General features: G+C 46.4%; 6 protein-coding genes, 1 long non-coding RNA gene and 1 other non-coding gene across 16 annotated transcripts; 6 read left to right on the top strand and 2 right to left on the bottom strand.

The window, feature by feature from the left end:
- Nucleotides 1-8,182: 8,182 nt before the first annotated feature.
- On the top strand, nt 8,183-30,638 carry SLC10A1 (solute carrier family 10 member 1). The gene is made up of 5 exons (XM_055538455.1): nt 8,183-8,538; nt 20,287-20,497; nt 27,215-27,393; nt 28,418-28,614; nt 30,395-30,638. Exons 1-5 carry the CDS (start codon nt 8,183-8,185, stop codon nt 30,562-30,564), a joined length of 1,113 nt encoding a protein of 370 aa, XP_055394430.1. The 3' UTR covers nt 30,565-30,638.
- A 3,842-nt stretch (nt 30,639-34,480) lies between these two features.
- On the bottom strand, nt 34,481-39,713 carry SRSF5 (serine and arginine rich splicing factor 5). Of its 5 annotated transcripts, XM_055538459.1 has the most exons (9): nt 39,410-39,710; nt 38,742-38,794; nt 38,500-38,641; nt 38,121-38,191; nt 37,890-37,988; nt 37,531-37,600; nt 36,241-36,314; nt 35,382-35,492; nt 34,481-35,287 (listed from the first exon to the last, which is right to left on the bottom strand). In XM_055538459.1, the coding sequence occupies exons 3-9, from the start codon at nt 38,623-38,625 to the stop codon at nt 35,020-35,022; spliced, it is 819 nt and encodes a 272-aa protein (XP_055394434.1). In that variant the 5' UTR covers nt 38,626-38,641; nt 38,742-38,794; nt 39,410-39,710; the 3' UTR covers nt 34,481-35,019. The 5 variants fall into 5 exon arrangements, with proteins under 5 accessions (XP_055394434.1, XP_055394436.1, XP_055394435.1 ...); XM_055538461.1 differs by lacking the exon at nt 38,742-38,794 and having other exon boundaries at nt 34,481-35,284; nt 39,410-39,713; XM_055538460.1 differs by lacking the exon at nt 38,742-38,794 and having other exon boundaries at nt 39,539-39,709.
- Nucleotides 39,714-69,072: 29,359 nt separating this feature from the next.
- LOC129620656 (uncharacterized) lies at nt 69,073-73,870 on the top strand. The gene is made up of 3 exons (XR_008698639.1): nt 69,073-69,170; nt 72,179-72,265; nt 73,671-73,870. It is a non-coding gene; the product is annotated as an uncharacterized LOC129620656 (long non-coding RNA).
- Nucleotides 73,871-78,811: 4,941 nt separating this feature from the next.
- On the top strand, nt 78,812-80,708 carry LOC129621729 (chloride intracellular channel protein 4-like). Its single transcript, XM_055538454.1, has one exon. The coding sequence runs from the start codon at nt 78,992-78,994 to the stop codon at nt 79,751-79,753; it is 762 nt and encodes a 253-aa protein (XP_055394429.1). The 5' UTR covers nt 78,812-78,991; the 3' UTR covers nt 79,754-80,708.
- An 18,443-nt stretch (nt 80,709-99,151) lies between these two features.
- Nucleotides 99,152-194,426, bottom strand: SUSD6 (sushi domain containing 6). 5 transcript variants are annotated; one of them, XM_055538450.1, is made up of 9 exons: nt 194,155-194,426; nt 193,603-193,684; nt 193,237-193,456; nt 189,535-189,619; nt 150,986-151,190; nt 108,828-109,025; nt 107,705-107,843; nt 105,027-105,442; nt 99,152-103,004 (listed from the first exon to the last, which is right to left on the bottom strand). In XM_055538450.1, the coding sequence occupies exons 5-9, from the start codon at nt 151,104-151,106 to the stop codon at nt 102,979-102,981; spliced, it is 900 nt and encodes a 299-aa protein (XP_055394425.1). In that variant the 5' UTR covers nt 151,107-151,190; nt 189,535-189,619; nt 193,237-193,456; nt 193,603-193,684; nt 194,155-194,426; the 3' UTR covers nt 99,152-102,978. The 5 variants fall into 5 exon arrangements, with proteins under 5 accessions (XP_055394425.1, XP_055394423.1, XP_055394427.1 ...); XM_055538448.1 differs by lacking the exons at nt 193,237-193,456; nt 193,603-193,684; XM_055538452.1 differs by lacking the exons at nt 189,535-189,619; nt 193,237-193,456; nt 193,603-193,684 and adding an exon at nt 158,075-158,159.
- LOC129621728 (40S ribosomal protein S20-like) lies at nt 126,881-127,312 on the top strand. Its single transcript, XM_055538453.1, has one exon. It carries the CDS (start codon nt 126,953-126,955, stop codon nt 127,310-127,312), a length of 360 nt encoding a protein of 119 aa, XP_055394428.1. The 5' UTR covers nt 126,881-126,952.
- On the top strand, nt 190,228-190,330 carry LOC129622219 (U6 spliceosomal RNA). Its single transcript, XR_008699890.1, has one exon. It is a non-coding gene; the product is annotated as a U6 spliceosomal RNA (small nuclear RNA).
- Nucleotides 194,427-223,894: 29,468 nt separating the features above from the next.
- CCDC177 (coiled-coil domain containing 177) lies at nt 223,895-225,991 on the top strand. The gene has a single exon (XM_055536434.1). It carries the CDS (start codon nt 223,895-223,897, stop codon nt 225,989-225,991), a length of 2,097 nt encoding a protein of 698 aa, XP_055392409.1.
- Nucleotides 225,992-236,843: the final 10,852 nt, after the last annotated feature.

The following is a 236,843-nucleotide window of genomic DNA, read 5'->3' as shown; positions in this document are numbered from 1 at the left end:
ACAGTTCAAAAGCATCAATTCTTCGGCACTCAGCTTTCTTCACAGTTCAACTCTCACATCCATACATGATCACTGGAAAAACCATAGCCTTGACTAGACGGACCTTTGTTGGCAAAGTAATGTCTCTGCTTTTGAATATGCTATCTAGGTTGGTCATAACTTTCCGTCCAAGGAGTAAGCATCTTTTAATTTCATGGCTGCAATCACCATCTGCAGTGATTTTGGAGCCCCAAAAATAAAGTCTGACACTGTTTCCCCATCTATTTCCCATGAAGTGATGGGACCAGATGCCATGATCTTCATTTTCTGAATGTTGAGCTTTAAGCCAACTTTTTCCCTGTCCTCTTTCACTTTCATCAAGAGGCTTTTGAGTTCCTCTTCACTTTCTGTCATAAGGGTGGTGTCATCTGCATATCTGAGGTTATTGATATTTCTCCTGGCAATCTTGTTTCCAGCTTGTGCTTCTTCCAGCCCAGCGTTTCTCATGATGTACTCTGCATAAAAGTTAAATAAGCAGGGTAACAATATACAGCCTTGATGTACTCCTTTTCCTATTTGGAACCAGTCTGTTGTTCCATGTCCAGTTCTAACTGTTGCTTCCTGACCTGCATATAGGTTTCTCAAGAGGCAGGTCAGGTGGTCTGGTATTCCCATCTCTTTCAGAATTTTCCACAGTTTATTGTGATCCACACAGTCAAAGGCTTTGGCATAGTCAATAAAGCAGAAATAGATGCTTTTCTGGAACTCTCTTGCTTTTCCATGATCCAGCGGATGTTGGCAATTTGATCTCTGGTTCCTCTGCCTTTTCTAAAACCAGCTTGAACATCTGGAAGTTCACAGTTCACGTACTGCTGAAGCCTGGCTTGGAGAATTTTGAGCATTACTTTACTAGCGTGTGAGATGAGTGCAATTGTGTGGTAGTTTGAGCATTCTTTGGCATTGCCTTTCTTTGGGATTGGAATGAAAACTGACCTTTTCCAGTCCTGTGGCCACTGCTGAGATTTGCAAATTTGGTGGCATATTGAGTGCAGCACTTTCACATCATCATCTTCCATGATTTGAAATAGCTCAACTGGAATTCCATCACCTCCACTAGCTTTGTTCATAGTGATGCTTCCAAAGGCCCACTTGACTTCACATTCCAGGATGGGGAATTCACATTTTTACCTATAGGAAAAGTATTGAAAAGTTACATTGTTAAAGTGTTTTTAAATATATATGCATGTATTTTTCCAAGAGCAAAAGATTTCCACTGGGCTTAAAACACTATCTTTATCTATAACTTTAACCAATCTGGTGTTTCTATCCAAATAAACGACAATGATACAGTTTGAGGTAGTTATTTGATTTCCGTTTATACTTTTCATCTCATATATTCTTGGGTGCTCTTTTACTAGCTTAATTCTCTTTTCTTTAGAATGCTCTTTTGAAGCAATATTTTACATTCTTTTCATTTTTTAATGTGAAAAACTATATACATTTTAAAATCAGTGTCAACTGTGCAATGTATGTGCTCAGTCGCTCAGTCATGTCTAACTGTTTGTGACCCCTTGGACACTAGCCCGCCAGGCTCCTCTGTTCATGGGATTTTACCAGCAAGAATACTGGAATGGGTTGCCATTTCCTCCTGCAGGGGATCCTCCCAACTCAGGGACTGAAATGGTGTCTCTTACATCTCTTGATGAAGAATCTCCAGATTCTTCACCACTGCACCACCTGAGAAGCCCCAACTGTCCAATAAAAATGAAAAAAGAACAAAGAGAAGGTAAAGCATCCAGAGACAGCTATTTAAAAGAGACTCTTTCTAAAGTCTAAGAAATGTCTGTGCCATATTCTTTCGTACACTTCCACACTCAGACCAAAGAAGAGCAGAAAGGTGAGGGCAAAGGCAGTGCATCTGAGCCAGTCTGTCGACTAACAGCTGCTGAGCACCCACGACACATGGCGCTGGGCAGGCTCAGTGAAGGTCCCCACCGCCGGCACCACTGGATTCTAATCGTCACGTAACACAAATCAAAAACCAGGCAATACTAGGCTGAAGCAAGATAACTGTCTTAAGCCAGAAGGAAACAAGCAGCATCCTGACTCATAAAATCGAATTCCTATATGTTCCTAAAAGCCGATCTCGTCTCATATTCCTGCTGGTTTCCAGTAGGGTCCCTCACTTAAAACTCTTCTGGGAAGCAAGTGATGTTCTTGAAACTCCTGCTGAAGCCAGGAGGATCACTACATCTGCCTCCCTGCAAAAGAGCTCCCAGAAGATGAACTCTTAATAAGACAAAGGCAACGGTGTCAGGCAAAGCCGCCTGAGGCCAGACCAGGAATACTAGTAAAACCAAAGCATTCCCCAGAGTATCAAGGGCATCTGAAGTCCGAACACCTTCACTGCACTAAAACTCCTTAGAAATATTTCTTCATGATTGAAACCTGGGAATGCTCTCTGCTAGCTCTGCCACCACACCGTTCATCTGATGCACCGTGAGTCCATGGTGCCCAGAAATGGACAAGGAGGGACTTGGCTCTGAAGCACGAAGCTCCTCAAATTGCCCAGCGGAGCCTACACCCACCAAGGCCGCCAGCACCTCAGCCATCCCTGCCGCCATGCTGTCACCACCAGACCGCATGAAACCCTTTAAACAGATACTGACTGATTACTCCTCACCTCCTTGGGCATAAGGCAGATGCATAAAAACCTGTGGCTTCACAGGGTGTCTGAGTGAGTGGTGTCCCTAGGATTGTGCAGTGCACAGCCTGAACAACTGCTCATGGCAGCCCTGCCTGGACCCCACCCTTGATTACTCTTTCTTTGCATTGTGAGTCATGGTATGGTCCATAAGTCTCCTGAGGGCAGGAACATGGATTATATAGTTTTTAATGCTCCCACAGTGCCTAGCACTCAGTTGATGATCAGTAATTCTCCCCTAGCAATTCTGTTAGGGGTCTCTTCTGACCAGCTTTAGAGAAAGAAAGCAGCCTTTTTTGGGCCTACCCCAACTCTCCAGGCACATTCAGTCCATGCCCCACCCACCCCATGAGCATCTGAACATTCCCACTTGTCCTGTCCCTTTCCTCGAGGCCAGATCAACTCAAGCACCAGGAAATCATTAGTGTCAAAGACTCTCAGAGGGAAAAGGACTTCAATTTCATGTCACTGAGATCACGGCTGACAGGAGCTACCCTGCATCCGAGGTCAGGGCCGGCGGCCAAGAGGAGCAACCCCACATCCGAGGTCAGGGCCTGCGGCCAGGAGGAGCAACCCCATGCCCGAGGCCAGGGGCGGCGGCCAGGAGAAGCTAACCCACACCCAAGGCCAGGGGCTGCGGCCGGGAGGAGCAACCCTACGCCCCAGGAGCAGTGGCTGCGCAGGCGCAGGAGGGCCTAGAGGCGCTATCCCACTTTGAAGGTCAGGAAGGGCAGCAGTGAGGAGATATCCTTCGTCCAAGGTAAGGAGCAGTGGCTGCGCTTTGCTGGAGCAGCCATGAAGAGATACCCCACGCCCAAGGTAAGAGAAACCCAAGTAAGACGGTAGGTGTTGCAAGAGGGCATCAGAGGGCAGACACACTGAAACCATACTCACAGAAAACTAGTCAATCTAATCACACTAGGATCACAGCCCTGTCTAACTCAATGAAACTAAGCCATACCCGTGGGGCAACCCAAGATGGGTGGGTCATGGTGGAGAGATCTGACAGAATGTGGTCCACTGGAGAAGGGAATGGCAAACCACTTCAGGATTCTTGCCTTGAGAACCCCATGAACAGTATGAAAAGGCAAAATGATAGGATACTGAAAGAGGAACTCCCCAGGTCAGTAGGTGCCCAATATGCTACTGGAGATCAGTGGAGAAATAACTCCAGAAAGAATGAAGGGATGGAGCAAAAGCAAAAAGAATACCCAGCTGTGGTTGTGACTGGTGATAGAAGCAAGGTCCGATGCTGTAAAGAGCAATATTGCATAGGAACCTGGAATGTCAGGTCCATGAATCAAGGCAAATTGGAAGTGGTCAAACAAGAGATGGCAAGAGTGAATGTCAACATTCTAGGAATCAGCGAACTGAAATGGACTGGAATGGGTGAATTTAACTCAGATGACCATTATATCTACTACTGCGGGCAGGAATCCCTCAGAAGAAATGGAGTGGCCATCATGGTCAACAAAAGAGTCCAAAATGCAGTACTTGGATGCAGTCTCAAAACCAACAGAATGATCTCTGTTCGTTTCCAAGGCAAACCATTCAATATCACGGTGATCCAAGACTATGCCACAACCAGTAATGCTGAAGAAGCTGAACGGTTCTATGCAGACCTACAAGACCTTTTAGAACTAACACCCAAAAAAGATGTCCTTTTCATTATAGGGGACTGGAATGCAAAACTAGGAAGTCAAGAAACACCTGGAGTAACAGGCAAATTTGGCCTTGGAATACAGAATGAAGCAGGGCAAAGACTAATAGAGTTTTGCCAAGAAAATGCACTGGTCATAGCAAACACCCTCTTCTTCCAACAACACAAGAGAAGGCTCTACAACATGGACATCACCAGATGGTCAACACCGAAATCAGATTGATTATATTCTTTGCAGCCAAAGATGGAGAAGCTCTATACAGTCAGCAAAAACAAGACCAGGAGCTGACTGTGGCTCAGATCATGAACTCCTTATTACCAAATTCAGACTGAAATTGAAGAAAGTAAGGAAAACCACTAGATCATTCAGGTATGACCTAAATAAAATCCCTTATGATTATACAGTGGAAGTGAGAAATAGATTTAAGGGACTAGATCTGATAGATAGAGTGCCTGATGAACTATGGAATGAGGTTCGTGACATTGTACAGGAGACAGGGATCAAGACCATCCCCATGGAAAAGAAATGCAAAAAAGCAAAATGGCTGTCTGGGGAGGCCTTACAAATAGCTGTGAAATGAAGAGAAGTGAAAAGCAAAGGAGACAAGGATAGATATAAGCATCTGAATGCAGAGTTCCAAAGAATAGCAAGAAGAGATAAGAAAGCCTTCCTCAGCAATCAAGGCAAAGAAATAGAGGAAAACAACAGAATGGGAAAGACTAGAGATCTCTTCAAGAAAATTAGAGATACCAAGGGAACATTTCATGCAAAGATGGGCTGGATAAAGGTCAGAAATGGTATGGACCTAACAGAAGCAGAAGATATTAAGAAGAGGTGGCAAGAATACACAGAAGAACTGTACAAAAAAGATCTTCACGACCCAGATAATCATGATGGTGTGATCACTGACCTAGAGCCAGACATGCTGGAATGTGAAGTCAAGTGGGCCTTAGAAAGCATCACTACGAACAAAGCTAGTGGAGGTGATGGAATTCCAGTGGAGCTATTCCAAATCCTGAAAGATGATGCTGTGAAAGTGCTGCCCTCAATATGCCAGCAAATTGGGAAAACTCAGCAGTGGCCACAGGACTGGAAAAGGTCAGCTTTCATTCCAATCCCAAAGAAAGGCAATGCCAAAGAATGCTCAAACTACCACACAATTGCACTCATCTCACACGCTAGTAAAGTAATGCTCAAAATTCTCGAAGCCAGGCTTCAGCAATACGTGAACCGTGAACTTCCAGATGTTCAAGCTGGTTTTAGAAAAGGCAGAGGAACCAGAGATCAAATTGCCAACATCTGCTGGATCATGGAAAAAGCAAGAGAGTTCCAGGAAAGAATCTATTTCTGCTTTATTGACTATGCCAAAGCCTTTGACTGTGTGGATCACAATAAACTGTGGAAAATTCTGAAAGAGATGGGAATACCAGACCACCTGACCTGCCTCTTGAGAAATTTGTATGCAGGTCAGGAAGCAACAGTTAGAACTGGACATGGAACAACAGACTGGTTCCAAATAGAAAAAGGAGTACGTCAAGGCTGTATATTGTCACCCTGCTTATTTAACTTTTATGCAGAGTAAGTACATCATGAGAAACACTGGACTGGAAGAAACACAAGCTGGAGTCAAGATTGCCGGGAGAAACATCAATAACCTCAGATATGCAGATGACACTACCCTTATGGCAGAAAGTGAAGAGGAACTCAAAAGCCTCTTGATGAAAGTGAAAGTGGAGAGTGAAAAAGTTGGCTTAAAGCTCAACATTCAGAAAACGAAGATCATGGCATGCGGTCCCATCACTTCATGGGAAATAGATGGGGAAACAGTGGAAACAGTGTCAGACTTTATTTTTGGGGGCTCCAAAATCACTGCAGATGGTGATTGCAGCCATGAAATTAAAAGACGCTTACTCCTTGGAAGGAAAGTTATGACCAACCTAGATAGCATATTCAAATGCAGAGACATTACTTTGCCAACAAAGGTCCGTCTAGTCAAGGCTGTGGTTTTTCCTGTGGTCATGGATAGATGTGAGAGTTGGACTGTGAAGAAGGCTGAGCGCTGAAGAATTGATGCTTTTGAACTGTGGTGTTGGAGAAGACTCTGAGAGTCCCTTGGACCCCAAGGAGATCCAACTAGTCCATTCTGAAGGAGATCAGCCCTGGGATTTCTTTGGAAGGAATGATGCTAAAGGTGAAACTCCAGTACTTTGGCCACCTCATGAGAAGAGTTGACTCATTTAAAAGACTCTGATGCTGGGAGGGATTGGGGGCAGGAGGAGGAGGGGACAACAGAGGATGAGATGGCTGGATGGTATCACTGACTTGATGGAGGTGAGTCTGAGTGAACTCCGGGAGTTGGTGATGGACAGGGAGGCCTGGCGTGCTGCGATTCATGGGGTCACAAAGAGTCGGACTGAACTGAACTGAACTGAACTGAGGTAACAGTGTATAGCTCTGTGACCTGCAAAACTGCAGAGAGCAGCCTTCTTGAGCACACAATGTGCAGATCCTATCCCTCAACCTTTATCTATGCAGGATTCAGGAGGCCCTGGGGCCATTAGTGGAGAGCTGGAATTTTTGGGTGGTTCCTCATATCAAGACAAAATCTGTCTCCACCCTCCCTACAGAGTGTTTCACATTTTGGTCCCTGTGTATCCTCTGGAGCCTCACACAGAAAGCCTTATCTCATGTTTCAGCAAAGATGAAGACAGGAGATCCCATTCAGGCCCCTTGGATTCCAGCCCAAGCTAGAGGCAATTCTTTTGATGCTGCTCCTTGTCCCTTGCTGAAGATGCTTGACTTTGCAAGGCTGTGATGGGAGGAGAGAGACCTAGGCCACGCCCCCTCCCCCCCACCCTGACCAGCAGGTGTGCCTGCCTCTGTCCACTGCCACCTTCATCCAGAACCTGGCTCCCGGATAGGTGCAGAGCAAAAGTAGAGCAGTCCGGAAATCAGAAAGAAAAACCTGCATTCCTGCTTCCTTCTAGGCAAGTCTCCCAAGCAGCAGGGCTCCTCAGGCTGTTGACTGCAATACATCTCCCCTGCCAGGGTTCCCCCAGAGCTGCCCTTTGGGCAAAGTGCTTCCAGGCTTCCTTCGAGCCCCTGGGTCATCCCATCAGGCTCCTCCCTGGTGGTAAGCCTGCTTGGGGGCATGTTCCTTCCCAAGAACTCGTGTGGCCAGATTTGGGGTTAAGACAAGTGTTTCCCAGGCTGAGTGGGAAGGACACAGGCACTTCTCCTCTTCCAGGAGAAGGGTCATGGACACATCTAGAAGCCAGTAATTCACCTGTCCTCTGTCCCACAACCTCCTTTCCAAGAAGGAAAGGTAAAATTCAACGCTTGTTACTTCCTTGGGTCCGGACAAGGGGAGGCACCTTCCCCTGAATGAGAAACTGTGGCCTCTGGGACTGAGCAGAGAATGAGGGGCTGGACCCAGATCGGTCCTCAGGACACAGTGCCTGTGGGCGTGCTCGGAGGTGGGAGGGGGGGAGCAGTGAGGGGATGTGGAGAAGAGATATAAGGCCTCTTGTCCCAGAAGCAGCCAGGAGGTGAGAAGAGGTGTTAGTGGCACCCAGGAAGGCAGAAGAGGCTGAGGAATTCAGGAGGGGCAAGAACAGCCCTACAGAAAAGGCTCTGGGCACACTCTCTCTCTTTTGCGGCGAAAGCCAGTTGCATAATCTTTCTATTTGCTCAGATCTACATTTTGCCCTGAAGCTCCCTGCCCTGGGAAGTGATTGAGGAAGGCACCCAGCAAGGACTGGGCAGGGCAAGGAGTCAGTAGACCAACCAGGGGTGTGCAGGGTCTTCAGCCTTTCTTCCATCACTGCCGTCCAGGAGGATGGAGGCCTTCAACCAATCTTCCCCGTTCAACTTCTCCCTCCCGCACAACTTCGGCAAGCGGCCCACCGACCGGGCGCTGAGTGTCATTCTGGTGATCATGCTGTTAACCATCATGCTCTCGCTGGGTTGCACCATGGAGTTCAGTAAGATCAAGGCGCACTTCTGGAGGCCCAAGGGCCTGGCCGTCGCTCTGGTGGCACAGTTTGGCATCATGCCCCTCACTGCCTTTGGACTGGGCAAGTTCTTCCAGCTGAATAACGTCGAGGCCCTAGCCATCCTGATCTGCGGCTGCTCGCCGGGGGGGAACCTCTCCAACATCTTCACCCTGGCCATCAAGGGGGACATGAACCTGAGGTAGGACTGGGGGTGAGAAGGAAGCTACCTGGGGAGATTGCAGTCAAGGCGAAGAGCCAGGAGGGGAGTGAATGGGGGCTGGGAGGGTGTTAGGGCAGGGGGTGGCAGCCATTTATGGTCAAAAGCTAACACTGGGCTGGGGGCAGGTGCTGGGGTACATCTTGGCTTAGGCTCCAAGCCAAAGGGGCTCAGCTGGTCCAGGGACATCCTGGAGAGACCCCGCCCCTACTCCCAGGGTTGTCTCAAATGGGGCGCAAGGACTGTCTTGAAGGAATACTGTATTGATTTAAAGCAAAGGGACCTCTGGTGAACTTTCACCCATCTGCCAGGGTAGGCAGAATTCTGCTTCAAGGCCAGAGATACGAAAGGGAGTGCAGATTAGTCCCAAAGATCTCCAAGGAGATCAAGGCGGCTCAGAACTAAAGAGCACCTCCAGTTCCTGCAGACCAGGAAGGAATTGCCAAAGATCCCCCCAACTGTCTGTGCAAGTGGGCTGTCCTCTCTGAACCTCCCCTCTCCACCCATCAGAGGCAAGAACACCTCAGCGTAAAGACACAGCCAGGTAGATCCTGGAGTCCCCAGCACCAGGTCAGGGTCCCATGTCAGGACAAGCCTCACCTCAGCCAAACTGGGAGGAGGCAACAGCAGCATCCCCCCACCCAAACTATTACAGCAGAAGTCAGTGAGGGTGGAATCCTGCAGGGGGCAGCTGAATACTGGTCCTTCCAAAGAGGTGGGACTCTGGTCTGGAATGCTTCCCAGGGCAAAGCCACATCAGACCAGCTCCAGCTACAGCAGCAGCTTCTGCTGGCTGAAGAAAACTCACCAGCATAAAAGCTCTGGCTGTTACTTAATTGTCCATCTCAAGCCTGTCTCTTATGGTTCAGTCCTCAGTGGAGAGGCTAGTCCATGCCAGGCAGGGCAGTAAATTCAAAACAGTCCATCTGCTTGTGCCTGTCACTACCCTGCCCCTGACTGAACTGTACTAAGGAAACCAGCCAAGTAAGGAATCCTCTTCCTGGTGATGCCAAGTGATGCTGGAGCTGACACTTAAATGAAAAAATGATAGTGATCATGGGGGGTTACCCGGACCTGCCGCCTGAGAAGCTCTGGACTCTCCACCCATATAATTCAACCCTTACTGAGGTGTTTGATGGAGAGAGAGCCTGGCTTGTACAGTCTCTCACGGGAACATGTCCAGTATTCAACTACTTCACTGTGAGGAAGTTCTTCCCCTTATCTGATCCAGGTCCTTCCTGCAGCAAGACAAGCCCCTGACCTGATCTAGACAAGGCCCAATGCAGCCTCTGTGTCCCATACAGAGAAACCTGAACCATATCTTAATTCTGATGTAGAAGGGTTGCAACCTTGCCTGGTAGCTCAGCTGGTAAAGAATCCACCTGCAATGCGGGAGACCTGGGTTCGATCTCTGGGTTGGGAAGATCTCCTGGAGGAGAGCATGGCAACCCACTCCAGTATTCCTGCCTGGAGAATCCCCATGGACAGAGGAGCCTGGCAGGGTACTCAGGGCCTTATGGCTCTGTATCAGCAGAGCTGCGCGGGCGGGTGGGGAGGTGGGAGGCAGTGTAAAGTATAGTAGGGGAGTCTCTAAGTGTGAGTGACCAGATGTCCCAGTCTCTTGAGCCAGTGGGTGCCAGTAAGGTCCCTTTGGCAATGCCTGCTTTTTGGGGGCTTTAGGCCTCCAGCAGTGGCGCCTCCAGTGACTCATGCTGTCTTGCTCAGGCTCCTGGTCTGGGTGCCTGGGAACTGTCACTTCCACCTAGGCCCCTCAAGAGATAATACTTTGCAGGACAGCCACCTTCTGCCATAAAGCCCCTTCCCACAGACCAACCTCCCATGTACATGTAACCAGGCCTCTGACCCCACTCACCCTCCACCATCACAAGCTGCCAGAAACTTCAAATTCCAGATTGAGTTCACCTGGGACAACTTGTTACAGGTATTATAGTAATGATAATGGTGCTGATAATAAAAGACAGACTGGCAATGGGCCAAAGGCTCTACATGGGATCCTGATATGGCTTCCAGGAGGAGGTGCTATGAGGAGCTCCATTCTAGAGACGAGGACACTGAGCTTTAGAGAGGTTAATACATTTATCCGGGGCCTGGGGGCTCCAAAGCCTGTGCTTTCACTCAAATATCTTCAATGCCCGGTGTGGCTGGAGGATGACCGCCAGCCTCTGAGGTGTGGGCCTCCCTGCACAGGGCATATGCCATCCATCTCTGCCGTGGGTGTTGTGGGATTAGGAACTCATGGCTGGCATAGCTTCCCGCTTTTCAGGAGAAGACAGAATCTCCCTTTGAAGGTGAAATCTCCAAATTTTTCATTGTTGGCAATGATTTCAAATTTTTTAAAACACTGTGCAAGCCAAACTGTACATGTCAGAGGCCCAGATGCCACCCAGAGGCTACGGTTTAAGGCCTGTGTACAATACCATGCTATTCCCATGTGGACTAGAAAGGAGTGTTGAGACCGATTCCCTTTACATGTGAGAAAGCTGAAGTCCAGAGACTTGCTAGAGGCTTCCTGAGAATCTGTGGGCAAGCTGTGTCCGGAGCCAGTCCCAGGGTCTCTCTTGCCCGTCATTCTGCTTCACGGCTGGAGTGAGGCTGAGGGAATCCTCGTGGGTGAAAGGGGGAGGAGGCACATTCCAGAAGGCTGGGCGCCCCGCCCCGGGTGGACCTCTCAAGGCAGCCAGGCACAGCAGCTCTTTCCTCTAGGATGCCGAGAGTCATGCTTCAAAAGAGACAGTGGACCCACAGGCAAGAGAAATTGCCCTCCCTGGGGGACAGAGGAGAGAGGGCCAGTGAGAACTGGGCCCCTTTGACGACCACCTATGCCACCCCTCAAGTTCACCTGCTCACCCCCACCCGTCATCCAGCCTACAGCAGACAGCAGAGCCAATGGCTGTGGAGACAACCCAAGGATTCTCACAGCTCTCCCCACCATGAAAGACTAGGCAGGAGACAGAAGCTACTCAGGTTCCCCGAAGTCTCCCACTTCACCACAGAGACTGAGCGGTTCCCTCACAGCTCCCTCAGCTTCTGCTGCCAGTGCCTCTGTTAACAGGAGCTCAAAACCTGTCCCTCAAGCAGGGTATATACAGTTGCCCCAAAGCAGGCTGTGTGGAGGGCTCCGAGAATTTAAGCAGGAAAGTTTAAAAAAAAAAGAAATGTGCTCCATTCCCCCTGGTCCCTGGACCCCTAGACAAGGTCCATAGCAGACTCTGGGTCCTATAGACAGAAACCTGGACCATGTCTTAATTCTGATGTAGAAGGGTTGCCAGCTTCCCTGGTAGCTTAGCTGGTAAAGAATCCGCCTGCAATCCAGATTCGCAGTGTTACTACACGACAGGTCCATCTCAGAGCTACAACAGGACTGCCCTCCCAGCACTGCCCTTCAGGGTAACAGGATCACAACCGTTACAGATACCAGAAATGTAGGCCAAGAGCCCAGCCCTTGCACGGGCGGAGGAGGTAGCAGGAGGTCTGGGAGCACAGCTCCCACACACACGCCAGTGCACAAGGCACACCAAGTCCCAGAGCAAATTCCAAAGCTCCCGACATGCCAAGCCAAAGCAAGCATGACTCCTGTTCAAGGTCATCAAAACAAGCACACGAGTTTCGTGTGTGGCCTTTCTCCTAGGCAGAGGTCAATAGCTAGCGCTGTGTAGCCTACTGAATGCCCTTCCCAATCTCATTCCCCTCTTCCTACACTCAAGGAGCACCTCCCAGGATTTGACTTTCAGCCCTTCCACAAACCCTTTTATATTTTATATTATACTATGTATGTATATATCCACCAGTAAGATACACTCCTACATTTGTATGTTTTTAAACTTTATATGAACTGTATCATACTACCCGTATCATTTGACAACTTACTTTCTTTGAGATGATAGGTTTAAAAATAAAAGAGCTATTTTGTGCATTTGAACTGCAGTATAGTTTGTACCAGGCTTCCCTGGTAGCTCAGTCAGTTAAGAATCTGCCTGCAGTGAAGGAGACCCGGTTTCGATCCCCAGTCAGGAAGAGCCCCTGGAAAAGGAAATGGCAACCCACTCCAGTATTCTTGCCTGGAAAATTCTATGGACAGAGGAGACTGGTAGGCTACAGTCCATGGGGCTGCAAGAGTCAGACACGGCTTAGCAACTAAACCGCAACCACCATAGTTTGCTTGCATTGTCCTGTTGGCAGGCGTTTATGCGGCTTTCCTGCTAAGCAAGTCTTGTGCCTGCTACCCCTATGCTCACATGTGAGAGCATACAGGAACACAGGACTGCTGGGTCTTGAGGTTCACACGTTTTGATCTAACATCTATCCAGACTACTTGTTCTACTTCTCACTCCCCAGGGCAGTGTATGAAGATCCCTGTTTCTCCATGTCGTCATCTGTATTTGGAATTGTCAGATTTTTCAATTTTGCTATCTGGTGAAATGTCATGGTGGTTTTAAATTTAATTCATCATAGGCTTCCCTGATAGCTCAGCTAGTAAAGAATCCACCTGCAATGCAGGAGACCTGGGTTCAATTCCTGGGTCAGGAAGATCCCCTGGAGAAGGGAAAGGCTACCCACTCCAGTATCTGGCCTGGAGAATTCTATGGACAGTCCACGAAGTCAGAGTAGGACACGACTGAGCAACTTTCACTTTCACGGGAGGTCTAGCACCTATTCAAATCTCGTTGGCCATTTGGGTGTCCTTTCTGAAAATAATGCCCTTTGCCTATTTTTCTATGGGATGGTGGTGCTTCCTTCTTATTAATTGGTAGTCATTTGTTGTTTTTACATGTTTCAACAGTCTACTCACAGTTTGGGGCTTACCTTATGTTTTGATAATGATATAAAACAGTGTGTATTTTAACTTAACCAACTGTATTAATATTTTTCCTTGACATTTTATATTTTGGGGATTATTTAAGAAACACTTTACTGCCTTCAAGGTCATATATACATTCACCTGTGTTTGAAAAGTTTTAAAGCTTTGCATCTCACATGAAGATCTTTACTAGTATGTATTATGTGATCTAATTGTATCTTTTCCACCTGAATAGAAAAAATTCCTAGGATCAGTGAATTTTTTTCCAGCAACTTGTAACACCACCTCTTGTTGATCAGATGCTCAAATAAGCATGGGTTTATGTCTGAGATCTCTCTTCTATGTGGCTATTCTTGTACCAATATCACATTTTCTTAATTATAACTCTATGATAAATTTTGATAACTGAAAGGAATTGCTCTACCTTGTTATTCTTGGAAATTATGTTAATTATTTTTGACCCTTTACTCATTCATTTGAATTTTGAGACTAACTCTCAAGTCGACAAAAGTTATTTCTGAAAGTTTGGTTAAGTTTGCATTAAATTTATAAATCAATACTGCATTTTCCCATCCACAAAACTGGTATAGGTTTCCTTTTATTCAATCATTTCATATTAGGAAGTTCTTCCATATAATTAAAAATTCATTTACTAATAATTTTTTGTAGTAATTTCTAATTATTTTCTTTTATTGCTAATGTATTCAGAATTTCATGGATTCTATTTACTAGTTATAACAGAAATTCACTTGAATTTCCTCTGTGGACAGTTCTATCATCAGCATATTTTAGTTTCTTCCTTTCCCCTCTATATAGTTTTCCTATCTCTTGTTTTGCAATGCTAGCAAAGACGTACAGACTATAATTTACAGCAGGTAATGTGATGAGAACAGGTATCCTTCCTTTATTCCTCTAATTTTTCACCATTAGGTTTTCTATTTCCTGTAGATTTTTTGGACAGATCACCCTTTTCAGGTTAAGGGAATCCATTCTGTAGCTGCTGCTGCTGCTAAGTCACTTCAGTCGTGTCCGACTCTGTGTGACCCCATAGACGACAGCCACCAGGCTCCCCCATCCCTGGGATTCTCCAGGCAAGAACACTGGAGTGGGTTGCCATTTCCTTCTCCAATGCAGGAAAGTGAAAAGTGAAAGTGAAGTCGCTTAGTCGTGTCCGACTCTTCACAACCCCATGGACTGAAGCCTACCAGGCTCCTCCATCCATGGGATTTTTCCAGGCAAGAGTACTGGAGTGGGGTACCATTGCCTTCTCCGATTCTGTTGCTAGTGTGGTGATTTTTACCATGCATGAACACTGGATTTTGTTGAGTGACACTTTTCTATACCATTTTTTTTCTTTAATCCAATAATGCAGTGATACATATCAGTAGATTGCCTAATATTAAACCATTTTTATATTGCTGGGATAAACCCATTTTGTTCATTTTATTATTTTATAAAGGCATGGCTAGATTTACTAGGTAACATTTTGTGACTTTTGCTCCTGTGTTTGTAAATGAGAATGGTCCCTAATTTTCCTTTCTCATGTGACTTTTTTACCTTTGGTTCTAAACTCATACTAATCATATATAATTTGGGGCATGTTTCCCCTTTCTTTACTCTGAGACGATCTATACTTTGAATACTTAGCAGAACTCTACTGTAAAATCATATACATTTTGTGTGAGGTTTGTCTGGATAATAGGTTTCAAAGTGTTTACTAAATGTCTTTAGTGAGTCTAAATTGATTCAGGTTTTCAACTTCATTTTAAGTTTTTGTAGATTTCCCAGGAAATTGTCCTTTCAGTCTGAATATAAAAATGAAAATATAAGACTATCCTTGATTTCTTCTATGGTCCTCTAAAATCTCTATTGTATCAGAAATTATATTTCTTTTTGCATTCATGCTAAGATCAATTTGTGCCCATTCTCCTTTTTCTTGGCTAGCCTCGCCACAAGTATTTATATTATCGGACTTTGTAAAGAACCTGCTCTTGGTGTAATTGATTCTCAACTTATATCATTTTTAAAGGTTATTCTCTCATCTTTAATATTTTCTCTTTCATTGGGTTTCTCTTTCCAACTCTTGAATAAAATGCTTAGCTCATTAATTTTTAATCTTTCTTCTTTTCCTTTATAAACATTCATGCTATAAATTCTCCTCTTAAGGATGAATTTTATTTGTCCTTTAGATTTTTAATATTATTTTTTAAGATATAATTCACCCACCATAAAATTCACCTTTTTAAAGTGTGTAAGTCAGTAGTTTATAGTATATTCACACTGTACAACTATCACCAATTCCCAAACATTTTAATAATCCCCCAAAGAAACCTAAACACATTAGCAGTCACTCCCCATTCTCTCTCTCCAGCCCCCAGCAACCACAAATCTATTTTGTCCCTATGGATTTCATGTAAATGGAATCATATAATACCTAGCCTTTCGTGTTTTTGATTCCTTCACTTGCCGTGTTTTCAAGATTCATCTTTGTGATAGCTGATATATATAGTGGTACTTCTTTGCTTTTTATGGCTGAAGAACATTCAATTACATGAATACACCACAATTTGCTTATCCATCAATATTTTATATTCCACTTTTCAGCTATAACTAATGTTGCTCTGAACACTTGTATGTACTTGTGTAAACATATGCTTCCCTTATGGGTATATACCAAGAAGCAGCAGATAGCTCTATGTTTAACTTTTTTACAGCTGTCAAACTTTTCCAGAGCAGTTACACCATTTTTACATGCCCATCAGAAACATGAGAGGATTCGTTTCTCCACATTCTCACCGAGACTTATCATTTTTATTGCTTAGCTCTGCTAGTGGGTGTGAAGTGGTATCTCATTACCACTTTATCATTTCATTATCAGTTTTAATTTGTATTTCTTTTATAACTAATGGTGTTGAGCATCTTTTCATGTGCTTGTTGGCCAACTTTGTATCTTTGGCGAAATGCCTATTCAAGTCCTTTGACCATTTTTAAATTGAGTTATTTGGAGTTTTTTAGCTGTTGAATTATGAGTTCCTTATATATTCTGGATACTGGACACCTAAATGATTTGCAAATATTTTCTCCCGTTATGTGGGAGACTTATTTTGAGTATCCTTTGAAGCAGTTTTTTAGGTTTTGAAGTCAAAGTTACCTGTTTTTCCTTTGGTTACCTGTGCTTTAGGTATCACATCTAAGAAGTCATAGCCTAATCCTAAGTCAGTTCAGTTCAGTTGCTCAGTCATGTCAAACTCTTTGCGACCCCATGGACTGCAGCACATCAGGCTCTTCCTGTCCATCACCAACTCCCAGAGCTTGCTCAAGAGTTGGTGATGCCATCCAACCATTTCATCCTCTGTCATCTCCCCATATTTTAAAATACTATATTCTTCTATTCCTTTTTCCATTATGATTTCATATTCAACCCATAAGAGAATTAAATGTTCTATTTTTCCAATAGTCCTTTTGGAGTATTGATTACTGAGTAAACATTTGTTTCATCTCTCCTTTTTTCATAGGCTTAAAGTCTCAATTCTGGCCCCTCCCTTGGGTATTAAAACATAAACACCAGATTACCAAGACTAACACCCTATCATCTACTCCTCCACATGCTGCAGCTTAAGCACAAGCCTACTAATTACTCGACATTCTTTGTTTCTAGTCCCTGGAATCCTCCCTCCGTTTCTTACAAGCTGGAGTTTGTGCTTAAGTGTTTTAGGTGTTCATGAGTATGTTGGGGGGAGGTTCTCATTCAGTCCACAGTATCTTTTGAGGGTCTCTCCTCAGCTTCTGACTCCTTGTGATACATCCACCAATTATGTTCTTGATGGCTATACTCCAGACCCTTTGGACTAGGATGTAGTTGATGGTCATATCAAGCCCTCATCCCCAACCTTCTCACTAGAATGGACGCCAAAGCATATATTGTAAAGTAAATGTCTACAAATCCAAGAATGTTCCCTAGCAGCTTCCTCTCCCCGTTGGTCTTTCTGAAGGGCCTCTTCCTACACAGTGTTCTGAGATTAACAAGGATGAGATTCCAAATGCAGATAGCAATAGGGCAGTTAGGGTACCAATGAGAACTGGGAAGATACATTGTTATTCAGGATCTGAAACTCACACTCAATTTATCTTAAATAATGTTAAAGCCAAGCCAAAACATAAAGGACATGAGAATATCAATGTTGGGTGTGTGTACGTGTGCATGCTGCTTCAGTCGTGCGCAACTCTTTGTGGCTCCTGGACAGGAATGTAGCCTGCCAGGCTCCATGGGAATGTCCAGGCAAGAATACTGGAGTGGGCTGCCATGCCCTCCTCCAGGGGATCTTCCCAACCTAGGGATCGAACCCACATCTCTTACATCTCCTTTATTGGCAGGCAGGTTCTTTACCACTAGCACCACCTAAGAAGTCCTCAAGTGTTGGGGACTAGATTATTATTCAAGATATAAAACAGGTCTGATGAGCAGATTATCTTGTCACTTGACAGTGGTAACTATTGCTGCCTTCTCTAATACTCCACTATTGTGCTCCTTCAATTAACGTGTTTTTTTACACAGTCTTCTTAATCATATGGGCTTCCCTCATGGCTCAGCTGGTCAAGAATCCACCTGCAATGTGGGAGACCTGGGTTCAATCCTGGGTTGGGAAGATCCCCTGGAGAAGGGAAAGGCTACCCACTCCAGTATTCTGGCCTGGAAAATTCCATGGACTATGGGTCGCAAAGAGTCAGATAAGACTGAGTGACTTTCACAATTAATCATAACCTCTGTTTACTGCTTTTTCTTTGCATGTTTTTTGGTTTTTGAAATCCCTCCCATGCCACCCACTCTCAAAGACCAAGTGCTCTATAATTGTGTATACATTCAAACTCCCTGAGAGAAAATGTTCTTGATGTGCTTGATCTTTGTTATTTTAGTCAGACAGAACCACTATGTCCAGCCATGCCCTAGACTCTAAAGGCAGGCACTTAGCCACTGTAGATCAGATGTTATTCTATGATCCAACGGGCTATAGTCAGTGATGGGATCGCACAGCTTTTTTCAAAATGGGCTGTGCATATGTACAAGTATAGAGAGCAAAAAGAGTTCTATTACGGAGGAGATCAAAATGGCTCCTTTCACAGTGAAGTGTACAGGTACCTGGGTTCAAATCTCAGCCTTCCCACCTTTGTGATCCTAGGCAAGTCACAACCCTTCAAGTCCCCAGCTTCCTCATCAGTAAAAAGGAGATCATATGCTTACCTCCTCAAACTACTGGCAAGAGGAAACAAAGCAATGCATTCAAGATTCTTCACGCCATGCCTGGCACACAGCAGGCACTCCACAAATAGTACAGGCATACCCTGGAGATACTGCAAATTCATTTCCCTACCACTACCATAAAGCAGAATATCACAATGATGTTAAGTCATGTGGATTTTTTGGTTTCCTGGTGCATATACATGTTACTTTTAAACTATACTGTGACTTATTAAAGGTACAATAGCATTGTGTCTAAAAAAATTTACATATCTTAATTTAAAAATACTTTATTGCTAAAAAATGCTAACCATGATCTGAGCCTTCAGCAAGTTGTAATGTTTTTGCCAGTAAAGGGTGTTGCCTCAATGTTGATCAGGATGGTGGCTGCTGAAGGTGAGGGCGGCTGTGGCAATCTCAAGAAGCAACTCCGTATCCATTCAGGTTTTACCAGGCGTTGCAGCACTTCAGTCACATTTGCAGGCTCCACTTCTAGTTCTCTTGCTATTTTCCCCCCAGTCACGTCTGTAGTTGCTTCCTCTAGTCTTGAATTGCTCAGTCATCCACGAGGCCTGAAATTAACTTCTTTTAAACTCCTGTAACATTGATATTTTGACCTCTTTCCAGGAATCATGAATGGCCATCTAGAATAGTAAATCCTTTCCTGAAGATTTTCTGTTAACTTTGCACAGATCCATCAGAGGAGTTACTATCTGTGGCAGCTGTAGATGCATCTTCTTCTGATAGAACACTGTTTCGTCTGCACTGAAAATCTCTTTAGCATGGCCATCTTCACTGATGATCTTAGGAAGATCTTCTGGATAACTTGCAGCTTCTACACAAGAACTTGCTGCTTCCCCTTGCACTTGCACATATATGCATATGGCAAGAAACATCCATGTTTCTTCTGCAGATTCCTCACCTCTCTGAGCCTTCCTAGAATTGAAGAGAGTTCAGGCCTTGATCTGGATCAAGCTTTGGCTTAAGGGACTGTTGTGGCTGGTTTGATTGTCTCTTTAGATCCCTACAACTTTCTCCATAAGGCTGTTTTGCTTTCTTCTCATTCCTGAGTTCACTAGGGTAGCACTTATAATTTTCTTCAAGAACTTTTCCCTTGCACTTACAACTGGCGTTTGGTGCAAGAGGCCTGGCCTTCAGCCTGCCTGGGATTTCCACAGAATTTCCTAAGAGTAAACATTTCTACCTTTTAACTTAAAAACATAAGAGACATCTGACCCTACCTTTCACTTGAACACTTAAGAGACCAGTGTGGGGTTTGTAATTGGCCTAATTTCAGTATTGTGTCTCAAGGAACAAGGAGGCTCGAGGAGAGAGAAAAGGGGGAGCAGTCAAAACACACACAACATTTATATCCTTGAAGTTCGCCATCTTACATGAGCATGACTCGCAGTGCCCCTAAACAATTACAATAGTAATATCAAAAATCACTGTGACAAATACAATGAAAAAGCGTGAAATACTGCAAGACTTACTAAAACATGACGAGACACGAAGTGAGCAAATGCTGTTGGAAAAACAGCACCAATAGACTTGATGCAGGACTGCCATGAACGCTCATTTTATAAAAACACAACTGTGAACTGCAATAAAATGAGGTACGCCTGAATTAATGAGCGCCCTCTCTCTCTGCATTTTTCCTATGTCTCCCTCTCAGCATCGTGATGACCACCTGCTCCACCTTCTTTGCCCTGGGCATGATGCCCCTCCTCCTGTACCTTTACTCCAGGGGCATCTATGATGGGTCCCTGAAGGACAAGGTGCCCTACGGCGGCATCATGATATCACTGATCCTGATTCTCATCCCTTGCACCATAGGCATCATCCTCAAATCCAAACGGCCACAATACGTACGCTATGTCACCAAGGTAAGAACCTGGGGGTCTGGGCAGGGAGTGAGAACCCCACCATCGTAGCAGTAAATGGCTTGAACCGAGTCATTTGGGCTTTTTCTGTGTCAGTTTTCTTTCCTTGCTTAAAAAAATAGTCTGCTATTGATACAACCTACTTCATGAGATTGTAATGCATATGAGAGCAATTTTTGAAGCGTTAACAGGAAAAAAAAGGAAAACACCACACACAACATACAACCATTTTGATAATTAAGCTTTTATCATGTACCTACTAGATGTTACGTTTTATGCTACTCTCTAAGGATTCACTGGCCTCAAAGTTTAATCACAGAAAATCAGTAACACGTGAGAAACAAGACCCAAGAGTGTATAGTCAGGCATTAGCAGAATGCAAGAAGGTAAGGTTAATAAGGGCCAGGTAGTCAAGAAAGGCTTCTCTGGAGGATGGAAGGAGGGGTGGTCTTGAGCGAGATCATGAATAAAGGGTCAGATTTGGGTAAGCCTAAGGAAATGCCTGAATAGAGTTCAGAGGGAGACCAAAGGCAAACATGGCTGACTAGATGAGAAGGTGGAGGGGAAGAGACCAGAAGAGCTGGTAGGCACACTCATAGCACTTTGGGAATGGGATGGGAGGAAAGTGGAGAGTTGGTCCCAAAGGGTGTGGGGGAGTGCTGTGAGGGCACCATGCCACTGCCTTGCCTTTGGAAAAACCAGACCCTTAGAGAGCTCCCTCTGACAACTCTTATGACCTTGGAGCTCACTCCCCATCAGTCTCTCCTCTGGTTCACTGCTCACCCCTGGGATCCAAGTGCCAACCTGGTCCTCAGGATAAACTCTGCCTCCTGAAGGCCTGTTTTTGTTCCTGCCCCTGGGTCTATGCCTTTGAGCCGGTCTACAGGGTACACTACTTGGAAGCGCAAGGCTTGGCAGCAGCTTTAGGTCTGGAACAGAGGTTTGGTCGGGTTTCCAAGGTCTTTCCATTTTCACAGTGCCATTGTCAAAGGTAGATTTTTGCCCTTGCCCTGGTGCAGTCCTAATACCACAGCCACAGTTCCCCTCCTGACCTGCTGGAAGATGTGAAGTCTCCTGCCAAATGGCTGGTCACCCCACTCTGCTCTGGACAGCATCTTCCGTTTTCACCCTTGCTTCTCAGTAATCTCCTTTTATTCATCACATCCTGTATCCCCACAGCCTCCTCCTCACTCTCATTTTTAGAATGACACCATATTAATTCTTCCCAATCAACATCGGTTCTGGTTTACATCTCTCCTTTTTTTTTTAGTTAAGTAGTCACTGGACTGTACGTCCTTCAGCCAACACCTGTCTTTCCTCCCCGTCCTAGCCGTGCTCCCAGCAGACACCCACTGCCCCCACCTACCTTCCACTCCTACCCAGCCCCCAGGGCTGTTCACCAGTGACCAACCCTCATCAATCAGTGTCTACTCCTCAGTCTCCCATCCACTCACATTTTGATGACCACTTGCTCCACTTTCTTCCCCAAATCCGACAGACATGTCTCAACTATTCTTTTAGTGGTTTTTGATATGGCTGACCACTGCCTCCATCTCAGAAATCTTTCTCCTCAGCTTTAGTGACAGGGCACCTGCTTTCCTACCACCTCTCCAGCATTTCTTTTCAAACTCCCTTGTGAGTTCCTCTGGCAAAGGTTACTTCTCTGCATTCAGCCCAAGGTTTCTGCTTTTCTTACCTAAGCCCAGGACCTTCCCACCATGAGATCTGGCCCATCTCAACAGCCATCTACAAGCTGATGACCACCAGAACAATAACTTCAGCGCTCACGTCTCTCCTGACTTCAGAATCCATGTATTAACTACCAAATCTTTCTACTGAATATGCCTCAGGCATTTAAAACTCAGTATGTTTTAAATTTAAACCATTTCCTCAAACTTGCTCTTCCCTCCTCCCTGTGTCATCATCTCAATGAAGCATTTAATGTGCCCAACTGCCTGAGCCAGAAACCAGAAAGCCATTCTCCGCGTCCTCTCTCCCTCCCCACCCACACTAATCACCAATTGCCAGTTCTGCCTTCTTTTGCTTGAGTCCATGTCTCTCCATCCCTGCATCCACTGTCTTCATTCAGGCCACTCTCCTCTCACACTCAGCTACTCAGTCTTCTAACCTGGTTCCCTTACCTAATTTTAACCTGAGTCTGGAAAGAACAAACTATCATGTCACTCTATTGCTTAAAGCCCCTCATTGGTTCCTTATTCTGCCCCAGGAGTCATGAGGCTCCTCAGCCCTTTCTTAATTTGGTCTCAACCAACCTCTCCAGTGTCAGCTCTTTTCTTTGCACATGCCCTTCCCTCTGCCTGGAATACTCCTCTCTCCAAAGTCCCACCTCCCTCACCACCACCTTTCACTGGACACATCCTTCAAGTCTCAACACAATTAGCACCTCTTCCGGGAAGCTGTTCTCAACCCACAAGCTTGGACAGAATGTGTGTCCTATTTGCTCCCTTATCACCCAACATCCTTGTAGCATTTATTGTATTCGAATTAAAAATACCACTTGTTTTTATTCCCCACACACCTGCAAGAAGATCCTAAGGCTGTGTCTTAACACTGAATTCTCTAACACTCACATCTAATGCCTGAGAATAAACAAAGGAATAGAGGACAAATCCTGTCTCTCCCACACATGAATAGAAAAAGAAAAAAACCAGAAACATGAACCTGTCATCTCACTGAAGAGCTTGTGGAATGTAGAAACAAAAGGAAAAATATATCACAGAAGATAAAAATGTGAAATGACCCCGATATCACTTAAGCAACTCTGCCCTCCTCCACTTTGTAGGTGAAACCAGAGACTAGAACCCCAAAAGCAACTGATATAACATGTCTCCTGATCTAAGTATTCTTCTGAGAATGACAAATACTGTAAGCGATCACTTATATGTGGAATCTAAAATATGACATGAATGAACTTAACTGTGAAACAGAAACAGACTCACAGACATAGAGAACAGACTTGTTGCCAAGAGGGAGAGGGGCAGTAGAGAAGGATGGAATGGGGGTTTGGGGTTAGTAAACTGATGTATACAGATGGATGGACAAGGGCCCACTGCATAGCACTGTCAGCCATATTCACTATCCTGTGAGGAAATGTAAAAGAATATGAAATGTATCTGAGTCACTTTGCTGTACAGCAGAAATTAACACAACACTGTAAATCAAGTACACTTCAATTTTTTTTAAAAGTCTTCTGAGGATGGAAAAAAGAATCTCAGATCTTAAAGCTAGAGAGGGCTTCAAAATGAGGTAGTCTCCTGCCTTATTCTCATTTTATATATAGAATAACTGAGGCCCAGGGAATGTCTCTCATACCTGTTTTGTTACACATCCATGACTCAATTCTACAGCAAATGACCCCAGAGAACATTAAAAGGGCTGAGGTATACCTGGACAGAAAAAACAGGAGCCAGTAACAAAGAATCACATAAAATGTAAGTGTATCTTGGGACCTGCTTTGCCGCTGGCCAAACCTCCAAGGTTAGACAAGCAGAAGGGCAACAGCTCCATTTATCAATTGCTCCCAAACAAGATATCATTCCCGTGAGGTTGCAGATAAAAGTAAGTGGCCAAGATGTAAAGGCTGAAATTTTCTTGCTTTTACATTTCTTTGAGGACTATGCTCATTCTTAATCTCCCCGATTCATAATGTAGTGAGTTACAAGCTGCAACAACTGTCCCAGCTTCTTTGCATACCAAACACTCCTAGAGACTTTCAAATCAAAATTACCCAACTTCTGATAAGTGGCTCTGACAGAAGCTATCTGTTCAAACTCTGCTCAACCAGTTGCATTCCCTAGTGAGAGGTCACATTTGGACACACCAAGATACAATTTTAAGGATGCCCTATTTGGGCTTCCCTGGTAGCTCAGATGGTAAAGCATCTGCCTGCAATGTGGGAGACCTGGGTCTGGAAGATCCCCTGGAGAAGGAAATGGCAACCCACTCCAGTGTTCTTGCCTGGAAGATCCCATGAATGGAGGAGACTGGCAGGCTACAGGGGGGTCACAAAGAGTCAGACACAACTGAGCAACCCTTTCACCATTTGGAAAGGTAATTCAAGTAATACTGTAACTCACCCATGCAGGAGTTTATTCAAGCCTATGTGGTTAGAAAGTTGGTGAACCTGAGCATGACGAGTCCAGGTGCCACTCAGCATAAGCCACTCACCACTCTCATTATAATAAGGATCCCACCCTGACATTGACTCAACCACGCTACCTATGCTTTCCCCATACCTGTTGCTACTGATCGAAGACCTGACTCTCCTTTGTCTCAGTTTATGCCACCTTGTGACTTCTGCAGCCTGCGGGCCTCCGTGTCAAAATTTTCACACTTGTCTCTGCTCTTGCCTCCCTTTCTCTGTAACTCTACAAACTCCCTAAATGAGAGGATTGATTTCCTCGTTGGGTCACTCACCAACCAGGTCACCTACATGGGAAGACTTTGGCCAGGTTATCTCCTGGATCACTGGCAAGCTGAGCTGGCTGCCCATGAACAGATGGACACTCAAACAGCTTTAGTCAGCAATGACAGGGCAATGCAGGTGACAGAAAACATGGTCACCTATGGAAAAACAACTACTGTGGCCTCTCTTCTTAGCAAGAGGTCATGGACAGGAGATCCAAGTGACAAGAAACTGTGGGATGTTACACTCCACTCCTTTCCCTACAAGCTACAAAGCGGTCAGTGGTTCTAAGATGCTAGGTGCTGTGCTGTCAACCTCATTCCAAAAGCTGAAGGACTCACCAGTTTACGTATCTTGAGAAGGGCTAAGCCAGTTTTCACACCCGGGTCACATCAATGTCTATGCTGACAACCACTCTAAAGGCCCCAAGAATGGGAGAATGGGAATGAGGGCTTGAGATTAATCCTCATGCAGGCAAAGAGGGCTTCCGGATTCACAATCCTTGTAGCCCAATACCTCCTACATTCTTCATTACCCTCTTCAGAACAAAATCTGGACATCAGGTAGAGGACAAACCCAAGAGGCAAAAAATCCAAAAGGAGAAATTAACTCAAAACCCAAGGGTGAACTAAGCAGTTAATCAGTTAATTTTTGTTGTTCAGTCACTCAGTCATGTTCGACTTCTTGCAATCCCATGGACTGCAGCACTCCAGGCCTCCCTGTCAGTTGTATCAGCTAATAGTCTCTCAATAAAACTTGAAGTCGTTACTAGTGAGATTCCTTCCTATCCTGGGACAGGACCACCAACAGTATACGTGCTGTTTTATATGATTATCAGTTGCAACATGGTTTAGAAACACGGAACTGCGCAGTTGCAAGTAGAGCAACATAAACAAACGTTAAATTGTCACTAGGACAACATTGTGAATGTAATTAATGCCACTGAATTATACACTCAAAAATGGTTAAAATGACAACTTTTGTGTTCTATATATTTTACCACATTTTTTTTTTAATTGCATTAGGAAATACCAAACACAGGTGTGAAATGAGCTAGAAATGGAACCATAACCATTACAGAACACAGTAAGTTCAAGGAAGGTTTGCTGCACACACTTGTACTGAGAAGACAAGGCTTCCCTGGTGGCTCAGGGATAAAGAATTCGCCTGCCGGTGCAGGAGATGAGGGTTCAATCCCTGGGTCAGGAAGATCACCTGGAGAAGGAAATGGCAACCCATCCAGTATTCTTGCCTGGGAAATCCCATGGACAGAGGAGCCTTGTGGTTGCAGTCCACAGGGTTGCAAAGAGTCGGACACAAGTTAAGTGACTAAACACCACAGCTCAGAGGATGAGAGGGACAGAGCTTAAGTTTATGCATGTATTTTCATCAGTTTAGATGTCACTCTCTAAAATGCAGACACGTAACACTCTTTGAAGCCTTGAATCCTCCTTAGTAGAGAAAATTCTTAACATTCTAATTTCATGATAAATTGCCTACTGAAAATTCTAAGTGGTATGTAAGATCCAACTATAAAATCGTAATTTTAAAATAAACAAAAACATACCACTGTTTCTGATGACAGTTGCTTTCACAGCTCTCACCTGGGGTAGGGTGGACCTGCACTGTTTCTAAAGATGCATTACCTGAGCTATCTGAAACTCCTTTTAGGAACTTTCCTATCATCCCAATTTGCAAGTCACTCAAGAAAAGCACTCATCCCTATACATCATTCAGATCTAAAACCACATTATCTGACTGCATTACCTGCTTTAATCAGCATTGCTTCAAATTTTTGGCAACTTCCAGAAATCAGATTCATCCTAAAATAGATGAAGTCCCTACCCATAAAAGAGGTATTTAAGACAAGTACGACAAGTTCTAAGAACAGCTTCTACTCAGTTCCAAAATATCCAGAGCATCCAAAGTATTGCTGGGATGCGTAAAGAGAACTTTCATTTACAATACCCACTTTGCCAGAGGGCTGAATAGTCTCATCCTTCAGAGTCACAGCACTTCACTGAAAACCCGCTACTCAGAGATGTCTATCAGAAACTATGTCTGGCTGAGCTTTCAGTAACAAGGTAATCAGATCTATGACCTCCAGCAAGCTGCCCAGCTACAGGTAAGAATTCCAAGATGACGATAAAGGTCTTGCGTACTCCCTTCCACTTCAAATATGTTTATTAAAATGTTTTCCACCTTCGGTATCCACCAGCGCTTCCCTAGCTCTCTGTGTTCCTCCGTATCCCCACACCCTTTTAACTGCCTTTTCTTCTTGTCCTTATTCGCAGGGAGGGATCATCCTCCTGCTTTTGTGCAGTGTGGCTGTTGTAGTGCTCTCCGCCCTCAACGTGGGCAAGAGCATCTTGTTTGTCATGACACCACACTTGCTGGCCACCTCCTCCCTGATGCCTTTCATCGGCTTCCTGCTAGGCTACCTTCTCTCTGCTCTTTTTTGCCTCAATGGACGGTAGGTATTATTGTTTTAGGTCCCACTGTCCCACGCCTTTCAGGAAAAAGATAAGATCCACAATCTGGGGAAGATAATTTTTAAACAATATATTCAAATGCAAAAATGGAACAAGGCAATTGGACTGAGGAACAGTGGGGAGGTACTGGATGAATAACACAGAGAAACAAAATCCAAAGGTATCTAATCACACAAAGAGGAACAGTTCATGGCGAAGTGCTCCCTAGCAGAGCCTAGATTCCACCACCTGCCCAACTCCCTGGTAGTAAACGGCAGCGGAATAGCTCCATGTCTTCATGACAAGCCTTGATGAGGAAAAGGATCCCTTCCACTTTGCCTCCTTTTCTGTCTAGGTTTTAGTTGTAACACACCACCTTGGGGTGGCAACTTTATTAATAAATGTGCAGAGACCATGCTTACAATTTTTTAGCAAAGATCTATTTTAATCACTAATTGCAATTCAGTGAATAAAATGTTGTATTAAATATAACAGTACATTCTTTAGCCCATAAAGTGTAAAGCAAGAGAATGTGTCCTAAAGGCAGATAATGGAACCAAACTTTCAGTTGTGAAGACATCCAAGCCAGAAATCAGACCACAGGACAAGGTTCCCAGACATTTAGACAATCTTTTACTTTATGCTGAAATCATATTTGTCCTATATGTAACCCAACATGTGCCAATGAATGATACTGGATCGTATCTTTTCTCCCCATAGCCATTTTCTCTAAAATTCATTTTGGTAATTCCACAAGTGACAAACTGTAGATTTCTAAGCTAATCAAAAATTCCCTCATTAAAAACTCCCCAACATGGACCTACTGGTCACCATTTTCCACAAGGCTGGATTAGTGACCTAAGAAATGGGTCAATTTGACTTTTCTCAAAACCCTGTGCATGTGGCTCAGTTCCCTCTTTCTGTGTTGGACTGTTAGTCTCTCTTATAAAGTATTTGGGAGAAAGATGACCAAGTGAAGTTGCTTCACTTCTCTGAAGGCATTTGGTTGTTTTTTAATCAACACAGATGCAAACGCACAGTCAGCATGGAGACTGGATGCCAAAATATTCAACTCTGCTCCACCATCCTCAATGTGACCTTCCCCCCTGAAGTCATCGGACCACTTTTCTTCTTTCCTCTCCTGTATATGATTTTCCAGATTGGAGAAGGGCTTCTCCTTATTGCCATCTTTAGGTGCTATAAGAAATTCAAGACTCCCAGAGGTAAGTACTGAATCATTCCCCTTTGAGCTCTACTCTCACCTGGGACATGTTTTCACCAGCAATTGTCTCTGGCAAGGACCTTTCAAGAGGGGCTGTAACCCATAAAGTCATTAGGAACCAGACAGCACCAATGCGCAGGAAGGAATTTCAAAGACTCAAACTACCCATAGTAAGTGTATCTCATTTTCGCTGGGAGAGTAAGCTGTGGACTTTGCCTCATGGAACAGAGGGGATTTGGGCTGCTTTAACTAGGGAGACCACGCGGATGAATCGGACAGAACGGTCTTAAGCGTTACATGGTTACAAGATCAGTAAGATTCTGTGTTAAGAGTAGGTTTCTCAAGCCATGAAACCAGGTCAGAGCCCCAGCACCACTGGCATTGCTTTATGAGGGAAAACATGAAAGCAATGCAGTCTAATAAACCAGAACCAAAAAATGAGGATTCCAACTCTGGTTACACAGTAACAAAAAGTCAACTATTAATCTAGATTTAATCTAATTACTAAGGGATTAACAAATTCCTAGCCAATAGCATCTCTTTTTTAAGATGCTCAAGAGTATTCATTCTCTTCAAGATACAAACTTCAAGAAAGCCCACTGACTCCTTTCCTCAAAGTGAACATCAAATCTTTTTTTTTCTTCAGTATCTTTTTTCAAACCCAGAAAACTCAATCTCACTTGGTAACATATTTCAGTATTTTGTAACTCTAAACATTAGTATATTCATCTTAACCACTCATTCTTCAACTGACTCAACTTCCTATAAACTTGAAGATGTCTTGAAGACCTCTTCAAGACCCAGAGACTGATTCACACCCTAGGAGAAAGAAACAACTTACCCTGGTGGAATTTATCTTACAGTAGCAAATGAAGACTTACAGTAACTTAAAAGATGTAATCTTGGTTATCAAGCAGCCAAAAAGAAACCAATAAATAACTGATCATTACTTATGAACCATTTTTACTCAGCTCTGCTTGAAAACTAGAGCTATAGATAAGTATGCAGTCTGATACTTCTCTAAGATTAACTCAAGCTATTTGTTACCATTCAAGATTTCCACCCTCTTAACAAAAAAATTCCAGATCCCCAGGCTTGCGGTTTTAGTACCACAAAGGGCTGAAATGCCAAGAGGCCATATTCTACAGCCTCTGGCTCTAGAAATCAATGTATGTAGGAAGATTTCTTGTGAGAAAACTAAGTGAAAATTACTCATCTCACATACTGTCTGGGCCCAAGTAGTGTTCAAGTTTAAGGATCTGTCAGTTTTTGCACTTGGGACCCTTGTACCCTTCTAGAAAGATGGGAAAATGGGAAAAGTGAACCCTAAGCATCTCTCCTTGCTACCACCATGTAGGCAGAAGTAAACCCAACACCACAACAGGCGTAATGGAAACACCTCTGGGAAGACTTCTCACTTACAGTGCTTTGCTCCCTGCCCCCACTGGTCCCAGAATGCAAGTCAACCATTGCTTACATGGACTCAACTCAACTGTACCGCTTGTACTAAGATGATAGAGACGGAGTGAAGCAGAGTCAGTGCTCTCTAGACCTTAGCACTCTTTATTAGACCCTTTGTTACTAGTATTATCATTAGAGTTGTTGAGGGGAAACCTAATTTTTCCTCAGTTTGACTAAGTCATGGGGAGAGAGGTGGTCAAGAGATACGAGAAAAAAAAACAGCACACCCTAAGGGTAAGTTGATATTATCCCCCAGACAGAACAAGTTTCTTAATCACTCTTTTGTTCTTCCTAACCCATGACCCTTTTCAACTTTACAGATGACACAAAAATGACCTACAAAGTTGATGCAACTGAAGAAACCCTCCCAACAGCTCTGGGAAATGGCACTTACAAAGGGGAGGAGTGTGATGTTGGGTTTACTTCCGGCTTCCCCAAAGAGATGGATTCTGGTCAGAAGGCAATTGAGCAACTCAACATGGCAAACTGAAGAGAGAGCAGAAAGAGGATCCACCTGTGGTGTGATTAGTCTCTCTCCAGCATTTCCAGCATAAACTATTAGTCTCTCTCCAGCATTTCCAGCATAAACTATCAGAATCATTAAGCCTTGCATGGAGAACAAAGTGGGAGTCTACCCCACAAGGCTTACCTGTCCTCAGGACTTGATACCTGTTTTAAAAAATCAAAGACTTATTCAAGGACAGCCCTATAAAGGCAGGCACCAAAACTGCCTTTGCATCCCTAGAACAGTGCCTAATAGGCATATAAAAGCAATTTCTGAGCTGGTCAATAAATGGGCTTTCACCCTAAAATCAAATATCAAAATTCCGTTCCCAGTTTTGTGACCCAAAAGGGAAATAAGACGCTCAGGGTATTGTAGGATTAGTAGACTTCAGAAGTCATTTCTAACCTTTAGATTTAGAAAAATCTAGATCCCATTCTTTCCCTTTTGACATCATTGGCACCAAAGCTACTGAGAACATGACACCAACTGGCTAAGACAAACTCACAACCATTCTGAAATGAAAGGACATTCTGGAGAACACAATTCTGGAAGAGAGCTTTAAAAAAGAAAGGGAAGGAGAAGAAGTATAAATACCAAGAGAATAGTTTCCCTAATCTAATAATCTACCCCATCAATTCATTAGGTATCAGTAGTTTTCACGTTATGTTCAAATTTAAAATCGAGAGTAAACTATTGCCAAAATTAGTGATTGCTAACTTCAAAGTACTGAAATTCTTAAATTTCCAATTTTTCCCAATGAAATTTAGACATTTTCCACACTGCTCATAGGCAAACACATAAACACACAGGCACATTAAGTCAAAGATAAATAAAAACACTTGCAAACAGCTGACTATACCCAGGTTCCTTGTGAATTTCATATCCCTTAATGTGATTAAGTACAAACGGAAACCAAGGCAAGGTAAACATCTTTGCATCCATCTGGCAAATCTCCAGAACTATCACTACTCCCAACAGAACACCAACTTGGATCATTAACCACCTCTTAAAAATGCTAATTTGTTTTTTAAAAAATTGTAAAGATATCTGCCACCTATCAACCTTACATTCTACCTACATTTACTTATCTGTTCAAATTGTCTTCTCTCGTATCTAGCTGACATCATCTACTAGAAGACCTGGTTAGGAAGAATAATTAAGTTCAGCTTTTTGAGTTAAGTACGGCTGAACTTGAGATATATTACACTCAAATTTCTTCCCTTAGAGGACCAAGCTGAACCCTGAATAGCCAATCTCCATGTTGCTGAAAATTCGAGTATAATTTAGTCAGCTCTCTGTATCTGAGATTCCACGTCAACTGATTCAACCAACCATGGACCGTGGAATACAGCAAGAGGTATTTATTCAAAGTCTGTATATAAGCAAACCCATGCAGATCAAACTTGCATTGTTCATGGGCCAACTATATATAGAAAAGTAATTACAGGAAGATCCCTGGTGGTCCAGTGATTAGCAGGACTTCACGCTTCCACTGCAGGGGGCAGGGGTTCAATCCCTGTCCGAGAACAAAGATTCTTATGCCTCACAACACAGCAAAAAAAAAAAAAAAAAAAAATTACGTCACACCACACAAAACCTGCAATTGGACACAACTGAGCAACTACCTGTAAAACCTGGTCCTAAAACTTTGCTTAGGATTACAGCCACACTCATTATTTCTAATGTTCTGTATCTGGGAATTCAGGCCAACTTATCAATTCAAAATTAACTTGGTCATCTATGCCATTAGTTTAAAGAAAGCGCTTTATCCTATTTAGAGTGGCAAGCCACTGATAACTATGTATTTAATGATAGAGGTGAAAAGTCACTGGTAAAACATCAAAGTACATACAGCATGCCCTTCTGAGTTACCATATCTAAAAAGCCTAAGGGGAAAAATAATCACACCTCTCCACTTTACATCAGCCACTTCTGGCTGAACTGTACACCCTTCAGATACACTACAAAGAAAAAAAACCTAGGTTTCCCACAGAGGTAACCACAAAATGCCCCACATTCAAGTGAATCAACAAGTACACCACACAAACTCTCCCAAGAGTTGTGATCAGCTTCACAATTCTATGGCCTAAGTTCTATATTCTTGAACACAGGAAAGCTTTCATACCAAGAACTCTCAAATGCACTGCCTGCTAATGCAGATTCCCACTATCAAATGCCACACTCTGAGGAAGCCCAATCTGTTCCGAGTGCTGCCAATTCTGCCTTCCTCAAATTCCCTGAAAGGCTAGGGCAGGTAAGTGTGGTTTTGGGGTTCTGGAACTAGACTTCCAAGGTTCTAATACCAGTCTAGCATTTACTTGTTGTTCCAGGCCCTGGCTGGAGAAGGCAATGGCACCCCACTCCAGAACTTTGCCTGGAAAATCCCATGGATGGAGGAGCCTGGTAGGCTGAAGTCCATGGGGTTGCTAAGAGTCGGGCACGACTGAGCGACTTCCCCTTCACTTTTCCCTTTCATGCACTGGAGAAGGAAATGGCAACCCACTCCAGTGTTCTTGCCTGGAGAATCCCAGGGACGGGGGAGCCTGGTCGCTGCCGTCTGTGGGATCACACAGAGTCGGACACGACTGAAGTGACTTAGCAGCAGCATAGCAGCATTTACTTGTACCAGGCCCTGGCTGGAGAAGGCAATGGCACCCCAGTCCAGTACTCTTGCCTGGAAAATCCCATGAACGGAGGAGCCTGGTGGGCTGCAGTCCATGGGGTCGCTAAGAGTCGGACACGACTGAGTGACTTTACTTTCACTTTTCACTTTCATGCACTGGAGAAGGAAATGGCAACCCACTCCAGTATTCTTGCCTGGAGAATCCCAGGGACAGGGGAACCTGGTGGGCTGCTGTCTATGGGGTCGCAGAGTTGGACACGACTGAAGCAACTTAGCAGCAGCAGTAGCAGACAGGCCCTGGCTCTCCTCTTGGAAAACTTTGTATTAAAAAATAAAATTATACATACATAAATACTTCTATACAAATACTACATGTAATAGTTAAGTGGTTTAGCATTCAGTGACATTACATACGCAAGGAACTTAACAGAGCTACTACGTGTTACTCATTTTAACAAGTACTTGACTAGCATTCAATCAAACCAGTCTGAGATATTCCTAGAAGAAACAATCAAACTAATTTCCTACAGATATAGGACTCTAACATTTAATAAAGGTGGATGTAGAACCTTAAGCAGTTTCACTACCGTTTTCCCTTCAACAGACTGTTACACCCTATTAATAAAATGCATGTGAAAGCCTCTTAAAGCATTTACATGCAGTTATTTTTAAGTTTTATGGAATGATCCTGGACCATCAAAATCATTTCACAACCATTAAGTTAGGCATGAAATATTAACTTCTACAATCTGCTTCCCAAACTGTCCATCTCTTGGCTATGGAAACCTAAGTAACCTGATGCCAAAATCAGATAGGGTCACACACAAGGGAAACTGTCATAAAAAACTAAGTCATCATTTGCTTTCAATACTTCACACTTCATCCATCTTTTGACTAGCCTGGAAATGTCAAAGGCACTAAATTAAAAAAAAAAAAAAGCTCACCATACCTCACTAAGGTGGCTTCTCAGGTGCCATTAGTGGTAAAGAATCCACATGACAATGTAGAAGACTTAAGAGATGTGTGGGCTGGATTCTTGGGTCAAGATTCCCGAAGGAGGGCGTGGCAACCCACTCCAGTATTCTTGACTGGAAAATCCCATGGAGAGAGGAGACTGGCAGGCTACAGTGCATGGAATCTCAAAGAGCTGGACATGACTAGGACACACACACCTGCCTCACTGCTACAGCATTCCCGACGACGGATTTTAAATGCATCAAAAGTGCATGGGGAAGGAGAAGTAGGTAGCCATAACTCCTTCAGACAAACACACAAAAGCAGTTTTATAACCTTTTATTATCAACAACAAACAGCTGTCTTAACGTCTTTGCCAGACAGCTGTTAAAGGGTGGGTGGGTGGACACCCTTAACCCTAACAAGGAAAATTCATATTAAGCCTTTATGTACAAGCAAATTAAGAGCTCTTTTAAGTGTCCAAAGCTATTAATTAGTTTAATTGAAGCATTAAACTAATTTCGCATTAACATTATCTGAATAACCAGGAACTAAAACGTTCAAAATTTTTCTAGTACAAAAAAATTAAATTTGCTTTAGTAATAAAAGAGCTCTGTCAATATACACAAACTATATACTTCAGACATTCACAAAAATGTGAGCAGAAGGCTTATCAAAAGACATTTAATACAATTGGTTTGCAACAACCCCTGGTGGTCCACATCTACAAAGATATCCAGCCCAACCCACCCCCCTCCAAATCCCACCCCACAGAAAAGCACATACTTACCAGAATTTTTAGCAAGTATGGTTTGGGAATTTTTTTTTTTTAAAAAAGGCCCCTAGGCCAAGTTATTTACAGTTTAATTGCCACTGTCAACTGATCTGGACCTTGATCGGGACCGGGACCGGGACCTCTGGCGATCCACAGATGCTGGAGACTTAGATCTACTTGAAGAACCACGTTTCTGGCTCTTCTCAGGCACAGGAGACCTACTAACAGAACGAGACTTGCTCCGGCTCCGACTCCGGCTCCTGGACCGGCTGTAAGACTTGCGACTCCGGGAACGAGATCGGCTACGAGACCTCGAGGAACTCCTAGTACGGGAACGAGACCTGCTTCGTGACCTACTAGAAAGAAAAGAAAAAAAAAAAAAAACAAAACTAAGTAGCAGACCCCACAAATCCCTTAAATAAAACTATCACTTAAAAACATTAGAGATACCTGTGCCTTTTGCTGCCTTCAATTAATTTGATTTTTCTCCCATTTATTTCTTTTCCAGAAAGTTTTTCAATAGCATTCTTTAAGTCACCATAAGAGGCAAACTCAACTACCCTATAAAGAAAAAATACACTATTTGTAAAGTTACACGTATTTCTTGCTGCTGCTGCTAAGTTGCTTCAGTCGTGTCCGACTCGGTGCAACCCCATAGACGGCAGCCCACCAGGCTCCCCCATCCCTGGGATTCTGTAGGCAAGTTCACAAACCGTTATCAGTCTAGTTTAATTACTTTTTAAAGTTCATTTTACTATTGCTATTATTGAACAGGAAACCTCAACCTCCAAACCGTGGACATCTTAAGCCGCATAATTCAATGGGAGTGAGGCGCTTTCCTGTGCACTACAGGAGGATCAATACCATCTCTGACCTCTACTTTAGCCACCTGGTGCGACGAGCTGACTCACTAGGAAAGACCCTGAAGCTGGCAAAGACTGGAGGCAAAAAGAGGAGATGATAGAGGATGAGATGGTTGGATGGCATCACGGACTCAATGGACATGAGTATGAGCAAAGAGCAGAAGCCAGAGAAGGGAAGGGAAGTCTGGCGTGCTGCAGTTCTTAAGAGTTGCAAAGTCGGACATGACTTAGCGACTGAACATGACCTCTACCCACAAGATGCAAACAGTAACCTCAATTCTGACAACCAAAATGTCTCCAGACACTGCCACATGTACCCTGAAAAGCAAATTCAACCCTGATTGAGAACCGCTGCATTTCAGGATGTCCAAATTTTGAGAACGCTAACATTCACGGCACAACTTTAGAACATTTTAAAAGGCTCTCATACGCCAATACATACTCACCCCTCATTTAATTTAGGTCGATGTGCATCCGCAAAGGTTACTTCCCCAGCTTGTCTCATGAAATCTTTGAGATCCTTAACACAAGATGATCGAGTTAAGCAGAGAAAAGGAAACATGACACACAAACAACCACAATGTATAAAAACAAGACTACTGAAAGAGAAGATGTTAGATAAAGTACAAACATGGTATTTATTTACCACACTTGTAGTCTATCAGAATTTTAAAATAATATATGTCAGGGCACGAAATAAGCAAATAGCATATTGCTTTTAAGCAAAATGCCAGAGGAAGTTTAGATTTTAACATTAAAGTAGTATTAGTCTATACTGAGCTCAATACAAAAAGAAAAAAAACAAAACAAAACAAACAAAAAAAAACAAAAAGAAACAATACATATTTTTAAAGACTAAAGTAGAAATTTTATATTTAAAAACAGAACATTTACAAGACACCAGTTATTTTGTGCCCCATATGTCATTAAAAAAGTTTACTTTACCTTTATTATTATTTCCCTAGGCTAGTCAAGCAGCAAACCATTTATCGGTCGGAGAAACCTTCATGACATATGCCCGACTGGCTCTTCGCCACCCACTTGAAGGACACTACCCAATCGATGGAAGCCTTTAATCGCACAGCCCTCCCTATTAGCAGACTATTGGCGGATGCAGACAGGTTCTACTCTTGTGTAGTTACCAAGGACCACTTTACTGCGATCAGGATTCCAACGACCACCTAATTTCGAATCTTTGAACTCTTTTCGACCAGGACCTCTTATTCGGAAGCGTTACAGAAGACAGCTCTCAACTTAGGGATCAGATCACGTTATCAGCGCTCTGGGATCGCTGCAACCTGGCACTTCAAGAAGTGCACCGATTACGTCTAGACCGGCAAACACAGATCTAGAGGTGGCCAATTGATCACTGTAGGAGCTGACTGGAAAAGTCAACCAGGCCCAACCAAGAGTGACCAAGACAACGATTAGGATAACCCACAGGCACTCCTCGTCATAAGGCCAACGACACAGATAGGCTGGCAAATAAAGGGTTTAATATTTGGTTAAAATTGATTTTTAAAAACAAGAAAATATATCCTCAAAACATTTACATTTGATCACGAACATTAAAATTTGAAATATCCCCCAATTACATTTAATTAAAATTTTAAAATTACAATTAAAAGTCCATTAAAGATAAAACTACTTTTAATAAAACATTAATAAAAACATTAACTACCCACTAATATTTAAAAAACCACATCAAAATATCTCAAAACTGTGTTTCAACAAACCTGCCAGCTGACTCTTGAAGATAAATTCTCAACTATAAGCCGATTTTCTGTTCTTACAGGTGGAGCATTTCTGAGGAAGAAAATGAGTACTCACAATGGAAGAAATGCAGCAACGTGCACCTATTGTGTTCAGTTGTGGGCAAGTTCAAGCAATCAGGTATGACAAGTCATTCAAATGATTTCCACCAACAGTTTCTGCATTATTTTATGACTCACCCTTATTAGAAACAGTAAACTAATACATGAATGACAAAACTGATTATACATACACAGCAAATCACTTTTGCTAACAACTTTAGAACACTAAGACTCCTGCAGTAATGCTTGCTCAAAGCAGCCATCCACCATTCATCACATACCGTCTATCATTTCGAGGTCTGCGACTACTAAAACGGTCTGAGTAGCGTCCTCTACCTCTTCCACCTCGAGATCGAGCCCTAGCATGTTCAATTGTAACCCTACAGGAAAGGAAGAAAAATCTTCATTATCCACTTTAAGCTACATAAGAGATCTATTTACAAAAACACCTAGCCCAATACCTAGCTTATCTTTAGAGTGCTAAGTCATAAAACTAAAAATAAAATTATCACCTTTCACTGCAGAGTTCTTTCCCATCAAGTTCATATACAGCATCATCCGCATCCCTGGGATCTTCAAATTCCTAAAACACAAATATATACATAATGCTTAACACTGCTTTAAAAGTCTATTCTACAACACATTAAAACCACTAAATACCTGTGAAAGAGTATGTTAATGACAACAGCATATAGATTAAGCCCAATCAAAAAGGGACTGGAAATGATTTCTCCAGCCAGGAGTGCAATTCTTTTCTCCTTTAAGAAAATTGACTACCTTAAGAATGCATGTGTCCCAAACATACTCTATTGGGACTCAAAAAACTCAAAAGCACTGCTTATAACAATCTTTACCCACTAATAGATATCTCAACCAGTTGTAAACACTTACCACAAAACCAAAGCCTCTTTTCAGATCAATATCTCTTATTCGTCCATACCCCTTGAAGAATCTTTCCACGTCTTTCTCCCTGGCCGCCGGATTTAGCCTCCCGATGAATACTCGACAGCCACTCATGTCCGGCTAGTACTTTCTGTCAGGAAATAAATTCAATTGAGATAGTACCAGTGAATGTCAGAGGAATGCCTGGTCAAGGGACCAAAAACATAAACAGCATAAAATAAAATGTTTACCCGGTGATGTTATAAACAAGATTGCCAAGAGTGCCTCTTATTAGGCCGGGTCCCTTGCAGACAAAATTAAAACTCGGCTCCCAACACGATCCTTCCCTGGGCCCAGACCGCAGCAACCGCAACGCCCACTGCCGCCTCTGGAACTGCGCAGCCGCACACTGTCCCCGGCTCTTCTGGCCCCCTCCCATCTGCCGCAGTTAGGAAAGGCCGAGAAGTGCGGGCGGAGCCGACCCCGCCCTCCGCAAGGCCAGCCCAATGGCGACGGGCTGCACGCGCGTCGCCGCCTCCCGGGAGCGTCACAGCGGGTGGAAGCCGGAACCTCGCGACGCCACCGCCGCGCCTGCGCAGACGGCGGCGGGTGGCCGCGGAGCAGCCACAAAATGGCGGCCTCGGAGCCGGCGGTGGGGGGAACCGCGCGTGCCAAGCCCCCCCCGTTCCCTCCCCGTCTCCCGACCCCACCGCTCCGGATCACTGTACCCACCCTGGGACAGCCCCGACCACACCCCGAGCAAAGGTCTCGGCCCACTACTCCCGGGGTTCACACAGTGAAATAAAAAGGCAGGGAGGGGCGCACGACCCCTCTGTAAAAACGACCCTGCCCAGGACCGCCCTTCCACCTTCAGGTCCCCTCACACAATACCCAAAGGGAGACGTGCCCCAGCGCCCACCTCGAATAAACTGCGCTCATTGGACGCCGTCCTCCGCACAGAGAGCAGCCCTGACCACTCGCGATCTGAGCGGCCATGAAGAAGCCTCGATCCGAGAAGCCTTTCCCTCAAAGTGAGCCACTCACCTACCGGACAGGATCTTTGGCAGCTGAGACCCAGAGAGGTCCGTAGTCTGCGATAGAGCCGGCCGCCTCCCCGCAGACCAGGACTCAACTCGTCTACGTCTCTCCACAACTGACGCACTTAGCTGCTCTGGCGTCCCACAAAATGGAGGGCGCGTCCCTGCGTCACTTCCGGGTCCGCCCTTGACAACACCCCTTGGGTCGGGGGACCGAGGTGTCCGCGGGGCGGGGCCTCTTTACGGTGCTGGCCCCAGTAACCCTGATTCGAGGTGGGCGGGGCTGAGGGGCGGGGTATGGTATGGGCGTGGCCGTCAGGTGCTCGGGGCTGGGAGGCCAAGGTCCAGAATGTTCGCACCTCCTAGGCCATGACGTTTGGTTCATCATTACCCCGCCCATAAAACTACCTTAAGGCAAATGGTCACCTTTTATATCTGAAGTTTTCTTTTAATACCCGAAAGAGTACTGGGTGAAAGGAACTGGGGCTTTGCAAACAATGTCTGACCATCTCTGACCCCTTGCTCCTTAGCTTCCTGCATAATATTTTTTATAAAAGAAATCAGTCTTTCAGTTGCAATTATTCTCTGCATTCTGTGTTGAATATGGAAGCAACATCTTGTGAATTCACTCACTAAACATTATTTTTTGTTTGTTTGTTTTTGTTTTTGTTTTTTTTAATTTTATTTTATTTTTAAACTTTACATATAAACATTATTTTTGCTGCAATGAGAGTAATCTGGAAAATATTTTCTGGGGTGAAAAACAAGAATAACCGTGCTCTCCGCCATTTAAAAAGTTGCTGCTCTCAGGCCGAAGTGGTGTGATTTTCTTCAGGATTAATTTTTTAATACAGTATCTTGACTTATTTAACGTTAAAAAGTTTCTGACTTCTACAAAGGTAAGGCAATGGCAACCCACTCCAGTACTCTTGCCTGGAAAATCCCATGGATGGAGGAGCCTGGTGGGCTGCAGTCCATGGGTCGCTACAAGTTGGACACAACTGAGCGACTTCACTTTCACTTTTCACTTTCCTGCATTGGAGAAGGAAATGGCAACCCACTCCAGTGTTCTTGCCTGGAGAATCCCAGGGACGGGGGAGCCTGGTGGGCTGCCCTCTATGGGGTGGCACAGAGTCGGACACGACTGAAGCGATATAGCAGCAGTAGCAGCAGTGCCTAGTGACTTAATCTATTGTATTTTAAACCATTTGTCTTCTGCAGTGATTGTTTTTTCTGTGAAAACTGTTGAATAAGTCTCCCTACTAGATTTTCTGACCAGCTTCTCCAATAAAGAAAGTCATATTTCATGAGTAGAATTACTCTCCCTTCTATGTGATCCAGCGGTAGTCTGTGTACACCCCAATAATTCCTTCAACACTGGCATAAAGAAGATACATGTTATTCATGTTTTGTTTTCCAGAAATGCTTAGCATAGAAAAGACTCAATATTTGTAGAACTGGGTTTACATTAGCATTTTTTTCTCAAGTGTTCCTGTTCCTGTATTAATGTTTTAACAAAATGACTTGGCATCCTTTTCCTAAGATAGCCGAGTAGCAAATCTATAGTAAAGGAAAAAAGATGCAGAGAAATAAGATTAAAGTTTATCAAGTCATCTCTTTGGGAGACTTTCAGCATAACTGGAATGTTTCCTTCATTACATCCCTGAGTTTATCTAACCGGCAATTTAAAAAAAACCCACCTCAACCTGTGTCACTCGCTAAAGCTGCCCCATCTCACCTTTCCTAAGCCAATATATTTAGCTACAGACCAACTAGTTTCTTGCTGTTTGGTTTTTTTGGCCACACCTCGAAGCATACTGGATCTCGGTTGTGAAATGTCATTTCTGCAACCAAGGATCAAACCCATGTCCCCTGTAGTGAAAGCCTGGAGTCTTAATCACTGGACCGACAGCAGAGTTCCAAGAGCAGGTAGTTTTTACACTCTGAGGTGCCACTTTCTCAAGCTCTCATTCACCTACAGCCAGACCTCCACCGCACCTCTCCACTGAACTGCTTTCAATGTTCATCATCAATCCAACTACAAAATCCAGCAGCCTCTTTACAATTTTCAGCCTCCTTAATGAAAGCTGCTGTTCATTTTCCCTTACTGTGCACCACGCATAGTGCTTGCGGCTTTGGATTGATCAGCCAATTCAGCCTTTGTACAACTCTCTGATGTCAGTTCATATCCTTTTCTTTTTTTTTAATATGTTGAAACCAAAGCTCAAAGTTACACAGCTGGAAATGGTAGGACCTTGATTCAGCCCCAGGCACCTTTTCTAAGTCTGTGGATCTAAAGGATTTTCTTTCTAAAGTTAAATGACGTACTCAAAGGGAAATTCAAAAACCTATAGCATTTTTTTTAAATCAGGAGAGTAAATTCACATCATGGACTAGTAACTTCAGCTATATTTTTGTCTCTGCGTTACAAAGGTGTGAGCTAGAAGGTGTAAATGGATTCAGCATCAACTCTTACTATCAAGGACCAAAGCATCTAGTCTGCGTTACAGGTGACATCCACAGGGGAAGCAGTTGAGCCCATCAGTGAAATGTGCAGAGCTGGAATCAGATGTATGTTGGAATTTCAGGCCCAACACTTAGTTGGGAAACTCCAGAGAATAAAATAGGGCCTGGCATACCACAGGTCCTCCAACCATATTTGCAGAGGAGAGAATGCATGACTTTGAGCATGGTGCTGGGCCTTTCTAAGCCTCAGTTTTCACGTGTGAGAAATAGGTCAAAGATGGAGAGGCTGTATACAGTCAACAAAAACAAGTCCAGGAGCTGATTGTGGCTCAGATCATGAACTCATTACCAAATTCAGACTGAAATTGAAGAAAGTAGGGAAAACCACTAGACCATTCAGGTATGACCTAAATCAAATCCCTTATGATTATACAGTGGAAGTGAGAAATAGATTTAAGGGCCTAGATCTGATAGATAGAGTGCCTGATGAACTATGGAATGAGGTTCTTGACACTGTACAGGAGACAGGGATCAAGACCATCCCCATGGAAAAGAAATGCAAAAAAGCAAAATGGCTGTCTGGGGAGGCCTTACCAATAGCTGTGAAAAGAAGAGAAGTGAAAAGCAAAGGAGAAAAGGAAAGATATAAGCATCTGAATGCAGTGTTCCAAACAATAGCAAGAGATAAGAAAGCCTTCCTCAGCGATCAGTGCAAAGAAATAGAGGAAAACAGTAGAATGGGAAAGACTAGAGATCTCTTCAAGAAAATTAGAGATCCCAAGGGAACATGTCATGCAAAGATGGGCTTGATAAAGGACAGAAATGGTATGGACCTAACAGAAGCAGAAGATATTAAGAAGAGGTGGCAAGAATACACAGAAGAACTGTACAAAAAAGATCTTCACGACCCAGATAATCATGATGGTGTGATCATTTATCTAGAGCCAGACATCCTGGAATGTGAAGTCAAGTGGGCCTTAGAAAGCATCACTATGAACAAAGCTAGTGGAGGTGATGGAGTTCCAGTGGAGCTATTTCAAATCCTGAAAGATGATGCTGTGAAAGTGCTGCACTCAATATGCCAGCAAATTTGGAAAACTCAGCAGTGGACACAGGACTGGAAAAGGTCAGTTTTCATTCCAATCCCAAAGAAAGCTCAAACTACTGCACAATTGCACTCATCTCACATGCTAGTAAAGTAATGCTCAAAATTCTCCAAGCCAGGCTTCAGCAGTACATGAACCGTGAACTTCCTGATGTTCAAGCTGGTTTTAGAAAAGGCAGAGGAACCAGAGATCAAGCCAACATCCGCTGGATCATGGAAAAAGCAAGAGAGTTCCAGAAAAACATCTATTTCTGCTTTATTGACTAGGCCAACTCCTTTGACTGTGTGGATCACAATAAACTGTGGAAAATTCTGAAAGAGATGGGAATACCAGACCACCTGACCTGCCTCTTGAGAAGTCTGTATGCAGGTCAGGAAGCAACAGTTAGAACTGGCCATGGAACAACTGACTGGTTCCAAATAGGAAAAGAAGTACGTCAAGGCTGTATATTGTCACCCTGCTTATTTAAATTATATGCAGAGTACATCATGAGAAACGCTGGGCTGGAAGAAGCACAAGCTGGAATCAAGATTGCCAGGAGAAATATCAATAACCTCAGATATGCAGATGACACCACCCTTATGGCAGAAAGTGAAGAGGAACTCAAAAGCCTCTTGATGAAAGTGAAAGAGGAGAGTGAAAAAGTTGGCTTAAAGCTCAACATTCAGAAAACGAAGATCATGGCATCTGGTCCCATCACTTCATGGGAAATAGAAGGGGAAACAGTGTCAGACTTTATTTTTTGGGGCTCCAAAATCAATGCAGATGGTGATTGCAGCCATGAAATTAAAAGGCGCTTACTCCTTGGAAGGAAAGTTATGACCAACCTAGATAGCATATTCAAAAGCAGAGACATTACTTTGCCAACAAAGATCCGTCTAATCAAGGCTATGGTTTTTCCAATAGTCATGTATGGATGTGAGAGTTTGTGAAGAAAGCTGAGCGCCAAAGAATTGATGCTTTTGAACTGTGGTGTTGGAGAAGACTCTGAGAGTCCCTTGGACTGCAAGGAGATTCAAGCAGTCCATTCTGAAGGAGATCAGCCCTGGGATTTCTTTGGAAGGTGTTGGGAGCCGGCATATTGCATATTGAGTGAGGATGTAATAGCTCAACTGGAATTCTATCACTGTCGGGAGCCAGCGTGAGGCACTCGTGAGGCACTCCGCCCATGACAAAGGTCATGAGGAAGGAGGCTCGGCATACGCAAAGGCGGGATCGAGCCTCAGGAGTCCCCCTGGAAATTTTCGAGCATCTAGCCCCAAAACCAGAGTCTGCCTACTTTCTGCTTTGTGCTTTCACCTACACCTCTGACTTTACGGGGGGCTGTCCCCCACTACCTCTCTCTGAAAAGAGAGTTAGCTTACAGCTCCAGTTAATAATTCCTGGGTGTGACAGTGTTTCAACCTACAAACTCCTTTGGAAATCCTCTAGCCTGCCTGAATAGGTTTTTCCGGCCACATGTGATTGTTCAGAGCCTCCCAACTGTGAGAGGCAGGAGATGTTCTAAACTGCCTAAACACAGATTCCTTTGAGTAGTTAAAAGATTGATTAGAAATTGTATTGGTGAAGGGTTTTTCACTTGTTGGGCCAATGTTTGCTGCTAAGTCTCCATACTCCTTACCTACTGTGTCTTTGGCAGTGTATTGATTGATATAATGGGTGTATAGAAATGTAAAATGCAGCTTTGTTCAATGCTTTTTGGAAGGCTGGCGCCTGACTTTGGAATAATCACCTTTAGAGAAAGATAAGTTTCTTAAAATGTTAACAGGCCTCCGGGCCAGAAGATGATGTCTATCACCTGAACTTTTGCATATGATAAGTTTACAGGAAAAAAGCCTGGCTTGCTGCATGACTCTACCCCTTCCCCCATTATCCTCTATGCATAACTTAAGGTATAAAAACTACTTTGGAAAATAAAGTGCGGGCCTTGTTCACTGAAACTTGGTCTCCCCATGTCATTCTTCCCTTTAACTTCCGGCTGAGCGTCCATCTGGAGCGTGGATGTCCTCTGCGACCATTTATTTGCCTGGGCTTCTAAGACCCACTCGAGAAGGTGTCTAAGGTGGGGCACCTTCCGCTATTCGAGAGGGCGCCTGCGGCCTCCGTGGTCAGAGCTAACCTGGTGTCACGGGTTATATTGATTTTCCGCGTAAACCAAGCCACTCAGCTTCTTTTCTCCACTGAATTTTCCTACTGAGCTATCCTTATTTCAGCCGCTTTTCTCCACTGAATTTTCCTACTGAGCTATCCTTATTTCAGCCGCTTTTCTCCACTGAATTTCCTCACTGAGCTATCCTTATTCTATTACTCTTTGTATCCTTAATTAAAGTGTAATTAAGCAGTTATTCCCTGACCCTCGCCTAGCCGTCTCTCCTTCGAATACCCTGGATCAGCCGGGGCTGGACCCCGGCAGGAAGGAATGATGCTAAAGCTGAAACTCCAGTCCTTTGGCCACCTCATGCGAAGAGTTGACTCATTGGAAAAGACTCTGATGCTGGGAGGGATTGGGGGCAGGAGGAGAAGGGGACGACAGAGGATGAGATGGCTGGATGGCATCACTGACTCAATGGACATGAGTCTGAGTGAACTCCGGGAGTTGGTGATGGACAGGGAGGCCTGGGGTGCTGCTATTCATGGGGTCACAAAGAGTTGGACATGACAGCGGCTGAACTGAGCTGAATAGTAGTTAATTCATAAGATGATCATGAGGATTAAGTGAGATAATTCATGTAAGGCATTTGATCCAGTGCCCGGTGCACTCCTCACATTTCAGCTCTAATGAGTGATCCAGGCGGCCCTCTCAGGTCAGAAGGGACAATGATCACAGGGGAGTTTAAACTGCTGAAACAAGGGGACCCAGCAAGACAGAAGTTTAGGTTCTTATTCATGACCCCAAATCCTTTGCAGGTTAAATATAAAAGACAAACCTCCCAAAGTCAAACAGTTCATAGCATTTAGAAAAGAGAGAAAGAACTGGACAAGGGCCATTTCTTCCCAAGAGCTGCCTCCCAGCGTTGGTTGTCCTCTACACCTACTCCACCCAACAAGCTGTCAGGAACTGGGGACTGGCCAAGTAGCGGGCTCTTTACGTCTCTGATATCCAGAGGGAAGCGTCCTCATAATGGTAGTGCTGTGATCCTATAGACATGGTACCTTTATAATAGAGGGCTGGACACCACAGCTTTCTTTCCGCCATGTGAGGACATAGCAAGAAATCCCTTTAGCAAGCCAGGAGGAGGGCTCTCACCAGAACCTGACCGCTGCTGGGACCAATCTCTGGAACTGAGAAAATAAATAGTTGTTGTTTAATCACTCAGGAAAAAAAATAAAAAAGGAAGCTTCAGAATACCAATTCTCCAAATACTGATTCCTAACGAACCATTGTGGTGGGGCACACGTGTTACTAAGGTTCTTGGCCTTCTTAATTGATAGAAATTCAGGCAATGCTTTATTGGGGCCCCTGCTGCAGCAGGAGTGCACAAGAACAAACATGTTCCCTTGCTCACTTGCTGAGTGGGGTGCGCTTGTTGCTTATGGGGTGAGGGTAAGGGCAGGTCTAGGAGTCCCACCAAAGGGGTGGCTTAGGTGGTTGGCCCACCCCTTTGGTGGTGTTGAGTCCAGGGGGCATGTGGAAGTACATTGCTTTTGCTCCCAACATCCTGTTTTTTGCTCCAGGCTCTTCAGAAGTGGCAGTTGGTCTTTTTGTTCTTTTTGTATCTTGTTTTCCATAATTTGTCCCAATTGCCCACGCACATGGTTATTTTTAGTCCCTTATAGTTTATTTGTATTTTGTTGCTGGAGGAGATGTTTGTCCAAGTGCAAACACTGCAGCAAAGAGTCCCAGGTTAGAGGACCCACGCTGGAAGAGGCTCCGTCCCCCAGAGCAGTCCGAATCCTGGCAATGATTCCTTCCCTAGTACAATAATTAGAGTCAAGTCACACAGGACCAATCCAGTGAAGAACACTTGACATTTGTCTGTTTGATAAATCAAAGTACCCTGAAGTAGGTCAAGTTTAGTCCGAAAGAAATGGCTTACTCTCAGATAAAGAGTTGTGGAAGGAAACGGGAAGCTTCTTCCTGATCTCTGTACCTCAAATAAGCAATCTCCTGACTTAAGAGCTTTGATATTGAGTATTGAATTCAAATGGCCTTGGATAAGGAGAATTGGGTCAGATATCCTGCTGGTGAAGCAATTAGACATCCTATGGAGCAAGGTGGAGATCTCACTGCATCCACAGTGAGATACTATTAGGAACCAGAGCAGCAGAAACTTGGATCCTGGTGACCAGGACAAGCCCAGCACCTCCAGTATTAGCACATAAGAACTGGTGCGGCTACTGGGTCTAGGTCTGGGGCTTCCAGGTGATCTTGAAGTGTGTGTGTGTGTGTGTGTGTGTGTGTGTGTGCACGCAGGCACACGAGCTCAGTTGTGTCCATCTCTTTGCAACCGCATGGACTGTAGCCCTCCAGGCTCCTCTGACCATGGATTTTTCCAGGCTAGAATGCTGGAGTGGGTTGCCATTTCCTTCTCCGGGGGATCTTCCTGACCCAGGCATTGAACCCCCGTCTCCTGTGCCTCCTGCGCTAGCGGGCAGGCTCTTTACCACGGCGACACCTTGGGGAGGCTGGTTCTAGTTTTCTCTGATGGTTTTCACCACCCTAATTCCTGGTCACAACTCATATGCTCCCAGACTCTCTTCAGAACAGCAGGGTACATGGTATAAGTAGTTGAATGTTGTATAAAATGGAAGCAAGGAAAGAAGAGGCTGGATATAGAGACAGAGACCATAATGGTGGGTCTCAACTACCATGTTAATGAGCTTGGACTTTATCTACAGGAAACTGAATAGATGTTGCAAGATTTTATGCAAGAAGAAAATAAGATCAGATTTATGTTTAGAAGGGGAGGACTCAGAGGGACAGCGGCCACAATCAGAACTTTTTATATGGCAAGGAACAGAAACCCTGGTACAACCATCTTAATAAAATGAGTTTATCTATTGGCTAGTATAACTGAGCGAGAGGGGGAGGACTCAGAGGGACAGTGGCCACAATCAGAACTTTTATATGGCAAGGAACAGAAACCCTGGTACAACCATCTTAATAAAATGAGTTTATCTATTGGCTAGTATAACTGAGCGATTTATAGACAGGCCCTGCGGTAGGCTTGGTTGGATCCAGAGTTCAAGAGAATCTCTGGCATCCTTCTTTTGGCTCAACTTCCTTTGAGTATCAGTTTCATTCCCAGGCAGGCTCATCTTGTGTTAGCAAGATGCCAGAAGACCTAGCCTCACAGCCTCACTTCACCAAGGCCAGAGGAAGGGAGAGCATATTTTCCAGGATCTTCCACTGAAGCATCTTAGATCCTCGCAGAATCCCTAGCAAACACTTCCCTATGTCTCACTGCCTTTCATTTGGGTCATCTGCTCATCCCTAATCCTATCACTAAGACCAGAGTGACTGGATGTTAGTCTGAGCCAGCAACTATAGCAGAAGACCAAGGATTCATTGGCTTAAATGACAAATATTCATTTCTCACAATTCTGGAAGCTGAAAGTCAAAGAACAGGATCCCAGCATGGTCAGATTCTCAATGAGAACTCTCTTCTAGCTGTGTCCTCATAGGGCCTTCCTTGGTGTGAGCACAGAGAAAAAGCGATCCTGTGCCTTCTCTTCTTTTTATAAGGGTGCTAATCCCATCATGTTCCCTTGGTATCTCTAATTTTCTTGAAGAGATCTCTAGTCTTTCCCATTCTGTTGTTTTCCTCTATTTCTTTGCATTGATCGCTGAGGAAGGCTTTCTTATCTCTCCTTGCTATTCTTTAGAGCTCTGCATTCAAATGCTTATATCTTTCCTTGTCTCCTTTGATTTTCGCTTCTCTTCTTTTCACAGCTATTTGCAAGGCCTCCTCATACAGCCATTTTGCTTTTTTTTTCATTTCTTTTCCATGGGGATAGTCTTGATTCCTGTCTCCTGTACAATGTCACGAACCTCATTCCATAGTTCATCAGGCACTCTGTCTAGCAGATCTAGTCCCTTAAATCTATTTCTCACTTCCACTGTATAATCATAAGGGATTTGATTTAGGTCATACCTGAATGGTCTAGTGGTTTTCCCCACTTTCTTCAATTTCAGTCTGAATTTGGCAAAAAGGAGTTCATGATCTGAGGCACAGCCAGCTCCCGGTCTTGTTTTTGCTGACTGTATAGAGCTTCTCCATCTTTGGCTGCAAAGAATATAATCAATCTGCTTTCGGTGTTGACCATCTGGTGATGACCATGTGTAGAGTCTTTTCTTGTGTTGTTGGAAGAAGGTGTTTGCTATGACCAGTGCGTTCTCTTGGCAAAACTATATTAACCTTTGCCCTGCTTCATTCCGTACCCCACGGCCAAATTTGCCTGTTACTCCAGGTGTTTCTTGACTTCCTACTTTTGCATTCCAGTCCCCTATAATGAAAAGGACATCTTTTTTGGGTGTTAGTTCTAAAAGGTCTTGTAGGTCTTCATAGAACCGTTCAACTTCAGCCTCTTCAGCGTTACTTGTTGGGGCATAAGCTTGGATTACCGTGATATTGAATGGTTTGCCTTGGAAACGAACAGAGATCATTCTGTCATTTTTGAGATTACATCCAAGTACTGCATTTCAGACTCTTTTATTGACCAGGATGGCTACTCCATTTCTTCTAAGGGATTCTTGCCCACAGTAGTAGATATAATGGTCATCTGAGTTAAATTCACCCTTTCCAGTCCATTTTAGTTCACTGATTCCTAGAATGTCGACGTCCACTCTTGCCATCTCTTGTTTGACCACTTCCAATTTGCCTTGATTCATGGACCTGAAATTCCAGGTTCCTATGCAATATTGCTCTTTACAGCATCAGACCTTGCTTCTATCACCAGTCACATCCACAGCTGGGTACTGTTTTTGCTTTGGCTCCATCCCTTCATTCTTTCTGGAGTTATTTCTCCACTGATCTCCAGTAGCATATTGGGCACCTATCAACCCGGGGAGTTCCCCTTTCAGTATCCTATCATTTTGCCTTTTCATACTGTTCATGGGGTTCTCAAGGAGATCCAACCAGTCCATCCTAAAGGAGATCAGTCCTGGGTGTTCATTGGAGGGACTGATGCTGAAGCTGAAACTCCAATACTTTGGCCACTTCATGCGAAGAGTTGACTCATTGGAAAAGACCCTGATGCTGGGAGGGATTGGGGGCAGGAGGAGAAGGGGACGACAGAGAACGAGATGGCTGGATGGCAGCACCGACTTGATGGACATGAGTCTGAGTGAACTCCGGGAGTTGGTGATGGACAGGGAGGCCTGGTGTGCTGCGATTCATGGGGTCGCAAACAGTTGGACATGACTGAGCGACTGAACTGAATGGAATCCCATCATGAGGGCCCCACTCTCATGACCTAATCTAACACTGATTATCTCTCAAAGTCCTCACCTCCAGATACCATCACATTGGAGGATAGGGTTTCAATATATGAATTTCAGAGGAACACAGACATTCAGTCCATAGCAAAATATGTTGATACAGACCTTCATTAAACAGGACCCACACTACAAATGGGGATCCTCACCAGAAAAGGGGGTGAGGCAACTCCACTCAAACTGTAGCTTAACAGTGGGGGAGAGGTGGTTCCCCAAAGGAAAAGCAAGAGTTCATTTTACCCAACAGAGAGGATAAATGGATGCTGTGGTAGCCAACTCCCGAGATGGCCCCCGGGCCTCACATCTTGATATTCACATACACTCTCCTACATATACCAGGTTTGGTCTATATGACCAGTAGAATATGGCCAAAGTGAAAATGCTTGAAATTCAGTTCTAAAATATTATGGGGTTTTTTCTATTTCTTTAATTTTATACCTCAATGAGATGATGAATATTCACTAAACTATAATAACCGTTTTATGATGTATGTAAGTGAAATTGTTATGCTGCACACCTTAAACTTATTCAGTGCTGTATGTGAATTATACCTCAATAAAACTGGAAGGAAAAAAGCAAAAAATCATTAATGAGAAATAAAAACACAGGCTTCCATGGTAGCTCAGTGGTAAAGAATCCACTTCCCAGTGGAAGAGACACGGGTTTAATCCCTGGTCATGGCAGATCCCACAGGCCACAGAACAACTACACCCATGAGCCATGACTGTTGAGCCTGTGCTCTAGAGCCAGGGAACTACAACTACTGCGTCCACACCCCGCAATTACTGAAGCCCACCCACCCTAGAGCCTGTGCTCCAAAAGGAGAGACACCACCACAGTGAGAAGCCTGAACACCATAACCAGAGAAAGCCCCACAGCAAAGAAGACCCAGCACAGCAAAAAATAGAATAAATTTTAAAAATATTTTTAAAAAAGAAATAAAAGCATAACAAAGATTTACTATGTAACACAGGGAGCAATATTCAATATCGTGTAGTAACCTATACATAACGGAAAATAATCTGAATATATATATATATTAAACTGAATCACTTTGCTGTATACCTGAAACTAACATAGTATTGTAAATCAACTGTGTTTCAATTTTAAAAAAGAAACGAACTTCATTTTTAAGATTTTATTTTATATCTACACATAAATATAATAAATATATATTTGGGGGGCTGCAGTGGTCTTGGTTGCTGCACTGAGGCTTTCTCTAATTGTGGTGAGCAGGGTCCACGCTACATTGTGGTGCAGTGGCTTCTCTGGTTTCAGAGCATGGCTCTAGAGTGTAGGCTCAGTAGCTGTGGCTCCACAGCATGTAGGATCTTCCTGGACCAGGGATTGAACCATGCCGCCTGCATTGGCAGGTGGATTCTTAACCAATGGACCACCAGTGAAGTCCCTTATTATGTTTTTCTCTAATTATGTTGTTTAAAACATAATTAGCATTCCATCTAGAATGCTCTCTCTCTCACACACACACACACCACTTCCTCTGGGGGAAGGCAGTTGCCAAATTGTGACCCTCAGACAACCTATTGGGAGGGTGACTGAAGCCCCCAACCAACAGCCATAAGGGAAGGGAGGCCTCCCAACAACCACGTGGGTGAGCCTGGAAGCAGCTCCTTCAGCCCTAATCAAGCCTTGAGATGACTACAGCCCTAGCTGACAGCTTGACTGCAGCCTTGGAAATGACCCTCAAAACCACCCAGCCAAGCCTCTCCCAGATTCCTAATCCTCAGAAACTATGGGAGATAATATTTTTTTGTGGTCTCAAACTACTAAGTTTTGGGTAGTTGATCACATAGCAGTAGATAACACAGATGGTAAGGCAAAATCAGCAGTTGTGCATTAAGTCAATTATGGGATTGATGGGGCAATAGTAGAGGAAGGGGACAAATTATAACAACTTGGGGACTGATTTAATGTGGAGGGTAGGGGCGATAAGGATCAAATTTCACTTCCAAGCTGTAGTATGGGCACAGGAAAGGATACAGGATAAAGGGGTAAAGCCTATGTGCTTGCTCAGGTTAGTTGCATTGGAACATCCTGGAAGGAGAGTCCATGAACAGCAGGATCCATAGGTCTGAAGTACAGGAGACAGATACAGGAGAGAGCAGTTTCTAAGATCACGTTAAAAGGAATCCTCGTGTATGTAACCAGGGAAAAAAAAATAGCCACCCAGGTTTTTGATGAGGCAAAGACATGAAGGGAGTATTTTGTGAACAGATTTAAGAATGTGTTCACCTTGGAAGGATCTTTCCGGTGACCAGTGGGGAAAAAGCATCAGCCCAGAAAATCCCAAGCACGAACACCGTGAGGACAAGGGTTAGGGGAGACTAGCTGACCAGAGGCCAACAATCTGGGCTGGGGCCAAGGGTATAGGAATAGGACTATTGACTGATTGACTGTTCAGTCTCTGAATCATGTCCAACTCATGGACTTCAGCACTCCAGGCTTCCCTGATCTCCCCAGGTTTGCTCAAATCCATGTGTGCCGGGGTCCAGCCCCAGCAGGATCCAGGGATTCCCTCAGGAGAATGGCGTCGGCGATTAGGGATAGATAAAAAAGAAGAGAAAGAGGCTTTATTTTCCTTGGTTTACACAGAAAGCCAATAAAGCCCCTGTGTTCCAAGGAGTCATCCTGAAAGAAGAACAGAGAGAGAAAAGGAGAGAAAAGGAAAAAAAGAATGACACGGGGAGACCAAGCTCTGATGAAGCCGGGTCTGTAACTTCATTTTCAAAAGGAGCTTTTATACCCTAAGTTACACATTTCCAGAAGTGAAAGATACAGAGTTATACAGAGTCAGCTCAACATTACATCAGTTTCACCTTTATCAAAACCAGGACATTTTCTGCATAGCTTTTCATAAACAAGGGTCTTATGTTGTGCACATCATCTTCTGGCCCTGTGCCCTGCTAACATTTTGTAACTCTTTCTTGATAAAGTTTGGTCACCCAGAAAACCTGCTTTCCCTTTATCTTTCCAGTCTGCAGTCCCCCTCAGGAAACAGAGCTACATTCTTATGGAGCAAAGAGCAGTGGGTTACAGCAAAGAAAGAACTTACTAACTCAAGGGTCTTATGTTGCTAATGCCAAGGCTACTGCTTGTTTTTCTTGCATACCAACTATACTAGCTAATGCACTCCCAGGCGCACATTGGGTAAAGGACAAGGAAACTCGGTAGCAAACATTGGCTCAACAATGCAGTATTATTCTAATAAAGCTTTTTTATCGCTGGAAGGTTATGCTTGGGGTGTTGTGAACAATCATGTGCGTTAGTTGCAAGAGTGTGGATAAACCTGCCAAGTAAGCTAAAATAGTAACAGAGGGGTTAAAGTAAAAATGCTCCTTTCAAGCCCAGGAGACTTAGTAACTAGAGCCCTAAGTTGATTTCCTTCAGAGAAAGGAGGTCAGGGATAGCCCCCTGTAAATGTCAGAAGAGTTGGTGAAAAGCATAATATAATAAACAGTAGACAGACAGATTTTAGTTTCGGGGTAGATGCTCGAGCAGATCCAGGGAATCCCTCTGAATCCCGTTCTGCCTTTGCCTGTCAGGTCCTCTCCGCATGACCTTTGTCATGGGTGGGATCTCCCGTGGTGGCTCCCAGCACATGTGCATTGAGTTGGTGATGCTTATCTAACCATCTCATGCTCTGCCACCCTCTTCTCCTTTTGCCTTCAACCTTTCCCGGCACCAGGGTCTTTTCCAATGAATCGGCTCTTCACATCGGGTGGCCAAAGTATTGGGATAGTGCTACTTTGCCTTCAAATTCAGGCAGGACCCTGGCCCAGTACAGTGTGTCTACTTTTCACCTGGTGCATTTGCTTGTGTCACCATGGCTCAGTGAGACACTCTGGATCCATCCATCAAAAATGCATTCTTGTTTAATTGCATTTAACGTATAATTATTTGTAAATATCTGGTCCTTCTGGTTGTTATCATAAGGCATGTTAAGTGTATTTTCAGTGTTTCACTCAATAAATCTTTTGCTCATCTTGACATGGCCTGGAGCCTGGGCTGTAGTCCCCATGGCTCAAAGGCATCGCTCCTGTCTCTAAACTCCTGTGGTGCTTCATCTTTGTAGGTGTCCTCTAGCAGCTGCCACAGGATGCCTTAGAGCATTATTCGTGGGAACTTATAAGCTCTTTGTTTTAATTCCAAAGAAGGGCAATACCAAAGAATGCTCAAACTACCACACAATTGCACTCATCTCACACGCTAGTAAAGTAATGCTCAAAATTCTCCAAGCCAGGCTTCAGCAATACGTGAACTGTGAACTTCCTGATGTTCAAGCTGGTTTTAGAAAAGGCAGAGGAACCAGAGGTCAAATTACCAACATACGCTGGATCATGGAAAAAGCAAGAGAGTTCCAGAAAAACATCTATTTCTGCTTTATTGAGTAGGCCAAAGCCTTTGACTGTGTGGATCACAATAAACTGTGGGAAATTCTTCAAGAGATGGGAATACCAGACCACCTGACCTGCCTCTTGGGAAATTTGTATGCAGGTCAGGAAGCAACAGTTAGAACTGGACATGGAACAACTGACTGGTTGCAAGTACGAAAAGGAGTACATCAAGGCTGTATATTGTCACCCTGCTTATTTAACTTATATGCAGAGTACATCATGAGAAACACTGGACTGGAAGAAACACAAGCTGGAATCAAGATTGCCAGGAGAAATATCAATAACCTCAGATATGCAGATGACACCACCCTTCTGGCAGAAAGTGAAGAGGAACTCAAAAGCCTCTTGATGAAAGTGAAAGAGGAGAGTGAAAAAGTTGGCTTAAAGCTCAACATTCAGAAAACGAAGATCATGGCATCTGGTCCCATCACTTCATGGGAAATAGATGGGGAAACAGTGGAAACAGTGTCAGACTTTATTTTTCGGGGCTCCAAAATCACTGCAGATGGTGACTGCAGCCATGAAATTAAAAGACGCTTACTCCTTGGAAGGAAAGTTATGACCAACCTAGATAGCATATTCAAAAGCAGAGACATTACTTTGCCAACAAAGGTCTGTCTAGTCAAGGCTATGGTTTTTCCAGTGGTCATGTATGGATGTGAGAGTTGGACTGTGAAGAAAGCTGAGCGCCGAAGAATTGATACTTTTGAACTGTGGTGTTGGAGAAGACTCTTGAGAGTCCCTTGGACTGCAAGGAGATCCAAGCAGTCCATTCTGAAGGAGATCAGCCCTGGGATTTCTTTGGAAGGAATGATGCTGAAGCTGAAACTCCAGTACTTTGGCCACCTCATGCAAAGAGTTGACTCATTGGAAAAGACCCTGATGCTGGGAGGGAATGGGGGCAGGAGGAGAAGGGGATGACAGAGGATGAGATGGCTGGATGGCATCACCAACTGGATGGACGTGAGTCTGGGTGAACTCCGGGAGTTGGTGATGGACAGGGAGGCCTGGCGTGCTGCGATTCATTGGGTCGCAAAGAGTCACACACGACTAAGCGACTGAACTGAACTGAACTGATAAGCTCTTTGATATTACAGACCCTGTTCTATAAACCTTTGCAGCCCACTCGGTGAGATGCACAATTCCCCGTGTGCAGTCAATTGTAAGAACCAGCTTGCATAAGACGTCACTTGCACTGGCTGACCAGTGCCCACTCCTTGTTCTTGGGGAGCAGCACATCCTGATCTCACAGTACATTCTCTCAGCAACTGTACTGCTCAGCCTGGAGCTCCCCACGGGTATCACTAATGTACCCATCACCCATCAATGGGGTTCTCTCCACCACAGGAATTTAGAGTTTTGAGCTGAAATACCCCACGCTGAGGCATCTTCACGGCAGCCTGTCAGAAAGAGGTTGGTTTCCCAGTCTGTGGCTGACGTACCCAGAGCTGCCCTGATGCCAGCACCTCCTGAAACTGATTTGAACCTCCTGAATTTCAGGAGATACCCCAACACCTTCCAGAAAGTTCCTCTTTGTATTTCAGCTAGCTCAAGTTGGCTTCTGTAACTTGAGCACAAAGTAGCTTAACAAGCAACATTATCAAGTGCAAGACCCAAATACAGGCTCATCCCTACAGATTCAGCAGTGTCTCATGAAATCCCAGGAGGAGAATGTGCCCATGTAAGAGGAGTCTGGAAACAGGAAGTGGGAACTGTCAAGAACTCAGAAAGTCTCCCTTTCCCCTATCTGTTTTTTGTTTTTGTTTCATTTCTTCCCCTCTGGCAGCCTGGCTTTCCCTACCTCTTGATTCACACAGCAGAAGAAGGCCCCACCCACCATGTCACCCAGTTTTGTATCTCCTCCACCCACAAGCAGAACCCAGCATGAAGGTGAAATCTCTTCATCCCAATTCCAAGTTTCCTGGAGAGGAAAATCTGATTAGCCCATTTTGGATGAGGTGTCTGTCCTGATCCCCTCAGAGAAGATGAGGTCACATGGCACAAGCACGGCCATCAGAGAGCCCACCTCATAAAAAGAGTCTGTAAGCTAGGATGACACCCCAAATGTTGAACTAGCAAGCAGTTCAACTTCAAAATGGCCCAGTGTGCCCTGGATTTAACTCACAACCACCCACCACTCTTCTACCGGAGCTGGCCAAACCAGCTTATCTATCTTCCTACACTAGGCTCTGTTTGGGCAAGGGTGTGTGAAACCATCCCATCCGCCTGAGTCATGCCTGTTTTCCTCGCTATGTCTAACTAGAAAGATAACCTAATAATTACCTATATTGGGTAGCATTCAGAAATAACTGGGGGCCTGCTATGTGCCAAGTGTTGTACCAGGGGTTTCATGGACTTATCTCCTTTGACCTTCACCTTAACCCTAAGATGCATATTGCTGGACCTATTGTGTAGGAGAAGAGCTATGTCCCAAGAGGTCTATTTCCCAAGTTTGACAACTTGGGAATCACAGTGCAGGATTCAAACCCCTAGTTGGTCTAACCTCTTTTCACGGCCAAGGTCACCTTCAGTATGGATCAGAGCGGTAGGTAGAGTGCACTCAGGTGCCTCAGCAAGCAGAAGTTGAGGGTGAAATTGAGTTCAGACGGAAGGGCTCAGGCACTGGGAGACTTGCTTCCTTTCTGAGTCGGACACTGACTCCCCCAAGCCCTAACTCAGCACACTGCCCCTCTGACCCCACCTTCCCCAGGAAAACGGAGCCAGTAAGGAGCAGAGTTAACATGATGGAACAACAGGGTCGAAGACCTGTACGGTGATCTCTCTTTACGAGCATTGCCTGTCCCAGGAAGACTTGAAAGGCCAAATGTAGGGCAACGGTCAATCATAATACATTTATGATTGTATTACAGCTCACATCTATGGCGTGCTCATTGCTCCTGACACTGTGCTCAGAACATCCTGTGCATTCAGTCACTGAAACTTTGTAACAAAACAAGTTTCTGTAAGAGAAGACCAAGGCTTAGAGAAAGTAACCTCCAAAGGTCGCACAACAAGTAAATATTTGAACTCAAGTTGTTTATCTCAGAGAGCTCAAACGTTTACTACCATGACCAAGCAATAAATACTGGATATGTGCTGAAGAAAAATTTAAGGACATACCCAGAGAAGTTAAAGCAAAGAATTTGCCACATAAAGGGGGAGGATGAGGCCGAGGAGCCATTTTCCCATGGAGGGGAAACCAGCTGAACTGAGAGGCAGCTCCAGGTGCGAGGGGCTCCAGAACACTCCTGGGAGCAACTTCCACCTTCTCACCAGTGGGTCGAGTTATCTTTACATCATTCTCATCTGCAGCAGCTACTGCATCTGGCTTGTATGTGAATGCCTGGGGCAGGTGAAACACTGGGGGACACACCCAGACTTCCCAAGGGATATCTGGGCACTAAATTCCACTTTAAGAGATCCATCTGCCATTCGGCATCCTTGTCTTGGTCAATGTGGGCTGCTCTAACAGAATACCACAGACTGAGTGGCTTTTAAATAAATATTTATTTCTCACTGTTCTGGAGGCTGGGAAGTCCAAGATCAAGATGCCAAAAGATTGGGTGTCTGCTGAGGGCCCACATCCTGGTTCATGGACGGTCATCTTTCCATCATGTCCTCACAATGGTGAATGGGCGAGGAAGCCCAATGGGGTCTCTTTTATAAGGGCGCTGATCCCATTACCTAATTATCTCTCCAAAACCCCAGCTCCAAATACCATCTGTATGGGGGCTAGGATCTTGACATATGACTAATGGGGGGGGGGGGACACAAACGTTAGCCTGTGACAATCCTCTGCTGTGATGTGAACGCTTTCCCAAGTAGATCTGATTGTGAACTCTATTGTTGGTCCAAGCATCCCCTTTCCAAAGTCCCCTTTCCCCCTAGACAAATCTTCAGGATGAGTGAGAGGGTAACTTTTGTTCAGTGGGAGAGGAGTGCCTCCAAGGCACCAAACTATTAGTCACTCAGTCGTGTTTACTCTTTGCCACCCCATGGACTGTAGCCTGCCAGGCTCCTCTGTCCATGGAATTCTCCACGCAAGAATACTGGCATGAGTAGCCATTCCTTTCTCCAGGAGATCTTCCCAACCCAGGGATGGAACCCAGGTCTCCTGCATCACAGGCAGATTTTTTACTGTCTGAGCCACCAGGCACCAAACAAAGAGATCACTAGAAACACTGTTGGTTAGGTATGGAAAACTCAGCAGTAGTCACAGGACTGGAGAAGATCAGTTTTCATTCCAATTCCAAAGACAGGCAGCACCAAAAAATGTTCAAACTACAGCACAATTGTACTCATTTCACATGCTAGCAAAGTAATGCCCAAAATTCTCCAAGCTAGGCCTCAACAGTACATGAATCAAAAACTTTCAGATGTTCAAGCTGGATTTATAAAAGGCAGAGGAACCAGAAATCAAATTGCCAACATTCGTTGAATCATCAAAAAAGCAAGAGAATTCCAGAAAAACATCTGCTGCTGCTGCTAAGTCGCTTCAGTCGTGTCCGACTCTGTGCGACCCCACAGATGGCAGACCACCGGGCTCCACCGTCCCCGGGATTCTCCAGGCAAGAACACTGGAGTGGGTTGCCATTTCCTTCTCCAATGCATGAAAGTTAAAAGTGAAAGTGAAGTCGCTCAGTCCAGTCCGACTCTGAGCGACCCCATGGACTGCAGCCTACCAGGCTCCTCCGTCCATGGGAGTTTCCAGGCAGAAGTACTGGAGTGGGGTGCCATTGCCTTCTCCAGAAAAACATCTACTTCTGCTTTATTTATTGACTACACCAAAGCCTTTGACTGTGTGGACCACAACAAACTGTGGGAAATTCTGAAAGAGATGGGAATACCAGACCACTTTACTTCTGAGAAATCTGTGTTCAGGTCAAGAAGCAACAGTTAACTGGACATGGAACAATGGACTGGTTCCAAATTGGGAAAGGAGTATGTCAAGGCTGTATATTGTCACCCTGTTTATTTAACTTATATGCAGTGTACATCATGAGAAAGGTTGGGCTGGAAGAATAACAAACAAGAATCAAGATTGCTTGGAGAAGTATCAATAACCTCAGATATGCAGATGACACCACCCTTATGGCAGAAAGTGTAGATGAACTGAAGAGCCTCTTGACGAAAGTGAAAGAGGAGAGTGAGAAAGCTAGCTTAAAGCTCAACATTCAGAAAACGAAGATCATGGCGTCTGGTCCCATTATCTCATGGCAAATAGATGGGGAAACAGTGGAAACAGTAAGAGACTTTATTTTGGGGGGCTCCAAAATCACTGCAGATGGTGACTGCAGCCATGAAATTAAAAGATGCTTGCTCCTTGGAAGAAAAGTTATGCCCAACCTAGACAGCACATTGAAAAGCAGAGGCGTTACTTTGCCGACAAAGGTCCATCTAGTCAGAGCTATGGTTTTATGGTTTTTCCAGTGGTCATGTATGGATGTGAGAGTTGGACTATAAAGAAAGCTGAGCACTAAAGAATTGATGCTTTTGAACTATGGTGTTGGAGAAGACTCTTGAGAGTCCCTTGGACTGCAAAGAGATCAAATCAGTCAATCGTAAAGGAAATCAGTCCTGAATATTCGTTGGAAGGACTGATTCTGAAGCTGCAATACTTTGGCCACCTAATGCAAAGAACTGACTCATTGGAAAAGACCATGATGCTGGGAAAGATTGAAGGCAGGAGGAGAAGGGGACAACAGAGGATGAGATGGTTGGATGCCATCACCAACTCGATGGACATGAGTTTGAGCAAGCTCTGGGAGCTGGATGGACATGGAGGCCTGGTCTAGAAGTTTTCCCTACTTTCTTCAATTTAAGTCTGAATTTGGCAATAAGGAATTCATGATCTGAGCCACAGTCAGCTCCTGGTCTTGTTTTTGCTGACTGTATAGAGCTTCTCCATCTTTGGCTGCAAAGAATATAATCAATCTGATTTTGGTGTTGACCATCTGGTGATGACCATGTGTAGAGTCTTTTCTTGTGTTGTTGGAAGAAGGTGTTTGCTATGACCAGTGTGTTCTCTTGGCAAAACTTCTGTTAGCCTTTGATTTGCTTCATTCTATACTCCAAGGTCAAATTTGCCTGTTATTCAGGGTATCTCTTGACTTCCTACTTTTGCATTCCAGTGCCCTATAATGAAAAGGACATCTTTTTAGGGTGTTAGTTCTAGAAGGTCTTGTAAGTCTTCATAGAACCGTTCAACTTCAGCTTCTTCAGCATTACTGGTTGGAGCATAGACTTGGATTACTGTGATACTGAATGGTTTGCCTTGGAAATGAACAGAGGTCATTCTGTCGTTTTTGAGATTGCATCCAAGTACTGTGTTTCGGGTTCTTTTGTTGACTACGATGGCTACTCCATTTCTTCTAAGGGATTCTTGCCCACAGTAGTAGATATAATGGTCATCTGAGTTAAATTCACCCTTTCCAGTCCATTTTAGTTCACTGATTCCTAAAATGTTGATGTTCACTCTTGCCATCTCCTGTTTGACCACTTCTAATTTGCCTTGATTCATGGACCTAATATTCCAGGTTCCTATGCAATATTGCTCTTTAAAACATCAGGGTTTACTTCCATCACCAGTCACATGCACGACTGGGTATTGTTTTTGCTTTGGCTCTGTCTCTTCGTTCTTTCTGCAGTTATTTCTCCACTCTTCTCTAGTAGCACATTGGGCACATACCAACCTGGGGAGTTCTACTTTCAGTGTCCTATCTTTTTGCCTTTCCATACTGTTCGTGGGTTTCTCAAGGCAAAAATACTGAAGTGATTTGCCATTGCCTTCTCCAGTGGACCATGTTTTGTCCACCATGACCCATCCATCTTGGGTGGCCCTACATGGCATGGCTCATAGCTTCATTGAGTTAGACAAGGCTGTGGTCCATGTGATCAGTTTGATTAGTTTTCTGTGATTGTGATTTTCATTCTATCTGCCCTCTAATGGAGAAGGATAAAAGGCTTATGGAAGCTTCCTGATGGGAGAGACTGACTGAAAGGGAAACTGGGTCTTGCTCTGATGGGCAGGACCATGCTCAGTAAATTTTTAATACAATTTTCTGTTGATGGGCGGGGCTGTGTCCCCTCCCTGTTGTTTGACCTGAGGCCAGACTATGGTGGAGGTAATGAAGATGATGGATGGTGACCTCCTTTAAAAGGTCCCATGCACGCACTGCTGCACTCAGTGCTCTGCACCCTGCAGCAGGCCACCGCCGACCCACGCCGCTGCCAGAGACCCCTGGACACTCTCAGGCAAGTCTGGGTCAGTCTCTTGTGGGGTCACTGCTCCTTTCTCCTGGGTCCTAGTGCACACAAGGTTTTGTTTGTGCCCTCCAAGAGTAGTTTCCCCAGTCCTGTGTAAGTTCTGGTGGCTCTGTGGTGGGGTTAATGGCAACCTCCTCTGAAAGGGCTTATGCCACACCCAGGTCTGCTGCACCCAGAACCCCTGTCCCTGTGGCAGGCCACTGCTGACCTGTACCTCCGCAGAAGACACTCAAACACAGTTCTGGCTCAGTCTCTTTGGGGTCTCTAGGTCCTGGCACACACAAAGTTTGTTTGAGCCCTCCGAATGTCTCTGGCGGGTATAGGGTCTGAGTCAAAATGCGATTTCACCCCTCCTACCATCTTGCTGGGGCCTCTCCTTGGATCCAACATTCTCCTGTCGATGGTTGTTCAGCAAAGAGTTGTAATTTTGGAGTTTCCACAGGAGAATATAAGTGCACGTCCTTCTACTCTGCCATTTGTGAATCCATGACAAGTAGACTCAAGGGGTTAGATCTGATAGATGGAGTGTCTGAAGAACTATGGACGGAGGTTCCTGACCTTATACAGGAGGCAGAGAACATCCCCAAGAAAAAGAAAGGAAAAAGGCAAAATGGTTATCTGAGGAGGCCTTGCCAATAGCTGAGAAAAGAAGGGACACTAAAGATAAAGGAGAAAAGGAAAGATACCCATTTGAATGCAGAGTTCTAAAGAATAGCAAGGAAGATAAGAAAGCCTTCCTCAGTAATCAGTGCAAAGAAATAGAGGAAAACAAAGAATGCGAAAGACTAGAGATCTCTTCAAGAAAATTAGAGATACCAAGGGAACATTACATGCAAAGATGGGCACAATAAAGGACAGAAATGGTATGGACCTAACAGAAGAAAAAGATACTAAGAAGAAGTGCCAAGGATACACAGAAGAACTGTACAAAAAAGATCTTTGTGACCCAGATAACCATGATGGTGTGATCATTCACCTAGAGCCAGACATCCTGGAATGGGAAGTCAAGTGGGCCTTAGGAAGCATCACTATGAACAAAACTAGTGGAGGTGATGGAATTCCAGCTGAGCTTTTTCAAATCTTAAAAGATGATGCTGTGAAAGTGCTGTACTCAATATGCCAGCAAATTTGGAAAACTCAGCAGTGGCCACAGGACTGGAAAATATTAGTTTTCATTCCAATCCCAAAGAAGGGCAATGCCAAAGAATGTTTAAGCTACTACACAATTGCACTCATCTAACATGCTAGCAAAGTAATGCTCAAAATTCTCCAAGCTAGGCTTCAACAGTACGTGAATCGTGAACTTCCAGATGTTCAAGCTGGATTTAGAAAAGGCAGAGGATCAGATCAGATCAGTCACTCAGTTGTGTCCGACTCTTTGTGACTCCATGAATTGCAGCACACCAGGCCTCCCTGTCCATCACCAACTCCCAGAGTTCACTCAGACTCATGTCCATCAAGTCAGTGATGCCATCCAGCCATCTCATCCTCTGTTGTTCTCTTCTCCTCTTGCCACCAATCCCTCCCAGCATCAGGGTCTTTTCCAATGAGTCAACTCTTTGCATGAGGTGGCCAAAGGACTGGAGTTTCAGCTTTAGCATCATTCCTTCCAAAGAAATCCCAGGGCTGATCTCCTTCAGAATGGACTGGTTGGATCTCCTTGCAGTCCAAGGGACTCTCAAGAGTCTTCTCCAACACCACAGTTCAAAAGCATCAATTCTTCGGCGCTCAGCCTTCTTCACAGTCCAACTCTCACATCCATACATGACCACTGGAAAAACCATAGCCTTGACTAGACGAACCTTTGTTGGCAAAGTATTGTCTCTGCTTTTGAATATGCTATCTAGGTTGGTCATAACTTTCCTTCCAAGGAGTAAGCGTCTTTTAATTTCATGGCTGCAGTCACCATCTGCAGTGATTTTGGAGCCCAGAAAGATACAGTCTGACACTGTCTCCACTGTTTCCCCATCTATTTCCCATGAAGTGATGGGACCGCATGCCATGATCTTCGTGTTCTGAATGTTGAGCTTTAAGCCAACTTTTTCACTCTCCTCTTTCACTTTCATCAAGAGGCTTTTGAGTTCCTCTTCACTTTCTGCCATAAGGGTGGTGTCATCTGCATATCTGAGGTGATTGATATTTCTCCTGGCAATCTTGATTCCAGCTTGTGTTTCTTCCAGTCCAGTGTTTCTCATGATGTACTCTGCATATAAGTTAAATAAGCAGGGTGACAATATACAGCCTTGATGTACTCCTTTTCGTACTTGCAACCAGTCTGTTGTTCCATGTCCAGTTCTAACTGTTGCTTCCTGACCTGCATACAAATTTCTCAAGAGGCAGGTCAGGTGGTCTGGTATTCCCATCTCTTTCAGAATTTCCCACAGTTTATTGTGATCCACACAGTCAAAGGCTTTGGCCTACTCAATAAAGCAGAAATAGATGTTTTTCTGGAACTCTCTTGCTTTTTCCATGATCCAGCGGATGTTGGCAATTTGATCTCTGGATCCTCTGCCTTTTCTAAAACCAGCTTGAACATCAGGAAGTTCACGGTTCACGTATTGCTGAAGCCTGGCTTGGAGAATTTTGAGCATTACTTTACTAGCGTGTGAGATGAGTGCAATTGTGTGGTAGTTTGAGCATTCTTTGGCATTGCCTTTCTTTGGGATTGGAATGAAAACTGACCTTTTCCAGTCCTGTGGCCACTGCTGAGTTTTCCAAATTTGCTGGCATATTGAGTGCAGCACTTTCACAGCATCATCTTTCAGGCAACCCAAGATGGGTGGGTCATGGTGGAGAGATCTGACAGAATGTGGTCCACTGGAGAAGGGAATGGCAAACCACTTCAGGATTCTTGCCTTGAGAACCCCATGAACAGTATGAAAAGGCAAAATGATAGGATACTGAAAGAGGAACTCCCCAGGTCAGTAGGTGCCCAATATGCTACTGGAGATCAGTGGAGAAATAACTCCAGAAAGAATGAAAGGATGGAGGCAAAGCAAAAACAATACCCAGCTGTGGATGTGAGTGGTGATAGAAGCAAGGTCCGATGCTGTAAAGAGCAATATTGCATAGAACCTGGAATGTCAGGTCCATGAATCAAGGCAAATTGGAAGTGGTCAAACAAGAGATGGCAAGAGTGAATGTCCACCTTCTACAAATCAGCGAACTGAAATGGTCTGGAATGGGTGAATTTAACTCAGATGACCATTATATCTACTACTGCGGGCAGGAATCCCTCAGAAGAAATGGAGTAGCCATCATGGTCAACAAAAGAGCCGAAATGCAGTACTTGGATGCAATCTCAAAAACGACAGAATGATCTCTGTTCGTTTCCAAGGCAAACCATTCAATATCACGGTAATCCAAGTCTATGCCCCAACCAGTAACACTGAAGAAGCTGAAATTGAACGGTTCTATGAAGACCTACAAGACCTTTTAGAACTAACACCCAAAAAAGATGTCCTTTTCATTATAGGGGACTGGAATGCAAAAGTAGGAAGTCAAGAAACACCTGGAGTAACAGGCAAATTTGGCCTTGGAATACAGAATGAAGCAGGGCAAAGACTAATAGAGTTTTGCCAAGAAAATGCACTGGTCATAACAAACACCCTCTTCCAACAACACAAGAGAAGACTCTCTATATACATGGACATCACCAGATGGTCAACACCGAAATCAGATTGATTATATTCTTTGCAGCCAAAGATGGAAAAGCTCTATACAGTCAGCAAAAACAAGACCAGGAGCTGACTGTGGCTCAGATCATGAATTCCTTATTGCCAAATTCAGACTTAAATTGAAGAAAGTAGGGAAAACCACTAGACCATTCAGGTATGACCTAAATCAAATCCCTTATGATTATACAGTGGAAGTGAGAAATAGATTTAAGGGACTAGATCTGATAGATAGAGTGCCTGATGAACTATAGAATGAGGTTCATGACATTGTACAGGAGACAGGGATCAAGACCATCCCCATGGAAAAGAAATGCAAAAAAGCAAAATGGCTGTCTGGGAAGGCCTTACCAATAGCTGTGAAAAGAAGAGAAGCGAAAAGCAAAGGAGAAAAGGAAAGATATAAACATCTAAATGCAGAGTTCCAAAGAATAGCAAAAAGAGATAAGAAAGCCTTCCTCAGCGATCAATGCAAAGAAATAGAGGAAAACAACAGAATGGGAAAGACTAGGGATGTCTTCAAAAAAAATCAGAGATACCAAAGGAACATTTCATGCAAAGATGGGCTCGATAAAGGACAGAAATGGTATGGACCTAACAGAAGCAGAAGATATTAAGAAGAGATGGCAAGAATACACAGAAGAACTGTACAAAAAAGATCTTCACGACCCAGATAATCACGATGGTGTGATCACTGACCTAGAGCCAGACATCCTGGAATGTGAAGTCACAGCCTTAGGAAGCATCACTACGAACAAAGCTAGTGGAGGTGATGGAATTCCAGTTGAGCTATGCCAAATCCTGAAAGGCAGAGGAACCAGAGATCAATTTGCCAACATCCGTTGGATCATACGAAAGGCAAGAGAGTTCCAGAAAAACATCTACTCTCCTTTACTGACTACGCCAAAGCCTTTGACTGTGTGGACCACAACAAACTGGAAAATTCTGAAAGAGATGGGAATACCAGACCACCTGACCTGCCTCCTGAGAAATATGTATGCAGGTCAAGAAGCAACAGTTAGAACTGGACATGGAACAACAGACTGATTCCAAATCGGGAAAGGAGTATGTCAAGGCTGTGTATTGTCACCCTGTTTATTTAACTCACATGCAAAGTACATCATGCAAAATACTGGGCTGGATAAAGCACAAGGTGGAATCAAGATTGCCAGGAGAAATATCAATAACCTCATATATATAGATGCTGCTGCTGCTGCTGCTGCTGCTGCTAAGTTGCTTCAGTCGTGTCCAACTCTGTGCGACCCCATAGACGGCAGCCCACCAGGCTCTTCCATCCCTGGGATTCTCCAGGCAAGAACACTGGAGTGGGTTGCCATTTCCTTCTCCAATGCAGGAAAGTGAAAAGTGAAAGTGAAGTTGCTCAGTCGTGTCCGACTCCCAGGGACCCCGTGGACTGTAGCCTACCAGGCTCCTCTGTCTGTGGGATTTTCCAGGCAAGAGTACTGGAGTGGGGTGCCATTGCCTTCTCCAATAAATAGATGACACCACCCTTATGGCTGAAAGTGCAGACGAACTGAAGAGCCTCTTGATGAAAGTGAAAGAGGAGAGTTGAAAAAGGTGGCTTAAAACTCAACATTCAAAAAACTAAGATCATGGCATCTGGTCCCATCACTTCATGGCAAATAGATGGGGAAACAATGGAAACAATGACAGACTTTATTTTCTTGGGCTCCAAAATCACTGCAGATGGTGACTGCAGCCATGAAATTAAAAGACACTTGCTTCTTGGAAGAAAGCCTATGACAAACCTAGATGGCATATTAAAAAGCAGAGACATTGTTTTGCCAATAAAGGTCCGTCTAGTCAAAGCTGTGGTTTTTCCAGTAGTCATGTATGGATGTGAGAGTTGGATTATAAAGAAAGCTGAGCACCAAAGAATTGATGCTTTTGAACTATAGTGTTGGAGAAGATTCTTGAGAGTCCCTTGGACTGCAAGGAGATCAACCAGTCAATCCTAAAGGAAATCAGTCCTGAATATTCATTGGAAGGACTGATGCTGAAGCTGAAAGTCCAATAGTTTGGCCTCCTAATGCAAAGAACTGACTCATTGGAAAAGACCCTGATGCTTGGAAAGATTGAAGGCAGGAGGAGAAGGGGCTGACAGAGGATGAGATGGTTGGATGGCATCACCGACTAGATGGACATGAGTTTGAGTAAGTTCCAGGAGTTGGTGATGGACAGGGAGGCCTGGGGTGCTGCTGTCTATTGGATCACAAAGAGTTGGACACGACCGAGTGACTGAACTGTACTGAGGACTGCAGCCCAGAAAGCAGCATCTCAGATAGCTCTGAGAGACTGCTCCAAAGTAGCAGAGGGGAAGGTAAATTTATAAGATTTTGGTGAAGGGGGAGCTCAATACCATTAAGCATTCATTTTACAAAAGGTTTTTTGTTAGTTATGAGGATCTGATGTCACCAGAAGGGATTTAGTACTTCCCTAGATATGAGGAGATGTAAGGATTGAGATCATAAAACCTGTTTCTAAAAACATCCAACTATACCTTTCCCAGCAGATTCCCTGGAGCACAGAGTGCCTCACTCCACCCTGAATTCCCTCAGGGGTTATTGAAGGTCAACAGCTATTGCAGCATAGGGTTCAATCTCCGTAGAGGCAGATGGCTGATGCCTTTCTGGCCATGCTCTTGGTAAGGGCCAATTTATAGTTGACACTATACTACCATCTTCTAAGTCAACAACTCTCAAACTCATGTAACCACAGAATCAGCCATAGGAGAGTTGGCAAAACCACGGGATTTCAGGGCCCTCCTCAACCCATGGAATCATATTCTCTGGAGGTTGAGAAAGAACCTGTCCCAAATTCAGGTGGGAATGGAACTCTGTCGTCTGGTATAGCTGTTCCTTCCTAGAACTCTGCATCTTGAAAAACACTTAAGCAATTTTCTGGTATACATTAACAGGTTTAAGTACCTTTTCTGGAATCTCACTACCCTTCCATGATCTTGGGAGGATTCTACAGATCTTTAACCAGTCCTGGGAGGTTTCTGACAATCTTTAACCAGACATCTTTTTCCCCACCCTCTCCTTCTCCCTTTCTTTCTTACTCTCCCTCTCCCACCCCCGTCCTCTTCCATTTCCTCTTCTCCAATCTCTTTTTTCTCTTCGTTTGCCACTGGTATGACAATGATGCTGATGCTGGGAAAGATTGAGGGCAGAAGGAGAAGAGGGAGTCAGAGAATGAGATGGCTGGACAGCATCACCAACGCAATGAACATGAACTTGGGCAAACTCCGGGAGAAGGTGAGGGACAGGGAGGCCTGCATGCTGCAGTCCCTGAGGTCGCAAAGAGTCCTACACGACTGGGCGACTGAACAACAGCAACCAGCGACGATGACTGGGCTTCCCAAGTGGCTCAGGGGTAAAGAATCCACCTGCCAAACAGGAGACGAGGGTTCAATCCCTGGATCAGAAAGATCCTCTGGAGAGGAAAATAACAACCCACTTCATTATTCTTGCCTGGAAAATCCCATGGACAGAGGAGCCTGGCAGCTACAGTTCATGAGGTTACAAAAGAGTCAAGCATATCTTAGTGACTAAACAACAAAACAAAAACCATGATTATCTGAACCAGCACTCCTCAAGAGAAATATAAGCCACAAATGCAAGCCACACACACAATTTAATAATTTCTAGTGGCCATATTTTTTAAATGGTAAATGTAACAGGTGAAATTAATTTCAATTATATATTTCATTTAACTCAATATATTCAAAATATTATTGTTGCAATACACAGTTAATATAAAAATTATTAATGTGATATTTTACCTTTTTTCTATCTTAAGTCTTGGCAATGCTGTGTTGATTTACTCCTGGGCACATCTCTATTCAGTCTTGCCATGTTCAACAGCCATGTGAGGCTTGAGTACTGTGTTAGACAGCAGAGATTTAAACACTTTTAGTATTTCCTTTTAAAATGTCTCTGTCAAGAAAGAAGTCTTTGAATTAGGTCCTTTTTTTTTTTTTTTTTAGAAAATTTCCTTCAGTGGAGAAATTAAGGTGTCATAAGTAAGAAAGTAATAATGATTCAGAAATAGTGGGATTGTGTGACCTTGGCCAGGGGCCCTTAGCAACATTGTTTCTTCTTTTAAAGATTTTTTGATGTAGGCTATTTCTAAAGTCCTTATTTAATTTGTTACAATTCCATTTCTTTTTTTTGTCTTGGTTTTTTGGCCAGGAGGAATGAGAGATCTTAGCTCCCCAACGAGGGATCAAACCCATATCGGCTGCAGTGGAGGGTGAGGTCTTACCCACTGGACCACCAGAGAAATCCTCAGCAACATTGTTTTAGGTGTTGGTAGAAACTTTATCTGACTACCACCAGGGCCAGGAAGTGAACTCAGGATGTGGTTTCCATTCCACAAAATGAAGCCACACGTGGAATGTGGCTTTAAGCCAAGCTCTGCGCCTAGGATGGAAATCACAGTCTCTGTGTGTTACAGTGACCTGCATGGCTCAGAACCCTGGAATGTTCTATTGTTATAGAAAAGAGTTAAGTAGTAAAGCTTCTCATGGTCCGTGGACTTTAGAGAACAGAGTTCTCGGCCCTATGTCATTAGTACCAAATCACACAATTTTATTGTTCATAGTGGTAACAAGAGTTAGATGAGATAATATATGCAAAGTACATAATAAGCGCTCAACAAATAAATGGCAGATGCTCTTCCTAGTGGTAGGAACATTGTTAGCATCAGTGTTTTTAACCTAGGTTTCCTGTAAAGTCATTCTTTCCTTCTGCTGCATGGGCTGCATCCAGTTAAAAGTTGGACACTTTAAATTTCAGACCACACGGGATTCCTCCCCATAGAAGCACCACAGAGGTTCCGAGTCTGGGAGGGTCTAACTCTGCCCAGAGTCACGGGTTCTTTTTTTTTTCACCAGTTATAGGCGAGCACTGCTTGCTTACCTAAGACTTCTGCTATCCTTCCTCTGTCAGAGCTTTACTTCTGGACTTTGTTGCATTTCTTATGCACAAATCACATAAAGGCTCTTTGAAGAGAAACATGTTATCAGGAGCCAAGGCTTCTTTCAACCTTCCTGCGCCAGGTCAGGGCTACTTGTCCAAAGTGCCCCCAACCCACACACACACCATGTCCAATGTCTCCCCAGGTTCTGTGGGGTGTTTTGTTTTTTATACAATGCCCCACCTCTACGCTCGTTCACACATGATGAAACAAGGTAGTTTTCAGACTGGTTCTCCCAGTTCTTGACCTCCTTTCTCTGAATGTAGAGCCCCTTGGCCAGTTGGTGGTACTTTTTTTTTTGGCCACATCACACAGCATGCAGGGTCTTAGTTCCCTGATCAGGAATCGAACCTGTGCCGCCTGCAGTGCGAGTGAGGAGTCTTAACCACTGGACTGCAGGGAAGTCCTTTCTTTATTTTTTTTGGTCCTACTTCTTGCTTTCAAATACAATGGTACTGGAATTAGTAAGATAAAAATGTACTTATTCTGATGTAACAGTGGTTCCCATCACCGATTAATTCCCAGTTAGGGCAGGCTACAGTTCATAGCTCATCTCCCTGGTGGCTCAGGCAATAAAGAGTCTGCCTGCAATGCGGGAGACCTAGATTCAATCCCTGGGTTGGAAGACCCCCTGGAGGAGGGAATGGCAACCCACTCCAGTATTCTTGCCCGGAGAATTCCATGGATAGAGGAGCCTGGTGGGCTACAGTCCGTGGGGTTGCAGAGTCGGACATGACTGAGCATCTGAGAGCACTGGGGACAGAGATGACCCAACCAGTCTCCCTCCTTAGGGAGCTCCCAATCTAGCCACTGATCACAATGAATCTTCCCTCTTCAGATCAAGACTCCAGCTCCTCATGATCCAGTGAGGCCTGTACTATTTGTGTTATCCTCAGAACAAGATGGTATTTGCACCAAGGAAAGGAGCCTCTTGGCTGGTTGAGGGAATTCCCCTATCCTGAAGATGTTAAAGCCCCCACCTCAGTTTCCTTATCTGTAAAATGGGCTTTCTCCATCCTCAGGGTGGGGAGGGCACAGTGCAAATATTTGAGCTGAGTGCACAGGCCTGGAGAGCGATCCAAGAAGGTGAGACTGGCAGGCAGAGAAGTCCTGGGAGCAGGACCCCGTGCTGGCCCCCCAGGAAAAGCCTTGGACCCATGGAGAGGGCACCAGGGCAATGAAGCTGCTTCAGGAAAGAGAGTGGGGCACGAGAGGATGGTCATTTCCCAGGTCACGTCCAAGTCCCTGGAGTAGCCACCAAGTGTGGGTTCTTGGCTTCACACAGGAAAGAATTCAAGGGAAGCCATAGTAAAGTGAAAGAAGATTTATTCAGAGAGGAAACACACTCCGCCGACAGAGGATGCCTCCAAAGGTATGGAGTTGCCATTCTTTATAGGGGTGGGTAGTTTCATAGGCTAGTGAGTGGGAGGAGTATTCCAGCTATTTTGGGGAAGGTGTGGGGATTTCCAGGAGTTGGGCCACTGTCCACTTTTTGGCCTTTATGGTCATGGCACCTGGGGTATGTTACAATGAGCTAAGTGTTATGTGTGTTACTTGCTAAGTCTTTCAGTTCTGTCCAACTCTTTGTGATCCCCTGGACTGTAGCCCACCAGGCTCCTCTGTCCATGAAATTCTCCAGGCAGGAATACTGTAGTGGGTAGCCATGCCCTCCTCCAGGGGATCTTCACCCCAGGGATCAAACCTGCGTCTCCTGTGTCTCTTGCATTGGCAGGCAGGTTCTTTACCACTAGTGCCACCCGAGAAGCCCTACAATGAGCCGACGTGCTTGTGTACCTACGTGCTAAGTTGTTTCAGTTGTGTCCGATGCTGCAACCCATGGACTGTAGCCCGCCAGGCTCCTCTGTCCTTGGGATTCTCCAGGCGAGAATACTGGAGTGGATTGCCAAGCCTTCCTCCAGGGCATCTTCCCGACCCAGGGCTTGAACCTGTGTCTCATGTCTCTTGCATTGGCAGGTGGGTTTTTTACAAGTAGTGTTACCTGGGAAACCCCCACAGTGAGCGTATACTGAGGCTCGAAGTCAAGTGGAAGTTGAGTCTGCCGTCTTGGACCTAGCTGGTTCTAATCAGTTTATGTCGCATCCTATGACCATGTCATTATTTTAAAGGTTGTGCCATGCGTTCTTATGTCCCAAAGCCAGACACATGGGAGACCCCCCAGACCTCTCCCCGCCCACCTGGCCAAGGCTGGCAGAGCCCCCGCCCGCCCATTCTGTCTGTCCAGAATTAAGTGTTAGTCGCTCAGTCGTGCCCAACTCTTTGTGACCCCATGGACTGCAGCCCACCAGGCTCCTCTGTCCATGAGATTTTCCAGGCAAGGATACTGGAGTGGGGTGCCATTTCCTTCTCCTGTCCAGAAGGGAAAGGCTAACCTGAGACTCCCCTCCTCTAAGGCCTTCACCTTTCTCCTTCTTTCTGAGCTTGACTCCCAAGCTGAACTGACTCAGTTCTCCTGTGGACTCCAGCCCCCAGGTGGCAGGAAAACCAGCACCTTTGCTGTGGCAGCTGCAGGGAGGGCCAAGGAGCTCCCATTGCTGTCCGGCTGACACCAGCAGCAAAGCCACCCCTGTTCCCACTCCTGCAGGTGGCTTCAACCACGGGGTGCCCTCCGGGGAAAAGTCTGGGGAGACACGCCCCTGTCCTTCAGCAAGGCTTTCTCAACTTCATGCATTTAAGTTTGAATGAATGTAAAGTGATTCTTTCAGCTAAGCGATGCAGATCACTTAACCCTCACACAGTCCTGCTCTTTTTCCCAAGAGGCAGAGGAGACCCAGACTGCCAACAGCAGCATGAGTGTGCGCAGTCGTGCCCGACTCTTCACAATCCCCTGGACTATAGTCCGCCAGGCTCCTCTGTCCATGGGATTTCCCAGGCAAGAATACTGGTGTGGGTTGGCATTTCCTACTCCAGGGGATCTTCACTGCCAACAGCGGCAGACCTGGTATATTTGACCATTAAAGTAGATCATTTTTGAACACATTTGTGAACATTTTTGTATCCTCTTCTATACAACAAAATTATTTTCATCAAGAATCATGGAATGAAACCAATAATAAGAATGGCCAGGAAAAAAAAAAAAAAAAAAACGACCACAATGAAGTTTGTCTTGTATTTCTCACGTCAAAGCATATATATATATGGCTTCACTTTTTATTCCTTATCAATTTATTATAAATAATGTATGATTTGTAATAGAAGAAGAAACACACACAATTCCAGTTCCCCCCAAAAAACTACATGTTTATTTCTCCACGGTCCACTTCCAACATGCATCCATATGAGCACATGTCTTTACATGGCTATAATGACCGCAAATCTACTTTATGCCTTCTTTTCTGTTGCCTGTCATACTACAAGCATTCTCAATGTGGCAACAGAAGCTTTATAATTGTGGTTCAAAGTGCCTGAATGGAAAAAATTAGAGATGTCCTAAGTAAACAACAGTTTGGGGAGGGTGGTGGTAATGTAAATGTAACAACTCAGTGGGTCTTTTAAAAATTAATTGATTAATTAATTAATCTGTTGGCTGCCCTGCATCTTAGCTGTGGTGCTTGGGCTTATTGCAGTGGCCTCCCTTGTTACAGAGCACAGGCTCTAGGCACATGGGCTCAGCAGTTGAAGTCTGCGGGCTCTAGAGCCATGGCTCAGTAGCTGCGGCCCACGAAGTTAGTTGCCCCATGGCATGTGGGATCTTCCCAGACCAGGGATTGTCCCCTGCGCTGCAAGACAGATTCTTAACCACTGGATCACCAGGCAAGTCCTCAGTGAGTTTTTCTGTGTTTGTTTCAATAGCTAAAGCAACGCATCACATTTCTCAGAAGTGGAAATATAAAATATCCGTGTTAAAAATTTAAAATAAAACAAATATTGCATTATAGAAAGAAGTAATGGATAAAACACCTTAACTACATTTACGTTAGTTATGAATCAAACCATTTGTTTCATTCTTTGAATTGATTATCTCTTCTGGGAAGAGGGTTAAGGGAGAAGATGCTGGGGATCCAATCCAGATCCTAGATTCTGTTATTGTAAGTTCCTGGTCTAGTACGCACCACACACACACACACACACACACACACACACACAGAGTTGACTATGGAGTCCTGATCTTTCATTGGAAAATCTCCCATTTCTTACATTTCTTACTGGGATCGTTTCTTCCTCTCAGAATTAGACTATGTGCTTAGTGCGCCACCTGGTGGACAAATTGCGTTGCTTGCTGTCTCCCTGGAGTTGACATGAAGTCACAGATACTGGAAATCTCTGTAAATGTTGGGAAACAGGTTTTTCTCTCATTACCAAATCCATTTTCAGTATCTGACCACCACTCTGGTAACTTGAACATATTTATTTTTAAAAATTTATTTCTAATTGAAGGATAATTGCTCTACAATTATGTGTTCAGTTCAGTCACTCAGTTGCAACCCCATGACTGCAGCATGCCAGGCCTTCCCGTCCATCATCAACTCCCGGAGTTTACTCAAACTCTCATGTTCATTGAGTCGGTGATGCCATCCAACCATCTCATCCTCTGTCGTCCCCTTTTCCTTCTGCCTTCAATCTTTCCCAGCATCAAGATCTTTTCAAATGAGTCAGCTCTTCGCATCAGGTGGCCAAAGTATTGGAGTTTCAGCTTCAGCATCAGTCCTTCCAATGAATATTCAGGACTGATTTCCTTTAAGATGGACTGGTTGGATCTCCTTGCAGTCCAAGGGACTCTCAAAGAGTCTTCTCCAACATCACAGTTCAAAAGCATCAATTCTTCGGCGCACCGCCTTCTACAATAATGTGTTGGCTTCTGCCATACATCATCATGAATCAGCCATAGATATACATATGTCCCCTCCTTCTTGAACCTCCTTCTCACCTCCCACCCCATCCCACCCCTCTAGGTTGTCACAAAGTACCGACTTGAACCCATTTCTAACCTTCACCAGGGTTTTTATTTTAATTTGAAGAAGGATCATGTGCCTGGACAATAAACTGTCCAAATGGAGCAAATAAGAATAGAGTTTGGCATTAAAGTTCAATAAATACACTGAAAAACCAGTGTGGCTTGTGTCTGTGACAGTGCAGGAGAGCCTCTTGGAACAAGGCAAGCAACACTTGACAAAATAATAATATTGCAGTTTGAATACTGCCACACTCCTGTAGGCCAAGCAATACACTTAATGGACTGAGTTATTAGCTGTATACAGCACTCTGAACTGGAAAAATAAAAGGAATGCATACACTTTTTTGAGATATGCAACCTTTAAAACAGTATATGTGTGTGTGTGTGTGTGTGTGTGTGTGTGTGTTCAGTTGTGTCCGACTCTTTGTGACCCCATGGACTGTAGCCCGCCAGGCTCCTCTGTCCATGGGATTTTCCCAGCAACAATACTGGAATGAGTTGCTGTGCCCTCCTCCAGGACATCTTCCCAACTCAGGGATCAAACGCATGTCTCCTACATTACAGGTGGACACGTTACTGCTGACCCACCAGGGAAGCCCCTTAAAACAGTAAGCCACAAAAGAAACCTCTACAAATTCCAAAGGATCCTTATCATTCAGACTGTACTCTTTGATGACAAAGCAATTAAATTAGAAATGTATAACAAAAGTAGTTTGTTTTTTTTTTTAAGTCTCAAGACAGGCAAAGGTTTGTGAAACATTGATGGATGGAAATAATAACTTCATTTTTTTCAAAAAAACTTTGGTGACCTCTAAAGAATGGAAATACAATATTATGGCTTCCCAACTAGAGAAGTGTAATAGAATATAGGAAATTGATAACATTTTCAATCCAAAAGAAAGCAGGAAAAGTAAAATGAAGAACAATTAGAGGGTAATACAAACTAATAGATGTAAGTTCAAATATATTAATAATTATAAGGAAGATAAACATAATAAATTCATATAGTAAAATAATTTATCAGATTAAAGTCCTACAAATCCAATAATATCTTATTCATGACAGATATCTAACAACAAAACCAGAAAGAATATTTGAAAATAAAGGGATGAAAACCTGGCTTAGCAACCTAACACAGGCAAATAAATAAACCACGTGGTGTTAAATTAAAAAAAAAAATCAATAAGGCATAAAGAAGAAAAGTATATAATAAAGAAATACTCCATTAAGAAAAGAGGACATCATAAGTCTGGATAGATTAAAGGGCAGCTGAATTATTTTTAAGTATGCATGCAAATGCTTTAACACTCTTTCCTTCAAAAGGTGGAGCATAACTCCCCTGCCTTAATATGGGCTGAGCTTAGAGATTCATTTCTGATGGGTAGAATATGGTGAAGCATGTGGTTCCCAAAATCACATCATAAAAGACATCACAGCTTCTTCATTGTACATTCTTTTTTTTGTAAATTAATTTATTTAAATTGGAGGCGAATTACTTTACAATATTGTAGTGGTTTTTGCCATTGGAGAAGGCAATGGCAACCCACTCCAGTACTCTTGCCTGGCAAATCCCATGGATGGAGGAGCCTGGTAGGCTGCAGTCTATGGGGTCGCTAAGAGTCGGACACAACTGAGCGACTTCACTTTCACTTTCCACTTTCATGCATTGGAGAAGGAAATGGCAACCCACTCTAGTGTCCTTGCCTGGAGAATCCCAGGGACGGGGGAGCCTCGTGGGCTGCCATCTATGGGGTCGCACAGAGTCAGACATGACTGAAGCGACTTAGCAGCAGTACATGTGTTCCCCATCCTGAAACCCCCTCCCACCTCCCTCCCCATCCCATCCCTCTGGGTTGTCCCAGTGCTCCGGCCCTGAGCGCCCTGTCTCATGCATCGAACCTGGACTAGTGATCTATTTCACATACAGTAATATACAACATGTTTCAGTGTTATTCTCTCAAATCATCCCACCCTCGCCTTCTCCCACAGAGTCCAAAAGTCTGTTCTTTACATCTGTGTCTCTTTTGCTGTCTTGAATATAGGGTCATTGTTACCATCTTTCTAAATTCCATATATATGCGTTAGTATACTGTATTGGTGTTTTTCTTTCTGGCTTACTTCACTCTGTATAACAGGCTCCAGTTTCATCCACCTCATTAGAACTGATTCAAATGTATTCTTTTTAATGGCTGAGTAATATTCTATTGTGTATATGTACCACAGCTTTCTTATCCATTCATCTGCCAATGGACATCTAGGTTGCTTCCATGTCCTAGCTATTGTAAACAGTGCTGGGATGTACATTGGGGTACATGTGTCTCTTTCAATTCTTGTTTCCTTGATGTGTATATACATTCTTGAATCACTTGCCCTGGGGAAGGCCAGCTGCCATGTCAATGGACACTCCTGCAGTCCCAGAGAGGTCTTCGTGGGGGAAGACAGGTGCACCAACTTGCCAACCATGTGAGTGAGCTTGGAAGCAGGTCCCCAGACCTGTGCTCACCTTTGCAGAACAGTGACTCCTGCCAACAACTCATGAGAGACCCTAAGGCAGAATTGCCAAGTTAAGCCATGTATGAATCCCAGACTCAAAAACCACGAGACTATAAATGTGTATTGTTGCTTCAAGCCATTAAATTCGGGGGTATTTTGTTATATAGTAGCAGGTAATTAGTAAGATGATCTTGGGCTTCCCTGGTGGCTCAGTGGTAAAGAGTCTGCCTGCCAATGCAGGAGACATGGGTTCGATCCCTGGTCCAGAAAGATGCTGCATGCGGAGGAGCAGCTAAGCAAAAGCCACAGCTGCTGAGCTCGCATGCTGCAACTATGGAAGCCTGAGTGCCTACAGCCCGTGCTCTGCAACAGGAGAAACCACCCCGATGAGAAGCCTGCCCAAGACAACTAGAAAGTAGCCCCCACTCACTGCGACTAGAGAAAAGGCCGTGCAGCAATGAAGACCTGGCACAGCCAAAAATAAACAAACAAAATTATTTTCAAAAAACAAGATGGGTCGCGAGCGCGGGGCGTGGGGAGGTGCTGAGATGAAGAGCCTGAGGCGTGGAGGCTGAGGCGAGCTAGACGCCAGGACAGTCCAGGGAGCTGCAGCGCGGCGGGAGCCCGTAGCCAGAGCAGTCCCGGAGCAGAAACATCCGTCGCCGCCGTCCGCGGAGCCCAGCCGAACCGGCCATGGCGTTGTCGATGCCGCTGAACGGGTTGAAGGAGGAGGACAAAGAGCCCCTCATCGAGCTCTTCGTCAAGGCTGGCAGTGATGGTGAAAGCATAGGAAACTGCCCCTTTTCCCAGAGGCTCTTCATGATTCTTTGGCTCAAAGGAGTTGTGTTTAGTTTCACAACTGTTGACCTGAAAAGGAAGCCTGCAGACCTGCAGAACTTGGCTCCGGGGACCCACCCACCATTTATAACTTTCAACAATGAGGTCAAAACGGATGTAAATAAGATTGAAGAATTTCTTGAAGAAGTCTTATGCCCCCCCAAGTACTTAAAGCTTTCACCAAAACACCCAGAATCAAATACTGCTGGAATGGACATCTTTGCCAAATTCTCTGCATATATCAAGAATTCCAGGCCAGAGGCTAATGAAGCTTTGGAGCGGGGTCTCTTGAAAACACTGCAGAAACTAGATGAATATCTGAATTCTCCCCTCCCTGATGAAATTGATGAGAATAGTATGGAGGACATTAAGTTTTCCACACGTAAATTTCTGGATGGCAATGAAATGACACTAGCTGACTGCAACCTGCTGCCCAAGCTGCACATTGTCAAGGTGGTGGCAAAAAAATACCGCAACTTCGATATTCCAAAAGGAATGACTGGCATCTGGAGATACCTAACTAATGCCTACAGTAGGGATGAGTTCACCAACACCTGCCCCAGTGATAAGGAGGTTGAAATAGCATACAGTGAGGTAGCCAAGAGACTTACCAAATAAAAGAGCACTTATGAGAGAAGCGTCTTCACATCTTCCCCTGACTAAGAACATACTTTCCCTAACAGACTGCTCCTCTTCCTAGAAAGTAGAAACTTTATTTGGCACGAACATGCAGTTATTCCAGATTAGGATAAAGGATAGACAAGGTATAGTAGCTGTCTCGAAATATATATACTCCTAAGCAGTATTATTTTAAAATTCCTTTACCCTGCCTATATCCCCTAGCCTGTATCCTCCTCTCCTCCAATTTGGAGACACTCCATCACAAACTTTCCCTTTAACGGTAGTTTAAAGGTGGTTTGCCATCTCTCTGGAGCCTTCATCACTGGCGTCCATTCACTGTGTATCGATGACAGAACTTTTGAGGTGCACTGTTCAACTGTTAAAATAGTAACCATAAAAAAAATTAAAAAAATAAATAGTAACCGTGACCCCTTTAGTCAGGCCCAAACTGGTGCATAATGCATGGTACAAGGAATATTTATGTATTTTTGGAATTTTATAATATTTAGTAATAGTATATGAAAGGATTGCTACTGTATCAAAATATTCTATTTCAGTTTAGTCTATCCTGGATATGTACTAAAGGATGTTACCACCCGAGAAGAGTGCTTTCTACCGAAAGTCAGTGCAGATTTTGTTATTTTACTTTGTACATGGATTTTTACTTTTGCCTAAAAGCATTTTTCTTTCATACTAATGATTATATCTGACACTACTTAGAAGCTTAAAGTTTAGAGGGAAGGATGGTATTTTCAAGATCTTCTCAAGCATATTATGAATATAAGAGAAACCAATGGGCACCTGATACGCTCAGTCTAAATATGTTACTGGTTATATGTATTCTGTCCAGTGCCATTCATTTGGAACATTATTGCTCTCTTCCTATATTTTAAAAGTGCTCTTTTTTAAGGTAAGCATCAGCCTTGCTGTCTGTAGATCTTCTGAGCAACACTATGTAAACTGATATTTCGTTCATTTAGCTCTAGCAGTACAATGATTAATAATGTAAAAGTTAACCTAAGGAATATAGCATGGATTTGTCAGCATATCAAGTAGAGTTTTGTTTATAAAGCATATTTGATAATCTAAAGAGTGCAGTATAAATCCTTTATTAAAAACAAGATTAAACAGGTTAAAAAAAAAAAAAAACAAGATGGTCTTAAATTATAGAAAGCAAAGAGTTACTTGTTCAGTTTTGTCTGACTCTTTGTGACTCCATGGACTATAGCCCACCAGCCTCCTCTGTCCATGGAATTCTCCAGGCACGAATAATGGACTAGGTAGCCATTCCCTCCTCCAGGGGATCTTCCCAACCCAGGGATCGAACCCAGGTCTCTTGCATTGCAGGCAGATTCTTTACAGTCTGAGCCACTTGGGAAGCCCATACAGAAAGCAAAAACTAATATAATTATAAAAAGAAATTGACAAATCCCAAGGCCTAGTGGGAGGACCTAACAGCCTCTATCATAAATCAATAGGTCATGAAGAAAAAATTATAAAATAAAAAACAATACTATTAGCTAACAGTTAAGAACTTACATGCCTGGCACCATTCCAAGTATTTTGCGTGAATACAGAATGTTGCACCAAAAAATAGAGGCATCATTATGTCAAGTGTGAAAAACCATCACAGTTGTTGACCAGCTATAAGGTCACAAAGAAAATCTCAAGACAGTTCAAGTAATCTGTTATACTAGTCACTGTCTCTAAGAAGTACAAGGCAATTAAATTTAAAACCAGTAACTATCATATTTGAAAACTTAAAGTTTTATTTTTTAATAACTCATGGTTAAAGGGGAAATGACACTTATTTAGAAATGAGCAATGGAAATACTACTAATCAAATATTTCAAAATGCAGTTATAGTAGTATTTAGAGGGAAACTGGTAGCCTTAAATGCATTTCCTGAAAATCAAGTTAAAATAAATAAATTGTACTCAACAAATGGAGCCAAACAGAAATACTTAATAAACCTAAATTAGGACCAAAGAGAAATATCAATAACCTCAGATATGCAGATGACACCACCTTTATGGTAGAAAGCGAAGAGGAACTAAAGAGCCTTTTGATGAAAGTGAAAGAGGAGAGTGAAAAAACTGGCTTAAAACTCAACATTTAAAAAGCTAATGGAAAAGGAAATGGCAACCCACTCCATTGTTCTTGCCTGGAGAATCCCAGGGACGGGGGAGCCTGGTGGGCTGCCATCTATGGGGTTGCACAGAGTCGGACACGACTGAAGCAACTTAGCAGCAATAATACTTTTCTAAGGATGAAATTTTAATTTTAAAAGACCTTTAGAAGAGAATGTGTTCAATAATTATTAGTTTCAGTGATATTAATAAATTCATGTGAGAGGAAGACCCTGTGAATATAAGGAATTTTTAAAAACTGTCCACTGATTTTCATTTTGTTTACTTAAATAATTAATTATGGATAAAGTCTAGTAAAATAAACTTTCACTTCTAAAATTAAGAAGTCATTTCCAAAAACTAATGTGAGAAAGAAATCTCTAGAGTTGATAAATGTGGAGATTATGAGAGAAAGCTTTTGAAGAAGCTGGGAGTGCTGTAATGCTTTTTCTTTTATAATCCATAAAGCAGACATGTTACTGTCTGCTTTTTCTGCTCCAAATCCATGATAAATTAGAAACTAACAATGAAAAGACCACTGTCTATTTGGAAAAATAAAAGAAAAATGCAATGAAAAAAATAAAAATAAAAAGCTAAGATCATGGCATCCGGTCCCATCACTTTATGGCAAATAGATGGGGAACAATGGAAACTGTGACAGACTTTATTTTCTTGGGCTCCAAAATCACTGCAGATGGTGACTGCAGCCGTGAAAGTAAAAGACGCCTGCTCCTTGGAAGAAAAGCTATGGCCAACCTAGATAGCCTATTAAAAAGCAGAGACATTACTTTGCCAACAAAGGTCCGTATAGTTAAAGCTATAGTTTTTCCTGTAGTTATATATGGATGTGAGAATTGGACCGTAAAGCAAGCTGAGCACCAAAGAATTGATGCTTTTGAAATGTAATGTTGGAGAAGACTCTTGAGAGCTCTTTGGACAGGAAGGAGATCAAACAAGTCAATCCTAAAGGAAATTAACTCTGAATGTTCATTGGAAGGACTGATGCTTAAGCTGAAACTCCAATACTTTGGCCTCCTGATGCGAAGAACTGCCTCATTGGAAAAGACCCTGATGCTGGGAAAGACTGAGGGCAGGAGGAGAAGGAGACGACAGAGGATGAGATTGTTGGATGGCATCACTGACTGGATGGACATGAGTTTGATCAAACTCCGGGAGTTGGTGATGGACAGGGAGGCCTGGCATGCTGCAGTCCATGGGGTCACAAAGAGTCGGACATGACTGAGGGGCTGAACTACTGAACTGAACTGAAGACCAAAGAAGGAAATTTTTAAATGATACAATAACAATAGAAAGCAACAACAACAAAACACAATAGAGAGGGACTGACAAGCCCCCAGTCTCATCATATTTTTTTTTTTTAACTCATGAACTTCATTTAAATTGGAAACTTCAGGGCTTCCCTAGTAGCTTAGAGGTGAAGAATCCACCTGCCAATGCAGGAGACACAGGTTCAGTCCCTGGTCTAGGAAGATCCCACGTGCCAAGGGGCAACTAAGCCAACATGCCACAACTACCGAAGCCCATGTGCTCTAGAGCCTGTGCTCCACAGCAAGAGAAGCCACCGCAATGAGAAGCCCAAGCACCGCAACAAAGAGTAGCCCCTGCTCATCGCAACTAGAGAAAGTCTGTGTACAGCAATGAAAACCCAGAACAGCCAAATGAATAAACAACAAAATACGAATGACTAAAAAACTGGTACATCCAGGGCCTAGAGACTGTCATACTGAGAAATAAGTCAAAGAAAGAGAAATATTGTATTATATCCCTTATATTCAGGATCTAAAAAGAAGTGATACAAATGAACTTATTTATAAAACAGAAACAGACTCAGACTTAGAGAAGGAACTTCTGGTTACCAGTAGGGAGGGGTGGAGGGGAGGGATAGTTAGGGAGTTTGGGATTGACATGTACACACTGCTGTATTTAAAAGTGATAACCGCCAAGGATCTAGTGCATAGCATAGGGAACTCTGCTCAGTATTATATAACAACTGAAATGGGAAAAGAACTTGAAAAAGGATACATGTGTATGTATAACTGAATCACTTTGCTGTACCCCTGAAACTAACACAACATTGTCAATAAACTATGGAACAAGTGAAAGTGTTCATCGCTTGGTCGTGTCTGACTCTTTGAGAACCCATGGACTGTGATCCGCCAGGCTCCTCTGTCCATGGAATTCTCCAGGCAAGAATAATGGACTAGGTAGCCATTCCCTTCTCCAGGGGATCCTCCCAACCCAGGGATCGAGCCCAGGTCTCCCGCATTCCAGGAGGATTCTTTACTGTGTGAGCCACCGTGACAAACTATGCTCCAGTATAAAATAAAAAGTTTTAAAAAATGATACATCACTTTTTTTAAAAGCTGATTACCAAACTTTGTTGAAACAAAACAAACAAAACCCTGGTACATCTGTACAATGGGAGGCTATTTGATGATAAAAAGGAAGAACTTATTGATACATGTAAAACATGGACAAAAATCAGACACATTATGCTAAGTAAAGGAAGCCAGACTCAGAAGGCTACATAATGTATGATTCTGTTTATATGATATTCTGTAAAAGCAGAAATTTTATAGACGCAACACAAATCAGTGTTTGCCTCTGGCTAGAGTTGGGAAGGGGTGGTTACGCAGGAATACAAAGAAATCTTAGAGGGTGATGGAACAGTTTTAATTGTAGTGGTGATTACGTGATTATATTAGTGTCAAAACTAAAAATGAAAAAGTGTAAATTTTACTGTATAAAACTAGCTGTTAATAAACCCAACTAAAACAAATGAAGCCAAAGGTAAGACTCTGGTAAACAGCTCTTGAACTCTTCAAAAAAAAAAAAAGGACTCTGGTGAGATTGCTCAATAAAAAGTGAAAGTCACAACAAGTAAACAATTTTAGAAATTGAGAAATATTAAAGGGGTATGATTACAGATAGCAAAGTTTTAAAAATCAAAATGCTCTATGCCAACATATTTGAAAAACATACATTGAAATAGACAACTTTATAGAAAAAAAATCACCAAAATTATTTCAATAAAATGGAAAACCTAATTCAATAAATAATCATTCAGGGAATTGCACATATGGTTTTATAGGTCATCTTCATCCAACTATTAAGAAACCAATAAGCTTCCAAAAGTTAAAAAGATGGAAGTCACAAAATACTGTTACATGGGGTTACCATAGCTCTGTGGCAAACAAGGGCAAGAAAAGAACTTTTCAAAAAATGCAGAACATGAGAGCTGTGAGTTCAATTTTATTTGGGGCCAAATGAGAATTACAGCCTGGGATACCTCCACTCAGAAAGGGCTGAGGACCCGCTCTGAAGGCGGGGCCAGGGGTGGGCAGTCACAGTATATATATGATTTTAGCAAAGGAAGGAAGTAAAGGAAAGTTGCTCAGTCATATCTGACTCTTTGCGACCCCATGGACTATACAGTCCATGGAATTCTCCAGGCCAGAATACTGGAGTGGGTAGTCTTTCCCTTCTCCAGGGGATCTTCCCAACCCAGGGATTGAACCCAGGTCTTCCACACTGCAGGCGGATTGTTTACCAGCTGAGCCACAAGGTGAAGGGGGATACATACAAGCAGGCACACATTTTTGGCAGAAGATTGCTGCGGGTCATGAGAAGCAGATGCTTCTATTAAGAATTTTAGTCCTTTTCTAGCTATGAGAAGATGTGAGAAATTGAGCTCATAACATCTTCTCCTGAAAATGTCCGAGTATCTGAAGGCTTGTTCTACCAGCTTTTCCCAGAGCACAGAGGGCCTCATTCCTGATCTTTGGCCCGGAACTCCTTCTGGGGTGTGTGGAGGGTCTGCAACAGCAGGCAACAGTGGCTTCATTCTTGCAAAACCAGATGGTGATCAACAGCTTTTAATTGGCAATAGATGTCAATTAAACAAAAATAGCAGTGTATTTTAAAACACACAATCACACACATGCTTTTATCCTAATCAAGTTGGGTTTAGCAAGAATATAAGGATGGTTTAATAGCAATCAATTCTATTACTATTCAATATAATGAGTTACATTAATGGATTAAAGAAAACTATGTTAAATCTTATCTATTCTAGCAGAAAAAGTATTCCATGAAGTCAAACGCTCATTAATTATTAACAACAATTAGCAAACTAGAAATTAAATGACACTTACTTAACTACATTGAAACCTACAACCACAGCCTATGGGGGACACATCTGAAGTCACACAGATTGGATCTCTTGGTATTTGCTGCCGTGAAGGAGCTTGCACACTACGAGGGGCTTGTTTTGGAAGCATGTGTTAAGTAGTTGGGGTAAGTTTCAAGGCAGTGTGGTTTTATTCTGCACTAGATGCTCTCCGGAGAAGGCAATGGCACCCGCCTCCAGTACTCTTGCCTGGAAAATCCCATGGACGGAGGAGCCTGGTAGGCTGCAGTCCATGGGGTGGCGACTGAGCGACTTCACTTTCACTTTTCACTTTCATGCGTTGGAGAAGGAAATGGCAACCCACTCTAGTGTTCTTGCCTGGACAATCCCAGGGATGAGGGAGCCTGGTGGGCTGCCGTCTATGGGGTTGCACAGAGTCGGACACGACTGAAGCAACTTAGCAGCAGCAAATGCTCTCAGAAAATGGGGTCAATTCTGAGACTGGATATTTTCATTTTTATCCAGGACGCCCTCTAAAGCCCTTTTTCATGAGTCTCTGCCTGCTTCAGTCTCTGTGTGTGTGCATTAGTCCCTCAGTCTGACTCTTTGCAACCCCATAGACTATAGCCCACCAGGCTCCTCTGTCCATGGGATTCTCCAGGCAAGAATACTGGAGTAGGTTGCCATTCTCTTCTCCAGGGGATCTACCTGACCCAGGGATCAAACCCTGGTCTCCTGCATTGCAGGCAGATTCTTTACCATCTTCGCTACCAGGGAAACCCTGCTTCAGTCTCTACCCCTGGTAATTTTGACACCTAGTGCAGGCTTTAAAACCTCCTAAGGTGTCTGTCCACCTAGATGTAGTATTTAAAGCCCTGAGAATGGCCCACCCAGCCTTCACCATAGAGCACAGCACAGGCGCATATCCCCCACCACACACACACCCTCCCTTCCAGCCACACCAAACCCCTCAATGTCACAAGCTTCCTTCAGGCTTCTAGGTCGCTGCTCGGACTTTTAGCTCAGCCCAGAAGGCCTCTTTTCTGGGCAAACTCGAGTCCCAGCTTAAGGTCACCTCTCTGCAAAAGCTCTAGCCAGTGGTCCTGCGGCCCCTTCCCCATTTTCCCCCGTGTCATCTCCCCCCTCATCCTTCCTGCAGCCCCTCCTTCCTCTCTCCTGCCCTTCTTCCATCCTCTTTTCCTACTTCAGTGAAACACTGAGTCTCTGGACCTGCCCTGCTGGGCTCTGAGGAGTCAAGGGTGATCCAGTGACAAGACTCTTAAGGAGCCTCAAGGCCCCAGCAGTGTCCACACCTTCAGCCCCGCAAGCCCAGCCCTGGCACAGGCCTGGCCCTTTGCAGACACACTGTTGGATGAGAGGAGTCTGTTGTAGATTGAGTTGCATTTCCCACTATGGTAGGTTCAAGTCCTAACCCCCAGGACCTGTGAACGTGACCTTACTTGGAAACAGGGATTCGAAGATGTCCTCCTGTTTAGATGAGGTCATAGTGGATCAGGCGGATCCTAATCTGACGACGGGTGGAGACAGAGGGAATGCAGGAAGTACAGGAAACTAATACAGAGTTCCAGGCTCATTGCCTGTGAACTCTGGGCCACATTCCCTCTCTATCGCCCCTGGAGGCCACAGCTGCCCAAAACTCCCCTGCAGGCTGGACCCCAACTTTCCAGTTTTATCCCATCAGCCTAGCCTAAGCCTCCCCTCTGATGGGCAGAGGACTAGTGTCTCAGTTCAGTTCAGTTCAGTTCAGTTGCTCAGTCGTGTTCGACCCTTTGGAACCTCATGGACTGCAGCACACCAGCCTTCCCTGTCCATCACCAACTCCCGGAGCTTGCTCAAATTCATGTCCATCGAGTCGGTGATGCCATCCAACCATCTCTTCCTCTGTCGTCCCCTTCTCCTCCCGCCTTCAATCTTTCCCTGCATCAGGGTCTTTTCAAATGAGTCATTTCTCCTCAGGTGGCCAAAGTATTGGAGTTTCAGCTTCAGCATCAGTCCTTCCCATGAATATTCAGGACTGATTTCCTTTAGGATGGACTGGTTGGATCTCCCTGCTGTCCAAGGGACTCTCAAAGAGTCTTCAACACCACAGTTCAAAAGCATCAGTTCTTCCGAGTCTCACCAGGCGGACACTAGATGGCGCCAGCAGGCTGAGCCATCCCAACTCCCCCCAACCGTGGGCTGATCTTCCAAGGCCAAGACAAGGACCAGGCATCAACTACTTCAAGTTCTTCCCCAACAATTGGCTTTTGTTCTATCAGAGAGAGGAAATCAGATCCTTCTGCCAGCAAATCATCCTTCCCAGCCTCAGTTTGAGTTTCTCGGAGGAGAAATAAGAGGAACCAGATTACTGCCCCCACGCCCCCACGATACCCCCCACCCTACCCTCCAGATTCTGCCTTTCCAGGTTGGGTGTGCTCTGATCCTTTGGCGTTCCCCTACATCTTCCTGTGGGAGGCCAACCAGTTCTTTTTTCACCCCAGAAGCAATTCCCTAGGACAAGCTTTAGTTCCTTCCCTGAACAAGTATGATGACCCTTCCCTGAGTCCAGGACCCTCAGCCTCACTCCTGAACCCTCTGCAAGACTCCCTACACACTCTCTTTCCAGTACTCCCTTTGTGTATTTCTCTGTCCTTCCTCTTTTTCTCCTCCTTCAGTTCAGTTCAGTTCAGTTCAGTTCAGTCGCTCAGTCGTGTCCAACTCTTTGCGACCCCATGAATTGCAGCACACCAGGCCTCCCTGTCCATCACCAACTTCCGGAGTTCACTCAGACTCATGCCCATTGAGTCAGTGATGCCATCCAGCCATCTCATCCTCTGTTGTCCCCTTCTCCTCCTGCCCCCAATCCCTCCCAGCATCAGAGTCTTTTCCAATGAGTCAACTCTTCGCATGAGGTGGCCAAAGTACTGGAGTTTCCGCTTTAGCATCATTCCTTCCAATGAACACCCAGGACTGATCTCCTTTAGAATGGACTACTTGGATCTCCTTGCAGTCCAAGGGACTCTCAAGAGTCTTCTCCAACACCACAGTTCAAAAGCATCAATTCTTCAGCGCTCAGCCTTCTCCACAGTCCAACTCTCACATCCATACATGACCACAGGAAAAACCATAGCCTTGACTAGACGGACTTGTGTTGGCAAAGTAATGTCTCTGCTTTTGAATATGCTATCTAGGTCGGTCATAACTGTCCTTCCAAGGAGTAAGCGTCTTTTAATTTCATGGCTGCAGTCACCATCTGCAGTGATTTTGGAGCCCCGAAAAATAAAGTCTGACACTGTTTCCACTGTTTCCCCATCTATCTCCCATAAAGTGATGGGACCGCATGCCATGATCTTTGTTTTCTGAATGTTGAGCTTTAAGCTAACTTTTTCACTCTCCACTTTCACTTTCATCAAAAGGCTTTTGAGTTCCTCTTCACTTTCTGCCATAAGGGTGGTGTCATCTGCATATCTGAGGTTACTGATATTTCTCCCAGCAATCTTGATTCCAGCTTGTGCTTCTTCCAGCCCAGCGTTTCTCATGATGTACTCTGCATATAAGTTAAATAAGCAGGGTGACAATATACAACCTTGACATACTCTTTTCCTATGAGGTTGACTCTTCAACAACATGGGGGTTAGCGGTGCCCACGCTCAGAAGTGGAAAATCTGAGCATAATTTTACAGTCTGCCCTCCATATCCAAGGTTCCCCATCTGTGAATTCAACCTACCTCAGATCCCGTTCTATTTGTTGTTGTTCGGTCACTCATTGGTGTCCAACTCTTTTCAACCCCGTGGACTGCAGCACACCAGGCTTCCCTGTCCTTCTCCATCTCCCAGAGTTTGCTCTAACACACATCCATTGACATGTTGGATCGGCAATGCCATCCAACCATCTCATCCTCTGTCGTGCCCTTCTCCTGCCTCCAATCTTTCCCAGCATCAGGGTCTTTTCCAATGAGTCAGCTCCTTGCGTCAGGTGGCCGAAGTATTGGAGATTCAGCTTCAGCGTCAGTTCTTCCTTCTGTACTATTCACCATAGTATTTGTTGTCGTTTAGTCTCTAAGTCATATCCAATTCTTTGCAACCCCATGGACTGCAGCACGCCAGTCTTCCCTATCCTTTACCACCTCCCAGAGCTTGTTCAAACTCATGTCCATTGAATCAACGATGCCATCCGATTATCTTATCCTCTATCATTTCCTTCTCCTTCTGCCCTCACTCTTTCCCAGCATCAAGGTCTTTTCCAGTGAGTCTGCTCCTAGTATTTACAACTGAAAAATATCCATGTATAAATGGATGAGTGCAGTTCACAGCCATGTTATTCCAGGGTCACCGGTACTGTCATTTTGACCTTTCATCTCTTATTCCTCTCCATCCAGTACAGGATGCTTGCAGTGGTCTCCTGGGTGGGTTTCGATTCTGATTCATTGTCTACCAAGTTCTTTTCTAATATACTCAGAGCCTCTCCTGCTCTCCAGAATCCTTTGATGGCTCCCACTTGCCTAAGGAAAGTGGAAGTTAGTCGCTCAGTCGTGTCCGACTCTTTGCAATCCCATGGACTGCAGCCCACCAGGCTCCTCTGTCCATGGGATTCTCCAAGCAAGAACACTGGAGTGGGTTGCCCTCCAGGGCATCTTCCCAATCCAGGGATCGAACTCGCATCTCTTATGTCTCCTGCTTTGGCAGGCAGATTCTTTACCACTGAGCCATCAGGGAAGCCCTCTTCCTTCTGTATGTATGTGTGTGTGTGTGTGTATATATATATATATATTAAAATTCTCTCTTCTTATGAGGACACCAGTCATACTGGATTATGACCCACTCTAATGACCTCATTTTAACCTAATTACGCTTTTAAAGATGCTGTCTCCAATTTCAGACACATTCCAAGATACTGGGAATTGAGACTTCAACATATGCATTTGGTCAGGGGAGTGTGGACACAATTCAGTTCATAATACTAAAGATTCTAGTAAATAGTTTTATTTTCTCCAGAAAGGCAGATGGAAATAGCAGGCAGTGAATATGGTTTATTAGTTCCTAAGCAAAGCTCTTTGGGGAGCTGTGTGTCCCTTCCCAGAAGGCAGATTACTAATTTGTAACAAATTAAAAGATCAGATACATTTTCAACATTCTTTGAGAATATCTTCTGTGTGCTTAGGTATCAGGCATTTTGCTTTTTTAAGGAATAGTTTATTGAAGAGGCAATATATTCACTTGCTACAAAATTCAAAAGTGCAAAAGGTATGGAAAGTGACCCTTCCTCCCAAGTCACTCTCTCTCCTCAAGATGTTCTCAATGTTACCCATATCTGGAGTGATTCTCTGTGAAAAGAAAAGGTTGCACATTGACACATTTAAAAGATCTTTTTTTTGGTATACAAATGATAGTGTTCCAGCACCCTCTTCTGTGCCTGTTTTGTTGTTTGTTTGTTTTTACAACAATGTATCCTGCAGAATAGTCCAGAACTGTTTTATTCTCTTCCCCTGCCTCCTCCACCATATTCATTTAATGTTTGATGTATCATATGTAGTTAGCCTGTGTTGATGATCATTTAGGTTATTTTGAAGTTTTGGCTTTATTCAGTTCAGTTCAGTTCAGTCACTCAGTTGTGTCCAACTCTGCAAACTCATGAATTGCAGCATGCCAGGCCTCCCTGTCCATCACCAACTCCCGGAGTTTACTCAAACTCACGTCCATCAAGTCCTTGATGCCATCCAGCCATCTCATCCTCTGTTGTCCCCTTCTCCTCCTGCCCCAAACCCCTCACAGCATCAGGGTCTTTTCCAATGAGTCAACTCTTCGCATGAGGTGGCCAAAGTATTGGAGTTTCAGCTTTAGTATCATTCCTTCCAATGAACACACCCAGGACTGATCTCCTTTAGAACGGACCAGTTGGATCTCCTTGCAGTCCAAGGGACTCTCAAGAGTCTTCTCCAACACCACAGTTCAAAAGCATCAATTCTTCGGCGCTCAGCTTTCTTCACAGTCCAACTCTCACATCCATACATGACCACTGGAAAAACCATAGCCTTGACTAGACGGACCTTTGTTGGCAAAGTAATGTCTCTGCTTTTGAATATGCTATCTAGGTTGGTCATAACTTTCCTTCCAAGGAGTAAGCGTCTTTTAATTTCATGGCTGCAATCACCATCTGCAGTGATTAGACAACTGCAATGAACAGCTTGTATACATTTGATATTTTTATGCAAGAACATCTTTCAGAAAAAATTCCTGAAAGGAGAATTTCTTGGCCAAAGAATACATTGTAATATTTTTTAAGTAAATAATTTTATTTAGAAACAAATTTATAGAAAGTTTTCTGAATCATTTGGGGGAGTATGTTGATGGATCCCCTTTAACATGTATTCCCTACGAACAAGGACATGACCCTGAATAACCTCAATATAACCAACAGAACAAGAAATTAACACAGATGCATCACTACCATCTAATCCTCACACTGGACTCAAGTTTCACCAGTTGTCCCAATAACGTCTTTTATGTCAAAGGATTCAATTCAGAATCACACCTTGCATTTCTCAGTGTTTTTTGTTCTGTGTGAACTTGGCATTTTGAGGACTATATGCCCTTTTTTGTAAAAAATACTCAGTCTGGGTTTGTATCATTTTTTCATGATTAGATTTAGGTTGAGTTTGGTGGACGTGTTGCATTCTGTCAGGTGGTACATGACTTTTGATTTGTCTCCCTGAATGAAGTAATGTCTACCAGGTTTACCTATATGGATTTCAGCTTACCTATATGGATTTGTGGCCTTCTATTTTATGCAATGGATTAAAATCTATTATCATTATTTTGATGCTCATGTCATTCCTGATTTGGTCAGTAGATGCCCATGCAAATGGGAGTACTTTGGACATGTACCCATCATTTTTTTAGCACTTTTTTTTTTTAACTTTCTGATACAACAAGATATTGCAAGTTCATCTAGTAATCTTCCTGCTGGGGCTCTGGAATCAGCCATTTCTCCAAGGAGCCCAGGTTCCTTTTAGTGGAAAACAGTCTTTAAAAGCCAAGATCCAAACTTCAGGTGTGCTAGCTGCTGTTGAAGTGTCACTGATCCCAAATCCTCTGGAAAGAGCTTGGGAATATCTAGCTCATGTGTGTGTACCTGCATACATGCATTATTTATATTTCTATATTTATATAGATTGAAACCATGAAATCTTACCATTCCAACCTGACACTGCATGGTTCATTGTGTTCGTCCTGTTTCCTTTTCTGATTGTGTAATTCTGCCCTCCCTTAGTGGTATTAGAATAGAATTGTTCAGTAAATGAAGGGAAGAGGAACTGCATTGTAATTTGATGGTTGTCGCCAAATTACTCTCCATGGATAATGTACCGATTTACACTCCCACTAGATAAAGGCAATGGCACCCCACTCCAGTACTCTTGCCTGGAAAATCCCATGGGCAGAGGAGCCTGGTGGGCTGTAGTCCATGGGGTCACTAAGAGTTGGACACGACTGAGCAACTTCACTTTCACTTTTCACTTTCATGCATTGGAGAAGGAAGTGGCAACCCACTCCAGTGTTCTTGCCTGGAGAATCCCAGGGACGGGGGAGCCTGGTGGGCTGCCATCTATGGGGTCGCAGAGTTGGACACGACTGAAGTGACTTAGCAGCAGCAGATATTTTTAAGCTTTTCCTTTTGCCAAACTGATAGGTGAAAAAAATATTACTTTCGATGTTTTAACATGTATCACTCATTATAAGGCAGCTTATTTTCCAATGTTTCTAATGAAAAATAAACGTGACAAGGAAGGAGTATTGTAGTTGGATGTAACCACTGTCCCTTAATTCCGCTTCAAGGAAATGATAGAAAGGGCAAAAACACCTCTCAACATTGAAATGGCTGCCTGGCTGCTGCTGGCAGAAACTTGGTTGCAAGCACTGGGCGTCTGTTCTGTCCCCAAAGATCTAGTGAACCGGCCCTGTACTGGAGACTTGGACGCGTTCGCGCTATCTCTGAGGACGCCCCCTGCAGGCAGGAGCAGGAGCTGGCAGGTTGGCAGCAAGTCAGCTATGCTCAGTGCTCTGTTTTTGTAGGGAACAGACTGTGGGACAGGAAGTCTCAGACACTTGTCTATGGGTATCCTGGATTTCTTTCTTGTGATTAAAATAATTAAAGTTTAATCAACCTAGAGGAGAAAGGCATTTCTAATTTTGGCAGATCTTAAGTTTTAGGTTGAAATTGCTCACACTGACCTTCTTTAATTAACCTGCAGAAGTGGTGATTTCAGATGCTTCCTCATCTTATATGCTGGTGCTTTGCTCCTCTAGGTCTCTGTAGCCTGAAGAATGGGCTGTCTATGTGGCTCAGTGGTAAAGAATCTGCCTGCCAATGCGCAAGATACAAGAAACTCGGATTTGATCCCTGGAGTAGGAAATGGCAATTCATCCCAGTATTCTTGACTGGAAGATTCCATGCACAGAGGAGCCTGGTGGGATGCAGTCCATAGGGTCGCCAAGAGTAGGACACGACTGACTGACGGAGCACACACACACAGCCCAAAGGAACTGCTTCTTCACACTTCCCACCTTATAGCTCCTTGTTGACTTACTCTTCTACCTAGAGTATTAAAATAAAATTCATCCTTTATGACGTAAAGCAAATAGCACCTTCCCTGGGGAATCTTTGCTCATCCCCCAAGAAATGAACTCTTCACTCTTCACTCCCCAGGCACTTTGCGGGTGCCCCAATAGCTTCCTTTAAGTTCTGCCTTAAATTTTAGGCAGCTGTTTAATCTCTTTCTCCTCTATTAGTCTGCAAACTCCTTGAGGACAAAGACTGACTCTTACTCACTGCTGTACTCCTGGGACCTAGTACCAGATTTTGTGTAAAGCTAACTCTAAAAAAAAAAAACAGAAACAAAGAAAGAAAGTGAAAGTGAAGTCGCTCAGTCGTGTCCAACTCTTTGTGACCCCATGAACTGTAGTCTATCAGGCTCCTCTGTCCATGGGATTCTCCAGGCAAGAATACTGGAGTGGGTTGCCATTTCCTTCTCCAGGGAATCTTCCCAACCCAGGGATTGAACCTGGGTCTTCCACATTGCAGGCAAACGCTTTACCATCTGAGCCACCAGGGAAGCTTTAAAACAACAACAACAACAAAAAACTGTTGAGTAAATTGGCAAATGAATGAATGACTAGGAGTGAGAATGGCCACCCCATAAAAAGGCTGCTGCTGCTGCTACTGCTAAGTCGCTTTAGTCGTGTCCGACTCTGTGCGACCCCATAGACGGCAGCCCACCAGGCTCCCCCGTCCCTGGGATTCTCCAGGCAAGAACACTGGAGTGGGTTGCCATTTCCTTCTCCAATGCATGAAAGTGAAAAGTGAAAGTGAAGTCGCTCAGTTGTGTCCAACTCTTAGTGACCCCATGGACTGTAGCCTACCAGGGTCCTCCATCCATGGGATTTTCCAGGCAAGAGTACTGGAGTGGGGTACCATTGCCTTCTCCATAAAAAGGCTACAGAACCAAATTCTGTAAAAGTCTTCAGAGCTCGATGTTCAAGGGCTTTGAGACCACCCTAGAAGTCACAGCACCAGCCCCCATCCTTGGTGTGTTTGTGTGGAGCCGAAGTCCTTCCTTCACACACCCGAGATCACCTCAGATGCTCAGCCCAGGTCAGCAGGCTGAACCCGCAAGCATGCTGCCTTTTGCTGGAGGCTAGACAACCCACTTCCCCAGCAAGCTCCACGGCGGGGAAGTCCATACTTGCAAAGCCTCCGCAGCTTTCTGCCAAGTTGAGTCGTCAGCCACCCCAGGCTCGGGAACAGTTCAAGTTACCCCAGACGGGCTGTTCAGGACATTCCTATGTTATGAAATTTCCTTTTCTGGTGGCCCTGGGGCATCATGGGAAATCTGAGATACCAAACAGCTGTTCACCTCTGGGCGTGGGATGGGACAGTCCCCAAGCCGTGATGCTCCCCTACCTCCACAGAGCTTAGAGCAACAACCTGGGCCTGTCATCGTGGGAATGTACCATGTCTATCCAGGTACAGATTCATTTCTTGCCTCAGGAACTTCTCTCTCTCTCTCCCAAACCCGGATGTCTTGGACCTCAAACTTGGACAGTTTCAATTTATTTTAAAATTCAACTTCAGGAATAATGAAACAACTATAGATCAAAATGCCATTTTCTTTCAACTGGCTTATTTTTTTTTTTTTAAAAGATAATACCTCATGCTGGACTTCCCTGGTGGTCCAATGGTTAAGAATCCACCTGCCAATACAAGGGACATGAGTTTGATCCCTCGTCTGGGAAGACCCAACATGCCTAGAGGCAACTAAACCCCTGTGCCACAACTACTGAGCCCACGAGCCCTAGGGCCCGTGCTCCACAACAGAAACAAGGGAAGCCACTGTAATGAAAAGCCTGCACCCCACAACTGGAGAGCAGTCCCTGCTGGTGGCAACTAGAGAAAGTCCCTGTGCAGCAATGAAGACCCAGTGCAGCCAATACATTAAAAACAAAAACAAAATAACCCATGCTGGCTGGTGAGGCTGCTGGGAAAATGAACACTGCCAATGAGATTGTAATTTGGGGTAACTTTCTTGGTGGGCAATCTGAGCTGTCTCAAAAGCCTCTAAATGTGCTTCTTCTGATCTTGCAATTCCATTTCCAGCAGTTTATCCCAGAGAAGTAATTTAAAATACTATCAAACCATTGGCTATAAGAATTTAAAAAAAATTGACAACCTAAAAGTCCAGATTACCAATATGATGGAGTCTATGCAACTGTTAAAAATGGTGTCAATGAAATCTTATGATTAGAACACTGTCAGTAGAAGGTGGAATTATGGGTGATTTTAACTTTCTTTCTAAATTTTCTGAAATGATTATGTGTTACTTTGGCATATTTAAAGATATTTTAAGTAGTCTGAGAAAGCCCGGCCCTGGAGATTGTTACTTTTGTCCTTGTCTAGGAGTCTCGGCTTTCCAAATTGGGAAATGGGGGTTCAGTAGCAGGGTAGGAAATTTCTTTTTTCCCCTTCCATCTCCTTTCCAATCTAGGCCAATCACTTCAAAGACAGCCCTTCCCCCAGCAGTTCTGCAGGTTTTGTGGGCTGTTTCTTTTGTTCCTCTCATCTGTCATCAAGAGAAGGGCTGCCAACCCGTGGTTGACCCCGTTTGGACAAAACTCCCTTCCCCAGCATTCCTTACCTGATGGGATATGCTTCTCTCCTATATTCCGAAGAGAGAGGTGACTTACCTCTCATTGAAACAAGCGGTCTTGTCTGTTTTTTTTTCTCGTGGAGGAACAACTCTTGCTGCTTGGCGAATTTATTTCTCATCACATTTTGCATAGCTTAAATGCCTCCTCCCTCAACGCTATGAAGGGCACATCCCAATCCTCTGAGATGAGAGTACCGTATTGTCCTCGTGACAGAATGCCATTTCCTTGCTCTGAAATTAAGAGTTCTTCCTCTATCTGAAGCTCACTGCTGACAACAGAGACTCTGAAAGGCAGTAGGAAGGGGATGAGGGCCTTGAGAGGCAGGCAGAATCTGGTGGGGTGGGAAGTGGGCTGGGGAGGGGATCACTCCTTCAGGGCTATCTGGGTTCGAATTCAATTCTGGCTCCACCTTGGGCAAGTCGATTCACCTCTTTAGGCCTCACTTCCATTCTATGTGATTCAGGGCTCTGAGTTGGTACACATGGAACACTTAGAACCCTGCCTGGTGCAGAGTAAGTGCTTTTTTAAGGACCAGCCATTACCACCATCAGACTTCCCTGGTGGCTCAGATGGTAAAGAATCTTCCTGCAATGCAGGAGACCTGAGTTCCATCTCTGGGTTGGGAAGGTCCCCTGGAGAAGGGAATGGCAATCCACTCCAGTCTTCTTGCCTGGAGAATTCCATGGACTGAGGAGCCTAGCGGGCTACAGTCCATGGGGTCGCAAAGAGTTGGACACAACTGAGTGCCTTTCATTTCACTTCTACTATCACCATCACTCTTCAAAGCTGGACCACTCGTCTCTCCACCCCCTTGCAGTTATGGCAGTGTTGCCTAGGCAGACCCTACTGAAGACAGGTGTTCTGAGCTTGAGACTGGGTGCTGGGCACAGATAACCCCTAGAATGCTTTTCCACATGACACTGTGTGTAAACACATCCTGACCATTTCCCAGGGGGACAAAACTAAGGGTGGCCTGAATTTTTATCCTGAAGTACCCGGTACATCTTTCTACTCATACCCTTACTACCTGTTGAGTACTGTTGACCTCTCCTACCTGGCAGTGACCTCTTTTCACCTCTACACCTTCTGCTCTTTCAGCTCTAGGTCTCCAGCACTTCCTCTCCCCCTCAGAGAATGGTGTTGCTGTTTACCCAGCTGCTCAAACTACCTTATTCCCCACAGGACCAACAACTTCTTACATGGTCTCTCTCTTATGTATGTTTTTATCCCCATAAATTCATTCTTCTTAAGAGACAGAGATAGCTTCCGAAAACAAAGTGGAGCTAAGTCATTCTATTAATTAAAACCAGGAGGGCACTTCCTGTTGCCCTTAGGAAGAAGTGAAACGTCCCAGCGTGGCTGGCAAGGGTTTCCTACCATTAGCCTCTGTCTGCCTCCTTCAGCGGTCCCTGAGCCCTCTGCCCTCAGCCCCCTGCAGCGGCCCTAGACCCCTTTTGGTTTCTCCAACTCCAAGTGCTTTTCTGTTGCCCAGGCAGACGCTGGGTCCTGCCCCTCAGTCTCACTGTTCTGGCTTCTCTCTTCTCAGTTACATGGCCTTTCACCCATAAAGTGTTCCTGACTGTCCCCTCAACATAACTTCCGTCACCACGGCCATCTCTGGCTGCTGCTCTGTCTTCCTTCCTGGCATGTCAGGAACTCCATGCAGGCCCCCAACTCACCACCTGGCTCACTGCTGAACCGCAGCCTGGGCACAGTAGTTGGCACGCTGAGAGGACTGACCTGTTTTCACTTGTGTCTGCGGTCCCTCCTCCTTGCTCCACACACCACCTCCCTGTCCCATCTCCTATCAGGCATCTGTTCCCCTCAGAGCTGGTGTTTTCATGCCCTTCATGAGTTCCTGCCCTTGGGAGGGTTTCTGCAAAAACTTTCTGGAAGGATCACATCTCTCACAACTGCCTTCAAAAGAACTTTTTTTTTTATTATTATTATTTAGAAATGCAGTTATATACAGAGAACAATTAAAATTAAATTAAACTTTGTACAAATATTAAAATACTATCTTCACACCCACTGCAATGTACAGGATACCAAAAAATATATATATAAAATAAAATAAAGCAAACCCAAACTGATTGGGTGACATCCTGCACAGTCAGTGATGCGCGTGTCATGTGAAACCGTTGCTGAGGCTCCATGGTGGCGTGATGAGCCGCCAGGCCACCCTCAACCCTCTCTTCTCCCTGCATGATGGTCCAAGCGTTTTGCCCAGGCACATCCCCCAGCTCCTAACACAGGACTCAACCTTGGGGTTCTCGTTCGAAATTCTACTCGATTTTCAACTGGCGGTTAAGAGGAGTTGCTTCCCAGGAAAGCTGAGCCTGCCCTTCCCTCTCTGGGGAACTAGCTACTCTACCACTTGGTCTACAAACCTGCCACACAAAATCCTCTCCGAGCCCCTCACCGGACTCCAGTAACAACAGGCCTTGTGCTGAAGGCCAGGAGCCCCGGCAGGCTTCAGGGAAGCTCCTGGACTCTGTCCTCAGCAAGCACATCTGGAATGAAGCTGTCAAGCCTGTGTCCTTTCCCTTCTGGGCCCTATATTTTCAAGGAGAGGGGGGGAAATAACAAACAAACAGGCAAGGATCTAGAAATGTCTGCAGCATTTTCCATTCTCTATGTAGCGATGCTCCCTGGGAATGGAAGTGACAGTTATATGGGAAGCGAGTGGTTTGAGCTCCATAGGGGTGGGGAGGGGAAAGGTCAAGTGCTAGGGTTCCTGTGCCACCACTGACGTAGCAGGAAAAGTATACCTTTGTCTGGCCATCAGCTTCTCCACGAAGCTTCACGGCTGGGGGAGGGGAGGAGGCGGCGGGCAGGAAGAATGGGGATGAGACAGGAGTTAAGTTCTGTTTGCAAATGGAGTGTTGGGAGGATGTACGTTGAAATGCCTTATAAAACCAAAAGAACTCACAAAGTGGCCAGGACTTGGCCCATTTCACAGTTCACACCCAGTGAAATGGGAACACAGCACACAAAACTCAAAAATGGCAAAAGATAGAGCCTACCTGCTGAACTAAGGCATTGAAAATGTTAGAAAATTTAAGTGATTTTTCACCATATACTGGCCCTTGAAAGTCACTGGAATGTGACTGCAAGTTGCCAAGATATAAAACCTGCATTGAGTCAGCCCGTGTACGCAAATAGAAGAAAAAAACGCTTCTTAAAAGTCCTTTGGTGCCGACTGTTCTCCTGTACAAGTCCTCTCTCTGCTGGGTTCCCCTAGAGGTGAGCCCGGGGAAGCCAGACCAGGGCAGCTTTCCCCACTGCTCCAGGCCCCTCTGGTGGCCCCCAACACCACCTTGTCTCTCAGCCAGCCCCCACCCCAAGGCCACCGTGGAGGCCCTGATCCTTCACAAGAAACAAGGGCCAGAAGCTCTAGAAACAGCAGTTCATGGCTGATGTGGGAGACGAGAACTAACTGCGGGAAGCCATCACGGCGGGTAAGCAGGGAGGTGAGGCTGGCCCGGTACCCACATGCCAGGGGCCTCCAGGAGGCAGGCTTCATCAAAGCCAGGGACAGGGGAGCAGGGAAGGGGAGCCTCCCAACTTTTCTCTCCTCCCTCCCAGGTGGCAAGTCTGGGCTTGTGATCCCCCCAGGGTGGGCGGGCAAGGTGAAAGAAGAGTTCAGAAGGCAGGCTTTTTCACTTTTTTCAAGCGGCAGGCGGATCATCTCTGTGGCTGGATAAACCGCAAACAAAAAGTGCAATCTCATGGGGAAAACCCCCAGAGTACTTATATAAAAAAAGGGTAAGAGCCCCGTTTAAAAAAATATTCTAGACGCGAGTTCAGTTGCTGGAAGATGGGGAAACGAAAGCTGCAGGCTCAGCAGTGAGACTCTGGAGGCCCCCCAGCCCATCCCCCTACAGGGCCTTGCTCCCTTCTGGAGGAAGACAAGGGTACCACGGGTGGAGCAGAACCTGTGCGGGCTGAAGTGACTGGGGTCATGGGGACCCTGCCCTCCAGATGGGCCCCGGGTCAGCCACAGCCGGCAGGCGCATCTCTGGACACGGCCTCTTTGGAGGCCAAGGGCAGGCCTACTCCGTTCTGCACTTTCCCTCAGGCACCTCCTCCTTGCGGGCCAGGGCTGTGGGCGCCAGGTGGGAAGGAGAGAGAGAGAAACGCTTGGCAGGCACTGCCCTTACCTGAGAGGAAGGAAGACTACAAGAGTGAGAGAGGCCAGGATGAGTGGGAATAAAGTGCGAGTGTTGAGCAAGGGGGCGGAAGGCTGAGAGAAGGCCACCGGAGCTACCCTGTTAGGTCAGGAACTGAAAACGCCCTGGGCTTGAGTATTTTCAGGCTCAGGGGGGAGCAGAGGGGCAGCGCTTCAGGAACAAAATCAACAACAAGCACTCCCTAATGCCACATCTCATATAGAGGCAGCAGCCTGCCGAGGGAGCGGCCCCAGCGAGGGCCCTGGCCACTCCTTCCACACCAGGGCCCTGGAGCCAGTCTGCTCCCAAACCGTCCCCACCAGCAAGCGCACGCGGCGGGTCGGGGTGTGTGCTGATGTCTCCAGGGGGGTCGTCTGTCAGCTGTGACGAGTGGAAGGCAGCAGGGGAGGGCGGGAGGAGGAGGAGAAGCAGCAGCGAGCAAGCGGCAGCATGCTTCCCGGGCACAGTTACTAAGGCACGTGACTGCGGTGACGAGGACCCTCAGGACCGGGCCGGAGCTGCCTGCAGCCGTCTGGGGGCTCGGTCGGTGCCCCGCAGGCCCCCTTCCATCACCACGAACCCACGACAAGGCCACTGGCCCCCAACTGCCAGTGACCAGTGGGGCATCCCACGGCATCTCAGAACTCTCACGTCCCATGGGGGACGCCGCCGGCCCTGGCCGGCAAGGAAGCCAGAGCCACGTGGTGTCACACCCAGGAGGCAGCAGGCACCTTCCCCTCAGGCTCCAGGGAAAGAGAAAAAAAAACCAAGGCCAGGAAGGCCAGATGCTGGAAGTAGGAAGTGAGGACTTGCATATTAGGAAGACAAATCATTAACAGCCACCTTCCTCCCCTCCCTTGGGATCTTCTGGACACTTCTCAGAAACTCACCAGGGCCAGGAGCTGCCACCTCTGAGCTAGACAGCTGGGAGTGAGGATGGCTGCGGGGTGACTTTTCACAGCCTCCGTCCTCAGTCGAGGCAGCACGCCGCCACTGTCAGCCAATGGCAGGCCCAGGGCCCCACACTCTGGCCCCTCCTGAAGCCACTTTGGGATCTGCTCCTGCCAAGGGCAGTGGTGCCAGCCTCCAAAGCAAATGGGCCAGACCCAGGCCTGGCCCCCCTGGGGGGCAGCAGCGCAGCCATGAAGGCTTGTAGGACAGCAACCAGCCCGCGTGACAGGGAAACCGGACGGGGTGGGAGGAAGGCACAAGTAAACACGGCGTGCTCGGGCCACGGGAGCCGGGGGGCTGCCACCCAAGAGCTGGCTGGAGGGGACCGGACGGCTCCGGGGAGGGAAGGGGTCAACCCAGCACGTTCAGATAACGTCCCCGACACAGGTGGAAAAGCTGGGGCGCGCAGGGAGCCAGCTCCTCCAGCCGTCCAGCAGGCAGATGGCGAGACTCTTCCTGGAGTTTCCAGCGAAGTGGGCCTGCGTGCCCTCAGAGGTGCGGAGATACAGACACACAGGTGGGCAGCTCAGGTCTCCGGGCAGGGCGGCTGGAGGACGTGGTGCTCAAACCCACAGGGAGAGGAGGAAGGGCAGAGAGGAGAGAAGCCCGTGGCAGCCCTCATGCTTCTTTCAACAGTGGGATGTCTGTGGGCGGAGGAAGACGGAAAGCAGAGCGGTTACCCGAGAGGGTGATGGCAGCGCAGCTCACCCCGCTGCGGGCCCCTCGCACGCTTCTAGCTAGTCTAAACCCCTCACCCCTTCTCCAGGCCTTCCTGCTCATCTCTCCGTCTGTCTGTGTGAGAAAACCTGAACAGCCAGTCCAGTACGCAAACCCTTTCTGGCCCTGCCACCCTGCACCCTCCTCTGCTTGGATGCTGATGGTTTAGTTGCTTCTCTTTCTACCCTTATTCTCATCTTATGAGGCTACTGAGCCCTGGTAAGTCTCACCTCCTTCTTAAAGCCATCCTTCAGCTGTGTGATTCTGAGTAAATCAATGCCCTTCTCTGGGTCTCAAGTCATCTCACATGTCACCTGGGTTAGACTGATACCTGAAGGGCCTGGCTTCCTGCACAACAGTCTGCCCTGGATAACTTGGGCTTAGCCTGCAACCAACTCAATAACCTCTGTGTCTGGTTTTGCACACCCCTCATTCTGACATACCTAATTCAACTGACATGAATTTGAGCAAACTCTGGGAGATATGGAAGACAGAGGACTCTGGCATGCTGTAGTCCATGGGGTGGCAAAGTGTCGGACACGACAGCAACCGAACAATATTCTGACATGGACCCTACCATTTGGTTCCATTTTTTTCTCTAACTCTCAGGTATATGCTCCATCTTCCCAACTGACTGACAGTCCATGCATGCAGACAGCATGTTTTGTGGTTCTTTCCATCGCACCTGAAACCTATTCCAACACCAGGCACAAGATGGGCTCTGAATAATGCTTGTTCAACACGTGGAACAAAGCCAGGGGACAAGGAGAAGGGAGAAGAGCTGGCACTCCAGGGCTCTTTAGGAAGGACAAGGACTGAGGTCTACATCAGTACATGCAGACACACAGCATGTATAGCTGGCTGCCCTGGGGGCCACTGGCTTCCAACTTTAAATCTGGCCCAAGTATTTAATGGCCCCTTCCTAGCTCTACATCCCACCAAGAAAATAGGAGGCATACTGGTGATACTCAGGAAACCCTAAACCTGATCTGCACTTAAAAATTTCCAACTTCTTGGCTTGCAGATATTCTAAACCTTAGACACTAACTGTGGCCAGGACTTGCAGGAAGGGGAGAGCTCTAAAGCACTTTTGGCAGAGGGGTCAGGGGGCAGTGGTGGTGGGGTGAACGGGATTGGTAAGCATGGAAGTCCTGACTTTCTAAAGGGAAACATTTAGGTTTATTCTGCATCCTGAACCACAGTGGGATTTCATGTAAAGATGGTTTTTAAAGTGACAAGAATTGACGCTCCAGGCTCCAGTAAAGGCAGAGGTGTCAGGAGGGAGCAATTTCATCCTCTGACGGCTTTACCACAAAGGCCCCGGAGTTACCTGGGAGGCAGTATGGCACCATGGATTTTAATACAGGCTTGGGAGCAGATCCATCTGGCTTCAAATCCCAACTCAGCCATTTACCAAGACTTACCCTCTTGGAGCCTCAGCTTCCCTATCTGTAAATTGGTGTTTGTAACAACACCTACTTCTCAGGATCACCGTGAGGTCTGACCTGAGATAGTGCAAGAAAACCGAACAGCACAGGAGCTGACATGCTCCTGGTTAGAATGAAGCAGCAGAATGCTCTGGCAGAGATACAGGCTCCAGTTTTTCTAAGACCCCACACCTCCTTGTCATTCCTGTCCTTTCAGGAACATAAGAATTATAACAAGAGGACAGGCCCCACTTTCACCTCCAACTGGCTGTCTACCCTTTGATTTAGCATTTCCCTGAGGCCATGAATAGTTTCAGAGACTCCAAACCTATTAAGACTCACAGACAATAGCAAAAAGTCTCCCAATACAGAGCCCAAAGGCCCACCTAGGGTAAAATCCTATTTTGTACGATAATCCCCTAGGTACTATCCTTCTTTGCCCCAGGCACACCAATGATTAGAAAGGCTCACGCCCTTCCTCACTCCCAGCAAGGGCCCTGGGAACCGGCACAGACCACCTACCGTCTGTGTAGTCCTCTGACGCGAGGCTCTGTATGTCACTGTTCTCTGAATCCGGGGCTTCTTTGTGTGCCGCTCGGCTGTTCCCTGAGCCGGCCACCCAGGAAGAGGTGGTTGCCTGGTGCACCATCACAGTCTCTGAGCCCCGAGAGCCCCAGGCTTCACACAGTCCAGACTGGCCCGGGGCCTCTTCCTCGCTGCCTGCAGAACAGGCCCCCTGGTCCTGCGGGTGCGGCTCCCTCGGCCCGCTCCTCCCGCTGGGCCCAGACCCTTCTGACAGCACAATCTGCACTCTGGGGTCTGCTGGTGGCACGCAGTGACCGGAACTGCCGTATACAGCCTCCTCGTACGACGGGAGCGCAACCTGGACTCCGTCCACCATGATGGAGACCTGGTCCCCGGACACTCCCTGGTCACGCCTGCATCCGGAGAAGGAAAGGACAAAGGAAGAATCAGAATATGCACACAAGTAGGTATCACAATACCAACAATACCAACCATTTCTGAGGGCTTACTAGGTACCAGGCACGGCACTAGGGCTTTATACACTTCACCCCACTGCATCCTCACCTGAGTCCTTCACCAAGAATGCGGATGAGGCTCCGAGGAGCTAAGCAACCTGCCCAGGCACACAGCTGGTAAGGGAGGAAACTAGGATGTGCACCCATTCCACCTGCTTCCAGAGACTATGTTACTAGCCTCTGGGTATACAGGCACCTGGCCCTCTGGTCCTGTGCAAAAACTAGGAAGCTCGAGACTCAGAAATAAAGCCACGGGCTCAGCACAGCTAAGCCAGGAAAGTGGAAGAGCGGTGGCTGTGTGTACTTGTGAACACACCCTGCCTGTACACTTCCAGTGGGCACACGGTGTGGCATGTACACTCGTTGTTGTTTAGTTGCTAAGTCGTCCCTGACCCTTTTGCGACCCCATGGATTGGAGCCCACCAGTCCCCTCTGTCCATGGGATTTCCCAGGCAAGAACACTGGACTGGGTTGCCATTTCCCCTCCAGGATCTCCTCAACCCAGGGACTGAATCTGCGTCTCCTGCATTGGCAGGTGGATTCTTCACTGCTGAGCCACCAGGGAAGCAAATTACATCTCCATAGAGGTCCTTTTAAAAAGAGGAGAAGGAAAAGAAACACCGTGATCTTGAAATGGGACACTGGACTCGAAAACTGAAGGAAGAATTCTGTTCTTTTGACTCAAGTCACTTTACTTGCCTTTTATTTATTTTTTAATTTTGTAAAGTTAAAAAAAAAATCTGTGGATTATAACACAAATGTCAGACAAACACAGAAAAATGTACAGCTGATTTATTCCAAAGGTAATACTAGTGTATGGGCTTCCCTACTGGCTCAGTAGTAAAGAATCTGCTTGCAGTGTAGAAGATGCAGAGCAGCAGATTCGATCCCTAGGTCAGGAAGATCCCCTGGAGAGGGAAATGGTAAATCACTCCAGTAATCTTGCCTGGAAAATCCCACGGACAGAGGAGCCTGGTGGTCCAGGAGGTCACAAAGAGTCAGTCATGACCGAGCGACTAAACAACAATAATGCCAGTGTATAACCTCTGTCTGGGTCAAGAAATTGAACCCTGCCAGCACCCAAGCCCCAGCAACCCATGACCATTCCTATCACCTCACCACCAAAAGTAACCACTATCCTAACTTACATTAAAATCATTCTTTTGACTTTTATTTTGGTAACTTTAATGCCTAAGCATGAATTCTTCAACATCGTTTAGTTTTGAGATTTTGTGACCTTTTATGAATGAGATAGATAATAAATGTGTGTGCCTGTGTGAGAACAGGCGTGTCTGGTTTTGTATTTTACTCGACATTATGTTTGGGAGATTTAGCCGTGCAAACACCTTTTTTCTGGATCACTTTTATACACAGGCTCCCACCCCAAACCAAATAAATCTGGGGATGGAGGCCCAGGTGCTGGCGCCTGTGTTTAGTTCCCCACTGGAGCCTCTCTGTGCATCCAGGAGGGGGGACTAGGGAGACAGGGCAGCGGCCTGCAAACACGAGCCTGCCCCAGAATCGCCTGGAGTGCTGACGAAAGGCAGAGCCTCTCATTCTGTCAGTCTGGGTGGGGCCTGGAAATCTGCATTCCTAAGAGGTTCCCAGGTGATGCTGCTGCTGCCGGGACCACATGTGAGAACCACTGACATAGCGGAAATAAAACGGCACTGAAGTGGGAGACTGGGGTTTAAATCTCAGCTCTGTCGTCACCTAGAGCAGTGGCACCCAACCTTTTTGGCACCAGAAACTGATGTCGTGGAAGATAATTTTCAGGGGGTGGTTTGGGGAAGATTCAAGTGCATCACTTTTACTGTGCACCTTATCTCTAATCTAACACTGCCACTGATCTAACAGGAGCTACTGGTCTGTGGTCCAGAGGTAGGGGCGGGTCCCCTGACCTAGAGGGATGACCCTCTCTGACTTTTACCTCTCTGAGCCTCAGTTTCCTAATCTGCAATGATCCTCTGAGGATTACGATGATGGATGTGAAGCAAAAGCACATTGCCTGGTACACCTGGAAGTTTAACACACGCAGGGCCCTCCCCTTTCCCTGGGCACACACGGACCAGCAGAGGCCAGCAAGCCCACCAGCACCCCTCTGCCAGTCCAGGGCCAGCCCCCAACAGTGACGCCTGCTGCCACGGCCACTGGGCTCACCGGCTGTGATGGAAAGACTTCAGCTTTGGCTGCAGCAGCACAAACAGCACCACGAGGAGGAGAATGAGCGCCACGGAGCTGGCAGTGGAAGCCACAATGGACAGCGTGGGGACCCCGAGCGACGTGTGGGTGTCTTTGTCTATGGAAACAAGCCATCATCACCAGTGTTTTGTACCCAGACACATGGAACGTGAGCCCCACGGCTGACCTTCAAAGGCCCCCTGCATGGTGCCCCAGTGAGATGTGCTAGGTATGGCCAGGGTCACTTTTGGAGCAACGGTGCAGAGCCAAACGGCTTTTATGTCAAGGAAAATGGACATTTCCCTATTCTGTTCCTGAAACTAAAATTCCCTTCACCTTGGACCACTGAGGAACATCTAACACCTAAATTCACTTACCCCTAGAGATCTTACCTTTATAAACCCAAGCTGATCCTGTCCTCAACAGCAGGTTCAAAGACATGAACCATTCAAATGCACACATCTTTCCACCATCTAAAGTTCGACCCATGTGGCAGGAAACTATAAAAACAGGGCTGTAATAACCCTCTGTTCTAAGGTCCTGCATCTTTAGCTGTATATCTAAGGCTGGTCCCCACCCTTCTCCAGGGTGTCACGGTCCTGAAACTGGAGTGAAAAGCCCGGAAATGGCTGCATGTCACACACTTTCCTCAGGAGGCTGGACCTCATGTCATGTACGACAGGAGGAGGCTGAGGGGGAGCGTGCTTCTGTCCAGCTGGACTGCGGCTCTGTAACAAAACAGCGCCCTTCCATTCAGGGAAAAAAATATACCAGAGACACTACAGAAGGTGCCTGCACTGTACCCCTGTGTTAGCAGAACACAGCCAGAGGTCACCAGCCCTGAGCTAGAGCATCAAGGGACTTTGCATCGCACAGCAGATGCCTCAGTGACTCAGCTGAAACGCCGTGGGACACGCATCAGCAATCCAAAAGTCTAACCGAGATGTGAACCCCAGAGGAGGGGAGGCTGCAGGGCGCCAGAGGAGCCACACTGCCCTCCACAGCACAGGGCCCTCTGGAGCGAGTGCGTGCCACTTCCTGGGAGCCGGAAGGGAAGCAGGAGCCCAGCAGCAAGTACCCCACTCTCGCCTGCCAAACTGACCCTCGTTGAGACGGCAGCTGATCTCCATGGCTGGTTTCCACTCGCCATTCTTACACGTCAGGTATTTGTAGTCGCCCTTCAACATGTAGCCTTCGGCACACAGGTACTCAATGACGCTGCCGGAGTTCAGGGGGTCTCTGCAGGGCCGGGGGTGGCAGATGTAGCCACCATTCTCTGGCTCCGGTGGCAGGGAACACACTGCAGAGATGGAGAGAGAGGAGGTACCTTGATGAGGTTTTCCAGCGAGAGTGCCGTTGGCAACACGGAGCGGGGCAGTGCTGAAGGCCTCGGTAGGAAACACCTCAGGAGCAGAGCACCAGACCCTTGGAAAGGCTGCTGCCAAACACTGGAAGCTCAGGTTGCCAAAGACAGAAGGAGGCGCCCTGGCAACAGGGGAAGCCGGGCTGCCAACACCACGCCCCCCTGCCCTCCCCCTCCCTACTGCCTGCAGAGAACCGCATCCTTCACTCAACAGTAGACTCTGACCAAGCTATATTTACAGAGACCTAGTGTGTAATACGGTTTTAATAAAACCTGCTGGAACACAATGAAACCAAGTGACAGGTGGTAAAACACCAGTAACCTGCACGGGGGAAATGTTAGCTTTGTTTCCAGATCAGGATCAGAAAGGACTCCTTTGTGTGATAAAATGTGCCTTCTTGGCTTCTGATGCGTTTCCTGGGAGGCTTCCCAAGCCCCCTGCACCATGCATTCCCTGAACTGCGTGGTCACTGGCATCACTCAACTCCATCCTACAGCGAAGCCTGTATTTTTCATTGAGGTAGGTCTGCTCAGTTTTAAAAGCACCTTCATTCATCTCTGTGGAGTAGTTATCATGCCTCCCCTTTGATGATGAGGACGCTGGTCCACAAAAGTTAAATGACTTTGAGCCAAGTTTAAGGCAGAGAGAGTCAAGGGCAGACCAGGGAACAGAGCTGGGTCTCCTGATTCAAAACCTGTGCTCTTCCCACCAGCAGACACTGCTTCCACCCCAGGAGTGAGCGGGCCTTTAAGAACTGTGAATGTCAAGGTTACCTCCCTCTGAAACAAGGAAAATGGCAAACGGTACCTAAGTGCTGGGGGAACTGGGATGGAGACAAGCTGCCGTAACAAGCTCCCTGGAGCGGCCCAGGGAGAAGGCGGCCTCCAATTCCAAGGCCTGGGGAGGGCGTGAAGCGCCTGGATGGACACTGCAGAACCCAAGTCCCCAGGCAATAGATCAAGGGGTGTGCCTTGCAAAAATAGGAAGGGGACAACAGGGGCCCTCAGGGATCACTGTTTAGAAGAAGATATGCTGGCAGGTGGCCAGGCACCCACAAACTTCAGCTTACCCCAAGCCTTACTAACACAGGAAAGATGAAAGTCTCCAAAGGACTTTAGATTTTGCTGACATATACCCTGTCCCCATCAAGATATCACCAGGACATCAATATGAAAATAAGAACCGCTGGGTTTCTGTTTTTCACTTCCTCTAATAGACCGAGTTTCTGACTGTCTGAGATAAGGTACTCTCCCTTCATGGGACTGCCCACCACTCTCACCAAATAAATACCACATCCCTTCAGCCTGCAAACTGCTCTTATGTAAGATGACTGCCAACCAGGAGAGGCGGGGATATGAAGTAAAAAAAGAGATGATGGTTCCCTGCCTTCAGGCTACTTATCACTGAGATTCAGAGAAAAGACTCCATTACTTAACCTATTAAAATAATGAGGTAGGTCCACAGGTATCAGAGAAGTCTGAACGTCCTCTCTGAAACTAGTAGATGAGCCCAAATAAGCCCACTCAGCGCCCTCTAAGGACACGCGTCATCTCTAGACTCTTCCCATGCCACCCAGCTCGCCCAAAGGCTAGAACAGGAGGGAGACACAGGCATCACACCTCTCCTGGTGCCTCTCTAAACTCTGGCCAAGGTGCTCAAAGAGCTGGCCAGCTGGATTGCCAAAGGAAGCTCAGCAAACCACTTTACCTTGTACACTCTCCCTCTTTTGTTCAGGGCAACAAGCCTGCCAGAGATCGCCTGGCTCTCTCCAGATTGTGTCTAATTGGTTCATTTCCTCAGTGTAATTACTGCTGAGCATCTGACAGCAGCTCCCAAAAGCAGGCAGGACTCACACAGGTCCAGTATGCGGGGGAGGACAGTCCCAGGGGAAGGGCTGCTGATTCTCAAGTCATTCCGGCTCTGCTGGGCACTTCTGCCCAAAAAGCCCACGTCGTCATGGAACCCCTGAGAGGGCCCTGGACATCACCCGGCACTCACTGCATCAGTACCAAAAGTGAGGTCTACAAAGACACTACGTACAATTCATTCTGGTTCACTAATATTTACTGATGACTGGGCAGGGATCACTGTGCTCTGCTCTGAAAAAGGATAAAAAGACACGCACTGCAGGCGCATGTGTGCTCAGCTGCTCAGTCCTATCTGTCTTCTGTGACCCCATGGACTGTAGCCTACCTGGCTCCTCTGTCCATGGGATTCTCCAGGTGAGAATACTGGAGTGGGTTGCCATGCCCTCCTCCAGAGGATCTTCCCAACCCAGGGATCAAGCCTGCATCTCCTGCATTGCAGGCAGATTCTTTACCACTGAGCCATCCGGGAAGCCCAAGCACTGCGGGTACTTGTAGCCAAACAGGGGTATGACAAATAAGTCCACACGTGTATTTTAAAAGCTTCTTTCTTCATGGCTTCTGAGTTTTATGTCGTGACACATTTTGGAGAGTATGTTTAGGAAACTCTTCTAAACATACACTCCAATATTTTCTTCTCAAGTTTTACAGACTGGGTCTTTGTTATGTAAATAATACCTTCAGAGGGGAAAAAAAATTATAGGAAATATATACCTAGAAAAAAATTCAAAAAGTAAGAGGGTGAACACAGAAAAGTAAGCCCTCTTTCCCAGTCACTCAGTGCTTCTTCCCAGAGATACTCCACACAGATTTTACCCTATACATGTCAAAGAATGAGATTAGTGCTGCAAGAGGGGGAGTTCAGAGCAGGAGAGATCAACCTTGTGTGGGGAAGGCCAGGAATGGCTACTGGAGGAAGCAGCATTTTCAATGGGGCTTGATTCAGCAGGAAAGGAGGTGGCGGTTTGAATCGAATGCTCCAAAGTAGCAAAGTGTAGATTAAGCCCAGAGAACATGAGGTAGCCTAGGTTAGCTTGACTGCATTAGAAAATTTGTCCAAATAAATAAATAAGTAAAATAATGGTAATAGTAGTAAGAGAATAGAGTAGTAGTAGAATAGAATAATATCGTGAAGAAACCCTTTTGCAGAGGGGCCCTGGCTGCAATAGGAGGTGTTCATACCATATTCAACGGGTGAAATCACAAGAAGAGCTGACTTTGATGTAAGGTGAAGAGAGGAGGAGAAAACCTCTGGAGAAGGTCAGCAGTACAGCCACCCTCGCACGGGGAAATAAACTGGATTAAAACGCTAGGAGGATCATACAAAAGAGACAAACTAGGGTAGAGCAGCCTCAGCATCACAAAGGGACCGCCCCAAGTCAAAGGAAGACATAAGGAGGTCTCAGAAGGAAAAATCAGAAAAAGGCAGGATTGTTTTAAGATGCCAAGAACATAAGGAAAAAAATACAGCCCTCCTGCCCAATCAGAAAGCAGAGTGGGAGCGTCTTGGCAGGGAGCAGGCGTTGGGAGAGGACCCTCAGGGATGCCTGGGCGTCAAAGGACCGGGAAGAACATGAGGAGGAGCAAATAAATCACTCGGTGGCTTCCGGGAGCCACTGTTCTGGGCAAGAGGCTGACTTAATCTGTGCATCAGGCTTGCTCTCTCTGACAACCCCAGGTCCGCAGAGGGAGTTTCAAGATCTGTTCGTAGCCCCAAGAAGACAATGAACTCATCTGATTTGGCAAAGCTGCATAATTTTAAAAAGAAGAGGGAGAAAGCCAGAAGACAGAAATTTTACAGAAAAAAAAAAAAAATCAATTAGCTCTCTTTAGCTTCCTTCTCTGCTTCCCATTATCTCTTACAGCCACTTTTCTTGGCCTCCCATGAGCACAGGAATCAGCGAGGTAATTCTTCAGGGTGCCTGTGCAGTGCCCAGGGCACAGCTGTCATGAAGCAGGAGACACAGACCAGATGCGGAGGGAGCAGACGGAGGGGAGGCAGAATGATCTGGCTGGTACTCCCACCCCTGAGCCTAAACCAAGAGCAGAAACCAATAAGAACCCCCAGTCAGCCCTCAGATAATGTGATTTTCTTCTGCTGTTCTGGGGACCAGACTTTTAAGAGGAAGCGAGGAATCAGAGACAAAACAAATTCTAAGATTCCATAACAAATGAATCAAAACAAGCTCCAGGAATGGCCTTGGAGTCAAAGTGTCGAGTTTAACACACTGTTCAGTTCAGTTCAGTCGCTCAGTCGTGTCCAACTCTTTGCGACCCCATGAATCGCAGCAAGCCAGGCCTCCCTGTCCATCACCATCTCCCGGAGTTCACTCAGACTCACGTCCGTCGAGTCAGTGATGCCGTCCAGCCATCTCATCCTCTGTTGTCCCCTTCTCCTCCTGCCCCCAATCCATCCCAGCATCAGAGTCTTTTCCAATGAGTCAACTCTTCGCATGAGGTGGCCAAAGTACTGGAGTTTTAGCTTTAGCATCATTCCTTCCAAAGAAATCCCAGGGCTGATCTCCTTCAGAATGGACTGGTTGGATCTCCTTGCAGTCCAAGGGACTCTCAAGAGTCTTCTCCAACACCACACTTCAAAAGCATCAATTCTTCGGCGCTCAGCCTTCTTCACAGTCCAACTCTCACATCCATACATGACCACAGGAAAAACCATAGCCTTGACTAGACGGACCTTTGTTGGCAAAGTAATGTCTCTGCTTTTGAATATGCTATCTAGGTTGGTCATAACTTTCCTTCCAAGAGCCCCTTTTAAAATGAGGTGTGGAGGGCAGGGATGGTGAAGATCAGCTTGAAGAAGGGAAGCAGAATGCAAATACCTAGTTCAGTTAAAAAGACTCAACAGAAGAGACTTCCGTCTGATGTCAGTCATCAAGAAAACCCTGAACTCCCACAAATATGTATAAAATAGATAATGAGAACCCCCTGCATAGCACAGGGAACTCTACTCAATGCTCTGTAGTGACCTAAATGGGAAGGAAATTCAAAAAAGAGGGGATATATGTATACATATAGTTGATTCGCATCACTGTACAGCAGAAACACAACATTGTAAAGCAACTATACCCCAACAAAACACAAAACAACACCCCCCACCAACTCCCTCACATCGTGCGTACGTGCCAAGTTGCTTCAGTCGCGTCTGATTCTTTTGTGACTTTAAGTGCCTGGGCTTAAGAAACTGTTAGTGTCCACTTGCAGGTTTGAAATAATGTCGTTTTACACTAAAACCAGTGTAGTGGCATTTATAACACAATGGGCACACAGAAATAGGTGCTTAGTGAAGGTGCTGAAAGAAAGGATGGCCAGAGAAAACTTTCCTAGGAATTCAGAGGGGAAAAAAGTGGTTCCCCCAAACCCAGCACATCAGCACAGCAGCTGTGGTCACCAAGGGACGCAGCAGAGGCGGTATCACACGTGTCCCTGCGTGGCTGTAACTCCATCACACAATCAGAGCACCCCTCCTCCTAAGATGCTCTAGCAGGGCCACAGAGCTAAGCATGACAAGACCAAACCCTCAGAAAGATTACAGTCGACAGGACACAGACATGCAGGGCTAACTCTCATGTAAATGAAAGAAGCAAAGTGCTCAAAGCTGAGCTCTTCTATTGGCCCTGGGTGTCCTTCTGAGCAGGGACATCTTTTCTGTTCATCTGAGAACTGCTGGCAACCAGAGGAAGGTGAGGGCCCAGGCAAAGAGAAGCAGGTGTGAAGAAATAGAAAGGGGAGGAAGGAATGGATGGGAAGCAAACACCGAGCACAATACTGGCCCCCAGAAATACGATGCGGCCACAGAGGTGATTTTAGATTTTTCTTAGTCACATTAATCTTAATGATATATTTTATTTAACCAAAATATGCAAAATGCATGTTTGATATCTCAATACATAATATAAAAATTTATTAATGAGATATTTGATAATATTCTTTTCTACAATTATGGCACATTTCAGGTCAAACAAATCTCATTTCAAGTTCTCAACAGTCACTCGAGGCTAATGGCCATTGTACTGATGGCACAAATGATGGGGGTCTGAGAACAGAAGGAAGGGTTCAGACCACACCACTAGGTGTGAGACAGGAGGGTAACAGCAGATGAAGATGCCGTGGGGCACTCAGGGTCCCTTCAGGTTGTTCTTTAAAGCACTGTTGACATGCTTGCTTTCAAAACCCTTTCTCAATACACGAAGGTTTAATTTCTATTTCTAGCCCTCAAGGCTTTGTTAGGAATAGAGAGAGCCAGAGAGAAAGCAAGGCAAAACGGGGAGTGGGGGTTGGGAAAGGTATTCAAATGTGCAAATTTCTTTTTGGACATAAGACTAGGAAAATAATAATTACTGCAAAAAATATTATTACTGTGCCAGGCACTCTTCTGAGCTCTCTCTTTACACAAAGCAGGTACTATATTTTTTTCCATTTTACAGATTAAAAACAATGAGGCTTAATTTTTTTTTTCCATTTTACCGATTAAAACCAATGAGCCTTAGCTGAGTTGAGTAATTTCCTCCGAGCCGCTCATCTCTAAATGACTCAACAGGCGCTTGGCTCCTGAGCTGCAGGCTTGACAGAGAAGTCCAGGCAGACCTGCAGAGGAGGCGAGGGTACCAGTCCATCCCCCAATGGACTAGGCCTGGACCTCTGGAACATCTCGCTGCTCTGGGAAAGGTGTGAGCTCGCTAGTTCAACAGGGAGGTGATTCTCCTCAAGAAAGCCTCTCAAGGAAGCTGGAACTGGGTATTACAGACAAATGCAAGGGGCTGGGGTGGGGGTGGGGGTAGTGGTTGGGTTACCACATCTCACTGTGGTATAAAGGTTTCTTCTAAGGCCTCCCTTAGAAATCTCAGTAATAATAGCTCCTATTCACTGCTGCTGCTGCTAAGTCATGTCAGTGGCGTCCGACTCTGTGCAACCACATAGAAAACAGCTCACCAGGCTCTTGTCCCTGGGATTCTCCAGGCAAGAACACTGGAGTGCCATTTCCTTCTCCAATGCATGAAAGTGAAAAGTGAAGTCGCTCAGTTGTGTCCGACTCTTCACGATGCCATGGACTGTAGCCTACCAGGCTCCTCCTATTCACTGACCACCTACTATATGCCAAGTATCAGTCTAAGCACTTTACATGTCTTAACACAATCAAATTTCACAAAAACCCTATAAGAAACGTATTGTTATAACATTATACAGATGAGCAAATTGATGGAGTGAGAGAGGTTAAAAAATTTGGTCACGGTCACCCGGTGAGTAAAGATCTGAACCCAGGAAGGCTGGCTTCCGCTCCATGGCACTGGGCAGTAACAAGGGTTCTGTGTCCAGCTTCTCCTCTCACAGCCCACCTGAGAAAGTGAGCCACAAGGAGGGGAGCCCAGTGACAAAGGCGATCTGCGTGCTGCCTGTGGACACTGGTCTCTCCTGGTCTCAATTTCTATACATGCAGGCACTGAACCAGAAGGCCTCTGAGGTCTTGTCTGCCATTTGCAAACCTGCGTCAAGCTGGGTGGATGGCCAGCCTCATCGCCCCCTGAGATTCCTCTCCTGTTAGTCCTGTAGCCACCCCAGTTCTCAACTGAGCACCGTGTGGGAGGCTCGAGGAGAAGCATCCTATCTGTGCAGAAGCGCCTGCAGCCATGTCAGGGCAGAGTCCCACCTTGGGTGCACGGCGGGGGCGGAGAACCAGGCCAGAGGAGGTTGGCTCCTCCAGAGAGAACCAGGGGCTGCTTCTGTCCATCGCTTTCCCCCTTGCTCTGCCTTCCTGATCCCCTAGTCAAACAGTCACCAGTCTAAAACAGGCAGCATGCAGCGAGAGGGAAGAGACGATTTCTCATGCCATTTGCAACCTTCCTCTCCTCTGAGACAAACCTTCCCAGCGGTCAGACAGGAAGCCCATTGTCCAGCCAGGATCCCTTTTCTCATGAGAACTTCCCAAATGCGAGGGAGGGCCAGCTGCGGGCACTCCAGCCTTTCCCAGGGTGTGGTCCCAGAGCAAGTGGGGGTGAGCAGTAGCAGAAGCCACCATGGCTCAGGCTGCCCTCTCGCAGGGGCCAGGCCCAAGCCCCGCTCCTGGGGACTGAGGCTCACATGCAGGTCCAGCTTCAGAGGCTGTCCCTCCTGCTTCAGGCCTGCATCTTTCACTCCCCTCACCTCACAGGAGAGGGGACATGCCAGCCAGCAGGTCAGAGCCCACAAGAAGGAAGAACATTTTCTTTATGGCACCTTGCCCCAAACATGAAAACTCCTATCATCTGAGAGCGGCCACCAAAGTCGTTCTGAAAGAAGCAGTGCTGCTCCTTGGCCTGGAAACCCTGACCTGAGAGTACACAGGGTCAGCTGGAGCCCCACCCAACTGTCAAGACTCGGCTCCCAGGTCGCCTGCCCAGGACACCGTCCCAAAGAGAACTAAGCGGCACGGGCAGAGCCTACCCCCAGCCTACAGTGAGAGCAGCCGGGTGAGCTAGGACAGTTCCTCACTGCGTGGGCTTGGGCAGGTCTTCCCATTCCCCAGTTCCCTCACCTCTAAGAGGTGGACAGTAAAGGTGTGTACCTCATGGGCACTAAGCAGATTCATCACAATCATGCCTCTCACATACCAAGCAGTCAATAAACAGCAGCTCTATCACCCTCCTCTTTTCTCCACACATCTTTCTGCCTCCCCATAAAGCACTGGCTATACTGTTGTCTCTGCAATTATTTTCTCACAGGTCGGTCCACCCCAGCTCTCCACTAACCCACCCACATACCCAAGCTGTAGGGCAAGCATTTGTTCTGCTTCTTGTATTCCCAGATCTCGGTACAGAAACTGGCAGAAACTGACTTCACCTACAAAATTTTGCCCACATTTCAAGGCACTGTCTTTTTAAATGCAAAGGGTCACATGGTTTCTGATTTGAGATGAATCAGGAGCAGATAACAGCTGAAACAGGAGAGAAGTTGGCAGGCAGGGCACAATGTTTAGAATGACATAGTCATAGGACACAACAAAAAACTGGTTAGAACTAACAAGGCCCAAGATGGTGGAAGATGAAACTTCCAGGAGACTCTGAGCCTCTTTAAACACTCACTGTAACGCATCAGCTAAATGACACATCGGCCAGGGCCATGACAGCTCTGAGGCCAACCATAGAAAGCTGAAAAGCGGGTGGTGGCCCAGTTCCTGGAAATCCCCACCCTCTTCCCCAAAACAGTTGGAATAACCCTCCCACTTATTAGCCTATGAAATCAGCCAATCCATACAAAGTATAACCACACCACATTTCGGAGTCTCGCTTTCTGAGATGGCCCACACTCTTGTCTGTGGACTGTGCTTCTCTGTAAATAAATCTACTTCTTACCTATCACTCTGTCTCTCACTGAATTCTTTCTGCAATCAGACGTAAAGAACCTGTGCTTCATTAAGCCCTGAGACCAGGTGTGTGATCTCAGTTAAAAGACCTTGGGCTCCATCCTAATCTGAGCTGCGTGGTTTCTAGAAGGGAGACTCCCTCGGCATGGGACATCTCATGTTCTCTAAAATGCCATCTCCCCGTGAAAATATACTCCCAGCCACCAGAATCGGGCCATGCAGGGTCACAGCATGGTCTGATGGTGAATAGGGTTTGACCTGGGGGCCTGCCCTCTCCTGGGCCTTACTTCCTAGCAGCCAATACTCACCTTCGTGAAGTGCTTAAGGGGACGGATGAAAACTGTTACCTGAAAGTGTCTTGCATCATGCCTGGCACACAGTAGGCACTTTCTTTAAATTCTTTACATTTATTATTCACACTATAAATGTGATTTGTAAATGTAAACTGATTTGCATAAATGTAAACTAATTTCTTACCTGTGGTTTTTGGAATAGGGTAGGGCAAAGACTCCAGCAAAGAAAAAGGATTGCTTCAGAAATTTCTCGATGTCTGGAGAGGGACAGGCAGTGAGAGGAGTAGGATGAGCACTCTGGCTTGCCTGCTGTCCCCTCCTCCAGCTCAGTAATATGCCAGCCCCCTGCCCCACCGTGTTCTCAGCAGAGCCTGAGCTGTTCTTGGCTGACAGAGAAGTGAAGATGCTCAGTCATGTGCGACTCTCTTTGTGATCCCATGGACTGTAGCCTACCAGGCTCCTCTGTCCGTGGAATTTTCCGGGCAAGAGTACTAGAGTGGGTTGCCATTGCCTTCTCTGGGGCATCTTCCCGATCTGGGAATTGAACCCAGGTCTCCAGCACTGCAGACAGACACTTTACCCTCTGAGCCACCAGGGAAGATTAATGGCCTCCATATGGCCTGTTACCCTTTCACCCCTTTTCTCACAGCTCAGGGACTTGAGAGACACGCGGCCACCTGGGGCTACACCCTCACCCCACCCCTACTGTACAACTGAGAAGACGAGCAGGCAGGAGGACCCTTCTCCCATTGCTGCTCCAGGCCTGGGCCTCACAGTATCAAAAACCCTCCCACCCACCGCAGTGACTTAAGAGAGCAGCACCCACAATTTTCCACCGCCTCCACCCCAGGATGGTGGGATGCCAGCAGGGCTAAGGAGACAGGCCATTCCACGTGCATTAACAAATGATATTACGTTCCCCTGAGAGCAGTAAAGGGTTAAGAGAAAATAGATGTTTATTTTTTCTCATCAGCGACTGCTACTTCCTGGTCTCATCTCCTTTCTCCTATCATTGAAGAAGCTGCCCACGTGTCTGCTCTTGCCCTCAGAATTCCCCACCTCTAGGAGGATGGAGGCTGGTCCTCTGCAGGAAGGCCCCAGTCAGCTGCTTAAGGCACTTAGCAACCTCAGAAGGAGAACTGATGAGCGAGTGATAACTGACTTCGGAGTCTGGCTGGGAGTTTACGACAGGGCTGGACTCAAGAGTTGTGGTTTCATTCCCAGTCTACCATCTGATGGAAATACCTTATGCCAAGTCTGGTGTCAGGCACACACAGTAGGCCTTCGAGAAACACAAATTTAAATTTAAAACAAATTTTAAGATCTCTGCTGTCCAACAGGGTAGAAGTGATGAAGAGAATTAACATTTATCATCAGGCGCTATGAGAGGCAATTTAAAGTTACCATCCTATTTTTAACTCTCCCATCCTATGAGGAAAGTGGTGTCATACTCAATTTGTTCAGATGAAGAAAGTGATGCTCTGAGCAATTTAGTAGTGGCCTGAGATTACAAATCTACCTGGTAGTAGAGCCTGGATTGAAACTCTGGCATGCCTTTCTCCAGCTCCTTGACTACAGATGCCACCAAAAAAGTTACCCCAAGACCTACAAAAGTGTAGCATGGGGGTGGGGTCCATCTGATGAAAAGTTGCAGTAATTCCTGTTTGGAGAAGAATGTGGACTGGTGAGTTTACTTGTGCCCAGAGAACTCAGCTCATATCTCAAGTGGGGCCACATTTTTCCAGAGAGCTGGGGGGAAAAGGCAAGACGGTTTCCTTTAGTAATCTGTGAGCATTACAAACAATGAAGCTATTTAAGGAGCACGGATCCCAAAGCTGCAAGTAGGAGAGGGCATGGGGGCATTTTCAGCTTGGGAACACCCACCTTCCAAGAGGGATACATGACAGGAAGCCCGCCACTGAGTGCAGAATGGGGGTGTGAGCTACATTTAGACAGAGGGCTGCCCCTCTGCCCACCGCCTGGAATACAGAGGATCACCAGGGCAGCTCTGCCAAGGCCCAGAATAAACAGCCTCTGCTGCGTGCCTCCAAACAGGGAGTCAGGCAGCGCCTTGCTTATGCTGGGTGCTCAACAAGCCACTGCTGCTTGCCCAGGCTCACACACCTGCAGAGAACGAAAGGGAGCAACTGGTAAACTCTAGCCACAGACGGCGGCAGAAAACAGCTGAGGGGGCAGAAATCAGCGATGGAGGTGACCTATAACTGGCAAGCGCCACACTTCTTGGAAAAACACCCACCCAGTAATTGAGGGGTAAAGGTCTGAATCATCTTTTCTGAAGAAAGAGATGTGATGGATCTTGCTGTGACAGACAAGGTGCAAATAACAGACTACAGGTCGAAGGCCGGCCATAAAGTGAGCCCTGCACATTCCGTGGGGGTTTGTGTCAGGCCTGACCCTACCATGAGACTAGGAGATATAAAAAGGAAAAGACAAGGTGGTTCTTTGGAGGGTGGGGTGCGTGGCATGGGGAATGAAGTGGCAAGGGCCAGGGGTCATTGCCTTAATCACCTCTGAGCCAACAAAAATGAAGAACACTGTGACCAATGGGCCATGGGAAGATGGAGTCAAAAGTTACAAAATCTATTCATCTGGAGAGTCTTCCTCCATCTCGTAAGGAAGGAGAGTCTCTTCTTTAAATGCCTCATCAGTTTAACCACACTGTTCATACAGCCACCACAGGAAAAGGAGCTTGTCTGGCCTTCTTGGTTTCCTCTGCACTTCCTAGAAAGGGAACTTTCCACCCTCTGCTATCATCAGCTGATCAAGGGTGGTGAGAAGTCTCCCCAGAGGAGTTTTATTCTTCTCTACTCCCAGTCAATCCTAAAGGCAATCAGTCTTGAATATTCATTGGAAGGACTGATGGATGCTGAAGCTGAAACTTCAATACTTTGGCCACCTGATGCAAAAAACTGACTCATTGGAAAACACCCTGATGCTGAGAAAGATTAAAGGCAGGAAGAGAAGAGGACGACAGAGGATAAGATGGTTGGAAGGCATCACCAACTCAACTGACATGAGTTTGAGCAAGCTCCGGGAGTTGGTGATGGATAGGGAAGCCGGGGTGCTGCAGTCCATGGGATCGCAAAGAGTCAGACACGACTGAGCGACTGAACTGAACTTTCAGCTTGTGAGTCCTTCTAAAGTTCTGGGCCAGACGGAGCCAGAGGACTCCTGGCAGATCCCTTTCCTTGTCCCAGGCAGCAGGGAAGGCCAGAGTCTCTCTCACCTCCTGTGAATTCACTCACATCAGACCCTGCTGTGAGGTCCATGGCAGGGCCCCTGCCCTCAAGCGCTTTCTCACATGTCTGGGACCTGCTTCCCCTTTGATTTTAGCTTGAGTATTTATTAGCCTGGCTGTGACAGACTGTCAAGATCCCTTGATCATTAAACAAAGCAAACACAAAACAGATTAGTGAGCTTCAGGGACAGAGTCTCAACCGTGCTTTTTGTCCATCTGAGCCCCACCTTCCTGTTGCCTCCCCTGCCTCTCTCAGGTCTTTGGGCCCCTGCGCCTGGTAAGCCACTTGTGACTGACCAGTCAAGAGTCTGGGTCAGAAGACATTGCCTGTTGCAGCCTCAATCATTTGTGCATCAGAAGATACCTGTGTCCAAACATCACACAGGTGAACAGAAAATATCCTTTAATCTTTTGTCTTCCAAAGAATGGTTTAATGACTTTCACCCATTAGAAGAGAGTTAAAAAACACTTGCAAACCTAGATTCTTATTTCCTCTGGATTTCTTTCTACTAGGAATGCTTTCTCAATATAACAAATTCATATCTATGAGCCCCAACCAGTGTGCCAGGTTGGTGATAGAACTTCGAGAGTAAATAATACATCCCTGGTGACTCGGACGGCAAACAGTCCACCTGCAATGCGGAAGACCCGGGTTCGACCCCTGGGTTGGGAAGATCCCCTGGAGAAGGGAATGGCTGCCCACTCCAGTATCCTGGCCTGGAGAATTCCATGGACAGAGGAGCCTGGCACGCTACAGTCCACGGGGTCACAAAGAGGCAGACACAACTGAGCGACTTTCACTGTCCCTGAGGAGACTTCACACTCTTTGGGGGTACAGATGAGGCACCCCAAGTAGGTTATAATAATAGTAACATCTACTCTATCTCCCAGAGTTCACCTAAGGATTGTATGTATCCCTCCGTTCTTTCAACAGGTTTTTACTAAGCACTACAGCACTGTGGCAGGCAATGGGGAAGGAGGGTTGGGAAGGCAACAAAGATACAGACCCTACCTTCTGGGAGCTTATGGTCTAATAAATAACCACAGGAGACACATGTTAGAAATCAATCTGGGCTACACTAGGAGGTTCTGAAGAAGGGTTAATTCAACGGGGGAAGAGATCAGAAAGGAAGAAAGAAATGATACCAGAACTCCAAATCTAGAGGTAAACAGGACTGTGACATGGGATGAAAGACTGTGATTAGGGGACTGTGACTTGCATAAAGGAGGGGGAAGAGCATGCAAGGGGGAGACAAGGGCATAAGCAGAGGAACAAGAAGAGGGTGTGTGTGTGTGTGTGTGTGTGTGTGTGTAGCAGGAGATAGCTGGAAATTCAGAAAATCAGGGAGGGCCCCAAATACAAATCTGAATAATGAAAAACTCTTGGGTTTTCTTCCCTATAACGAGATTTTAGGGATCTTTCCAGTTCCTAAAATGCAAAGTCATGTTACTACTAATAAAACAAAAAGCCTGCTCTATGTTTCTAATCCAGCTGAAGAAGCCATCTGAATCTCCCTGCCAACTCTGGCAACTAGTTTTCAGTGGAGCTGGGGGTGCAGGTGTGGCAGAGCCAGGGCAACAGAAGGACCGAAAGAAAACCATGTGAGTTCTCCGGTGCAGATGCATCATGTGTCTTAAGTGTGCCAAGGTGAGGGGGCCCGAGAAAAACTGCAGGGACTAGAGCAGAGAAAAGGAGTACAGAGAAATCCTGCGGTCAATTTCCTTCCCAGGGTTCTCTCACACAGCAGCAGATGGCCTATCCCTGGAGGACTGAATCTCGGAAAACAGCTGCTCCCAGATCCCGGTCTAACAGCTGGGGTCACAGGACCTCTCCGCGCAAGCTGAATGCCAGAAATCAATGGGTTCCATTGTGCCTTAGCTCTCATGTCCAGGCTCATGCCCTAGGCCTGCCTGGAATTGAGGACTGAGAAAAATAAAACTATACACTTTGAAAGACTGCAATTGCAAATTCACGGAAAGATATAGTATTATAAAGTCCAATTTCATTTAAATTACCTTGACTTTGCTTGGAAACTATTGAGATGCTAATTATTTGAGAGATAAAGGAGAGTGGGGGCGGGGGCAGGGAGCAGAGGGACAGATCATAATCGGAGGAAAACCCCAAACTGTCTCTGGCCCTCCTCGTCTTCCTGCCCATGGCACAGAATACCAACCAAACCAAAAAGCAGGCGAGATGCCCCATGTACTGGAAAAGGGGATAAAAATCCATAAAACGGTGTGTGTGTACACAGAGGAGTGTAAGTGTATGATTACATAATTAGGCACATTAAAGTATTTATACTGCTGAGACTAAAAGCCCCCACTCAAAGGCATTCCACCAAAGTTGAAAGGGGAAAAAGAAAATAGAAAATAAAGCATCTAATTGCAATCTTCCACAAAGCCAGACATCCCCAGCTGGTGCCACAGCTGAATTCTCTTAATTAACATGTTGTAATGGCAAGTATGAAAGACACTGTATGCTTATCAATTCCATGCCTTGGCTAGTCAGGCATGGGAGAAGGCCACAACGCTGCTATAATTAAAGATTTTTCTCTTTCCATTATAATGGTACCCTGGTGTGGGATGTCAGTGGTTTTTGCTTAAAAACTTAGTTGTTTAAAGCACACATACAATAAAACTCTATACTCACAAAGTCAAGGACTGAGACTGGAGTATACAAAAGAGTTCACAGTCCAGGCACGAGTTTCTAGTTTATTTTTGGTGGTTGATTTTCTCTTACCTCCCCAAACCTGGGACTTTTCCAGTTAGAGAAAGCCAGCAGTGTTTGAGCAGCCTAGCCTTTTAAATAAACGCAGCCCATCTGACAGCTTAAAATCATAGGTTAAAAGTATCTAAATAGAAAAAAGATGACAGACATCAGCATATAAACTGCCAGGGGAAAGGCCTTGAGCGTAGGTCAATATGGACTGTGTTCCAAGGGACAGATTCAGCCCCAGAAGCCCAGAAGGGCCTTGCACCCTTACAAACAGGGTTTTGTTTCTACACAATTCTTGATCACAGGGGAACCTGGTTATAGTCTTTCCATTTCTCCAGAGAGAGCCCCCGTGAAGTCAAATGATAGGTTTATATATTATAAGGAAGATGGGCTCTCAGGAAGCCAAACAAGATGGTAAAATGCCTAATTATGCTTTGGCTTTTATACTCCTGGACAGCATAACTCAGGTTTTTTTTTTTTGGTTTTTTTTTTACACTATTCTTTAACTATTTTCTTCCTCTTCACCACTGAGGAGGGCCGTTGACTTAAGAGTCAGCAAATGCTCAACCGACACTAAAGATCCCCGGCTCTTGGCATGCTGAGCTTCAAAATCTTCTCCTCAATTATTATCAGCTTTAGAAGACCTGCCCTTCTTATAACTACCATCAGCAATGTCATTTTCCCATTTTCAACTCATCTGTAGAGAATAAAGGGCCCCAAATCCAAGTTACTGCTGCAACATACACGGCTGCACAGATGGAGTCCGTGAGGCTGCTCAGAGCATGCTGCAGGCTGGCAGGCAGCCACACCCCAGACCCACTGCTCATGAGGTTTCCTTCTCAGCTGCTGCACCAAAGTCCAAACTCGTTACCCAAAAGGCAACTGGGGTGTCAATTTACAATGTACCAAAGTACAGGTTGTTTCTAAGACAAACTTTTAAAAGCTGACTGCTCAGCACTGTTTCAGAACCACCTAATGAGGTATCTGATTTGCACTCTTTTGCCCCTTACACCCTAGCCCCAAAGGCCCGAATACGAATGAGGAATGTGTCTATGGATCACTGGCACTCAGCAACACACACATACCTGCACTTCACAAAGAAGCTGCAGGACTGCAGCCAGGGTGCATAGGTTTGCACGGCACCAAGGGAAGCCAAGCTAGTCGGCACACGCCACAGGCCTGTTACTCATCCTGGGTTTCTGATTCTCTCTGCCTTGTTGATGGAAAAGGCTTGTCACATGTGCAAGTGGCGATCCTGAGTCTTCGCAGGTACTTCTTGCAGTGGAATAATGTGAGCAGAACAATAGTCTCTCCCTCCCCACCTCACCCCCAGCTGCTGGGAGTAACTAGGCCTACAGGAAAGAGAATCCATGTACTTCATAGACTCCACAGGAGTGGGTGGGCAATCCTCTGGGGCTAGTCTATTTGTACTTGCAGCCCATGTGCAAAACCAAATGAAACCATACACTCCAAGATGGCAGAGAAGTTGCAGAGCAACTGATTCTGAACTGTGGGCATGCTGCTTTCTCTCACACAATCCTCTCAATTTTCCCAGCCAGCCTCACCTCTCTGAGGGACAGAGATAATAAAGAGCAAAGAGAGCTGTGTGTGTCACAGAAATCCCTTGCATTCCTATACACTAACAATGAGAAAACAGAAAGAGAGATTAAGGAAACAATTCCATTCACCATTGCAAAGAAAAGAATAAAATATTTAGGAATATATCTACCTAAAGAAACAAAAGACCTATATATAGAAAACTATAAAACACTGGTGAAAGAAATCAAAGAGGACACAAATAGATGGAGAGATATACTGTGTTCATGGATCAGAAGAATCAATATAGTGAAAATGAGTACACTCCTCAAAGCAATCTATAGATGCAATGTAATCCTTATCAAGCTACCAATGGTATTTTTCAGAGAACTAGAACAAATAATTTCACAATTTGTATGAAAATACAAAAAACCTCGAATAGCCAAACCAATCTTGAGAAAGAAGAATGGAACTGGAGGAATAAACCTGCCTGACTTCAGGCTCTACTACAAAGCCACAGTCATTGAGACAGTATGGTACTGGCACAAAGACAGAAATATAGATCAACGGAACAAAATAGAAACCCCCGAGATAAATCCATGCACCCATGGACACCTTATCTTTGACAAAGGAGGCAAGAATATACAATGGAGAAAGGACAATCTCTTTAACAAGTGGTGCTGGGAAAACTGGTCAACCACTTGTAAAAGAATGAAACTAGCTCTTTGAGGAAGACGTGGTCGCGGCTGCCGCGGACCTTTGTCCGCCCGCTCCTGCTCCTGACTCACCGCTGTTCGCTCTCGCCAAGGAACAAGTCGGTCAGGAAGCCACGCCGCAGCCATGGCCTTTAAAGACACTGGCAAGACTCCTGCGGAGCCAGAGGTGGCCATTCACCGGATTAGGATCACCCTCACCAGCCGCAACGTGAAGTCTCTGGAGAAGGTGTGTGCTGACCTGATCAGAGGCGTGAAGGAAAAGAATCTCAAAGTGAAAGGATCAGTTCGGATGACTACCAGGACTCTGAGAATAACTACGAGGAAAACTCCTTGTGGTGAAGGTTCTAAGACTTGGGATCGATTCCAAATGAAGATTCACAAGCGACTCATTGATCTGCACAGTCCTTCTGAAGTTGTCAAGCAGATCACTTCCATCAGTATTGAGCCGGGAGTCGAGGTGGAAGTCACCACTGCCAATGCCTAAATCAACCTTTTTAATAAATCAATAATCAGTTGTTAAAAAAAAAAAAAAGAATGAAACTAGAACACTTTCTAACACCATACACAAAAATTAACTCAAAATGGATTAAAGATCTAAATGTAAGACCAGGAACTATAAAACTCCTAGAGGAAAACATAGGCAAAACACTCTCTGACATAAATCACAGCAGGATCCTCTATGACCCACCTCCCAGAATATTGGAAACAAAAGCAAAAATAAACAAATGGGGCCTAATTAAAATTAAAAGCTTCTGCACAACAAAGGCAACTATAAGCAAGATGAAAAGACAGCCTTCAGAATGGGAGAAAATAACAGCAAACGAAGCAACGGACAAAGAATTAATCTCACAACTATACAAGCAACTCTTGAAGCTCAATTTCAGAAAAATAAATGACCCAATCAAAAAGTGGGCCAAAGAACTAAACAGACATTTCTCCAAAGAAGACATACAGATAGCTAACAAATGTATGAAAAGATGCTCAACATCACTCATTATCAGAGAAATGCAAATCAAAACCACAATGAGGTACCATTTCACGCCAGTCAGAATGGCTGCTATCCTTTAAAAGTCAACAAGCAATAAATGCTGGAGAGGGTGTGGAGAAAAGGGAACCCTGTTACTTACACTGTTGGTGGGAATGCAAACTAGTACAGCCACTATGGAGAACAGTGTGGAGATTCCTTAATAAACTGGAAATAGAACTGCCATATAACCCAGCAATCCCACTGCTGGGCATACACACCAAGGAAACCAGAATTGAAAGAGATACGTGTACCCCAATGTTCATCGCAGAACTGTTTGTAACAGACAGGACATGGAAGCAACCTAGATGTCCATCAGCAGATGAATAGATAAGAAAGCTGTGGTACATATACACAATGGAATATTACTCAGCCATTAAAAAGAATACATTTGAATCAGTTCTAATGAGGTGGATGAAACTGGAGTCTATTATACAGAGTGAAGTAAGCCAGAAAGAAAAACACCAATACAGTATACTAATGCATATATATGGAATTTAGAAAGATGGTAACGATAACTCTGTATGCAAGACAGCAAAAGACACACAGATGTACAGAACAGTCTTTTGGACTCTGTGGGAGAGGGCGAGGTTGGGATGATTTGGGAGAATGGCACTGAAACATGTATAATATCATATGTGAAAGGAATCACCAGTCCAGGTTTGATGCATGATACAGGGTGCTTGGGGCTGGTACACTGAGATGACCCAGAGGGATGGGATGGGGAGGGAGGTGGGAGGGGGGTTCAGGATGGGGAACACATGTACACCAGTGGCGGATTCATGTCAATGTATGGCAAAACCAATACAATATTGTAAAGTAAAATAATTAATTTAAAAATTAATAATAAAATAAAATGAAGCATTAAAAAAAACACAAGAACAAAAAAAAGAGAGCTGTGTGTGTGTGTTAAGTTGCTTCAGTCATGTCTGACTCTTTGCGACCCTATGGACTGCAGCCAACCAGGCTCCTCTGTCCATGGGATTCTCCAGGCAAGAACACTGGAATGGGCTGCCATGTCCTCCTCCAGGGGATCTTACCAACCCAGGGATCAAACCCACATCTCTTAGGTCTCCTGCATTAGCAGGAGAGGGTTCTTTACCACTAGTGCCACCTGGGAAGCCCAAAGACAGCTGGGCCTTCTGCAAATGTGGGCTGGCCCATTACAGTCAAATCTTGTTTTGTGGACTACTCTGTTACTCAACTGTTAAAAAAAAAAAAAAAAAGGCGATTACTCAGAATGGGTTTTAGCATTTATCTACCAGCAATCTGAACAGTGTGTCTGGGGCCTTAGTTTTCACAAAAAAAAAAAAGGGAAAAAACCACTGGTCTTTAAAAGCAGCAACATGATGTCAAAGTTAATGTCTTGAGGCTTCAAGCTAAGCCCTCGTCCCTCTCCTGCACCAGGGCCCATACCCACAGTGGCAGCTGAGCCTCTGCTGGCCTACACCCTGCCCTAGCGACAGGCTGGGATGATCCCCAAAGAGGAGCCGCTGACTTCCCAGGGTTCCAAACCTGATGCCTGCCCTGGACATGCTCTGGGTCCGTGCCAGGGAGCTTGGGGTGGGTCAGCTGGGAGGGGCAGGCCCCGCCCAGGCCCAGTGGCTGGTATGGAAACTGTCACTATGTTCCTGACTTAGGCAAACTGGGCAGTACTTCCCTTGGCAATCATTTACTCTTCCCTCTTTCTACTGGAACTTAATAGATCTTGCGATGATGTGTTTGTCTCCACTGATGCAATCTCCCTCAACAATAATTTATTTTCTCAATTTTCACTTTCTATAAACAGCAGCTACTAGTAGTCTATTAAGAAGAATACTTTCTGACTGATCCTCTTTGGTATTATTTATAGTCCAAAGCTACCCAATCTCCTTATTTACAATTGTGAACGGGTGGAGGGCATGGGTCGAGGGCACAGAACTCAGCACGGACAAGGATTCTGCACACTGTACCCCGACTCCTGATTAGGCACAAGGTGACCCATGTTGTCTGGATCTGAGCAATCATCCCTGGTCAATCCCAACCTAAAACGAGCAGCATGGAATCCACCGCACTTCGTGCCTGGCTCCACTGGGCCCACCTGGGCATAGCACCTCCACAGGGGCCCTGGTCAAAGTTTAGCTCGAGCTGGCACCTAACACCTGCTCCTACCCAGACAGCACTAACCTCGTGGCCTAAGTTGCTGTGCCCTGCCAGGGGAAGCTGCGGGCGGCCATAGGCCACGGGCAATGTGCGACCACGCTCACCCAAGACAGAAGCCCTGTACCAGGCCATCCCTCTCTCCAAGGACCCAAGTACGACTTCCTCCCAAGAGCAGTGGACAGAGCTGGGGTTCTCCTCCTGCCCACCTGAAGGCATATTCTAGCTTACTCTGGTCAGCTAATATTCCCCAAAGCCACATTTTTCCTAATGCTGCTGCTCTCTTCTCAGAATCTGAGAAAGGCTGCCCATTTCTTTCTGTAAGTCTAAATGTTTCTCCTGGATGTGCCAGGCTCTCCACAATTTGGTCTGTCCTGTTTCTCTGACGTCAAGTCCCGCTAGGCTACCCCCACCATTGGGCTTACTCACCCATGTTCGTGGCCTCAGGTCAGCCTGCTGGCTCTTCTCAGCTCCTCCTTCCCCTCTCAAACGTCCTTTCTTACCCGACATCAGCTTAACACCCCCCTCCCCCGACAGTGCAAGGCCTGGCCTCAGTGCTCTCTTCTGTAGGAATTCCCTTTCTCTGAAATGAAGTGCCCACGACTTCACAATTTAGCCCACACTTACTACTGTTTTGTTCACCGTTGCTATGCATGAGTCGGTCTTGCCTTTCCAGGGTACCATGAGCATCTCAAAAGAACAGCAAATCCACGTTCTCCAGCCTGGGCACACTGAAGGCACTGGACAAAAACGTGATAGAGTCTGTGCCCAGAAGGGCTGATACCTCTTACAACATGGACTGTTTAAATGCTTAAAAAGACCCCAGTTCTTGCATCTCAGGGAGTCTCTCCCCCTCAATACCCCACTCCTGGACCCAGTCCTGGCAAATCCTGACACTTCTGCCTGCAGAGAGTGAGCATTCCAGCTCTCATCAAAGCGTCAAACAAAAGATTTCACAACACCCCCATCCCGCTTCAGGCTCCAAAGCTCTTCAAGGGCACCCTGTTTAAACAAGAGGTGCGGTATATTTTTGGGAAATGATGAAGCAACTTCCCATAAGAGAAAAGAAAAAAATTCCCCAAGTGCAAAAAGGCTTCTTTAAAAAACAAATATAACACCCTGCCTTGCCAAGGGCAGAGAGAAAGAATTTGACATCCAAGCTCTTCATCCTTGGCAAAGAAGCCTGCTGTGCAGGAGCAGGAGAGACAAGCCGTGGTGGGTGGGAGAGGGAAGGAGGCAAATCCTCCCGGCCAGGCGTAGAGTGCAGCAGTTCTCAGAACTGGTAGCCCTACCTAATGCCTAATTTCATTCTGCCAAGGTGCCATGGAAGCTCCCCATCTCCTCCTTCTCTTCCTGGACTCCTTCAACAGCAGATGTGACCCTGCCAAGCTGGGTGCTAATGCAGTATTTCACACCCACCAGAGATACTTCCACTTAAAAGCAACTGCACAGGGAATTCTCTGGCGGTCCAGTGGTTAGGACTGGGTGCTCTCACTGACAGGGCTCAGGTTTGATCCCCAGTCAGGGAACTGAGATCCCACAAGCTGCACCACACAAAACAACTATGGTAACTCCTTTGGAGGAGTTGCTTAGTCACTAAGTTGTGTCTGACTCCTTGCAACTCCATGGACTACAGCCTGCTGGGCTCCTCTGTCCATGGAATTTTCCCAGCAAGAATACTGGAATGGGTTGCCACTTCCTTTGGAGGATGGTAAAATCCTTTTGCAATGATCGCATTCTTCTTTTTTTTTTTAATGGGGAGGTCGGTATGTTTTGTATTTTATACATTATGTTTGATCATAAGGATTATTTTCTCACATATTCCAGAGTGTCTGCATTTCAGCGGAGGGCGCACGAACAAACTGGGTTAGGAGGAGAAAATTCGTATCATTTTGCTTGATCTGCAAGGCTTACCTAACTACTCCTCATCTTTCATCTTTATAACTACTGCTAATCAAACAGTACAGCAACATTAGCAGTACTTTTCAAATAAGAAGAAAGAAAAGCATCACCCGCAAAGGAAACCACTCAGGTCCATGTCCATATAAAGGCCTAATGTATTCATACCCAGTAACCAGTATCTGTGTGTTCAGACCTCACTTTGGCATAAGCCCCTTCTCCCTGAACTGGAGAATTCATGCCCATATGGCCTGTTTGCATGAACCAGGAGGCAGCGTGCAACGGATCAATCCTAGCTTTGCCCTTATCAGCAACACAGCAAAGAATAACTTGTCCCCTTCTGCTTCTTACTCTCCCAATCTACCTAGTGACCATTCTCAAGAACCAATGAAAGGGCCATAAACAAGCTGTCAAAGAAAGTCTCATCTTTCAGACACAAAAATGATGTGAAGAAGGCTCCTGCAAGCTCAGAGTCTCTGACCTGCAGCCCCTTCTTAGGTCCCCACCCCAACCTCCTACAGCAAGCACACAGGCCTGCAGGCGTTCATGTGGGAGCCCCCTTTCTCTAGAACCATGTGGATTCCTGCTACAAAGCTCTTTCAGAAAAGAAGTTAATCTACCTAGTCTGCATCTTTAACAGATTTCCAGAGTTTGTGAAATTTTCTTTTTTTAAGCTGCTGAAGGGGAAGCAGGAGTCTGGGTGTGGCTAAATGGAAAACACAACACCATCCAGAATTCCTTCCCTGAGCAGCGCCTTTCTGCTGGCAGCGTTATCGCATACATACAACTCATGCATCACTTTCAAAATACGCTAGTCAATTTGAAATAAATGTCAGTTTATTATTTTTTTCAAAACGAGCAGTAACTGTGGGGGACTAGGTGCTTTCGTTTGTCTGTTCAGCACATTCCCGCCCTTGCAAGTAAGACATGCTGGAAGACAATTTATTAGGATGTCTACATCAGCTCCTTAACCACAAAAAAGAAATCCCCTTCGCTTGTGGTTACTAAAGAACCGGAGTGCAAAGTGACAGGAGTCAACGCAGTAAACAATTTATGGGGAAGGAACTTGCGGGAAGGGAAGGAGATGGAGCAGCTGTCCCCCAGAAAAGCCACAAGTGAAACAAAGACTAAAAAGAGGTCAACTCCAAGTCTTCATTTTAATTGGAAAGGCTGAGTTAGTAGGGATGAAAGATGAAAGGGATGATCATCTTAGAATCTGTATTTGAGTTTTGTGGGGCCTGGCTGAGAGTCAAACAAGCTCTCCCCTGACACATGGGGCACATACAAACACTTCTAAAACATAACTAAGGGGTAAATAATATAATTTATGGTGTTGCTTTACTGAAAAGATCGGCAGTCAAAGCAGCATCTGAGGTGAAGGGAACAGCATCAGCGAGGCACTGGGGGCCCATCTGATGGTGTGTCATGGGAATAAACGCCCGGTGGCGTTTCCCGGACCGAGCATAGGCTAGGGAAGTGGCTGGAGAGATTGCACAGGTGAGGGTACAGACCTTAATAGCAGCCTCACAGCAAGCTTTGAGTTTGCTTTTGTTTTAAGGGGAGAAGAATCATGCTAAGTCTGAGATTTTTTTTTTTTTTTAATCTTTAAACTTTACAATATTGTATTGGTTCTGCCATATATCGAAATGAATCCGCCACAGGCATACACGTGTTCCCCATCCTGAACCCTCCTCCCTCCTCCCTCCCCATACCATCCCTCTGGGTCTTCCCAGTGCACCAGCCCCAAGCATCCGGTATCGTGCATCGAACCTGGACTGGTGACTCGTTTCATATATGATATTATACATATTTCAATGCCATTCTCCCAAATCATCTCACCCTCTCCCTCTCCCACAGAGTCCAAAAGACTGTTCTATACATCAGTGTCTTTTTTGCTGTCTCATATACAGGGTTATTGTTACCATCTTTCTAAATTCCATATATATGCGTTAGTATACTGTATTGGTCTTTTTCCTTCTGGCTTAAGTCTGAGATTTTGAGTTATGCTGCCTGCAGGGTAGAAGACAGATTTGAGGGGAGGGAGGTAAGGAATATACTGGAAACAGAGAAACCAGTTAAGAGTCTAGTGAAAGGTGAGGCCTTGGATGTTAGCAGTACTTTTTCTTTTTTTTTTTTCCCCTTAAAGGGGGCTACCATTTATGCCCCCAACTGTAGTTAACCTGGCAGCTGCCTGCCTGCACACTGCCCCCACCCCCCTGCCCAGCCAGCCCGCCCGGACACAACCAGGAAGAAGAGAGCTTCCTGGTTCCTTCTCTAAAAGGAACTCAAACGTCCAGTGGAAAATGGGGGCTTTAGAGAGGGTAGGCGCTTTCAGAATCCCTGTCACTGGTGAGTTCTGGTCCTTGGACAGCAAGTTGTGATGAACTAATAAACACAAGGATCCAAAATCAGAGTGCACCAGCATCTCAAGGAGACACGGCAATAACCTGCAGAATGCTAGGACCCTCTCTTAAACAAAGGATCTGGGAAAGATGACTAAATCCCTGCCTATCCTTCCATCCACACTGCTCCCCTCACCCCAAAAAGCTCAAAAAAATTCTGCTATAAAAAAAGGCATGGAAAATGTTCTATTAAGGCTCTACAAATGTTCTGAGAAGGTATAAAATTAAGTGGCTGAAGGGCCTGGGAAACGGCAGACAGCATCCACAAAAGTACACTAGTAAACTTGTAGAAGAAAGACTTATGTGGTGGTCCAGTGGTGAATCCACCTGCCAAAGAAGCAGACGCCAGTTTAATCCCCGGGGTCCCGGAAGATTTCACACGCTGCAGGGCAACTAAGCCTGTGCGCCACGACTACCGAGGCCCCACCCTAGAGCCCCTGCTCCACAGCAAGAGAAGCCCGTGCACCGCAACTAGAGGAGACCCCGCTTGCCGCAACTACAGAAGGCCTGTGCTCAGCAAGGAAGACCTACGGCAGCCATAAAGAAAGAAAGAAATTGAAAAAAAACTTCTAGAAGAAAATATGAGCCCATCTTTTATGAAATTTGAAGAGGATTTCTTAAGAAAGTCAAAGAAAACACATTTCAGAAAGAAATAATTATGAATAAAGGAGCAGTGGTTCTCAACTCTTTGTTCTCAAGTCCCCCTTACACTATCAAAAATTATTGAGAATCCTCAAAGTTGTCTCTGTCTTACATCTATCAACACACACCATTGTTGAAAATAAAACTAGTTTTTATTACTAATTTACAAATTCATTTAAAAATAAAATCACAGTGATTGTGTCAAGACATATTATGTAGTCTCTGAAACTCCACTACACACCTGTGAAACAATGAGTGCAAAAAAGGCAAACAGTATCTTAGTAGTAATGCGAAAACTGTTTTAACCTTGTCAATCACCTGAAAAGACCCCAATGACCCTTCAGAACCACTGCCATAGATAAAAGTTAAAATAATCTGCAAACTAGAAGACAGTCAAAGAAATATGAAACTCAAGAGATTCCATTTTATGTCCATCAGATTGGCAAAAATTAATATCTAACAATACTAGCTGTTGCAAAACATATGGTGCTGTGCTTAGTCACTCAGTTGTGTCTGACTCTTTGCAACCCCATGGACTGTAGCCTGCCAGGCTCCTCTGTCCATGGGATTCTCCAGCCACGAATACTGAAGTGGGTTGCCATGCCCTCCTCCAGCAGCTCTTGCCAACCCAGGGACTGAACCCAGGTCTCCAGCATTGCGTGTGGATTCTTTATCATCTGAGCCACCAGGGCAGAACTATGAATTTTCATATGCATCACTAGTGGTGAAAACTCAAACAACTACTTTGGAAAGCTACTTGGTAATACACAGAAAGTTGAATACTTCTAACAATTCAGCAATACTATCGTTAGGTGTGTATGTCAGAGAAACCTTGGACACATGTACAAGGATGTTCCTTGCAGTATTGTTTTTAACAATGAAAAACTTGTCACCTATATGTCCATTAATGAGAGAGTGGTTACAAATATTCTGGTATATTAACAGTATATCAGAATTCCAACTAAAAATGGAATGCTATACCCTAGGTAAAACAAATTTATCAACATAGCTAAACCTCAAAAACAATGTTGAGTGAAAAAAGGAAGCTACAGAAGATTACACCCACTTTAAAACACAAAACAATATTCTGTATCACCTAGGAACACATGAGTAAGTATGTAAAACTTGTAATATACAAAATGCAAAAAAATAAATCAATGAAATCCGACTTCCACAGATTGAGGGGCCTTTAAAAAACTAGATGTAAATGCACATGTAAGTATGTAAAAATACAAGAGGCATGGTTAGAAGGATACATATTGATTTAGGATACTGGCTATATCTCTGCAGAAAAACATGTGAAGCAAATGAGGTAAAATATGAAATGCGGGGGCAAATATCCAGGTGTATTAGTCTCTGTATTTTTTTAGTATTTGAAAATTTTCATTGACTAAGAATGGGATAACAGATTTAAAGTGGCTATTAGTTGAAATATATCACACATTTACTATAGGTATTTTACAACACCCCCAAACTAAGACATATCATTCTTTTGGGCCATACCCCTAGGCATGTGAGATCTTAGCTCCCCAACCAAAGATGGAACCCAGGCCCCCTGCAATGGAAGCACAGAGTCTTAACCACTGGACCATCAAGGAAATCCCAAGACATGTTAATTCCTAACAGAGTGTTTAGTAACTTGGTAAGTTTTCTAATCTTCACAGCCACCCCAGGTCCCATCTGGTGCCAAAATACTGACAGAAAAATCATAAGATTCACCAAGACTGCCAACTCCTATGGAAGACACAGCATTACCTTTTCCAGGGCTCTCAGTGTAAACGATCCTGAATCCCAGACCAACTTCCACCCACCCACTGACTGATCCCTGACTGCTTCTACCCCCAAGATCCACCTGAAAACTAAGCTACCACACAGCATCTATAAAAATGCTTTTCTTAAGAGTCAGAGGCACATGCAGTTAACTCCCAAGCATGACCTGTTTAAAGGTCCTCGGCCTCAAAGCCCCCACCACCTACCTACCTTCAATAGAGCACCCCGACTGACCCAGTGGCTATCAGAGTCACCTTAAACTTACATCAGTTAATACCATGCCTCCCCTTCCCCCTTAGTTAACCTAAACACTTAGTCCTCAGGAGTGGGGCTTCTATGGTGTCAAAACCCAGATTCTTAACCCCTAACGCTTCCTGCAGCGGAGGGCATTTGCTAGGGTACAGTGTTTCTAAAAGTGCGGCCAACCTCACCACCTGAAACAGTGTGTTAAATAGCTTCTGCCTCTGGAACAAATGAAACCTGCACTCTTGTTTTCTTCTGTTCAGGAAAGAGAACTGAAAGGAGGGGAGATTGTTTGATATTATTTTAAAAAAAACTTTTAAAGAATGCAGATTGCTGGGCTGCACTCCAGACAAACTGAATGGTTCTTTGTGGGCATGGGGTGTGTGAACCTGATTTTAAAAGCACAGGCAATCTGGGAAAGCATCACCCAGAGGATGTTAGTTTTCTCAGTCTGATGAAGGACTAAAATCTCATCACCATTTCTGCATCCCAGAATCTTAGGCGGCCAAATGCCAAACTCCCCTTTCCTGCTCTCCTTGGTTTGGATCCTGCCTTCCCACCAGGCCCAGCATTAAGTCTCAGCTCTCTGGAAGCCTTCCTGGATGACGTCAGGCTTAATTCTCTTCCTTCTAATAGCACTCAGTACCTGAACTGCTCAAGGGAATGAAGATGCATTCTATCTTATCTTTTCCCCCAATTAGACTGTGAGGACTTCAGCTTCTGGCAGAAGGCCCAGTGCATATGTAACAGTTTAACACTTATGTGGTTGATCTGCTAAAGACAATGACATTGGAAAGTCAGTGTTAAACACACACACACACGAACACAATGTAGTACAAAAAGCATTTCACTTGCAATGGGAGGACCTGGGTTCAAAACCAGCTTTATCCTTTCCTGGCTGTGGTAAGTCACTGAGAGAACACTAGTGTGACATGATACCCAAGAAAGCGCTTTACATTTTGTCAACTGCCAACAGCAGCAAGCAACCATTATTTCTCTGATCTTGGGAGGTGGTTCATATTATTTATTTCTCTTTAGAGCCAAGAAAGTAAAAACTGAAACAGGCATCGCTATCATACAAACATACAGAGAAAGCCTTGGAGACAATTCCCAAGGTCTGTGGTTAGTCACAAGCTCTGCTGGAACCTCACGGGCTCAGGCCTCTGTGCTTCCACCAGGGCAGGGAAGAGGGGGCAGGGAAACGCTCAGTAACTAGACCGTGCCTGGCACACCTCGTAGGTCTGCAAATGTTGAGTGACGAAAAGCTTGCACACACTACCTGGGACAAGAGAGCCCCAGGGCCCTCTCCCCCTGGGGCCCCTTCTCACAGGGCCCCCTCCCACCTGCATGCCAAGAACAAAGCAGAGTTTCAGAGGAGCAAGGTAAGTGAGCCAGAGGCCCCCAAGTGGGTGTGAACTGAAGAGCGGCAACAGTCTCGGCTTCTGGAAGTACTGTCAAAGCCGGTCATTAAAATCATCCTCAAACTGCTCTTCCAGTAAATGAAAAAGCAGAGTGCAGTATCCAGCTGCCTCAGATTAAAGCAGAGGAGTGGGGGGAAATGAGAAACAGAGTCAGGATTTCCAATTACTACTAGCGTGAGCGTGTTCAGAAGGGAGGAAATTAATGGAATCATCAAAAGGCTGGTGATTTCACTTAAAATGAGTTAAATCAGCCTCAATCTTCCCTGTTTCCAGGGAGACCTCAGGCTAGTCACTGCCTGAGCTGCCTGAAAGCCACCCAGGCAGGATCAGAGCGGTTAAGTGACAGTCAGCCAAGACAGAGGCTGGGGAGACGGGCCAGACGATGGTTCTGAGGCAGGACATGCTAGTTTTCTCCAGGCCAGGAGTCCTTCAGCTTGCCAATACAGCGGGCAGGAAATAAAGACTGCAAACGGGGTCCAACTCAATCTGAAGAGTGGCAACCTCCCCTAGGATGGTGAAAACATTCTGTAACTCACAGCTCCCATAAAGTGGGCATAAGAGAGAAGGGAATAGGGGAAAGACTTGGGAGCCTGGATGTGCTCCTCACAGAGATGGCTAGGGTAGGACCCCTGGGAACTCCCCAGGCACACCCCAACCCCTCCACGCACGGTGCACAGACACTGACGGCCAGCTGCGCCAGAACACAGAGTGGGTAAAGCGAGCAGAGAGGGAGGAGAGAGACGAAGGCAAAGGAGGGCGATGAACACAACGTAAGAAGGGAGAAATCAAAGGAAAGGAGGCGCGTGGGTGCATCCCTCTATTCCATACACCAGCTAATACTTCCACGGGCCTCCCATGAGCACTGTGCTGGGCAGTGCGGAAGGGAGGCCAACATCTCTGGGTACCTGGAAATGAGAACTCAGACATCCAGAAACACTGCTGGCAATGAGTGTGACGTTCTGGGGTACAGGGACCAGCACCTGACAATGATGCGAAGTCACCCCTCTGTGGGCAGTTTTATGGGACAGCATAACTGTAGAGGCCAGAGACTCTAAAAAGTAAAGTTACTCTAATTTCCAAACTTCTCTGGTTTCACTTTCAGACAGTCAGTCCCTCAGTGGGATTCTGGTTCAATATCAACAGAAGTTTTCACACAAATTAAAGAATAAAAAAAAAAAAAAACAAGTTAACAAGCAAGCGGAAGTTCCTGACCCTGCTGAGGAAGCCATCAGAGAAGGCATTAAAGAATGCCAGGTAGGATTTCCCTGGTGGTACAGTGGGCAAGAATCCATCTTCCAAAGCAGGGAACACAGGTTCAATCCCTGGTCCATGAAGATCCACATGCAGCAGAGCAACTAAATCCACGCGCTGCAATTATTGAAGCCCGTGTGCTTAGAGCCTATGCTCTGCAACCTGAGAAGCCACCACAGTGAGAAGCCCACGCACTGCAACTAGAGAGTAGCCTCAGCTCTGTGCAGACAGAGAAAGCCCACACGTAAGCAATGAAGACCCAGCACAACCAAAAAAGAAAAAAGAATGTTGGGTATCCAAGCTCAAAGGACCCTGAAGAGCGCTTGCCCCTGAGCAAAGTGAGGGGCCTTCAGTTACTGCTCGTGAGAGGTGGTGCACAGGCTGATCCGTGGGACCCCAGCTCAGCACCCTGCTCTCCGTACCATGGACCTCAAGCTGTGGAAAGACTTAAAACACAAACTTCCAGAGCTCGCCACTGCCTAAAAGGGCAGAATAGGAAGTGGAGGGAGGAGATGCCCAAAGTGATGCCACTGAGGCTCCCCAGGCCTGGCCCCTCCCTCTGTCCGATAGCTGGAAAGGACCAGAACTGGACTGGTGAAGGTAAGAGCCCAGCCAGCACCTTCTTTAATCATTTAACCTCTTCTCAGTTTTTAAGTTAGGCTGATCCACCTGCAACATCCTATTTCTGACCTTCCTCTATCCCCAGCAGTTTGTGACCTCTCCAACCCTCTGTTCACATCTTATCAAATTTGCTCTGGAAAGGTCAAGTGGGCTTTTTCAGCCCAAGTGCAAACTGGTGGTTCTCAGAGTGTGGTCCCCAGACCATCAGCAGCAGTCCGTAAGAACTTAGTAGAAACACAGACTCTCAGGCCTCACCTGAGACCTGACGAATCAGAAACTCTGGAGGTGAGGCAAAGCAATCCAGGCCCCCAGAGGATTCGAACATACACTCAAGTTTGAGACCCAATTGTGCATATGATCTACAAGGGTCAGCTGGCTGCTTCTCTCACAAGCCGGTGACTCTTAGCTGGCACAGTTGAATGACCTGAACTTCAAGCTAGGAGCCCACAGAGCTGCCACTGGAGGAAGGAGGAACTTTCCAACTCAGCCTGTCTTCCCCTGCTTCTAGGTTCAAGACCTTGTACAAGAAAGTACACAAACTGCCCTTGAAGCTGTGACCAGAGGCTGGAAAGCACGAGCTTGGGAAGAAACATCTTGATGGTCCTGGAGGACCTTACCTAGCAATGAGAACAAAACAAAACCTCCCTTCGCCAGCTCTACACTGCTGAGACCATACGTCAGAAGAGACAATGGTGAGTCAAAGAGCCCAGGCCTCTTCCTGACTAGAGAGCTGTCATGACTCTGATCTGCCCAGATGCCATCCTACCCAGTGGAGGCTGCAGTATTTGTTCTGCAGGAAAACTGCCCTAGGCCAGACACTCAGGGAGGTACCTGATCCCACCCCTCCCTGGGGCCTTGCCATGGGACCTGCAGAAGGCAACAGTCACCAGCGGTGGGTGCCCTGACACATCCTGGGACACGTTGGGGTGGCAAGTGGGTTTCCATGGGGGTGTACCGGGGTTGAGGGGGGGGGGGACTGGCACTATGGTACAGAATCTGGAGCCTCAGGTACCGCCAACCACAGCCTAAAGAGAACTCTGTGTCCAGGGTTAACTTGTGCCTGGGTTAGCCTTCTGCTTCCCTAGCTGATGCCAGGCCCTCACTCCCAACAGGACTCTGGGGCTTTCCAAGAGGAACATGGGTCTTTCCAAGAGGAAGATTTCTAGGCTTCTCAAAATCCTGACTACAGCCACCTTGTCTGACATGACTATGTCAGTGGAAATTTAAAAAAATTTTTTAAAGGATCCCTCCATTTCTTCTCTCACATTCTTTGTTCCCAGGAGTGAGGCAGTCTCACACTTGGGAGATCCAAGCTTTAGACTCCACAGATTTGGGCTTTAGATTCAAGATTTGGGGCTCTGTTGGAAACTTTAGTTTGATCTATACGAAGTGAGCTATTTAAAAGCCAGCCTTCTGCCCAGGGATGGATGAAGGATTAACCAGTTAGTGTTAACCAAGTGCTTCGAGCAATTCAAAGAAGAGATGCTCTCTAAAGGAAAAAAAAAAAAAGCATTACAGTAATCCTTTCCACTGGTTTACCCAGAACTTTTACATGTACAAACTCACCTAATCCTATCAATCCTATCATAATGTTAATTATTCCTGCAGGGCCAGGGCTTTCTGTTACCAGTAACAGAATTCTGAACAAGAGGGACCACAAAGCTTCTCAAGTGCCTGACAAGGAGGTGCTGAGAGCAATAGCATAGAGAACGGGTTCCTCTGCTAAAGGTCTCTCATAAGAAATTTGAGACACGGGGACGTCCCTGGTGATTCAGGGGTTAAGACTCTGTTCCTCCACTGCAGATGGCAGGGGTTTGATCCCTGGTCAAGGAACTGCATCCCAGGTGGCCGAAGCGGAAACACATCTCTACTAGAAGGCACGACGGTTCTCTGTACTTGGACACATCAAATCACAGGAGAGTCCTCACCCCAACAGCTCCAGGCACTGGCCGGATACCAGCTGACCAGTCTTGGATACACTTGCATGCCCATGGCCAGCTGCTCCTCCCCTCTTCTCCCTTCCCTTCTCAAGCATGAGGAAACTTCCCCATGGAATTCCTGATGTGGGACCCCGTGCAGTGCACCAGACTGGCTGAAATAAGTCATTCTTGTCAGGCAGGCCTCCCACGGGCTGGCTGGGCAGACGCAGAGGATGAGGGACCAGCCTGGAGGGGCGGCCTCACTCAGCCAGTCCCTTCCAGTCCCCACAGGCAAAGAGTCCATTCTCCTCCCTATCTTCTCCATGGACTTGTACCAAAAGCAACACCCTCTTCCAGTCCTCCACATTTCCTTGTTTAGATTCATTCAACCCTTAATCCATTAACTGGTGTTTGTTTTTTTCTCTAACCTTTTGACCTTTAACACCAAGCTTATTCCTCCACCCTCTCCCTCCTCCACTGCTCTGACAACTCGGCTAGGAAGAGCACCTACCTGCCTCCCCCAGCAGCATCCGACCCCTCTGGGTGCTTCCCCCAAACTGTGCTTTTGGTGATGTTCAGCCCAACCTCTGAACTCTTAGGCTAAGGCTACGCTTCTTTTCTTTTTTGAAACCTTGGCTTCCAAACATACTCCACCAAAACAGAAGAGACCACTCACTCAACCAGTATGGTAAAGCCGCAAACGAGTTTAGAGGACCGAGTATACCAGACTTCCAAAGTTTCAACAGAAGTGATGCTGCAAGTTCCAAAGGAAGGAATAGCCCAGTGAGCCCAGCAGACACGAAATTCTCTCTGGACCTCTCCTCCCTCCAGACTGGCCCCGACAGGCTGGCTGAGGCATCACGCGACAACAGTGGTGACGGCCACGCCCTAACCCACGTGGTATGTGCGTCCTTTTACAGGTAGCAAGACTGAGGGACGCTGAGAGACGTCTCGAAAATTACACAACACGCGAGTGGCAGGACCAGGCTTCCAACCAGCCCACCTGGCCCAAGAGACTGCATTCTTAGCCTGACTATGCCATCTGTCTCCCCTATTTGCCTCAGGTCTTAGGTAGACTCCTCTCCCTCAGAGAGGCCTTTCGCAACCATCCGCACCTGAGCCGAGCCCTGCCTGTGGGTATTCCAGGGCAGCAATAGCGACCACAGGGAGCATCTTACAGAATTGGAGCCGGCACCATCGCAACCCTCGGCGGGAGCTCAACAGGAAACAGTGGACATATCAGAGTCTAAACCGCCCCGTCTGCATTCCTTCTGGTGTAGAGTCCTGTTCCTGGCTGCAGCCACCCGCCTCTCACGGGCTGACCATGAGGACCGACTACATGTGACAACTTCCAACAAGAGCCAGTCCAGTACCCAGTTCCTGAAAGTCCTCCAAGGCATTACCTATCTTCAGCTGCCCCACCCCACCCTGGCCTGCCTTATATCATCAACACACACTTGCTAAAGGAGTTGATGTCGCTTATGAAAACACGAAACCCAATCTGTTCCATGGCAACCCTGGGTGTTAGGGTCTGGAACAAGTCCACACGGTTTGTGTATCATGAGCTGCAGACAAAGGGTTCAGGTTCCCCAAAGCAGGAATTCCCCAGAAGCCTTAATGAACTGTCCAGTCCCTTCAATAATCAAAGATGGTCAAGACCCTCGGAATCGGAATCCTGTTCACAGGGAAAACTCTCTGACATCCTCCCAAGAGAAAGGGCTGAGACCAAGAGCTCCTGCTTATATCATTCAGCAAATACACATGTAGCCTAACTCTCCTTCCCTCAGACCTTATTTATTCTAGTAGTAAGGGGATGGGTGCTGTCTCAGAGGAGCTGACTTTGAACTGAATCTTAGAGGATGAAGTGAAGGTAGAAGGGGAGGGAGGGGAGACAGCGGGCTTCTAGCTACAGGAAATCTAGCCACTGAAAGAACAGTGTAAAGACAGGCTTGAAGGTTCTAGCGGTCAGGGAAAGGGGAATAAGGACTTTAAGGACAGAGGTAGAGGGAGCTGTGGACAGGGAAGGGAAGCCAAATCCATCCAGCTGCCGTCTCCCTCTCCAATGTCAGGCTAAGTTTAGGGCCAGCATGGTTCGCACATGCATTACTCCACACGACGTCACTCTCACATGTAATGAAAGCCTACCTCTCCTTGCTGCTCGTCACCCAAGGGAACCCTCACTGGGTTCACAGACTCTCGCTCAGGCTGAAATTTAACACACAGGGTGATGAACTCGTCTGGGCGGCCTACCCAGCCCCACTCCCTTCCTCTCAGAAGACCGCCCCCTCCCCCCCCCCCCCCCCCACTACATTCACCCTCTAAAGCATGAAGACACTTCCACATCCTTCTCCACTGCCAAGAAGGATGGGCAGAGTCTTACGGGGAACCATTGATTAGGCTGCTGCTGCTCACAGGGCCAGGGACTCGTCCTGCCTGTCCTCACACACAGCACGGACCATGACCCTGCACAGGCCTACCAGGAGTGACCCCTCCCACCCCCACCTCCCCAGGACGATCCCTGGCCTGGTTATAACAAAGTACAAAGGACATTGTCCCTGACTTCAAGGAGCTTATGTGCAAACTTTCATAAAGCCAAGAAGAAAGAACATGAACTAAGATTAAGTTCCACTGCATGATGGGGACAAATCAGAGGGCCACACAATCCACTGATGTCACCAGCTAACTTCATAGGCCATAAGTAAGCAATCTGGAGCAGGCATGCATCGTCATCAGGAGCCTGAGTGTGGCTGCACTGGGTCCTCTGCAATCTAGCCTCCAAAGTAATGAGACCAACTGGGAAGCAGAAACATCCAAGGCTCCTCTCCTGTTGGCCCCGCACCTCGAAGAGTCGAGATAGGTGCTCAGCAAATATTGACAGGTGGCTCCCCACGCCCCGTTTGTCCTTGTCTGGTGCATGACAATCCCAACGACATTCTCTTCAGCCTCCCACTGCCAGAGTCAACAAGGCTAAGCTGTTGGAACTCAAGCCAGTGATAATAAATACACAGGTCCCGCCTTCTCCCAGGGAGACCTGTATCTACTGAATGTGAAGAACTGATAGTCAGGACATTTGTATTATATAAAGTGTCACTCGCTGGCTACTCAGAGTAACAAAGGCCAGAGCCGAATTATTTTATAATCTTGCAGGAGTTCTTGGCGATAACTTCCTGAAACACATTTCCCCTCCTTGGCTTAAACAGCTAAAATACTTTTTGTGAATTTGAGAAGAAAAAACGCTGTGCAAAGAATAAACCTTGAAGAGAATCTGTTTATCTTCTCTGCACTACTTCCCAGAATTCTGAATGATTAAACAGTTGTACTTTTAAAAGATTTGGCTACTGGCAAAGCTAACAAGTTAAAGCAGTTAAAACAGGGGGAAAACCTTGTCTCTAGGGAAACAAGTGAACCTGGGTAGGAAAAAGAGTCTTACAAAAACTTATGCTGTCAAACACAGCTAAGGAAAGGAGGAGGAGGCAAAAACACTACCAAAACGGAGAGACGAGAAGAGAGTTCTTAATTTTTAATTCTATCTTGTATTCTCCTAGATGTGTTTAGAAATTCTGTAGAATATAACCTTTCTTTCATATCACTGTGCTGATGAAATACCTCTTTAAAGAGCAGACCCTTGGGGGACTTCCCTGATGGTCCAGTGGCTGAGAATTCACCCTGTAATTCAAGGGACACAGGTTCGATCCCTGGTCAGGGAACTAAGATTCCCACATGCTGTGGGCAACTAAAGCCCATGAGCCACAACTGAACCTGAGTGCCACAACTAGAGAGCCCATGCACTCTACAGAGCCTGTGCTCCGCAACAAGAGAAGCAACAAGGCGGGCCACAACTAGAGAAAGCCCACATACCACAATGACGACCCAGCACAGTCCAAAAAATCAAAGAACAGACCTTTGGCATTCTCTATTTGTTAAGGTTTCAAAAACCCTCTGGACATTCCTAACAACCAGCAGCTTTGAGGGAATCCCGGCTCTGAGATGCCAACAAGACAGCCTCACTGAAGGGAAGGACTGACTGTGAGATGACCCAGCTGACCCTCAGCCCCAGCACTGCAAAGGGCCACCGCTGCTCTTTTCTGCTTGGCTTCACGTGTGAGATGCCAACAGGTGGCATTTGAGAATCAGGGGCATGTGAACTGGGAAGAACTCATCTGTATGTGTCTAAATATACTCAGGATGCTGCACTGAACTGAATCCAAAAGAATCCAAGAGACACGGAAGAAACAAGGAGCACCTTCCAACAGAGCTAATCAGCTGTGGTGTCAAAAGTGCAGACTGGTATCAACTGGTGCTCGAGTCTGGTCCTCACACCTGGCAATTACTTCTCTGTATGCCAATGTCCTAAGTGCTTCATATGTACCATCTTATTTAATCCTCACAACAATTGTATGAAGTAAGATTATCTACTGTCTTCCCTATTCTAGCGAAATACCGACAACGAGGTCAGCAAGATTATCCAAGGTAATGCAGGCAGTGAGGCACCGAGGCAGTACTCATCCTCTTCGTGGAGAGTTCAAACTGTAGGCTGGCTTAAGGTGAGCTGGGTAAACAGGGCAGGGAGACCCAGCAGGAGGCATCCCTCTTAGTCACAGTGCACTGTGGACGAGTCGTCGCTAAACACTGCCATTCCTCTAGGCTCCAAAGCTGAACACACGGCGGCCAAAGTCACTCCTGATCTGGCCACAGTCCAGGCAGCTGGCTACACCAGTATCAGCCACCTGGAATGGGAGGACTGCTCACACCCTCGTAGGTGCTGCTGGGGTGATGAAGAAGAAAGGAATCTCCCAGTCAGTGAGAGGTGGTGAAAGAATTCATCTACAAACCTACCTATAACAATTAAAGACTCTGAGCACTCACCTAGTTGTTTTTTTTTTATTAGCACCCTGTGACCCTCTTTTACAGAAAGAGGTGGGTAAGGATAACCTGTAAGCTTGTAATTAAGGACCAGAGTAGAGGGGCACCTTTGTTTGGGAGGTGGAATGTGTGTTTAATGAGGCTTTAACCCAGAGGAGAGCCACTGAGGTGTTCAGTCTGGTAGACCTGTGGCTTGTTTTGTTCGGAATTAACAGTGCAAAGCTCATACCATGCACTGGCGGTGTTCTAATCATGGCACAACAATCAGCAAGCAGAGGGCAATTTCTCAATGTCTTTTCATGATGCCAGGGTTCAGCCAGCTCTATAATGACCCACCCAGCCTCCTACCACAATCCCCAAGTCTTTTTATAGTCACAGGTAATTACACCATGGAGAGATTACATCACGTCCTCAGCATGGTTGGCAGCTGACAGGAAGATGCTCTGCGGATGTTTTGGGAACTTCATTTAGCAAACAATTTGCTGTGGTCCCTATTGTTCCTTTCCAAAAATAGAACTGCCTTGGCAAACCCTGTGCCTGAACTGGGACCCAAACAACCATGGGTCATTACAGAAAAGAGCAGAGACAACCACAGAGGCAGACAGGGTAACCTAGAGATGACTCCTGCCTCTTTCATCCAGAAAGGAAAACAGATGGTGTCTCTCTTCCTCTGTCAAAGTTATCCTCTGAAGGATGCTGATCTGAGTGCTCCAACAGAGAGCAGTACAAGAAACAGGTCTCAGAGAAGCCGGCCACTCAGCAGAGGTAGTGTGGTTCTCAGCAAGAGCATGGGCAACAGAGTCAGACAGACTGGGTACAAATCCCAGCCAGCTTCCCCACCTACAACTGTCTGCCGCTGTGCAAGTTACTGAAACTCCCTTGGCCTCGGTTTCTCATTTGTAAAATCGTTACAGGACCATGTAGATCACAGGCATTCTGAGAGCTTTTACGTGATAACACAGAGCCTGACACACAAATGATGCTCCGTACACATCACTTCCCTACCTGTCCTCTCTTCCCAGCTCAGTGTATGTACCTCGGACTCCAAGTCCCTTCAGAGACGGTGAGGTGAGCCAGGGCCACCTGCCAACAGCTCTCTGCCAGAGTGATGCTAAGGGCCAAAGCCACACCATCCCCCTGAGAGCCGAGCTCTCAACATTTTCCATCTTCAGTGAACACTAAGCACCCAGCTTTCTCACTCTGCCTTCCTTGCTTTAGGTGCTTGTGTGATTTTGAACACAGCCATTAAGTGTCACGGCAACGGAAAAAAAATCAGAAACAAAATACTAAGTTTTTTCAATAAAATTGCTCAGAACAGGGAGAGAATGGAAATTAAAAGCTTTTTATACAAGTCAGCAAGGCAGCTGGCTTGGGACCATCCAACTATGCAAACATGGAAGGCAAAAGGGATTCTGAACGGAATCAATCCTTCCTTAACTGGTCAGGTTTGACACTTCCTCCCAACCCCTTATCCTCAACCCAAGAAGTGACTCTACATCTCTAGTTTTGTTTTGCTTTTTAAATATTTATTTACTTCATTTGGCTGCTCCAGGTCTTAGTTGTGGCATGAGGAATCTTTAGTTGTGGCATGTGGGATCTAGTTCCCTGACCAGGGGTCGAACCCAGGCCCCCTGCATTGGGAGCATGACCATTAGACCACCTGGGAAGTCTCTCCGGTTTTGTTTTTTAAAGATAGAAGAGGACGTCATCCACATGAAGCCTCCCGCCCAGAGTGACTCAACAGGAGGTCACATACCAAATCTGCTGTTGTTATTATTTAAAATTACACAGAGCACTTTATATGTCAAGCGCCTTCCAATCATTTTTATTAGTCCACACAACACCCACCTAACATCCTCAAGTGTTGTATTTCCGTTTTATAGGTGACACCAAGAGGTCAAGTGATTTACCTGAGGTCATACATACAGCAAGTTTCTTAAAGTCACAAGCAAAGAGACCTGGGAGAGGCTCCTACACAGCAGGGATCCTAATTCCTCTCCAGCCCAAGAAAGGCAAGTTGGGTAGCATGAGCACAAGCCTTATTTTTAGACCTGGTCTTCCCCTGCAGACTGTGCCCAGGTATGAAAAGTAAGACATGCTTCCTTTTGCCACTCTGAAAAAGGGAACTTTCAGTAACTCTCTCCGTCTCTGCTAAAGATATGACCAATGGGCAAGATGAACCCAATCCTCTGTAACCCTATCTCCATTATAACTCCAAATCGATGGCTGCCGATAAGAGAAACCAGGACAGAAAACTGAACTAGGGACATGACATACATCACTTTACATAGAGCTTTACCCCAGAACTCTCAAGTGCCTCTTCATGATGCTTTTCTTCTAAACCTGAGCAATTACGACCAATACTAGGCATGCACGTGGTATTTACAACCAGAGACTATGCAGACCAATCACCTCCAGAGGATGCCTGCTGACCTCTGCCCAGTGAGACTCTTGCAGTCATGTTTGTGCCAGGACACATGAACATATCTACTAGAGCTCTCTGGGTAACAAGCATCTCATTATAATGCCTCTGGAATGGGTGTTTAAGAGCAGCTATAGGAACAGGTAAGAAATGCAGGAAGAGACCTTTCCTGACCTGAATGCCTTTCCTCGACTTCAGATTATCTGAGAGTCTTGGTTTCTTGGCAAGCTTGCCTGACACACTGCTCATGGCAGGCTCGGCCATACAGGTGTGTTCTGGGTCTCAGGCCAAGCTGTGGGCACCTCCTTCCACCAGAAACTACTCCAGAGAGGAAAAAATATCACAACTTGGTGCACTCGAATGAAGCAATGGTGAAACCCCTTCCCCTGTCTGCACCCTGCTCACGCCAGTACACAGGTTTTATGGGAAATAAAAAGACTGGGCGGAGGCGGTGGGACAGCAGGGCAGGAAGGATTCTTTGCAGATGGGGAGGGAAAGAAAACAACAGAGCCAATTTTCCCATCCCGGTCTGAGCCCACACTACAGACTTATATTTTTTCCATACTGGAGAATAATAATCCCTTTATCCAGCCAGTCTGGGACCATCAGTCCCTGATAATTGATTTCAGACCCTGAATGGAAGGCTGGGAAGGTGTGGGTAGCTGGAAAATGGGGTGGGGAATGGGAGGGTGGGGGGAAGCCCATAAAAGAAAGTGGGGGGGTACAAGGGATGGCCCGATGAAGCTAAAGAGGCGGAAGGCAGAAGCTCTGCCCTCACACGGCCATGGAACGCAGGGACACCTCCCCAGCGGAGCCGGGAAGAGCACACGTGCTGGTGCGCCAGGCACTGGGCGGGGATCTGGCCCCAGGGCTGCCGTGAGCCCGACCCTGGGCCAGTGCACAGCCTCTGAGGTCCGTCCTAGCTCTGCCCAGTCCCTTCTTTCTTCTTACTCTGACAGCCACTCCATTCATACACATTCTTAGTGAGCATCGCTTGTTCTGGGCTGGGGGTAAGTTGGCAAACCTCCTCCATAAAGGGCCAAATATCTTAAAGTGTAAATATTTTAGGCTTTGGGGACTATCTGGTCTATGTCACTATTACCCAACTCTGTCATTATAACACAGGTGAGGGACCTGAGGCTTACAGAACAGAGACTCGCTCTGGGTCACAGAACTAGCGAGAGCAGGACTGGGCCCTGAACACAGGCAGAGGATTCCAAAGTGCGCATCCTTACCTGCACATCACACTCTGAATCCTACACCTCGGTCCCATACGTGACTATGGCTAAGGCAGGGGGATGGTTAAGTCACCCCTGGTAGGCTCCTACACCCCCACTTCCGGCTGGCTCCCTAGGTCCCTTGGAGCACCCCCGCCCTCCAGGACTGGCTCTCAGCTGTATCGCAGCACCAGCACTGAAGCCACCACCCTCTGCTCTCCCATTAACTGCTCCACAAGCAGAGAATCCCCTCTCCCAGCCTTTGGGAAAACAATGGTACTCAGTCTTTTCCTTTGCATACTCAGGCAGCAGGCAGGGGCTTACCTGAGGCAAGTCCGTCTCCAAGGAGGGTGCTAAGAATCACCAGGGGAAGGAATATTCCATGTCCCACGGAGGCCACGGCAAACGCTGAGGTGCTCTTTGGTGCTATCCTGCCATGGCACATCTTTTATCCTTCCAAGTTATTTTTAAAAGGAAAAATGTAAAAGCCAGAAGGAACAACTCTGAAGTCAGCCTCAGGTAGATTCACCTAGTTAAAAAAAAAAAAAAGGACATAAGTGAAAGCTTTAGCCTATGTTAGTTATAATAGGCCTTCCTTTATGATAAGGGAAGCCTTGGTCACATACAAAGTTGAAAGAATTCTAGCAACTGAATCCCTACTGCCAGGAGAAGAGACAAGCATGAAAGTGGCTTTTCAACTCCTCTCTGGGGAAATGCCAAGGCCCATAGTAAGCTGCCACAGGCAGGCTTACCACCTGGGAGCCAGATCCTTGTGACGAGACAAGCAGACCAGAGCCGGCTCACCTGGGGTTCCGTCAAGCTGGGTAGAGCTTTCAGAAAGTGCCCTGCTGCCTGCCTGCCCTGGGGGCTCCAGCAGAGAGGAGGAAAGAGATGGTTGTTCATGTGGAGAGTGTTGCACCAAGTTTGCCTCTGCCTTTGCCACTGGACTCAGAGCAAGTTCAACTAACCGGAAAAAATAGAACACGTGTCTAAGAGGGAGAAACCACCGCCTAGAGAAGGAACGCCACAGCCGGCGCCAAGAGCCCCTGGCTGGGCCTGCTCAACCACCAGAGGCTGCAGGAGCCCCTGGGGACCTGGCTCCCACCACCAATCTCAAAAATGGACTAATTACCCAAGGCTCACCCAACACACCTGCACCCCCAGAGGCCGCATCTGTTGGCTTTATGTGACAAACACTGAGGGGAGAACAAGGCATAACTGTTGACTAGCCTGACCATCCACTCTGGCTCAAAGACTTAAAGAAGAATAGGAACCAGTATCTTTAAAAAAGAAAAAAAAAAAAAAATCAGGGATCAAGACTTCTAAGGGTTTTTTCCCACTTGCTTTCAGGAAAGCAGAAGGGTTGATCATATAGATCTATTATATTTTACTTAACTCATTTGGTATTATTTATCCTAATTTATAAAAGATATTCCAAATATAAGGTTACACTTCCTCCTTAAACGTCATACACACCTCTTTCTCCAGTACGGCTTTATGTAAACAGATACGCGAGCCTGCCATCTACAATCATAATAAAGGATGTCCCTGAGGGATATCACCCAGCCCTGACTTTAATCCATGCATGAAGCCTTTGGCTCAGGCCTACACAGCCCTTCTAAAGAGAAGTACTGCAGATAGCAATATGAACTGCCTTAGTCTAAAGGAAAAGCAGCTATGAGGGTCTTCAATGAGCATGACCAAGGGGCTCATGAAGAGAGCTAGCCACTGGGTCTTCACTCACCACCCCTCAATGGCTGGGACTGTAGAGTCCTCTGTTCCCAGCTTTTACCCAGACTCCAACTTGGGCCTTCACAGCTGTAGAACAGGGATGGTTCGTGGAGAGGTCTAGGGATGGAGTCTGCTAGTGACCCAAAAGGGTACACAAAACCACGTGTGTGTAAATGTGTAAAAAGAGTTATGTAGCTAAGAATGGTAGAGTCAGAATGCCAGAATTCAAATCTCTTTCCTCTATTATGACTTGTGGCCAATTTACTCTCTGAGGCTCAGTTTTCTCAACTGTAAAATGGAGACAGTAACCATACAATCATCTTCATAGGGCTGATGTAAGGATTCAGTTCAGTTCAGTCCCTCAGTCGTGTCTGACTCTTTGTGACCCCATGAACCTCAGCACGCCAGGCCTCCCTGTCCATCACCAACTCCCGGAGTCCACCCAAACCCATGTGCATTGAGTTGGTGATGTCATCCAACCATCTCATCCTCTGTCGTTTCCTTCTCCTCCTGCCCTCAATCTTTCCCAGCATCAGGGTCTTTTCAAATGAGTCAGCTCTTCAAATCAGGTAGCCAAAGTGATGGAGTTTCAGCTTCAACATCAGTCCTACCAATGAACACCTCAGGATCAGACAAAGTGCTCAAAACAGTGCCTGGCACTTTGCAAGTCCTTAGTAAACAATGGTACCTGTTGCTATCATAATTATGAATAAGATCTGAGCATCAGAAGAGACCTTAGAGGTCATCAGGCTTCATCTCCTCTTCTGAAAGAAGCCAAAACTAAGGTTCAGAGAGTTAAAGGTTATGCCCAGGCCGCCAGCCAGTTAGCAATGGATCCCTGGTGCTGCCACTGTACATGCAGCCACAGCGGGTAACCTGGGCAGGCACTCACCACCCCGCAAGGAAGAACAAGGGGATCATGGAGAAGGACACCTGCTCTTGCCACATGACAGCACGTGCAGAAGCACTTCTGCAGAGAATGGACGAGGCCAGATCAGGGTGGTGCTCACTGTTCCGTGCATGAGTGGAGGCAATCAGGAAAGACTACCCAGGAGAGGGGATGCTAGACAGACTACTAAACGATGTGTCCAGTGGAGAAGGAACACATTAACTACAAGTGACTGGGAGCAATGGAACCCTACACTCCCAGGAGACGCTAGAGGCAGGTGCTAGGCTAAATTTAAAATCGATCCTGAAGACAAGGACTTCCCTGGTAGTCCAGTGGCTATGACTCTGTGCTCCCATGCAGGGGCCTGGGTCCATCCCTGGTCAGGGAACTAGATTCCACACGCCACAACTAAGACCTGGTGCAGTCAAAGAAATAAAAATAAATTAAAAAATAAAAACTTTATCATTGAAGACCATGTGGAGCTTACAAGGATTATACACAGGGAAGTTCTAACACCAAATTCTTTCAGGAAGATCACTGTGGCACAGATTTTAGAGGACTGGTTACCAAGTGGGAGGGTAACTTGGTATGAGGGAGGGTTACCAAGTGGTAAAGAATCCTACACTTAGCATTTTATAATTAATGTAGGGGATTCCCCATTGGCTCAGTGGGAAAAAATCTGCCTGCCAAGAGGGAGACCTGGGTTCAATCCCTGGGTTGAGAAGATCCCCTAGAGGAGAAAATGGCAATCCACTTCGGGACTCTTGCCTAGGAAATCCCATGGACGGAGGAGCCTGATGGGCTATAGTCCATAGGGTCACAAAAGAGTTGGACATGACTTAGCAACTAAACAACAATTAAAGTAGAGCTCTCTGGAGAACCATGTGACAATATCTAGCCCCCAAATGCACATATTCTCTGACTTATCCATTCTACTTCTATAATCTGTCCTCAGAAACCACTTGTGTGCAATGATATATATGCAGGATATTCAGTGCATTATTTATACTGGCACAAGACTGAAGGGGACTAGTTAAATAAGTTACATAACAGAATACATGCAGTGGTTTAAAGAAGAACTGGGCAGTTCAGTCCGTACTAATATGGAATGACTTTCAAAGTTAGTACGTGAAGAAAACCATGTGCATGTGTGCATGTGTTTTTAAGATACACACACGTGCACATGTGTGTACACACACACGTGTGCATACACACACACATACACACACTCTTGTATGCACTGAAAGTCTCTCTCTGGAACTGATGCACAAGAAACTGACAGCTACCAAGTGCTGTTAGGGAGGGGATCTAGGGGTGAACAGGGCAGAAGGCTCACTGTTCACTGAACGTATTCCCTTTTCATCGCCTTGAGCGTTGTACCTTGTGTATTACCTAATCAAATAGATAAAATACAAAATAAAATTAATGCAGCAAGGCCTTCCCATAGGCCACCCACCGCCTTTCTCAACAAATGAATGGACACGCCAGTAAATCTGATTTTCCCTGCGAGGAATACAGTGGGTTGCAGGGCTCAGCACAAGGGTCATCTCCTGGGGGAGTTCTTTTCTGACATGTCACACCCACCTCCAGTAGAAATAACCCTCTTCTTACTCCCCAAGTGCCCTGAGCACCCTACTCTGACGTTACCTCTATCAGGTGATTACATCTGTTTATCTGTCTTACCTCACCAGGCTCAAAGTTCCTGAAGGCAGGGACCGTGAAGTACTCAACAGGGAATTTTCAAAAGCCGTCACAGGGCCTGGCACCAGACAGGCAGGCAGCAAATGTCTGCCGAACTCATGAATACTATGGGGAGAAGTGAGTATGGAACTGGGGAAAAGATGCATACATATAAGCCCATGTTTTGTTTTGAAGAAACAGCTGGTTCCTCCCTTACTGTTAAGCAGCTACCTGGGACAAGGGACTAATTCCACCATGAGTCAAAGACCTGATCAAGTGCAGAACAAATGGGGTGATGGAAATTAGGGCTCTGCAAAGAGAAAAGATGAACAGAGCAGAGTCAAGGAACGTTCACACGCAAGGCTGAGCCAAGGGTAGTGCTTTAGAAATAACTTGGAGAAAAGTGAGTCCCCACGGCCCCAGAGTATCCCAAAATGGGAAAACTCAGCTATTATAGAGAAAGGGTCACGCTACATCTAATCATTTTAAGAAAGGATCCGCTTTGAATGCAGAATTTAAAAAAACTGTCCTTGAATTGTGGCTTTAGACCAAGTAAAAAGAAAAACACTGAAAAGAAATTAAGATTGAGTATTCATTACTATGCCTAGAAAAAACCTATAGGTGAAAACTTGGGGGAAAAAAAAAAGAATTCATTTCACTTCAGTATTTTGGGGGGGGGGGGGATGTTTTAGTGACTACTTCCCCTGATTAAAAAATTATGATTTAGAGAAAGAAAGTAGAATGGTGGTTGTCATGGTCTGGGGGGAGGAAGGAATTGAGAGTTACTATTTAAGGTTTTGTCAGATGAAGAGAGTTATGGAGACAGACAGTGGTGATGACTGTTCGACATTATGAATGTACTTAATACCACTCTTCAAAATGGTTTAGATAGTAAATTTTATTTTATGTGTGTTTTACCACAGAAAAAAAAAAAAAAAAAAAAAAACTGGGAAAAAACTATGATTAAGAGGAACTGGGAACTAATCATGCTTACTTCCAAAGCCTGCGCTCACACCCATCCTTACAAGGCATGTAGCATCTAAACCAGACGTGAGGAGAGAGGAAAGGATCTGGAGGACCAACTGCCACCAACCAGCCTGCTGGTCAGGAACGCTCTCTGGCTTCTGTTTTCACACCTAGAAACGGCTCTAAAGCCTCTCTCAACCACAGAATCCTCCAGAGCGCATCCATGCTTCTCTTTGTACAACTCACTTATTCCTCCAACAGCCAGCGTTCCCTTCCAAAACGTGAGGTGAGGACGAGTCATGGAAAAACCTACATTCACCCTTTTGATTCTCCTTCTTGGGATTCTTGCTGCCACCTCAACAGCCTGTGGTAAAAGGAGACCACCATGATCTGGACTGCCATCGGGCCCCTCCCACTTCTGTGAACCCAAAATGTCAAAAGCTTCAGTGACTGCCCTGCTGAATGTGATGGTCATAAACATTCATTTCCTGTCCAGAGCCAAGAGGAAGGACACTGCCTTCACCTCTGCTTCCTCATCTGTAAAATGGAAGCTGTGAAAACCAAGCTTGAGTTATCTCACTGCTGCTGCTGCTAAGTTGCTTCAGTTGTGTCCCTCTCTGTGCGACCCCAGAGACGGCAGCCCACTAGGCTTCCCCGTCCCTGCGATTCTCCAGGCAAGAACACTGGAGTGGGTTGCCATTTCCTTCTCCAACGCGTGAAAGTGAAAAATGAAAGGGAAGTCGCTCAGTCGTGTCCGACTCTTCGCGACCCCATGGACTGCAGCCTTCCAGGCTCCTCCTTCCATGGGATTTTCCAGGCAAGAGTACTGGAGTGGGGTGCCACTGCCTTCTCCGGGGTTATCTCACTAGTTTCTAGTTAAGGCTCAAAAGAGACAAAATGAAAGGGACTGCTTGCTCTGTGAACTGGTAAGACTCAGACCTTCTATTCAGTCTCAGCCTCTAAGCCAAGACAGCAGGTGACCTGAGAAAACTGCTCATAAGAACGATGACAATAAGCATGGCACGCCTCCGGGGCTGAGGACAGCCTGTAACACGAGCTCTGAGTTCACACAGTTTGCTTACTTGTTGTTGCCATAGATGCTTCCAGATGAACCAAAGAGCCTGCTAAGATTAAAGGTATCCTAAGAGTCGCTCACAGCCTAGACAGGCAGCAGCAGGGGTCAGGGGGAACCTTGGAACAGCCGGGGCACCCAGGACCCAGCCCCTTGTAGCCCCTGTGCCTGGGGCCCATTCCTGCACACACTGCCCCATTCTCCCTGCTCCTCAGGTCGAGGATGTCACAGTCCTGCTGCAGGCGCGGTCAGGTGACACTCTACTGAGCCCTCCTCTGTGGAGGCTAAGGGTTCTGACTCAGCCCTGCCAGCCTCCCAGAGGCTACCTGGGTTTCTCTACGGCTCAGACTCAGTTTACATGAGTCACTCAGGACAGATTATTTCCTAAGTCATGGCCATCTCTCCCTTAGTTATAAGAGGTAAATGAATAGGTAAGACCAACAGAAATCCTTTCCTTGCTTCAGACTAGTCTGGAAAGGGGATGGTGGTGATGGAGAATCTAGAATAAGTTTGTTCCTTTGATTAACCGTCTTCACCAACCCCCATACTACCATGTGATGGGGGGAAGACAACAGTTCATGAAGTCAGAACAGAATTTAACCCTTGTATTTCAGATTGTACGGAAAATAAGTGTTAGCTCTGTGGAGTTCAGAGCTCCTCAAAGGGTGTGATAAGAGCAGGGAACGTGCCGTGGGGCCCTCCTTGCTTCTCCCTTTCTCCCAGTGGCGCCTCCCGGCTTCACTCTCATTCATCCTGATTCGGCTGGGCCAAAGCAGCAAAAGATACCTAAATGCCTCCCACTCCTCCCCCATAAAATGTCAAAATTACATTACTTTTAGATGTCTTCAGTTCACTTTTTTCCTCCTTGGGGATAAATGGCTCCTTCCAATTTTGCTAACCTCTGTATCTTCCCCTTTCTTTTATGCCACCAACAGCTGAGTACTTCAATAGGCACGAAGTTGTCTTTTGAACTCTGAGATCCTTGAGAGTCATAATGTTACTTTATCCATTTCCTTTTCATCTCCAGTCCCAAAGCCCAAAGGACACAAATATCAGAGGTCTTGTTAAAATTTACCTCTTACAAATCACAAAAATAATCCTCAGGTTTTCTCAGAAAAACTTCCTGGTGCTTCCCTGGTGGCTCAGATGGTAGAGTCCACCTGCAATGCAGGAGACCCAGGTTAGATTCCTGGGTCGGAAAGATCCCCTGGTGGAGGGCATGGCAACCCACTCCAGTATTCTTGCCTGGAGGATTCCATGGACAGAGGAGCCTGGCGGGCTTCAGTCCAAGGGGTCGCAAAGAGTCAGACACAACTGAGTAACTCACACTTTCACTTTCTCAGGAACCACTGAAGCCAGGGTAAGGCAGGTACTGGAGACTTTTCTGAATTGCTCTGATATCCCTGTATTCTTGTCTTTCTTCCCCAAACTGCTCACTACAGCCTCTTGCTGTTTTGTTCTCCCTACCCTGTTCCTCAGGCTTCAGACAGCAGAAACACCAGCAGATACATGGCACCTTCCCTGTAATCATCTCTAATGACTCTTTTCTAGAACCCAGCAGGATGACTGCAGCATGGACCTGCAGGCAGGAGACATCCCTCACGTCCTAGCACCACCACCCAACAGTGGCTGGGCCTCAGATGAGTCATTCATTCTTCCTGGCACTCAGGGCATGGGCCTGGATGATCCCCCAATGTCCTTTCAGTTTTAAGCGCTCTGGAATGTCTTCTAGGGAAAAGGAGGAGCCCCGAAGTATTTCCTCTGAAACAGAAGTCAATAAAAGTTCTGAGTAGAAGGAAGAAATGTGAAATCTTTCCTCTTTATTCCCCAGAGCAGACACAGCCTAGCATCTACCTCCCTCTGCACTGCAACAAACTCAGGAGATGCTGCTTTTCCATTTAGAGCTTAATCAATCCATCACCACATTTGCATAGGCCATTTATACCCAGTGTTCCTAAAGCCCTTTCCAAAAATAACAAACAACTAACAACAACAAAAAAAAACCCAGCCTCCACACATGCAAAGGCAAGGATCACCACAGAGCTGTAAGGGCCCAGAGAGAAACAGAAAAACGCAAGAGAGGACGGAAAAGAACAAAGACAGACAGATTCAGGACAGGAAAAAGGAGAGACCAGGCAGAACGCCTTGGCTCAGGCCATACATTTCCAACCCTGAAGGCAGGAAAGTATCTCTTCTCTGGACTGATGGCCTGAACCAAGACAAATACTTTGCCTCCCGATGCCTCTGTTTCCTCATCAGTAAAACGGAAACAGTTTCATGTTCGTCTCACTCAGAGAGGACGGATCCGTGGAAAGATTCCAGCAGACTGGGCAAGAACCTCTGGTCTGCATGGATGTTGCTAGTTAGGTGGTCCAGGGCAAGTTATTTTCAGTTCCCATCTACAAAATGGGTAAATAATACCCACCTCATTGGGCTGTTGGGAGGTAGAAACAGGATCAACGTGAAGGATCAGAACCGCGTCTGGAATACTGGGCCCTCAAATTAGCGCTGCTGGAGGCCCCTTCCTGCTCTAACAGGCTGTGACTGAGCCCACATGAAACTCCCAAAGGGCACTGTTGTCCTGAGACAAGGCTCAAAACACAGTTAGTTTAGAAGAAAGAAAAGCCACGAGGTTAAACAAGTAAACCTCCAGAGGTCTCTCCCATGAAGTTCTAAAAATATATATTTTTAAGGAACTGAACATGCCTCTCTCCAAATTATATAACCTTGTACGTGAGCATCCTGAAGTGACATGTGTCTAGAGGGACCAAGGAGGTTTCCCTAAATATGTCCCACAGTGTAAACATGCTGTAGGACAGGATAAGGGGAGAGTTTACATGACTGAGATGCACACACACACACTCTCCCTCTCATTACCTCATTACATAGGTGCCATTGTGCCATTATTTTACAGATAAATGCAATCAAAGGGGCCTAGAAGTCTTTCCTCCTCATGCTTTCATACTGCAGAGGGCTCCCTGCTCTTTTTTCCCAACACAAGGTCAAGCTTATTTGCATCTCCTCTGGGAAAACTCATCAACTGAGCCCACAGCATGGGACAGCTCTTCTGAACCCCCAGCAACAATGCATGAAGACTGGGAGAACTAATCATAACCTTCCCTGTGGACCACTCACAGTTACTTAACTGTTGTATACTACATTTACTGCAGGTGGCAAATTCCTGCAGACCCCACCAACTGCCTCTTTCTGTGCCCCAGAGTGTTCAACATTTATTTGTTCACAGAAGGGGAAAATAAAGATAAACCCCAAACCCCATAATGTGTGTAGGAAATACAAGATGGCAAAGTAGCAGCAGATATAAAATAGGAAGAGAGGATAGACAAATCCTAGAAGTTTTGCCAGGCAGGAAAACAGATGCTTGACAGACATGGCTGTCATTGGTTCCTGGACCCAAAGACACGTCTACCTGTCATCACAGCCCTCTGCTTGGTCTCCCTCAGAGCTGAGCAGAGCAGGTTTCAATACTAACTTGGCAAATAAAGGCTGGGAAGCTGATTTGCTAAGTCCTATTTCTCAGGGCTCTGTGTTTGCAGTAACTATACTGCAATTCAGCAAATATTTACTGGCTGCCTTCGGTGCAAGGCCTGGGTGGTCACAGAGATGACGTGGGGCATAGTTCTTACTCTCAAGGAATTCACAATCTCCACGACAGGAAGCATATGTTTATCCATATAGCACTGTGAAACTATTACTAGGTTTTTTTTTTTTTTTTTTTTTTATTAAAAAAAGTGCTATGAGGACACAGAGGCCATAAGAACAAAGGATTCTGGTTGGGAGTAGGGGGAGGTGAAAGAGGAAGCTTTGAGTTGGACCTTGACGATCATGCACAGATTTAGTGAGCTCTCTGGCCCGTTCTGCATCCACAGGTCTAATTATAAAGAAAGAAAAAGAAACGGAAGAACAATTCACCGAAAGGATGGCAGAGGGAGAGAGGAAAAATAAACAGTGATAATTCTTTCTGCCAAGAGTTGCTGACTGCTGCTGTCTGGCAACAGGAAATAAATATATCTATATATCTTCACTCAAGGGGATGTTTAGGTGCTAGATTTTGGTCTTCTAAATACATACTCATGGCTGTGCAGGAAAACACCTCCTCCAGGTCAAAAATAGCAAACCCGAGAACTGGCTGAAGCAGTGGTGTTTACTTTTTACCATCCCCGTGGATCACTTTCCAAAGGCTCTCACGTGGGAGGGTATAAACAGGTCTGTGTCACTTCCTGGTTCTCAGGCCTTCTGCTACATTCCTAGTCAGTCTGGGAATGCTGCCTATTTAAAAATAAACTGTAAAAACTCACCCAAAACCCCCAACTCCAAACCACTCTTTACTTTGCTTCATTTGATTTCACTGGAATTAAAAGGGGTTCAGCAAGCAATGAGACTAAAATGACCACAGAGAATGGATTCTCAGGTGAAAATGAAAATACAGGCTTATTGAGTTCAAGGTCAGGAGATTTGGATTCTACTCATGTTCTGCCTCTAACTGGAAAACCTGACCTTGAAAAAGCATGATGTTTCACCTCTCTGCACAACAGCCGCTTCAGCGTTAACCCCAAGATAGTTATCCAATCTTTCTGGACCTCCATTATCCTTATCTATAAACTAGCACTAACAATAGCTACCTTGTAGGCATCATATCATGTAACACATGTTATCATATGGCACGAGTATGGTGTAAGTATATCATATGGTGTAAGTATCACATGGGAATTACATGTAAAGCACTTAGCACATTGCCTGTATTCAGTAAGTCGTCAAAAATAGGTGTTCTAGTTTTCACCATCTATTATTGTCATCATAATCTGAAAATGTAAAAGGCTGAGCTAGATGGATCACTACCTGAAGAGCCTCTCTGGCTTCAAAATCCTCTGGTTCTTTAAGAAGAATTCACCTTCTCCTTCTTTTTTTCTTTTCTTTTTTTGATGTGGGCCATTTTTAAAGTCTTCACTGAATTTGTTACAGTATTGCTTCTGTTTTATGTTTTGATCTTTGGGCCTCAAGGCACGTGGGATCCTAGCTCCCTGACCAGGGCCAGGGATTGAACCCACACCCCCTGCAGTGGAAGGCACAGTCTTAACCACTGGACCGCCAGATAAGTCCCTTCTTTTTTTTCTTTTCAGGCGGTTAGATGGAAAGGAAGGGAGATCAACTTGGAGAAGCATGACAGTTACCAATATATCCTCAATGTTTATATTAGATACACTACAACACAATTAAGGAAATTCATCAATGAGCTGAAAGGGGCATGCTCCGCTCCCTGGGGAAGAGCCTTGGCTGTGACTCACACTGAAGCCACAGCATGGGTACAACTGCTGCCTCTACGGCCTTGTTCATGAAGCACAACACCCTCCAGGGCCAGCACAGTGCAACTTCATCCACCTCATCTCTACCTGTTGTGCAGCTCCTCGTCCTAAAAGTGAGCACGTGGCCAATCAACACACTTCTAGTAATGACTAATCCCCCCTGAAAAGCAGTCCTGTTTTAAACAAAAAAGTGCCTTCTCCTTAATATAATTTGCATGTGGTCAAAAATTTAACGCCCTTCCCCAAAAGTTAAGAGTGTAATCAGGGTATAGTAACAAGATCGAAGTGCTAGACTGAAATTAAATTCAGATGAAATTAATAGGCATTTTCTTGTATTCACTCAGCATTCCCAACATGCTAAAGACTATAGAGGATGCCAAAAACTAATAGGATGCGATGACTGAGAACCACAAAGGATGACACCGAGGTTTCTGGCCTGTGACTGGGTGAATGGTAGAAGCTACCACAAGAGGAAAGAATATATGTGGACAAGCAGGTGCTGGTGAAGCATGTGATGAATGTAGCTCAGGTTATGTTTGGAAGGACTGAACTACAGGTACTTGGAGAATATCCAAGTGGAAAGGTCTAGCAGGCAAATTAGAAACGAGTATGAAACTCTGCAAAGTGCTCCAAACTCAGGATATAGCCCTGGAGTGATCGACCTGAAAGTGATTGGCTGCAAGCATGCAAAAGAGATGAGAGCTCATCCTGGTGAGAGAGCTAAGTGAGAAGAGAGTCAAGACAGGATCCTTGGGGGAACACTAACTTTCTAAAGCAGAATGTGAAGGAAAGAGAGATCATTAAAGACCCTCCCAAAAGTACAAGGAAACCAGGAGCCTATGCATCAGAGCTGTCACGGGAGGGACACGGTGATTCAAGGAGAATGTGAGGGTGAGTGGCAGACGCAACAAAGGTCCCATAAATGAAGCCTAAAAGACATCCATCCATTGGATCTGATCACAAAGTTATCACTAGTGACCTCCTCAAGAGCGGATTTATTAGAGTCATGAGGGAAGATCATGAATTCAAAGTGAGAAAGCTCAGACAATAAGGGCAAAACTACTGGGGGGAAGGATGGTGGAACTGGAAAAGAAGAAAGAAGAAAGATGGGATGATGGCTAGAGAGAATTTGTGTACTACAAATTCTGAGAGTTGTACCTTCTCAGTTAACCTAAGGTTTTCAGTTAAAGCTTCTGGAACTGCAGCTCTGAGACCCTCCCCCCACCCCCACCCAATCAAGACACTGTCTTCTAGTCCAAATGTTCTTGTGTTAAGTTCCAAGAAGCCGCCTAATTTATAAGCAAACCATGACTCTTCCCATCCTCCTCACAAATTACCCAAACTTCCTGTAAGTTGTCAAGGTTGGACTGTGAGGCCCCAAGCAAGAAGGAGAAGCAGGAACTTGCCTACTGTTCCTTCCCCTTTGATTAGTCCCACGCCCCAACACCACCTCTGCCCTAACATGACCCTCTCACGGTACAGAGCCATCCACCAAGGCCTGCATGCTCTAGGTCTAGCTCCAACCACACCTCTGGTTCTCTCAATGCGGAGTTCAAAGTCAGGACCTGAGAAGAAAGGATCTGATTAATGCACAAGAAGGAATATTCCCTTAAATCTCTAAATACAGACTCAAAACTTATTTCAAATTAGTCAAAATTCAGGCAGAGGTATCAAATGAAGAATCTCATCAAGTCCATGTATCATCTAAGATTATGTTAAGAGGGACTGTAATAAAACTCAGCAGATGAGAAAGAAGCATCGTAATTTGATGAGGGAATCTGAAAGCTCCCCCAATCTTAACACATATCTTACTGACTTCATTCAACACATATAAAAAGCACCTCCTTATACTGGATTCCACAAAAGGTATAAAAGTGGGGGAAAGCTCATACCTTTAAAGAGTTTACAGTCTACAGGGGAGGTAAGACACATACACAAGTAACTACAATGAGGTAAAATGTGAAAACCCAAGGGAGATATATAGTCAAAGTGCCAAAGAGAAAACAGGGAAGTAAGGTGGAGCCAGCAGAAGGAAATGAAACAGTCAATTAAAGAATTAATCACAACATGGATTTTAAAGTCATAGGGAGTTCAATCCTGATTCTGCCTCTTGTTTTTTAGAGGTACCTAGGTGTCCTGCGTTACCTGCTGTGAGTCATATACGAAGTTGGGGTAGCAATACCAAGTTCGCAGAATTGTGAAGAGTCCGTGATTCACACATTTCTGAAGAGTTGAATACAATATCTGGCCCAGAGTGAGACTAGAGAAGCTGGCAGGGCCACCGCACACAGGAATTTAGAGCTCCTGTGTCTGCACAGAGCTGTCTGGACCCTCTCTCATGGACAGACAGCTGAGCATCCACTATTTGCTTATCAATTGTGCCTATTAGTTCAATCAGTCACCCAGGTTGAATGGCACTATGGTCAGGAGGCACAGGAATGAGGCTCAGAGCGTATGTATGCGTATGTTCACGTCAGGATAAACCTGGAACTACACACTCAGTGTTCAGCTTGGAAGCATGGCATCACAATACAGGTGAAGTTTCAGATTATACACCACATACTGCATGACACTACAGCATGCTGTTCCTTTGGACACGGTAGCTGTTCAGTAAATGTTTGGTGCAGTGACATGACCTGAACCTGGTTGAATTCCCAATGAAATCTGTCTCCCTGGATTAATTTTTCAACAAGTGAACACAGGAGGCAAAAGACACCTAAAAATTAGCCTGAGGGACACAGAAGTCATAATGGAATAACAGAGACTAGATTTACGTTTTCCTTAAACAACTAGAAAGTCAGATATAATATATGAAATAATGGTTTTCAGACATTTAAAAATAGGTAGCACAGGGCAGTGATCCTTGAAAAAAGGGAAAGAAATGTAGAGTCCTTCTGGTGCCCCAGCAGGGCTAACCTGCTAACTAACTCCCTAAAGGCATCTTCAGACCAGAGAGTAGGCAAATAAAACCCTGAGAGTTCAATGATTTCACTGAGTTAGAGAGACAGCTGGGAACTGGGGGATGTCAAGGAGACTAGAATGTGCAGGGCAAAGTAACTGAGAGGAGGGAGCTCCAAGGGAAAAAACTAACGATCTGCCGAGGCTGAGTGTTGATCTGTGCACGTGTTAGAGGAAACTAGAAAGGCTAAGGAAAGAACCAAAGGAAAGAACTAACCCCCAGCGCTCACAAAGAGCCAGAAGTTTACACGTTCCCATGGGCCAAAGTGGAAACAAAAAATCTCCTGGTTCACAGGGCACCAGAAGGGATCTTCACAAGTGTTGGCCTCAGTAGTGGGACCATCCTAGACCTCAACTAAAGGCTGTCTGCAAAAAAGAAAAAGAACAAAAATAAATAAATAAATAAAGGCTGAGAACCAAGCCTTGAAAGGATCAAACCAATTCTAAGTAGTAACTGAATTGCTTCTGAGAACAAAGCCAAAAAGTTTTTAAAGGAATACAGAAAGTTTCAGCACCTAACAACATACAACTCACTATGTCTAGTTTCAAATCAAAACTGAGCAGACATGCAAAGAGGCAGAAAATTATGACCATGACCTATGGTTACAGGAGAATAAACAAACAGAAATAGACCTAGAAATGACACAGATGATAGAACTGGTGGACAAGGATGTTCAAATCTCTGTTACAAATATACTCTGTGTGTTCAAGAGAAAAGAGGAAGGGACGGGCATGAGACCACAAAGACTCAAATGTTTAAACTTCTAGAGGGAAAAATACGAATACCTGAAAATAAAAATATACAGAATGGGATTAACAGATTAGACACTGCAGAAGAAAAAATTCAATGAACTTGAAAACACAGCAATAGAAACTATCCAAAGAGATATACACAGAACATAAGTCAGAAGTATGACTGTATCAAGCAGCCTAACACATGCATAATTGAGGCATGGGAGGAGCACATACGTACGCACAAAAAAATTTTTTTGATGTAAACTATAAACTCACAGATTCAAGAAACTCATCAAACCACAAGAAGAAGTACCTCAACAAGAAAACACAGCATGGCACACTGTAATCAAAATGATCAAAATGATCATTAAAGAGAAAATATTAAAAGCAGCCATGAGGAGGTAGGAGGAGAGACAATGCACCCAGAGAAACAAAGAATCACAGCAAGTCTCCTGTTATAAACAATGCAACCCAGGAGGCAACAGAGCATCATGTTCAAAGTATTGGGGAAAAAATCAATTTGACACTGATTTCCTAAGGAAAAGCTGACAGGAACTATGAGTTCCCATCACTAAGTTTTTTGTGCTCTGCAGTAATATTTTTCAGAGAGGCCTGTGCTGAGCACAAGATGTAAACTCAGTGGTCTTACAAACATCTGCAAGTACTTGTTGTTGTTTAGCCACTAAGTCATGGCCAACTTTTTGTGACCCTCATGGATTGTAGCCCACCAGGCTCCTCGGTCCATGGGATTTCCCAGAAAGAATATTGGAATGGGTGGCCATTTCCTTCTCCAAGAGATCTTTCTGACCCAGGGATCGAACCAGCACCTCCAACATTGGCAGGCAGATTCTTTTAACACTGAGCTACCAGGGAAGCTCTTTGGAAGTACAGTATTCTATGAGGAGTAAAAAGGGGTAAAGACCCTTTCTTATTTTCGTAGAGACACGTTTTATACTCTTGTACTCAGAACATTACAAACTGAAGCTTATTTATACAGTCATATTCCTTAAGACACTGGAAAAGAGATAAAAAAGGTCTATTAGAGGATCCATCCCTTAGATGAAGAAAATCAAGGAAGAAAGAAAAAGTAAACCCCATCATGGAAAGAGTCAGCTTCACCAGCATTAGGCCTGAAGAGGCCTCCCTCCCTCAAGTGTACACATCTACTGGTTAATGTGTCTGATGGACCTTTACAGATTCAGATAAAATATTTTTTCAGAATGAAAGAAATATTCCTTAAGAAGAGGTAAAAGTAACTCAAGAAGTGACACAGAGTTACTCAATTCTTAGCTATGCAACCCAGTCCAGGGTAACATAATCTTCTTCTCATTAAGTACCCTGGGCAGGCACCCCATTCTTCAGAGTCCAGCCTGGGGTTCTACCCTGGAGGGACCATTAAAATGGCAATTTATCTGTTTTCGACATTGGCTGGTCTGGTCTCTCCAGTAAACTGTAGTTAATAAACTATAAGGTCCCGGGAAGGCTGGAGCTCTATCTGTTTTTTTGTGCTTTCTTTGTAAACTCTGAGACCATCACTCTCTCAAAAAACCCTAGTATAGGTGCCCAAGAGGGACTCTCCTTCCCAAAATAACTTACTGCCTGAACAAGTGGTTTTCAATGGGGGCAATTTTACATGCCACCCCAGTCCCAGGGTTTCTAGCAACATTTGGAGGACTTTTTGACAGTCTTAACCTGGGGGATGCTATTGGCATCCAAGCGGCAGAGGTCCAGGGTACCAGCAAACATCCCATGATGCACAAGACAGCCCCCCAGAACAAAGAATTTGGCCCCAAATGTCAAAAAGGCTGCAGCTGAGAACCCTGGCCTGAGTGGATCAGCATGGTGCTGAGCAGGTATCAGCAGAAGTTGTGCATGTCTTGTAAATTCCCTGCCGCCACTGGCAAGTCTCTTCCTATCACCTGTCTCCAGGCAACACTTTGATCCAGCTGTTGTCCCTAACTCAGGCTTACAGTCCCTCAGAGAGAGGAATTTAGTAAGAGTTTAGATGTCTGGGTTTTCACCCCATCTCGGCCACTAGCTGTTGGTTCTGGCTGTTACATATCACAAAATTTTTCTGGGCCCATTTCCTCCTCTGTAAAACAGAAGGCTTGGAAAAGACGACTGAGGAGTTCTTCCAGCTCTAAAATTCTATTTGAAATGCTATCTGTCCTTATCATGAGCCAAAGAGAAAGGATCCAGCTTAGTATGCACATCCACCCCTTAAGGACAGAGGTTCTGCTATTGTAGAGACAGAATCTAGCCAAGGGGGAGCGCCGGAGAAGCCAGGAGCTCAGGTACAAGCGATCCAGAAAAGGCTCTGCAAACACTTGCTTAAAGCCCAGCCCAGGCTCTCAGGTTTAAAATACATAGGAAAGTCTCCCTTCTGCCTTTTCAGGTCAATCTTATTCATCAGTGTTAAAAGGAGGAGGGGGAGGCTCGGGCCACTGAAGAGCAGCCCTGGAATCACTTGGGAGCTTAACAGAGACACTGAGTCTCAGGGTCTGCTCCTAAGTCACTTCAGTCGTGTCCTGACTCTGTGTGACCCCACAGATGGCAGCCCACCAGGCTCCTCTGTCCCTGGGATTCTCCAGGCAAGAATACTGGAGTGGGTTGCCATTTTCTTCTCCAATGCATGCATGCATGCTAAGTCGCTTCGGTCATGTGTGACTCTGTGCGACCCTATGGACAGCAGCCCACCAGGCTCCTCTGTCCACAGGATTCTCCAGGCAAGAATATTGGAGTGGGCTGCCACTTCTTTCTCCCTCATCCCTGATCTACAGAATGAAAATCTGCATTTTAATAAGATTCCCCCAGTTTGAGAAGTTAGAAAAGTTTGAGAAGCCCTGGTTTAGGATATACTGCCCTTTCTATTCCCTGCTCTGTCATCTCCTCACTTGTAAAGATGACTTTCAAGACTGTCCACATTCCATCCTAACTCCACCTCCTTGCACAGCTTGTGCACATGTACACACACACACACATACACACCAGTTCAGAACTTCCAAACCCAGAGTCACCGACAGTCACGAGGACAAGTTCCTTCCTCTTTGCCTCTTGCCTACATCCACTGCTGCTGCTAAGTTGCGTCAGTGAGATCCCATAGACGGCAGGCAACCAGGCTCCCCAGTCCCTGGGATTCTCCAGGCAAGAACACTGGAGTGGGTTGCCATTTCCTTCTCCAATGCATGAAAGTGAAAAGTGAAAGTCAAATCACTCAGTCGTGCCTACATCCACACAAGGCCAGAAAGAAACAAGACTTGAAGCACAGGCTAAATCAGAGCTTTTCTGAGCGACTGATTCAGCCCACCCCTGCCGTTCAAAGACTCCTCAGGAGGTGGGACAGCGAACCCAAAGGTACAAACTCTGATGGGAAGAGACTCGTCATTTGCATCTGAACAGAGACCGACCAGAGTCCAAAGTTTCATTGTTTTCCTGCGGCCGCTGCTGCCTCACATTACAGAAAGATTCTTGGGACACAGGCTAAAGGGCAAAGCACACACACCGAGTAAACAAAAACACAGCAAGGGTTCTCCTGGGGGTGCGGGCAGCTGGAACAAAGCAAGACCACGGTGAAGGGTAGCCTAACAGAGTGCTGGAACACAGGACAGAATGTGGGGAGAAGGGGGTAGACTCTGCTGAGCGGCTAGTGCGGGAGAGGAGATTAGGTTGGGGCTCAGCCCCCACCCCACCCGCGGGCCTAAGCAGCAGATGGCTCAGCCCCAGGCAGCTGGCAGAGACAGCCAACTGCACGTGCCTGCCCGCCCCTCCCCAGGGTTTGAAATGAAAGGAGCAGGGGCCAACCCAAGCATCACCTCCAAAGATCACCCTGGGGGTGGGATGGCAAAGTCACCCAATGCTCTGCCACCAAGTGATGAACCTGGAAAACATCTCTAGTGTCATCCAAGGTTCTTCTGCACCCACCTTTGCTGCCTCTGGTCACCTTTTATTAGGAGCAGACTCATGGGGTCTGTCTTGGGATCCTAAAGTTCAACCTATCCATGTTAAGAGAGGGAAACTGAGGCCTAGAGGGGGACCACGGCTTGCCCCAGGAACACAGGGCTTGTTAGTGGCTGAACCAAAACTCAGCTCTCCCAACTCTTCACTCAGCAAGGTTCCCCAAATACCTCCCACCGAGCCCCCCAGACTGAGTGCCAGCCCCAGCACTGTTCCCAGTGCTCTGTCCACTGAGCCCTCCAGGAATGGCTCCTGGCCAGGCCTCTGCCAGATGAGAATGTCCGGTAGCGCTGAGTCTCCAGGAACTCCAATGCAGCCAGAGCAGCTCAGGGGAAAAAATTCACGAGTAGCTACCTGCCTCTTCCAGAAAGGAAGCAGAAGGTACACACAGTTAACACTCAAGGAAGGCTGTAGTTTGGGGGGCGTGGGGGGCGGTGTGTGTTTGGAAACGAAAAAGGCTTGTTCTGAGAGCTGAAGGGAATTATCAGCCAACACAGACTTGGAGGCGAGTAGGAGCTAACTGCCAAACTAGACTGGCTTAATTAAGACTCTCCCACCCTCTTCCCCAGGAAACCCACCCCCTCCTCTGGCCGGTCACACTAGCCATAAGAAGCAGTCATTTCAGGGAAGCTGAAGCCCTCTCTGGCGACCTGGCCCTGGGGGATGGGCTGTCAGCCAGGGGGCCAGGCCGCTGGAGCTTCAGGGCCCAGCTGCCCTTACTGTCAGCTCAACATCTGCCTTCAACAGCACCTGCGCTGCAGCCCACTCTGGATCACTGTGTGTGCAGAGTGGAAGAAAACACTCATTAGCTTTTCAAATGTAACCCTCTACAGAACCTAAATAGAAGGCATAGTTACTCAACTGCAAAGCAGAAATCCTCTTCTCCTCATCAAACAAAGGTGCACGTCCACAACCAGCTATGTGGTTAAAACTGGGCGAAAAGAGGCTAAGGAGTACTGGGGTGAAGTTCGTTGACTAACTGCACCTAGAGACCTGGCAAACCCCAGCTCCAAGGCCTTGAAGCATCAGTATAATGAAAGCAGCCTAAGGATGAGAGGTCTTTCCTAAACGCTTGTGGCTTTGCTGCTGCCTCCACACTCCAGGGCAATCACCATAGGCTCCTCCTGCCCTTCAGGCCCAACATCAGTCCAGGACCCTGTACATGGATATGTGGGGCCAGAGAGTGGCCTGCCAGAAAAACCGCCTTACTCAGGGGCTGAAAAGCAATGTCTGATCTAGTACAACCAAGGGGTCATAATGGGCCCTGTGCTCAAACCCCTTCACATCTGTCACAAGCACGCTGCGGGTGGAGGGGCGCGGGGGTGCAGTGAGGGCAGGGAATCAGGACACTACAGCCGGACTTCCTTGTCTTCCACCCCAACAACAGCCCCTCAAGAACTTGCCCTCCTGAAGGGCAAACGCGGTTTTGATTTCCAAACCTCACTGTTTGAGAGAACTTCTTGTTTTCTCTCTCAGTTTTTTAAAACAGATGAATGCTCCCCTAGGGAAAAAGCAGCTGTAAATACAGTAGAGGGCAGAAAGAGAACACTGCTAGGAGTTCCAGAGGAACCATTATACTATTGTAAAAAGGCTTCTCAAAAGAATGAACACACCCCATTCCAAACAGAAAACACACAATTTCCTGTAAAGGACTTGTCTGAAGGGTAACCTTTGGGCAGATGGTTTCTCTAGGCTGCTCCCTGCTCTACTCAACACTAAGACCTTGACATGAAAAGTGAGTTAGTGATTTTCTTCCTGGGAACCTTAAAAGAACTAATTCTCAACTCAGTCAGCCTGCTTGTCTATTACTATCATCTACCATCATCATTATCATGAAAGGGCTAAACTTCATCACCAAACTGCTCTAGACATTTAAACAAATTTAAGCCGTTACATTTTTAGGCAGACTGATGCCACAGTATTCACTAGTTGAGATGAGAATGGGAAGAGGGTATAAATCTGAGACGGGCAGCCTGGTTTCTGCACTTCCAAAAGGAACTGCAATGTTCAAAGGCTCAGGATTCTGGGAAATCACCCACTGGCTTATTTTACCTCTCCATCACAAGTAATGAGGCTGCCACCCCAAAACCCATTTGCCAAAAATAAAAGATCTAAAGAAATGTTTCAGAGAAAGTTTGTGAGAAGAAAACTCAAGCTGGTTTTATTTTCAAACAAGCTGCAATTAAATGGTTTTGCCTCTGTAACCACACTTCCTACCTAGAACTCCAGTAAGTTAGATGTGCCTCTCAGATGCAGACTGGATTACAGGGAATTCAGCTGGCTGAAACTGGTCTCAGCCCACAGATATACCAACCTGTCTGCACAGTCCGGGTTGAATATAAGAAATAAAAGCAGGGTAGGAAATCAGCAGTACACTTATAATTCTGTCTTGAGTCAGAAGAGGAAGATACTGCTTTTAGTTTCACATAAGATTCTATTATTAGAAGGAAACATGTAACGTAAGCCATAAACCTCATCAGTGACAAAGCAAAGAAAAACATGTATTTATAGAATATATTTAAATCCCTAAACTTCCCAGAGGAATCAATTTGCCACTAATACAAACAAATCGAACTGCATCTACTCACCACTGCCCCAGATGGTCTGTTCCCTTAAGCTACGAGCTTCCCTATGGCCAGGCACCTTTCACATCCTCCTTTAGAGAGGATTCATCACACATGCACCTCCCCACAATTTCCAAGAACACTGGCCAACTTCTGGAACAAACACAGTTCCATGTGAACTGGAGTTTCAAGAAAATCTCTGAGCGGGACAAACTCTTGGGGGACAAGCTGGACCCTCTCTGATCTTTCCATCTTCTCTCAGGTCTTGGTTTCCAGAGCCCTAAAAAAACTCCTTGATGGTCTTCCAGCCTCAGGCCACCCAAAATCCTGTCAGGAACTACACTCTCAAGCACGTCACATTAGCTTCCACCTCTGTCTGCTCTATGCAGCACCATGTCCTACATGAAGCCTACAAAAGGCACAGAAACCACAGGCCCCAGTCCACTTTCAGTGGAGATGGAGAAGCTGCCTACCCTGACAGCAAACAATCAAGGCACCCAGTAAGGCAAGAGTGTCTATTTCAGTAGTCTATGTGGGTGCAATAAAACACTAAATCGTGAGGTATGCATTTCAGAAAACAAGGAAGAATAAGCAGCAACTACTTGTGAGTTATGGACAGAATAATGAAAAAAAAAAGAGAGAGAGACAGAAATGGACGTGAACCAAGACAATTAAAGAGGGCCTTAGGGACTTTCCTGGGAATCCAGTGGCTAAGACTCTGAGCTCCCAATGCAAAGGGTCCAGATTCAATCCCTGGTCAAGGAACTAGATCCCACATGCATGCATGCTCAGTCGCTCAGTTGTGTAAGACTGTTTGCAACCCCATGGACTGCAGCCAATCAGGCTCCTCTGTCCATGGGATTTTCCTAGCAAGAATACTGGAGTGGGTTGCCATATTCTCCTGAAGAAGATCTTCCCGACCCAGGGACAGAACCTGCATCTCCTACATTGCAGGTGGATTCTTTACCATGGAGTTACCTCGAAGCCCAGATCCCACACACCCAACTAAAAAGATTCTGCATGCTGACACTAAAGATCCTGTATGCCACAACAAAGACCAAGCACAGCCAAATAAATATTTAAAAAGAGAGAGAGAGGACCTTAAAAAGGAAGGAAGGGAGATTTGACCTGAAAGCCTTGAGAGCTGAATTAGTATGTAGACAGGAAGAAGGAATTTCTGGGGCTGAAAGGCATAAATAAGCATGATAAATTGGGAAGGCAGGGGTGGGGAAAGAAGCCAAGAATCAGGGAAGAACAGAAAAAAAAATCCATTTGAGATCCTTCAGGGCAAGGCACAATTCTTACGGTTTCCCTGATATCTATTACTTAACAGACTCTGGTTATTCCACAAAGTAAATTAAGTATTCCACTGAATACTTACAATAAGGCCAGACTGTACATCTATGAAAAACGGGCAGAGAGATTCAGCTTTGGATCCATAGGTAGTAGGGAACCAATGAATGTTCTTGAGTAGGAAACATGACTTCATCCAACTCAACAAGTATTTACTAAAGGCCTACTATGTAAGAGGCACCAGACTACTCAGTCTTCGCCCTCAAGGAGCATGGGGGAAGGGATGGTAATATGACCTCCTGCACACATAGGGCTGCATTCTCTTACCTAGTCTTACTTGAGATAAGAAAAATGTTCACGGGACATGAACCTGGCAAGGGAGACTAAAGCAGCCTGGGAGGCCAGACAGGATGTTAAGGTCTGGGCCAGGGTGGTGGTGACAGAAACCTCCAGCAGAAAGAACTGGCAGGAGCTCGTTATTGATCAGACAGGAGGGGCTCAGAAGAAGGGAGTCATGATGACACAAAGTCAGAAAGCAGCAAGATTCAGTGTCAATTTCCAGATGGTGAGAGCTTCAGGCCATGCTTTGGCCCACTGATCGCCTAAGGCTAAGGTCAGTCAGCTCCAACATTCTGCCCATTTTTGGGAATAAGGGTTACACATTCCATCCTTCCCACTCGCCCAGTTTTTTATGCTAGTTGTGATTTCCTGTAATTTCCATTTGCAAGGGGGTGAAGGAGATGGATGAGTTGACAATTCCTTTGTCCATCACACAGTAATAAACACATCTCAATGGTCAAGCACTAAACTTCTACTGGCAGCTCTTATTCGGGAAGAGAACGGGGGGGAGGAGGCATTACATTTTAAAAGCCATGAGGCAGTGTTCTCCTTACCCAGTGAGTTCTTCTCCCGGGCAGAGCCTTCCCAGAGACATTTAGCAAGGCAGAGGCAAGAGATGGAGCACCACCAACCCTAAGAGCCAGCACCAGTTCCTACAGAGAAGAGGCCCAAGACCCCACCCCACCTGGCTATGTGAAAACTGAATGCACAATCAGGAGGGCAGAATCAACATGAACAAGGCCCAGAACGCTTGGGTACACAGCATCAATGGAAACTAGCAGCTGGCATCCCACAGTAACTGCTCTCAAGGCGGGAGGACACCTGAGGACTTGCCAAGTGCTTGTCCCAAAGCAGAGCTGCCCAGTGTAAGGCTCTGAGCCACAGGAGGGCCAGCCCGGCTCTCAGAAAGGCAGTCCCTCCTCTGAACCCTGACACGCTGCCGGCCACTGCTGTCCCCGGCCATCCTAGACACAAGTAGCACAGTTAACAGGTGAACAGTGGTGACTTCTGGAATGGAAATCACAGGTGATTTTCTTCTTCCATGAATCAAGTAACCTGTATTTCCTAATCTTTCTTCAAGAAATAAGTAGAGGGGATTTCCTGGTGGTCCAGTGGCTAAGACTGCAAGCTCCCAGTGCAGGGGCCTGGCTTTAATCCCTGGTCTGGCAACTAGATCCCACTTGCTCCACGTGTCGCAACAAAGATCAAAGATTTTGTGTGCTACAACTAAGACCCGGCACAGCCAAATAAATAAATAAAAATATTTTTTTAAAAAAACTAATAAGTTCATTTAAAAAAAGAAAGAAGTAGAAATTGTGATTTCTTAAATTTTTTTAAAACAAGTTGGTGGGAGAAATGAATTTGACATGTGTACCATTAAAGCATAGTCCATAGGTCACAGAGAGTCAGACACAACTGAGCGACTAACACACACACACAAATACACACACATCATTAAAGTGAAAGCGCAGCTTAGCCCTCTTTCCTAACCATTAAACAAGAATAAGAGGAAAAAGAGAGTGCAGACTGAATGAAGAACAAACAGCTGCGGGTTAAAACAACTCGGTGGATCCCGACATTTTCCAAACAAGTGCATCCCTCCCACCTGTGACAGATCCTGACTGCCTGAGAACAGCCACCCATACCCTCCACACAGGGGCTCGGAGAACTAAAACTGGGGTGCTGAGGATATGTTAGCACAAAACATTTTCCCAGTAATTGGTTTAGGCTTCCTATGGACGGCAAAAGGCCTTTTAGAAGTCCGTGACTTGGCTGTACCAATGGAAGAGGGATGTTTTGTTATCCTGCAGGACTCGACTCTGTAACTGGGGTGGTCATATTCCCAGTGACATGGAACCTCAGGATAAGAAAAATAACACATCATTATTACTACCTGGAATCTAACTGCCTAATCACTGCACATGACTCTAAGCATTTTCCATCTAATATCTGATTTAATCCTCATAAGAACCTTAAAAGGTACTACTCCTATCTCCAGGCTTCCCTAATGACTCAGATAATAAAGAATCTGCCTGCAACATAGGAGACACGGCTTTAATCCCTGGGTCAGGAAGATCCGATCCCCTGGAGAAGGGAATGGCAGCCCACTCCAGTATTCTCACCTAGAGAATTCCATGGAGAAGCCTGGTAGGCTACAGTCCATGGGATTGCAGAGTCGACCAAGCAACTCTTTCTTTGGAGAGCAACTCTCTATCTGGACAAGGTACAGAGAGGTTAAATAATTTCCCCAAGGCCACAGAGATAGCAATTCACGACAGCAAGATTACAAATGAATCAATCTGACACCAAAGCATATAATCTTGGTAGAGGTTCAAATCAATTGTTAGATTATGTAATTCATTTCAAATATTAAAATTATCCTAGATGTATTATAGAATAAAAGGAAAAATTCCCATTCACTCTGGGAAGAAAAAAAAAACAGGAAGTTTTGAAGACTGTTCACACTGCGGCTTGCAGCTCTACCCCTTCTTGAGTGGACTTGGGCTTGGATTCCCAGCTCTACTTCAGAACCTCAGCAGAGCAAAGTGTTTTAACTTGCAGACTGATTCTAGGTAAGAATTCCTCAGTTAGAGGTGGATCAGGTGACTTAGCACACTTTGAGAAATACTGCTTTGGGGGTATTCTATGAAACTTTCTGAAGCCACTGAAGAAACTGAGAACTAGGTCATTAGATGTTGACGGCTAATTCCCCCGAACGGCGAATGAGACACATCACCTCAGTCACAGGCGCTGCATGTGAAGAATGCTGTTGGCAGAATGGAGTGAAGGGAAGCGGGAATTCAGAGACTTTAATTCCCAAAGCTCTCTTTTCTTTACAGACCTGCATCTGAGGAAGCCATCTGCCCCACACCTTCCACAACTGAAATAACCTGGCTAGAAGCTGCCCCATAAAATGAGCCTGATTCCTCTGAAAAGTAACTGCCAAAGATGGATACACTGCGTATTAATGACCAAATTCAGATATCCTTTATAGAAACCAACACAAAAAGGCTGACAGGAGAAAAAAAATTTTTTTTAATGTCTGTTTTTTTTAAAGTCCCAATACAGGGCATGTTGCCTGGGTCTTGGCACTCATTTGTAAACTGAAGACAGAGGCACTTGCGGGGGGTTTTGCCTCTCAGTGTTTTACAGTTAATAGGTATCCATCCACATATGCAAGCTCACCAAGTTTGCCCTTCCTCTTTGGCTTAAATTATCTATGTCAATTGCATTACTATTCAAGAAAGATGGCTCCAAGTTCAGGACTGCTTTCGGTAATATGATTAGGTTGTACAGAAATGCTAATGCTTTTCTGGGCACCAGGCTGACCTTTCCCTGATCCTTTCTGGTCTCTGAGGGTAAGTCCTGGCTGCCGCCTCCCTTTGAGGAGGGACACCCACCCCCATTATGATTCCTTGGGGTTTTCAGAAAGGTCACACAGTGCAGCCAAGACTTCAGAGTGTCTGCTTCTGCTGATACTTACCAGTTGTTCATCCTAGAAAGGTGTTTTTTATCCTCTTTTGGCATCAATTCTCATAACTGTAAATCAGGTATAATATAAGCAACCTATTTTGAAGCTGCTGTGAAGATTATATAAACTATATAAGTCACTTAGATCATGAGTGCTTGGTACCCAGAAGGCACTCAAGACATGTCACCTTTTATTAAGACTCCACCGTGTAATATTAACAAGGTTTTGCGTGAACCTAGAGTTTTATACTTCTGAAGCAGTCTCAATTCATTATTGCTACAATCAGCCCTCACAATAATCGTTTACGATAGACAGGACTGAAGGTTTACGGACACGTCCTGCTATAAGGAAAAGGAACTGACCTGATCTTTACTCGTGAGCTGCATGTTCATCAGTTCCAGGTACTGGGTCAGAGACCCATCTCCGTCATCTTTGGTTACCACTCCCCACACTCACGCCAGCAGGTATCAATAAATCAAGGCTGGGCTGGACTGAGGGTTTACGGCAAGGGCTGCCCATGCTATAAACCAAGCAACCCCAGGCTTATGGCAAGGCGCTGGGGGAACAAATCAGAATCACTGTTGTAGGGAATTCCTCCCAGCTACCCTGAACACACAGACAAGAGGGCTGACTTCCCCAGTCCTGACTCCCACCTCACCCCCGAGAGGAAAAGCAGCAGCTGCAGGAGAGGGGGCAGCCAGAGGTCACTTAGAGGGAAATGGCAAACTGCCCTTGCACAACCTCTGTGGCAGCCGGGAATCAGGACAATATGACGCAGCATTACCCAGCCCCTCCCACTGGGCCAAATGGGGGACCCATAAATGTGGCACTTCAAAGGCAAGGTAATGCTGCCTTCAGTAACCGAAATGGAGTTGCTTTAGAGTAGAGTACAGGCCAGTCTATAAATACCAGGGATTAAAAGGCTTCCTGCCGGGCCCAACTGCCACCGGCCTGAAGACAAAAGCTCTCTGGTTCTCCAGACCCCAAACAGACTCCGAGACGAGTCCTTCAGGTTAGAGCTGCCATCGGCCAATGGTCAACCCCTCCAAAGCGATACCCAAAACTTTTTCCTTCTTTTCCAGCTCGGCCAGCCTCTCCTTTCCACATCCTTCACCCAGGATCATCCACTCCCCAGAACCCCTCCACAGCAGCTCCCCCACGCACTCTGGTCTCTCCAGGCTCCCCTTGTCTCCCTCACCACCTCATCCTCCACCCCAACTTCCTCATCAGTATATATTTTTATCTGCCATGAAAACAACAAAGACTTTGGAATCATTTTAACCTTGGTTGGAGGTACACACAGTTACTTACACTACTTTTGGGGGGGGGGGGGGGGACTGTGCCAGAGTCTTCACTGCTGCGTGGGCTTCCTCTAGTTGCAGCAAGCAGGAGCTACTCTCTAATTGAGGTGTGTGGGCTTCTCATTGCGGTGGCTTCTCTTGTTGCAGAGCATGGGCTCTAAGGGCTCGTGGGCTTAGCAGCTGTGAAGGGCACAGGCTCAACAGTTGATGTGCATGGCTGCTCACGGCACGTGGTGGAGTCTTCCCAGATCAGGGATCAAACCTGTGTCTTCTGCATTGGCAGGTGGATTCTTCACCACTGAGCCACCAGGGAAACCCTAGTACTTAACGTTTTTAGAGCCTAATTTTCTGATGTATAAAGTGGATACAGGCCCACCTAGGAACAGCACCCAGCACAGGGCCTGGCACAGAGCGTGCGCTCAGGACCTCCTGCCTTGTCCCAGTCCCCACAGGATTTTTCTTCTTCCCTCTTCCCTGGGCTCTGTGACTCTGATACAGTCACTCTTTCTAGGTATCATACCTGCTACATCCAAAGGTCTCAACTCAAAGGAGTGACTCAAATGACGAACGTTTTAGTCACTGATGTTATCTGTGGAGCAGACACATTCTGGGCAGCCGGTGCCATCAGCAACCTTCAAATTACACTCAAGACAGGCCTGGTCACCCTCTATCTCCTCACCACAAAGGACCCATCTGGGGAGGAAAGCAACCAGAGGGGACGGGAGGACACAGAGTTGGGAGTCACTTCTGGCCAGAGGCAGGAGATAAATAAAGGCCTTGTTAAGATAAGGGTAGCACTTCCACACGCAACTAAAACCCCAAAAGAAAAATTCCCATAATTCCACATTTACATGTAAAACTTTTAAATTAATTCTGACAGCAAGAACATCTGCCAGTTTTGCTAGAAACACCATCTGGGTCACTTCTGATAAGGCCCAGGCACAACTTCACACGGGCCAGGAACTGTCTACAGTCTGGTTCCCAAAGGGTGGCATCCTAGATGACAGCTCCAAGGCAGGGTGCCACTCCCCCTCCCTGGAGCCCCAGAGCCGTTGCTGTCAGCTCCTGATTAGGCCTGAAATAAACCCAGAGTTTGATTCTTCCCTAAGTTTCTCCTCTAAGACCTCCAGGCACTACCCTCACAACCAGGATTAATTTAAGCAAGTCTGTCTTCAAAAACCAGATAAATACTACAGCAACATGACAAACGGCCTGAACCACTTGAGTTTCAGAGGGGCTTTTACAGAGTGGGTGGGAGGGCTGCTTCTTCACTCAAGAGTCTTAAATTTGTGATTAGCTAACTGTAAGAGGGTCCCCTCCACGAGGCCTTTAAGGTCCTCCAAGTGTCTTCCTTTTACCGAGCCAACAGGAAACACTTTGATGCACTTCATGAGGCCTTCACACCGCCATAAATAAGGAAAAGAAAGCAGCCTGGGAGTCAGAGCAGACTTGTCTCAAGGTGCAATGACTTGGCTGGTGGTAGCGCCACAGCAGGCCCACTGTTCAGATCCTGATGGGAAATTAAGCATAAAATATGAACTCAACACCCACAGCAAGGATACACTCCAAGGAAAAATGGACTACAAGGCTCACCAGCCACCATCAAACGCAAATGGAAAAGGGTGTGTTCGAAACACAGGGTAACAGGATAAAAACTATCAAGGGCAAGACTCTGCACATGTATGCACACGCTTTCTTCCGGTACACCAGACAAACCTGGGTTGCCAAAGCTGCAAACACTGCAGCGCCTCTACTGTTCACCAATTCTGGGTAAGGACTTCGTGACCCCTGTGAAGAAGGGAGCAAGGCAAATGTGGTCACGCCTGTTATGTAAAAAGAGAACTGAAAAGGGGAGGGTGAGAAGCATACTGTACAAACCCAAGGTGAGAAGCCAGGGCAAAATCAGCTCTGGCCCCCCAAGTGGGTTCGGTGACTAGAACCTCTCACTCTCCTGAAAACAAGACTGGGCAGAAATCACTCAGGGTCTTTTTTTTTTTTTTTTCCCTCTCAAAATGTGAATACACAGAAAAGGAAGCTCAACACTGATTTCCCACCAAGTCTGGCTTCAGCTCACCCAGTCAGCCGCACAGACAGGCAGCTAGCTGAGGAGCAGGTGGAAAGTCACCAGCAGCCCCCAAGGGGTGTGGAGAGAGAAGCTGAGAGGCCTTGTGCTAGCCTTCCAGGACAGGAGGAGGAGGCCTGGGAGGCTGTTGGTGTGGACTAGCAGCAGGGCAGGTTAGCAGAGAAGGCTAGACTGAAGGAGCTGGGAAAACTGAACCCACTACAAGGGCAGTGTTCAGGAGTCCCCCATAAGACAAGCAAGAGGATGTGAAAGAAAAGCAAGAGGAAACGAGCCCCTCCCTTCTGTCAATCTGGATGCAGTCCATGTGCCTTGGAGAGTGGAGAAAGGAAGTGGTCCTAAACCAGCCTCTGCCCTTCTCGGACAAACTGACCTTCAGTAACCCCTGCTGTCCAGGCCAGCGGCGTGTTTCACATCCACGGCCCTGGCCAGGGCTTCCCATCTGCCCACTGGTGAGACCTCTCTGGTTTGCAAGAGGGGCCAATAGGCCACAAGAGCATTGGCATCACCATTTCTGCTGCTAACTCAGCACTTGGCCTTAAGACAGGACACCTGGCCTAAACTATACTCTATGCCTCACATTCTGAAGCTTTCAAGTGGGCATCACTCTCTCCTCACTTCCAGGGTGACTGAGAGGATAACAGGCTAACAGGCAATAATTATTGAGCACTGACTAGGAGCCAGGCAGTGGGCTAGCTGCTTTGTGTGTCTCCTCCAAACCCCTGTATGTAGTAGATATTGACTTTAACCCCATTTTCAGTTGACAAACTGGGGCTTAACAAAGAGACTCACCCAAAGTACGTAAGCCAGACAGAAAACCTAATGCTACAAAAAGCAAGGGTCAACTACTAAACATCACTTCTTTCCCCAAATAAAATGCCATGAGTTATCTTTTAATTGTCAGACACCATACCGAGTGTTTTAACTATCCCATTTTATTTTCATGACAATCCTAGGAGGGGTTACTTTTCAACATAATTTCAATCATTTAAGTTATCCATGCCAATGGTGAAAATTCAAATGAAACAAAAAGCAAGTTTAAAAAGTTATAGTTAACCACTGTAAAGCAATTATCCTCCAATTTTTAAAAAATAAATTAAAACAAAAAGAAATTCTAGTTTCCTGTTACCCTTTATCACCCCAGAACTCCCCATCCCAGGTAATTATTAATATTCTGGTGGCTACCCCTCGAGAGCCAGCCAGTGGTAACATTATCACCTCCACTTCACAAGGGATAAAACTCCACGTCTGAGAGGTTAAACCCGCTCAGGGTCATGAAGCTGGGAAGTGGCTGAGCAGGGCCAGCATGAGGGCAAGGCCTGCTCCGCGCCTCCCACTCATACCCACTCCCCCAAACAATCGTCCATTTTCATTCGCCATAGGAAAGGGGGAAACTCAGCCTGGCCCGCAGCCAGTCTCACTCCTCCACTTTCCTGACCAAATGGAAAAACAGCCAGAGCAGTCTGAGCACACCCCGCCCCAGCAGCGTTAGTGCTGCTTCGTATTTTCAAATCTAAGCTGTCCTGGGCGAGGCAGGACCTTCCCCTCCAGCCCGCTCACTGTCCACACAGGCTCTTCTGCCTCTAAAAGGGAGAGAGGCAGGACAATGGGGAAGAGAAGAGGAGGTCAGGCCAGGCCTGCAGGAGACCCTGGATCCCCATGTCAGCAAGAAAGGACACTCTTCAGGACAGCCTAGGAGTGGGAGGCGTCTCAGGGGGGCTCTGGACCCACAGTTGGTGTCCCAGTCAGAACACACCTACAGAAAGACAGAACAGGACTGCAACAACGCTGATACAGGATAGAACTGCAGAGCCCTCAAGATCCCCACACAGAGTCCTAGGAACTTAGAATTTCTGCTCTGGCTTACCCCCAAATGGACCCTCTATTAACCCCAAAACTGCACAGGCTTCTAAATACCAGGGTGTTGCCCCTGTGGCCTCCCTGCTCCTCTGAAAAAATAAAAGTGAAATCTTCTCAGACTATACAGCAATGCTTTTTCCTTAGTTAGGAGATGCAACGTGCCCTTTTGAATTACACATACTTTCACATCTCTGTCCCACTGATACACAAAAACATACTGACATACTGATCTGGAGAGCACCCACGCCGACACAGGGGTAGGGACGAGGAAAGGGGTTGCTACATTGCTTTTCATGCACAAGTTAAAATCTACCAAGTCTGCAATTCTAGGAGTTTTCTTGTTTCCCAGCAGGATACCAATGTTTGAGTCAGCCTCAGCCCCAGCTGACTCAGCGCCCCTATTTATCAGCACAGTGAATTCTAAATGCCCACTGGTCAGCAAAGGCCTTGGCTGTCCCACTTGTAAAATGGGACTGAAATCTTCCTCACAGTAATTATCTGATTCCTTATGTAAAGTACTTTGTAAAATAAACAGATCTTTATTGCTATTAATATGAACATTCAACCTGCCTAAGTAAATGAGGAAGAAACTTAAACCAGCCCTTCTCTCCTCTAGGGGTTTGAAATCTATGAGAGGAAAAGACTAACCAAATACTGACAAACGATTCAAAACCTCTGTTATACTGTGCTGCAAATAATCCCTGTGGGTAGATGATTATGTGGGAAAGAGCATTCAATACTTGTTCAATTAATAAATGAGTTCCAATGCACTGCTTGAAAAATATCTACTTGTTACCATCCACAGAAAGTTTTACCAATACGAAAGGTTGGTAAAACTGTGAAATCTGTTCTTGCACTGTCTCACATACATTCCAAGAAAGCGGTCAGCATTTGCAGAGAGCAGCCGTTCTTTCAAAGACGTGATTTTTCAAACCACACACAGATCTTCAAAGCAGATGACCCACACAATTCTATTTTATAATTCCAGGAGTAAAAGTACCAACCCAGAAGAGCTCGGGTTTCCCTGGTGGCTCAGTGGTAAAGAATCCTCCTGCAATGCAGGAGATGCAGGTTCGATCCCTGGGTTGGGAAGATCCCCTGGGGGAGGAAATGATAACCCACTCCAGTATTCTTGCCTGGAGGATCCCACGGACAGAGGAGCCTGGCGGACTACAGTCCACAAGGTCACAAGGAGGTGGACACGACTGAGCATGCACCCAGAAGAGCTTGGTTCAGGAGAATAAACAGAAAACAAGCCATCTTATGTTAACCACTTCCTTGCCTGCAGCCAGATGTGCAGTGGATGTCATGTATCTGTAAAAAAAAAGGCCAAACAAGTAGATGGCACACGTGTAAATTGGATTAAGGGTGTGACTGATACCTCTTGAGGCTTTTAAAAGAATGACAGTTTTCCAGAAACAAAGTCCTGCACCTGAATATCAGAAGGGGTAACTCTCTGATCGAGGATCAAAATTCGTAAGGGGTCCTGTAATTTGTTTTTGACTGGCCTCACTGAAACATTCTGGACAACAACCAATATCCTCTCTTTCCTTCCCTCCCTCCCTCCACCTCCACAGGTCCTGAGCTCTCTTCTTTTCCAGCCACCAGTCGGAATGAACTTGATGAATGTTAACAGCTTCTTATCACCCTGTTTATATTTGTTTTCCACTCAAGCCAGGCCTCCCTCAAAATGTTTCTTTTTAGAATTTCATCAATAATGCCACTCTTACATTCCTTGTCATAAAGGTTCAAAGTCACCTTGCCCTCTCACCCTTTTTACTTTAATCCTCTACATCTGGTCAATTCTGATCAACCAGTTAATCCAGGAGCTGAGTATAAAGAAGTGCACGAGACAAGCACTGACCTTGGGGAACTTACAATCTTGGCCAAGAACCTGAGCCTACATGGGAAGTGTGCTTATTGGGACCCCTATCTGCGCCAGTAGTGTACGAGGGCCTTTACCACCCTGGCAGGTTACAAAGCCAGATATAACAGGAAGTGAAAGTGCAAGTCACTCAGTCGTGTCCAACTCTTTTCAACCCCATAGACTGTAGTCCATGTAATTCTCCAGGCCAGAATACTGGAGTGGGTAACCTTTCCCTTCTCCAGGGGATATTCCCAACCCAGGGATCAAACCCAGGTCTCCCACATACCAGGTGAGCCACCAGGCAAACCCAAGAATACTGGAGTGGGTAGCCTATTCCTTCTCCAGCAGATCCTCCTGACCCAGGAATCGAATCAGGGTCTCCTGCACTGCAGGCGGATTCTTTACCAGCTGAGCAACCAGGAAAGCCCCATAACAGGAAGATATACTGCAAATTAACATTATTTAAAACTGAGACTTAAAGGAAATGGAGAAGAAAAGATTCCCTAAAGAATGCACACCACTGATCCTACTTCCCTCCCAATTTCTCACTGTTAAACTCACACAGGCTTTTCTCTCTAAACTAAAAGAAAGGTGGGGGAACGGGTGGAGGGAAGATACTTCAGGGTCAGAAAACATCCACACATTAAAAACTGATTGGGACTTCCTGGCAGCCCAGTGGTTAAGATTTCATACTTCCATTTCAGGAGGCACAGGTTTGATACCTGGTCAGGGAACTAAGATCCCACAGACTGTGCAGCACTCAAGTAAAGCCAGAAAATGGGAGTCCAGACTCCAAATTCCTAGACCGAGCTTGCTCTACAGAGAAAGGCAATTTGCTCTCTTGCTAGGGAGGCCAGGTAGAATTCTCCAAGAGAATGTTTCAAGCCCTCCTCCTTTCCAAGGTGATTGTGGGTTTGGAGCACAAATGTCCCTGAAAAAGCCAGAGCCACTCCTCTTGAGCAGCCAAGCTGAACGCCTGCTTCACACACCAGACCCCTCCAGCACTACTGTCATAGTAAATAGCCCCGGGTATTGCCCCGGACTGTTAGCCTCATGAGGGCAAGTACTGTGTCCATTTTGTTCTTTGTTCACAATGCCTGAGCAACCACAGGCATTCACTAAGTACCTGCCACACAAATGACCTGATTCCTTCCTTCCTCTTGGTTTCTGTAGCAACCCTCTGCCTACCTCCCACCAGTCTGACATCACAGCCCAACCAGACTTTCAGCTCACAAATGATTAGGACTTGAGGGAGCATGTAAAGGGGAAACTAGGATGGACCAATGAAATCTTATGAAACCCAGAGCCTGTTTTTCTTGCCATCCTGCTGTGTAACAAGCAAAATCCCCCACAGGACCGAAACGAGGAGGTAGACCGCCTTCCCATGGCACAGTTTCTACCTAGGGGTAGATGAGAATCAAGGATTGATAAAGGTGTGGACTAGCCAACACGCCATGTGTTAACCCTCTAGAAATGCCCCGAGCGTGCCAACTGAAAGAACAGCACCCACTGAACACAAAACTGCTCACTGGCTATCTGGAGAAAGATAGTATATGTGACAACTCAACCCAAGAAGTCTGTTTCCTTCCTCACTGCTTAAAGACATAGTTAGAGACCTTGTTCACACTGCATGCATGTGGACGGGTGGCTGACCCACATGAAATAAACCTGAGGAAACCAGAACCACGGTTGCAAAGGGTTTCGGTCTGCTAACAGGGTGGGAAGGAGAGGCAGTCAGCTCGCCCAGACAGCATGTTCTCAAATACTGGGCAGTCCTCCTACATCCAGGATGCCACCAGTACCTGCCACCGCCTCACCTGGGTGAGAGAGACCGCAAGGGGAAAATGACTCAGAGAACACATCCCGTCGGCCTGGAGTCAGAGTGTTTTTTAAATTGTAAGGAAGTACAGTACAGAGATAGAAGAGTTAAGCAGGCCAGGCTAAACACAACAACTCCCATTTCAAGAACAGTTCTTCTTCCGAAGAACTGAATTTAGAGGCTCATTCTCTTTTGTAATTTCACTACTAAAGACTCAAAAGCCACAATCACAGAGGGATATGAGTTTGTTCCTAACGATATGAACCACATACCCTTTTGGGCTCCAGCCCTCTTTCCTGGAAGAGGCCCAGGGAAAAGAAGCCGATCACACTGGGACAGAAAATGCACCAGACTAGGAATGTGAAGCCCTGGCTTCTGCCCTGGCCCCGTCAGCACTCAAGGAAATGAGCTCTGAGCAACCATATCCCATTTTTCTCTATAAAGTGAGGTGGTGAAATGAGACCATCCTCAAGTCCCACTGTTCCAACTCCGGCATTTCACGAGCTCTCTCTGGTCACATGCCTGACATACTTTGCAAGTATCATCTGGATACTGTCTCCTCACTCTTTTGAGGCTCCTAGTACTTAGGAACAGAATTTAAATTAACAGGTAGTGAAAGTGAAAGTGTTAGTTGCTCAGTGACTCCATGGATTGTAGCCCATCAGGCTCCTCTGTCCATGGGATTTCTCAGGCAAGAATACTGGAGTGGGTTGCCATTCCCTTCTCCAGGGGATCTTCCCAAACCAGGGATCAAACCCAGGTCCCCCCAGTTGCAGGCAGATTCTTTACCATCTGAGCCACAAGGGAAGCCATTAACAAGTAAAGCCTACTCCAAATCTAAAACTTTTGGCAGTGAACAGTGGCTGTGAAGTTATGGCTGCACTCACACACATTTAAACACACACACACATACACATACACGAACTTTCTGGAAGAACTGGTCCGGGGACTTAGCTACAGGTACAGGAACCTGAAACAGGTACAAGGGAAAATAACTCAACTTCCTAGGTTTTGTCTGGCTTGTGGACAAAAGGCATGTGGCCTGTGTCCCACATATTTTTGAGGTAGAACTTTCTGGACTCTCTGATCCTCAGGTGCCCTATACATGCACACTTCCAAGAGATTCTGGTAGGAATCTAGGAGCAGGAGAAGCAAGACCAGCTACTGATCACAAATGCTAGGAGTTCCAATTAAGACAAGGGCGAAAGTAGGCATGGCACTATTTCAGTACTGAGGCTGCTATGATGCAAAGCCACCCAGGGGTAGATTCTGTAGAGGAAATGACACTCCCAGCAGCACCATCTGTTCCTCTTTGTGTCTGGCATGATCTATATTTTAAACCTTGGGTGCAACTAAGGTCTGCCTGTAAGAGCTGTTCTAAAGAATATTTTTTCTAGACTTGTGTTTACACAGCCCCTCCCCCTCCCCCATCACTGGCTGGCTTTCTCTTCAGCGGGCACGCCACTCCCCTGCCCAGCAGCAGCCTCAAGCAGGTGCACAGAGCCCTTGCATGCAATTTTTCATACAGAGAGGAAAAACTTTTGAGAACTATAAATTACATTGATAAGGAAGGCTCTGTGGGATTCATGGTAACTCTCTCTCCAGAAGACATGATGATGTGATTTAGAACTGGGAGGCTTCATGCTAAACCACCACCCCATCCCTCCTCCCTGCTCCCTTTTTTTTTTAAAGTAGCAGTACATGTGCACTGAATTTAAGCACTATTGCATCTATTAGCTCTCACTACTGTTTATAAAGTTCTGCACCAAAGACCTGGAAACAATGCTACTGGAGAGTTCAAACTTCTTAAATATATGATACAGACAGAGAGACAGAGCACCTCTTCTTAAATTCAGGGCAATACCTTCAACATCTTTCGACAAGAGATCTCACTATACTGTTCTTACCCAAACAAACAACATAACCAAGTAGAACATTAAATCCAAAATAAAAATACAGATGCAGCTTTAAAAATAATTCCCTGAGAAATGAAAAAAATCTATGCCTACGCAAAAACCATGAGTTCATAGCAGCACTATTCATAATCACCAAAACATAGAACCAACCCAAATGTTTTTCTGCTGATGAATAGATAAACAAAATATGGTATATCTATACAACAGATTATTCAGCAATAAAGCAGAATGAAGTAGTGACATATGTTACAACATGGATAAGCCTCAGCAACATTATGCTAAATTAAAGAAGGCAATCATTAAAGACTGCATAATATATGATTCTATTCAAATGAAATGTCCTAATACGTAAACTACAGACAGAGCAGTGGACTGGTGGTGCCCCTGAACTAGAGGAACTGTAGAGAAATAGGGAGTGATTACTAATGGAGTTGCTTTGGGAGGTGATGAAAATGTTCTAAGATTAGATTAGATTATGGTGATCGCTGGACAATGCTAAATATAGTATAATCCATTGTTTGTACATTTGAAATGGATGATCTTTATGATATATAAATTATGTCTCAATAAAGTTGTCTTTTAAAAATGTCATGACAAAATAAAATCACCCTCCAAAAAAAAAATCTCCTTGAGCCAACTTAGAAATAATCTAGATGTATAAAATGAATGAAAAAAAAAAATGAAGTTGCTCCGTCGTGTCCAACTCTTTGCAACCCCATGGACTGTAGCCTACCAGGCTCCTCTGTCCATGGAATTTTCCAGGCAAGAGTACTGGAGTGGGGTGCCACTGCCTTCTCCAGGGGATCTTCCTGACCCAGGGATCAAACCCAGGTCTCTCGCACTGCAGGCAGACACTTAACCATCTGAGCCACCAGGGAAGCAGATGTATAAAAAAGGGTATTTAAATCACAGCTGATCTAGTTAACGGAATTTTATAAAGCCACTAAAAATAATTATAAAAGTTATGTGTCATTACAGGAAAATGTTTATGCTATAATGTTGGATGATAAAAAGAAATAGAAAATCGAATGTACAGGACTACCACAGAATACATACATGGGCATGATGTTTGTGTTAGCATGGTAGAATCACAGTGGTTCCCCTCCTCTATTTTCCAAGTCTTCTGTAATCTTGTCCCAGCCTATTAACAATTTAAAAAAAAAAAACCTCAGTCTCCCCTCTCCCCTCAGTTTGTCTTGACAACTTAAAATGCAAAATAAGCAAAACCACCTTGTTCTCTTTTTCAAGTTCTCTTTTTTAAACTCCCATCAACTCAGTTTACTGAGATCAACCAAGAATAACCCAAAGAAGGAAGAAAGGGATGAATACTCCTTCTTTCCCATTCCCAGAAGCAAGTTTCATTGGCCTCAGTTCAGTTCAGTTGCTCAGTTGTTTCTGACTCTTTGTGACCCCATGGACTGCAGCATGCCAGGCTTCCCTGTCGATCACCAACTCCCGGAGCTTACTCAAACTCATGTCCACTGAGTCAGTGATGCCATCCAGCCATCTCATCCTCTGTCGTCCCCTTCTCTTCTTGCCTTCAATCTTTCCCAGCATCAGGGTCTTTTCCAGTGAGTCAGTTCTTCACATCATTAGCCTAGTCTAGCCAAAATTTCAGCAAGGAGAGTCTACATATAGGGCAATTTACACTCTAGTCTTCAACTTCTGTGAATGAAGGCAAGTCACTGCTGGCAGGAGGCTGGATTTGGAAAGATTAGACTTTCCCCTTCTTAAAAACGGACAGAAAGAGTGCTTTAGCAGCACGTATACTAAAACTGAAATTATACAGAGAAGATTACCATGGCCCCTGCGCAAGGATGACACGCAAATTCGTGAAGTGTTCCATAAAAAAAAAAAAAAAGGACAGAAAGAAAGGGGAAATTGGGGAAAAAACCCCTATCTGTGTCTCTTCCCTGAGGTTCTGTGTTCAGTCACCAACTACAGGAGGAAAGAATCCTGAGTCATCAAATTTTTCACCACACAAGATCCTCTTGAGTAATAAGGAACTGTCAGTCACAACCTCTGCATCTACAAACCCAGGCTAACTTTGATCAGGAATCCCAGGCTAACTTTCCCCAGATTAAGCAATGAGGCTCTGCCAAAAATAAAAATAATAATAATAATAATAATGCTTGTATACGTGTTGGGGGGTACACTTAAGGGCACAGTGCTATCAGGTAATTTTATAAGGATCCACTAACACTGGCGACACTAACAGGGAACTACATCTGTTTCTGCTTGAGAAAAATGCTTCAATAATATCCTGTTTCTGGAGGACTGCATGAATTCTTGGCACACAGCTTCTGATGTTTCAAGGGTGGCTATTTTCCTCTTTTGAGATGGAAGAGTCAGGGAGGCAGAATACATCACAGGCAACAACAGAGTCTGTGAAATCTACTTAGTTTTCACCATGGTCGCTGCATTTCCTGCTCCTGCTGTACCAGCACCTTCACAGAGACTCAACCGTCCCCTAGCCCTGACGGCAGCACAGGTGGCCTTCCACAGCTGCAGCGACCCAGCTCAGCACCACTGCAAAGTCTACCAAAGGAGTGGAGACTTCCACACTCAGGTATGAACCAGACGATCAGAGAGCAAATAGAGGAATCCTGCCGGTTTCTAGGCCAAGGAACTAAGAGGGAAAGAAAAAGGCCAGCACCACAGACACAGGTGAGCACAAGAAAAGGGAAACATCCGTAGGTGCCCACAGGCTCTGCTGCTAAAACCTAGCCCTTGTCTGAGGTGCCTCTTTCCAGCATCTCTACTTTTTCTGATAAAGATTTTACAGAGACACAGGAACTCATAGCCATCTAAGGGTAGAACAGCTGCTGCCATGAATCCTAGCCAGGGCAGGAGTAAACGTGTCTTGATGCTCAAGGATGGTCCTTGAGCTGTCCTGAGACTGCTTCTTTGGTCTCAGATCCATAGTTGATAGCAGCTTCCAACACCCATCACATATCCCCCAGCCCCAGCCTCGAGCTGCAGCCTTCATTCCAACCAATAAGGAAACAACACTGGCATATCACGGGCCTTATTTCTCACTGCTCTAGTTTCAAGTTTCCTGCAACGTGGCAATGTAACTTAAGAATATTAATTTTTTTAAAACTCATTCCATTAAGTGAAGCCTCACCACAGTTGGATAAGTGAGTGGACCCTAGCCTGAAGCCATCCTCGACCAGGAGAAAGAGTCTCTATTAACATACAAGCATTCGTCCCAATGCTTACTCTTAACCCAAGAAGCAAATTTGCACTCAAGTCTGCACCACAGTAATATCTGCCTGCAAAGTTAAAAACAGAAAAGGCACTGGGCTTCTCCCTCTCCTTGTCCCTTCTCCTGTTTCTCCTACTGCCTGAGGGAATACCCCCAGACAAGACTTCCCTACTGTCCAGGAGAATGGAAGAGGGAAAAGGAATCCTGCTAGTCAGCTTTCATTAGGAGATCACATGTCAGTTCAGAAGCTCAGGAAAGTGCTTCCTGCATGGCAATTACACAACTGGGCCTGGTGGGTCTGCAGACATTCAGGCCTCCAAGTGGGCATGTCAGGCCTGGACACAGGCATCATGTCCCTCTCTGCAAATCGCCCCTTGGTAAACGGAGAACTAGAGAGGAAGACGAGGACATGCGCTCTCTGGCCTTCCTTCTCCGCCTGCAAGAGGCTCTGCTACAGACATTCTCCCCAGTTCAACTGTTTTGGAACAGAAATAAGGAAGATTACATGACTCACGAATTTTTTCAAAGACACAGTACTATAATTCTCCGGGCCACAGACAGATACCAGTAGTTATCTGGTTATCAAAGAGCTAAGAATGTGGAAAAAGAGAACAAGGAAAGATTTTAAACATAAGGCAAATTTTTTTCCTGGAGGATGGAAATGCATAATGCTGAGTAGCAGTAAACTTGAAATACGTTCTTCCTTTTAAGAGTCAGGTGAATAATTCCCTTTGGAGGGTGCATACATGTGTTATGGGGGGTGGGGAGGAAGCTATAGGGATTGCTGCCCTGGCCATCGCAAGGGAGGAAATCCCCTAGGAAGAGACCATTACATGACAGCACATGTTCAACCACCACATGATGGAGACCAGCCAGGAGACCAGACAAGAGTGCCGAGGGCTCATCGTCTGCCAGCCTGCATCTGCAACAGCTCATTCTACCTTTCTTCCTTTCGTTTCTATCTGCCCAAATTCTGACCTTTGAGCAGGCAAGCCTCAAGCAAATAAGCTGAACTGTGCCATTTGACAACGGGTTTTCTCTGAGGGTTTAAGCACTGCAGGGTGGTGGTGGCGGCGGCGGTGGAGCCCTGGGATGTCTTACTCTGATCAGGGTCCTGCCCCATCTAGCTGTAGGTGAGGTCTGGTTTCACAGAACACTTCTACTACAGTATCCAAAAAGCCACTCCGTGGACAGGGATTTCTATTTATCAGGTCTTGTACCAGTACTGTCCCCTATTACCACACTGGGCAGAACTTCCTTAAGCAGCAATGGCCACCAGTGAAAATTAACAACATAATCCAAAATGAGTTGATTTAAAAACTGTGAACTCTGTAAGGAATGGCTGGGTTCTGTCTTATTCACTGTAGTAACCCGAATACCTAGCACACAGTGCCTGGCATATATCCTATATCACAAAACTTTCATGAAACTAAAGAAAAGAAAGAATGTATGAACAAGCGAATGTTGTGCAAACATACCATCAATGTGTACCCTGGAGAAAAGAGATAAGGATGCAAGTGATCTGAGAAATAGCCGGAGGAAGTACCTACCACCAGAGGACATTCTATGGCAACAGCAGCTTCAGGCCTCCTTGCTGAACTTCCCTCGAGCCAGCTAAAGATGTGTTTTCGAGGCTCTTCTCCTGGGTCTCACGGTGCCCCAAACCACCTCCTTCTCCTGACCTCCCTTACGGGTAACTTTTCCCACTTCAGCTGCCCCCACAGTCACAACCCTGTGGGAGGGTCAGACAGACACCAATATTTGGAGCTTCTAAAAACCAGAAATTAAAAAAAAAAAAAAAGTCTACATACACAAACAGGAAGTGGTTTCGGTGCGTCTCAGCCCTGATAATAATGAAGTTTTGAGATTAAAGACCAGAGACGCGGGAGCTCCATGAAGCTCCGGGGCTTGCACACCTGGGCTCCAAGGTTGTCCTGCGAAGTCCACCATCGCTAAGCCGACCCTGCCCCAGCTCGGGACCCGCCGCTTTCGTTGGCCCTGACGCGAAAACGGTTAACAAGTAATAAAGAAAAGAAAGCCTCTGCCTACCTCCTCTCCTGAGACCTGCAAAGTGCGGTCTCCACCCTGAACTCCGGTCTGGAGCGCGACCCCGCACTGCCGGAGAGGCCCCTGGGCAGCGCGCCCCGGTCCCGGCCACCAAGCTCCCGGCCGTAAGCCTGCCGGTCGGTGCTCCTCCCGGCCTCGGCACACAGCCCACCCCGCCAGCCCTCCCGGCCCACGCCAAGCACCGGGGCTCCGCCGCCCGGGGAGTTGGGGTGACACCCCGGGGCGCCGGGCCAGGAAGCGCGGACAGCAGCCGACTCGGGGCGGCTGCCCGGGCTCCCCAAGCCGTCCCCCTCCTGGGCTGTGCGCGCCGGCCCCGCGCCCCTGACAGCCGGCCCGGTCGGGCGCTCCTGTGACACAATGCCCGGCCCTGCGCCGCGCCCCCGGCCGCGGTGACAACTCACCGGGGGGACGGCGCGGCGACCTCCGGGATGGGGGCGCTCGCAGCTTCCGCGGCGCTGGGATCCGCTCCGTCTCCCGCGCGCGCCCGCAGCCCTCTCGGGTCTAGGCGAGCCCCCGCGCGCGTGCCGTCGTCTGGCCGGCGCTGCGTGAGGAGGAGGCCGGTGGCAGGGGGACGAGGCTGTCGCCGGCTGAGGAGAATGGAACACCGCGGCGGCGGCGGCAGCAGTGGCAGTGCTCGCGTCACTGGGCCAGCTGTACGGCGCGGGCGGGGGAGGCCGCGGAGGGGGGAGGGGAAGGGGCGGGCGAGGGGCGGGGCCACGCGCGCGCACGTAACGAGCGCCGGCGTCGGCCGCCGCGATCGTCCCGTTGGGGAAAAGGCCCGGCCGGTAGATGGCTGCCAGCACGCACGCGCCGCCGGCCGGCCCGCACGCCCCGCGGCAGGCGAGACCCAGGAAGAAAGGGAGTTCTTAAAGGGACCGTCACGCCGACTCCGCCAGAGTAGACTGGGAGGAGGTGTTGCGGGCTGACTGCGACGGCTTTGCGCTTAGCCTCTCCAGTTCTTCTGCTCTTATTGTTTGTATTATTATTTGTATCATTCGGCTATGATTTGGTTTTTTGGAGTACTGTTATTTGCAAAGGATTGGTTTGCTCTCCGGTCGACTAGGCGCTTTCGTTCCTGCTGCCTTAGCTTAGGATTTAGGAATCTCTCTTCAGGCCCGTCGCTAAGCTGTTGTTTTTGTTGTTGTTGCGAAGCCTACCAGCGTCAGATTGTCCCCGGGGTAGGGGTGTAAAAATGCAGATTTAGGGTCCCTCGTTCAGCCATTCTGATTCAAAAAGGCTACGACTGGAGTCTTTAAGCCGGTTAAAAATCTATTTTAACAGGCTTTCCTAAAAGGGATTCCTCAGCGTTCTAAAAGCACGCAACGGATCTCAAAGTTCAGAAAACAAGTTCAGCGCGAGGGCTGTCAGAGTCGGCTCTAGTACCCCGCCGCACTGCTGGCTTTATTTCCCAGCCTGAGCTTTGTCTCCCAGGGCTATTTTCCAACATACAGTATGCAACCAGTTTGAGCAGTTTATAGTTATAGCATCTCTCTCTATATATAGGTGGTCCCCCTGCGGCCATAGGAGATAAGTCCTCTGCTTGTGTTTACAGGGCTTTATTGTTGTTGTTTTAGTAGCTAAGTCGTGTCCCACTCCTGCAACCCCATGCACTGGAGCCCACCAGGCTGCTCTGTCCACGGGATTCCCCAGGCAAGAATACTGAAGTGGGTTGCCATTTCCTTCTCCAGGAGATCTTCCCAACCCTGGGATGGAATCGCATCTCCTCTATGCGCATGCAGATTTCTTTATCACTGCGCCACCAGAGAATAACCCCTTAATGACAAAAAGTTTTGATTTTATATCTTTGCGCCCCAGGGTCTTGAACAATACTTGTCTCAGAGGTGCTCAATTAATGTTGAGGCGTTCCTACTTGATAGGCAGTGCCAGAGTCTGGGCTTGGACTCAGAGCCTCTGCTGCAGCTTGGGTCAGGCAGACTCTTAGGGTCTCTCACCCAGCCCAATTCTACTAGCTTCTCTAAAAAAGTACTGTGATTAACAAGTCAAATGTTTGAGGTAGTGCAAACAAAGCAAGCAGAATGTCCACCACCAAGCATACACACCTATCCCAAGGAAACCCTGGAGAAGGCAATGGCACCCCACTCCAGTACTCTTGCCTGGAAAATCCCATGGACAGAGGAGCCTGGTAGGCTGCAGTCCATGGAGTCGCTAAGAGTCGGACAGGACTGAAGTGACTTGGCAGCAACAGCAAGGAAACCCTCCCATTCTGGGGCCTGCATTACCGCTGCTGCTTCCTTTCCCATAAGCCTGTCCTTGTTCTGCCTTCTTTACTCCCTAAGTTCTGTTAAAGAGAAAACCCACAGGCCCAAAATGGCGTCACTTGTGCTAAAGCCCATGATTCCAAAGCTAGATTTAATACCGAGCCCAATTGCAGTTTCAATCTTTACCATAAATGTAATCTTAACGAGTTTGGAATTTTCTGGTCGGCACCAATGAGAAGCTGTCACATAATAATCTGTCACAGGGACCCTCTCCATTCCCCAAGAGAAGAAGAAACAATCTACATAGTAAAACCCTTGGCACTTCTTCCCTCCCCGCATTTTCATTTCTTTTAACAATAGGTCCCTTGCCCCACCCTTTTTCCTGTAAAAAACCTTCCATTTTGTACAGCCCCTCTGAGTGCCCTTATAGTTGCTAGATGGGGTTCTCCCTGATTCCTGAACCATTGAATAAAGTCAATTAGATCTTCAAAGTTATTGGGTTGAATTTTGTTTTTTAACATTTCCGAGATCCAGACTCACTGCAGAAGGTGGACACCCTCCCTCCCTGCTCAATTTCCTCCTCTAACAAACTGGAAAATTCTTAAAGAGGTGGGAATACTGGACCACCTTACCTGCCTCCTGAGAAACCTGTTAGAAAAGGCAGAGGAACCAGAGATCGAATTGCCAACATCCACTGGATCATGGAAAAAGCAAGAGACTTCTAGAAAAACATCTACTTCTCCTTTATTGACTATGCCAAAGCCTTTGACTGTGTGGACCACAACAAACTGTGGAAAATTCTGAAAGAGATGGGAATACCAGACCACCTGACCCGCCTCTTGAGAAATCTGTATTCAGGTCAGGAAGCAACAGTTAGAACTGGACATGGAACAACAGACTAGTTCCAAACAAGGAAAGGAGTATGTCAAGGCTGTATATTGTCACCCTGCTTATTTAACTTATATGCAGAGTACATCATGAGAAACACTGGGCTGGATGAAGCACAAGCTGGAATCAAGATTGCCAGGAGAAATATCAATAACCTCAGATATGTAGATGACATCACCAAGCAAAGAAGAACTAAAGACCCTCTTGATGAAAGTGAAAGAGGAGAGTGAAAAAGGTGGCTTAAAACTCAACATTCAGAAAACTAAGATCATGGCATCTAGTACCATCACTTCCTGGCAAATAAATGGGGAAACAGTGGAAACAGTGACAGACTTTGTTTGGGGGGCTCCAAAATCACTGCAGATGGTGACTGCAGCCGTAAAATGAAAGCTCCTTGCTCCTTGGAAGAAAAGTTATGACCAACCTAGACAGCATATTCAAAAGCAGAGACATTACTTTGCCAACAAAGAGCTGTCTAGACAAAGCTATGGTTTTTCCAGTAGTTGTGTATGGATGTGAGAGTTGGACTATAAAGAAAGCTGCTGCTGCTGCTGCTGCTGCTAAGTTGCTTCAGTCGTGTCCAACTCTTAGCGACCCCATGGACGGCAGCCCACCAGGCTCCTCTGTCCATGGGATTTTCCAGGCAAGAGTACTGGAGTGGGGTGCCATTGCCTTCTCCAAATAATGGCATTTACACTACACTAAAACAAAAGTTTTAAACTAACACACACTCAAATCATATCACTTCCTAATTTTACTACATTGTACTCTTATCTACGCTTTCAAGTTTATTTACATCTATTATGCATGTATGTTGGAAATACTATATCATATTATGCTATTTGGGCTTCCCCAGTGGCTCTGCAGGTAAAGAATCTGTCTGCAATGCAGGAGCTTCAGGAGTCAGGGGTTCGATCTCTGGGTCAGTAAGATCCCCTGGAGGGGGAAATGGCAACCCACTCCAGTATTGCCATGGACAGAGAAGCCTGGCAGGCTACAGTCCATGGGGTTGCAAAGAGTCAGACACGACTGAGCACATATGTGTGATGATGACTGTGCTATTTAGCATCTCTTCCCAATTCCAGGTTCAGTGACATCTCATTAATAACTGAAATCAGACATAGTGAAAGTATTTACATCACAGAAATTAGTAAACACTACAAATTACCCCCCAACTCCCAGAACAAGTTGGTAAACATTTACCAGCATGTGTGTGTCTATAGAAGTCACCATGTAGGAACAGTGAATCCAGCAGAGATGGCCCAGGGTTGGATACACTCCCCATTAAAGCCAGTGAGTGAATGAGGACAGAGAACATGGGTTACCCCTAAGAGACAGCCAGACCCTAGAGAGTCTCCATTTTACAGGGAAGGTTGGGTGAAAAAGATTTGATGCCCCCACAGTGTGTTGATTCCATTGCCTCCTCTGAGGTACACTAAGAAGATTTTGTTTAAATTCCCCTGGCAGAGTTGGAGCCCCAGTTACCAGGGATGAAGGGACAGGAACCTGAAAGGAAGGTTGAATGAACAGGGGCCGCCAGTCCCTGTCCCTTGTGAATGCCTGACCTCTAGTGGTGGAAGTGAGAATGCAGGTCTCTGCCCTTCAGTCTTTTATTTATTTGTTTATTTTTAATTAATTTAATTTTGGTGGGGAGTGCTCTTGTCTGGAAAATCCCATGGATGGAGGAGCCTGGTAGGCTGCAGTCCATGGAGTCGCAAAGAGTCGGACATGACTGAGCGACTTCCCTTTCACTTTTCACTTTCATGCATTGGAGAAGGAAATGGCAACCCACTCCAGTGTTCTTGCCTGGAGAATCCCAGGGACGGGGGAGCCTGGTGAGCTGCCATCTATGGGGTCGCACAGAGTCGGACACGACTGAAGCAACTTAGCAGCAGCAGCAGCAGTAGCATGCAGCATCTTGTTTCCCCAGAAGGGATCAAACCCATGCCCCCTGCATTGGGAGCACAAAGTCCTAACCACTGGACTGCCAGGGAAGTCCCGGCCCTTTAGTCTTATGGCAAGATTCTCAAAACTCCCTCTTCAGAGCTCAGCCACAGCACTCCCTAGCAGAAGCACATGACAGCGGGGACAATCTCTGTGGGACAGAAAATGGGCCATGGACAGAGCCTCTGCTTCAAACCAGAGTCTCAACTATTCCCTCAAACCGATACCTCCTTTGGATAGTATTTTGTAACACCCTCTTACTGCTAATACTTTGGCCACCTGATGCAAAGAGCCAACTCACTGGAAAAGACCCTGATGCTGGGAAAGACTGAAGGCAGGAAAAAGGGGTGACAGAGGATGAGACGGCTGGATGGTATCACCAACTCAATGGACATGAGTTTGAGCAAACTCCGGGAGATAGTGAAGGGCAGGGAAGCCTGCCGTGCTGCAGTCCATGGTGTCGCAAAGAGTCGGACAAGACTTAATGACTGAACAACAACTTCCTACTATGAGATGAAAATCACAGATACCATAAACTTCCTACACACATACTTGCAGAAATTAAATGTATACATGTTACCAAAAGACAGCTATCAAAAGAATATTCACAGCATCATTATCTGCAATAGCACAAAACTGGAAACAACTCAAAAGTCCACCTACAGCAGAAGGGATAGATCCATGTGGTATGTCTGTCAATGGAATACTACACAATGACAAGAATGAAGACTTTCAGTTCACACAACCATGTGGCTGAATCACAAGTTTGAAAGAAGCCGGACACTAAAGAAGCATATACTACCTGATTTCACTTATATAAAGTTCAAAGATATATAGGCAAAATGAATGTCAGGTGTTAGAAGTCAGGATGGGAGCTAGTTACCTTTCGGGTGCATTGTGACTAGAAGGGACTTAAGGAGTGCTAAGAACATTCTGTTTCTTGATCTGAGTCCTGGTTACACAAGTGTTCATTTTGCAAAAGCTCGTAAGGTGTATACTTATGATTCATTCACTTCTTTGAAGTTCATAGTTATTCAATATGAAGTTTACTAATAGAAAAAAATCAATCAATCCAGTGCTTGCATCTAGAATCATCATAACTTTGGTAACTGTGAACACAGATGGATGTAGGGATATGGGTTTAGAGACCCAGATGCCTTGAGCAATGTTGCTGCCTGTTGATTTTTATGAAATGGTGAGCTCTTTTCAGCAGTTAGTAAAAATAAAACTCTTCATTTATGTGATTGTTGTATTTCTGATGGTCATAAACAGAGGCTTTTTTTTTCTGCATAAGCATCCAATGGAGCATCCAAGAAACTGCAGTTTCTTACGATGCAAGGCTGCTCTGTCCGTTGCCGACCTACTAGCCTCCCCTCACCCACCTTGCCAACTGTGAAATGGGTATGATGACAGTATCTACCTTGTAAGACTGTTGTAAGGATTAAATAAGTTCCTTTCAATAAAATACCTGGAAGAGAGTGTGGCACACAGTGAGCACAAAATAAGTGCTTAAAATTACTTTCATCATTCTGACTTGCGGTTCAGTCCCTCAGTCGTGTCCGACTCTTTGCGACCCCATGGACTGCAGCACACCAGGCTTCCCTGTCCTTTACCATCTCCCGGAGCTTGCTTAAACTCATGTCCATCGAGTTGGTGATACCATCCAACCATCTCATCCCCTTCTCCTCCTGCCTTCTATCTTTCCCAGCATCAGGGTGTTTTCCAGTGAGTCAGTTCTTCACATCAGGTGGCCAAAGTATTGGAGTTTCAGCTTCAGCATCAGTCCTTCCAATGAATATTCAGGACTGATTTCCTTTAGGATGGACTGGTTTGATCTCCTTGTAGTCCAAGGGACTCTCAAGAGTCTTCTCCAACACCACAGTTTGAAAGCATCAATTCCTTGGTGCTCAGCTTTCTTTATGGTTCAGCTCTCTCATCCATACATCCATCCATATTATTCTGACTACCCCCACCCATTAAATGCCAATGGTACTGTTAATCCTTATAACAACCAAAAATACCCTCACAGTTGTCCAAACAACTCCTAGGAGGTGACACTGCCCATACTGAACCATGGTTTTAAACCCACCAGATGACCACAGCTTACAAGAAGTAGCAGCAGCATTCATTCATTCATTTACTCACCCACCATATGCTAAGGACAACTTGTTTCAGGCCTCACCCTTGGGTTGCTACCAGGCTGAGTGGGAAGACAAAGATGTCCACAGATAGTGACAACACAAGATAGCAAGTGTTTACATAGACTAGCAAATTGCCTATTGGTGATGCTAGCCTCCTGTAGAGGAGTGTGGTCAGCCTTCGGTTTGTTTTAATTTTTTAATTTAGTTACTAGTATTTGAAAAGGAGATTTCGCATTAAAAGTAAGACTTTCTGCTTCTCTTTTAAAATGCAAAGCTGTGTACACACTGGGCCTGCGTTTGTGTGTCTGGCTGAGAGCTCCGCATGTGCCACAGCCTCAACCTGGCCTTCATTTACTTCCCGGGTCTCGAGGACCCTGGAGCTTGGGGCCACCGTCATAGATATCGCTGCTGGTAGCTATGGGAACCCCAAGGAAAATGAAAAGTCGCCAGGATAAGCAGGCGAGTGAGTCTCGAATGCTCGTTGCAGGCACGCTTAGTCATGTCTGACTCTTTGCGACCCCTTGGACTATATATAGCCTGCCAGGCTCCTTTGTCTGTGGAATTTTCCAGGCAAGAATACTGGAGTGGGTTGCCATTTCCTTCTCCAGGGGATCGTTCAGACCCGGGGATTGAACCCAGGTCTCCTGCATCTCCTGCATTGGCAGGCAGATTCTTTACTATTGAGCCCCCTGGGAAGCCACCTTGAATGCTTGTTGGAAGGCAAATAAAGAGGGAAAGGATAGGGATTTCCCTGGCGGTCCAGTGGCTAAGAATCTGCCTGCCAGTGCAGGAGGACCCAGGTTCTATTCCTGGTCTGGGAAGATCCCACATGCCACGAAGCAGCTAAGCCCATGCACCACAATTACTGAAGCCCTCGAGCCTAAAGCCTGTGCTCCACAAACTAGAGACGCCACCGCAGTGAGAAGCCTGCACACTGCAACGTGGAGTAGCCCCTACTCCCTGCAGCTAGAGAAAGCCCACATGCAGCAATGAAGACCCAGCACAGCCAAAAATAAATAACTATAAAAGTTAGAAAAAAAAGAGAGAGAGAAAGGACATTTCACTGGAGAAGGAAACGGTGTGTTTAGCGGCTGTGGTCTGCAGCAGGGGCGTGCCGAGGACCAGTCGCTAGGACATAGAGGCCTGTGGCAGAGTCCTTGGGCCACTGCAACAGGGGGTGGCCTGGGACCAGCTGGAAGCCAGGCCAGAACTTGGAAGTTCCCAGGTCTGAGATCAGCCTACTGTCTTTCTCTGCATACTTGCTTGACTTGAGATAGTCCAAAATCAGAGCAAGTGCCAGGACTGAGGTGCTCTCAGACCCTGACCACAGTGTCCTTGCCCCTGGGATTATCTATCACATGTCTGGGGACTGGGGCTCAGGAGATGAACAAGAAGAGAGAATAAAGTGGCAGGAGCAGCATAGTCCTTGGAGTCCTTGCAGGGCTGGTCTAACCTGGCATGACTGAAGGGTTCAGAGACAGCTTCTCAGCTCCTTTCACATGTCTAAAATACACCATTCATGTCCCCTAGCTCAATGCTTCTCAAGCTTTTCTGTGCACACGAATCACCTGGCTATCTTGTTAAAAGTGCAGATCCTGGCTTAGCAGGTCTGGGGTGGAGCCTGAGAGTTTGCATTTCAAACCCACCAGGGATGCTGTTCTGCTGATCCAGAATCACACATGGAGACCCCAGATAGGAGTTTCTCAACTGCCCCGCTATTGGTATTGTGGATCGGATAATTCTTTGCTGTGGGGAGCTGTCCTGAACATTGTAGGATATTGCAGCATCCTTGACCTATACTCACTAGATGCTGATAGCAGTGCCCTAGAGTTCTGTGCTAAGTTGCTTCGGTCGTGTCCAACTCTTTGTGACCTTATGGATTGTAGCCTGCCAGGCCCCTCTGTCCATGGGTTTCTCCAGGCAAGAATACTGGAGTGGGTTGCCACGCCCTTCTCCAGGGGATCTTCCCGACCCAGGGATTGAACCCACGTCTCCTGCACTGGCAGGTGGATTCTTTATCACTAGCACCACCTGGGAAGCCCACAGTCCCCCAGTTGTGATGATTAAAAAAATGTCTTCAGATACTGCCACATGTCGCCTGAAGGAGGGACAAAATAGCTCTTGGTTGAAATCCTCTGATCTGGAGTCTGGAGAAACTCTTAAAATGTAGAGTTTATATGTCTATGGGCTTTGCTGAAATTTAGAGAGCCTTCAAGGTACTGAGCAGGGAAGACTGCATAATTTGTAGGGCTCAGTACAAAATGAAAATGTGGGGGTCCCTGTTCAAAAAGCAAGAAAAACATGCCACTAAAGGTACTAGAATGTAAAAGTTCTGCCTTTACAAATATTTTTATTACTTATGGAATCTATCTGGGGTAATAAAGATACATAAGTAACAAACTAACAAATTGTAAAAAAGTATTTTTGGTGTCATATTTTATATAATGCAATCAGTTCAGTCCAGTCCAGTTGTTCAGTCATGTCTGACTCTTTGCGACCCTATGGACTGCAGCACACCAGGCCTCCCTGTCCATCACCAACTGCCAGAGTTTACTCAAACTCATGTCCATTGAGTCGGTGATGCCATCCAACCAGCTCATCTTCTGTCGTCCCCTTCTCCTCCTGCCTTCAATCTTTCCCAGCATCAGGGTCTTTTCCAATGAGTCAGTTCTTCACATCAGATGGCCAAAGTATTGGAGTTTCAGCTTCAGCATCAGTCCTTCCAATGAATATTCCAGACTGATCTCCTTCAGAATGGATGGTTGAATCTCCTTGCAGTCCAAGGGACTCTAAAGAGTCTCCTCCAACACCACAGTTCAAAAGCATCAATTCTTTGGCGCTCAGCTTTCTTCACAGTCCAACTCTCACATCCATACATGACCACTGGAAAAACCATAGCCTTGACTAGCCGGACCTTTGTTGGCAAGTAATGTCTCTGCTTTTTAATATGCTATCTAGATATAATGCAATATATAGTGATAATTCATTAATGTCAGATCTTGATTGAGCATAAGCATTTTCTGCCTTGTTTATCTGCAAGTTCATTTATTAGGTCACCAAAATTTATAATTTTCGTAACTTTATTTTCAGTCAGTATAATGGAGAGTGACGTTAGTTGCCCTTGCAAATGTAAGATAGTAAATATTTTCAATAATTTTTTATTTTGAGAAGGAGTTTTCTGTGGATGCAGCTGTTACTGAAGCTGTTAAGAATATTTTATGGCCTGTGAATACATTTTTAACAAATTATTTCAAAATATAAATTTTGGTACATTTAGATCTGATGATTCCCATGGAACAATCTTTCCAGGCAGATTTAATTCTTCATACGAGCCAGTTTCATGTAAGTTTGAATTTGTTTTTAAACGTAAATTTACACCACGCCTCTTTAATGTTTCCTTTGACTATTTCTGTACCTTGAGGTCAAATAAGAAACTGAAAGTGGCCTCATTTTTGGCATGTAATTTAAAACACCTATTTATGCACTCTTTCATTGTATCTTAAATGACAAGAAAACTTAATTTTGAAGTCACCTTGCTTGTTAATAACTGGTTTAATTCAAGCTTCATATGAATATAGTGTTCTTTTCCATTGAATGAAAAAATTCAATTTGAATCTAATTTCTCTTTGTAAGCCTGTGAATATTTGCTTTGTAATTTTGTAGTAGTTCTTGAAGATTATCTAAACTCCTTGAAGAATTCTAATAATTCCTTGATATGCTCTTTTATAATATCTATATATATGCCATTATTTTGTAATAATTTATTGACAAAATTTACTGCCTGAAGGCCAGCAATTCTTTTCTGGGAGCTCAGATCCAAGAGTTGTCCAGACACTGCAAGGATGGGCTCCAGGGGCAGAAGCAGGCCCCCCAGGGGTATCGGGTGCTGCCTTCCTGTGAGCCCCTCCACCCCCCCACCCCCCGCTCCTGTGGTTTCTGCCGCCGCCACTGTCACTGCCACCAGTATGGGTCCAGGCCTGACTGGGCCACACTGGGGCCCAGTGGTCCCCTAGATTTTGCCAGGCATGCATATACTTGCAGGGCCACTAAGCATTGTGCTCCTGTTGCCTGCCCACCTGGGGTCTTGTCTCAGGTATGCTCCATCAAGTCATTGGACTTCACTTACAAAACACTTACCCATTTCAAAGATTAAATTATTAGAAGTTTCAAGATGGAGACAGAAAAAGAGCATTAAATCAAAGCAGATTTAATGCTCTTTCTGAGCATAAGACCTGTTATAACCACCCAGGCTGCACACCCAGGAACCCGACCCCACACTGGGTGGTGTGGGAAATGGGACTTAGTGAGAGAGTGGTTACCAGGAGAACCCACAGGCCTCTCAGAGGCAGCAGGAAGGCCTGCAGAGAGGAGAGCTAGGGACTTCCCTGGTGGGCCAATGGGTAAGACTCTGTACTTCCACTGCAGGGGGCATGGGTTCTATCCCTGGTTGGGCAACTAAGATCTGGCATTCCCTATGCAACAGTTGGGGGAAAAAAAGAGAGAGAGAGAGAGCTAGAAGACTCTGGGGGCACTAGGAGTTGAATTTAGAATCTACGGGCAGGCAGCCCCTGCACAGTTCCATGGAGGCAGGCTGCTCCGGTGGCGACAGGAGGCGCTGGAAGAAAGCCTGTTCACAGGGTAACCTGTTCACAGTAACCTGCTCCCACGGTTACTCAGGGAGAGACCCTCCAGGTTCAAGGCCCTCTTCCTCTGCCCTCTAGCTCCCTACACCTTCTCTATTTGCTGCTTTCACATCATTTCTTTTCCTAACTTCACTCCAACTTTTCTCTGCCTCTTCCTCCTCTATCCTGCCCGCCTTTGCAAATGGGTGTATGCAGGGGTTGGGGCGGGCCTAGATCTTTCTTGGTGGTAAGAAACTCTTCCATACAAAGATTAATTTCAGAAAGATGGAAACCTTCTCCCCAAGGCCAAACATAAGTGGGGGGGGGAGGGAAACATGGCAAAGGAAAATTGGCCTCAAAATGCAAATACCTTTGGAAAACTTGAGTGAAATTCTAACACCAGCCTCTCAATAGCTTGCACGGAAGGTCACCACAGCTTCGGAAGGCACTGCCCAAGAATAAGCAGGGGACTTGGGCTGAGAAGAGCGATCACAGCAGAGAGAATCTGCGAGGCAAATCGAACATCCTGTGCACAACAGTGCCACCGGTGTTTGGGCTGCCACTACTGATAAATTACACGTGTGCTCAGGGTCTCAGTAAAAGGGCATGTTCACGTTCATGGCAATCCTGCGAGGCAGGAGTCAATTCCCTGCTTTAGCAATGGAAAAATGGGGGCTCAGAAAAGTCAAGTGACAGGCTCAAAGTCAGTTACTTGAGCCAGTAATTGTCAGAGGCAGGATTCAAACAGTGGTGTACCTGACTCCAAGTCCGGTATCTGTTCTGTGCTGTTTCTGTTCAGCCGCTCAGTTGTGTGCACCATGGGATAACGTGTCTTTGTCCCAAAGCTGCCCTTAAGCAGATCAGCACGGTCCGCAAAGTGTATCTTTCCCCACATCTTTTTCAGCCTCCTGGCCTCTCTTTTTGGGTCTTCTTTGACCTGATACGGCCACCCAGTGCTACCAACTGGCAGTGGTGGAATTTCAGGCATGGGAACATGCCGGTGGAGAGAGATGTCTTCTGGTTGGCACACCGCTCTGGTCCCTCATTCACCTATTCCAAAGGGCAAGATCAGCTCTGTCTGAGCTGCTGTGTTCTGTGTACAAAACCATGATTTATGGGACTTCTTTCGTGGTCCAGTGGTTAAGACTCCATACTTCCACTATAGGCATGAGGGTTTGATCACTGGTCGGGGATCTAAGATCCCACTTGCTGCACAGCACGGCCAAAAAGAAACAAAACTATATCATGGTTTATGGATTTGTCCCTACATTATTTCTACTGTTTATCAAAGTCTCACTCCTTGGCAAACTTCAGGCATTCAGTTGTTCCCCATTTCCAAATGCGGAGGCTGAGTATAAAGCTGCAAGAAGGAATGATATCCATGGAGTGCCATGTGGGCGGGGTGTTAGGGAGGCACTCATGGGAACGCCTGTTCTGTGCCCTTTCTATCTGAAACGAGTCACTGTGATGCCAGTCTCTGAAGGCACTGAGCGGGGCTCCCCTGGAGACCCCTGACACCTGACCCTTCCTTGGCCTCTCCTTTCAGAACAGAGTCTCCAGGTCTTTGCTCAACAGTTTTGTGAGCTAGCCGAATCCCCATCCATGCCGGCCGCCCGTCTAGCTCTCGGAATGCTGGCGAGCCACAGGCAACGTCTGCTCCAGAGGCTTAATCCAGCCTTTGGAAGCTTTCCCTTCAGAAATCTCTGGCCTGGCACCACTCCCAGCTCCAGTCAGCAAAGAGCTGCTGCATCACTGCGGCTTTTCCAGCAATGGCTTTGTACGGTCGAGGGATCAGCTTTGATCTCTGTGGAGCTGGAAGTATTGGGGATGGAAGAAGGAGGCCAGAGATGAGAAGGCAGGAGGGCCTGTACACACTTGCTCAGGACCTTCTGCCCAGCACCTGTAGGCTCCATACAACCCCAAGGAGCTGACAGATGTGACTTACATAGTCACAGTTCAACTTTGATACTAACCCTCAGGCAGAAATAGTTGTCGGTTCTAGCAGTATATCAGGGAATTTGGAGTTAAGAAGGATGTCTCTGAATGCGCCTTTTCATCCAGTCATAGGCATTTTGATATTTTGTAATCATATTAACAAAGATGCTCTGTCTACAGTACTGCTCTCCAGGTTCCCCAGCTTCACAGATTAAAGTACTCCTCTCTAACATGTCTTGGAAGAAGATAAAACTTTTGTGACAAGGGATAGCATAGACACTAAAAAAAAAAAAAAAGAAATAATCTGTCAGAAGTCACAGCAGTTTGGGGAATTCCTTAGTGGTCCAGTGGTTAGGACTCTTCACTTCTGCTGCAGGGGGCATGGGACAAAGATAAGCTCTGTCCCCCCAAGAAGGTCCTCTGCGGGCCATGTTCCGCTCTCCCTGCCACTTTGGGAAGGTCTTCAGCAGTGTTGGTTCCTCTCCATTCCATATTGGAGAGGATCTGCAAGAAGATCCAGGTCTCAGAAAAGATCCTCAGGGCTCTGATGGAGGTCCTGTCCACCTAACCAGAAATCCAGCCACATGTGCACACAGGGCTTGCTCTTTCTGCTCTGTATTGCACAGTTTGATCTCGTTGCCACCAAGACGGTCTCAAGCTGACGTTGCTCAGCATAGTTAATAATGTGCTTGAACTTGAGTATCTTTAGGTGGAGCAGGCCCATTCTCACGCTGCCATGGGCGGACCGTCCACTCTGCATTGCAAGCACTTGGTATAGAGGATACAATTATCTGGCTGACAGCCTAACAATTGTTTTTAAAAATGATGGGCCTTACTTCTCACACATATTTTTAAGTCCAACCTTCTCTGGGAGGTATGAGGAGGGTATTCTCCAGCAACTGACTCCCTCTCCAGGGCTGTTGGTCTTTGAACATCTTTGCAGACATAGCATGGCTTTGAGCTGATCTGGATTTTAATCCTGGTTTCACTGATTAGCTGGGTTTAAAGGACTTCTCGTTGTAAACCAGAGCTCACTTCTTCTGATTCATTGATATGCATCAAACATCTTTAAAACACCCATGAAAAGTGAAATTGTTCGTCGCTCAGTTAAGTTTGACTCTTTGCGATCCCACAGACTATAGCCCACGAGGCTCCTTTGTTCATGGAATTATCCAGGCAAGAATACTAGAGTGGGTAGCCATTCCCTTTTCCAGGGAATCTTCCCAACCCAGGGACAGAACCCGGGTCTCCTGCATTGCAAGCAGATTCTTTATTGTCTGAGCCACCAGGGAAGCCCCACTAGTTAAATTATTAAATTACTGTCCATTCTTAACAAGAAATACTGTGCGGTGATAAGGATAGGAAGGATAGGAAGTATCTCCAAGATATATTGCATGCGTGCTCAGTCACTAATGTATCAATAAAAAGGGAAAGATGTGCTTGTAGTATACCAATTTTAGTTTTCTAAAGAAATGTGGATTATACAGACATATAACTGTTGTTTACACCCATTATCTCTGGGAAACATGCACAAGAAAACAATTTTGGTTCAGAGTGGGAAATTGGAAACCAGTGTCAGAAAGACGTCCTTCTCACTGTGTATATCTTGTACCATCTGGATTTTTTTTTTTTTTTACCATGTATACATTTTCCTGTCTAAAAATAAAAATTTTAATACAACAAAAAGTAAAAAAAAAAAAGTCTGCATCATTTATCCCGGTAATTCCACTGTGACTCTATCCAAATTGGAAATGTAGACCGAATGGCGGTAGTCTGACTGGGACCACGCTTCACCATCCCATTCACAAAGAGTGTCCAGGATCTTGCCTTGGATTGCCAGTATTGCCCTGATCTGCCAACCTTGTCAAGAAAAAGAAACAAAAGCAGCTGGGCTCTGTTCTTGGTGATCCTTCTTTTCCTTTTGAGGCTCACAGACCATTCACTGGCAGACCCCACCCTGGGGCTGACGTCAAGTTCGCTTTTTGCCCTGGGCTGGGCCGGATCATGTAGCCTGGCAACAGAAAGTCTGCAGGTCCCTGCCCAATCCCCTGGGCTGCCCAGGGCCCTGGCATCTGGCTGTGCCAAAGCAAGGAAAGGCTCCGGGGGCTGGTGGGTTGCTCTGGTAGGGAGAAGTTAAGGGCACAGTGATGGAGAGAGAGGGAGGGAAGCCATGTATGACTTTCCAACACTGAGCAGAAAGTGCCTGAGATGCTCGGTGTTTGGAATCTGTTCTTTAAAGACAGGTCCTCTCTATGCATCCTTGAATAGAAGGCAAGTGCTCCGTGAACAGACACATTTCCCAGTTGTCATCTTAGGGAGACTTCCTTGGTGAAAAAGAGCCTCTGGTTCCTGCAGCCACTTGAGAAGAGGGCCACAGGGGCTGGGCTAGGCGGTTTGTGGGGGCTTGGCTCGGGTGGAGCTTTGTGACAGGGAGCTCTGGGTAGGGTACCCACCTGGAGTCCCCCACAAGCTGATGGGGAAGAGTGAGTGAGCCGCACTTGGCCTGGCTCACTCCCAGCCATCCTTTCTGTCTCTGTTTCCAAGTCCCTTCCTCAGGGAAGCTCTCCCCTCCCCCAGACTAGGTTATATCCTCCTTTGTTCCCTCATAGCCCTTATTCCCTGGTGGTTCAGATGGTAAAGAATCTGCCTCAATGCAGGAGACCTGGGTTTGATCCTTGGGTTGCGAAGATCCCCTGGAGTAGGAAATGACAACCCACTCCAGTATTCTTGCCTGGAGAATCCCATGAACAGAGGAGCCTGGCAAGCTACAGTCCATGGAGTTGCAAAGAGTCAGACACGACTGAGCAACTGACACTCATTCTATCCCTCTTTGCAACGTGCACCTGTCTCTCCTTCCACCCAGCCACTAACACCACATGCTCCACGAGAACTGTGGCCATGTCTGCCTGTTTACCACCAGCCCCAGCACCTTGCCCCTCGAGAGCATAGAGTGTCAGCTGAAGGAGCAAACGAATGAGAAAAAGGACAATCAAAGCAGGAGGGTGCCATGCAGAGGCCCCGCTGCCCTGCACATCTGCCTCCGCCCACCTGGCCTCCCGGCAGAGACAGAGGGCAGGCTGGCCTGTTTCCTGTGCCAGGCAGGGGAAGCCGGTGTTTCCCAAAGATGCTTGTTGTCACTGTTCCACCTGCATAATGAATAACAGCCATTCTTCCCCAAGGATGAAGTCATTTCCCTGGATTCAACATAAAACCCCATAGGAAGGAAACTAGTATTTATTGCACACCTACTACGTGCCAAGCAGTTGGGTATCTTAATTCTCACAACAGCTCTGCAAAGCAAACAATTCCTGTTTTCACAGATAAGGCAACTGCTGCTGCTGCTGCTAAGTCACTTCAGTCGTGTCCGACTCTGTGCGACCCCATAGACAGCAGCCTACCAGGTTCCTCCGTCCCTGGGATTCTATTCAGGCAAGAACACTGGAGTGGGTTGCCATTTCCTTCTCCAATGCATGAAAGTGAAAAGTGAAAGTGAAGTCGCTCAGTCACATCTGACTCTGCACAACCCCATGAACAGTAACCCACCAGGTTTCTCCATCCCTGGGATTCTCCAGGCAAGGGTACAGGACTGGGGTGCCATTGTCTTCTCCATAAGGCAACTGAGGCTCACAGATGTTCAGTCATTTGTCATGTTCATAAAATAAGATCCGAAATTTAGACAGAGAGGTATGTGTAGTCCCGAAGCCAAGTCTCAGTGGAGGACGGCGTCCTGGTGAGCCTTAGCCCTGAGCCCTGCTGGCAATGCCCCTGGGTGCCTCTCCGCTTGACTCTCAAAAATGAGGCAATGATGGGAAGGCCCTCCCCAGAGAGGAGGAAAGAAGGGGGAGAGCATGAATAGAGAGATGAGACCAAGTATGTCTTGTGTCCATTTATTCCTCAAACCTTCTGGATATCTGTGTAAGGCCCAGGGGTTGGGGACAAAATGTCATAAAATACAAGTCCTTCCCTCATAGACATCCTTATCTGTGGGTAAACTGAATAAGAAAATCAGACATTAAGTTTAGCAAAACTGATGCTGTTAGTTCATTCTTTCAATTTTAAAAAACGTTTGAAGATCTCTACAATAAAATGTTTAAAAATATGTATTGTAGGGCCTTCCCTGTGGGCCCATTGGTTAGGAGTCCTCCTGCCAATGCAGAGGGCACGGGCTCGATCCTGGTCTGGGAACTAAGATCCCACATACAACCCGGCAACTGAGCCCATGCACCACAGCAGGAGAAGCCACTGCAATGAGAAGCTTGCGCACAACCACGAAGAAAGGCCCCCACTGCTGCAACTAGAGACAGCCTGCACAACAGTGAAGGCCCAGCCCAGCCGATAATAAATAAATACATATTTTAAAAATAAATTAAAAAGAAAATCATTCTTTTTTTTAATCTAGAAGGAATTATATTTTTTTCTTTCACCTTGCTTACTTTTTAAAAAATTAATACATTTATTTTAATTGGAGGCTAATTACTTTACAATATTGTAGTGGTTTTTGCCATACATTGACATGAATCAGCCACGGGTGTACGTGTGTTCCGCACCCTGAACCCCCCTCCCACCTCCCACCCCATCCCATCCCTCAGGGTCATCCCAGCTCACCAGCCCTGAGCACCCTGTCTCATGCATCGAACCTGGACTGGCAATCTCTTTCACATATGATAATATACATGTTTCAATGCCATTCTCTCGAATCATCCCACCCTTGCCCTCTCCCTGAGTCCAAAAGACTGTTCTTTACATCTGTGTCTCTTTTTCTGTCTCGCGTATACGGTCATCATTACCATCTTTTTAAATTCCATATATATGCGTTAGTATACTGTATTGGTGTTTTTCTTTCTGACTTATTTCACTCTGTATAATAGGCTCCAGTTTCATCCACCTCATTATAACTGATTCAAATGCATTCATTTTAATGGCTGAGTAATATTCCATTGAAAAGAAAGTCATTCTTACCCCCTTGGAGAAAAAAAAAATGTAGCCCCATTCAAACACAGCACTCAGGGTGTGAAGAAAGCCCAGAGGAGGGGGTGTCCAACCCAGACTGAAGGGGCAACCACGCAAGGTGTCACTGAGGAGGGGCCATCTGAGCTGCGTTTTGCTAGACAGGAAGGAATTCATGGGGCAAAGGGGCAGGAAACAAGCATTGCCGGCAAAGGCTACATGCCGAGGGAGACGCCGAAGTATGAAACAGCATGGCCTGCTGAGAGAGGTGTAAGTGCACGTCAGTTCCTTGGACTGCAAGGAATTCTTTGGACTAAGAGTCCCTTGGACAGCAAGGAGATCCAACCAGTCAATTCTAAAGGAAACTAACCCTGAATATTCATTGGAAGGACTGATGCTGAAGCTAAAACTCCAATACTTTGGCCACCAGATGTGAAGAACTGACTCACTGGAACAGACTCTGATACTGGGAAACATTGAAGGCAGGCAGAGAAGGGGACGACAGAGGATGAGATAGTTGGATGGCATCACCGACTGGATGGACATGAGTTTGAGCAAGTTTCCGGAGCTGGTGATGGACAGGGAAGCCTGGCCTGCTGCAGTCCATGGGGTCGCAAAGAGTCGGACACGACTGAGCAACTGAACTGACGACTGAACTGACTGTCAATTCCTATGGCCAAAAGGAGGAAGATGCTTCCTTCAATTTCTTCTGTAGAATTGTCCCTCGATTTAACATTCCTCTGGGCTTTAGGGATTGGGTTTGCTGTTTTCCGTCCTGATTTCTCACTTTTGAAGATAGCATGAGAACCACCAGCAGATGAGCGGAGGAACGGCGCCACCTAGAGGCCACAGTGTGAAGCGAGCATCGAGTTCCCTCAAAATTTGCCTTCCGCAAACAAAATAATCCTGCCTGCCATTCAGCTCTATCAAAGACCTGAGCATCAGGGAAAGCCCCTAATCTCCAGGGACAAAAGGCGAAATGAGTCGCGGGCAACATTTCCAAATGGAGAGAGGAACTGAAATTCAAGTTAAAGACATGACTTACAGGCATAAAGGAAATTAACCAAAAAACACTTGGACTTGCTCATCATTTCATTCAAATTTAGCAATAATAATAATGATATCCTATTTATGGAGTGTTTACCATGTGCCAGTCACATGGGTACACTGTGCTATGTGATGAACATATTCCCTCTTGTTTAATTCTCAGCAACAACCTTATAAGAGAGATACTACTATACTTATTTTATGGTGAACAAAGGGCAGTTCAGAGAGGTGGACTAACTCTCCCAGGATCACACAGCCAGGACACAGACAAGCTGGGATTTGAACCCAGGTTTGTGGACTCAGAAGCTCAAGCTCTCAACCGATGAGTTAGACACCTGATGGATATGGCCATTAAACAGGTCCAAAGAGGAACTCATCATCTTTGCCCAAATCTTCCCCTTCCCCCTGCAGATGGTACTTCCATCCCAGCAGATGGTACTACCCTGCCCACATTCAGTTGTTTAAGCCAGCCTCCGAAGAGTTTTGATCCCACACCTAATCACTCACCAATTTGTGATTCTTTCATAAATATCTTTATAATTTTTCTATTCTCACTGCTGCCTTAGTCCAGGCCAAGGCCATCTCTTGCCTGACTGGATGCTCTTCCAGCAGTCTCTCTCCTTCCACCAGCACTCGTGTGATTGATTTGCAGTCATCTCCCCCGTTATTCACTCCATGACAATAGGGTTCCACTGCTATAAAGAGATGGGAATACCAGACCACCTTACCTGCCTCCTGAGAAACCTGTATGCAGGTCAGGAAGCAACAGTGGAAACCAGACATGGGGCAACACACTGCTTCAAAATTGGGAAAGGAGTATGTTAAAGCTCCATGCTGTCACCCTGCTTATTTAACTTAACATGCAGAGTATATTATGCAAAATGCTGGGCTGGATGAAGCTCAAGATGGAAGAAAGATTGCCAGGCGAAATATCAGCAACTTCAGATATGCAGATGACACCACCCTAATGGTAGAAAGCGAAGAAGAACTAAAGAGCAATTTGATGAAGGTGAAAGAGGAGAGTGAAAAAGCTGGCTTAAAACTCAACATTCAAAAAACTAAGATCATGGCATCTGGTTCCATCACTTCATGGCAAATAGATGGGGAAAAAATGGAAATAGTGGCAGATTTTATTTTCTTGGGTTCCAAAATCACTGCAGATGGTGACTGCAGTCATGAAATTAAAAGATGCTTGCTCCTTGGAAGAAAAGCTATAACAAACCTAGACAGCATGTTAGAAAGCAGAGACATCACTTTGCCGACAAAGGTCCATATAGTCAAAGCTGTGGTTTTTCCAGTAGTCATGCACAGATGTGAGAGTTGTACCATAAATAAGGCTGAGCACTGAAGAATTGATGCTTTTGAACTGTGGTGTTGGAGAAGACTCTTGAGAGTCTCTTGGACTGCAAGAAGATCAAACCAGTTAACCCTAAAGGAAAGCAGTCCTGAATATTCATTGGAAGGACTGATGCTAAGACTGGAGCTCCAATACTTTGGCCACCTGATGTGAAGAGATGACTTATTGGAAAAGACCCCGATGCTGGGAAAGATTGAAGGCAGGAGGAGAAGGGGACAAAAGAGGATGAAATGGTTGGATAGCATCACTGACTCGATGGACATGAGTTTGAGTAAACTCTGGGAGATGGCAAAGGACAGGGAAACCTGGCAGTCCATGCTTCCTGCAGTCCATCAGGCTGCAAGGAGTTGGACACGACTGAGTGACTGAACAACAACGATGCACAGTGTTCAGTGTTAGAATTTCCCCTTTTTAAAAAAAGGAGTGTGTGTATGTGAGAGAGTGTGTGTGTGTGTTGCCAGATAGTTGGGGGAAAGGCCTGTGGGAACAGGAGCTACACAGAGTAATCCCTCTGAAAACAGAAGCAGCCTGAAGCACTGAGCAGGCAGGTGGCTTCATGCCAGAGACAGATGACCCAGCAAGAGAGGCAGAGACAGAAGACAAGTCTGGATCACGAGCAACAGCTCCTCCTTTTCAAAAAATTATTTTTACTTATTTATCTGGTTGTTCTGGGTCTTCGCTGCAGCATGTGAACTCTTAGCTGTGGCATGTGGGATCTAATTCCCCCACCAGGGACTGAACCCAGGGCCCTCTGCATTGGAAGTGTGGAGTCTTAGCCACTGGACCACCAGGGCAGTCCCAAGAGCCCCTCTTTTGAGCAGACCCTTAAATGTTTCACAGTCAAAATGCCCAGGGGACCCCCAGGATCTGGCTGTACTGAGGACTGAGGCCACTTCTCCAGTATCATACAAAATGGAATGAGGTGTGGCCCTTCTGGGAGTAAGGGAAAAACCCCACTAGGTTAATTGTAAGACTCTCTCTAGATTTCCTTACTGGCACACCTCCCACAGGACAGTCCTCAAACATGAGCATCATCTGCTTAAGACACTTAACTCTAAAGATTCATCCAAGTGGCGTAATAGCTCAAAATACTGTGACAAGGCCAGTTTCATGGGACATACGGTGGGCAAAGTAGCACCAATTATACCCTGTTCCCTTTTGCTGATGCATTGATCAGGAGGGTCTACTGTGCACCATGCTCTAAGCAGTTGTGAGCAGAAACAGACCTGGACCGGTCCTCCCACAGCTTCGAAGTCCCTGCTGCCTACAGTCCAAGCTGTGTAACTGAGCTGGCGGGCTCCAGGTAATTATTTGCTGCTGCTGCTGCTGCTAAGTCACTTCAGTTGTGTCCAACTCTGTGCGACCCCAGAGACGGCAGCCCACCGGGCTCCCCCATCCCTGGGATTCTCCAGGCAAGAACACTGGAGTGGGTAGCCATTTCCTTCTCCAATGCATGAAAGTGAAAAGTGAAAGTGAAGTCGCTCAGTCATGTCCTACTCTAGTGACTCCATGGGCTGCAGCCCACCAGGCTTCTCCATCCATGGGATTTTTCCAAGCAAAAGTACTGGAGTGGGGTGCCATTGCCTTCTCCGAGGTAATTATTTATCTTCAGGTAATTTTTTTTTCTTTCCTGTTTTCTGTATTTCTAATTTCCCATTCTGATAAACATATATTATTTCAATGAAGTATGAAATAAAACATATTTATGTTTAACAACTATTACCTTTACCTGCTGGTTTGTGTGATAAATTTCTCCTTAAGGCTTTATTCTCAAGAACTGGGAATGATTCCTTTTGACACTGCATACTGCTCTGTGTCTAATCAGGAGATAGAAACTACACAATAATTTAAAGTGAAAGTGAAAGTCACTCAGTCATGTCCGACTCTTTGTGGTCCCATGTCCTATACAGTCCATGGAATTCTCCAGGCCAGAACACTGGAGTGGGTAGCCTTTCCCTTCTCCAGGGGATCTTCCCAACCCAGGGATCAAACCCAGGTTTCCCGCATTGCAGGCAGATTCTTTACCAGCTGAGCCACAAGGCAAGCCCAAGAATACTGGAATGGGTGGCCTATCCCTTCTCCAGAGGATCTTCCTGATCCAGGAATCGAACCAGGGTCTCCTGCATTGCAGGTGGATTCTTTACCAACTGAGCTATCAGGGAGGCCCACACAGTAATTTAAAGGGGAAGCTGAATATAAAGAGGTACTAAGCTATGAAAAGAGAGTAAATATGAAGATATAAAGCAAATGCTCGAAGGTTCCCTAAGGCTGAGGGGAGTCCTCAAGGAAAGACAACTTGGAAGGGGAGCCCGTTCCTCAAGGTTGGGGCTCAGACTGCCCCGGACAGGGTGTGGCTGCAGCCCACTGGTTTGGGGCAAAGAAGTTTAGGGCAGAAGTGCTTTGCAGTTGCTGGGTGAACAGGAAACAATTGTCGCCAGCGCACAGAGGCTGGTGAGAGGGAGTGAAAGGGACACTACAGGCTCAAGGCTCAGAGCACATGGTGTCCGCCTCAGGAAGGCATGGGAAGGTGGTCCCCAGGCTTGAGCCAGGGCGGCAAGGTTGCCAAGAGACTGTCCTGTGTATGTAGCTGGAGTTGGAGGTGGGGGGCCCACAGGACAGTCCCACACACCTAAACTGCTCACTATGGAGCAGAAGAAAGGAAAAGTAAAAAGCGCAACACACAGGAACCAGGGAGAGATGCTGTCTTCCTCCTGCAAGGATCCTGCAGCTCCCTCACCTGGAAACCTCAGCATCGTGCGTGTGTGTTAAGTCACTTCAGTCATGTCAAACTGTGTGTGACCCTGTGAACTCTAGCCCGCCAGGCTCCTCTGTCCATGGGATTCTCCAGGTTAGAATACTGAAGTGGGTTGCCATGCCCTTCTCCAGGGATCTTCCTGACCCAGGCATCGAACCCGCATCCCTTATGTCTCCTGCACTGGCAGGCAGGTTCTTTACCACTAGGGCCACCTGGGAATTATCCAGAGCAAGTACTGACTGGTAAATTAGGAGGTGTGAGGCAATAAATTCATAACTGGCACGAGCTGTTATCAGTCATTTGCATAGGGGTTGCCAAGCTTTTTCTATAAAGAGCCTGATAGTAAATATCTTAAGCTTTCTGAGTCATACAATTTCTGTCAAAGCTATTGAATTCTGCTACTGTTGCATGAAAACCAGCAGAGACAATAAGTCAACAAATAAGCATCACTGTTCCAATGAAACTTGATTTACAAAAATAGCCAGTGGTTTTGATCCACAGATCATTTGCCAACTCCTGATTTAGAACTTTAGATTGAATCATCTGTTCTGCGAAGGGGATTACATAGAGAGGAAGGGGGATGAATGCACAGAGCTGAGGTGGGTGGTGGAGGCTAAGAAAAAGGAATTTAAATGGAGATAATGTCAACATTGTATTTTATTTTGTCCAAATTAGATGAGTGCTCTGTACTGAATGTTTGTGGCTAACCACCCCCCCAAAAAATTCATTTGTTGAAACCTTAACGCTCAATGCAATGGTGTTGGGAGATGGAGCCTTAAGGATGTAATTAGGGCATGAGGATAGAGCCCTCATGATGGGCTTCATGTCCTTACAGGAAAAGACAGGAAAGGGCTTGCGCTCCGCCATGTGAAGATACATAGAGACGGCCATCTAGAAACCAGGAAGTGGGTCCTTACCAGGCACTGGCTCTGCCAGTATCTTGATCTTCTCCATCTTCAGAACACTGAGAAATAAATTTGTTTTTTAAACCACTCAGTCTATGGTAATTTATTATAACAACCCAAACTGACTAAGACAGTGAGCTATTATACTAAAGGATCTAGTGGGGGTACTTAATACATTTTTATCTCTAAGGGTCTCTGCAAGACAAAGGCCATGTTGTGCCACCTTCTTTTCAGGAAGCTGAGACTGAGAGAGGTTAAGACACTTGCCTCAACTCATAAAGGCCAGCTGAGCCAGAATTTGAGAGATTAAACTGACGCCTAAGGCTGCCATGTCCACTGCCCCTCTCGCAAGGGACAGGTGGGTGTTCCCCAGCTGGGCTGCTTTCTTTGCTAGATACCCTAATAAAGTTGGATTTAATGACCCTGATTGTTGACAGGCTGGGACTCCCAACCTGGAGGAAATCAAAGCTTAACCTGTGATAAGCCCATCTCCTGAAATGTCCAAGGCACTTAGAGATGAGAGCTGAGTGCTATCTGACTTTTCAATGGCGCCCCATCAATTACCAAGTTGATGCTGAACTGTCTGGCTAGGTCACTGTCCTAGTGACCTCTGCTCCAGTAATTCCTCCCAGATAAAGAATCATTTCTTAATCAAGGGTGGAACATTTGTTGGGCTTTCCCTTAATATATCGCTGACACTACATGTGTCCTTATTCTGATCACACCTATTAGATGAGATTTTTCAAAACAAATAGTAAGGGGGCTTCCCTGGGGGTCCAGTGGTTAAGAATCTGCCTTGCAATGCAGGAGACACCAGTTCAATTCCAGGTCCAGGAAGATCTCACATGCCTCAGAGCAACTAAGCCTGTGTACCGCAACTGCTGAATCTACACTCTAGAGCCCTTGCTCTGCAACGAGAAGTGCCACCGCACACAGAAGCCCATCACCACAATTAGAGAAAGCCTGCATGCAGCAACAAAGACCCAGAGCAACCAAAATTAAATTTAAAGATTTTTTTTCATAAAAAAATAGCAATGATTTTATTACTGTTCATTGAAACGTGTCAGTCTAGGTACCTTGCCTAATTTCCAGTTCTGACAACAACCCTGAAAGGTGGCTATTACTGTCTCTATTTAAGAACAAAGATGACATTTACATAGCAGACATTATTAATCCTTGAGGTAAGCAATTTGGTAGGATCTTATGTAAGGAGGGGAAAATTGAAGTAAAGAAGTTTGAGGAGGTTGACCTGACCACCCCACTTATCTCCATCTGAATCCACATCTCTCCAGAGGTTTAATTTGGAGTGGAAATACAATGCACAGGACCCACTCAGGATGAGACAGAGCCAGGTCTAAAGCCCAGCCTTATCTCTTACTAGCCATCTGACCAATCACTCCTTTTCTCTACTGAGGGCAGTTCATGGCATTTCCGTATGTCTTGTAAAGGCTTTTATTCTAGACTACTTGTCAAGGATGTTTGTACAACAAACCTCCTTAGAAGACAGAGATAGTGTTTCCCTCAACGTGAGAGGGAAGATTTGTTTTCTCCCAGGATAACAAAAATAATGCCTCCCTCAGGGGCAAAGTTTAAACAGGTTTGCTAGCAGCCCCCTTTAAAAGGGTATGGTCTACACAGCTGAGTGACCCTAAACTTTGCAGCATGTGTGCTAAGTCGCTTCAGTCATGTCTGACTCTTTGTGACCCGATGGACTGTAGCCCTCCAGGCTCCTCTGTCCCTGGGATTCTCCAGGCAAGAATACTGGAGTGGGTTGTCATGCCCTCCTCCAGGGGATCTTCCTGACCCAGGGATCAATACTGCATCTCTTACATCTCCTTACCTGGCAAGCGGGTTCTTTACCACTAGCGCCACCTAGGGTTACAAAGAGTAGGACACTACTAAAGCAATTTAGCAGGCAAGGCCACTACTAAGCTTAGGGTCTCTCTCAGCTGTGACACAAACCCATGTATAATCCCTATCTGAACCCACATCTCCATTGCCCCACAACACTTGGGGAGCAAGAGGGAGCAAGAGGGATCAACAAAAACACAAACTTCATGCCACCTGCTGTACCTGAATAACAAAGTCCTTTGTCTCTGACCCAGAGTTTCATGTCTTCCATGAACATCTATGAATGGTGGCAGGCTAACTTACTAGCATGAAAGTAGGATAAAATCTCATGCCCTTCACAGTCCTTAACACTTTCACCCAAATGTCAAAAATAGTAACTTTCACCTTCTCACCTCCCACTGCACCCCAACCTCCTGTGGTTTGGCATCAGCTCCCAGGACACTACTGAAGCTATTTCTGCTGATGTCACCAAAGACTGTCTTACTGCCAGCTTCTGTGGGTATCTGATTCAGACAAACCTTTCTGAACCTTTGCAGCCTTAACAATAGGGGCACATCCTCCTTCCGAAGTGCGTTATCATTAGATTCCACGAGACCGAACTTTTCTGTCCTTATTGGTCCCTTTCATGGACTCCTCTTCCCTTAGCAGCCCCATCAATGCCCTGCCCACCTCCCGATTGCTTCACCTGCCCTCCCTGGATGATCTCACTCACACTGTTTGAGAACCTCAAATATGGTTCAATTCCATCCAGTTCAGTCGCTCAGTCATGTCCGACTCTTTGTGACCCCATGGACTGCAGCATGCCAGGCTTCCTTGTCCATCACCATCTCCTGGAGCTTGCTCAAACTCATGTCCATCAAGTCGTGATGCCATCCAACCATCTCATCCTCTGTTGTCCCCTTCTCCTCCTGCCTTGAATCTTTCCCAGCATCAGGGGCTTTTCCAATGAGTCGGTTCTTCGCATCAGGTGGCCCAAATATTGGAGCTTCAGCTTCAGCATCAGTTCTTCCAAAGAATATTCAAGACTGATTTCCTTTAGGATTGACTGGTTGGATCTCCTTGCAGTCCAACGGACTCACAAGAGTCTTCTCCAACACCACAGTTCAAAAGCATCAATTCTTCGGCACTCAGCTTTCTTTATGGTCCAACTCTCACATCCATACATGACTACTGGAAAAACTGATGTGATAAACTCTAGCTTTAGTCCAGACCTGTGACACAACTTACTAGCCGCCTTACCACTCACCTTCCCAGCTGAGTGACTTCACCTCAAACCCAAGTGGTCCTAAAAGGAACCCATCCTTCCTTGGCGCTTCACACCACCTAATCCTCCTTCTTGGACCCAGGCTCTCGGATTGTGGCACACCCAGCCAGCTTGTCGCTTCAGGAAGCCATCCTTGCCCCTTCGCTGCTCCTCACACCCCACAGCCAAGCTCCCTTTGAGTAGTGCTTCTCTTATTCTCGGGAATCTGAACACCCCCACCTCCCACCAGGCCCAGACCTCCTGTTGTTTCTCCTCAGGCCCCAATCCTTCCTGCCTTGGGTGACTGTAGTGCCCAGTTAACTTGGTTTCCTGCCTCCCTTTTGCCCCCCAAAGCCTTCACCCCATCGTTGCCAGAGCTATGTTCCTAAAGTATTAATATAAACCGAATCATGTCATCTCCCTGCACTAAGCCTTTCACTTGCTCCTCACTGCCTGTCCGAAACGTCACGGTTATTAACGACAGAGTTCACCATGCTCTCTAAATGTTATGTCCCCCTCCCCCTCCAACCCTTTCCCTTAAGTACCCCTTCCATCTGTCTGCTGCAGCCACTGCCGCTCAAACTGGAAAAGAGGTGGTGAGGAGGTGTCTCTAAAGAGCATTCATAACTGGCACTGACTGGTTTTATTAATCGGTATTGTCTGGAACCAGGAAGTCCTAAAATGTTGCGCTAAACCCTAAACACATCTTCTGCCTGCCTCAAACCTGTTTGAATGTCCTTGATTTTTCTTTAAAAAAATAAAGTCATGGTTCGGATCAGGAGCCATAGTGCTACCAAATTGCCATCAAGATTGTTTGCTTCTCAGGCTGAGAAACAATCTGAGCAAGTCCTTCATTCTGCCTAGTTAAGGTGCTGATAGAATAGGGTTTCTTAATAAAAAATATTATATATATATTATGTATGTATGTATAATGTATCATTTATTTACATTCCCCCCCCCCCCAACTTCTCTTTGCTTTCTAAGCAAGCAAATCAACACCCTTGAGCGTCCACCAGGAGGCGCCAGGGGGCGTCGAAAGACCTGAGGTCCCTTCGCGATTGGCGAGGCGGCGGTGGATGCAGCAGCGATGGAACCCGGCTTGCTTCCTTTTTTAAGAATCAGCGTGAGGGAAGGGAGCAGCAGATCTGCGTTATTTTAGGGAGACCTTGTCGCACTCCCCCTCCTGCGGGTAGGGAGCGTCTGGGGTGTGCGCGGCCCCATGGAGAGACGCTGGCGGCGGTGGCGGCGGCGGCAGCTGGGGCTACTATCGCGGCTGCGGCCGGCGGTAATCCGACCCCGCCGGCGAAAGGACTGAAGAGGCACAAGGGAAAGCGGCGAGCTGCGAACAAAAGCCTCGGCGCGGGGCCGAGCCCGGGACGTGGGGTAAGCGAACCGGCCCGGGCACCAGGGAAGCGGACGGGCTCGCTGAGCTCCAGGAGCCCCAGCCTCGCTGGGATACGGTGGGGCCACTCGGAGGACGTCTGGGGACAGGTGTCCGAGCCTAGACTGGGGTGGATGGCGCTTTTAGCACGGGCTTTAAGAGAGAATCGGGTGCATCTGGGAAGACCCAGGCTCCTTCATCTCCCCGGGCGAAACCCGGTGGTGGGGTCGCGGGGAAGGCGGGCACAGCTCCTTGCAAGCCCTGCCCAAGAGGCAGGAGCAAGGATCAATCAGCCCTCCCGGGGAGGTCTTTTTCGGGCAGAGGCACTTCTCTCCTCTCTACCGTCACCTCTGGGCCCTACGCCTGGGTCTCCTTTGGCAAAAGGGAAATCAACTATAAACTTCTTCCTTGGGCAAATGGGGTCTTCACAGCAGTGCTCTGTGAAGATGCACAGACCTCCTTTTTTGTTTCTGCAAAGCTGCCTCCCCGGTCGCCCGCCTAAGCGACAAATGAATACGCTAATCCTCTCGGGAATCCTCCAGAGCCTCTCGGGTCGGCTGCCGTCCGCACCTCGATCTTTTCATTTTAACCTGCAACAGGGAGGAGATGCATGTAGCGGGCCAGACGCCCGGGGGGAGCTTGGCCACGGGCCTCCGCCCCGCACTCCGGCGCTGAGGGAAGCAGAGGCTCTGTGCATCCTCCCGCCCGCTTGGGTTTTCAGGGCATCGGTATTATGACTTACATTCCACCGGGCCTTTGAGCCAAATCCCAGAGCGGATTAAGTTGGGTGAGGGGATGAACAGGAATGGGGGTTTGGGGGGGGGGGGGTGGACTGCTTTTAAATGTATTCCTCGATGTCCCTCCCTTGTTATCCGCAGTGACTCCACAAAGGGACAGGGCTCAGCCATGGTGGATCCCGTGCCTGAAGAGGAGAAGCTGGGAGCCGAGCCCAGAGGGTCAGGAGGGGACGAAGCCGCCGCGTCGGTGCCCCCTGACTCCCAGGGCGCCCAGCAGCCCACGGCGTCTTCGGCCTCGGCCTCCGCCGTGGCGCCCCGCAAGGCTGAAGTCCCGCCCGCGGCAGAAGGCGGGCAGAGGGAGCAGTCCCCGCTGCTGCACCTCGACCTCTTCAACTTCGACTGTCCGGAGGCCGAGGGCAGCCGGTACGTGCTGACCAGCCCCCGCTCGCTAGAGGCCTGCGCCCGCTGCGCCGTTAAGCCTGTGGAGCTGCTGCCCCGGGCCCTGGCGGACTTGGTGCGCGAGGCTCCCGGCCGCTCGATGCGAGTGGCCACTGGGCTGTATGAGGCTTACGAGGCGGAGCGGCGCGCCAAGCTGCAGCAGTGCCGGGCCGAGCGCGAGCGCATTGTGCGCGAGGAGAAGCGGCGCCTCTTCACGCCGTTGGGCCCCGCGGCCGCCACGGCCTCGGCCCCCAGCGCGGGCAGCAGCAGCAGCTGCAGCAGCGCCAGCCTCCCGGCCTCGCCTGCCCCGCGCGCCGCTCGCAAGGCCTCCTCCAGCCCGTCCCCGGCCCGGACCCAACCCCCGCCCGCGGGGTCGCGGGCAGGTAGGAAGAGCCACTCACTGGACTCCCTGTCCCGCCGGCGGGAGGGCGCCCTCAGCTCCGAGTCCGGAGCGTCGTCGTCGTCCTACAGCGGAGAGAGCCTACGGGAACTGCACTGGCCGCCGCGGGCCTCGGCCAGGAACAGCTGCGCGGCGGGGTCGGCGGCCTCGGCTCCCAACCCCCTGGGCCGCCCATCCGCCCTGGCCCTGGTTCCGCTCACCGGCCGCAGCTTCAGCCTCGGCGACCTGAGCCACTCGCCCCAGACAGCTCAGCACGTGGAGCGCATCGTGCGCCAAGTGCGCGCCGAGCGGGGTCTACGTGGGGTGCCTGAGCGCGACCGGAAGATCGCGGCGCTGATGTTGGCGCGGCACCAGGAGGAGCGCCTGCTGCTGGAGCAGCGCGCCGCGGCCCACGGCCAGTGGGAGCAGCAGCGCGTCCGCGCCGAGCAGCGGCGGGAGCGCGAGGAGCGCGAGAAGCAACGCGCCCTGGAGCAGGGCCGCCGGGCCTGGGCCGCGCAGGTGGAGGAGCGGCGCGGCCGCCGGGGTCGCGAGGAACGCGAGGAGGCGCGGCGCCGGCAGCGACAGTGCGAGCGCAGCGAGGAGCGGCGGCGGGAGCTGGCCGAGCGCCAGGGACTGCTGCGGCGGGAGCGGGCGGAGCGCACGGCCCGGGAGGATCGGCAGCGCAAGCTGCAGCAGGAACAGAACCTGAAGCAGCGGGAGGAGGGTCTGCAGGAGGTGCGCGAGCGGGCCGAGCAGGTCCGCAGGGAGCGCGCTAAGCGTGCGGCCCAGGTCAAGCAGCAGCAGGAGGGCCAGTTGCAGCGGGAGAAACGGGAGCTTAGCCGGGCGGAGCGGGCGCGCCACGAGGCGTTGTTGAAAGGTCGGGCCCGGCAGGAACGCCAGGAGCGCGAGGGCCTGCGGAGTTCCCTGGAGGCCAGCTTGGGCCGCGCGCAGGAGAATTACGAGCAGTTGGTGGAGCAGCGCACCCGGGAGCTGCGCGAGCGGGCCCGGCGGGAGGAGCTGCAGGGCCGGCGGGCCAAAGAGGCTGCTGAGCGCAAGGAGCGCGAGCATCAGGCGCACCTGGAGGCGCTGGCCCGGGCAGGCGAGCGGCGGCTTCAGCACGCGGCGCAGGCGGCCGAGGAGGCGGTGCAGCAGAAGGCGCGGCGCGTGGGCCAGAGCCGGATGGAGAAGGAGCGGGCCCAGCGCGCCAACAAGGAGAAGGTGGAGAGGGACGAAGACTGCCGCCGGCGGGAGCTGCTCCAAGCCATCGGACGCAAGCTGGAGCGCAGCGAGCAGCTGTCTCGGGAGCGGCGCAGCGCGCTGGAGAGCGCTCGCTCCACAGCCCGCGCCTCCTTCCACGTGCGCGAGAAGGTGCGCCAGGAGACCAACACGCGCTCCTTCGATCGCATGGTGCGCGAGGCCCAGCTGCACGCCAGCCTGGACCGTAAATGACCGCCGCAGTGCGCAGGCCAGACTGCCACGCTCAGCCCCGCGACGCCCCATTTTGTCCGGACCGCCAGTCGGGGCACAGCACCGTGGCGTCGCCAGGCTTCTGACCAATGAGGCGATGAGAGGACTGATGTATGAGACCCGTCAGTCCGCCGCCTTTGTTTTTAAAAATCGGCTTTGTTTGGAAATGACATAGCACAATCTTCCACCACATCCCACCTTCTTGGCTCCCACCCTGGCCCTTGCCAAGGTTCCCAAAGTGTCTGTTAAGTTGGAAAGGAAAAGAGCTGGGAGAAAGGGGCTGGGTCGAGAGTCGGGCAGGGCCCCCAAGGGGACAGTGCAGAAGTGACTGGCCCCTCCTGCCGCAGTCACCCCAGGCGTCTTCACAAACTTGGTATCTGAAGCGTCTGCACAGATTGCAGCAGAGGAGGCATCTCCTTGGCTCCCCTCCATCTTTTAAAATGTGGCAAGTTGCACAAAGCTCGGAGGCCTCGCAGAAAAGCACAGCTCTTACAAGGTATTAGGTCACCCTCAAGTGACCGAAAAGCTATTGACTTTTGTACGCTAGACTTTTAATCTGCCACTTGTGCAAACTGTGGTCTTAGTTCTGCTAGCTTTTCTGTTGTTTCCCTTAGATTCTCTAGTTAGACAATCATCTGCCAGTAATGATCAGTTTGGGTTTTTCGTCTTTCTTATGTTCCCCAAATGACACAGGTTTGGTGATGCTGTTTAGCTTTAGTGGAAGTCCCCAGCCCAGGGATGTGGATTCCTTAGGCATCAGTGTTCCACCCCACTGAGCTTTCTTGCAGGGTATTTTCAGGGGAGGTAGTGTCTGATGGACACCTCCCAGTGTGGGGCCCACTCCTCGCAGACAGCATCCATGCCTTAAGAAGCAGAGCTACCTATGTGCCTGCCCAGGCCGATTCTGCCTCAATCTCCAGCCCTGGATGCAGTCCCAAGAGTGGGCCCCAGAGAGTTTGGGGTGTCCAGTTCCCTCTGTGAAGGGATCATCACAGCTACTCTGAGGGCAGTTACTTTACTGTGTGGGCAGAAGAGCTGGAATTTGCCTCTTTGCAGTGAGGGTCGTACTCACTATGGTTTGACAGTGTATCTTCCTCTCCTCTCCTTCCCCGAGTGAGGAAAAAGAGGACCCACCCCTACCCGACATTCCCGGTTCCCTCTCCCCTAGGACTGAAAGTATTAAGTCAGTTTCTCCGTGCCTCACCTCCCTACCGACCAGATGGGGCCATCGGTACTCTTCTTTCTCCCGGTACCTCAAGGCCTCCCGGATCCAAAGCACCGCCTCGGTATTATTTGTTGGTCTTCTTTGTGCCTTTCTTGACCTGGAGTCGGGAGGCAGGAGGACTGCTGTTGGCCTAGCTTGTTTCCAGGAGTATGGATTCCTGGCAGTGTGTAATGGACAGGTGGTCATTTAGCCTCTGGGGGAAAATACATGCAAGACCAGGACACTTTCTGGTCCAAAAAGTCCCGTTCAGTTGTCTTCCGGCAACTTTCACCCTTCAAGTGCTTCTCTTCCGTGAAGCTGAAATCAGCCCCCAGGCATGTCCACCCAAGGACTCTACCTTCATCAAGGAAGGTGGGGAGTAAAATATTACTTTTTACATGAACAGGATCAAGAAATAAAAGTTGCCAAAAAAGAAGAAGAATCAGGGTAGAGAAGTATTGTATTAGACATAGTTCATGTATATTCTGTTTGGCAGAACTGTCCCTAAAGTGTCTGGTGTCTCACTCACACGCACACACATGCACACATTCTGTTAGCGACTCCCCCCACCCCCACCCCAATGAAATGCCAACAGGTACAGGAGTATTGTGTAGAAGGAAGCAGTGCTTAACTGTTACACATCAGATGCTGTGAAACCAGGAAAGGAGCTGTGCCAAGGCTTATTTCTTGAATAGATGAAGTTTTCCTCACATTTTCATGTCGGTAACCAGGTTGTCTGAGCTATAATAATCAGCATTGTCGGTGAGTCAAGGGTATTTAACTAAAATGTTAGTGTGATACTGGTTCTTAACTGGTGGTTCCTGATTTGACAGAGGAGCCTCTGAGACCTTACTAGAAAGTTCCACCTAAAACCACTTCCTTCTAGGGTATATGCATTTGTTTGAGAAGGATACAATCTGTTTGTTTGTTTGTTTTTTTGACAAGGCGCTGAAAGGTGATCTTACCTGGCCCTGTAGTCAGTTTGTTTTCTGACTTCCTGAGTGACTTTGGGTAGATCGCCTCTGTGTGCCTTGGTTTCCCCACCTGTAAAGTGGGGATCGTGACTTCTGCCCTCCTCACACAAACACTGTGGGGATGAATCAGAATCAAAGTGGTGCTCTCAGTTCTAGGACTTTGGAACGGCAGGTACAATCACTGCAATCAAGAATTATGTGACTGCACTATGCCTAGAGTGTAATGTACCATTGTGACCTAGTGCAGAAAGAAATGTTCTCAAAAAGCACACTGTGGATCATAATGCCACATATGTTGTGAAGGTCCAGGTCTGAATGTCACCAAATTAGAGATTTGTGCTTAGCGAAAAGCACAGTGTAAAGGAAACAAGACTTTGGGATTCTTTAAATATATATATAAAATTCAAGCAAAAACAGAGGCTAAACCTTGTAACAGTAAGGAATGGTTCTTCCGAGTTTCCAACCTCCTGATGATCCTCTAGAGTATGGGGCTTCTGTGTATTCTAGGATAAGTACTCATGTTACTCTTTGAGGAGGAACAATTTCCAGGACCCTTTTGTGTATGTGTGCCCTTTACTTATAGTCTTTGCTTTGAATCGATGGTAGAGAGGAGTAGTGTTTCTTACTCTGAAATGCAGCAAGAGAAAATTGGAGGAGTGGGCATGGTGGGGATGATGGACAGAGAAAGTCTTACTTCTCCTGATGTGAACATTCTCACCAAGTGCCCAGAATTTGGCTTCCATGCTGCAAATTCCTACCATCCAGGAAAATACAGACTTGACGTGACCCCAGACCTTCCTACTTGCCCTCTTGGAATATCCCTTTGCTCAGAGCAAAAAGAGCATGAAATGGGATGAGGAAGAATGGGAAGGGTTGGGAAAAACTTAAGTTTGGTTCGTTACCCAGGAAACAAGCAGGACCAAACCATTTCAGGTGGAATCATCAGTTGAGCTAACCCATTGTCCTGCTCAAGCAATGACCAGTGCCTACACCACATCTGGACAGGAAGATGGAAGTTTGCTTTCAGAAGCTCACAGACTGTGAGTCTATAGTGGGAGCAGTAATTAGGATTTTCCAAAGGCAAAGAGTCTGTGGGGTAGTGAAGGTACATGAGAATGCCCTTTGTGCTCAGGCCATTCTGCAAAGCCCACCACTTAGCATCCCCCTTCCTTTAAAAAGTCCACTAAAACAGAGGGGTGATTGGCTCTACATAAGGGGCTATATCTTATTTACCATTGAGTCTGCCCATGGTTTAGCACCTCTTATATAATAAGCACGTGAATACTAGATGGAGAGAGGGATAGACAATGGATGGGTGGTGGTCAGAGAATGGTAACCAGAGGACATCTGTACGGGATGGATTGAATGGAGGCCTCCCTTCATCTGTCAAATTAGTATCAAGCACCTACCAGGGGGGCCAGGCATTGCTCTTAGTGCTGGGAAGACAAGGTCTCTGATATTGACCCTGGAGAACATAATATTGTGAGATGAGCAGACACCTTTATTTCCTTGTTGGGCTTAACTGCCTTCCCATCCTGGTATCCAACCACAGGCAGACCTGTTAGTCCTTCAAGCACAATTTCAAGCCTTTGGAGTTTCCTGGGGACTTGCCATTCCTCCAGCCAACCATCATCTGGCCCTTGTTCTCTTTCCCTTAGAGGAGCCCTGATTATTCAGGTCAAATTCGTAAGGTCATGTACTTAATCAACTTTAAATTACAGTTAAAAAAAGAGAGATTAATTACCTTCAAGGGCATTATTGGTGTTGCCTTTAACAAAGGCAGTGTAAATAATGATCTTCGACGCAGAGAACCAAGCCTCAGGCCCTGCAGAGTCCCAGATCACCGAAACGGTACCAGCTCCATCATTCGACTCTTCTTGCTGAGATAAGAAACTCAACATTTCAGAAGCATTTCCAGTTTTAAAGTCCCAAGAAAAAGAGATTTTTGATTCGTACTAAATTGCTAAGAACGTTCAGTGAACCAGAATATCCCACCTCTTAAAGCTTCTAGATGATTGAGATTACCCCCCGGGTTGCTATGGAGACTTGCCCATCTCCGCCCTGCAGGTCCCTGGGAAACACTGGGCAGAGGAGCATAAGGAAATCTGGCGTTTCTTGACACAGCCTGGGAAGGGGCTTTCAGAGATGCAGCAGACAGCTCCCGGTTCTAGAAATGTTATTTAGGCCTTAGATGTGACACATTGCCTGGGGTATCTTATGCAGCACTGCAGCGTTATACCTGATCACGTGCTTTGGCTGCATAAGAGCACTACGTCTGTTCACGTCCTCGCTCTGTTCCATGGAGCTCTGGTGCTCTCCACACGCAACTCCTCCCAGGCCTATGCACCCCCACGTGCCCCTAGCCCCTTATATTCTCCCTGGTGCTGCTTTGGCTTCACATAGGTCAGGGTTAGGACAGAGGGTATGGTTAGTAGCAGATGTTAGGAGATAGAAGTGGAGGGTGGTTTCTTTCTGAGGAACACTGGTAATCACTGTTTACAGTATTGTTAACTTCCTGATGCATCAAACACCATCATGTCCCACAAGAGCACAAAACACTAGTCTGAAGTGATTTTTTAAAAATATTTTTATTTATTTATTTGGCTCTGCCAGGTCTTTGCTGGGCATATGGAATCTAGTTCCCTTATCAGGGATCAAACCCAGGTCCCCTGCATTGGGAGCATGGTGTCTTACCCACTAGACTACCAGGGAAGTCCCCAAAATGATTTTTCCCCCCTAAGTGATTTTTAAATTAGCTGCCATGTTGAAGTGTTTGTGCCTCTCTCCTCTCCACCAGTACAGTATTGACAGCGTGTTTTTATGTCAGGCACTTGTGCAGTTCACAGGACTGTCAGATGGTCCACCTCTGCTCCTGTGTTGGAGTATACACGTGCATGCACACACACATCCTCCTCCCCATCCCAGCATCAGCATTCTTGCAGAGGGAGGGGTTCTGTAGCCATCTCATTCGTTCAGAGAAGGGTAAGCTCTGGGAACAGTGAGATGCCCCTTGGTGGGGGTCCACTGATTCCACCTACCTCCAGCTCCAAGGCTGCTGCAATCTCTGGCTGGTGAGCATGGTGTCCATGTTCCCAATTCCATCATTGTGCCATGTGGGTGACAAAGGCTTTTCATATTGCCACTACACTTCTTCCCCCTACTTATTATGAGAAGCTGACTGGGAAATGGAATTTGGATGCCAAAATACTGACATCCAGAACATCTCAGCATGACAGAATATCTTCTAAAAATCCAGTTCATTTTGGCTACCATACCTTCAAAGCAAAGCGTTTGGCAAAGGAACAAGCTTTGTTGAGTTGTTCAAACTATCGCCTACTATTCCACAGGCTCCTCCTGTCATCTGTAAAATGGGGACAAAAAAATCCTACTTGGTAGGGAGTTAGTAAATGAGTTAAATGCTTGGAAAGCGGCACGGTCCCTGGCAGATAGCACTCAATTTGTGGATTCTGTTATTTTGAACTTGGAAAGGTAGTGAAAGAAGGAATGGGGTAGGTTGAACTTCAGCCTGGTGGCACTGGTGGACCCCAGGCTTGGCTGGCAGCCCTTTGCAGTGGTATGCACCCCTTGCTGTGTGGCAATCCCCCAACCGTTCCAGGGGAAGGGGCTTTGGAAAAATGGGTCCCCAGTAACGTGTTGTAGTCTAGGGTTGGGGGGATTACCATGTTTACCAAATGTTTTGCAATAAAATTGTTGTATGATGATAAGTTTTGAAATTTTATTTTAAGACTTGATGACTAAAATGACAGACTGTTTTAAGATTTGCATCGCTTTCTTGGGGTAAAGGAAGGTGTATTGTCCTGGTTGGACCCAGTGCTTTGATAACATCTTTAGCAGAACCAAGTAGAAGAGGGTGTGGGAGAACCGCTGTTCTGGGGTGCTCTGGTTCTGCAAGGTGTGGTACCTGGCAGGAATCCTGAGATGTGCAGCCAGCTCTGCTATGGCCCCAGGAGCATGAAGAAGAGGGTCTGGGACAAGCCCAACCTGGGAGAGCACCAATGGACTCGCTGTGCGAACCAATGTTGGACCAGGAAGGAGAGAGGTGGGTGTGCATCAGCATCGCTTCATCCTCAACAAATGACATTGTCTGAGAAGGCTCAGAAAATGCTCCTGTCTCCTTCCCTGCTCCCTGGCCTGCACACAGCTGCATGGAGGTTAGCTGAAGGACTGGATCTGTAGACGTCCACAGCCCACTCTGACGTACATCAATGCACAGATGCTGAGCAGACCATGCTGGCTCGCACTGTGCATCAGGAAGTGAGGACCGCCAGTGAGGCAAGTTGCTGGGAGCTCCCCTGCAGTGTCACCTTTCTTCTGCCCCTAGATATCCTAGAGGGAGACCGCAGTGGACCTTAGAGTAGGCGGAAGGTGCCTCCTAGGAATATCTGCTTGTTTGAAGAGAACCCTCAGGGTAAGAAAAACGCGGAACCAAAGGGAGCAATTTGCTAACATGCTAAGCACTTCCATTGGACAGCTGACTGTTTTAATCACTTAATCCTCACTTAAGCTGTAACTGGTAAGGACATTATTATTCCCATTTTACAAATGAGAAAATTGAGGCACCGAGTTTAAGTCACTTCCCCAAGGTCACACAGCTAGTTGGGAAGAATCTAGTTTAGAGAATTCAGTTTAAATGGGCTTAACTTCAACTGGTACACATGTCCCTTACTAGACCAGCCTTTTCTGCCTCTTGAGATTTACAGAAAAAGAATGATAGGAGTGGAAGGGTTTAATTGTTTGATGTGGGCTCAGTCAAAAGCTCTGGCCCTACATTTCGTGGTCTGCTTCTGTTGCCTTGGGTGGGTGGAGAATTCTACCTGGGCTCCCACTTTCTGCAGCCACTAAAATAAGTGGAAATAAATGACAGGGAGGGAGGAAAGTGAGATTCTTTGGAAAGGGAAAGGGCTGATTTATGAAGGGTCATTAAAATAAGTAAGAGCATCATTATGTCCGAGAAAAGATAAGATACAGTGAGAGTGGAAGAAAAAAGGAAGGAAATTTAATAAAAGAGGTTGGAGAATACTAGGAAGAAGTCAGAGACAGCAAAATTCAAGGGTAGGGACTTTCCTGGTGGTCTGATAGCTAAGACTCTGTACACCTAATGTGGGGGCGGGGGGTGGTGGTGGAAGGTTCAGTCCCTGGTCAGGAAACTAAATCTGCATGCCCCAATGAAGACCTAGCACAGCCACATAAATAAACATTTTAAAAAAGAAAAGAAAATTCAGGTGGGATCCATGTCTTATGAATCTGAGCATAGCTAAATAAGTCAACGCCTCAATCAAGGAGTAAGAGGCCTACCACCGGAGCTATCTTAAGGCAGCCAAAGCAAGGTCCAGGGAGGAGAAAGGAGAAAGTACCTAAGGTGTCTTAGGTACTGATAGTAGCTATAGTCCCAATTCAAACTTGTTCATAGTCTAGACCTGTCAGATTTACAAAGGAAAGGGTAGGCTAGAAGTCTCTAAGGGGCTTTCCAAAAGTCACCAAAACTTCTAAGAAAACAATGTACCTAATTTCTTGTGCTAGCGATTAAGCCAGTTAACAGATGCTTGGAATCCATTTGAAGGTACTTTTGAGATATACCTTCTCTGCGTGGGCCCAGAACAGATCTAGTTTCTACCTCAAGTAGCAGGAAAAGTAAACAAAACTCAAGGGAAAGAGACAGTACACTTTGTAACTTTGAGGGCATGGTGGGTAACAGTATTTAGAAGGTGAAGCCTTGAAATGTACACAGAGCACTAGAGTTCAGAACGATGTAGAAGGTAATTGATGATGTTTATTAGGCAAGAGAAAAATCTAGCACTGATTTTCTTTGATGTTCTTATCATCTAATTCCAATGAAAGAGCTAGCTTGCCCTGAAGCCATCAATTTGGCTGAATAGGAAATTACTTATATTCAACTGTTTTTTGACCTATAAAGCAGCAAACAGTGGGGTGATTTGTGCCCTAAATGGGCTGTCTGAAGCCCCTGCAGGAACTGGGGGTGGAAGTTCCTGATGGAAACCCAGATGGCTGGGACATCCAGGTGTCATGCAGAGAGATGTCTCTTAAGGAGCCAGCGCAGATAGGTGAAGGGCAGCTTGCGGGCGTGCATGGGCAAAGGCAGCTTTTCTGCCTGCAGGAAGCATACATTTACATCAGCATTTCTAAGTGAGAGTCCATTTGGTGTCCCCTCCATCAGACTGGGCTGCAGGGTGGTTCATTTTCTTAAAATCTGCAAACTTTTCTGCAGAGGCTATAGCCTCGTGGCTGACTGCATGCTCCCAGGAGTCCCGCAGGGAGTGAGTTGATCAGCACACTGCTGCCTGCCCAGAATACCAAACAGCAAACGGCAGTGCAGACTCCCGGTTCTCTGCTGCAGCCGGCTCCCCTGGCGCCAGCTCCGCCCTCCAAGAGCCCTTTCTCTCCCTCCATTGTTGCTTTTCTACAAGCCCACTCATTTCCAGGTGGCAGAAAAACGCCTGCAATCCAGCGATATATTTCTAAAACCTTCTCCATGACAACACAGGGCCTCGAGGAGACTGCCAGCTTGCAGCAGCCAGAGAACTGCCCTGGGGGCAGGATGGCAGAGAGCTGGCACTGCTCAGCTAGGGATGCTAAAATCTGCCTTAGCGATGTTGCAGTCTGGGGTTAACATTCCACAGATTCTGAGGAAGTGGTGAGCCCGTGCCTCCAGATGCCCAGCAATGATAATTTATAAACCCTGATGTTAGCTCCAAAGCCAATAGTCCAGGGCAGCATGGGCTTCTTTTCTCCTTGAATGATCTTTTGCAGCTGAACAACAAGAGAGAAATCCGGCAAAGAAAGGACCTGGGTTTTTTAATGGGCTGCCAGTGTTTTGTGACTGTAGAAATTCTTTATACTTCTCAAGTGCTGTCCAGATGGTGTGTCTCACAGATGTCGTCTCCCTCCACCGACCCTAACCCCCGCCCTAGCTGATCCCACAGTGGCCAGAGCCTCAGAACCAAAAGCTCTACTTCCCCTCCCTAATATTGAACGACACTAACCTTGGGGCAGAATGCCAGGCACAGCAGAGATGGCTGCTCCAGACCCAGAAGCCACAGAGAAGCTTTGCGGAGCTTGTCATCAAAAATATGGGGGCATTAGACAAGTGAGAAAGCCAGAGGAGCAAGCTGGGGTTTATCTGTGAGCTGGAAACAAGGGTGAAGACACGAACCAAACTGGATGGCACTGATTCTCCTCCCCAACTCCGCCTTTCAAACTAGCTTCTTTATGGCTAAACCAGAGGCGGGACCCCCAGACCTTGGGTAGCTTTTAGTAAGGAGCCACCTTGCCCACACTGTACCCCTTCCCAACCTGTTTAAGCAGAGCCCTTTCCAATGGTGTGGTAGTTTGGCTCCAAAACAGGTGGTACCAAAGGCTCTGAACTCCAGTCTGGAGTCAGAAGACATGTTTATGCCAGAGGCATTGAAATCAGACCATTGGCCACCAGTCAGGGCACCAAGCAAACCCAAACTCAGGGAACCTTGAGCCACCTTCCCCCATTCTCCTGAGCTTTTCATTAGCCTCAGGACTCCCTCCACCTCTGTCCTTCTGATGGAGACAGTGCTGAGTTCCTGCTCTGCCATCAACATCAGCCCTCTCTACAAGGCAGGGAGTGGCTGTCTCCTCCGGGTTGCTTGCTATGGTCACAGACAGTGAGTTGACAAAGGGGTGCCACAGGAGTGTCAGCTTTGACTCTGGGGTAGTTCACAGCTTCCTCTACTCTGTGTCATGGTACTTTTTTTTTTTTCTGGCCCCACCACATGGCATGTGGAATCTTGATTCCCTGACCAGGGATTGAACCCAAGCCCCCTGAAGTGGAAGCACTGAGTCCTAGTCACTGGATCAGTCAGGGAAATCCCACAGTACATTATTTTTATCTCCTAAATTACAGGACCAATGACAAAACTTGCTGTGCCCAGTGCAAACTGAAAATGGACAACCTTTCATTCAAATATCATAAACCATTTCCAGACAGCTATAGCAGAGCAGCCCAAAAGCACAGGACCCTTCAAAGCACAGGGCCCTGGGTGGCGCACAAGAATGAACCCCATGAAGCCAGCTCTGCCAAATCCATATACTTGGTAGAAGAAGCTGTAGCCAAAGATACACCATTGGGGGAGTTTCAAACTTGAAGGGTGATAAGGACCTTTACAGTTGCAAAACCAGACTCAGGCAAGAAAGAAATTCAGACAACCTATTTTGTTGTTTTCTTTTATCTAATTCCCATTCAGATCCTTCCCTACCCATGAGCACAAGGGTTGTGGAATATTTTTCTGGGACCATCAGAGGTGGGTGATAAAACACAGCCTTTTCTGAAATGGAAGAACCTGGTTTCTGCCCATTTCATTAATAATCAGCCCTTTAAAAATTTTTTAACTAAGGCTGCCTTCTTTTGTTTATTTATCGATGGCTGTGCTGGGTCTTTGTTGCTGCACGAGGGCTTTCTCTAGATGTGGCGAGTGAGGGCTGCTCTTCTTTGTGGTGCCCGGTCTTCTCTTGTTGCAGAGCTTGGGCTCTAGAGACTGGGTTTCAGTAGTTGTAGCACATGGGCTTAGCTGCTGCTTGGCACATAGGATCTTCCCAGACCAGGGCTCAAATCCGTGTCCCTTGCATTGGCAGGCCTACTTGCCCTCTG

This window comes from Bubalus kerabau, chromosome 10, assembly GCF_029407905.1.
Source record: "Bubalus kerabau isolate K-KA32 ecotype Philippines breed swamp buffalo chromosome 10, PCC_UOA_SB_1v2, whole genome shotgun sequence".
Taxonomy (NCBI): Eukaryota; Metazoa; Chordata; class Mammalia; order Artiodactyla; family Bovidae; genus Bubalus; species Bubalus kerabau.
The sequence above is the reverse complement of the archived record's forward strand: the minus strand, read 5'-3'. Positions and strand labels throughout refer to the sequence as shown.

Bases quoted from the DNA above. Each gene is read 5' to 3' on its own strand.
- SLC10A1 (XM_055538455.1), top strand. From the start codon at position 8,183: ATGGAGGCCTTCAACCAATCTTCCCCGTTCAACTTCTCCCTCCCGCAC. The intron at 20,498-27,214 runs GTAAGAACCTGG...CCTTATTCGCAG, and splicing joins ACGTACGCTATGTCACCAAG to GGAGGGATCATCCTCCTGCT. The intron at 27,394-28,417 runs GTAGGTATTATT...TAATCAACACAG, and splicing joins CTTTTTTGCCTCAATGGACG to ATGCAAACGCACAGTCAGCA.
- SRSF5 (XM_055538459.1), bottom strand. From the start codon at position 38,625: ATGAGTGGCTGTCGAGTATTCATCGGGAGGCTAAATCCGGCGGCCAGG. The intron at 38,192-38,499 runs GTAAGTGTTTAC...TTTGTGTTTTAG, and splicing joins AAAGAGGCTTTGGTTTTGTG to GAATTTGAAGATCCCAGGGA. The intron at 37,989-38,120 runs GTGATAATTTTA...CCTTTCCTGTAG, and splicing joins AAAGAACTCTGCAGTGAAAG to GGTTACAATTGAACATGCTA.
- LOC129621729 (XM_055538454.1), top strand. From the start codon at position 78,992: ATGGCGTTGTCGATGCCGCTGAACGGGTTGAAGGAGGAGGACAAAGAG.
- LOC129621728 (XM_055538453.1), top strand. From the start codon at position 126,953: ATGGCCTTTAAAGACACTGGCAAGACTCCTGCGGAGCCAGAGGTGGCC.
- SUSD6 (XM_055538450.1), bottom strand. From the start codon at position 151,106: ATGTGCCATGGCAGGATAGCACCAAAGAGCACCTCAGCGTTTGCCGTG. The intron at 107,844-108,827 runs GTCAGTTTGGCA...TTGTTTCCATAG, and splicing joins CAGCTGCCGTCTCAACGAGG to ACAAAGACACCCACACGTCG. The intron at 105,443-107,704 runs GTGAGCCCAGTG...CTCCGGATGCAG, and splicing joins AAGTCTTTCCATCACAGCCG to GCGTGACCAGGGAGTGTCCG.
- CCDC177 (XM_055536434.1), top strand. From the start codon at position 223,895: ATGGTGGATCCCGTGCCTGAAGAGGAGAAGCTGGGAGCCGAGCCCAGA.